Raw genomic sequence first — 288358 nt, 5'->3', positions numbered from 1 at the left:
CCATTAGCAATCTCTTCTGCAGCCTGCTTTAAAATCTGCTTATGGTTATGGACAGATAAAAGCATGTGAGGTCAGTTTGGTAGAGCGGAGACAAATACTTTAACATAAGGTTTTCTATTCTGTGCAAGCAGCTAATAAAAGTGCCCGCAGGTGTTGAGAATTATCCTTCTCTTGGAGATTTCTTTACAATCTGAACCTAATCTTGGCAAAAGCTTTGGCAAGGATATCTGGCACATTAATTAAATGACTTTCCCTCCCCCACAGGTCTTACGCTGTAACTTTGATTAACCACTTCTGTGCCCAGGAAACGAACTGCTGGATAGGCATTATCAGTTTTGCAGGTGTATGGATGTTAGAGATAACATGGGATTCCTCTTTTATCTGGATGGATGCTCCTTACTGTTTCAACACTACACAGTTTTTCCCCTCGCTACAGCTACAGAGAACCTGCAGGCATCTGATGAGATTTTTAATATGAGGACCTCTATTCAATATGTATCTCTGGATGGCCTCTGCTGAGAACTTTCAGATCCTTAGGGGGAAATGCCTGACTCCTCCAGAGCTCCCCCTCTATTTAAATGGCTTTTCCTTGCTGCAGTACCACAGCTGTGACACATCAAAGCCGGTAGCTGGTGTGGCAGGACATGCATTCCCAAATCAGCCTCAGTGACGAAAGGTGATTTGCAGTGACAGGTTTCATATCTTACGGTGTCATTTTCATGAATGACTTGGCTAATTAAATTTAATGTGGAGCAAGAGCTTGCTTACATTCTGCCAGGCTTAAGATGTTCTTACTCACACCTTACTTAAGGAACAATTCCTACTGTTGAATAAGGGTTCCAGGATTTAGCCCTCTGTTAGCAGTCTTCCATAAACCCTTTGTTTTCCTAACATGTTAAAAACCAAGCCTTAATGGGTTCATGATGACATCAGTTATCAAGATTTGTGTGGTGTTGGCAGATGTTGAATTTTCAGTGGAAAACCATTAAACAGATTTGAGTCAGGGCAAGTTTCACAACATGCACGTATTATACCGGTGGTTACATGTGTTGACTTCAGCTTTATTTATTACAAAGGAAAACAGGCCTGTACTTATACAACAACAGCAATGAGAAATTAATCTTCCCAATAGGAAAATCAGTCCTGTCTTGTTAAAGGTACTCAAAGTTACATATTGAGCATGCTGAGCTTGCAAAAACTATGTCTGCAACTTTCAGATTTAATAAAACTAAAATTAAATAATTTAAAAAAAAAAAAAAAGATTTTTGAGTACCTTTATGAACAGCCATTGTAAAGGTGGCAAAATTTCAGAAAGTATTGAATGTCCATTCTTTGACAACCGTTCTTTCCAAAATGTCTCAAGTTGAGCATGTTTATTTTCATACCTGATTAGATTTGTTACTTTTGAATGCTGATTGCCCATCAGCTCAGAACACATCAGTTCTGTACTAGTTGTAATATTCTTCAACATTAAAAAGTTTCTTTTTGTCATATGACTGCAAAGTTTGCCCTGTGGTATTGTCTTGACCAATGATGGTGTCCAGGCCTATATGAGATGATATGTGCATAAGAAACATATACCAAACGTTGAAAACACATACATGGAGATAAATGATTTTTCAAATAAAAGCAAGATCCAATAGAGCAAAAAAAGCGAAACTCCACAACAAGCCAAAACAATAACAACAACAAAAATCAAAGGAGAACAGTTCCCTTTTGTGTATATGTACGTGTGTATATAGTAACTTGAAATGAGACGGGTTTTGTTGCTGCAATGTTTGGTTCATACATCGATTAGGACTTCAGTTTGGAGATGTACTCATACAGTGCACCAAAAAAAAAATGTATTGTGCTTAAACTTTCTATTCAACTGTAAAAGTGTTGGAGACTTTGTATTTTCTTGGCAACTAAGCTTCACTCAGTTGTTATGAATTACTTTGGGTTCTGCTTATGCATCAGGAGGCATCTAATCTTGGTCCTTCTTGTTAGAAGCTACCAGTAAAGTTCTTACAATGCACCTTTTTCCCCCTCTCTGAGGTTTGTTCGGAGTCTTTGATTATTGGTGCTGCTGCTAAGGCATGAAGTTTTCTGAATGCCAAATTAATTCTGACAGTAACTAGGTTTCAAGGGGTAAATCAATTCTTTTTCAGTCATATGGTGCACAACATAGAGAATCATTAGAACCACAAGTGAGGATATTGCACTTCTGCGTGTTTAAAAGTAAATAATTAAAAAAGAAAGGAAAAAACGTAACATTCTGATTTGCTTACGAAGAAGCATTTAATTTTCTGTTTTTCTAAGACACTTTGAGGAAACTTTGCTTTTGAAATATGCAGATTTATAAAAACTGAAATATCGCTTTTATTCAGAAGATCTTAAAAATAATTTCATATTGAAATATTGTTTTGATATTTTGGGATTCAAACAGATTTTTAATTTGCAACATCCTTTCACTTTATTTTCTTCACATTTGTCTTATTTAACATTATAGCTGCACAAAATAAGATCAATATGTTTTGAACAAGTTAATGGGATTTTCCTTCAGAGACAACTCCACTATTTTAGGTTTTGCTCCAGTTTGGAACAGGACCAAATTCTTCTGTCTTGCAGTCCTGTATAAAGCAAAACTTTGATTTCAGCAGAGCTCTATTTTTCATCAGGCAAAAAAGCGAACTAAAATTCCTTTACTGGGTGCATGCAAAACCATTGCTTCTGCAGCAGCAGCTTGTCCAGTACACAAAACCAATCACCTGATAAAAGGGATAGGGCCTTGAATTAGGACCTTGGTTTTCACCAGCTAAAGAAATGATCATCCACAGATGCGAGCGTGCCAAAGAAAAACATTCCCTCCCAGACTTTTCAAGTAAAAAACAAATGATGAAATGTTGGATAATTATGATTTCATGAGTTATGTGATCTCCTGATTATTACAAATGGGTAAATAGAAAGACTCTGATTATTTACACTGCTGACCTGCCCCAGTTTTATGCCATTCATTATAGTCAGTAATGTTTATAGCAAAATTTTTCCTAACAATAACATTTATAATATTTTAATGTGTGTGTACGGAGGGAAATAGCACATGAAAGAATTTCAGTGCAAATAAACCTCGACCGTTTTACATTTGGAACTCCACTGTATTATTTTAGGACCCCAGTCCTCAAAACACTTATGGTTAACTTTATTCACACAGTTCCAAAAGGGCAACTCACATGTACAAAGCTAAATCTTTTCTTAAGTGTTTTCTTGTACCCTTTCCCATCCCACCCTTCGCTTGCCCATGTGCACGTGTGTGGGGTGGGGTAGATACGTCTAAGCAGATTCCTGAACACACTGAACTGTCTCTTCATTCTCTGGAGCACGTCATTTTAATGAAATAACTATATAGGGTTTTGTGTATGGATGGATATACAGATGTTTGCACAAGTATTAATTAATTTATTCCGTGGGCACCAAGTAATTATCTATTTTGCTGCAAGGGCAATTTGCTGCCATACTAAGCAGAAGGCATTCTTTTACCAAACAAAACAGGCGTAGCAGCATTTTCAGCTGTGTGCTGAAATGTGTGATCAGTATTAAAATGTGTTAAGCATGGCATCATTATTCTAAAACCAGCCACAGAGATATAAAATGCACCGTGATATTGCAAACTGAGCACAGTTTGATTGTAGGACACCCGGGTAGAGGGGTTTTGTAATAGAATATACATCGCATCTATAATGCCTTCTTCTCCAAAATGTAATTAGTTTTTTTTATGAACTGGTAAAATATAGTACATAAAGGACTCAGGGGATTTCCATATAGCCACATTTATTCCCACACGTCTTTCCAAATCATAAATGGTTGTCTTCCTTAGAAATGGATTAGGACAAATTGCATTAGGACACGATTGTGAATCTGATTAAGGTGGAACCATGATCAGGTTTTCTCTTTTGGGCAACCATGTTTTCTTATAACAACCAGAAGACAAAAAAGCCTTTGGCAAGATGTTTCAAAGGCCTTTCTCATATGCACATAAAAGCAGTTTTCATGCTAATTCAAAAATTGGTCCACACCTATAATTTCTTTATATAGCCAAGACAAAGCTTTGGGCAAAATTTTGCAGTAGTATATATTTCAGATACAGACTTGTGGTTTCAGTAAAAGCTCGTAAAAAGGAATTTCCATGCATAATTTCCATAAGGAGAAGACTCTGAAGGAAAGCTGCAAGAGAGGCACAAGATTAGACATTGATTCCAAATCAGTTCAATGAGAGAAGCGCTGAGAACAAAACCATCCCCAGTGGAAAAATGATTTAATATACTGAATAAATATCTTTTCAAATGAATGCACTCTTAGAAAGGCCCCAGCCCCTCCTCTTTTTTGTGTGAGCATCTGACCCAAACTGAGCACATTGCATGACGTTATTTAACATGGAAGGAAACTAGCACGGATATGTCTGTCAATGGGTAGAACTGCAAATGTGTGAAAAATCACAACTTGGCAAAAATGGCTTAGCCAAAAACTTGGCAAAAAGTAACTTGGCAGTTACTTTCTTCCTCAGTCCCCTCCAATTTTTTTTAAGCAGTATCCTCAACCCCATAAAGCTAAAGGGAAACTTAATTGCAGCATTGTTATCTCTGTGTTGTAGTCAAATCTGTTGGGTGCTCTATTGCTACTCAACAGAAAACCAGACTGGAAGAGGCTGGGAAACCCATCTTCATTTGCCTGCTTACAGCTCCCTTGCATACGAGCGTTTTGGTCTCTCAAATTAACACGTAGGATTCAGCTGAGAAGTAGGACTCCACTGTATTAGGAACTGAAACTCTGTATAAAGAAAGCACGTCCCCGTTTCCAAGGGCTAGCGTTTGGAGTATGAAGAGAACAGGTCTTTGGGTCTAGTGAATAAATTCTGGAAGCCTGAGGAGCTCCATACCCTTTGTGCTCAGTATAGTAGAGTATTGAGTGATATTATACTGCCCGAGTAACTGCAGTCATCTGCTTTTTGCTAGCGTTGCTGGTTTTTACAGGTTTTTTCCAGTTTAGACCAAGATTCAGTCATGTTTATTTTAAATTGTTGGTGTTTGACCTGATATTAGCATTGTTTTGGCAAATATAAGTAAGAATATGAATTGTTCATGTGTCTCACGCAGGCAGAGACCAGACAAAATAAGAACAGATCTGAATTGTGGTCCAGATTTCAGGGTGTACCCATCTGAATTAGATTTTTCCTGAGGCTGGAAAACATCTACTTATCTCTTGTCTGTTGTTGTTGGCAACTCGCTCTGGTTTCATCCAGAAGCTGAGGGCCTGACACGAATGTGGTTGGAAGCTTGAGTAGTGACCCAGCAAGTGAAGCCTCACCATTTTTCCAGGCTGACAGTCCTTGGGTATCTCTCTAGAATTTGCATGTTTCTATAAACTGAGTGTCTGAAGGCGTTATGAATCAGTACTGTTAGTTTATAGCCCCGTTTCTGTAAGTAATAATGACCAAGCAAATGCAAAAACCCTTTTGTTTTGTTTTGTTTTTGTCTTTTTCTTCCCTTGGCATTTCCAAATGGATTTGCTTGCACCTGGGGCTGTCAGCACACGTAGAGGAAGATCCCATTCAGAGGGACTGAAAACTAGCAGCGGTGGGGCACATTTCTGGATTTCTTGGCCAAGCTAGGACTCAGTTCTGAAATACAACTATGCATGTTCTCCCTTGGATATTTCAAAGTAGAGGTTCAAATGCATTTCACAACAGTAATTTCCAGCTGAAACAAGGAAGGTGCAAAAAACCTAAATCATGTAGGTTTCTTATTTTCTCTGATTGGGTAAGGTTTTATAAACTGCTTTCACTTCTGCCTGAAGTAAGGCTTATTTGTTTCACAAACTTATTTTCATTTCATGAATGAATGAATCTCAGCTCCAGACATAAAAATTCACTCTCTTGACGCTGTGCTCACATTAATATTTCTGAGAAGTAACAAAGATGAAGCAAAACTCAATGTTTCTTAAAAGTGTCATGTTTGAGTATTTTCGCTGTTCATTCACTGGTACCTTGCAGCTTGGCCATCACTGCAAATCTGTTCTTTAATTTCTCTACAAAAAGTGGCAAATTAGTCACCAGAAGGCCCTGCAATTCCAACCATGTATGGAGAGTGACTGGAAAACCTGACTCCTGGTTGTAATTATTCATATGATTTACCTGCAGTCATGTCACTTTTATGGCACTTCAAGATATGCTATATCTATTTATTCAACTAATTGTCCCAATCAATTTCTGTGACGAATGTACTTAAATCCAATAGGGTTGGGTGCTAGATTCTTAGCTAGCTTAAAGCTTTATGGAGTTATGTCAGTTATGTAAAATCTGGCCAAGGAGGGGGTAGAAATGGAACAGACCAGGATGTTCCTTGAAACCTTTTTTCACTTTATATTATTCTGGTTGTATGCCAAACAATTTCTAGTGAAAAGAAGTACCAGAAAGACTAACAGAGTCATAGAATAATTCAGGCTGGAAGGGACTTGAGGAGGTTGTCCAGTCCAACTCCCATGTACAGCTCCAGGCCTTGGCCCATCCAAATGGTCTTCAGCAAGACTCTCTCCCATTTGTCCCTGTCTTTCTTGTACTGAAGGGCCAAAAAGTAAGAGACCTGCTTTTTCAAGGTCATTAGTCGCTATCTCTGACAACTATTGTAACATGCAGATATTTTGGTTAGGTTTGTTTCATTGTACTGACTTCAGACCATCCGAACTTTTTGCCATTAGAAAAATTTCCTAAGTTTTATCTGCTTTCTAGCTAAACATCAGTAATTCGTAACACTGGAGAGCTCTTTCTCTGTAGATCTCTATTTGTGTAAACATATATAATTGCCATTCCCCCCCTAGATACTCCATACATGTATAATCCCACCAATCTGAGTCAAAGACATCACAGGTGTCACTGAGGAAGACATAACTCTGTTAAAGGAGGCTGTGAAGAGTGTCTTGGAACAAGGTCATCAGGGCAGCACTCCAAACGAGTGATGGGTCTGGCCTGTCTGACCAGATACCCAAGCCAATGCCTAAGTTCGTGAGTGTGCCACCCACTGTTCCCTTTTGCTGCCAGGTCAGCCCCACCGCTCAGGAATTCTTACACTCTCCTCTCAGCATCTCAGGTTCTAAACTGATTCTGTGGCAGTCTCTAATACAAGTATCCACACAGTGGTGGATCTAGTACACCCAGTGAAATTGGGAACAGGCCAAGAGAAAACAGCTCAGAAAGAAAACTGTGGTCCTGAAAGAAAAGCCTCAGATAGTTGACCTATAAACTTTGAAAGTGGCTGGGAAGAAATCATTCTGCTAAATGACTGAGTGAAGGCCAATCACAGCTATGTATTAAATATAAGTCTGCCTGTGTACATTTATATGCATATATGTGCATGCACACATAAAATTGGAGTTTTTCTTTAGTATTTCAGCAGTTTGTTTCAAAAAACACAGAAATTTAATTATCAAGTACACTTTATTTAATCATTTTACAATTACAGGGTTATATATCTTAAAAGATAAGTTACACATGTGGGCCAGGCTAATAATATGATTAAGGACAATAATTTAACTGAAGTGGTTCACATAATGTCTTACAGCTCTAAATTGTTAGGAGCAGTGGAGTTTTCTGACAGTACTGTTGTGGAATAATTATGGGATTAAAAAGCTGGAATAAGGTTATTTCAAAACTGGTGTAAGGTAATGTGAGCCAGAACTCTCGAAGTCCCTTAATAGGTGTTCTTAACTCAGTGTTAATACTTTATTTAACATAACGTGCTGTGCACTCTTTAAATTGTTAGCTTGGAACAGATGATTTATGTTGTTCTTGCATCCAAACAAGAATTAATGCCCTTATCCTATTTGACTGGAATTGTTAAGCACTTCTGTTCTCAGACTTGTATCAGAATGATAACAAAAACATAAAATCAGCAAGCTTTTTAATGAACATGGGGTTAATTTGAAGTGCCCTGATTTACAGATATTAGAGTAATGCTCTCTTTCAAGTATTTACTGAGGTGTTAGAAAGTTTGTGTTCCCATTCAGCTCACAGAGTTAGTGTACTGCAGTTTCTTTGTTTCTAAAATACTAGAAAGTGGCAGTTAAGAAAGCTATTGGAGCCCCTCCTTTTTTTTTCTAATTTTTTTTTTTACAAACGATATCTTTCATTATGTTTTGAGGGAATCTAAAGTGAATGCCAGAGCTAATTCGTTTGATCCTATTCAGATCTTAGTTTTGCAGATTTCTGTTGTTTGCCAGGTGTTGCCTTTTCTTTTTCTTCCCCCCAGCAATGTAGCTTACTTTTATGTATTATGTACCTGCATCACAGTTTACTCATTTGCTTTTATTACTTCTATTGGCTAATCTTGGTACAACTGGATTTTGCTAGGGTAACAGGCAGTCAGTGCAAGCACAGTGACTGACACAGTTACTTGTCAGTATTTCCCTAACAGGGATGCAATATTATGTCCGTCCGTACGGAAGACACTCACTTCATTTTGGTTTAACTACTGCAGCAAATGCATGCACTTTCCTTTCTTTTCTGGTTATTGTCCCTGTGTGGGATTTGCTGGTAAGAGCCGCAGACACCATTGTCCACTGTCCTGCTGCTGGCAGTTAGAGCTGTTCAAAGGAACTAAAGAATAGGTTCATCAGATGTTTGTTACCGTTTTCAATTTTTATGAGCAAACTTTATGCCCGGAATTTTAAGAAAAGCTAAGCGGTTTTTATGATCTGGCATGTAAAGCAAGGAATATTTCTCACCTTTGCATAGTTTTGACTTAATGGAACATCTATTAAGAGTTATGTAGAGCATTAAAGTGATGACATGCTTACATATATTCTTAAAAAAGAAAGAGGAGGAGAAGAAGTGTTAGCCAGTGAAAGCTTCACGTGCACACAACTGAAAGGAGGAAAGTGGAAATGAAAGTTCAAGCCATGGCAATGAGAAATGACATTTCCTATGGGCACAGTAAAATGTAGAGCACATAAATGGAAAAATTCAGTGGGAACCATAAGATGGCATCACTGCAATTGTCCTGAGATAAAAATTAGAGAATATCTAAGGCTGGTGGGGTGAACACCAACAGAGACTTGATGTTTTTCCAAGCCCTGTTTGAGCACTTCAGCTTCTCATGATCTGCCAGACTTGCCTGAATATTCACCAGAATGTGATTTCTGATGATTGTGAAGGTTGATAGCCCACCTCAGTCTTAACTTGAGCAAGAGAGAGATTGGTGAAGATAAAGAGGAAGTACGCAGCATAACTGAATAACCTACAATAGGAGATTAACAGATTAGCAAAGCTTTGGTCTGTTTATATTTATAGTCTGATTTAGTCCTTCCCTGCTGGATTGATTCTTTCACTCCTAAAGTATATACTATTTATTTAACACTGCAGCAGAGTGAGATTGCAATTACTAATTTAACCTGAATATCTGGGTTCGAGAGGATTTTACTTATAAATCAACGCAAGTTGCTAGCAAATGTACAAAGCACTTTATATACAAAGCATATGTATAAAGTGTATCAATTCCTCAAAGTAGGAAGGTCTTCAAATTGTGCAGTGGTGGTCTCCTTGCTTTCTGCCTCAACCATTCCAAAATAGCTAAGCTTCCTATTTGAGAGCTGAGAGATGAAACACCTACTTCTCAGTTTTGTGTCCTTCAGTTGTTAAATGCATCGTTTCATGTGCATGGGAAGAAATTAATTTGGAAAAAGATCTAATGTTTCAGAACTACTGTATCTCCCACTGACTTCATCTGGATGACTTAGCTGTCTCAAACTGGGCTTGCAAAACTGTAAAACTTGCTGTAAAACCCTTTCTTTGGGGGCGTCCTGGAACAAGCTAACAAATCATGTTATATATATGTAACATCAAACCGCTCCAAAGCCCTGACAGGATCAAGATCCAGAGATTCCATAAAGTCCCTTGAGACGTTTACTTTTGCTATTGGTTGTACATGCAAAACAGTAGATACTCTGGAGATGAGAAGTAGAATGAAAGCCTGAGGAAATAGCATCCATTTCTGAAAATGTTACAAAAAGTGACTTTGCCAAGGTCGCTCAGGAAATGGGAGTCAGACTGTGTAAATCCAAAGTTTTTAGTTATGCTAGCCCTCCGAAAGCAGCCCTTTCTTTTCTTTCAGCTGGAGCTGCTGTAAACCACATTTATATTCTAGATGTTGTCCAAAAGAAAGGAGAAATGAATTTTCAAATTTTCTTTCTGTTGCATCGTCTGTTTATTACACACAGTGTTGCATATAATGCCAGGATGTAAAATGATTCAGGGACTAACATCTTCAGTCATAATGTGGGAAAACAGAGAAGCAGTTGGAGAGTAATTTCTCACACCGTTCTGCCATGGCAGTTCTTTCTGCTATGATTTAAGAAACTACAGGCAGTGGAAAAGGTTCCCTTTGAAAGTGTTTTAAATGTCAAATATAAGATTCATTTCTATACTGCTTTAATCCAAATGCCAGAGTTCTGAGCTAAGCTATCAATCTGACCAGGACTTCACGAGCTGTGCGTATCCAAACAGCTATCTCTTGAACTGGAAGTCCTGCTAACACTAATACATAATATCAGCATATTTTTTAGGAAGAGCCAACATTAATTTCTCTGTGATCATGTGTTGTGGCATCCTTAGGATTGTTTACTAGGGCTGTTTGTGAGAGGGCCTTGGGTGCGTAGCTGCATCGTGCCTGGGTGTTGCACACCAGAGCAATAGGCTGGGAAGCCAAGGCCGTGGGAGAGAAGGAACCCTGGAATTATTCAGGCAGTGGGAGAAAATCAGTAGGGTCAGGGATACTTCCTATGTGAGTAGGAGATGCTAAGTCTAGAACTGATCACTTCTGTCATCAGATCTTGCCTCTGACACAGGGACCCTGGAGCTGACTCTGGTGCCTTATCATCTGCTGATACTCTGCTTGAAAAGAGCACGTCTCTGAGAAAACCGTTCAGCTCTGCCTGTGAGGATGGATCTGTTGGTGAACAGTCTCTGTTCAGTCATTGCAAAGGAATACGTACCCTCTCTGTGCTGAAAAATATATGCCTTCCTTCAGCTCAAAGTGTGACTGTTCCCAGCTTTTAGCCAGGAGGTCCTAGTTTCCCTTTTGATATTATATCTTTTTCCCCAGTATAAACTTACAGTCTTCTCTCATTCCTTGGTCATAGTTTTTAGTCCTTTAATTTTGTGATACTTCTCTTAAAATTTTCAAATTATCATCTGCCCCATCCTTTAATTATGGAAACCCAAGTATATTTCAGTAGCAATTTTCTCATTACCAGATGTAGAGGTAATATCACCTCTTTGCTTCTCCATGATGTTGTCCTGTTTATGCCATCGAGTTAGCTCAGTTAGCCGCTGCAGTAGATTAAGATCCCCCTCCCCAAGGTGTTCAGCATCCTTTCTTCTGAGCTACTGTTTCACATCTCATGCATGGGCTACCTTTTTGATAGAAATTTCCTGAAAGCTGTACCTGTGAATTTTTGGACCTACTCAGAATTATTTTGCAAGATAGATGATCTTTTACTTTTTAGATCTTTTTGGAAAGTTCAACAAGAGGACAATACCTTTCTGATCTGTGACTAGTCCTGGAGCAAACAGCTCAACAGCATGAAGTGGCTTGACCACAGAAATTGCTGTCTGATGCTTACTTCTACTAAAACTTAAAGGCTGTCCAACAGGAGGATCTATGTTTTCTAATGTAAAATAGAAAAATCTCAAATCATTGGAAAGACTGTCCAGAGAAGCAGTGATCATTTACTTGAAATATATGTTTAAAAAAAAATATAAAAATCTACCTGACCTTATGATTTACCTAAATCATAATGGGTAGATTATGGTTAGTCAGCCAGTCTCCTTCCAGGAAGGGCTGCTCACTAGTTTTCTGTTGCAGGAAGGCAATTACATTCTGTGGGAACCAGATTTTGGATCATCAGAGCGGCAATGGTAAGGAAACATCTCAACCACATCTCACTGCACCAGGTCGTCTCAATGCCTTTACAGTGCCTTCTGTTTCTTAGTACCCGTCTTCTAGCATGAATATCCAGGTATGATTTTTTTCCAGAAATACTGCCACATAATGGTTACTTCCTAAGGCTGCGTTTGTTAGAGCAGACCATGTAAAGCAAGCATAGACATTTGTTTCAGAAGTGACCTCGACAGTGCTCACCTGCTCCCATTTACTTCCCAGATATGTTCTGTCTCCCAACTATCTTGCCCATCAACCCAATACCTCTTGTAGTCAGTCTGGGTATTATTTCCACACAGGCCAATTTGTTTCAGGTAAGCCGAGCTGTTTGGGCACTGATTAATCAAAACTGAGCTGAGTCACTCAGACTGAAATTACATTGACCACACATGGGCCTTGCCTTAGTTAAATTAAAATATTTTTAAACCCAAGCTAGTGAAGTTAAAGTAGCTACAGTGTAAAACAGGGTCTAGAGAGACTTCCACACATATATTGAGCGGGATCTCTTTTTGCAGAGGACAGTTGGACCAGAAGACCAAACAACACTCTAGGCAGGAGCAGATGGGCTTTGTATTAACCTGTGGAGGTAAAGTGAAAGAACCTTTGTTTTTCTTGAACAGGACTATGCACGTACAACTATCTATAAAAAGCAGTCATACTCTTGGACAACTAATACCATAGGCATTTGCTATTTTTCTCTAGTGAAATCAAATAAAAAAATAATTAAAGGTTCCCATCATCTTCAAGCTTTTTTAATAAGCAAACAAAATGCCTGTGCAGAAGTTCTACATAGGCATGATTAAAAGAGGAAGGGAGGGATCAGATTATTGCAGAAACTGTTTGAAGTTTTCTTCTGACCACAGTTAAGTTCAAAGAGCCAATCACTGAATTTCATGCAGCAGCTTTTCTTATGGGAAATGTGTCATCCTTGAAAATTAGGATGTGAAATACTGATCCTGTAAAATAACCCTGAACACTTCAGATGACTCCAGGAAGGTCAAATATTCAACCTGAACAGCTAGATTCACGTTATAATGTCTCCAGTGCACAATTCAAGATCAGACATTTGTTAAAGTCCATAATTTTTGCTGATTCAGGTTTAACACTTGGTTTTGGAAGGGAGAGTAATCCAGAGACTGATTTTTATGTGAGTTTTGGAGTAGGAACAGGAGATCTGGGAGTTGTTTTCTTTTTGTTGTCCTTGTTATTTTTGAATCAATGTTGGTAAAAGTGAATAGACAGCTTACAGAGATCTGCATTCATAGTATCTTGCTGATAATGATCCCTTATAGATATGTTTAACCTGGTATTAAACAAAAACACCAGCAATACAAAGATTGTCACTGTCAAGCAAGTACAATAGTACATTTATGCTGTACTAATATTTTTCTACTATTCTAGCTATCTAGTTTGATTTTTTTTCCCCCTCTTAAAGTAGGGAGTTCTGTAAAACTAAGTACTAAGTGTACTTTGCTGGTGGCAGATATGCCCTGTACGACTCAACATGCAATTCTTGTGATCAATAGCAATTAAGACTAGAAGCATGTGAAGTCTGGCAAGATGCACAAATTTAATTTTTTTTGTTGGTTTGTCTTAAAGTGTAGTTTAAATGTAAATGTGATGTTTGGAGAGCCGGCACATCCTCTGGGAAATCCATTCAAATAGTAAGAATAGCCATGTCTAAAATGAGATTTTTGGAAAAAAACATGATCCTATTCATGCCTTTGGGAAGGAAGAGAAACAATCAGAAATATTTGGGTTTTTAACAAAGAAATTCTCCTATCAACCAAAAGCTAAACAAAATGTAATGGGAGGGTTAAAGGGCCCTACCTTGTTGATTTTACTCACATAAATAGTTCCATTGAGTTGGGTGAATATACTATGCCTCATTGCAGGGGGGAGGTTGTTAGATGGTCCTATTAGAAAGCAGCATAATCTTTGGCAATGGCAGAAGGAGTCCAAATTTCCTTTCTAACAGACAGGCTAATCAGTAGCAATTAAGAGGCAAAGTAGCAGACTAATAAAGTACACTTGTCACCAGTTGTCATCTTAGTGATCAATTCACACCTCCACGACAATAACATCGACCTTTCAAGTGCTCTAATGACCCTGAATCCCTAAAGTGACAGGAGGATTAGGGCAAAGATAATGTGCTGGAAATGTGCTAATGAAGTGGTGGGATTACAAGATGAGCTTCATCATTGACAGCCAGCAAAAGGGAGCGTTCAATCTCACTCCAGCAATGAGGTTCACATGGGCAATGTCTTGACTTCCACATCCAGTCAGGATCAGGACCTTAATTTAATTAATTAGGGCTTTTCATTTCTTAGTTGAATCTGAAACATGCAATTGTGATAACCCTCTGTTTTCTGAAAGTAGCAGATATTTCTTACATAATTAAGGTTCTTTCCTATGTTGTTTTTTATCTTCTCTCTGCAAGTTGTATTTTACAGACATTGTTTGCATCATTTTAACTTTGTGCAATTAGTTTTAGAGAGATTTAATTTTTTGAGTGGAGTGTACACACTGCTTTCCCATGTGCTGATTGTTTTAAGAAGTGAGAAATTGAGTCTGTAATTAGAATATAATGTCATACATTCAGTAACAAAATGGTGTCATCTTCTTGCTCAGCATTACATGTGTGTGTATATATATATATTTATAGATAGATACTGTATGTCAGTAGCATTTTGAGGTGCTAATATAGAAATGGTATTCCTGTAGATATTGTTGAATGTGCATGTTTTAAAATATCCAATGTGTCTACCATATAATCAAAACAATCTTTTTCATTAAGTGCCTTCTATCTCTTGTTAAATTACACTTGAACTGTATCTGTAACCCATTTCAAAAGAATATGTCAATATTAAAGAGGGGGGGAAAAGGGTATAACAGGCCACTTCTGGTATTTTAAGCCTCGGTCTTCATTAGATGTTACTCTTCTACTTCATTGTAGCTAATTAACTTGTATATTGAAAACCCTTTAGAATGATTTGATACAGGGAGATGTGGGAATACATCGTGCTGGGATTAGCACATTTATATTGCTGTAGCCATGTCCCTGCTGTTTGGGTGCTGGGGGAGGTAACCATTTACAAATTTAGCTGTATTAGGATCATTTTCAAGTGGTATAAATTCTACTGATAGCAATTTCAACAAAAATCTGCTTTACTTTTAGTTGGAGATGTACAGATAGATAATTTGCTGCTACGAATAAGAGTGCCAGAGTTTGCCCTGAAAGATTAGTCTTGAGAAGCTTTATTTGTTTATATTACTCTGTGATTTTGAGAAGTAAAAAAGAAAAAGCAGAGGCTTCAAAATACTGATATTAAAAAGTTGGATTTTGAAACAAGATACTGTTACTTCTTTGATCATCAAAATGAAATTTTAAATACATCTGTGTTATGCCCTCTTGCTCCTCTCACGATTTTGAATTTCCTGGTTTCTAGCTTTACAGTTAAGCACTCAAATAGCTAGGTGAGCATGCTGTACAAATTTTCCTTTTGTGTACTTTTTACCATACAGTACTCTTTATAAGTCTGTAAAATATTGCACGTGTGCTAATGAATTAACTCTTCATAGAAAGCTTAGCTTTCTGTGGAAAATTGGCTCTCAAGACTGAGGCTCAAAACTCTTTTTGTTCACACTTTTAAGAGTGAAAATGAAAATTGATGGTAATACAGAGCACAGGTGTGAACTTCCAAATGCTGAATTCAAGCCAAAGAACACGGCTCAGATATTTCTAAGAGAAAAGTCCTGAGTGACATGATTCAGCACACTTAGTGCATCTGTGGAGTAGCAGGAACTTGAACCAGGACCGAATGACATTTTTTACTTTGTCATTAAACACATCTTTTCAATTACCTGAATTAGATTATAATGCATTTAGGGTTATTCTTAAAAATAAAAAAGCCATTTCTGTTCCAGACCTTGACCTTAGCTTGTAATATTAATTTTGAGGGAGCTGCTGTGATGTGTCATTTCTTTACACCTCAGGAGAGAAATGGAGCCACAAGACCTGTTTTGTACAAGCTACAAAAGAATTTTTGGAGACGATTGGCTTTTTGTCATTGCTAGCCAGGGTTGGAAGAGAGCTGATGGTTCTGGTCGAGCAGATGAAGGCAATACCTCCATGCTATGAGGGGTAAATCCTGAACTGCAGGTGTTTACTGTGGTCTTTTTGCCTTTGGTTTGACAAAGATGAGATCAGACCCTACCACTTCTGTAAGGCTGTTGAGTTCGGCACATCCCAAATGTGAGGGGAGCAGCAAGTAAAGGTGAATATGCAATAGCAATCTTTATTGCAGGAATGTCGTCGGAATTTAATATTCAATATCCATACATGTGAAGCCTGTAATTTTCAGTTACAGACCAGGTTTTGATCTTTCTTTATTGTTGCTGTACATTGGGCTAGAGGCACTTTTATTTCACTTTGATATGGCATGGCGAGCCATTTTTGAAACAATACACGCAGTCGGTCTTTTATTTATTATTTCCTTTTGTGCTCAACAGATTGCCCATTCAAAATGGAAGAGCATGAACACTGTTGCCTCCTCGGTCACCTTGCTGTGGAGTTGTAATGTAGCAAATGGCTAATGTATGCATGCACGCGGCGACTGTTTTAACCCACATTTCACACCGCCGTAACAGATTCATTGGTTTCGAAGAACAAAACAAAAACAACAGCCCTTGTCCAGCTGCAGCAGGCAAGAGCTAGGACATATGCTGGTATGAAAGAGGGGGTAGGGCAGGAGACCCCTGCCCAAAACGTCGGAACAAAGAGAGTGCAATCGCCTTGGCAAGGCATGGGATGACTTAAATACCCTATTGTATGAAATATGAATGGGTTGGCATTGTGAATCGCGGCGTAGGGGGGCTCCTCCGCGTCGCTGATTAGCCACACGATTACCCGAATTACACGGGGGAATGGCTAAGGTAAATCAGGCCAGCCTTCTGCCACCTCCTCCCCACGGCCCGGAGCAGGATGCCCCAACCCCTTCCCTGCTGCCGGGAGCTGAAAGGGAAGGGGGTGGAGGGGAAGGGGAGTGAAGCCGTAAGCCCTGTGGTTAACAAAAATAAGGATTTCAAGGGCAACAGTGTGTAAACGTCTTCCTGGTCAAGTGATGTATGTGTATTGTTCTCTGTTACCACACAATGTGGAAGCAAATCGCTTGGCTGAAAACAGATCTCGTATGCTCTCCTTTTTCTCTCTGTCCTCCCAGGTTAAGGGAGACCCATAGGGTCATGATCACAAAGAGAGTGGTAGGTGCAGTCCGTGTCCTGCGATCTTCTCTCCCCTTTATAATCCTGTGGACAGGTAAGCTCTTCCCTCCCTCCCCACCATGCAGCTTTTATGGCCACTGTGAAAACTGTGTTTAACCAGCCCAGGGCAGGTCAACGGAGTAGGGAGAGATTATTTCCCCATGCTGGAGTCTTAAGGCATGTATAATCAGACTGTGATCCAAAAAAAAAGTGCATGTCAATATTATGGAAGGTCAGGGTGGAGAGATCGCACCGTCAGCTGCCTCAGAGTTTTCAGTCTTAAAAAGTCTCCATTTGCTATGCCCAGAAAATCAGTGGTAAGCTGCACTGCAGTACTTACACTGCCAAAGTCCCAGCTTCTGTGGGATGGTCTCAAAAGAAGCCATATCACAAGAGATCAGGAATGCACGTGGACATGTTCACAGTGTGAAATGTATACTGCAAAACACTTATGTACATGTTATACATATACACTTAAGCTGTCTGAAAAGTGAAGACATATTTGTCTCAAGAAAGCCCTATGTTAGTCTAGCTTTTCAGTAAAAAAGGCTTCTAATGTTTGTATGTCTTGCAGCATCTTTACCAAACCCTTACAACTTTTATCCTGCGGAGAATTAAACTGGAGGTACTGTGCGATGTCCCACCCCATTGCCATGGTACCGCCAGTGCCTAAACTAGGATGCAGCACCCTTGCGGGGAGAAGACCTTACCCTGGGAGCTCTTTGACGCAAGCTATGTGCCCAGCTGCAAGGCACTCAAAAACAGCCAGGCTCCCAAAGGAGACTACAGCTCCCTGGGTGTTTTTAGGGAGATTTCAGTGCCTGAAGTTGCAGTTGCTCAGAAAGCATTTAAGTGGGTTAAACGGAGACCTGGTTCTCACTGGAACAGAATCAGTTTGAGACAATAACTGGAAGCATGGTTTTGAAACGAGGGGAAAGGGGCAGTCTGACTTTTGTGAATTTTTTTCTTTTCAGTTTCAGGTGACCTACTAACAAAATTCAGCACAAGTTTATGCATAGTTTGTCTTGGCCCAAATTTGCATTCTTCCCTAAATAAAATACTCAGCTGAAACTTTTTGCCCAAGACTAACTTGGACTGCTTCGTTGAGATTAACAGTCAATGGCAAAACAGTTTAAGAAACAGACTGGCAAAAGAGAAAGGTAAACTCATTAGTATTCCATGGATTATTGTTCATAAATATTCAAATAGTGCTCTAGCTATGAAAATAATCAGAAACCTTAAGATATTACAGAGAAAAAGGTGTAGCTTTCATTTTTGGTTTGATAAACAGTTGGAAGTAAAAAATGAAGTCCATGTTCAGTCTCATTGCTACAGAGAGCAATCAACTGAAGTTGAAAAAAACCCCCTCAAACCCAAAGTGAAGAGACACTCAACGGAAATGAAAAAAAATAATAATAAAGTGAAGACCCATTGCTTTTAGCAGTTAATCTTTCAGGTCTTTACACTTCTAAACAGTGGATAAAACCCCCAAAATATAATCTCACAAAGTTTATTTCTTAATCACAGGTTGGGAGTGCTTATTGTAGTTTACTTGAAGTTTCTGGTGGCAGTCAACTCCTTGCCCTTTCTTTGCTGTGAGTACTGATATCAGCATCCTAACCAATTTGGCTAATTATTTTATATAAATTAAGCTTCTCAGATTTTTCATTTCTTGCCCTAATCTGCTGAGCATTGCCACTTTGTCTAGTTATATGGTAATTGTATTTCTGGATTCCTGCCTGTGCTGAAGCACAGGTTTGTATCTGTGTGCATGTTTTGTATAGAAGCTACAACCTCTCAGGTAAGCTTGTGCTTTTTTAATACCATATTTCATTACATTTTTTAATTTGCAAAGACATCTTGAATTTACTGAACTTTGTTGATAGTTTCTGGTGAAGTGAAATGAGAAGTCCCTGGTTTACAGTCATTCTTTATTTGAATATAATTTTTTTTTTCTTTCTGCATAGCTGTCTCCACTTGCAGTCTAAGGATGTATAGAGCTTTGCGTATGGGCACTTCTTATTTTTATCAAACTAAACCAGAATAGTTCAGTGGAATAGAATGGTTTGTACAATCTGTGTATTGTCTACAAATGCTGCAGTCTGTCAGTGCATCCTCGATTTTCCATTTGTGTTTATATAGTGAAATTTTGCATGCCCTTCCCATTTACCATAGGATTCCACTGGTTATCCAAACAGCTGCAATGTTATTGGTAATAAAAGCTCAGTTCAGATTTTTCTGTTGCCTTAAAAAATGTTTCTCTACAGTATTGTTTCGAGTGGTTGCCATGCTTGCGTGCTCAAGCGGTGCCCGGCGAGCCACCCGTACGTATGTAGTATGCCAAATAAAAGGAGAGAAGCTTCCTAGGCAGGTTTCTTTCCATTGACCTGCTTGTTGTTATACAGATGCAGAGGAGGAGCATATCGATTGAGCAGCGAGAAGGAAGGGTGAATTGATCTGATAGTGAAGGGATGCATTTTTTTGCTGAGAAGGGGATTTTTCTGATGGAGAAGGAACGAATTGACTTATTGGTTAATTGAAGGAGAGAATTGACAGGGAGAAGCAGTGAGAATTTGATGAACGTTAACTGCAGGAAAGAAGGGTTTTTCAAATATATGCACAAATATTTCTTTCTGTCCTCATCTATCTGCCTTTTACTTAACATGTAATGAAGATGGGTGGCTTCACTTTGACTCTTCTTGGCACGCTGCTCATTACTTGGGCTTCTGCAAGACGGGTAGGCCTGGCTTTGTGTGCAACTTTTTCTCTTTTTAAATATGACTGGAAATGTTCCCGCATTAAAGTCTGCAAAAGTTTGTCACTGCTTTCTTTTTCTCCTTTTTTTTTTTTTTTTCCCTAAAGCTGTGGCTTGCGTTTCAGTTTACTGAGTCTGCCAGTAAATGTTCTTTGTCACTAGCTGCGATTGCCTAATCCAGGCCTGGATTTTAATGCGCGTTAGGCACCTAACTCCCACTGAAATCAATATGAATTAATACTTTTTCCTTTAAATAATCTTCCAGATTTCACTAGGCAACTCTTTGTATCCGTAGGACCAGAACTACTTGCATAAGTATGGTCATTGCTCCTTAACCCTTTGGAGAAGGGACCCTGATTTGTTGTGTTTGGCTGGTGCATCAGCGGTCTCATCTGTGGCGGGGGCTACTAAGTGCTACGGTGATAAAAATAATAATTAAAATAGTAAAAGTGACACCAACAACAGTGATACTAGTAATAATAAATAGTTACATATTGGTGCCACATACATATTAATTACTTCAATGCTTAATTTAATTTCTAATTAATTTAGAATTAATTTCCTAATTTCTGTCTGGATGAGGTTGCCATAATCTTCATGTGGTGCCTGTAAGGAGACCAGAAGTGTTTTCATTCCCATTTTACAGAAATGGCATAAAAGGGTTCCAAATACTGTTTTCTGAGGACTCTGAATCTTAGAGCGACCTCAAGGAAGTTTCTGTCCTCTCCTTGGGAAAACTATGTTTTTAATGGGGTTAGGGAAGGAACCCATTCAGGGAATTTGCCATGTTGTGGGCCAGCAAACAGCAAAGCCCCACAGGGATCAGTGTGGTTATTGGAGCTCAGCGTTGTAGTGTTACAATAATTTCCCTCTTGCATTGACGTTACCCTGGGGACTGTGGGGAAACTGGATGCTGTGTGCCGCTTTGACTTGCGAAGAAGCTGTGTCTGTCCCTTCCTCCCCTTGTAGCCTTCCAGCCTGCTCAGATGTGCCACAGCCTTATTTTTGTCACCATTAGATAAGATTCAGCTCCATTTACAACAGGGATATTGTAGGAGAGAGCTCTGCAAAGAAATAATATTAAAATTTTTAAACCCCCAAGGGGAGGGGGAAGGACCTTTAATTAACAAATAGGCTTAGCCCATAAACTGCCCATTAAAAAAAAAAAAGAAGAAGAAATTGCTGTGTATCGGGAAGGAACTGGGTAAGTTAAAAGTCTTCAAATAATTTACACATAAGAAAGAATTCTTGGATGTGGATGGGAGGTTGTATTATTTTGAAATGCATTTTGTATTTTAAAAAACACAGGAGCAGCTTTGCTCCAAGTCACTCATCCCAGGCAGTCACACTTACACCTGTATGTTGTTGAAGCAACACCAGAGGGAGGTGAGGGAAAGGTATTTAAGGAAGTTTGTGCAGCTGGAAAAGATCTTTAAATTTGAATTCTTAATGGGAAACTTATGAACACTAGAGCTGAACAAATATTTCAGTGTGAATAATTTATATTGACAATACTACTAATAATAGCAGGCTGTTGCAATTCACGATACAACTACCACAGTTTGGCTCACAGAGGAGGAGAGATTGGAAGGGACCTCAAAGATCATCTAGTGCCAACCCCCCTGCCATGGGCAGGGACACCCTCCACCAGACCAGGTTGCCCAAAGCCTCATCCAGCCTGGCCTTGAACACTGCCAGGGATGTTTTGCTCCATTTTCCTCCCTAATAATCTACAAGTTTTCCCTTGTAGAAAGTGCAACCTTAGAAAGTTTCTTCCAAAAATCAAAAGCTCGCTCACAGATTGACTGTTAAGTGTGCACGCTGCATTTGTCAAGGATGCTCTAAGCTGACAGAATACAAGCAGGAGCTGACAGCTTCACTCCAGTTACAGCTGATTAAAGGCTGCAGGGGCCTGCGGGCCCCATCTCAAAAAAGAGGACCACTGCCAATTCACCAGAGCACTTCCAGTCAGCATGTGTTACATCGGCTGGTGCAGAGTACTTTGGGTATTGCACTAGGTAATCAACTTCTGCCTCCAATTTTGGAGTGTTTGATAACAGATACAGACAAGAAGTTAAAAATGCAAATGAGAATTACCTTACATTATGTACATACATTACATTATGTACAACAAACAGCGTAAAATATAAGCATTGCATATGTTAAGCCTCAGTGTAGGTTTCAGAGCCGTTTGTGGCTCTAAAGCGTGACTCAAAGCTTGAGGTTGGGTCCTCTCCCAGCCTTCTCCCCATGTCCATACCAAGCGCGTAGACTGAGCCCCTGAGGGCTGAGCGCGCTGGCTGTTCAGTTTGGGAGCTCTTCCCTAGGCGCTGCAGCCAAGGCCAGGGTGTTCAACCATAGCAAGGGATCCAGCGTGACTTAACCAGAACCATTAAAAAAATCTATCTCAGTTTCAAAGAGTGGTTGGCACTGTCTGGAAATAAGAGAGAAAACACATCTCCTGCTTTTCTGAATGTTCTCATTTATAACTTCCAGCTGCTAGCAAGTACGCGTTGCTTGTGTGTGCTGTACATATCTTGTGCCTACACCTGAATGAACTTCTAATTGGGGAAATCTCTTTCTCTCTGTTGTGTCCCAGGTCAATTTTACACGGCAACTATTTTTTCATCCCTTCACTAATGCAAAGAGAACATCCCAAACAAATATTCCCTCCCAAACATAGATAATAAAATACCACACACATCCACCCACGCCAGTTTTACTAAAATCATTAGAGAATTTTCCTTGCACTATTTCTACCAGGAACTTTCTATTAAGGAAAACAACCACATTTCCCCCTTCTGCCCTAAATTTCAGTCTTGCATTATTAGCACCAGAGGCCAGATGCTCAAAACTGCTGATTAAAAAAATCCATGCAATCTTTAGAACACTTTGGCAAGGTACTTCTTAAAAACACTTGAAAATAAATCACAGCTTGTGGCTTCATAATCAGAACTGCAGGCACAAAATATAGTAAGTCAAGTAATAGACATTTATTAGCATTTCTTTTTCCATTAATCCATTAATATATTTTTAGAAGTGCTAAATATTTAACGCTCCAGACCGAGAGCTATTCTTAGAGTGATTTCTTTGCTTAAGTTGAGCTCAGGTAATGCTTTTGATCTCCATTTTCATTCATCTAACTGGAAATCAGTTTTTCAAAAGTGGATACTTGTTGAGGAGAAGACCCACAAGATGTGCCTCTAAATAAAAGGAATTAAAATAATATATCTGTCCTGATCCCTTAGTAATGGCAAGTTGTTTATAATTAATTTAGGTAAACTGTTCAACAGTGTACCAGTATATCAACGGAACTTTTTCATAGTCTGAGTCCTCTTGTATTGATTTTTAAAAGGCAGCCAGTAAGACCTGGGGGCTTTTAAACTGCAAAACTCAAGGAATTTGCTGATTTCCTCCTACTGAGCAACAAGAAACCTATATAGGCATATTCCAGTAGGTAGGTATGTATGTGGATATATGTATGTGTCTACATATACTTTTTATATACATAAACACACTTATTTAAGTATATATACACATGTATATGTCCTGGTTTAGAACCAGGACAGTATATATAAAATATATACCATGAATACAAATATCCATACACATATATATGCTCCCCTTGCCTCTTTTCTCCCAGTCTTCTTTGAGAGTGTCTTTGGTTGTTTTAAATCACTTTTTGGCTCAATTAAAGCTCTGCTAGACCCATTAAATTCTGCCTCTGATGGTATTTCATGCTTATTTTAAATTAAATATAATACCAAAAAATAATAGCAATAACAGGAGAAGATAATTGCCTTACTGGAATACTTTTTCTTGTTTTGTTTTACACAAAATAAAATAAGAGATACAAATTAGAAACCACATTAAAAATGTGCCCACTGCAAAAAGGATGGACTGATGTTTTGGCTAGGATTTGGACTGCCAAAAAAGAGAGGATTAAGTGAGTGCAGAGGAGAAAGACTGGAAAAGAGAGAGCTTGGGAAAAGCAAATGTGCTCTGCAGAAGTAGTTCAGTTTGCATAATTTATTTTAAATACGGATCCTCTCTGGTGTGTGAGCGCTCACTCCCTCACGCCCCCCCCTCCCCCCCCTTTTCTTTTAAAAATAGGAATTTCTGTGCTGCTTGTGTTCCAATATTCCGGTTCAAACAGGGTGCCTGGCACCTGTGTACTTGACTACTTACTGCTGACGAGCCTCTCTTGCCGGTAATCTAGATTTATGGTAAGTCTACCCTTTCTCTTCATCTACAAGGTCCGGGGACATTCGGGTAGCCAATCTGCCCTTAAATATGTCTCTGAGGAAATGGTGCTAATTAGTATTGGAATTTACAGCCTTCCATTTTATTGACTTGTCCTACTTTCTTCGATAATTAACTAATGAGTAAAGTAATGAGCTATGTTAGTCAGTCATGATGTTCAATTAAACAGCAAATCAATTATTGAAAATAGTTTCGGACAGCTCTCGTGTCGTCACGGGGAGTGTGTGTGCGTGTATGTGTGTGTGCGCGCACACGCGTGTTTCAAATGCGTGCCCTAGATGTGTCAGCATCCAGAGGGTACCGGGCTGCAGGGGGGGCCTGCGTGGTCACATCCAAACCCAACCAACTCTTGCCTACGTTGTCCACCCTCTGCTCAGCTCCCCTGCGTATCGCCCTGACGCTGCTCCTTCCCAAAGTGAGCTGCTTTGCAGGGGGTCCCAAAAGCCTGAGAAAGACTAGATTGCCGTAAAATAGCGCTTTTTGCGATGGGGAGGTCAGCAGAGGGGTGTTACGAGGCACGTGTGCCCGTTCGCTGCTGTGACTCCTCTTTTCCTGGCACGTGAAACCTTTCCTGGCGGTGAGCAGGGCCACCTGTCCCAGAGCTCGGCATTACGGCGGCAGGGACTAATACACAAATATCACTCCTACCTCTCTTCTGGCCACAGCAGTACCCAGGAGCAACACCGAGGATGGCAGGGAGTTAAGAATTTTTTCCCTTGATGGCTTTTCATACCAGCCTGAGCAACAATTGTCCATGGGAAGGGACTTCCAGGACCATCATGTCACGGGTTCCCTACACCATGCCCACATGGTGGGGGGGCACCAAACCTGGGGGACACCCCACGTGCGCTCCTGTGCGGCCACTGCCGGGTCGCTTCGCCAGGGCAAAGCAGCGACTCTGGGCTTGGCCTCACTCCTTACAGCATGGGTGGCTTCATCTGGCGTGCGCTGGGCAAAGATCTTTTCCGTCAGGATGAGAAATAGACGTTTATTATCTCCCTAATGTTGTGAGTGCAGTTTTGCCTAGGAAATGTGAAGGGCAGTTTCAGAAAAGAAAACTGTAGCGTACATCATCATTCGGTAACTTTGCCAGCTCTTCAGGTTTAATTATTCTTTCATTTGAACTTTTTACCCTTCCTGTTTCCTTCAGGGCTTTCACTTCACCCTGTTTGCTGCACTAGCTGGTAGCACTTCCCTGCCTGCAGCCTGCCTGCAGTAACTTGGGACGCTTTCACGCTCACCCTCCTGGTGACACCCAGCTTGTTGCATTTGCTGTTTCTTTTAGTTCTGCTTTTGGTGTTAGAGCGTACCGCAGCATTATTCCCACGTACAGCAAGCAAACCTGTCCTGAAAATTCAGCAGTCTGGGAACAACTTTTACTGTCCTACGCTTTACTCGTATGAATAAGTAGTTTTGACCTGCCTTGACAAAAGACCACTTTGCTGTGGGTAGCGGCAGTTTTTAGAGATGACAGTAATATTGCATTAAGCAGTTTGATGGTTTTAAAAGGCAGTGAAAATGTAAAGGTTATTAGATGGAAAATTTGGGTTGGGCTTAAAACTTTTCCCTAATGTTCTCAGATATGCTGAACCAGAAATAACGCTCCTGCAGCCTTGCTGTGCTCTTTTCGTGGTTCTGTTTTGAGTAGCAAAGTGGCACAAATAGTGCCACGCCATGCTCGTAGGCTCTGTAGTCATACAAATGTGCCCCATAATTATTTGTTATTAATAATAGTCATCACATGATGATTATTTATTTCCAAAGGTAGTGAGCGTGCAGAAAGCTCGCCCCTGCCTTCCAAATTCAGAAGGCAAAGCAGGCCAGTGAGCAAGGTGCTTAAATACGGAGACGGGAGACAGAATACATTGGCCTCAGCCATCCAATTGAATCGCGATTCATTAGAGAAACAACAAGCCAAAACAAATCAAAGACAGTTCAAAAAAGGCAACATAAAGTTTTCATTTCCAAACAGTTTTAATTCACTGTTTCATTTCCAAACAGTTTTAATTCACTGTTTGTGCTCTTTACTGAGAATATGCAAGGAACACAAACATTCCCATATGAATTAAATTACAATTTACATATGAATTACATTAGAAATATGAGCTACACTAAAGAGATAATTAGTGCTGTCCTGGGTTATGTGAGTGCAAACAAAATTAAATAAGAACAATTTCAAAGCCAAGTTTTGCTTTGCCTTTTCGACTAAGCTGGTTTAATCAGTGATAATGACTGAAATAAATCCACTACATATAAAACAATGCACAACATATCATACTGTGTGAAATGCCATTACTAAGTCCCGTGCCTTGGTAAATCACGCAGTTAAACAGGAGTACAGTGTCACCGATAGGATGCCACGGAAAATTTGCCATGGCTGGGTGCCCGGCGCTGAAGGTGGTGGTTGGTCCTTGAGGTTTGCAGGGCAGCAGGACGCAGGACAGGCCAGCATCTCTGCGATGCTCCAGAGGCAGTCACATTTTTTTTTATAAATCTTACATATGAATGAGAAAGAGCTGCCACAGGAAAAAAACTACCAGTACTAGCAGAGAGCAATGAGAGGGAGGGGAGCTGGAGAAGTTGGCGGGGGGGGGGAGAGGAGAAAGTGAGAAGGATAAAAATACCAAGCAGAAGCAGACTACCTGTGCATCAGTGCCTCAGCCCCTAAATAGAGCTATGGTTTATGACTACCTTGCCTAATGAGCTAAACTCTGGTGACCATAAAACTGAAATATAATTATGACATTAAAGATGCCTATATTTGAACTTAATTATTAATTAATTTAATGAGAGAATAGGAGGTTGTAAAATTGCTAATTAAACGGCTCTGTAAAACTGCAGACGGCAGAGGATTTACCAAATGATGAATCCCACAACAGTATTTGGGCTATATCAATATTCTATTAATATACAGTATGCCAGAGGTACTGGCTAGTACGCTACTCACAGTTAAGCCGATGTGACAGGCATACAGAGTGAAAGAAAATGAAGGACATAAAATTCCAGATGACAGCAACCTTGAAGATGATCTCTGCCCCCCACCTCTGTGGCAGCTTCTGAAATCAGTTAAATAAACTCAGAAATGCAGGATAAAAATCAATCTTACCATCGCAAATGTGAATAAATTGGCTTGAAGCAAACGACCCACCTATGGTCTTAGGCACCGTGGTGCTGTGTCGCTCTCCGCTTGCGTGCGGGAATGGTCAGAGCTACTCTGGACTTAAGTGCAACAGAACGGGAGGGAAGCGGCGTGAGCGCGCACGTGTGTGTGTGTGTGTGCGTGGTGGGTGTGCTTGCATGTGAAAAAGAAGCTGAGCGAGAGCAAAAAATAACCGTCCCTGTGTGATTAGTGAAATTAAACTCACGTGAACCTTCAGGGGCTGAATGCAAACCTACGGGGGACAATTTTAGAGATTCCCACACTGCACTATCAGCATGCGAGGAATTTCACTGTTACATTTGAATGGCAATGCCATTTGGATGACATTCATTTAAAAATATAGAGGAGGAGTGCAGGAAAATGTTTTCTTTTAGCACTGAGCCTAATTCAAGGAACATAAAAAAAAATAAAAATGCATGGGGGTGTCTCACCCTGCATTCCTCTAAATGTCAGTCATGACTAATTATGGGGATAAAAGCAAAAGGAAAACTGGAAGTATCCCTTTGTAGTTTTGTCGGAAACAATGAAATACCACTGGGCAGTGTAACAGAAGAACACCAGAAACACCAGGTTACAGTGTTAGGAGGTATGTTTTAATATTTGCACAAATCCTTAGTACCGTTGCTTTTTATACGTGCCATGTGACATAGCTTTTTCTTTACACATTTTGTTTTTCAAATGCCCTATCGACAGTCACGAGAAGCAATTTGACAAGAGAGATCAAAGATACAATATCAAGAAAATAGGGTGGGAAGAGACTCACCCCACACTCTAAGGAAAACAATCCAGTCATTACAGTAACATCTCCCATTTCTGGAAAATGGATGGAGGATCTGGAGGCTAAGGACAGGAGTTGTATTCCCAAGTCCTTTCTGACTTTTGAAAACATTACATAAACTTTTTGTACCTGAGTTTTTGCTTTCTAAGCTAGGAATAAGAGCGGTTTCTTGCCACTTATTATTGTTTCAGATCACTAAATGTAAGCTTGCAAATAATTTCTGAGAAAGTGATCTCTAGAAGTTGCTTTTTATTGCCTGGTTTGGGACAAGACTTTAGAAAGTGTCACTTCTTGCTTTGTTTTGGTTTTTAATGTCCATCTTGGGACATATGCACAAGGTAATTTTAAGGAGCTGTGCCCTTCACATGATGGTCTTGTTTAACTTATCTCAAATACTAATACAGTTTGCAGGCTGTTGATACTCAGAAACCTTACTGGTGGGTTTTGTGTGAGAATCTGCAGCGAAAAGAGCTGCTGCTTTAAAAAAATCTTGATCCCAATTTAGAAAACTACTCTGGCTGGTTACTGCCTTATAATATGTGCAATTAATAAATATGAAAGCTTCTATGCATTTATTATCATTGTATCATGCCCTGCAGTTTTATAAATCCAATTTCTCAAAAAGTGACTTTTCCCAGAAATCAAACCAGACAGATTTCTTCTATCGTGCAACCAGCTATCAAGCCTGCCCCTTGACTGGAGGCTTCTGTGAGATCTGTACTGTGTTTCACTCACTCAGGTTTCAATCCCAGCAAGACAGACAGTGAGTTCAGAGTTGGAACAGGTGGGTTTCTAGCAGAAAAGGAAATGCCAAATGACTCATCATCACCACCATGATGCAGGTTATGTGTTTAGAGCATCAAAGAAACAGCCTCTTCATCAGCCCCAGAGCTACCACATGGTGAACTTTATTACTGGTAGGTCATACTCCTTGCTAGAGAAATTCAACTTGCAGCACAGTGGCTGGCTTGAAACAGAAGAGAAAGAGGGGCAGGAAATCTAGGGATACTCCTATCTCCAAACTTACCTTGATGCAGCCATTGCAGGCAGGTCCCTATGAGAAAGACATATTTGAGAAAGGGTAGATATTGGTGAGAGTTATTGTGAAACCAAAAGCCTATTGGTAGTTTTCTGTGATACTTATGGCCATTCAGTTATGAGGAGATCCTGGGCAGGGATGGGCTGGGACCTCCTCGTTGCAAGGAGCATGAGAAGTCCATCTGGCAGCTCTGAACCTGAAGTTTATGGTCATCTTCATAAGACTGCTCACTGCAGACCCTGGGAGAAACCACCGTCACCTGGCAGTGATCGTCAGGGTGGTCGGGGCCGGCGTCTCTCTGGGTACCAGCCGCCATGGTAGCAGTGCTGCTCCCAGCCTTGCGTCACCCCTAAGTTAATGTATTTGTCACTGATCAGAAGGCAACATGATATCTTTGTGCATTTAATCAGTCAGCTTCCTAGTTTAATATAATTTAACTTATCTTCTTAATTTTTTACTTTTACATAATGTTAGAATATGGTGAGTGCTGTACCTCCACTTCATAAGGTGAATACTATTTTTTTTTTGGTATTTGTGTTAAATCCTATTTATATAGAACTCACATCATATTTACAACTACAGGAAAAAAATAACTTTTAAATACTTCTCACTAAGTAAATAAATCTATCTTAAACTTGATGGATGTGCAGAAAGGAAAAATATAGTTACTTGAACAGATTTTTTTCATTTAAAACAAGTATATTAAATAAAAGAAGTGGTGTAATGGCATAGTTAAACTGACTGTTTCTGTTCATAATGTCTATCAAGGCCTTCAAAATGGTAGAGCTCAACCTTTTTAGTCTACAATATACACCATAATTGAAAGACAAAACCAAGCTCTTTTTTTTTAACTTGCAATTAGTTTCTAATGTTGATTGAAGTATACATTGATTGGAACTAACTGAATACTTTGAAACAAAGAAAAAAAAATTCTTTATTCCTGAAAACAAAATTTCTGAGGGCAAAAATTCTGCAGACTTTAGTTTACAGTTCTTTACTAGTGATCCACAAGATCGGTATTCTGACTTGTTTTTAAAACCTCAGAGAGAGACTAGCACTTCTTATAATCATACAGCATTGCAAAGCTAAAAAAATAGAGAAAAGGCAATGCCCAGTTGATAAAAATGTAAAGTTTCTTTCTAAAGCCTGAAGTCTGCAGATCTGAAAGTTGAAGTCTGTGAAAAAGGAGGTTTACTGAGATTTATCAAAAGACAACAGAATTCGCATTAGCTCCTGTTACTGCAATCATTCTTCAAATCAAAACAAGTTATACAGAATTAAGAAGGTAGGAGATACATAGATTCAATTTTTCCCTCTCGGGAAAACATGCCAAGTATTACATTTGGGTTGAAATCTGAAAGCTAAAAGATGTTCTCTCAGGTATAGGCATTATCAGTATGGCAAAAGTTTGAATTGGAATTAACAACTCTGTTGTTCCATGAGGCGAAAATAATCAAGCTAGCTCCACAAACAAACTGGACTAGGTTAGCAGTGGTGAAATATATAAATATTTTTGAACACACAGGGATCAATAGATCTGTGCAGCACTGAGGTGCTATTTTTGACAGCTAGCTTATGATTATGGGATACGGGGAGGAGGCAAGAGGTCTGTTTATTTTTCATCAGTTTTTCATGAGATCACAAGTACTTCTGGAAGAAGGATAAAGGAGACAACTTTGGGGTCTGCAGTCTAGAGTAAGATCGTGTTTACTTTTCATTTTGCCACTAGATCACACCTTTGTTTTAATCTCTGTCTTCACTGTTTATTTATGAATAGCCTGTGAACTTTTCCATGCCCCAAATTAGATAATTATCATAAACCCGCCTCCAAATGCAAGTGTGTAGAGGACAGCAAACGAGTTTCAGCTGCTGAAGCAAGCTGCCATGACCTCCATGGATATTTTGCTGCAGGGAATTACATAGCCTTTCAGATGATGTCACGAGGAAGGTTGAAGCCTGGCAACCCTTCATGCTTGGCATGTGCTTGAAAAATCTAGCTGGATACTTTTCTTTTGTTCCAAATCACAAACCAGGCAAGCATCATAAACAAGAATGAGTCAGTCTTTCTGCTCCCATACTCCAAATGTGTTAATCTTTTCCTTACTCTGTCAGTTTTGATTTAATTCTGGAGGAAAAGGAAGGTAAGCAAGCAGCTTGACTGAGGCTGACTGCACTCTCCTGCGGACCTGAAGAACCAAGGTCTAACCTCTCCCTCTGTTTTCTAGACCTTCAGGTCTTGTCCACCCAGGCAGCAAAGGCAGATCAGCCTTTGCTCTAGCGCTGAGAAATGGTTGTCCCACAAACCCTGGGTGCCCAGCAAGCTGCTTCACAGCACCCTTCTGCTGCCGTAGCGTGCTTTGACTACGGTCTGTCCAACCGGGAGAAGGCATCAGGAATAAAATCACTCTACAGGCAAACCAGGATAACTCTTTAGCCTACTTTTTTTTTCCTTCCTTCCTTCCTTCCTTCCTTCCTTCCTTCCTTCCTTCCTTCCTTCCTTCCTTCCTTCCTTCCTTCCTTCCTTCCTTCCTTCCTTCCTTCCTTCCTTCCTTCCTTCCTTCCTTCCTTCCTTCCTTCCTTCCTTCCTTCCCCATGGTTGTTAATCGTGTTATGCTTGAACACAAAATTTGTTACAACCCCAGTTGGTCAGAAAAGTGTTTAAAAACTGTTCTAAATACAGTTCCCTGTCCTAGATTTCAGCAGGAATACTCATACAGTTAAAACTACGTGCCCGTGTAAGTGCTAGACTACATTTATAGGCAAATTTTAGCCGTTAACCCCACCTTAATCTTTTCGGGTTTTTTTCTTCTATTTTGTGAAATTAGAGAATTCTTACTTGTTGTATAAAAAGCTTCCCTTATGTATTAGAGGTGTGCACGCACAGCCGTGCATGACAAATATGTTAAAAAAACCCTAATAAAAAGAAACAGCAGTATAAAAACAATATGGAAAGATGTAAATTCTAGCTATAAAAAAAATTAAATAATCTAAATATAGCAAAGGTACCTTACCTACATGTATGTACAGTTTGAGGCAATGTTTTCTTCTGAAAGAGAAATCTGAATGTAGACGATATGACATAATTTAGGTAAATATTGCCTGGAAAAATAACAACCATCTGTTTTCAGCAGATCCACTTGAGAAACTAAGGGTAAAAAGAAAAAGGTTAGCAAAACATCACAGAAGTGCAGATGTGACAGCATTTAAAATAAATATGTGGAGAATTAAAGGAAGGGATCGTAATGCCACCTTTTTTCTTGTATGTAGAGATGGCTTGAAGGAGGAAAAGAAGATAAAGGCACGCATGTGTTCTGTGAAAGGGTTCCAATGCCTGGGTTATGACCGATTCATCTGTGGCTTCAGCTTTGTGGGTGAGAGAGAAGTCATAAGAACTGGGAGATAAGTCACTCTGTGTTCTGGGATGAGGGGGGGAGACACCAAAATTCTTGAGTTCCTACCATTAGCAACAGAAGAGAGGCCTGACATAGTAAATCAATTTGAAAGGATTAAATAACAATTTGGTCTTTGCATTATGAAAAGTAAGATCCCATCTGGTTTGAGTTTGCTTCTTGTTTACAAATGCCTTAGTTTGAATGAAGAATAGAAAAAAGCTATTGCTCATTCCCTCAAGCAAATGGGAAACCCAGCTGATGATGGCCCTCCATCATAGGCAGGTCAGCAGGATGTCACTCATAGATGGCCATGGATGTCTCCTCAGATAGTTCCATGTATATACATGCACTTGGCCGTGCCTAAGTTTTTCTGGTGATGTGAAATCCCTTCAAACATATCTCATTTCCTTTTCATGCATCCTGTCACAGTAATATGGTCTGTCACTGCATCACCAAATTATATTAGGACACATGACAACAGCCACCCAACTAGATGACCTCACTTTCGCCCTACTTTGATCTAGTTCAATCATTTCTGGTGACTCAGGTGTATAAAACAATTCCCAGGAGATGGCTGAAAAAACCTGCTGATCACATGGGTTGCATATGCATTTGGGAATACCAACTGCAGTGAACCGCTGGGCAGAACAAATTCAAGTCACACAAAGTATTTAAGTCACGCATCTGAAAATATATTTCCTAAGACCGTACCATCCCTAAGTGCAAGTTTAAAGGCTTATTTTTTCCCATGCGGTCTTCCTGAGGGGTCAAATTTGCAACCCAGAGAGAAAACATTAAAGATAATAATGGGTCAATCTAACATCCTCCTAGTTGTAATCAAGGAGAAGGAAAGCTACATGTGTACACATGATGAGCTAACATAAATATTGTAATTATAGCAATGCTAACACAGATTCTCCTGCTCTGCCTATGTACCTGTGATGTCAATACATTTACACACACATTTATACTTATATAAATGAGAGCAAAATTTATTCTACTTAGACAAAGGAGATAATGAATGAGTAGTATGAGTTTCACATTTGGATCTCTATTATTTAAGCCACCTTCGGGAGTAGTTTAAAAGCAGAGGGTCTGATTCTTATTTACACTAATAACATAGAAATGTAAAATAAACTTAAACAAGGGTGTAAATTACATTTAATATGCCCAACCTGATACAAAAGGGACAGTAGTATAAATGAGAAACTGTCCCAGAAGCTCTCCCTCTACAAATTGATTAATATATCAACATTAGCTGCAATCTAGTTATCCTCTAAACAGAAATGACCTAGTGTTGTAATAGAATGGAAGTTTCTTTTAAACTTCCTGACTTGAATACAAGGAAAAAACACTACACCTATGTTTCCTCTTCTCTGTTTTTTTCCACTTACATCGATTGGTCTAATGAGAGGCATTGCCTTTGTCAAGATGCCGTCCTTCTCTTCATCTCTTTACACCAGCACAGCAACAAGAACATCGCTGCCATAAAAGTATGTGCTACATTTCAAAAATGTAGCAGGAGAGAAAATTTTAAAATTAATTTTTCCTTCCCCTCTCTCCCCATGCTTCTCAAGCTCTTTTGTATTGCCACTTTTTCCTGCCCTGCTGATAGTGAGGTTTATTTCTGCTCCGGTAATGCGTTTAAGAGGCGGGTGGATCAGAATTGTGTGTTAAATCATGAACAAAACCAGTCTCTCTCCCTCTCCCACTCTCCCCCTTTCTTGTTGTCTGTCCTTTTTACTTAAACATAGCTTCTAGGTTAATGATTCATTCTTCTAAAAGGCTGCTGTGCCTACCAGATTATACTGTAAAATCTGTCATTCTGTTTATGTTTAAAATACAAGATTAAAGCAGTGGTCATGCTGAGGGAAATGGTTCTCACACATAACAAGAAAGGATCAATCCCCGACTGCTGAATCCAAGCTGTTTCAGCAGAGGCTGCCGTTTTGGTGTGCTGCCAGACCCCCAAAGAAATATGTGTGAGCTTTGAAACTTGGTAGCCATTCTTGCACTGAGCACAGCAAGGACCTAAAATAGGGCTTATCACACACGCTAATGTACCTTTGAAAATTACAGCAGCCTGGCTGTCTGTAAATTGCAGGGAAAGCACTTGAGAAATAAATTATTCAGTCCTAATGGGAAGTGAAGAGGTGAAAAATTTTATTATGAAGTACCCTGTATGGTACCTTTAAAAGTATTTGGGGCTGGGAATTAGCAACTGGTACTGTGGAATCGATATCCAGTCATATATATAGGGCCAAATTATCAGTGGCACTAATGCTTGTTTTTTTATAGTGTCATGCATTAGCATAAAGGCAAATCAGAGCCAAATTTAGTGTATTCTTTTTGTTACTACAGTGTGACTTACTCACCAGATCAAATAGGCTGATCCGTAAAAACTAGTTGGGTGTGTAATGCCAGCCAGATATTAGATTTGAGACTTGTATACACTTGAAAATTTACAAAAATAGCTCATTTGAAATAATTGCTCTGGAACAGCTATTTGGGCAGAAAGCTGTAGGGATATTTCTCAACCATTTTAGATTAGTTATCTCAGTAAATTTCTAAGTATAGACAAACCCTCGTGATGTGTCCTGCAAAATGAAGATTGTTCTATTCAATTAGCTCTCATTAAGGAAGGCAGAGAGGGGTAAAAGTAGATTCTCATTAAGTATAAATTTTCATATTTATTAAGCAGAAGTGAGAATACACAAATTCAATTTCACATGTATTTTTTACTCATTGTAAGGAAGCAGACCTTCTAAAGAAACCACGAGCCTACTCACTGAAGACTTAAACGTGTCTGAAAAAGGTGGTTTGGCGTTTGAGGGACCCGGGCTGATGGGGACACTGCCGTTCTAGGTGAGGGTCTGAATTATGGTTATGAATCATGATTATGAGTTATGATTATTTCAAGGAAACGTTGGTGTGGAAACATCTTATGTTTGGGGTGTTTTGTCCCCAAAATTTCTAGCTCGGTTTTTAAGCAGGACAGGAAGTAGTTTTAAATGAAAGGCAATACTTTCAGGGGCAGGGAGCGAGAACGCCGTACGTCAGATGTCAGCTTCCCCATAAAAGTCAGAGTTGCCCACAAAAAAGCTGACATCTTTCCTAATGGCACCGTTTCCAGCAGTAGTGCATTTAAGCACTGAGGAAGCAGCATTTGAGTAGGAAATCCAGACTTTCACCCATTGTATCTGTGAGTAGAAAATGCCGCTGTTTGGTACTCAGTGCAGTCCCGGGGAGTGCGAGTGTTGAAACTGCCCTCTGCGCTTGCTCTGCTGCCTGTGACCTTTCCCTCTTCCAGAATACTTGTGTCCTAGAGAAAAAACTTCGTAATTCTGTCTCAAAACCCATAACTACAGAAATTGTTACATGCTTATGGATTAAAAGCTAGACTGTTTATTATACATATTTAGATCCTAACTGGACATAGATTACTATCCAGGCCAGTGTAAACACTTTTAATTTACCAAACCAGTGCTGGCTATAAAGAGAGGGTGAAATTAATGTTTAATATATCCTATATCATCTTTCTCAAAATGGTTTCTATTTATCATCCAAGTACCTAATCAATGCAACTACATATAAAATCCACAGATTTTATAGTCCAGTAATAAGTACATGCAAATTATGTTGTCATATAAGCATACTGGCTCAAAAAGATGTATAATACCTATCAGACTAGTTAGCCATTATCTTAATTATGAAAGGATTATCCTTGTAAAGGCAAGGCCATAATATAATGGGAGTTCTGAAATATGAACAATCTCTAGCTATGTTTACCATTAATTCAGACTGCACTTATATTCCCATTTCCCCTTTTCTACTGTTTATTTTTGTTAATGTTTATGTGTCCCTTTGTAAGCAGCAATATGGTACAGCATCCCATCAAATGCACTATCAAAGCTCCAAAGAGCCATCCTAAGTATATTAATCCTCCATAAAAATAAATAAGCTATATGAGAGAGAGCATTTCTATAAGGCTCGAGTGTTAGTACTGGCAGCTGGAGCATGAGGTGGTGAGAATGTGTGTGCCAACTCTGAGACTCATGCATGAAAAAGCTCTTTGTAGTATTTTTTTCTGAGATGGGTTTTGTTGGTGGATTTTTTTTTCCTCTCAGTAAAGATTTTTCTCTAATAAAGACACTGTCTTTATCCCTCCTTCTATGGAAGTCAAAAATGCCTCCTGAAGGGTGGACAAAAGACAGGGGAGTCTGAAAGAGATCAGGTCACACAAGAAAGACGTTTCACAGTTGGGACTTTGCAAATACAATATAGAAAAAACAACAAATACAAGAAGTAAAACCCCATCTCTTCCTAACATTACATTTGCTCTGATGTATTTTCTGAAAGCCGCCCAAGTATAACTATTTATTTTAACTAAAGTAATCAAGATTAATGTCAGCAGTTATGACACACGCTGTTTGCTAAAGAACACATAGAACAATTGCTCAAGGCGAGCTTCATTAAGAAATCAGATAAAATTAGTAAAACTGATTATATTTCAAAACTCAGCAGCGGCAGCAGCTCAAATTGCCATTCAGGAGTCTCCAATTAACACAATTGGTCTTGTTCACAATCAGCTTTGTAATCTCATTAGCCTATTATATTTTAATCATTGGGATAACTGCACAACAAAACTTATTTTATTTTTGCACTGACTGCTGATGGCATAAGTGAACGTGCAACATACTTCTTTCTCTTTTCCTTTTTTTTTCTTTTTCTTTTTTTCTTCTTTCTTTCCAGAGAACAATGCAGACTCCTTGGAGCATTATCCTGGTTACAGATTATTACCATACACTCCATCAGTGCTAGGGAACGCTGACAGCAGGCATCTAATTTGGCATTAATTGGCAGGGGACTAATTGCATAACTGACATTGCTAGTGAAACTTAGAGAGTATAAGGTAGGGACAGTACAAAGTATCAGAAAAGAGAGAGGGGGGAGAAAGAGCAAACAAATGCCCGCAGACAGCTCTGTGGACACATGCATATAACTCGTTTGCCTCCTTGGTGTGCTGCCTTGTTTCATAAATGTGTTCCAGAGATATTGGCCATTGTAAAAACACAAAGTCTTTCTGTCCTTTAGGTACTGGCAGTCTGCAAATACCTACAATACCAGTGTTTCATTGATATTGAGTATTGCCTGCTGCAATGAGATTATGTTCTATTGATGGGAACTGGGGTGTAACATAGCCATCTACAGAAAGCAATAGGTTGCCCTATTTTCAAGCTGAAAATGCTATGTATTTTATGAACTGCCTCTATCTTGCACACCAGGGATGTCTCTGTGGCTAAAGCCATAATAGGATTTTCCTAAATGATACAGAAATACAAATATTCTGACTGAGCACTTTTCTGGGCTCGTCTTACTTACCAGCAAGCTTTGATACAGTATTTTGCTTCCATCTTTTAAAGGACATTTTCAATTTCCCATTTCCCTTATAAGTGCTTCCTGTAAAGGTGTCAATAACCACTAATTGTGTTCTGCTTGGCCAGTCTGCAAATCAAAACAGCAGAGGCAGCAAGCCAATATGCATTCAAATCCCGTTACTTGGCTGCCTCATTCTCAACTGGAAAGATACGAGAAGGCAAATATTCATACAACTGTATGTGGGGAAATTCAGACTTGCTCCTCTGATCTCCAAAGATACCTACGTGGCTGCTGTTAATTCCCAGACTTTTATTTTAAGAGGGTTACTGCTGGGGCTATTTCAGTGTTGTTTCTTTTATCTTCAGTCCAGGAAATGGCGTGTCTTAGATCAGAGCAAATGTAAAAGGAAATAGCTCTGCAATAAGAACAGAGGGTATGCAATAATTAAATTAGGAGCTTGCTTCCACAGGCAGGCCAGTGACAGAACATGGCGATTTTACTGTATTGGTGGCCTAAGCAAGTGATGGGTGGGATTTATATCACAGTGAATATCATACAGTGAAAGAAGTCATTGATTTGATTAATTTTGCTCCTGTCTCATGACTTTTATATGTCAGCAGTGTGTTGATTTTCTTAAATCGATTGGTCATGCCAAAGTGTTAGCTGCCTAATTTCTGCGTGTAATATGCAGCCTGGAGTTTGTTGAGAGCAGTTTGTTGTCAGCATTTGCTACTGCGGTTCAAACTGCTTTGATTTCACACTGTCACGAGGGCCATTTTCCTTTCCTGGTTTGAGGAAGAAGCTTTCCAAGGTGGCTGTCCACCAACAGAGGTTACAGAAACACTTTCCACAGATGTTTCTCCAATTTCACTTAAAAGTTTCAGCTTAGGCAAAAGTTTCCACCAGAGAAACTCACAGAGAAAACCCTTACAGGAAGGACCTCCAGAGGTGCCAAGAGAGCCAGCGCAAACGGACTGAAAACACCGAGTGCCAGCGTGCAGGACAACGCACTTCCAAGCCCATTTGGTTCTGTTCTGACATGGACGGGGAGCAGAGGTGGCATCCCTGATGTCTCTCCCCACCAGAGCCCATTTTCAACCACACTTAGCTTAGCTACCAGGACGCCACGGGTCTTGTATTTCTGGTGACTGTAGGGATGACCTTTCCTGATGATTCTGGAGGATTGCCGAGTCACAAGCTTTTCTCTTGTGTCCATGGATCCAAAAGCAGCAATTTGTCCCTCTTCCGCAAAGGATGTGAGCAGGTGCATAGTCAGGTGCAGGAAGATAAATTAGCATTGAAAGAGAGCACGGGAGGATGGGAGATCTTTCCTTTCATCTGCTAACTAGCATATCTGACCACGTCTATAATAAGCAGACGTTTAGAAAAGATGAAAAGGTTACTCCATCACCTTTTGGGGGGTCAGTGGTTTGCATAGAGATGGATTTTGTTATCATTTTGCCAAAATAACTTCCACTGTTAGTTGCTTTTAGTTTATTAATCAACTTATCATCTTCTATCCTATTCTGCTAGTTTTCTGTGAAAGAAAGACATAAAATACACTTAGAGATTGGACAAGCAAGCGATATGATGCTGGTTCTCAAACCAAATATTGTAAGGAGGGGAGTATTAACATACCAGCTCAGGCTCTTGCTTAGCACTCCTGGAAATCACAGATGTGATGCAGTGATACAAGCAGCTAGAGGTGAGGCAAATCTGGCACAACTTTGTTGTTGTGAGATACTCAGTGACGTTTCTTTTGTTGTCATCCCAGGTTTAAGAGTTGATGTTGGCTCCTTTCTTCACACTGTATCTTGCCTAGCTCTTTGAATGAAAGCAGGCTCAGAAGGGCACTGATCTTTAGACTGATGTGGCTAAACACATCGATGCACCCGCTGCCAGCCCCCTTCCCCGTACCCTGGGTGTTCTGTATTATCATTGTTGCACAAGTCGGTTGGTGAGGATTCCTACTTTCCTGTAAAGGTCTGCTGGGATGGGAGCTGAGGCCAGTTCATTCTTAGTATCAAGTGATGCTGTGCTGTGTAGATACTGCAGAGTGTCAGCCAAATCAAACTGATGCTGTTTAATGCTATAAGTCATGGTTTCTGACAGCTGCTGGCTTATTGGTGTATTTTGGTCACCGAGCATATTTTGCATGAGTGGCAAAGGTGATGCTATCAGTGGAAGTATGTGGAATCACAATGGCAGGCAGAAATGCACAGGCAGGCAGCAGAGCACCAAGGCAGCAGAAAGGGTTGGGGGGTTGGGGTGGGGGAGGTTGTCGTGGGGTTTAAATGGAGTTGAATTCTGCTTCAGAATCTGTGGTTGAGAATTTCTGACCTGTAAAGGAGAGCCTCTGCTGCTGTCCCTCACGCTGACCATACCCTTATCTTTTCCTTTGCTCCTGAGACTTCAGCCTGTTGACTTCATTGCACCTTGGAGCAAGCTGCTCGCCAGCAGCTGCAGTCAGAGCATGTGTCAATATGCTCCCTCACTGCATCTGCAGGCTGTATTGGAAGGAAAGTCGATGAGGTTAAGCTGCCACCTCCTGCAGCCACCCATGAGACAAGCAAGCTACTCCCAGGCAGTAGACTAAAGTACCCGAAACCACGGTAGTGCCTCCGTACACACACACACACACTGGGCAAGCTGGGAGACAATTATATCATCTTGATGTGAAACACCACTATGATGTGATATCACCAGCCACTGTGGGTTTAATGGTTAAAGTGCATTCACTTCTTAGGTATTAATGAGAAAATATTTGTGGCAATTATGAAAGGCTAGTGTAGCTTTACAAATACTCTTAAAAAGAATCGTTTATGACACTATAGAAAGAAGTGCCTTTTTCCTCCATGATCGAGACTAACTTATTTATTAATTTATTTCTTTGCCCCGTAACAAGGTGGTTCACATTTTCTTTATACCACGTTCTTTGCAGCACCAGCCAGCCATTTCAAGCCTGGGAACAGGGTTAGTACATTGCCTATGTCCAAGCAGGCTTTTTTTCAAAGGCTGCCCGCTCCTCGGTAGAATCATCAGGTTTCTCCCTTACAGAGCAGCTTCTCCCTTCAGACCTGGGCTGGTGGGGTACGGCGTGCCCTGCAGGCACACGCACCCACGCGTGCCTTCTACTGTGCACGCCGGGTTTGCACACGGCTGTTGAGCAGCGCGTGCTGTTCTTTGTTTCTGCCATTTTCCCAGCCTCTCCCTACCAGTCTGGGCACACAATGACTCCAGAAGACCATAAGCAAAGCAAATTAAAATGACGTGCCTTGGATCTTGCACCAGCGAGCCTCAGTTCAGCTTCAGAAGTTCATTGTTAGTCTTTCGGTATGATACCGGCTCCCTCAGCAGCTCAGACAGCAGCAGCAGATGGGCCTAAGAGTTATGTTTCTGAGCGTGCCTGCCCCTCCTCGCTCCTCCTGTCTGCCTGCGCGCTCACATTTTGCGTTGTAAAATCACACAGCGTGTATCCTGACGCCACCCCCAGCAGCAACAACAGAAAAACCCTGGGACTAGCAGAAAATGTATCTGTGGGACCAAAAGATACCTCAGGATCCCAGGATCCTGCTTTCTGCAGTCCCAGGTTGCATTCCCTAGTTAAGCACCATCAATATCAATACTTAATGGTATTCTCTAAGCTCAGGCAGTGAGGAAAATAGGGTTGTTATCTATCAAAGCACATTTTAGTTTTTGACAAGTAAAAAGCAGCATGGGGAATGCAGTAAGTCTGAAATGAAAGCCTAAAAGAAAACTCATATAACATCTGGTGTCATTTATCCCCTGTTGGCCTTTCATAGTGTGATATGATGAGCTTGTTCTGATTTAAGATCAGATGATTTGGTTTGAAAGAGGGGAGTGGGGGATGCAGCCAGTCTGGCAGCAAATTGGGATACAAAATCTGCTCAAATAATTGGAAACACGACAGATTTTCCTTAACTGATGCCAGTGGCATCTTAGTTTATCCATCTCTCTCAGCTGAATTTGTTAAGTGCATTATCTTATTGGTTTTAAAGTTTTCATCTCACTTATTTGCAGGGGAAAATGTGAGCAAATCAGTCATGATGGATTGCCTAATTTTCTGGGCTGAATAAACCGGTTTTATAAGACTGTTGATTCCTGGGTTATTAGTTAATAGAAACATTTATCAATTTCTTTATAGAGAAGGGGAAAAAAAAAAAAACCTTTAACCAATGATTGCATTTTAAAACTTTCATTAATGTTTCCACATAATGCTTAGTGTTGGACATGAATATGGTAATCACAGATTTAGGGTTGGCTTGAAGCAGATTTTTTTTTTTTGGTCCTTCCTCCTTTTTCTATTTTCCATAGAAGTTTTAAAAAAGTCAAAGCAAAAAGGATGTCATTAGATTGGTAATTATATTGAGTGTTCTTTGATCAAGAAAAGGGGCAGAGGAAGAGAAAGATCATTTCTTAGCTAGCAAATGTGATGCCTGTTTCTATTACCAATTTTCTTTGCACAAACAGTGCCTGGTTCTGTGAGCTTGAACCCTAATGACTTAGCAGGCTCTGTCGTCTTCTTGGTGTACTCAAGTGCCAGATGGATGTTAACTCTGACTTCCGTGTGACTTAAGAACGTCATTAAAGTTACCAACCATACATGAATCCCTTGAGGTTCTTTGGTCCTAAAAAAATACACGGCTTTTTGTGTGGTTCACAGTGGAACCTCTGAAAATGTTAGTTTGTTGATAGAGATCAAAGCGATATAAGCTATGAAGTGACCCTAATTAAAAAAAAAATTTAAAATGTTTCACTTCTTAAAGAGAGGGACTCTCTTTTCAGTTTTACAAAGTGCCAGGTTTGAGTGTCATCAAAATTCACTTTTAAATGCAGTGTCCCCAAGCAGATGAAGACTCAGTGTAACCAGAGGGGTGATGTAGCCAGTTGACCACATTAGATGTGGCACTACATGCTGCCCCAGCTGATGCACACAGGGAAGAAAAAAGATCCTCTTGCCCTCACCCAGGGTGTAGCTGTGCCCATTACCTACACATTATAAAGTCTTTTGCATAAAGGGCCTTAATATAACTAAGAATCTTTGCACATTGATCAAACCGAAGTATCATTTAAAAAGACATCAAGTTCAGAGCAAGAATACATCACGTGTGGACTGGTGAATAATGAACTCATGTTCCAAAATGAGATGCAGTATGTCCATTAAATTTTTTTAACACCTCTATTTCCATCTCCATCTCCTTTTTAACATCTCAGATACCTGTGTTGAGCCTTGGTTCCAGAAGTGCAAAAGACACTTCCTTCAGAATAAGAATGAAGGGAGTTAAAAAACTTTTATGCAAGTAGACTTTGCTGTGAAATGTTATCTTTTGTTAGTTCAAAGGTTTCTGAAGATATAAATTCTTCACAACTGCCCTGAGGTACTGAGAATGTAAATTGAATACTTTACAATTTGTAGACTGTTCCTGCAGTAATGTGTATCTCCTCTGTGAGTGAGTGTTTGGGGATTTTTCAATTACTGTAGTCTGAAAACTCTCTGAGATTCTTTAGGGCAGAAAAAGGCTTCCTTCTCAAAGTTGAGTCACTGATGTTCAAATTAGCTGCCAAAAGCATTCTAATGATCTGTGTTCCAGATTTTGCTAAACAGGGAAAAAAATTGGCCCATTTCACCAGGGGAAAGGAAAAAAAAAAAAACCCAAGCCTTTCCTCCCCCACTGTAAGTATTTAAGGGTTAGGCGTTTTGCCAGGGTCAAGAGTGAGATGAATTGTTGACAATAAGTACACCTTGTTTGATAGGTCAAGGTCATTATTAAGGGATTCAAATGAACTTCTTTACATTTCCAGGGCTGTAGCATATGTGTGGCCTCCAGGCTCACAGTGTTGTTTAATAGCTTTTGCGCAGCCGTAAGTTAAATGATAAATTGGTTGAATATGTCTTTAAACTCAGTACATTTCAAAATCGTATACAATACTCTCACATTTTTATATACCGTGATCAAATGCATTTTACAGAGCATAGTGCAAATGGTCAGAAATACTCGCATTGTGCCAGCTGATTATGATTTAGCAGTGTTTACTGTAGACTACTCCTGCCACGGTTTATTGCTGCTAAGGTCAATAACTAATACAATTCAACAGCTATTGCATTTCTAATAAGTAAAAGATCCTAGTGTATTTCTAAATGCAATGTGCACTGAAAATAATGCAGTTAAAAACACCCAGATACTGGGGGTGATGGAACTCCATAATATTAATTAACTACTTAGGACATCAGGAAGACCTTCTGTGACAGCCAGTGGAGGTGACCATCTCAATCTATCCGATTGTCCAGGGTTGAGCTGCTTCCTGGCTTGAGAGCGAGTGGTGGACTACTGCACCAGGCTGGCTCATCTGCAGGGTCTTTCCTAAACCTGTGCATTGGTCATCTGTTTTCAGATGCAGAACTGACGTAATTAGTCCCCAGGTGAGTTGATATGATTCGCTTGCCAGGATTTGGGCTGCTTTGCTCACGCGGTCTCCCTGCTGCAATTGGTTGTTTGGAGCCACTTCTGACTCAAAAAGTGGGGAATGTTCTCTGAAATTAAAAGGCAGCAGATTAAAGTGTGATGAGAGGAAGTATTTCTTGCTTGGTGCGAGAGGTAACCAGTGGAATTCATTGCCACGAAATGACGTGTTCTGAGAGCTGGAAAGAGAAACTCATTGGTATTGGAAAACTGTTTCATTCTGGTAGCCTTGGTACGTTCAGCCTGTGTCTGCTACCCTGACTTTGTTAGAAACACTTAGTGAGTATTTCAAGTCTCCTTTCGAGTTTTTTTTCCTGCCCCGAGCCAGTTGCTCTCTGGCTAGCATTCTTTACTACCAAACCTTGTTTTCATTCAGATCCCACTTATTACAATCCTTGTAGTCCTTGGAAGATGAGATCTACCAGATTCACCATTTCCTATTCCATTACTCCCTGTCCACCACTGTTAGTTTGCTCCACTGCTTGTTTTATCATTTATCTTTGTGTGACTTTCTAGTCATCCCAGAGACTTTGTAGCCATCTAAGTTACGCAAAATGTGTATGCTTTAAAAAAAAAAAAAAAAAGTACACAGCCTCCCCTTTCCAGTCAGTTTGTGAAATGATGTTACTGTAAGTGAGACCCACATCTTTACAGTGGGTAAATTCAGTTCACACTTACTGGTGAACTTCTCTTCCCTGCCTCCAGCTCTGCCAGCAGCCTCTTTCTGCACACCCAGCGCGCTGGCATGTTTTTGGCCATGCTGAATGTGACACCTACCCTTTCCCGCAGATCTGCCAAGGGTCAAAAGTCCTGCAGTGTGCTCTTTGTAGACCATCTGCACTACGCCTGGCTTTCAAGTGTGTGATCCAGCAGGGAGATTTGTCTGCATAGGAATTCTTCATGTGATACAATGAATGCATAATTAAAGAGGATTTTAATGCAAGGAAGTATCAGAAACATAACTTTGACCATCATGTCAGGGCTTAGGCATACCAGAAGCCTTTCCATGACTTTGAAGAGAAAAAAAGTCACAACTGATGAACCTTCCTTAGCTGATCACTTCTTAAACAAACTCCTGCAATAATTCTGCATTGATAACATGGCTTTAAAACAGGGAATTAAGGGCGCTGACAATTAGCTTATACACCACAGTTAAATCCTGTGAGACCCAGGAAATAAAGAGTCAAGAGCGGTTTGGTGCACACCCGGCAAGCACAAGGGTATTTTCCATATGGGTTTCTCTGCAACCCAACTTTTTAACCCTGGGTCTTTGACTTTTCTCTACCACTATTTAGTTGCACAAATTATCCAGGATAAACTGAGTAACTGGGCCAGACTGTACAGTTTGATGTGTTTATTTCTGGGTGAGCAATTTCTGGGATCTGTTAATGTTCCCTGGTTGGATTACGGAAGCGCCAACTTTCCCCCTTTTCTGAACGTGTCGGTGTTTTTCTCTGCTGGTCCCTCGCCGGCGAGGATGACATAAGCTGCCATCGGGCCTGTTCCCTGGCAACCATCCCATTTCTTGGCTCTTTCAGCTCCAGCTGAAAGCCAGTCCGAGTCACCCTGCACATTTCCAGTGTATCAAACAGACATAGGCTCAAGTTAATCTTGTTAGCACAATGAGGCAGTTTTCAAACATTGCAGCAAATCAAATCATCCCTAAGGACCGGGAGGGAGGGATGGAGGGAGGAGAGGGCGGAGGGAGGGTGGGGGAGAAGGAGGCGAAGGCTAGCCATCGAAGGTGGAATTAGCACGGAGGGAGCCCGGCTGTTACCTGGCCGCTGTCAGCAAGCTCCTTCGGCGAGGCACCGCCGGGTCCTGCTCTTCCCAGTGCCACCTCCCTCCCTGCCGGTCCCCACATCTGCGCCAGGCTCAGAGCGCAGGCAGCAATGGGCAGCGACAGCGAGGGAGCTCATCTATCTGCAAGGAAAGAAGCAGCTTTGATGGTTCCCCAGTGGATGTAATTGTGCTCATTACTGCCCATTTACATTTCATCACTCGATTATCGCAAATGCCTCATTACTGTTGATAAGGGTTTGCTGTTGAACTACTTGCTAACTATTCATTCCTGAGCTTTGCTGTCATCAGTCGGACCCCTGTGAGACAGGAGGGGATTGGGGAGGGCTGAGGGAGAGGGGGGAGCACGGAGAAGGCACGGGGTGGGGGGAGGAGAGACAGGAGGTGAGAAAGGTCTTCTATCAGATTTGATTAAAGGCTGTGATTTAAATCGATATTTAATAAAGTGGCTGCTGCCACATAACGCGTGCAATTCCCCATGCAGGCAGAATCATGAATCCGAGGGCCTTGCCGCCTGCTACATAACTCAATTGGGTTTTGTGCACTGGTCTGGCACCTGTGTCCCTGAGCACAGCGCCTCCGAGGTAATGGGTTTATGAGCCGATGAACAGAGCTGATAGGTTCTAAATGGATTAACTAGGTGTCTGCAGCCTAGTGATGAATACATCAGGAAAAAAAAAAAAAAAGAGAGAAAGGAAAAAGTAAAAAAAAAATTGTCTGCATAAGCAGAGAGTGACAGAATGTGTTGACAGACACTGTGGCTGTCACAAGCCCCACAGGGTGAAACACTGTCAGCTCCTGTCAGTCAAGTGCTCTCCGAATAATGGGTGAAGATATCGGGCAGCGAGGCTTCACAAGCCTGCAGGTGCCAGGTAGCATCACCCTGCTGCAAAAGGCTAAAGTGGGGCATGACTCATCTCACAGCTATGGCCAGCTTGCAAGTTTGTCAAAGGTGCCGTGTATGCCTCTCCTGCTTGCTGGCCTGCCTTACACCATGGCTTAAGCACATGCTCAAGCCAACCTGCATGTTTGTTCATATCGCTGGAAATAGGTTATTGTTGCTATTATTGTGGTCTCGTGGTGTTTCCTCAAGCAGGGTTAGATTTCTGCAATGCTGAGCTCTGCACACAGACATCCACTGTAGGGCAGTTCCTGCCCTCAAGTGCTCTTTAAGCGAATAAACCACAAGAGTGACAGAAGAAGTATTATCGTCTTCCCAGTTGGGGGATAGGAACTGACAGATTAAATAATTTGGCCAAGATTCCATAGGAGAGCTGGAAATTGAACCCAAATCTCTTAAACTCAAGTCTAATGCCTTAACTATGAAGTCATCCTTCCTCCTGTGGAAGGGGCCATGGAGTCTCATAGTCCATGATTGATGTACGGAATATGTGGTAAGTGGAAAATGAAATCAGATAGACTTTAATGCTGACCTCCATTTACTACTATTAAGCTACCAACAGTACAGTAGTAAGTTGGAGAATTTAGTGGAGTTTTATGTCTTTCCTACCACGTTTCATATCGGCTAACAAGATACATGTTTTGTAAGTGCCATAAACTGCCACAGCCCTGCAGAAAAAAGCTACTAAGTCATGCTAGTATATGCAGACATTACACAGATAAATGAGCCAGTGTCAGTATCTACTGTCACAGTTACACAGGAGTTAACCAGACTGGATTGGAGTAGGCAGCTGTTCTTTAGAATATGTTGCCTTTTCACCAAAAATTGAAAAGTGAACATTTTTATTTGAAAAATACTTCCACAGTGCTCATGGGAGTTACATTTTGGATCTTTATCCCACCATTGTTCTTGCTGTGTGATTCCCCCTAAACAGATTACATTGCATATAGTTTTCACCTCTTGCTGAGCTGCTGCAATGAATTATGGAATCCATTGGTTTCCCATAGGAAATGAAGTCTGAAATATCAGTACCCCAGATATTTCCAAACTGAAATCTCTAGTTTTAAAAAAAAGAATGTAAAAAAAGGAACCTTTTGCAAGAAATAGCAGATTTTCCTTTTTTATTGAAAAATGAAGTAATTTTTAGCCTTAACTATGTGTAACATAGAACAGGGTAGGCATGCACCAGATGATAGCTGTTTATTACGTTGTTGCATACAAACCACAATTTAAAACCATTTTCTGATCATGTTAAGCCATGATTTCAAAAGTCTGCCCAGTCAGGATGCCTCCAGGACAGCAGATTCTCTGAGGATGATGAATACCACCTCTTCATTTGAGGTATTACTGTGCACCCACATTATTGGTTGTTTTTTGAAATTCTTGTCCCAGTTTTTACAAAGTCTATTTCGGAAAGGAAAAAAAAAATCAGTGGTATGAGTTACTTTCTTTTTCTACAAAGCAACATCTACAAAATTGTATGCAATTAGAGTGGATGGAATCATTCAGTATTATTCAGACCATCTGTGTAAACTATGTAATGCCATTCTGGCTATAGCAAACTGCATTCAAAACTATTAGGAGAAGCAGCAGGTTTTTCTGTAAGGATGCATTTTGGAAAAGGAAAAGTTATGGACATGAACACAAAAATATCTACCAGTGGATTATTAGAAAACGGTTGGCTCTGTGCAAGATAATCTCCTTTCCAATCAGAATGCTTGTCTGACATACTGAATTTGTGAGGAATTACCTTCTCATTTCATTGATAATTTTTGATTGAAATTTTTAATTCTGGTCAAATTCTGTTTTGCTCACAATTCTGCTTTCATATTTGCTGTTCTTCTCCTTTTTACTAATGAAGATTCCTGTTTAATAATTATTCTCTTGAGATATGATTTAATTTTGTAGATAGGTCACTTGTTCCAGCCTTAAAAATATGACTGTTGGCAACAGTCCTGACATCAGTTCCTCAATGTGAACTCCAATGCAGATAGAGTTGGAAAGACATACACACTCAGGTCAGTGTACTCAGCATGGGAAGAAAGAAAATGTAGCTGCTTCTACTTGGCTAATCAGGAGATACCAAAGTAAAACCAAACAAAACATACATCTTTTTGTTTCCTGGTGCAATGTGGAAAACGTACAAAAATGCATTCTTAATATTTTTCATGTCAGAATTATTCATTTTATTAAGAATATCAGTTAAATATTCCTGCCCTGCCCCCCACCCCTTCCTGCCCTGCCTTCCCTCCAGAATAAAGACTGTTATGGCGGGGGAGAGTAGTTGCCTCCTGGCATCAAAACGTGGGCTCTATGCGCCCATCTGTTCAATAGACCCTTGAGTCATGCTAAATAGTGACTCAGAAGGAGAGTGAGATGTCCCTGAGACACTCTCTGACAAGCCAGCTCTGACGCTTTTGTCATGGTTTGTGATCCCTGATGGCACTTTGCATTGCCTCCTGAAGAGCCTAATCTTTGTCCTCTGGAAAAGGGAGTGGCAGTCAGAAATAATTGCTCTGGGCTCACCAAGAAGTAACGAGCCATTGGGTGCCCTTTGATTCTCCTTAGTAAAGGTTCCCCTCCTTCTGGTTGCTGCCCTTCGTGGAGAGGGGAGGGTTCTGGGTCACCCTACTACCATGACCGCTCCATCTGAGGCCTACAAAGTCCTCTCAGATGCCTTAGCCAGTACTTGCTTCCTCTTGCTCATCCAGTCCTGCAAGGAGCCTTAAATTGTGTCCCTTCTGGTCTCACCCCATGAAAGACCAGGGGTATACGTATGGATGTATATGTGCTGAGACGCAGTCCACAAGCAATTTCTTCTGTGGAGGAATTTGGCCTCGCTAAGATATGCAAAACTGCCTATAAAACAGTTCAGGGTGCTGAGCGCTTACAACTCTTACTGCAGGAAGAGCAGCGTGGGAGTTCAGCTCCTCTGGATCTTGGCCATGGTGTCAGATCATAGGAAGGATTTACTCATACCTCAGCTGAGAAATATTTTGCAGATGCCGCTCAATTAAGGCATCTGGACCAGGGAAGACAATTAAACCAGGACAGAAACAAAGACAAACTCCTTTCATAACCTAAAGAAGATTTGACCAATGGAGTCCCTTTGTTTGCATCAGCTAAACATTCGCGCACGGAAATCCAACGGTTAGAATAAATATTTGGTGCCTACTTGGTAATATTCATGAAATGCATTTACTTGTTTAGATTTTTCCAGATCTGCATACCTAAACTTTAAGCATATGTGCAATCAGCTTCAAATTTTCCAAACAAAAATAGATCAAGAAAGGGGGGAAAAAATAGCATCTGCTCCTCAGCTAATCAAACCACCCAGGGAGATTGTCCGTAAACACTGCAACTACCAGGTCCTCATGCTGCTCCTTATTCCTTATGTGGCAAATTGTGTAATGGCTGTTAACCGAAAGCAGATCATTGGAGATGATTGCTAAAAAGTGTTTTCCAACCTGGGTACAGCAATCCCAGGTTTTGCCGTAGTGTCATACAGCTAGGTCTTCCAATTAAGATGACTTGGATGGCAGCTGAAGTCCATGAGAATGAGTTTAGCCCCTTGGAAATTGCTGAAGTGATGTCCAGTTGCTGCAGGTGAGGTGAGAGCGGCACCTTACAGTCTCACAGTTAATTGCCTCTAGGTTTCTGTTGCGACAGCGATAGTGTGTGGGGGGGGGGCAGGTACCTGGGGGTTGCCCTGTGTCGGACACAGCCGGCTCCAGCAGCTCCCCCACAGGGCACAGCTGAGCCCCTGAGCCACGGGTGGGCACCTCGAGTCAGAACAGGCAGAACACTCCTGAGGAGTGAGGGAAAAAAAGTGAGAGAAGCAGGTTTCTGAGCATCAGGGTGAAACAAAGAGAAGAAAAGGGGGGAAGAGGTGCTCCAGGTGTGAGGGCACAGTCTCCTGCAGAGACCCTGGTGGGGCAGGGAATGAACGAGTGAAGGTGTTTTACCTTTTTTTGCCTTTGTTTCTCATTGTCCAACTCTATTTTACTTGGCAATAAGTAAAATTAATTTTCCCCAAGTCAAGTCTGTTTTGCTCATGAGGGTAATGGGTGAGTGATCTCCCCATCTTTACCTTGACCCGTGAGCTTTTCCATCTTATTTTCTCTCATCTGTCCTGTTGAAGAGGAGAAGTGAGAGAGCAGCTCGGTGAGGATCTGGCCAAGGCCAACTGCCCACAGAAGGAAAGTCATGATAGCAGGAAATAAGATGATTCTCTTTTGAATATTGGGAGGCAATCTATGGCTATATGATATAGTTTATAATAAAATAACTGGAACAAACCATTCAGTGTGTGTGTAAGCTACTGCCTTGTTATGAACAAAATGCCAACTCTTCCTGGCATGCCTACGTATCCCTTAACAAGAATTACCTGCCATCTTGTTTAACGAGCGCTTGTGCATGTCGAAAAAGAAAAGGTGATTTCTATCTGTGCTGTTAGTATGACATTTTGAGTGGTTTTTGTGGATAGTGTGCTGATACCTTGAAATGTGAACTATTATAGTATACTTTATGCTTAATGTTACACATTACTTAAAACTGTATCTCAGATGGGTCTAATGGGAAAATGAGATTAAGAAACATGCCAATAGAGGAAAAGCTGAGGAAAAAGGGTGATATGAAGGCAATAAAGTTGTTTTATCCATTACAATTTCATACTTCCAACAGCCATTGTATGAACTGCTGATTTTTGGTTGTTTGCTCCTCATTTTTACTCAAGATAAGGATCTCTCATGGTCTCATACAATGCGTAACAGTCTGTCAGCTGCATGTTCTGTTTTCCCCTTGAGTGGTCTTTCAGGCAGACATGTTGTCATGCTAAAATCAGTAATGAGAAAGAAATAGTCCTATCTTACACTGGAAAGACTCCATGTGAGCAGGATGGAAAATGGTTGGGGTAGGGCTAATGTGTATTTCCCTAGTATAATTGTTGCTGGATCTGCTAGTCAGAAGAAAACCTGTTCCAGTTAAGGAAATGGTGACAGCAAGAGCCAAGAACCGCTGCCTGGGGAGGTGAGGAGTTGCTTTCATTTCTTGTACCCAGGGTACATGGTGCTGACTGTATTGCAACAGCTCTGAATCTGAGTATGTCACTATTGGCAAGTGCACGGGAGTACCACTGTGTCCCTTCACAATCCTGTTTCCACCAGATCAAGATGTGTCATTCTGTGCTTTTTAATATGTGAGGTGCAGGGGCAGTTTGTGCCTAAACAGGGTGTTTTGGAGTTGAACCATCAAGTCACCCTTTCCTTGAGTTGCAATATGCTGTAACACACTGAGGAGGTTGCTATAAGATTTTTTTTTCCCCACACTGTTAATGCCATGCCACCTTATAACTGTAAGCAGAGCTTAAAGCAGTAGCCAAGATGTATAGAGGAATTACTTCAGATTTATTTACAGAGACTCATTCGTGTTGAACTAGCAGTTTTCTATTGTGTCAGCAAGTCTCTATTGCATTTATTTGTTACTGTGACATTAGGCAAGAGTACAATCCTATTAAACCTGTACATTACATTTCACAGAATTGTAAGCCTTTTCTATTTCACAGAATGAGAAGAAATATGAATTCTTACTGCTGAAAATTCCTGATACAGCAGTCAAGATACAGCAGTCACTGTCAGTGTAGGAGCTTGATTTGTCCCCCCCCCCCTTTTTAAAAAACCTGTGTATTTTATAATAACTTTATTCCTAAAATAAAATTTACTGGTTTGTTCCATTCATCTGGGTGATAAGGAAGATACTGAGACTATTATTGGTGAAGAATTGGAGAGAAAAGTTATCACTCTGTTCTCTCCAGCTGGCATCATATTTAGCAAGGAATTTCTTCGAGTTTATGCTCTGTTGTGCAGTTAGACCATTGATACAAGGTTTTAAAAATCATCTGTTAAAAACCCAAGTTTAAAATTGCAATTCTTTCTAAACATGACACGCAAGAGCCTCTGAGCGAGTAGATGGTTGCAGAAGGATTGATGGCCCTGGGATTTCCCACATTCTCGGAGCCAGCTGGGTGGCTTGCTCTTACTGATCCTGCAAAAACACTGACTGGGGAGATTCCTCAAAGCATCATCAGGTAGCAAAAGGCACCCAGGAATGGCTCAGGAATGGTTTGTTTTTCTTTTTCATGGACAGCTAACATTTTGCAGCAGCAGTGCAGACCCTTTGAAAAGTCCATGCAAGTGATTGACCACATAGCAGAAACTAACTTGCTTCTCTTAATTTTTGTGGATACCTTAGGCATAGGCAGCAGATCATGAGTTGAAAGCCAGTGTTTGGGGGAACAGGTATTTAGTCTTGTCACTCTTTACCGCATTAAGAGTATAAATGGAAGAAAATTAGTGTTAGTTTGTGCAAATTCCTTCCAAAAAGGGAGGGATTATAAAACTAGCTATGAAAGTGTGTGCCACTGTGGTGAGAGTGCATCAGGGCCTATATATGCTGCTTTTGCTCTGCTAGCTCTATTAATTTATTATCGCTAATTAATCTGATGGATTCACTAGAAATTATAAAGAATTGAGAATTCAGCTTTCACTGGAGACAGAGGGCTGTGGTCCTGTTTCAGACTCAGGGTGGGAACCCAACTAGTTCTAGTTCATTTCTTGTTTACGCCACAGCTTTTGGTGTAACTTTGTACAAAATCCCTGTCTCTGCACATCTGTTTTATTTCCCATAAAAAGAAGATAATACCTCCTCCCCTCGGAGATGTTTTGTAAGAGTGTGGTTTGCAAGACACTTCAATATTAATGTGATCAATCCCATTTAATTTCTGGGGGTGAAAAACCTACTTGCATAAAATTGAGGCCTGTTCAAATATTTCTTTACTGAATATTCTGTCTGCTATGATACAGAAATTGTTAATAACTTCACTCTACCAACAATTTCTAGACTATCCGTAACACATAGCAGTGCAGAGTTTAGTTATGATGAATTTTGGTTTTAAAAAAGTGACTGTTCTACATTTTTACTTGAACTGCTGAACGTGAGATTATCTACAGCGATACGCATTTTCTGAGGCAAATTCTTAGCTGTCATAGAACTACATACTTCTGTGAGACTGCACTGATTTACACCAGCTGAAGATCTGACCTGTTGTGTCTATGTTAATAATAATTTTACCTGAAGTTACATTAATTTTAAATAATAACAGCAAGGCTATTTATTTTCTGCCATGCACTTATATCTAGCAATGCCTGCATATTTACATCTGTATCTCAAGAGGTTTACTGTGATTAAAATGTTTTGTACAGAATTGTTGACTCAATTTGATTATCATTTTTTTAATGAGTGAATCATTATGCAAACTGAAATGACTGAACATGTGTTTTCCCTATTATTAATTTTAATCCTTTTCAAATGCTTAAATAGTTTTGAATTTTAAATCCCATACATAATAAACAGTTATATCATCTTATAGGTTATTTGCAAACATATGTGCTGTGATTTGTATGTGCTAACATGATAATCGTTTCCATATATTGGAATGATTGAGATATTAAATGACCTTCGAAATCTTACCTGGTGACAAAGCTGGAGGTATGAGGAGTTCTATAAGAGCTAAGCAAGGGTTATCAGAGCTTAATGTGAAAGGTTAAAAGATGACCTTTTTTTTTTTTTTTTTGGTACCTCTTGAGGTTGTTGATATTTTTTTATTTGGCCAACTGTTTGCATAAAAACATACTTGTTGTTCTGCTTCTAAGGGAAGATTTTTATCCATCCTAACTCCTTAATGCAATGTAAAAAGGTCCACGGTAATACCAAAGTCCAGCTCTACTGGATTTCTTTGGATAAAAGTTCCCTGTGGAAGCGTTAAGTGTAGAGACCACCAGAAGGGAAGTCTGGGGAGAGAAGTGGGGTCCTCGGGGCAGGCCCACAACCCTGGCAATTCTGTGGCAGCCCAGTGGGGCTTGCACAGCTGAGACAGGATGAAGAGGCAGAATTTCTCAAGCTCTTAAGCAATCCGGTATCACCAAGGTCAGAAGGCAAATTTTTGACTGCTTTCTCCAGAGTAAGTGAAGAGACACAAGGCAGGGTTCCCTGCTAATACTCCAGCATTCTGGCTGAGGTTGGAAAGTGCTTCCCATCCCAGCTTGTTTTTAGAAAGTGAGTCACGGTTGCACGTGCACAACATGAGACACCTGGAAGATGCCAGATTCACCAAGACTTGAGTGTTTGATCTTTTCAGCTTCAGTCGTCTCTAGCTGGACAAGAATCTTGGAGCTGAGAGAGTACTTAAATTTTCTACTCATGTTTGAAAGGGTAAAATTCATAATCTATACTGCCTGGGTTTTTTAACCCCTGATATGCATATCATGGCATCCCCAATTCCTTGCATAATAACCCTATTTTTTTATGCACAGGAATGTCATATCTTGATATATTTAATGGTAGGAACCATTGTAGGTTTCTGGGGTTTAAGACTACTTTCTGTCATTCACTTTCTTTGATTTTAAAGTTTACCTGTTTTGCATTGCAGTATTTTACCACAGATGTCCTGGGTATTAATGCAAATTACTTTAGCTATATTTGTGTGTGAATACACATAGACTATTGATCTGTGTTTAAAAATGCGAGCATATATCACAGCAGTATATTTTTTCCTTCAGAGTAGTAGCTTGTGTGACTGGCTCCATCAGTATTGGACACCATCTGCAGATGGCAGCTCACAAGAACGAGAAACCCTAATATGGCCCTTAGTGACACAGAACTTTTTTTTTTCTTTTTTTTTTTTTTGTTCATGATTTAGCATCATTAAGCACTTTCATTAGGACATGTACAGGGCAGGTTAACTGAATTTTGCTGATGGTGAATCAGGAAGATATGTTGAAAGTTCCACCTAGCATAAATCTACCGATGTTTAGTCTTTTATAATGTTTTAAATCACAAGCTTATATCCAGAGTTAGAGACCAGATACAAATTTGTGTTTGCCTAGTCTGTCATCTGCCTCTCCCCACCAACTGTTGGGTTTATTTTTTTTTAATGTTTTGATTCTGAGCTGTTTTGAAGGGGTGGGTTGTGTTTTGGTTTTTTTGTAAATATTGTAAATTAAATGCTAAACATGATTCAGTGTAACTGGAAAAATACCTGAAAAACTGTGTGTTACTTTTCAAGGAAAACCTTGTGTTTTCTAGAAAAGTCAAATCGATTAACTAAATGCTGATGAATACAGAAATGTAATGCAATGTGTAGGGGGCCTTTGGGAGACTGAGATGGCTGTACACAAGCTTTAAATATAATAACCAATGTAACATTGTTCTAAAAAGTTTTGCAGAATTTCTTAGCTGAGAGATAAATAATCCAGGGCTTGGAAGAGAGAAAATATCTTGTGGTACAGCAGTGTAATAAAGCCAATTAATATATGTGAATGTTAAAAAATTCTGTTAAAAAGTATTCTGTTTCCACTGCTTAAAAAGGAATAGCAGATGAGTTTGCTGAGATTTATAAAATAAAAATACATCCTTTAGTACAAAATCATCTGTTTAAAAGAAAAACTAGCATTAAAAAAAAGTCTCAGAAACTTATCTGATCATTAGTATGTATTGGTCATCCGTAAAAGATCAACTTTTGCTAGTATTTTTTATGGAATAGCACTTGAGATCCAGCAATAACGCTACAGTTCAGAAACTACTTTGCGGTGACAGCTGGCAAACACCTCCTTTCTTAGTGTCAGTCCCAGTGATACACTTGGAATGTGTGCTAGAAAATGAAGCAAACACTGTGTGGAGAGCTCAGAAAATGCCCAGTTTGTAATTTATTTTTCAAGATGAATTCAATTTGTTTGCTACTTCAAAAAAAAAAAATCACAAAAAGAATAGCATGAAACACAAAAGAAGTGGCCAAAATTGCAGTTTGGAAACAGTGTAATTCCCTTGTGTATTGCTCTGAAAATTGTTCTTTTAAGAATAGCAGTGTTATATCAGCAGTCTCTAAGACATCATTGTAAAGTTTCTGAGATGAATGAATGATTCTAAGTGACCATAGTTCAAAAGAGAGAATGAACTAAGTTAGTCTAATGATGAGGTGGCATCAAAAAGGCCCAGAAGACAGCAAAGGTTAAAATTATCTGTTGTACAATCACAGTTCAACTCACCATAAACTAACTCTCGTAATGTCAGCATTCTTTTTTTTTTTTTAAATCTATCATTCTCATTCTTCTAAAAAGCCAGGTGGAAGTTTTGTAAACATTGACATGTAGTAGAGTTTTCCAAAATTATTCTTGTTATGTAACTATCGTGTCACCGGGAAGGTATATTGCTGATAATTGGAATAACTTCTGTGCCATAGATAGCACATCTCTCACTCATGTCTTGTGGGCCTGCAGCAAGGACGTCAGAGGATTTCCTGTGCTTACCACCTTTGTCCAGAGATATTTCTTTTTAAGGCACTGTGGTCTGTCGTTCAAGATCTACATTAACTGATGTGTGATTCTAAGATGTATTCTCCCTCCTTTATGTATTTTAATCCAAAAAACATGCATGCATATATATGTGTATGTGTGTATAAAAAAAAAATATTATTAATTATAAAATACTCTTTGTAGATGTGTTTCAAAGTTTAGAATTCCCAAATAAAACAATCTTCCCAACAGCATTTTCCTAGTTTAAAATTATTCATATGCATTCCCCAGAGTACTGGGAAAGCAGATAGCAGAGGCTTTTTATATATAGCATGTAATTGACAAAAATCAGGTTCCTGGCATACAGATTGAAAGGTGTCCCATTTCTGCTGGATGCACTTTTGAAAACTTGCGAGGTGTTCTTTGGTTCAGGGAGGGCAATGCCTTGGGAAGAGCTGGGATAATTTTGGGGAGGGAAGAGACTGGTGTTTCAGGAAAAGTGATTACTCGGTATCCAGAGATCATCTGGGAACCAAGCAAAGGAGTATGTGTGTGGTCTGAAGCCAAGTGTCCCCATTCAGTCTAGTCTGTCTCTCAATACTGAACTCGTCGTTCTGCAAGCTCTGCCTTGAACCAAGAATAGAGGAAGGTTTTAAGCGAGCATCTCGCTGATGCTCACAGTTGCCCCCACTGAATTTGTGAATGGTTAACTATTGCTTCTGAAAGTGCCGCTTGCTTTTTCTTACCTCTTCTGCCCCCCGAGGGACAGGGCAACCAGGGGCTCCCCCTCACGTGAGGAGGGACGAGTCCTTTGCTGGGGAAGCGTTGGCAGGTCCAGATCATCAAACCCGAGGAAGGCTCAGGCTGTGGAGCCTGACTTGCATGGTGCTGTAGCTATCAACTGCTAGTTTTGCCTCTGAGGCAACAGCCACTATACCTGGGACTGAATTAGGCTATGTTTAGGTTATTTTAAGTTTTAAAAGGGATATTCCTAAACTTTTAGTCTTCTAACTCCATGTCTGTTACTTTGGAGACACAGTGACCTGTAAGTAGAACTATTTAACGGTTTCTGTCAAAAAATTTGGAACCACAATGTCTTTTTGACTTAAGTAGTTGGGGGATTTGTTTGGTTTTATTTTTCTGGAAAATATTTAGAGGCCAGAAATTAATACTATTTGATAAATGTTTTCCTTCCTTGAACAGTACTCTGAAGGGGCTAGGTTCAGTTTGGAGCCTCAGATATTTTCCATAAACAAACTTTGGCAGGTGGAGGCTGGGCTGGTTTTGTTGGAAAATACTGTTTCCTTTTTGTGAGACTTTATTCTGAATGATTATTTGAATATCTGTATTGGAACTTGTCACCGTAAGGTCCTTGGACACATAGAAGCCTTCCAGAACCAGGGAAGATAGCGCATCTTGTGTTTAATAGTCCTAATAGACTTTTCGTCTAGGTACTCACCTAATTGTTCTTTTAACCCTTTAATTCTTTTTGGCTCAAGAATTTCCTGTAGCATTAAGCTCCATATTTTAATTACATGTTAAATGAGAAAGTGTTTCCTTCTGTTCACTTTAAACAGGCTTTAATAACTTCATGTTCTTACAGAATGAGAAATAATAATCGTTACCTATTTGTTCTCTCCATGCCATTTGTGGTATGCTTTACTTTTCTACTACCCTCATTTATTTGTTTCTGAAGCGGTAGAGTCCTAATCTGTTCTGACACAGAAAGTCTACGACATTGCTTATTAGCTGCATCGTCCGTCTCTCTCTTGTAGGGAGAAGGCCATGGTGAAGTTTGTTAACAAGATCCCTGCATTGTCCTGGTCTGCGTTAAGCTTGGAGTGGGGAGTAAAAACAACTCCTCTGATTTCAAGTGCTTTGATGCCACATGAGGATAAGGATAGTCCTGTATGTGATTTCTCCTTACCTTTTAAGTTGTAATGCATTAGTGGAGCAGAGTATTTGCAGTTGTCCAAAGAAAGCGCAGGTCTGATTCATACACACCTGTCTGAACAGTGAGGGAGAAGCCACCTTCTGCAACCACAGCGGCTTTCCACCCAACTTCAAGGGAATCCTGACGATGACCACATTGCAATAATCTAGTCTGCGGTGAGCGTACATAAGCAAGTGTAGGTTTATATCGGATATTCTGTGCCAGAATGCTTAGTTTTAGATGACGTTTGAGTAAAGGTGTGTGAAAGGAGAGGGAGATCAGTATCAAGGAAGAGTGAGAACCTTGAGGAGCTTTCTCTGTGCCACGTTTCACTGCGCAAGGGCTTGGCTAGAGGTCCATTTGGGTCAGGCTGCCTGATGGAGTACCCAGCCTCCAGTCGCACACCCCTGGTGTGCTGTACCCCAACAACGCTTTGCCGTGAGCGCACTGCAAGAACAGGCAAGAGATGACTGATGAGCAGTAGGCTTCAACAGCAAGAACAACTGCAAAAAAAGGAAAGAAATGTAAGATCCAAGAAACACAGATTTCACTACCAACACAGCTAGCTTCAGAGAAGAATTTCTACTTGTTTTAAAGCAAAAAATGGTGTCTTTTCATCATAGTTGTAACTCTGAGATGGAATGTAAAAATGCTTGGAAGCTAAGAAAGCTGGAGAAGTGCTGCTTCTTAAAGAGGTGTTTTTGAAAACCGTATTCACAGACATGTTATTCTCAGGTTGTATGTTATTCAGTATTATCATAGCTAACATTGATATTATGATTCCTAGATTCAGGTGGTCAAGAATTCACTGTATTTTCTGCTATGCATTTTCAGTGAAATAGAAATATCAGTTCAAATATTTATTTTAGAGAGTTAAATATTCTTTCATAAATAATACATGAATCACCATGTATTCAGGTATTTTTCAATCATTTTGGGGGAAGCAGAAGGAAAAGAGGAGGGAAAGTAGGGAGAAAAAATAATCAGAAGTTGAAAGTTGGGTGATTGTTTTCATTTTAATTAGGGGAAAAATGGAGAGCTTTATTAAAATTAGCATTTTCTGTCCTAAGGTTTAGTTTTTATTTGAGGAAGACCTTTTATCTTGATCCACAGCAGTGAAATGGACCTAGTTCACATCTTCTTCCTTGATCACACTGATCATTAGGCAGACACAAAAACGTACTTGCCTGAAAACTTTGACTAACTAAAAAGGTAAAGGACTGAGCCCATGGATGGAGACAACTGCCTAAGTTGTTGGTTTGGGGTTTTTTTCCTAGAGTTGTGGTCGTTTGTATTTTTGCATTGTATTTAATTTCTCCAGCCCACACAGCAGACTAGACAGACAAAAGAAAGAAGTGATCTGCAAGAATGCCATTGTCTAAGGAAAAAATACTGTAGGTCTGCCCTCTTCTGGGCAATAGGGCTCCAGAGCCTTCTGTGACAGCGGGTTTTTGGTTTCCCTCATACTCTTTTTACAACCAATTGTGTAAGATTTGAGGGCCTGTGAGCTGTTGAGTAATCATGGGTACCACCAGCCAGAGCCCATGAAGTGCTGCCTCCACCTATCTGTCCTCCCTGTTATCGCAAACTGTGAGGCTGTCCTTCCCAAATCTATTAGAAAATAACATAAGTCAGGAATTGGAGATATGAGGTCATCAGCTTTTATCTTTTCCCAGCAAGCTTAAGCTCTGCCCTCGTTCACTGTGAGCTCCTGTGGTACTTGGAGTGCTCCTCAGGAAATGCTTTAGGATGTGGCTAACACAAATCCCAATCTCTCCATGTGTTGCATGTCCTGCGCAGTAAATCTGACCTTGAATGTCATAATACAGATGTCTTCTCACAGGTAACATAGATATCTATGTTAAGCCTGGATCAGAATGAAAAAAAAAAAATCCAAAAAAGTAAATCTCCATTTAAAGACTTAGCATAAGGAAATAATCTCTCTAATTATGATGTGCAGTTTCACGAGGCTATACACAACTGCATGCTGAATGAGCATTTGCTCAGAGCCAATAAAAGTTAACTCTTCCTGTCTCTTCCATGGGTAAGTGAACAGGAAAGCATTTCACTGTCTTGTTATTTTGGGATCTCTTATTCAGTCACATTGCACATTCATATTCTCAGTTGCAGCCATTTTAAATCCTCAGTGGTTTAGTAAACATGAAGGGCTTTTTTTTTTGCAAATGTTTCCGCTCGAGACCACCAGGCGCTGGGACCACCTGGACCCAGCCACATTTGCATGGCTCTGCAGTAGATTTAGGGTGCAGCCCATGCTGTGAAATGGCACGGTTGGCCTGCCTGGGTTTGCTCGGAGGGACATTGTTTGGGGCCTGATTGCTGGATTAGCCCAGCATCTGTGAGGGATGTTTCCCATTCCAAATCATGGTCTCACATCTTGTTATAATCTACCTTACTTCTGCATGTGTTGTGAAGACTTGGCAGTTTTCTTCTTGCCGAGACGGTGTTGGTGTATCAGACCTCTGACTATGGATGCGAATGTCTGGAACTAAGAACATTCCCACCCCTCATTTTGCTTTTGTGAAGCTCAGTTTTCATGGTTGCTTTCCAAAAAGACAATTTGCATATTTCATCCATTGTTAGTAAACAGATTATAAGGCACTCATTTGTGTGCTAAATCACAGCAAACTGTGCTGTGCGAATCTGATTCTCATCTCCCCTTCATTCTAACCTGGCTTAACTCCATTGATTTCAGTGGAATTACTGCTGATTTATGCTGTGAAAGTGAGAGAAGAATCCAATGAGCAAATTTCCCTTTTGCACATGAGCATGCCAAGAGAAGTCCTGATTTACCATTGTGAATCTCTTCCAATATTGTGCTGGCTTAACTTCTTTTGAATTACTTCACTGGAATGCTACTGCAGTGAATCAGGCCCGGGATCCATATAATTCTATCTGTGAGCAGCTTTCTCCTATTTTTTTTTTCCCCCTCCATGTATATTTTCCCACATTAAGACTGAACTTTACTGTCTGCTTTGCAGGTGTCTTGCATATGACTCTGTAAGAATATGCATAAATCACAAGATCAGTTCAACAGAAAATGCCTACTACAAATGAGAATTCCAACACAAGAAATCTTTGCTTCTGGTTATGTCATTATACTATCAAAATAACTACTGTAAAAAGACTGGGGAGAAATTATAGGTATCTTAGTGTGCACTGTAATTACTGAACGCTTTTGCTGTAACACAGCTTTGGTAATGATGTGAAAATGCTGCTCTGCCTGTCCTTTTATCTTGAAAAGATAGCACAATATAGTTAAATATGTGATAACTGGTTACTCACACATACCTGTATCTAGCCCTAGCTACACAAAACTTAGAGTTTTCATCAGTCTCTTCTGGTTTTTGTATCTTTAGATACTTGTTGGAAATCCAGTCTGAAAACGCATTTAAAAATAAAATACAATAAAATCCAGTCCAATTTTTAAAAATCCCAGTGAAATATACCCACAAACTGTTTAATGCCATACTGAAATCAATACAAGAAGCTGGCAAAAGTAACTGAAAGCTTCATACGTTATGAATCTTTGGCAGAATGGAGAATTTTCTGTTTGTATGAGCAAATTATACAGTTCTGTTTCATGCTGTTTGCACTTACTCTAGGCAACTTACAAAAATAGTATCGATGAGAAAAATCTTTGCCATGATCCAGGTTTCTTAAGTTTAGTAGTGGATTTTACATACTTGGCAAATCAGCAGGACTTGCACTCCTGAAGTACTGAGGTGCTTTGAAACATTTGTTCTCCATCTCTGTTTTGCCAGATACCCTTTATATAAAACGTAAGATTAAAATCAGCTTGATGGTTGTGTTCCTGCAGCTGACTTGGGTGGAAAGCAGGCTATGTCTTATAAAAGGTTCCCTCAATTTCTCCTCTGCTTGGAGAGTCCTTGTGAAGAGGGTAGGAAAATGCCAGCTGACAGGCAGCAATGGTGGGTTGTTTCAATGCACTACAATTGTAGTCACCCGCACACGGGGCAAAGTGTTGCTCCACACGCCTGGATGTGTGGCTGTGAGGCACAGTTACCTGCATCCATGATTTAAGCTTTCATAGAGCAGTAGCTTTCCAGGTCCCTCCTTCCCGTGAAAAAGGACTAGCTGAAGCATAAGAAGTTAAAATGAGACCTCATTAACTTGGCCATTATGGCACATACACTAATGATTAGAAGAAAATCTGGAGGCAGGGAAAGACTATGAGCACATTCACACACAAAAAGAAAAAGAAAAGACTCGAATCTTTTATAACTAAACCATCGAGACATCAGTTCTGCAGAATGTCAATGTTAACATTATTATAATGAAAAATAATTAAACTAGAGCGATTTGAAAACAATGTTAACATTCTGCCTGAACACCGCCTAGTGAGTAACTAATGACAATTATTGCCACTTCTTAGTCAAGCTCCACACAACAGAGTTATTGAAAAATAATTTTCATGCAGCCCACTGTAAGAACCACTATAGTAAACCCCCCAAACATGTTTCATAGGAGATGGCAATATGAACACCTTTAATTTAAGTTTTGAATCTGTAATTTCATATGCTAAGTAGGGAGAATAAAGATATATTTGAAATGTTAAATACTTTTAAACATTTCTTAATTTAACATGTCAACAGTATTTTAAATACTGCATCACATTTTCAAAGCAGCAATGTGGTTTGTTGAGTTACACCCAACTTTGTACATTAATATTTTCTCTCTCATGCGCTCATAAACACATCTGAATTTGAACATGCAAACCATGTTTGTACAGAAATGTGGATGGATGGATGGATGGATGGATATCTGGTTCCCTTAATGGCTTGTATAAATAGTGTGCTTGTAGAAGGAGTGGAAGAACACAATTAAAATGAAGACCCAATTGTTCCTAAAGAAAATAAACACTTTCTGGTAGACTTACAGTATCAGTTGCAACATGCCATTAACTGCATATGTCCAATGCCTGGAAAAAAAAAATTAAAAAAAATATAAAAAAGAGAAGTAATATCTCAGCAACATTTGGAAAAGTCTGAGCTGTCTCATGGTTCATTCCTGGAAGGTGCAGGGCAATGCTGTTCAATTTTTGTCTGCTCCAGGACAGCATCTGTCGCATTATAGGACTGGGCCATCAGTGCATACAGAGGATAAGCAAGAAGGAGTCCAAGAGAAATGAAATTGGTCTAATGCCAGCTTTGCAATGATTGAAAGGAATGAGCTACAGTGCAAATACAAAATCAAATGCTGGGAGCTGCCATGGGACAACACGGAAAGCTGGAAGGTCACCTTTTTTATTCCCTGTTTACTAGCAGAACTTATGGTATAGACACAGAGCAGGCTGTTTATTTAACATGGTCACTTTCTGCTTGATATATTTACTAGCAAGAATATCAAATTGTATTGTCCCCTAAAGTGTTCACTGCACTACCCCTTGTGCTCCCTCTGTTCCAAGACCAGTCGTAATCAATCAGGCCGATGAATGCAAGCATCTTTTCTCACAGCATCTAAGGTTTTACTGAGTTTTTTACAAAGGAGAACAAAGCATGTAACAATGAGTATGAAACAAATGACATGCAGCACAGCAACTAGGCAGAGGCACAGCGGGGTATTCACATCACCAACTTCAGTCACCTACTACGTTAGGTGATGAGGAGTCCCAGGCTATTTAGGCAGTGAGGAGGGGGAGGTCCACTGCAGGGCAATTCAGAGAAGCAAAGAAAGTCTCCTGATCTATTCTATCACTTGTACTAGAGAAATTGATCTGGGTATTATGAATACTCCCTATGAAGTAGTAATAGGACAGCTGCTGTAATAACTGGTATAGGCATCGCATCCCCGCATTCAACTGTTTTCCTTCTAAAATATGGGAGAAATACATTTTAATTCAGAGAGTGGTCCTAGTTAGAGGAGAAAATTCTGGGAAAAAAGCTCCTTGCCAGTGCTGTGGTGGATTTAGAAATACTGGGCAAGCACAAGAAATCCTCAAAATGTTTATGAACAGTATTTCTAGGTTGAAGAGAAGGTACGTCTACAGGAAGTCCACAGTGTTATAACCAGAGCTTTGTGACAGCTGTGAGAGCCCAGGCTTTATAACACAAAGCTCAAATATCTTTGTAACTCGGATTACTAGTTTATGTTAAATTGAAATAGAAGGAGCCAGTTCCACCTTGGATCAGAAGGACAAATGTTATGATGTGCCCATTGCATCCTGCCATTGTCAGACTGGCAGTAACATTCTCACACAATACAAGGAAAAGGAAGGGATAAAACCCTTGGATTTGGGAAGTAAAAAGGGCAAGACTGTAGGAGTACAGTGTTGGCCTTGTGACGTGACTGAGGGAATTTTCTCCAGCACTCATGTTTGGGATGTCAGCTAAGTAATAAAACTAGAGTGGAGCAACTGTGGAAAGTGTTTTGCAGAAAGGAGAGTCTAGTTTGAGGATGCGACAGAAATTATGTAATTCAGTTCTCGTTGTTGATAACTAATATTGGTAATAATCTAGTGAGAATCTATGTGACTGCCTATTTCTGCCAACCCTGCTTTCCATCCAGGCTACAATACTGGCCAGTGCTTTAATGGCACAATCTGGCCCAAGATGGGCGTTGATTCAAAACAGCCGACTCAGAAATGAAATACATGGAAAGGGAAAAAGGAAAACAAAACTCCATGTGAAAGGAAAAAGATCCAATCAACTGATGGGCTTTCTGGTCTCTGAACAGACGCCAGTTGTCCTGAGGCAGTGAAGTAGCCAACAGATAATTCTGAACTTTGAAAGGCGTCCATATCACCACCCGGTCAGGCAAGGGAAAAATAAAAACCATATTAAAAAAAAAAAAAAAAAAAAAAAAGACGCTTGAAAAAAAATCCCCAAGCTATCTGTCAAAAGCCTTTATAAATATGTCTCTTAAAATAAAATGAACCTCAGGATAGATTTCCATTTAGTTTGCCAAAACCACGTTTACCCATCAGGTCTGTTCCCTGCTCGGCCCAAGTTTACTGTCCCAGAGCAATCCTCATGACTCAGGAGAGCCAACAATGATAACTAATGAAATTGCACTTAGGTGAACTACGACAACGAGCACACAGGGCATAGTCCACAGAGAAATAAGTGGGAAATTCATACTTGGCCACCTTGCATTTGCATGCTTGTGGGGGAAAGAGGTGCAATCATCCACATTTGCAGAGGGAGCGAGCAAGCTTTCCAGATCAACTGGCTCCTTCACGACAAGAGCAGGACACGAGCCAGACATGTCACTCTCACTTTCTGCCTCTTTTATCTCTCGCCACAACTAGGGACTGCAGAGGGGAGATTGTTCTGGCTGGAAGCTGAGGGACACAGGTGGTACCAGCAGCTGCAAGCTCTTTAGCTCTCGTTGGCTCCACTTATTAGAACATGCATTGTATGTTTAATACATTGCATCTCATTGTGTGGGAACAAGAGTTGGAGGCTGGTGGTGCTGCGCGACGGTCTCTTGTATTGCTGGGGAGGGAAGGGAAGGTGGAGACTGCTCCTGGTTAGAGATAATTAGGAGCTGGGTCTCCTGAAGAGAATTTGGTAACTCTGCAAGAAAACCAGCTGCCCTTGATTACAGTGATATATTAGTCACTGTAAGGTAGCTGTGCCAGTCAGCATTTTGCAAACAGCAAATAACGCAGTGGTATTTTCAAAGTAGAAATACGTGGGGGCAAAGTTTTATGCATGGCTTAGCTCTGAAATGGGCCGATTTGTTTATTTATTTTTAAACTGCTGGCCATAAAGAACAAAGGATTTTGGGAGGCCCACGTCAGGTATCTTCCTCTTACTTACTTTTTATGTGTAAGCATCACCACATTTTTTGCTCTTGCCAAACTTTCTCAGTGCGTGACAATGCTGTTCACCTATAACACATATGGAGGAGGTTCTTCCAGGAATAGTGTGATTTGATTCAGTTGAAGTTATCACATGCTCTGATAATTAAGTAAAATTTTATTAACAGCTATTGACACCTGTGGGAAGCTGTTTTCCATGCTGCTTATTTCTGGAACTATTAACTGGAAAATATTGTTTACTCTAAGTGTTCTCCTTATAATCTTCATTTTGAAAAACTAGTGGGTCATGATTTGTTACTTTTGTTCAAGAAAGGTGTTTTAAGACAGAAATCTGTTTAACTACAGGTCTAGTTCTTTTACTTTGGAGTGTGCAAGTCTCTGGAATGTGTTTTTGGAGAAAAGAATAATAAAGTGTGGAAGCAAATGCAAAAGGGGAGAGAAATGTACCACAGGTTTATCGATGTAGGTGGTTATTACACTAAACTGATATTACTCTTTGGTAAGATTTGTTTTTTAGATAAATGAAGTGCTGATATCACAATGATGGAAAATTACTGAGGTATAAAGGGAGGATTTGGTCAAGAACTTGGAGGTGGGGCAGAACAGGTTAAAAGGAGTATGACAGTACTTTGTGCTGAAAGGATGGGTATTGCAGTTACAGGTTCCTACAGGCTCTGTCTTAGGACAGGTTTTACTTAATACTCTTATGACTGACCATGTCATAAAAGCAGGAGAGTGCTAATGAAATTTGCTAAGGTTTCCCTAACATTGGGAAACCTTGTTAAGGCTGAGGAGAAATAGCATACATACCAGAGATGCAGTACGGGAGTCTTAAGCAAAGGAGAGAGAGAATGCTACACAAGAGATGACCAGTAGCACAAAGTGCTTGGTCATTCACTCAGGAAGCAACAAGAATTTCAGGTGCTTTTTGTTAGAGTTCATCGTCTAGAAACAACACAGAAGGGAAAGAATTGGGTGTGTAATTAGTCAATCACATTGATGGCTCAGACCCATCAGGCTGATTCTGTGGAAAAGGCAAATGCAGTCCTAGGATGTATTGACAGCTGAATATAATCCAACATTCTCAGTAGAAAAATCCATACCTGTGTCAAATATTTGAAAATCATTCTGGTCTATAGAAACATGTTAAGCTTCACTGACAACAAGATGAAATAACACCCAAGTTTCTGAAATACTTGAACACGAGTACTCAAGCACCTGTCAAAATAGTCATTGCGAATTTATTTGGATCATTCTCCAGATAGTCAGATTTTACCTATGCTTTTGTTGTTCTGTTAAACCTAAGCATAGCTTAAGCACTTCTTCATTTATCTTGCATAATGAGTATGAATTTTCCCCAAGCTCTCTGTATGTCTAACTGACAGCAATGGGAAGCAGTTGGACACTTGCAGGGAGAAAAGGTATTCATAGGGCCCAGGAAGAAACTGGTATTTGATATCCAACAAAAATAAATTAGCCAAATGCAGTCAAACTCTTGATGGGGACTGGGAGAGTTTGTGCAGTACCACAGTACTTTCCCTGTCATGTTAACAAGACAACACGCATCCCATGAGCTTCTTTAGTCTCCCCACACCTCTCACTCCCAATCAAACTGCTTCAGGACTATACAGCTTACTTTATTTCTGAATGCAGTGTGCAATTGTGTAATTCACTGTGGCATAGTTAACAGTCCTGAGATCTAACATATGTCTTTCTCTAGGAAATGTTGAGGAAACAGTACTTGAAAGCTTCCAGTTTATCCTAAACAGTCACCATTATGACCCACTCTCATTATTATAGTACTTCTACTACATTGTGTTATCCTCAGCAAGCAAAGCATTTTTCTAGTTCACCGAACTCTGAAGTATACTATAATATGTGCTGTCAGGTTAGTGTACTTTAAGTCCAGTGCAAAAAAAAAATAAATCTCCTGCACAAGTTACACCCAGCTTCTTTGACTCGCTGCCAGGTTTTGTTTGTGTTTTTTTAGCATTGTTACCATACTAACCCAGAAGATAAAAATGCTCATTTACTAACCAGCTTTTCTATTATCTCTGTTAGCCCTCTCTGAACATGAGACTATGACAGAAAAAAGAAAAGGAAGCATGACACAAAGTACTTTTTTTACCCAATGTGAGTGGATCATACGGTCTCTAGAACCAAGCTTTCCATGTCAGATTAACATTTCCTGAGACATTAAGTGAAGTAATTCTGAACACAGCTTGATTACTAGATGTAATCAAAGCCAGGCTTGCTGTTTTGGACCAGTTTTTTCCAGCCAGAGTAAGCACTGTTGTTACCAAAGTCTTGCTTTTCCTGGTTTTCATCTCATTTACGGGCTGGAAAAACAGAAATGTCATAAGCAACTGAGGGAAAACTAGGCTAAGTAGAAACTTGTCGTGGACTTGGCCTCATTTCACTCACGCCCTTTCTCAATATTGCAAATAGACTCCTGAGAGCAAGCATCAATGCTATGCAAATCTAATTGGAAAAGTAATAAACAGGAACCTACTTGGATGGGTTTCTTGTTGCTTATAATGCAGGAAGCCACCTAAAAATTGAATCTGTGTCACTCAATCTGTTGACATGTTGAGAAATAGGAAATGAGGAAAAAAATAAAAGTAAAATCATGCATTTTCTGATGCCCCCGATATTCGTATTTCCTGTCATATACCATAGTCATTAGGGAAACTTTCCTGGTATCTGTCTGCAACTTCTCTGCATTTCCCTGTGTCCTATTCCTGTGCTATTTTATTCCTATGGAAGATAAAAAATTAGCAGTCTGTAGATCAAGTAATTATAATCATGAGGCCACAGGTTGATAGGGCCTATGGAGAAATGTCTACCTTTAAAAATGTAAGTATAATTACTACATTATGCCTTGGAATAAATGGGAGAGAGGGGGAGCTGCGGACTTCTGTCATGGCTATTGAATCAAAATGAGAAGGAAAGGAACCACCACCAGTTAGGGCAGAAGTTAAGCAAAAAGGAAGATTTAAAATAACTATGGGCCAGATCCTTGATCAGTATTGGTTTGTTACCTACCTCCTTTAATATTACTGCTAGCGTCTGGATTTTGTAGAGTTCTGTAAGATGTGCAAGGCTACCTGATTTTTCATTTCCATGTCATTCCCAGATAAGAAGCATTATCTGTGCTGCTAGTGTAATAGTGCTGCAGCTTGCCCACAGATACAAACAGTTCAGCATTGGGGTGAAAGCTTGTCTCCATTGTCTCCCCCCTCCATTACCCCACAGCTGGCTGGAACCATTCGAGGGCTGAGCAGGAGGCTTACATTGGATCCCCAAAAGTCTATACTGTAAAGATAAGATGGTTAGTTTTATTTCCCCTGTAGATATAGTTGTCCATCCTAATTTTCCTTATTGTGTGAAGCCCTATTTCTTCTATTTTCTCTAGGAAGAGAATGAGGAAATTTTACACAAAGTTCGTCTATTTGGAAACTACCACTTGTTTTTCCCCTCCTGGGGGTGACTTCCCTGAATTTGACTTGATTGCGAGAGGTGACTGGGAGATTGAGCTTTTCCTTATGTAAAAGGCATATAGAGGCTTCCTTGCTATAGGTACCGCTGCGGTTACAAACTCGCTAAAAGGCAGTTTACAACCTGTTGCCATATTTTCAGGCATTAAATGCACCCTTTGGAGACCTGCACTGCCCCAAAGGTATCCTCACTTGAAAATGTCTCCTCTGATACCTGCAGCCTTGGCTGACTGCTCAGAAGCAAGGAGGGTCCTGAGGAAGCTGAGGCAGAATGGGGAGAGGGGAGTCAGCGGGGCAAGCAAAGAAAAGGGGAAGCCTGGAATAAATGCCCTTAGACACAAGGGCAACCTGAGCTTGTCCTAAATCATGGCAGGAAGACAGTTAACCTGTGGGTTATATGTATAAAAATACCATAATTTGGGAAATACAGTGATGCTAGCTGCTGGAAGTATGGAGGAGAGTTTGCATGATGTCATACTAGAAATACTTACTGCTGCTGTTAATTTCATTACTTCTCTTCCCTTTCTTCTGACTTGTAACTTTAGACAAGGCATGTAACATGCCAAGGCCTCTGTTTACTCATTAGTGAAGTGGGTATAGTAATACTACCTACCTCAGAAGTTAAATGATTGAAGCTTAATTAATGCTTTCTTCTGCCATCTCTGTTGAAAGATACTACACAACTGCAATACTCCTACTGTATTATTACAGTTTTAAAATTTTATTATACCTTCCTAACCTTTAGACTTTGTTGTCATCATGCTTTCTTAGTATTTATTTTTGCAAAAGCAACTCGAGAACTCTTTCAAAATGGGGGGGGAACAAGTCATGTAGCAATAAAGAGGTAATAGCATTATAGTAGAAACACTCCCCTGCGGTGAATTCCAGTCAGATACGGAGCCTTTCAAGGTGGGGTTTATGTGGGATGTGAGCAGTACGTAGCTCCTAGAGATGAGGAAAGATTTGTCCCGTTGCGCTGCCTGTTCATACAAGCACAAGACCACAAAGCGTGCCATAAACTAAAAGCTCAGCTTTGCCTCGGACATAAATGCTCACAAGAAAGTTTGTCTTTGGATACTCCCAAAAAAATCGCAGGTCACTGATGGTCCCAGGCAGTAGCTTGAGACCTGCACTCATTTTTGTCTTTGTTACGTGGAACAGAGAGCAGAGTGACAAAGCAAGCTATCAAGTATGTGGAGGTGAAAACAAAAATCGTAGTAAGTGGCTGGACTCAGAGGGGTGAAGTTTTGGGCCAGTTTGAGTCTAAGGGACAAAATATCCAGCATTTCTTTTAAAATCTGAAAAAGAGAGAGGGCTTCACACCACATGATCATTTTCTTTCCTGATGGGACTGGAGACCTACCAGTGATGGATCAGCTAAACCTGGGCTTAACCGAGCCTTTCGCTGCCCGAAGCCCTTTTCCTAAGCAGCGTTGCACCTCTTTGCCCCCTCCGTTAGGGGAAAAGGCCTGTTGTTCCAGCAGGCACGGGAGCATGGGCTGACGGGTGTGAATGCCGGGGGCATAACTCAGTGCTGGGCAGAGACTTACCCACTGCAGCTGCATTCGTGGAGAAAGGTGTCCACGAGCCTCACCCTTCACCTCACATCTGGGCTTGAGAAGAGTTGTGTTCTTGCCTGTCTGGCACCTGTAGGACAGCAGACTGCAAGATAGTGAAAGTTTGCAATCCGGAGTATCCATCGCATGAAGAGAAAGTGAAATGGGCAAGTGGAATCCTTCTTGCTCTACTGGGATTAATAAAATTAAATAATTGCTTAAAACCAAGTGGGAAGGAACATTATTATTCTATTACCAGTATTAATATTTATGTATTATAGAAGGTAACTCCATCTTGAAAATTAGATAGTTTGGATTGAACTGGAAGAATTTTCTCTTTAATTTCAGAGTAAGTTTGGAAGAAATTAGGCCTCCAGATTTTGGACAGTGTTCTGCCACAAGCAGGAGCAGGTGAAATCAAAATGAATCTGATGTTTTGTGTCTTTTGTCTGGACCTTTGATTTCTGGAATATTTTTGCAATTGCTTTCTGGCTACTGATGATGCATGAGTCAAAGAATACAGTATGATTATTCAGTCCTCAATTGAGTTTGCACTTAGCAGGCATTGAGCAAACACCTTCCTTTGAACTGTGAACTGAGCAAATTTCATATGAAAGTAACTGAGAGGGAATTAACAGAGAACCCCACAGTGTCATTTTTTATCCCCAGTCACTTCTCAGAATATAAATGAACTTAAAGATTTCCAGGAACTAGAAATGAGTGGCTGCCATTTCTCTCTTTACATACCATAGCAAAAAAAGCCTTATTTTTCTACAGTTAACCTAAGTATTCAACCTTCTGGTGATTATTTCATGATTAAGGCACTGATCTGAGACGTGGGAGATCTACGTCAAATTTCTGGCCCTGCCAAAGACTTCCTGTGTGTCCTGGGGCAAACCAATTAATACTTCTGTGATTTCATTCCCTGACTGTAAAATGGAGATGGTACTGCCATTGCCTGTCTACAGGGGTACATTGCCAAGTACCTTTTTTTCAATAGCAAGGTAAAATTTTGGGAGGAAAATTATTCCCGTCTTCCAGCCCTTTATCTGTGTTTGTACAAGTGTTTGCAGGATCTAGGAGAAGGAAAAAAAAAAAAAAAAAAAAAAAGGCAGGGGCATTTAACTCGGATTAGATTGCTAAATTGATGGATACTGAACTAAGGGGACAGTGCTGGGGTCCTGGGGTGAAGAAAGAAAACTTCAGCTCAGCATCCTTACTGAGAAAAAGCTAAATGGAATGGTACCCCATCCTCTAGTTGCACATGAGCCCCACCAGCACAGTTATTTACATCACAGTAGCTAGACAGACAAATTGATATTGGACTCAAATTGTGATAGACTCTAGAAATGCAAGCATTTGTTAAATGACTGTTGTTCTGAACAGCTACTGTAGAACTAGATATGTTGAACAAAGAAAATATCTCTGTTTTCCAATTGGGACAGTGAGTACAGGCTAATGAAGTAATCTGTGGACAGTCGAAATTGCAGCAATGCTAAGAACTGAAATCAGTTCCCTGCAATCCCTGTTTAGTATTTTTCTCATAGGACTCTCTTTCCTCCCCAGCAGTGTAAAAATTGTATGCATACTTTAAATGGATTCAGATGCTACCTTTAGTGGAGTTAATGGGTGTTTCTGCCAGGAAAATATTAATCTCCAAGGACTCTGTTTTGAACAGGGCCTCGATCCCACAAATGCAAATAGTAATGATACTAGTCTGAGTATATGAGGTTATAAGTCAGAGGAAACAAGTCTTCCCTGACCCATAAAACAGAAGCATTCCTGTTCTGCAGGCCAACACTGCAGCTTCCAAAAGAGGGCCATAGCCAGAAGTGGCTTTATCAGGGTCGAAGTTTACGGGTTAAGCACTCAACAGCATCCCCCACCCAAGGGTCCCATGGTCCCAACCACATGCCTCTGCCACCGTCCCTTCACCCACGCCAGGGCTGTTTCAGTCCCTCCTGCTGCACTGCTGGAGGAATCTCCAGGGTTTCTACAGCGGCAGAGATGCGACACCTTCCCGCGGGCTCCCTGCAGTCCTCGCCACCGCGCATTGGTCCAGGCAGCAGTGGTCTTGCAGGGGCGCCGAGACTTGCCCTTCTCCCCTCCAAGTGTGGCCGTACCTTTCGTAAGGCAGGTTGGCAGAGCCGTCTGGGGCCAAGCAGGAGCGGGCGACGGGCACCCTGTCTCAGGCATGCACGTGAAGTTAATAGCTTTGCTCATCACCATCTGTAACTGAAGAAATAGCTTCATCAGTTGATTCCCAACATAATTATAGAGCGAGCGCATGGCACCTTCTCCTCTGGCGGAGCGCTAGAACCTACTTGCAGCGTTATTAGTATCTGTGTATGGTTGCTTGCTGTCTGCTGGGGCAATCATCTTGCATTAATTTAGGACACTAATGATATTATAGTTTGATGATGGTGTAATTTCTTTTGATGTTTGTTGTTACTCGACATATCAGCTGTTTTTGATACCATAAAACACAACATTTCATGTCCTCCCAGGGAGGGGAAAGGGGAAGAAAGAGGGTGGTAGCAGGGAGGCAGGCGGAGGAGGCGGGGAGAGGAGGAGAGGGAAGTCATTCAGCACTCGCCTGGTCTGCTATTTGGAGTGAATGATAATTTCTTAGTACAGCAAAGCTGGCAGCAGTGCTTTTGCTATCAGGGCTTTTACCGTGCTTCTCTGCTTATCTCTCAGCGTGACCACTGAAATCTGTGAGATCACACTACGAGCTGTGGTATCCTGTCAGGTTTGAAATTATTTCCGACAGGCTACAAAAACAATTGGGCCCTCACTTTGGCTGCTTTTACACTAGTTGAAGTCTAATTTATAAGATAGATCATTCGCTTCACTGGTTCTGTCCTTGATACTTTTCAAGCTATGGCTGGTGTTGGTGACTTTTGTTTTATGATTCTTTCATCTTCTGTAGGTTTTTGGCGTGTTTTTGTTTTTCCAGCTCATATCCCTATTCGATAGGCACAACTTCTTTATCCAAATGCATTATTTCTACGTAAGTAGCTAGTTCATTGCTCGTATCAGCTTTGACCTTCACAATACATCTCAGCCTGCCTGAGCTGAGATTTATTTAATACTCTCTAGAAAGCTCTTGAGTTAGATTTTAATAGTATTTGTTCTACCTTTGTGCATGAAATAAGAGAAAGCTTGTTTTCCCTTTAGACCACAGGGCAATGTACAATTAATGCTAGGGATAGTTAAAGCGTTAGACAGTAGTCATCTAAAGCTGCAGTATTGCTGAGCCCTATTAGACCTGTCTAGTTTTAAGCCCACTCTTGGTTATGTAAAATTGGGTACTAAATTGAAATTATATTTCATTTCTAGAGAAATACATAGTGAGACTGAGCTTAAATTGACTAACTGGGGTACTCTGTCCCCACCAAAATGCCTTTGAAAATCTGACCTTCAACTGTGGGATAGGGCATAATAATTAGATATTGTGATCCTTCTGTCTCTAGCATAGAAGATAAAGATGCTTTCAGTAAAATACAAAAAGTTAAAACTTGCACCCCATTCACGTTCCTTTGTGAATTGAAAATGGGTTGTATTTTTATGACTACTGAAATATACCTATACTTTAAAAATGTTTTCACTGCGGTGTGCAATATTGTTCTCCTGATGATATCATGAACACTTGGAATGTCAGATAGTTGGAGAGTGACACCCGTGTAGGTAAAACAACTTTGTTGAAATTAATATTCCATCCTCTTCATACCTTTATTCCTCTACTTTCTAAAAATCCAGGGGCACATCCAAAATCCACAGGGTTGAATTCTTTGTACTTTGCATCTTTCAAATATTGTGCAGTCGTGGGATCATACTGGCTTCTGATCCTGCAACACTGAACCCCAGATTTAAATGAAACATCCCAGCAGCCTCCGTGCAGCTTTTGGTATATGGAAAGCTCAGTGGAAAGAGCACTGTGGTCAAACTCAGAAGATGGAGGTTTCATCCCTCGTCCTACGTTTGCCTTGTGGTTTTCCAGGACATAGGACTCAGCTCCACAAAGTGCCTTGTTATGTTTACTGGATTACTGCTATAGGCTGATACTGTTCTAGAGTTTCCCCATCCATAGAACATTAGCATTTTTGTACAGTGCATGGACAATTTTTTGACGAAAAGCATCACATAACACGTAGCTATTATTAAATGCTGGCCAGATCACTGTGTACTTTGTAAAGTGCTCTTGGCCCAGCTCTACAGTCAATGAGAAGACACAGGAGCTTGAATTTATTCTGTGCTAAAGAACTTTCCTATAACATGGCCATAGTTTTTAGTGCTTAATGGGAGGAAACCCAAAGCATGGAAGATACCATGAAGATGCTGTTGTTTGTTATTTTTGCAAATACAATACAGATACGCCATGCCGAGACCATTCCTCTCAATGGCAAAATTGTTCAGCATGAGAGATGTGAAATTTTTGTTTTCAGACTTCTCTGTCTATGATCTGTCTGACTGGTTCCAAGGTGACAGACGACTGGGTGGCAGAACGTGTGATAGATAGCTTGATTATTTTAACAATTAAATATGTAATGAAGAGCTGGAAAGGTTCCATGTAAGTCTCATTTTCACCCTGGTTAAATATGGTGTGCATAATTAATTTTCAAATATGAAAGGGCTCCAGCAAGAAAAGAAATGAAAGTTGAAGAGATAGTGAATATTTTATTAAACGTCACTCATTCAAAACTCATTAATATACATAGTCCGGGTGTAATCATCTCCTATAAAGTTAAACGCAGTAGTGCTTATTTTCTTGGCAGATTATCTGGTTTATTGTTGAACGTAATATTTTAATATCGTCTATGGACCAAATCCAAGCTTGTCTGCCTCTCGGAGAGGCCATCAAAAGGTGAAAAGTCATGGCTTTCTGTTTGGAGGTCAAAAGTAGTGCAAATTTGAAAGAAAGGAGACTTTGTTCTCTGGGTCAATACAGATGTTTCTTTAACAGTAAAGCCATATTAGTCACTCTTCCTCAGCCACAAGGGATTAATCTTGCCTACCTAGAGCCACCTCAGAGCTCTGACCTAACAAAAAGAGCTTCTTCAGCACTCAACAGACACCTTTGGGGAGATTTCGACCTGCCCGTGTTAGTCACGCATCTTGTGCACAAACCAGCCAACCTCCTTCTCCCTCTCTGCCCACTGGGAGCCAAGGGTGAGTGAACAGCCTCGTGTTCCCGGGCAGGCGAGGTACTTGTATGCAGCTGAACTTTGGGGACACGAATCCCAGCATTGGCCTTTTTCTACTTCAGAACACTATTTCCTGTGCTCGTTCTTCAGCTGGATGTATCTGGAGACATTGATTTCCTCATTTGCTTTCTGAGACCATGGTTCACGCAGCAGCTAGTTAGAGGAGAGGGAAATGGCACAATGCTCTGTCACAGTTTTGGACTTAACAGAGCTGATGAAAACTTGGACATTCATCTTGAAGGAAATTCCATTACTTCAAAATTTATGTGTTCTAAATTACAATATTAAAAATGCTCTCTGTGCTATTCTTTTTTCCCTGGGTTTTCTTACAAAATTGTCAAGAGTTTTTAATAATAATCCGCTAAATATTCCATTTAAATTTGTTGAACAAAATCTACGTATTCCTTTTTGGCCATGTTCAATAGTCATCTGAGCTGTTTGAATTCCACAGATGGACACATTGTGGTCCTTATCTTTTCCTGAAGGAACCAGGTTACTTTGTCAGACCGAATCCCCCAGATATTTAGATTCAAATATGAGCTAATAGGAACTATACCTCTCCACATCATAAAATTAGGACTTTTGAAAACTTTTTCCTTTCAAAAAATTAGCAGGGAAATCCTGGCTAGTTCTATAACTTAACTTGTGAGTAATGTGATTCATAGTTAGAGAATGCTTTGAAGATATAAAGTGTTATGCAAATGCAAAGAAATAATAATTATTATAATTAGAATAGTATTAACTATGGGAGGAGAGAAGATTAAACAACTGTGCTTCCTTACGAAATCCATTCGAATGAGCTAAGGCTGAGGACATTTATTAAATGCAGTGCCATTCCACTGCAAAAGAAACATCCTTGCTGCTGCATGCAGCTTTCTGATCTTAGTGCACATCCTTACTCTTTCAGCATTAATCAGATATGAGCAAGAAGCCTAGCATAAGGAGAAAAACCAAGTGTAGTAACAGAGGCACTATTGTATTCTTGCTGCCAAGAAGAGACTGCTTTTTATTCTCAATTACCCAATCGTGGCTGGCCACCAACTTTCTAGATATGTAATCCAAAATATTTTGAGCTTCTCAGTGCAGCTGAAAGCAACGTCCTGGTCCATCTGAAAAGTTAAAGTACAACTCTGCATGTTGAATCTTCTATGTGTTATTTTTACTCACTGTGGACATCACCTTCAGTTTTTCAAGAATTCCTTTCTTCTTTGCTTTTCTGAATATTCGATCTCTTAAGAGGCACCACCGGTAGCTATGATTATTATTTACTTAATTTACTTGCTGTAGTGTCTAGAAGCTCTAATCAAGCTCAGAATGCCACTGTGCTATGTGCTGGCTGGCTTTTATTTAGCATTTCACCAAAGCCTAGATTAATTGAGAATTATCTTCCAGGTTGCAAGAAAACTGATCTTTATTACCTTGCTAAAATAAGGTTTCAATTTCAAGTAAGGGGAAGCAGTAATATCTCATTCGTTTGCAATCACTGTCAGCCTACCTATTATGAACTCCCTAACTTTGGCTGTTAACCACAGCTATACAAAGTTCCTGGTTGGAACAGGGTTTCTTCTGCATCTCTGGACACAGCTGCCAGAAGGAGGCAACTCCACCAAAAAAAGGTGGGCAGGAAAATACTTCCCCGGCTCCTGCTAGTCCCAGCTTACCCCAAAATGCACTGCTGTAGAAGATGGAAAGCGGAAGGGTGAAGAAGGCAGCCTAAAAAGCTATTCCATTTTGTGTAGACAACTGTGACTGCATGAAATACGGCCCCTGTGGTAGTCAACGGCGACATCGACATTGACTTCAATGGGCTATGATTTCGCCACAGATGCTTATTGTGTCATATAGCCCAGATGCTCATTGTGTGTGGCTCATGGACAGAGATCCAGGCTGGGTGTGGTGGGCCCAAAGGAGACAAAACTGGAACACAGCGTGTCCGATGGTTGGCGCGGCCTTATAGCTTTTTCTTTAGTAAGTGTGCTTTTAGTTTACGACAGTCTGCAGGTCCATACATCATGACAACTGCATTCAGGAAAGCAATCTGAGGTTTGAGGTTCTCTTGAAGCTATGTTATTTGTGAGATAATTGACATGGGTAGTTTCTCTGGCATTTGTGTGACTGGTTAAGCTCCCATTTTGTTTCTTCTCTGTCCTTAGCGGCCTTTTTCTCCTCCTACTGAAGTCAATGGTGAAGCTTGTGTTAAATTCACAGGCAAACTTCCATCTTCTAGACGAGCATCATGTGTTAGAAATTTTGGTTCATTTCAGACAAATTGTGTTATACAACAAATATTTGGTAGTGTCAGTAATTCCTGCTAACGCATCTGGGGTATTACTTTGTATCTCCACATATTACTGAATCAGATCTAATGATCAAAGCATTTTTTGATCCTCCACGTACTTATCTAGCATTTCTGATGTGCTTCTTTTTAAAAGATATTCTCTTATTTTTGGCATACAGTAAATCTTATCTAAAGTTATGGTTTTAGTATTTGGTACATTGGTCTTCTATAAAGAAAACAAATCTTCAAATGAATTATTTGTTGTCGTTTGCCTTTGATTTACTGTTTCTCCAGTTCAGGAAAGTCTTCTGTTCTTTAGAATAGCTTAACACGTGCTAAACAACCCAGAGTCAATTGACCACAAACACTTATTTATCTGCTTTCCCAAATGGGAGTGAATTTATATACAGGCTTGCTGCTTCTTTAAATTCAGGCCTAACAAACTTTAAGTTTGGTCTTCCCTTTTCTATCTTTGCCTCTCATATAACTCTCTGTATTTCTAGTATACATAACACCTAGGATCATTTTGGCTATATCTGAAATGATGACCCTTTGCAATATGATAATAATTTCTTCCCCTCTGAAGTCAGAGTTTTCCCCCAAACATTTAAGTTGATTTAAAAGACCTCTCTAGCTCAATTTATAATGAGGATCCTGTATGCTATTATGAGCAGAATGTATGATATGTTACATTAATTAGGGACGGAGAATAAAAAGCCTTCAAAGACTTTGTATGAATTGTAGGATGAGGAGATCCTATAATTATGTGCATTATAAAGTATATTCTATCTACAGACTTTAGAAGTTACTTATCCACATTTGTTTTTTGGAAAAAAACCTCACATGATATTTGAATTAAAAAAAATTCAATGACACCACTGATCTCCAAGGAGCAGCTTTGAACAATTGCATTCAGTTTCCCCATATCTGTTAGGTGACAATGAGAAATATCAGCTTACATTTTCAATAATATTTTGTTAGTTGTCAGCATAGCAGACTATTGGAAAGTCAGGCTGGGTTCTTTTTGCTTGAAATAGTCTCTGTACCTTTAATGACTGCTCTGCTCTAAAACCTGTCTAACTTTACTCAGATAATGCCATTGGTTATAAGCAGGCATGCCTTGGGCTTTTGACATTGTTGCTGAATTGCAGCGGAGGTATAACGGGAACATAATGCATAGAATTTCTCTAAAAATAAAATGTAGTAAAAGATTCTGTTGACTGGGAGTAGTCACCAAATCCAGCTTGCTCTCCTAGAGCTATGTGGACTTTGTTGGAAAAAAAAAAAAATAAAAATCTTCGTGTTACCAGTAGATAAAACAGTCCGTAAAGGAGCTAATTTCTCAAGCAAGACAGTGCCATTTTTTCAGCAGTACCATGTGCAGCCATATCAGCGAGAGACTGTGCAGCCACTGGCTGTTGATAAAATGGAGATCAGTGATTCCCTGAGTCAAGGTCACAGATGATAAAGTGCCAAAGGCCCAGCAGCAGGGACAGAAGGCCTAAACATCAGATCAGTTTTTGTGTCTTTCAATAGCAAAATAATTTCAATATTTAACTTCCTTTTCTGCCAGAGCCTTCAAAGTCCACAGAGGGTAAAAAGTCACTCAAGTTGTCGTCTTCGTCAGTTTTAAATCATTCCAAGAGATGCAAATCGCTTCCTAACAGGGACCCCTCCTGAGCTTTGTTTGCATTTTGCAGAATAATAATAAGGGCTTTTTAAAGCTTTCCACTTGGCAAAGGGCTAACATCTTCTGTTCTCTTTGTCAAGTGACTTTTGAAAGAATATGTGGTACCTTTGGAACATTAAAATGAAAGAGATAATCGCTTATTCTGCAGGGATTTTGAAACCAAGATATTGCGGATTAAAAAGAGCATCTTGAAGAGATTTGCTGATGTGAGACTATTACAAAACATAATTTTTACAGACCTTGGCTCATGTCAGGAACAGTTTCTTTACAATTATTGATCTATTCCAACAATGCTTCTGGTTTGTTTGGTGGTTTGCTGTCATTATTTTTAAAATATTCAGATTGTGCCCAGTCGTGACTGGATGCTCTTTAAGAATTCAGTTGGCATTTTTGACTAAATATGCGTTTTAGGACTGTGCCAGATAACAAGAGGCAAACATTTGTGCCGAGGAAGGAAGTATACCTAGAGGTATACTGAATGATGTATCTGCTCTAGATTGCATTTAAATAACTATGTGTTTAATCACAATGACAAAATCCCAACCGTGTACTGCTTACATTTCTTCTTAACTGAAACTGGCAGTGGAGGGATAGGATCCAATTACAAGAGTTTCCTTGTCTGATGGAATAACATAAAAATTCCAATAAAGAGTTTATTTTCCAGCAGCATTTATACTAATCATAATAGGCCTCTTCCAACTGCATCCCAAAGACAAGATGGTTTGCCAAGCAGATGGTGGAGAAAAGTTAGGCTGGCCAAAACCCAACAAATTCTATTTAATGACAAATTTTGAGGTTTCAAGACCTGTTTTCATTCCAATGCACAATGAACCCAAAACCTTCAGGAGTTTTTCACACACACATACAAGCAATGACTCCACTCTACCTTGCCAATTAGGGATCTTACCTGAGATGTGAGAAACAAAAAAAGTACGGAGTGTTAAAGAAAAAAGGAGAAAACAGTGCAAAAGTGCCACAAAGAGGTAGACAGTAGTGTCTCTCCCTATCCTATGCATCACTCTGAGATTTAGTAGTATGCGATGACTTCTGCAAACATTCTGGTCCCATACTGTCGTTATGAACCTGAGGGTTAGTTTTCAATAACTTCATCCAGAATTCAGTCTGTATAGATTCTAAGATCTAAGCAAACACATCTGGCTTCATGATCTGGGTCTGCAATGGTATTTTACACATATTTCAATTAAATTAGTATTTCCTAGTTAAAAATTTGATCTGCAGGGCTTGAGGACGCATCTTGGTGGCACCTTAGAGCACACTGTGCAATCAGTGGTCTGCAGACTCATTGTAATCAGTGAGTCCTATTTTCAAACAGTCCTGATGATGAGCATCCTTGGAGATTCAAACACAGTTCTGAGAGTTGTTGGTGAATTTATGAACTACTGACTTAAAAATTGAAGTGCTACTAAATCTTTATGCTTTCTTAACACCAGGTAAGAAAAGAATTTTCAATATAGTCTGAGAAAAATGCATCCTTTAACTAGAAAAAAAGTTTTCTTCCATCTTCCATCACCTTATCAACTATTTCTATTTTGCGCTATGCAGATTGTAAGTACTTTGGCATAGGGGTTGTTTTTCCTCTAATCTCTATAAAATGCTGAGCACAATGTAATCCTCGTTAAAGCCTAATGCCAAAACCGACACCAACTGTGTGCATGTAGATTTCTTGCATGAATGAAAATTGCCAAGTGAACATCCTGATCCCCCAGTAAGTTGCATGTATATTTATAAAGAAATATATATGATTAAATATGTACCTATTTGCATCTGCTTGCAAATTGGACATTTTCTGTATGTATTTGGAGAAACAGTTAGTTATGCAAAAAGAAATGTAGGTACATGCATGTGTCTGGTGGGGAACCATGCTGAGAATTTACGGAGGGAAGGGCAGGTGTTTGGGTATCTTGCCTAGCTTAGAAGAAGACAGAAAAGTTTCAAAATAATCCATTGGCTCTGGGAGACTCAAAGGCCTGCTGCAAGTCAGAGGAAGAAAGAGGATTTTAGAACATGTCTATTTTCGTCCAGTCAAAAGGCTCCTTCTGGCCAACTATAATGCAGACATAGCTGACTCTGGAGGAGGGTATCTTTCCATCTCGCTTAGGACACCAACTGTAAAATACAGCTTGCCTGCTCACCGCTGTTGCCCCATAAACTGGGAGAGCAGAGGGGTGGGGGAAGGTGATGGAGAGAGCTTTGGCTGAGCAGAATCAAGGGGGTGAAAAAATAATTGAATCAAGTAGCTGACCAGCTGTCTTCACAGCATCTCAGCTTCTGATGGCCCTGGTAGAGTTCGGATGCTGCAGTGCTCTACAAAACACTCCCTCATCTCAGTTTTTAAAAGGCTTCATTGCGCCTTATCACATCAAAGCAAAGCATCTGCATGTTTCAGTTGTGGGGCATCATGTGTCTGGCTCCCCTCTGGCTCTCAGTAATCCCCTGGATTATCACAGCTCTCTAAAGCAGCTCTTAAAAACCCTGTGAAAATAGGACTCCAAGTGGGTGTGTGAGAAGCCGGGACTGAAGCAATAAGGCTGCCTGCACCTATGGAATTCATATAATCACAGTCTATGTTACCCCAAAAAGGTGTTGAAAAGTCTGCTTTTGCAGCAGCTGATCCCAGACAATATTGGCTCTCGGTGAGACAAGGCAAGATCGAGTCTGGTTCATTCATTTGCTGCAGCACATTCAAATGGCTGCTATGAGTTACAGCTTGTGCTGAGCACACCCATGCGTTGCTCCTGAATGATCTTCCATCGTTCAGATTTTTCGCGCTCTCTTTTCCGAAGTCGCCGTCCGCACGTCGGGGAGTTCTGCGAGGTGATGCACCAGAGGGCTCCTGCGGTTTACGCAGGGTGGGCTTGGCGCAGGCGGCAGAGAGGGGAGGGGAACCGGGGAGCCTCTGCCATGGAGGTGGCATCTGACTCTTTATCGTGGGTGGCTCTCCTTTCAGATCTGTAGGGAGGAGATGGTTTCATAGGGCTGCTATCCCAGCAGATCAGGTGTGAAAAACAGAGGGCCCCAGCCTGTACTGTCAGTCCAGCACCTTTCATAAGCCTCAAATCCACTTCAGAAGAAAGGAGCCAAGTAGTGAACGCAGAAGACGAAGGTTTCAATGTGTAAAGGAGACAAGAAGTTTATGCAGACAGCGTGGCTCTTCCCCTGTCTTAGCTCTGTTGGCTGCTCATTCCCAAAGGAAAATATAATAATCCCCATGAAAATCATGGTATTGAAAACTAAATGATAGTAAACCCTAAAATCTTCAGTAGTCCATGAGATTTTTTTCCTTTTCTCTCATTTAAAAATAAAAAAAGATTATGCCTGTCTGACATTGACATAAAGTCTGGAGAACTGACCCGTAAAGTAATTAGAGGAGGAATTCACCCTCATCTCTGCCCCCCTCCCCAACCTTTCCCATCTCAAAGCCAGATCAGATGAAAGGCGAGCTCTGTTTACTTCCTGATCTGTCTAATTTCAGTAACAAGGACCATCCCGGCTTCATCTTCCTGCAGCTGCTAGAAGTGAAACTCAAGAGGGTGCCCCAGGCGCTGCAGCACCTTCTCAGAACTGCTTGACCTTAATGGATTAGCTTTTCCCTGAGCAGGTGGCAATTTAACAAGAGGAGACAAACTTTTTACACTTAGGAGACCTCTGGTGAATGGCATCAAATATCAGAAGGTTGAAACAGAGCAAAGAGAGTTACGATGCCTTCTCACCTTAACCCTGTGCCACCTTAACCCTGTGCCACCTTAACCCCCTTGCTATGCACATCAGTTACAGCTTTCCAGTTAGGATCCTAAGTCCATTTATTAAGGAATCAAAGTAAAAATGGACTTATATTCTTAACATGTCGTACCCTCACAAATCCTATTGAATTAAGGGAGAGCAATTGGTGCTTTGATTTCAGTCTGCTTACGTCTGAGTGTCTGAATAGGGTGTTAGGAGTATTACTTTAGGCTCTTCATTTTGCAAGTACGTGCCACAGTACATACATCATAGTAAAAGCAATAATAATATCTTTTGCTTATGAAGATGTAATTCAACCAAATAATTCACAGTTTAAACTGGTGGTGCCAAGAGCATTGTATGGCATGCTTTCAGGAGGTAGAAAAATAGTACAAATTGCTGGTTTATTAAAAAAAAAAAAAGGTATTAATTGTTTGTTGATTCCTCTTATACACATCGGCCCTAACAACAGCCCAGGTTCTACTTTGTTCTAGTGTGTTTTCCACTGTCTACTATGATCTGTTTGTTTAAGGATTTATCATAATAATTACAAGTCAAAACTGTCAAACAGATGTCCAAGACCTGATAGCCAGGTGTCAGATACCGTATCAAAACCTAAAGGTAGAGATACCTCTACTTAGGCTTCTTTACACTAGGTCTGCGTTTCCAGAGGAGCTCAGCACCTGCAGCTCCCACCATGATGACTTACAAGATCAGATTGTGTATGTTTTGAAACAGAACAGTGCTGGGTGTTACTCGATTTTCCAACCAGCAGCCAGGAAATGTGAGATTGTTTTTTACCACAATGTGAAGGAACATTTCAGGGAGCCAGGCAAGACAGTAAAAAAAGAGCAGGTAAAATGCAGTGATAAAATGTTTCATTTGTTATAAGCAAACCTGCTGCCTTCTGAATAGTTTGTCCTTGTCAACAATCTGTAGGAATATTATGTAAATATACATATACATATTTTTATATATTTATTTTTCTGTATGTATTTGCCTATAGTGTTACGTATATATGTGTATGTATGTGTGTGTGCATATGTATAATTCACATGTAGTGCTACCAGATATTTATTTACCAGGTATTTATTTCTGGAATCCAATAGTTTATGTATCTCTTTATCAGTAGAATATGTTTTGTGTATTTTAAAGTTGTCAAGTCAAATGATTTCAGTGGAAAGTACTGACATACCGTGACCCTGTATTCACTTAAAACCTGCAGTCATTCAAGATCAAGGACGTTATCCCTGTAAGAAAATAATGTCCTGAGAAGCATTGCTTCTGGGAACACATTCATGTGTTTGTCCAGTGACATCCAACTTTTCTGAACATCATCTCTAGCTCTGTATCGTCCTGTCCTTAAAAAGCTGTGTAGCCATATACCGTTCATGAATATTAAAAGCACGATTATACTTTTCACCCCAGTGTAGTTCATCTGTCTTTCCAGATAAGCACGTCAGCTATTTCAACTGAAACCATCTCCCTGACTAGTACCTCACGTACTCACACAGTATTTGCATGGCTTTCTGAATACATCAAAACTGTAAAGCTGTGTGTCCTACATGCACATTTCTGAAGGTTTTTTTTGTAAGGGTGAATTCCCCAAGGGTCTGTGGAAAGCACGAGCAGAAGCAACTGGCAGAAAGAAAGATCAGCAAAGATGAGATCAGTGGATTTCTCCCCCAGTTTGGCGGGGGCCCCTTAGTCAGCACTTGCTGATACTGCGGCCATGCTGGTTTTGTGGGCAGCGATGCACAGCTTTGCAGGTATGCCCACATCAAAAACCCTCCCATCCTCTAGTGGAAGAAAACGACTGTAGAGCTTAGCAATATTGGCCAGTGGGTTTCAGCAAATGCCTTGTTTTCCCTCTCTGCACAGTGGATCTACGCGTTAGGGCTCCATGCCCTCAGAGACATCCTTTGAGACAGCCCAGTTGGTGCATCTCCTGCCCAGCTGACTCTGCTTCTTCTTCAGCAATCGACGGTAACGCTGCTACATGGCACAGAGTATCGCAGGTGCTGCATGTTGGGAGGGAGGGTAACAAAGGAAGAAACAACTCCCCACACACATACTCAAACAGCAAACAACATGTTTTCTCTTTCAAAATAAAGAGATATTCAAAATATCTCTTGAGTCCAGCCAAATTTACAACCAAGCAGTGGTTTCCTATAAAATGGGCAAGTTTCAAAATAATGCACAGTGTAACAAAGACCAAGGTTGTTTTGTCTTGGGTCACCCTGAATAGTAACAAAACCCAATCTGGAATAAAACACTATTTGAGAAAAGTAAGGACATATACATAATAGATGTGCAGTTCCAGATTAATTTTACCCATAAACTTCCTCCGCACCTGCGAAACTGGACAAACCTCAGTCATGCCAGGCTAAGAAGAAACATTAGAGTTTAACTTCTAATCAGTCAGCTTGCTTCTATCCTCCAAAATGTAAAACTAGGCAAATTCTCATGCCTTGAGAATTTTCAAGGGCTAATCCCCAAGATGTATATGATGTGAACCAGTAATTTATTTTTATTAATTCTAAACATCCAGCACTTGGAAAGAGGGAGAAATTACATGAGTATAGTAAAGGGAGAAGTATTCAATCTAATATGCAGCACATATCTTTCGACTGCATCAGAAATCTCATTTATGTTCTAGCAAGGTGGACTTAGAGAAATCCTGGAAATTTCTGACTCTCCCTTAGGTTTCAGGGTCTATAAACTAATTAATGGATGGCATCATCTCTACAATACAATAGGTAGATTTTTTATTTGTGGCAGATATAATAATGATAGTTTCTTTCATTAACTTTTAGTAATAATCTTTATTTAATAATTAATACAAGTATAATTTAATACAGTACAAATTAAAAGTATTCTTCATTTCTCTGTAATGTTTCACAAAGCCCTGTCAGAGGACAAACGATAGTAATTGCTTACAAAATACATACATTAGTCAGATTATATGTAGATATCTGTTTTGCAATACCTAAGGGCCTGATCCTGCTGACAGTTTACAGCACAGTTTACTATTCTGAATAGTAAACTTCGGATTTATCAAATGAAACCAGTCAGATTTAGCCTGTATCCTTGCATATTATAGCCTAAAATGTGCAATTATTTTTGTTTGAACACTGGACTTCATGCTAACTGTTGGTCAGATTTCACCCAGCAATCCTTCAACAGTCACCATTTAAACTATGGTATCAGTCTTACGGAATAAAATAATATCTCAATCTTCCATAGTTAGATAAACAGTAAGACTTTTCCCATAAAGAGCTACACAGACATTTCCCACCAGCAAAAGCTCCGTTGACTAACACGTCACTTAATAAAGTGTGGCAGCAGTATTCCCTGAGTATCTCCATCGTAGTATTACATTGACACTTCACAGTCTTGCGGTATTTACATTAGCACTGCGGATAACTCATTCTTCTGCTGTGAGACTGCTGCATCTTTCAGAGGTCATCCCTGGGCCAAAATGAAGCTTCCACCTTCAACCAAAGCCTTCAGTTAAGCCAAAAGCCTGTGACAATAAACGGTAAAGCTGTTCTGACATGACGAGTTAATAAGGCCTTTCCTTAAACTATGGTTTGGTACTTAACTCATCTTCCAAAATCATCATGTAATAGCCGTTACGCTTTCCCAGTGCTTTATGATTTTGGTAGAGGAAGGATAGAATCATTTCATTTGGCTAAATCACAGCATAAAGGAAACTAAATATTGTTGGACATTCATTCCAGTATTAGTACTTTTGCAGTCTTAATTTAAAATTCTCATTGTTCTGTCTTATAGTCTCAAGAATATGGTGTATGACTACATATATAATATTAAGATGGGTCTTCCATTGCAAGTGAGTACTTGCTGTCTTTAAAAGCGCTAATTATTAGGGTGCGTGTATACCGGAATATTTGTTTTTCCATGTAACCATTGGAGACCATGGCATTTTCAGCTCAGATGCTTCCTACCCACAGATAGTATCTTAGTTTTGGCTGGCTTTTCAGTTAAAAAACAGGAAAGGAGTGGCAAAGAACACTGAATTTTTAATAAAACACTAACAGCTTTTCGTCTTCCTTACTCAACAGTTGCAACAGACTGAAACATCAAAGAAATACAGGAAAAAGATGAAGAATGTCTAGCGGGGAAAAAAAAGTAAAATTGTCTTAGCTGTCCCCTAACAGGTGTTCTGTTTTCCAGCTTCAGACCCAAATCTGCAAGTGGTCACCGAGATACAGATTTAGTACAAGAATAGAGGACCTTCTGCTGTAAGACCATTTATCAATGGGTGTAAACTTCTCAGGCCCTTCGGATTTCAGCCCACAGGTCTTCCACAGTTCTCACATTTCTGTAACTCTTGCTGTTTGGAGCAAAGGAGAAAATTACAGAAAAGACTGAGAGCTCATTATAAAGAAGTGTCAATTCTGAAATGGAAGAATAGATTTGTTATTAAGGGGGAATTTTTTTAAGGACACTTGACTGCATTGTGTAAACTTCAAATGCTGCCAAACTGGCTGCCAAAATATGTGTCTGTGGGGAAAAAGCCTGACTCGGGGAAAAATCAGAGAGTGGGTAAAAGCTTTGTGAAAGAAACTTCTTTCCTCACCTTGGGAAAGATGCTTATTGTGACATGAGCTGGCATTTGGAGCTCCTATGTGTTACACCATATTTGCACACCTGTCCTGTTGGGGGGAAAAAAAAAAGCCATTTGCATGATGTTCCTAAGGACCTTGGTCCCTGGCCTAATGAAGTTAGGAAAATAACCTCCTTTGACTACTGTGGATGCAATTGCAGAGCCTCTATGCCCTATGGGTCAAGATGATCAAACTCGTGGATGCAATTCTGTGAGCTTAAAAATGAAACATTACTCCTGAAATTTTTAATCCTAGAGAACTTTACTTGTGTCAGCAAGAAAATGAGTATTTTTATAAGGGACTGACTCTTCAGATGTTGCAAAAGACACCTGGTTGAATTTCAGAACTAGAGATTTTACAAAACTTGATTATTTGATATTTCTCCAAAGTAAACACAAACATTACAGGACTTGTCACTGGTGTGTGTATGAGACCTTAAAATACTACATCTAAAAAGACTGTCTTCTATAAACCTTAGGACATTTATGGTTGCTTGACATGTTTAGAGAGGTACAATACTCATTTGTGTGTTGGGTTTTTTTTTCTTTATTTTATTCCGCTGTTTCTGGAAAACATTCAAATAACTTTATGACTGTTTACCTCCCAAAATTCCCTCCAAATTTCCAATTGGCTGTAATATGCTGCTTTACTTCTTATTCTAAACTACCGTATAATGGCATGCCATGCTCTGCTGAACAGCTGCTGAACTTGTCCTTGTCTCTGTTTACTGATAGAAGACATCAATATTCTGGACTAGATCTGTCCTGCAGGGTGCTGATCACATCCTCACATGAAGACATAGGGATCAGGTTTCTTACGGTCAAAACTTCAGCTGGTAAATGTATACTGCCTAAAGGTCTGGTTTTATTTGTCGCATCTAGCATTTTATTTGGAAAGCTTTTTTGGGAAAAAAATCATATGGGACCTGTCACCGTGCCAATGGACTGAAGCACCTTCAAGGCTCTTTCCCCCTCTTTTTAAAAACATTTGTCTGTTCATTTAAATTCGTCTTGTCTAAGGCTTCTGAGTGCACAGTGAAACTTCTTTTAAAGAGATTTTGCTTGCCTTGGGTTTCTCAAACTCTCCACTCCATCTCTGACTCATTCTACGTGGGAGTATTTGCAAAATTCTTTGGCTCACCCAGTCTTTGATTGACATCACCATTGTTTCCTTGCTATTTTTATCCATCTTGTCAGGGCTAGTAAGTACAGTGCAGCATGTCGATTCCGAGTCAATTTTTCATCAATGTTATGCAGCTTGAAGGTTTTAGTGATGTCTTTAAAGCTGCTTAGTTGATCTTTAAGTGGAAGCTTAAATAAATGCTGTTTGCATTAGGACTGGTAAATCTGAAAGATTTCTGTTCCTTATTCTTCGCCGCCTCACCAGCAGTAAGGTGCTTTGCAGAATTTCAGCCAATGCCTACATGTCATTTATACTTATTTATGTATTGGTATGCTCATGATTCATCAGAGAAGAGGGAGGGTGGCAGGGAATTTGTGAGAAAAGAAAAGGATGAAATAATAATACTAACTGTACCTTGCCACAGTTTTCATGTATAACCTTCAGCAAATCACTCAGTCTTTCCATCCCTGCCTGCAGTCCATGTCTGTAGCTGGAGATTCAGCACACATTTCTGTCTGACTTGCAGAGCTCAGTTCATGCCTGCTGTAGAGGTGGAACGAGAGCAAAGTTCAAACAAATCCTGAGGGAGAACCTGAAAAGTGGGGTTAACCTCTATTCTGTTGCTGTCATCAAAAAGGGACCTGTAAATATATAGCTTACTATTATGTTTAATTAACTCTCGAAGGCTCCAGGCACTATGGCCCAAATCCAGCTTCCACCTCTGCAGGCTTTGAAGTGCTGGAGGAAGCATGTCCTATGGTAGCGTAATCAATTTATTCTCACAAGGTGAGAGGACTTTAATGAAGGAAAGGATGATCAATGGATGTTTGCCAGCATGCTTGGCTTCGCTTCACAAATGTTCTCATTGCTGGCGTTAAACCAAGCCAAAGGATCCACATATCCACCCAAATGCTGCTTACTCGTGGTGGGAGGTAGAAGAAGATGGTAGAATGAGCAGCAAAGATCACATTTCCTCAGTTTTCTATTCCACTGACTTATCTCCCATTCCATTTCCTAGTGTACAGGTCTCACCAAAATTTCACCTTTTTTTGTTGGGACACTGAATTCTCTTTGTTGTCTATTCTGCCTCCAAACCTACTTGCACTCTGGTCCTTATCCAGCCTTGCAAATAGTTGCAGGATTTTGCCTAAAAGATAGAGCTACTACCGGAGCCTGTGGGATCCGATGCATGGACTAGTCTAAAACAACTCAGCAACCACTTGCTGCAATTCCTGCTTGGACAGCTGGTTGGTGTGGTCAGATAGCCTCAATCAACTGCTGATTGCTACTTCAGCCCTATTCCCTGCTCATATGTGGTGGACTTCCTATTAGATAGTTTTATGCTCTTGGCACGAGAACCAAATGCTGGAGCAAATCTCTTCTAACTGATCATACTACACTTAACAACTTCCGCTCCTTGATTACTGAGGAAATTACTAGAAGAAGAAAGTGTGTAGATCTTTCATGTGTCTGCCTTAACTTAAGGGAGGTCAGGAACGCTAAGGGAAGGAGAGGTTTGAGCAGTCATTTACCTTTCTTAAAAGCCCTTATTCCACTATTTTCTCTATCATCTCAGTTATTGTCTGCTACCTAATTACTTCCATATCAAGTTCTTTCACTCAGCATGCAACCTCCCACAGGCTTGTAAAACTTCGTACAAGTCCGCATCTGGAAGCCGCAGTTGTGAGTCCTTGTTTTCTCCTTTCACAAACGTGGGGTATGTCACTTTCAAAACCAGATGCATTACTGCTAAGACTTTCATCCACACTTGATGTATTCTACTTTTGTCCCCCTGATGACAAACACAAGTCTTTTCTGAGGCTGGTCCCTAATGTGCTTGCTTGTGATCCTCAGTAAGAGATTTGAAGCTATAATAACCGGAAAGGGTTTAGGTAATTTCAGGTACTTATTATTGTGACTTTGGCATTTGTAATGTATGAGGTGGGAATCAGGTTAATAAATATTGTTCGATACGGAATGAAGAAACCCCTCAACAAAAGCACTGAAAATACCTTACTCATACCTGCAGTACAACACGGTGTTTCTGTTCTTTGGAGTAGATTTCTGATGCAGAGAAATACAAGTTTCAGTGACTGTATTTTAACTCATACAGAAGAATGAATTAGTTAGAAAAATGTATGGACAGTGGGAGTTTCTGTTACTGTGGAAATTACAATGACTCTTAAACTGCACATAATGGGAAGAAAATCTCTTTGACGAGGACTCAGACAGTCTCTTATGTGGTGCTGAATTTAGACATCACAATAGCAAAAGAAGCAAATAATAGAAACAGTTATAATGAGTGCTCACTTCTAACAGAGTTAATATGTCCAGATAACAGCATTTATGGGGCCAAATAAATAGGGCTTAGAACTACATTTTAAAATATATTTCTCTTCAGCTTCCAGTGCCTTTGACTTCAACTTGTCTGTGTAGGCAAAGGCTCTGTTTCCTGAGGCGTCTTTAGGGTATCAGAGCCTAATCTTGTATGTGCAGTTTTGTGCTCAGTATTCAATTTGGGCAACACCAGGAGATCTAATATTTGGAGGTTAAAACTATCTTTATACATGCAAATCAAGTATTTTGATAGCTAAATGCCAACAACTGTATCTGTAATTGATGACACCTACATTCCTTCAGGCTAAGACCGACACGTCAAGCCTTTAGGCTACGATTTTCAAAAGCTTAGGGATTTATATGCGTAACGCCCAGAAACAGAAAAGTAAACTGGACACCCACATCCTATAGTCAACTCCAAAGATATTAGCTCTTCCCAAAATCCACTCAACCTCTTACTTATAGTACCAGTGCAGAGAATGAGTGGACACCTTTTGGAAACAATTCCTCTGAGAAAAGGAACATTTTAAACTAAACAGTGTTCTTAGATGAATGAACTGGGCTGGCCAGCGAAAGAGGCAAAAGTTGTTCTCTGATCTTAAAGTAAGGAAAAAGATTGATCCTGAGCAAGAAGAAATGACAGGATAAGGCTGACGGAGTTCTTTCCAACTCCCACATACAAGCTAAGTACAATGATCTGCCTCACAGCCCTAGAGGACTTCCAGTAGTTTCAGGGAGAATGTATCTTGTGTTTCTTTTCTCCTCAGCAAAGTTTTCCAGTAGCATGGATAATGCTCTATCAATGAGGGTTTTTTTCTGACTATTGGCTATTGCAATATTCCATTTTATTTCATATTTTCTATGCCATGTAATTTGGGCCTTGTACACAGTGTTAATACATGCAATAATTATAATTCTCCTTGACTGCATCATATTTAAAGGTGTAAGCTTCTCAATCCATCTCCTTGAGGCAGATTACCCAGGAGACAACCCGCACATTACAGATGGAGCTGCTCTGATCCCATTAACTGAACAGTGAGGAGAGCGTTTGAATCACAGACTCCAGAGCCTAGTGAAACCCTGATCTCATTAAAAGCAAAGCTGGCAAGACGGTACCATTGGGGTGCCACTTTGGGTGTACCTTTGAACTTAGGGCTGCATCCAAGGGGTAAGTGTTGAGTGGAGATGGGACTGAGACACGGGGATGAGGCCCCTCACACCATATCCACGTGCACCTGTGAACTTCTGATCCTTCCTACCAGACGCCCCTCAGCAATTTCTGCAGGTGCCAGGGGGCTCAAACCACCAAAGTGAGGCACAGAAGGAAAATAAAAGAGCAGACAACTTAAAACCAAGTGGATTAATTAAATAATCTATATATTTACCAGTGATGATTCTACAGTAAAAAGCCTCCGGGGTTAGACATTTTATAGGGATTTTAATTCCTTAATTTGGAAGGTTTGGAGCCCTGAGGATTGTTACTCTTTTTGTTTTTTTAAGTGATTTTGTGGAATTGTCATGGTGCAGGCTTTGTCTTTTGGGCTGTTTGCTGTCAATACAAACATCTGTCAAGGACAAGCTGTAAGACGCTCCCACTGCCGTATTACATTATGTAGTTCATTGATTTTTGTAGTGCTTAATGGTCTAGAGGTACATACACTGATCTGGAGAATTAGGAAATGTAGATTATATTTGCTGCTTTACTAACAAAACCTCCCTTTTCCATAACTAAGATGAGACATGTTTACCAAACTTTGCAATTTGTTGTGTGATCTACTGCTATGGGGAAAATATTCTGTGCAAGAATTAAGTACTGAGTATTAGTAGTCATGTAGTAATTCTGGATGTGGGTCAATACGTTTCACCTCTACATTGAGTAACACTAATTCTGAAGATGAACAGAAAAATAACAATAATGTAAATCTCCCTTCCCTTCCTTTCTTCTTTGTCCCAAATGATCTCTTTAAAAAAAATAACTCCTGCCCCAAATTTTACACCCTTATCATTGGGAAACACAAGCTCAAATACATTTTCCTTTTTCCTTTCCATCTTTTCCCATTCACAACCTCCCGTCCTCCCCTCCTTTTTTTTTAACAGTACATGTGGGAAATGAGGGTCTAATATCCTCTTTGGTAGACTTTTCCAATGTGTATCTTACTGGAATTATAACATAATGAGAACAGATGCAGAAGCATATCACTCCTCATTCTCTTGCAAGGGACATGGAAAGGTTCAGGATGAAGATATCAGTGCATCAGCTGTTTAAGTAGATGTGTAAGCTGTGTTCTAACTCCAGATAGACACTTTTGTATGGAAAAAATGGCAGCAAGGTTAAAGACACTGTCACACCGCAAATGTATCGCGAGCCTGAGGAAGTTCAGGTTCCCTTGTTATGATTTCCCTGCTAGTTGTCTTCTCGAACAGGGTTTGAGTCTTCCAGCATGACAGAGAGACACTGCAAATCCTACAAAAGAATCAACCAGTTTTTCATTCCTCTTATTTTTGGATAAAAATGCAGAGATCTTTCTACACCAAAAGGGAGCAGGGGCACAGCATTATTTTTTGCTTTTGGGCACCTTTAGGGAAGGAAAAAAGCAAAGGCAAACTAAATGCCTAAACTAAACAAGAGTTAAACTTACCTTAGGGAAAAAGGGAATCAGAAGCTAGAGACAATATTTGCTCTAAGCAGTGATATGCTATAGATAAGACTGTTTTGTCCCAGCCTCCGATAAGTCCTCTGTCCTTGAGTGCTCCCACAGGAGGGAATGAGGAGAAATCAGCCAAATAAGTAACATCTCCTGCTGTTTAAGTCAGAAACCCTTTGCATAGGCAAGGTGAGGTGAAAGCACTGTTTAGAAAGCTGGCAATATCACGTTGCTGTGAAAGGGGAGTATCTTTTTGATTTATCTATACCAAGATATATCACATATTCTTGTAAGAATAGGTCAGATGGGGTCTGGGTGGGTGGGGGAAATAGCTCCTTTCTGGAGCGAGGTGCTGAGCCTCAGGGGAGCAGGAGAGGCGTGGGGCAGGTGCCTGAGAGCAGACGGGAAGGCTTTCGCAGGAGATCAGGCAGGTTTAGCTGCTGGACAGTCAGTCACTGCAACCCCAACATAGAAACTGCGAGGCCGGAGTGGGCAAGGCCAGAGTTGGATTTAAACCTCTTCCTTTTTTTTTTTTTTTTAAAATCTGCTATCCATTTAGCATCTGTTTTTAAAAGCTTCTAGTTTTTATTCAAATACAGTTCTGAGGTTTTTTTCCCTGTCTTCTTCAAGTAGCTCATTCAAAGAATAGGCAGAGCAACCTCGGCTGTGGCTAAGTTGTGTTTCTCTCACAGTTTCACTTTCCTGGAAATAGGTAGGTACTTTTTCCTTAAAAAAATATTCTCCTTTGGCAGGAACAACACAGTATTATTGTACAATGAAGGTTAGAGCTAGCAGACCCTACGGAACATGCCAGTGTGCCTGCATACTTTAAAAATACCTGCCATTTGATTAAATCCAGTTCATTGCAGGGGCAAAAATTATTCTTATGGAGGAGTATTTTGAAAAAGGAAGGGATAAGTCATTGCTCACAGCAACGTTTTAGCCTTTATCCAGAGAGTCAATGTGTGTGGGAGAGATCTGAGGCAAAGAAAACATCTCAAATTTCCCTCTACTCCAGTTGCAAAATTTTAGAAAGAGGCTGCCTAGATCCACCCTTAGCACGTCAGAGGCCCTGGGATGTCCGTATCTGCACACTGGGTTGTTTTATTCGTTTTTCTCAGGGAAGTACTACCGAGCTGGATGAGAACAACATATTCCACTGCTCCTCCCCATATCCCAGGCAGTCTCTCAGTTTAGAGACAGTCCCAGTGTCTTCCCTGAGGTCTTCAGAGGCCACCGAGCAGAGCTGCTGCCGAGCTGACACCTTCTGTGCGTGGTAGGGTTCAGTTTTGTGGGAAGAGGCTACTTCTCTTTATGCAGCAGAACAGACAATGCGGGTCAATAATAACATGCATCCATTGTACAGCATGAAAGGGCCTTCTCTGCAAAGAGTATTGTTTGTTTTCCTTTGTGTCTTCTCAGCCGACAAATGCAGACTTCTTCTGCCCCTTCTCTCTCATCACCAGCTCCCACTCAGTATGCCTCCTTAGCACGCTCTGTGATGGTGACACACACTCCATTGAACCCTGCTGGAGTCTGAAATTCCCCAGCATGAGACAAATAAACAGCCTTTTTTTTGCATTTTTTGCTTTTTTGTCTAACTTCCCAGACTGACATGCTGTAAAATAAAATAAACAAGAATTTTGAAACCAACGTTGATCAACACTGGTGTGGTATGCAGAAAATATGTTGTGAAACAAATGCTTTGAATTAGGACAAATGCAAAGGCTTAGGGCTGATTAATAGCTACTGTAGTCAAAGACTTCTCAGATTTTTTTTTTAGTGCTGTGGGCCAGGATAGAATTTCAAACATATTAATTAGCAATAGTGTGCATGTTTGTTGCTGAACCACTAAGCAAAGGAAAGTGAGTGCTAGAACAAGCCAAGAAATACTTTTGGATACTCTGTCATAAAGAAATCAAAGCAAAAGTACCACTGTCAGCCTCTGGATTAATTGGTCTGTGGGAGCGGGTAACTTTGAAGATGGGGAGGAATGAAAGACTGATAGACTAAGGATAGATTTCAGTTGCTAATCATGCACCAATATTTGATTGATGGATTGATTCAGTTCGACTGATGAAAAGCTCTATCAGACTTATGCTGCATCAAGATACAAACATGTCAACATGTCCAATCAGGTAAAAATGTTCATCTGCACAAAATAATCAACCTAGAGGTGTATGAACAGGATCTCTACAACAGCTGGGAGAATCCCTTACTGTACGAATAATAATTTCCTCTTTGAGGCAGTGAATTTTTGCATATATATTTGAGAAGAAATGATTTGTTTTATCAAACTATCCATTAGGAATGGGTTGGATAGCTATCCTTTTTACCTCCTTCTTGGACTGGAATTCCACACAATGAAGACAGAGATAACAATAGAAGGTTGTTGAGCCTCTATCATGTCTTCACACAAAGTTACATGTAGGTATTGGCTGCCACCCAGAAAAATCACCTGCCCTCATGAGTTGGTAGCTAAGTAACTGATTATTTCACAAAGAAATCTGGTGATTATGAAGGAAAAGATCTCCTGTCATCTTTTATTGAGAAGGAGAAGTCCTCAGCCACCTCAGTGGCTGCAGGAGTAAGATGGGATGCCAGATGGTTAAGGGAAGTCCATACAAGTCTATATGCAAGGGGAAAGGCAAGATCCTGAAAACCTGAAAAGATTCAGATGAATGCTCAAGAATGGGGAGAAAACTCAGGTGAGTGTATATGCTTATTTCAGTATTTCCTTTGGCTTCCTTGATCTTTTCTCCTAAAGTATGGGCTAATGGCATAAAAGTTCTTTGAGAAGCTGTTGCATTACACCCTTCACAGCATCTGTGAAGAGGTGAACTATAAACAAGAGCCTTTACAAAGCTGGTGAAAAATGATAAGCTTAAGCAACTGGATTACATGAGGGAGCAGCACTGATCCCACTTCCTCACTTTACTTGTATGTGCCAAAAGACTGCGACCAAAGAGCTCAAACTGAAAGAGTACTGAAATGTGCTCTGGTCAGGAGAAGACCGTGCTTGTCCAACATGGTGAGTCCCACCAGTGTAGACTTGAAAGTGTTTGCTCAGGGACAGTTATTAGGCCCCTTGTTTCCTTAATGTTGACACCACCAAAGAGTTTCTCTATCTGATTTCTCTCCAGTATAGAGCAGAAGAAAATGTTTAGATGTCCTCTGGAATTTCTTGAGCTCTAATTCAGGGCAGGAGATCCATGCTCAGGAGGGAAAAATATGCCTGTGAAACTGCTCTGGAAGGCAGTCATCGCTGGGGAAATATCTTCGGTTCTGCCCACGTTCTGCTGCTCGGTCTGGGAAGCTCTCTAACTTTTCACAGCTGTAAAAAACGTATCTTTTGCCTCCCCTGATAGAAGACTGTCCAGGAACAAAGCTACTGCCGGTTTCAAACCAAGGGTAGGGAGACAGGCAGACATTACTAAAGACGCATCCAGAAATTGTATTGTTAAAGCTCCATCTCCTGGAGTCATGCGATTATGCAAAACATTCATGGTTTCATGGTTTATTGTTTTAACACATTGCCTTATCATGGTTGAAAAGACAAGTTGGAAATTGGAACAGAAGGCTGTAAAGCACAAGGCAAGCGTAGGGAACTCCGAGGTTTGTTGCTCGATTGGTTTTCAATTGTGTGATTCGGGTAAGGGGATAGGGAACTCAGGAATGCTTTTCTTCAGGAGCGGGAGCTTCTTGTAGGGGACTTATGTAGCAAGCACTAGCAGCAACTCTGATGATGTCTATAGTTCCCTCACTACTGTGATACCATTTTTCTTCATACCAATACTGTGTGAATGATTAGGACGTTCGGAGGTGTTCCAAAACCAGCAGAGCCCCATGGCACAAGAGTGAATTGTACCATATGAAAACATTCTAAGTGCTGATCAACTACTGCCTGAGAACCCATCTCTTCACTCCTTCTCCCTTCTGGAAACCAGAAGTCAAGGCCTTTTAAACCACAACCTGCTCCTGCAAAACCTCAGCTGTGAAGCATACAAGTCCCTCCCCACCAGCATGATGCTCTCACACCGGCCAGACCTTCTGGTTCTAAGTGCCAAATGCCGTGGATGCATTTTGCATCCGTTAACACCACACCTGTCAGGAAAGCGGAAGACAACTTGCTTAAAAGATCATGCTGGGGCTCCATAAGTAAGGAGATCTAAGTGGTAATGAAATCATAAGTGGCACTTGAGGAAGTTACAATTTTATCACAGCACCAGAGGTTTCTCGTATTCTCTGTTTCAACTGCTATGTGCCATACAGCTGGCTGATGGCTGTTGGTTTCTTAAAGCTTTCCTTTATAAACAAATGACATGCTACATTTTTTGTTGTGAAAACTGATTTTACTAATTCTAATATTTTCTTCCATGAACCTTTGAGCTGGTGCTGCAATTAATTACTAACTAGACTCATTTTTCCAGTAACACTTTGTAATCAAGAAATTAGAGTCCTAATCTGTTCCCCTTACGCACACCTTTCCTCCAGTGTTTCTGAAGTGTGATTGCAAATACAGTGTTTTGCTTTCTAAGCTATAAAAGCATTTTTAAAAGTTCAAATATACTTAATCCATAAAACTAATTTATGGCTGTGCAAGTAGGAGAAACAAAGGTTACCAATTAATGGCCTGAGTTATTTAAAAATGACTGAGGTAGGCACTTTTGCTTCTGATTTTTGATGACTTTTCACATGCAAATGTTGGCCTACATTGTATATGAGCTTACAAAAAGTAGACTCATGCAGATACGGAAATCCTTCCCCAGTACTGTAAAGAGAAATTAAATGTACACTCAGACTAAGCTGTAATACTGTAGTAAAGTACATCTGTTACGCATGTGCATTACTCTAAGCACGTGAATGGCCAACAAAAGTCTTGAGAAAAATTCTGGACCCAGTAAAGTAAAGCCCAAAACTTCCATTGACTTTGGACAAGGAACAGGTTTCCACTGCCTCATAATGTTTAATGACTGGCACTACCAACATTAGGTAGACCAAGATCTGGTTTATTTAATCAATAGTGTTACTTCGGCCACCTGAAGTGGTAGTTTGTTTCTTTTTACTTCTTTAAACAGTTATTTTTTCCCTGTGATACCTATTAAATATATTGTTCATTTATGGGACCCAATTTAGTAAAACACCTACATGCATGTTTAATATCAAAGCCCACTGAAGCCCATTTACTGAATAGCACTCAACTGAATGTTTTTATTTTCTTTTTAAATTAAGCACAGACCTAAAATTTGGCTGGACTGTGGCCTCACCTATCATAACAGTGATAGCAATGTGTTTATTTGATTATGTTTTCCTGATGATCACTGAAATTTGTCTGAATCTACCGAGATGTTACACAAGAATCATCTTGGGGAACACACATTTTGATAAAAAACTCTAAGGGAAAGTAGTGGTGGGAACTCTGTCTCGCCTGTGCCATTGTGTAGGTTGTTTTATTCATAGAAGCAGGGTAGTTACACTGAAGAGTAGTGAAAAACAGGGCACGTCATGAAATGGGAAAATAAATTCCTGCTAACAGGTTTTTCTAGATGTGCTGAAGAAGAACATCTGTGGCACCCAGACAGTGGGTTAAGCCCTCCCTAAGCATGACATTTTATGTGAATCATATTGAAGACTTTAGCCTGGTGGCATAAGCTTGATTTTATTCATGCAAATACTGTTGGTTTTTTTAGGTACACTTAACTCTAGATCACAGCCCAGGAAAGGGAGGTGGAAAGGAGTGAAGAACTACTGCTTATTCACAGCTTTAAAGAAAGTCTTTAAGGCATTATGTTCCAGGAGGTGAAATTATCTGTTCCCCAGAAGGTTCAATGCAGAATAGCTGAGCTTTTTTAATTGGTTGAAATGAAACTTACTTTTTGTTTGTTTGGGTGTTTTTTTCCTTTTCTTTTTTTTTTCCTTCTTTCTCTCCCTTTCTTTCTTTTTCTTTCTTTCTTTCTTTCTTTCTTTCTTTCTTTCTTTCTTTCTTTCTTTCTTTCTTTCTTTCTTTCTCTCTCTTTCTCTCTTTCTCTCTTTCTCTTTCTCTCTTTCTCTCTTTCTCTCTCTTTCTCTTTTTCTTTCTCTCTTTTTATTTCTTTTTTCTTTTTCTATTTTTTCTTTCTATCTTTTTTTTTTCTTCTTTCTTTCTCTCATAGCTTGTGGTTTTTTTTCCTTCTACACCCTACTAAAAAAAATCTCAAAATATTCTGGATGGACTGAAGCTTCACAAGGAGAATAATAGGCATAATAACTATCATACAGTTAGAGAGGAAAAGAGGCATGCTGGGTATATCTGTCTCCCTATAGATGCTGTTCCATTTTTATTCAAGTGGAAATTGCAAGAGTTGTGTAGATGGGTCCTCTGAAGATCTCTGAATCAAGCCAATTTTAATTAATCTTATCAATCATTTCAGAATAATCAAATTAATGAAAAAAATGTGGTTGACTCTTTGATTCCAGCAGCAGCTACATTTTATCATATGAAAAAATGGCTTTTCCCTTTGTATTTTAAATGACTGAAATTTGAAAAATAGATTTGTTAACTTCATAAAGGGCAGTAAATGTTATTACAAAAGTGGTTGGTTAACTTGTCACTGTTCTGTTCTGAGGCTTGGAGTAACACCCGCAATGGGATTATTGATATAAATAGCGTCTTTTTAGGAGGAGGAAGGCAACATGTTCCTTTGCAGTGGTTCATTTATTAAAACCTCAAGTAATCTTCACCCTTTCAAAAGATGGGAGCTCCCTGAAAATAAAGGGTATATTAATGAGGGGCATATAACTCATCAAGCTTGGAGGTATTATATCACTCTTTAGGTTATAACTATGGATTTTTGATAGAGTCAGGTGTATGATGAAGAGCCCTGGTAGCCGCGTGGTACTCTGCAAAAGCAATGGGAGCGCCTAGCCCATCTGCTAACTGCAATTTAATAGCTTGACTTCTGGCACATTGCTGGCAGAAAAAGTGACAAGCACTGCTTTATACACTGAGCAATGTGCACTCTACACTAGTTCCATTTTATTTAGATAGTAAACTCCTTGGGGCAAGGTATCATTCTGTGCTGTGTTTGTCAAGTACTTTGCACGGTGGGGTTCTGGTTTGTGACGAGATGTTTTTACCCTGTGCAGAGATGCTCGGGCCAGCAGCACCTGAGCTCCTGCTGGTTGCAGAGGCAGCCCAGCTACAGCAGCGTAGCGCTGCGCTTGCATCACTGAAAAAGCACGAGCCTCTCGCGTGTCTCTGACAAGCCTGGTGCTGTGCCGTGCCAGTGCCACCGTGCTGCTTTGGGATGCACGTTGGTGGAGCCGTATGGCACGGAGCTGTGCCACACGGGTGTTTGCTTGGGTCTCCACTAGCTCAAGCACCTTTGCACCATGGCTCATAGCCCAGGACAGAAAGGCAGTTAACCTCCAAGGCACTACAGTAACGCTGCTAATTAATACAGCCCTGCAGACACTGCTCTGGGACTTGGACCCCAAGCAAGTCTGCACAAGTGGGTGCCTTCTCACTCATCCAAGCCATCCCAGATCTCCTGCCTGTTTGGGACTTGGTTCCACCGTCTGCCTGATCCTGCTAAACTCTTATGCATGGAAGTAGCACCTGGGATTTCCCCAGACCAGCCCACTTATCTAATCTTTTTAAACTAGATTACGGTGCTCTCTCGATTGTAGGCCCGAGCACTCTGGCTTTACAGGGTGTTGCTCAAAGTGGTTTCAGTGGGATTGAAGGGTTTTTAGAAGTTGTTTCTATAGGAATTGGCCCCAATTTTTTTAGGTGCTTTAAGATCTACAGTGTGACCACTGACTTTATTGGTGTCCTGCAGATCCACGGAGTGCTGGTTCCCCTCCCTGACCTTGTGTTTCAGGGTTGACCTGCATGTTTCCAGTGGCACTTGCTGGATTTCAGTTCTCTGTCTCCAGAGTGAGGATGCTTCCATCTGACCATTTCACCAGAAAGCAACGTACCACAATGCCATGAAGTACCACTCTGCTCCAGGCTGTTGAGCAGTGAGATTGCAGTGCACTGGGTAGTGAAAGGACTTCCTCCTCCACTTCATCCCCTACTGATCTGCTCCTGGTTCCTGGGGGACATCACCATGTGCACTACTGCACACACTGCAGTAGTGCAAGGTCCCACAGGGCTTTCAGCATATTTTCTCTTTCTCTTACTCAGTTGTGTATTTCAGTGTTCTTTTACAGAGTGAAATGTTGTCAACATGGGGGGAGAATTTCAAAGTAACCAACAGGTTGTTGAAAGAGAGGGGGAGAGGGAAGAGGGCCATGCTAGGGAGGGAAGTTCTGTGTCACAAGGGACTTGGGTGGGAAAGAGCATCCAAGTACCTCTGGTAACACCTTGCTAACATCCTTTCCAGTGACGGATGCAAGAACTCAGTATCTAAGTTGAACTATTTTTTCTTTTCTAAAGAACTCTAATATAGCTTAGAAATGGAGTGTCGCACAAATATCAAACAAAAGTAAAATAAATATTTTTACCACTTCCAATCATCCTAATTGAATGTGAAGGCTGTGTATAGAACTGTAATTCTGTCCAGAGGCTGCTTGTCAAGTCATGTTTTTATTGTAATTACCTGATTTGTTCAGCTTTAATCGTATTTACTTTTGAAGGTCAGCTGTCCTGCTCTGAAATGGTTAGTGAAGGCTGTGAGAATACGCAACACCCATAGGGAGAAAAGCAAAGAGCACGTAAGCTCTTTTAATTTGGACTTCACAGCAGAAGAGGTAGTATTTTCTTTCACTCCTTAGCAGTCCATATTTCTTCATCAAAACTATGTATTATTTGTTCCATAATAACTCTTAGAAGTGTTGCTTGTGACTGGGCTAGAATGCATGCTGTGATGTATATGTCCATAATCAGTATCAACCCATACCTTGGAGATCTTGTAATGTAAAGACGCAAAACAAAGCATGAGAAAAAGTGTTGTTCTCTTCATACCACTGATGTATCAGCAAAGGCACAGAATTTTGTGCTTTAGCTTCCCAACTTTAACACCATAATCACAGAGTTGTCAATTCTCTCTACATCACAGGAGCCTGTAGGTGAACAAATCATGTTCAGTCCGCCAGTCCTTATGAGACATATACAGAAAAATGCTGAGTCTCCCTGACCCAAAATTATTACTATAGACTGGAAGATCAGTAAGCCTTGAAAGGGCACTAAGAAACAATCAAATATACCATATGGGTTTCCAAAGCTGCTCCAAGATTATTTCATTTATTTACAGTTTGATAATGTCATGAAGTTACCTGTCTGGAAAAGCACATTTGTTTTTTGATGAAGAAAATAAACCTGTTTCTCTGGGAAGATGAGATGTATTAGTATTATGCCTCCACCTCAAAAGTAGTTTCAGGTTTAGAGCTAAACTTTGAGGTTCAAATCATTGGCATTGGGATGCCTTGCAAGGCACACCTTTACGATTCAACTGCCACGTATTAGGAAGGAGAAAGAGCAGCTTCAATCTTCCTTTTTAAAACAAAACTTTTTTTAAAAAAAAAGTCAGCTCATTGTTTTCTTTGTTCAGCAGTCCTCAGTTTAGTTTCTCGGTTTAGTCCTCAGTTTAGTTTCTAAACTTTGGGCATGCAATGGGAGACCACAACTGCGAGGAGTGCTCAGTGGCACCCGACTCACAGGTTTTTCCATGCAACAACCATTTCATGTGCAGCCTGCTGATTAACTGTGCAACAGCCTAATTCCATCAGAGGAAAATCCCCAAATAACAAAATAACCTAACATATAAAAGAGCAGCAGACTTTTAAATACACTTAATTATTTTTAAAGTCCTTGTGCTCCTTACAGTTTGAAAGGAACGTTAATATATTCATAAGCACTAACCTTAAGTCAGTGCTGCGTGCTCAAGCATAAATTCTATTATCAGTGGATCTACTGCAATTCTCAGAAGAGGGAAAGTTGCTGAGTACTAACATTGTTGGCAGCTTCTTGTTGAATTTAAGCACTTTCCTAGAGCTCACCTAAAGGGAAAAGCTTTTGCAACTCTTTCCTCACCTTCATCTTCTGGACTACTCTTTCCCATATCCTAACCAGATTGAATAGCTGCTTTTAAGTTAAAACTTCTAAGAAAGGTAGATTTCTGTATTAAATTTAAAGTCTGAGCATGATAATTTTCCCAAGTAAATAATCTATACTGCTTTGGTTTTGTAGTAGGCTTTTTTGCCTCCAAACTATGTTGGATTAGAATAAAATTTCTTGCTGGCCATTCAGCTCATGTAGCTGGACACTGTGCTACTCCATGGTATAGTGGTAAACAAGGAAAAGAAAAATCTCACCCACTTGTTCTTCCAAAGTGGGCATCATCAGACTACTCACTCTTCTACCCATCTTAGAAATAGCTGAATTAATTTTTCCTGTATTTACCTATGAGTGCAGTACTCAGGGGAGTCATCGTTTCTGGAAACTTAAAAAATGCTGCTGTAGTATCTTAATTTCTGGGCATGCATCAGCCTCGTGGACCCTCTGTTCAAGGAGATATGTTTCCAGTTTCTTTCCTAGTGAGGTTCTTGGAGGACTCGAATAAGGATTTTGTACATCGTCAGTTTGCATTAGCAAAGCTGGGCAGAGGAAATGACACCACACCCGCCTATGCAAAGCACATTATATATCCATAGGCACACCTTAATGGCATCAAAGCATAATCTAAAGAAATAAGAGGAAGTGTGGAACAGGGAGAATTAGATCCATCACAGGGCTAATCCTGGTGCCGCCAGGTCCTGATAGTAACTCCCTGGAGCAGCTCAAGGTCTATCAGCACAGAGGTTCCTGCAGCACACGCCTCTGCACCTACTGTTGGCTCAAAATGTGACTAAAGCAGCCCTAAAGGAAGCAGTACCAAGGGAAACCAGGTAAATAAGGATACATCGATTCATCTCAGCTGTGGTCTCTCTCTTCCTGCACACACAACACGCACCCTGCCAAACCACTGGACTCTTTCACTTTCCATTAAGGTCATCACACATCAAAGGACTATTTACACAAAATGGAGACCAAGCCTGAGTTATTCTATTAACTGGAATACTAAGGCGCTGCATGCAGAACTCCTTTGCTTAGCGGCATTTTATCATCAGCCCAAGGTATAAAGGAAGACGGTACCAGTAGGTGATTCCATAATAAAGATTTGAGCTAATCTCTAAGAATTAGGGTTTTTTCTTTCACCACTATGAGATAGTAATGCTGGAACTACACACACACACATACACACACACGCACACAAAAAAAACAGTCTCCTAATTGAATTGAGGTAATTATTTTTTCAGTAAAATCCCTTTCCTAAATTTGACCTGTATCCAATAATAGTGCAAAAAATGACAGCACTGCCAACACTGCCCTTTCTGACAGACATAATTTCCTCCCAAAATCTGACCCACTTCTACACTTTTACATGTGAATAAAGAGGGGCTTTCTTCATGTCAACTGTTCCACAGTACATCCATCTTCAGCTCTAACTGCTTTTTTAGAAAGGATACTGTGCAATGATATGCTCACATATGGGATTATGATGCTCACATACGGGATTATAACACTCACATATGGGATTATGGGGTTAAATTTGGTAAACTCTTAAAAAAAATAATTCTATTGCAGACAATTCCACACTTTTTTATCTTTCTTTCAAATTGTAATCTTATATTCTGTTTTCAAACTTGGAACTCCTACTCTTTGTTATATTGCATGGTTAACAATTTCAGTACCATATCTCCTCTCATTTAGAAAGCTTTTGTTCGTTGCTTCATCACTATCTGCATGTAGAGACAGGCAATCATAGTCTGTAGGCTACGGTAATAATATCACACTAGATAATATCACCAAAGCAGCTACATGCCACAAACACATCTGAAATTTTCCATGCTTCAGTACTATTAGGAGGCTAGGTAATATTATGAGTATTAGGAAACTCTTCTTCATTACAATGGAATCTAGTTATGCCAAGAAAAAAATGCCTTGTGTGGAGAACTTAACACATCAAATATAAAAAAAAGGGGACTGGGAGGGATAAAAAAAAGCGGGATCAGAAGGTAGAAATGCCAACATGAAATTAGGCCAAAAAAAAAAAAAAAAAAGATAAGTTCATAGTCATACTGCTGATCACTTCAGAAGGCAGGATTTCACCAAATCCTGACTTTGGAAGGTCCAGGATTTCTGCCAGAAACTTCCCTGACTTGAGTTTTAGGATGGTTGCCTTAGCATTTGTGTGGCACATGGGATGGAGAGAGGTGGAGTGGCTTTTAAAAGTAAGGGGTAACCAGTGGCTAATGATGCAGTCATTTCCCTTCTCAGCCTTAAGAGGCTCTTACCAATCATGGCTGGTTTTTTTAACGATGTGAGCTATCTGCTTTGCGTAAAATAAGAATGGAACCAAATCAGAACACAAATTCATAGGACGTTCACAAGAGCTGAAATTTTGGAGACCTTAAGTCATACATTTATTGAGTGTAAAGTCAGGCAGGCCACTAGAAATCTGAGCCTCATTTCTTACACATCCTAGACCCTTGCTATCCAAATGCATTACCCTGTATCAAGATCAATGAGTTGTGTTTAAGTATGTCTTCAAAAAAGACAAATGGTCTTGGTTTGAAGATCCCCTCTGAAACAGTGCTTTTTTGTGCTAATTTGTACCTCCCTGTCACTACTGTTAAAGATGAGCACCTTGTTTTCTATCTGAATGGGTCTAGTTTGAGCCTTTTGCCATGGTTATGCTTTTCACCCCTCTTAAGTAGTCCTTTAGTACCAAACATTTCTCCACCACCTGTGATTAAATTGCATCCCATCGTTCTGATCACCTAAGGAGATTGTTCTCACTAAATCCCTCACTTTTGCTCTCAGATAATTTTTGTGGTTCTTTCTGCACTTTTTCCAATATTTCAGGTTTGTTTGTTTGTTTGTTTTTTAATAAAAAAGCATGGCCATGAGAACTCTAGGTGTCTCTACACCCATTTGCCAAGGCCATATGTAAATGCGAGATCACTTTCCCATTCACGTTCACTGTTCCCTTCACTTCTACAAGGATGGCAGGAGTTCCTTCAGCCTTTCAGTTGTTCTGGAAGTTTTCTGGGAGTGATTTGTCTCATGTGCTCTATTTCAGTTGCATTGTTTCCAGGCCATGGGCTTCCCCTACTCTCACCCTTGTCTTGTCATGAGCTCTATTTTTCTGCTTAGATAGCTGTATTCAAAACAGTTCATTTGAATAAGCTTAGCTACAACTGATCCAGATCACTTTGTGTGCCTGCCTCCACAATGTCTCGGTCACCTAGAACCTTCCACAGCTGCAATTCATTATTTCCCAATCGCTGATTCCCAGCACTAAAAATGCTGAACAATACTGGCCCGGCATTGATCCTGATGGTAACCTCCCACCACAAGGACACAACGACTCAACAGCAACTCAGCATTGACCATTGACCACTGACGACCGCAATTTTGAGAGCTGTCATTTGGCCAATTTTTAATCCATTTAACATGTTCTTTATTGATGTTGCATAGCATCGACTCTGTAATCAGAATATTATGCACCACTGATTCAAAGGTCTTGCGAAAGTCCATTACATTTACAGAACATCCCGTCAATCAAACCTCAAAACTGAACGGTGAAATCATTCTCCCCACCCCAGTTTAAAAGGTGTTTATTTTCTAGGAGCTGTTTTTGCTATTCCCTTAGCAATGAGGAAGGCTGGTGATATACCTCATTATCTTCATCAGACAGAAGGATATCATTCCCCTTATGCAGGGACAGAAACATTTATTGAACATTTCTGTCCTTTTTGCATCCTGAATAACACTTCCACACCCCATCTACTGTGTTTTTTTTGCCTGCTTCATGGGAGAAACCTTCTCAACATTGCCAGATATGTTTTTCTTTCTGATGTTCTTTGCCATCAAGCTTCTATTTGTGTGACTTCTATTTTAGATTATCCAATATCTATTTGTCCTTTATTCTAACGTATGTTTGCCTTATTTGTAATAACAAACTTAGATTAGTACAGTTTTTCCTCCTTCTGTTGCATCAAACCATGATTTCTGGCTACAGATTTTTTTAGAGAATTGCAAATTTTCATTCATATGTTTCTTTCTAGATTTTGTTTAGGATTTTACCAGCTTTTTTCTCCTTTAAATCATGATGTACTTGTGCACATACACACATCATTATCATCAATCATTGTCAATGTGAGAGTTAGTGGCATGATAAACCAAATCTCTTCCAGTTGTCTCTTGTTAATCTTGTTACCTGATTGACTGAATATTGGAAAAATTGGTATGACAAGAGACCCAAAAATATGGAGCATGTACTTAAAATGACAGTCTCACAGAAGAGAGTCATTGCGGATGTATGAAAGGAGGAAGAGTGGATGTGTATGAACTGGGCAAAGGACAAAAAAGAATTACCAGAACTGAGGACCGTTGTGGCTCTTGCTTGCTGCTGTGAAGAGGGAACTTTGAAGGTCTATAGATTCTCTCCCAGATCCTGCTCTTAATTACATAAATGGCTATCGTCCACACAATTTCCTTCCGAAAAGTGATTTTTTTCCTTATTTACTTTCAAGCTGAACCTTCAAATCATAATGAGCCTTGATTCATAATGAATTTCCCAGATCTGACTTTGTCATGTCTGATTTTTTTTCTGAAAATCCTATTCATATGAATTACCTTGACTAAGAATATACACATAAATGAGCTCTTCATTCCTGCTAGAACCTTTTGTGTTGTTCTGCCCCTGCTAGAGATACAGTCACCTGCCCCAAGCTTGTAATTCCTCTGTGAATGGAGCGATCAGTACTTTTCCTTAAATTATTAATAAACCTAATCTCTGTTTTGATTTCACTTTCTAGGATCCCTTCATGGTCATCTGTGTTAGTATACTAAAGAGATAAAGCAAGAGCAAACCTGCTACCTTATCCCTTTCTGGAGTACAACTCACTTTTATAATATTTTTTTCACAGTAATATGTCAAGTAAGCATGCAATGTGCCAACTAAACACAGTGGACATTCCATCTTCAAGTCAAAAATTTTTCCTCCTAATCAAATGCTTTAAAATCAGCTAAGCAAATGTACAATTGGCACTAGTCTCACATCTCGTGATCCCTTGTGCCCCTTCTGGGTCTGACCAGTATGCGTTTGGCAGATGTTGGTAATTCTATTTATCTCTGGCCTTCACCAGCTTTTCTTTTGTATGTGACAACTGAAGGAACTCTTGTGCACTCCTCCTAGCTGACTTCCTGTGGTACCAGTATGCAGAATGATCCTACCTCGTAATGTCATTTCATCATATATAGTATAACTATGCTTTGGACTGAGGCCACCCTATATTCAATGTAATCAAATTGGGTTTACTGATCCCCAGATAACCGCTGATAGTTCCAGTCAGAAAGGAATTAATTTTTATGTTATAATGAAGTCTAGTAAGTCTATATATTTGAATTATAGTTCAAAACAAAAGCATTTGGAAATATTTGTAATGAACATCCCTTGACTACAATGGGACCAAGATTTTTTCTCTGACCAACTTTTTTGTTTCCATTTGGAAATGCTGAAGAATGGATAATCCATCAGTACTGTCTACACAGTTCAAGAACTATTGTCAGGACATATAAAAATGTCTGAAATGTGAAGGCCTGACACAATGCACATTCATGTCAATAACAGCATATTTTTCTACAGAAGTCATGGACTTTGGATCAGATTTCATCACAAAGAAAATGATAAAATGCTTGAGAACTCAACTCCTGTTCTGTTAAATTAAATGAAATTGCTCTAGATCAAAGGAAAGCCCAAATAGTTAGTATGGAGAAACAATAGGATCGTGCATTCTTAAAGAAAATGGAAAATAGTAATCATATTCAGAAGAAAAATGCAATAAAGAAAACAATTTGACGTAATATTCTGTTGGCAAAAAAGATACCTCATTTTCAATTTAATATTAAAAAATTGCTCACATTAATTCTCTTCAGTTTTCCAATATACATGTATGAGCTGCAGATTGAGCTGTGCAATTCATCATGAGTGTTATTTGCCAATATAATGTCCTGACTACTGACTCTGACAAGAGGGAAACAACTTACTTGATACTTTACATCCTTCATATTCTCAGTTCTTAGTCCCTATGTATGTTACAATGTAGTAGGACTATTTAGTTCATTACTTTTAAAAAAATTAAAAGGTATGTAAAACTGTTGGTAGTGCCTGCCAGTGTCTTTTATAAGCAGTAGTGGTAAGAGTATCTGAAGTCCAAACTGAGGGAATAGCATATGCTTTGAGTAATGCCAATACATGTTACACTGTGGATGAATGTCAGTTCATGGAATATGTATGCTATTTGTTTTTTATCAGTTAATTTCACTTCTTTATTCAAGAGTTCAATTCTTAGTATAGGTCAGAAAAATGGAAATATCGCTTTGAAACAGATTAAACAAATGTCAGCAACAGTTGATTGATCTGATTCTCTGCCCAAATGGAAGAACAAGGACAAAATGATCTCTTCATCAACCACAGCTGTCCAGGATGTCTTTTACCCTCAGTTTTTCATGCAGGATCCAAATTCCCATAATCCTAGCTCAAGTGCTGATTCTGCTGTCTGTATACTTGTAGATTTTGGGGAAAACTTGTATAGAACACGTACATTGGTTTCACTGAGACTCCTGTATGTTGCCATAATACAAACATGTATTATCTTTCATAATATTAATAGGAGACTCAACACAGAGCGCACTGGAAGAAAGAACTGCTTGTTTTCTTTTGGCGTTTCACTGTGTATTTACTCTCCCACAGCCTGGCTGCCTCATACATGCCTTCCCCATGTGTTCTGTATGTTAACACGATCACACACATTGATGGAAATTTGGCTGTGATACTGTAGGTGAACACAAGCAATATTTTTTAATTATTATTTTAATTAAAGTGGGAAAGATATTAAAGGTTAATGTTTTGGGGTGGAATAATGTATACTGAGATTTGAGGCTGCACAGAACACAAGGTAAGTTTAGAGTTGGGTTTGAGGGATCTTTTTTCCCACTTTAATGCAGTCTCTGGTTGGCAGAACCACGATATGAACTTAGCCCTCCCAAATTACAGGCCACACTGTAGCAACCCAAATACTGGCCTGTTGCAGTAAATACCACAAATACAGCACTTAGTTGGGGTACAAAAATCTGTTCAGTCAAGAAGGAAGACATGCTCTAGACAAAAAAGGCAGTTTCATGGGGTAGCAGGCTGCTACAGACATAACAAAATGACACGGGCCTCACTGCCTATTTTCACCTGTGCCTCCGTGAAGACATAGCTGCCCACTGAGAAGCAGCAGCCGAATTTATGGAGAAGCACCATGATCTGATCCATCCACTTGCTTCTCTTGCCCAGGTCCAGGTTTTCCTTTCTTACAGACACAGTGATTGTTCCTACCCCTTACTTCTGGATCAATAAAACACATGTCTTACCTACTCTTCTGGGAAGCCTTGAGCTGGCTCTGCCACCAGCTTAGCTCTTACCACTTCAAAACCATTATGAATACAACTCAGGCTACAGCCTGAATAGCAATTATTTGCCTTGTTTCTTTTTTTTTTTAAAGAAATAAATACTAAAGAGATTTTTTTTTCTGTCTCTGACCATATGCTGGCTGCTCATACACAAACCAATTCACTAGAAATAGAACTCATCTCTCTTTCTTTTTTTTAAGTATGTCCATTCTTTATATTAATCAGAAATTATTCAGAATAAGTGGGAGTGTCCCACGTTCCCAGAATAGGCCCAGAAACCATTCAGTAAGCAGGAGCTACACTGGCACTCTTCCCTGAAAGGTTGTTATTACAAAGGAACATTTCCTCCTGCTTTTTTTTTTTTTTTTTGTTGTTGTTTTTTTAACCAGATTGTTTCTGAGGTCATCTTAGGCAGCCAACACTACTGAAGAATGAGAAGCTCAAAATTATTCTAACAACACCACCAAAATAGGCCAATTTTCACATTACATAACTAAATGGGAAAGGAAAGAAATTAAGATAGCACTGGATGAAATTAATGTAGCTGTAGTCCACTGTAGTCAGAGTAATTTGTCTGCCCTGATCTTGTATATGATCTAAAAGGGAGAGGGTGTTTTATTTTTTTGTAACGGATCCACCTGCAAGTAATTGTGAAAGAGCTAAGTAGAATCAGCAATGATGGTCTAGAAAAGAAGTAAATGTTGTTTGTGGGTTGTTTTTTTTTTCTGGGAAGAAATGAAATAACCAAATGTTTCAGAATTTAAGACTCCATAAACACAGCACTCCTGTCATGCATTTGCTAGGATGCCACAAACCAAAGGGCCAGTTCACCATGAATGGACTACTGAAGGGGGCTATATAGAAAGATTTATTTAAGCCTCAGCATAACCTATCACCTTCAGCATCCCCCAATTCAGTGGGAAAAGACAGCTTCTTCAGGAGATGATCACAACATCTGCCTGCTGTGATTCACATCCTAGGGCATCCTGTGTCTCTCCACTTCTGGCATTTCCCCCAGTAGGTTATGCCTGGTGACTATCACCTCTTCACCTTCAACTGTTGCAGAAATTAATCCTGATGAACCTCATATAAACCTCACAGTTTCTGAATAAAACCTCCTCACTTTTAAAAAGGACAAATAATAAAATCAAGTAGGAACTAAAAGCAACAGCCACCAAGGCCCAAATTTAGGAACAAAAGCAGCTATTCTGGCAACTGGTGTCCAGTATATCGTTTCCTTGTACATAAGTGTCGTTGCGATCCACAAACCAGGCAATTATCTCCCATCTCGCCTGGAATATATAAGTACACTCACCCGCCCTCCATGACATAGAAGGGAGGGGGGTGAGAGGTGAAAGGGGAGGAGTTGATTAATTCTGCCCAGTAGCTGCAGGACATTGCTCCTTTTACCACTCCAAATGAAATAACTTCAACCTGCATAGAGTGATTTACTGCATCAGCCCATCCTTAAGGACCATAGTAATCATGTTGTTCTTTAGTAACATGGAACTGTCACCTTTCCTCCGCTGTCTTGTAACAGAGGACTAGCTAAAGCCATGAATGCTGGAGAGCGTTTAAGGCTGTGAAACTCCTCATGGCACAGCATTAAGTGCCTAACTCTCAGTTAAATAATTAAATGTCACTTTTCCTCCCTCAACACACCTCAAATGTTCACCTCTGAATATTTCTTGTTGATTGTCCCTTGCCCTCCTTGTTGCAAGGCAATGATGTGACTTTCAGAATAAGTAATCCCACCGACGGCATCAGAACTGTTCAACTACTTGTCTTCTCTTTGCAGACACAGGCTTCGTGGCTTGGCCGAATCCCCATATGATAGAGCTGTCACATAGTGTAGAGCCGCGACTTACTTTCTAAAGAAGTGCAAAGGAAGAGAGACAGGGAGAGAAAGGAATGAGAGATTAATTTCCTACCAAAGAAGACAGATTATAAAGGCTAATGTTTCTTGGACCTTTGCAAATGCACTGCTTTGTAGGAGTCTGAATGTAAACTGATATGAGGAAATACAAACTATTACAAAAAGTTGTGCTGTTTGGCCTGCTTGTTCAATGGGCTCACATTTTGTTCTTTAAGGGAAGAAATTTGGTTGTTTGCCTTGGAGATTATTCATTTTACTCTGAAATTTGAATATTACAAATAACGTCACAAAATACTCTTATCTCAGTTTTGTAAATATTAGTCTGCTTGTCCTTGGAGCATTTGTGACTTCTCCAAACTATTCTGCAGTTATGAACAGTTCTTAGAAGGAAGTATAGAAATATTTTGTTGACTCTCAGCGCTGCTGACAGTTTAAATGTCACCCTGCAACAGCACTCATCAGTACGAGTATCATATCTCTTTGGCCATTTTAATCAGTAATAAGTCAGCTAAACAAGTAAGTCATGCATCAATTGGGTATGACCACATTGAAACTAAATGTGGAGAAAAATAGAAGTTATTCAACTGGAATATGTTATGGGTAACTCTAGTTTTTATAATCATGTTCTATCCAGTGAGTAAATCAACTTTTCTCCAAATTATACCTTATTGACAACAGTGCATTGTCAATAGGTTGTTCTGCTGTGTTGTTGAGAGAAACAGAGTGAATTTTGTTCGGTATCCAAATATTATAAATACAATAAATGGCCAAACAATTTGCAGGTGATTTATTCTATGAATTGCAACTCTGTGTGTGAATTGTCAATTACTGGAATGTTGGTTTTCTTTCATATACTACCTGTTGGAAATATTCTGACGTTTTAAAAATCATTCTTAGTCTGCCATTTGCTCAAGATTACTTCATTACAAATGAACTAAACTAGAATGGATTTTGTTAGACTTTGGGTCATATTTCATGTTTCTGTAGAGTAACAGATTGATCCTGAGTTTAGTTATGGTTTATAGTACAGATTTTTATTATTAGAAATGCAGATTTCACTTTTTTTGCAAATTACCTGAACCTTAAAATCTTGCATTTGGGCAAACATTCCTGCCAATAAATCATTCACTAGAATGATCAGATAAAGTGTACATGAAATATGTATGAACAGAGTTGAAATGAGTTTATTTAAGAGCTGGAACAAGCATTTGTAGACAGCTTTCTGAAGCATTCATCCAGCACTACAGAAAATGGCATAATTATTGAATAAAAAGAAATTACACCTGATAAGTGTAGGTCTGACAGCACACGAAGAAAACTGTAGAAGATATTACTGGCATGGCAAAACTTTTCATGGAAAAAAAACCCCACCAAACAATTAATTCAGTGCATATCCCATACTGAAAATGTTCTTACTTGTCTGGGCAGACACAAACTTGTGTTTTTAAAAGGGGAGTTAAAATCGGAAGGAAAAACGCATGGTGGAGTCGTCATAAATGCCAGTAATTTAAAATGGGGAGATGGAAGATTGTTTGATAGAATTGTGAATTACCAGGGTGTGTTCCAAAGCAGATTTATTCAGTCATTGGTTCTTTATACTCTACAACAGCACTGATTTCACATTCAACTTGTTTGCTCTTGTTGCTGGGAAAAAAAAAAAAAAAAAAAAAAGACTGGTTTATGTATTTATATATTTATATTACTTATATATTTCCACCCTGGATTCGTCATCTTCCTCCTTTAAAACAAAACAACCTGGTGATTTTGTGAGGCTTCAAAGCATTTTACAGACATTAACTAGTTAAATTTCACAATGCTCCTCTGAGGCAGAAAATTAAGTATTAAAATTCCCATTTGTTGGATAAGGAAACTTAGGGACAAAGGTTAAGTGACTTACTGAGGCCACAGGAAACAGTACAAGGAGTGGAGTAAGGAGTTCTTCCAACCCATGCCTGTGGCTGGTAACATACTGGGGCACAGGACAAAGTTGTAAAATTTCACACTCTTCATCCATAGTCTAGTTTTTTACTCCTTTCCACCCAGATCAAAAACATTTTCAGTGAAGCATTATTCCATATAAAGTACTGGGATTTCTATTTCCATCATCTTTTCGCTTCAAACAAACTGATTTTTTCCTCTCTTGTCTAAAAGGCTACACTGTGTTATAGACAAGGTAGTCTTCCTCTCAGGAAGATAAAGTGGCAGTGGATACTGAAAACATGGAAGTGAAGTGTCCAAGAGCTGCACTAACACAGACCACAAACGATGGCTCCACACTTCCCTGGGAGCCTTTGGAATAATGTAGACCAAGTCGTAAGTCAAACCAAATGCCTTTTTTTTTTTTTTATTTTTTTAATGTAAAGTGTCATTCCATTGAAAACAGCTTCTGAAACAAAATTAGTTTGAGATTTTTTTCCAAATGTTTTAGATTGGAAATTCTGAAATCAGATTAAATTTCTGTTTTCTGACTGAAATGTTTACTTATGGATTTAAAAGAACAATATTAATATATTAAATCAAATTTCCCCTCCCTCTTTCTTCCTCTTATCTTCGCCAGGATAGCAATAAAATGGATAAGCCCTGGATTTATTTCTGTTACTCTTATCTTCACCTGTCTCCCTTCCCTCTTCCTTTTATGTGTTCATTCAATTTCCAAACCTTCCTTGACTTTGAAAGGCAGAAAGGAAAAATGAAATAGTGTGAATATGCTACCACATATCTGGAAAAAATGAGAAAATGGTGAAAAAATGACAAAGGTGGAGAGAAGACAAAAAGCTGAACATTTCATAAATTAAAGAATGTTTCGAGTTAAAGTGACTTAGTACAAAAGTTTTTCTTCCAAGCACATTTGAAATAAATCTTTTTTTTTTTTTTCCCCTTGGGTTTTTCCTTGTATTGAAAATTTATTTTAAATTAAATTAAATTAAAATTTATTTAAACTTTTTTTGAATGGGAGAAGGTGAAAGAAATTTTGGGCAGCCTTTTCCATAAAGAAACCTGAGATTTTAGGTGAATGGGAGAAACTTCACAACACCTTTCAGGGCACTTTTATTATGTTTACTAACGATCACTTTCATTTTTCTGCATTCAGGTAGCTTAGTTTGTTTACGTAGGGCACATCAAGAAAAAGCAGTTGTCAAGAAGTTAATCATCCCGTAGTCTTTATATAAACTTGCTCTAACAGGCCAAGCTCACTTGAAAAATTTCCCTCCCCTTTCTGCAAACAGTTTGTGTAAGCATTGTGCTTTGTTAGACGGTTAAGGCTGCCTATAAGAAGTCTTTGCTGTGCAGGCGCTGGAGACAAGACTGTAACCTCTGAACTGGATGCAACCTGCACCAAGACACTTGGACCATTCTGTGAGGCAGCGCTACACGATAAAGCACAGCAAACGCGGGACTGTACTGAGAGGAGCTTCTGAGAGAACATCCTGGCAATCCCCAGAACCTCGGCTGGGCTTCCATGCCCTTCCGTAGTGGTCAAGGTTGCCCTCAGGCAGGCAAGGACTTGTTGGGGACTGACTTCTCTGAGCATATCTCATAGGGTGCATAGCCCCTCAGTTACTTCTCCCATAGCTTCTAAAAGGTACTGAATGCCACTCACAACTTGGATTTCTACTGAATTTAAGTACATCTATCAACAACAAATTAAGAATATTTACCAGAAAAAAATGTTTTCATTTCACAGAAAATTCCATTTTATTTCAGTTCATTTGAAAAGTGTATTTCTTGAATGTGTTAGCACAGCAATAAGGCAAATGGGACACAAAGCTTTCTGTACTTGATGGAGCTTCCCTGCCATGTGATTCACAGCAATATATTTTATGTAACAGCAAATTCCCTTAAAACGTGGACTCAGTTAAATTATACCACCAACAGAAGAATTACCTGAAGCTCACAAGAAGCACTTGCTAAGGCATTTGTTAGTTTAAACCAAAGAAGTAGGTAAGTTTTAAATGGCAATTGGGACAACTTGCAACATGTGCCAGAAAAACCCAGCAGGCTTCCATCTGTACTTTGCTTCAATCTGATACTATTAAATGGACCTTCATGTGACCACCCTAACCTATCCAGAACTCCCACTGGCTTTCAAGATTGACAGTAATGCCAGGGAGAATCTTATGAATCAGAGCAAATCTAATGCACGTAAACCCCTTTTTCAATAACGCATCAAGCATTTAGGCACAGATCTTGGAAGGGATCTTAGCAGTAACAAATTTTCTAAAGACTACAACCCCAATGCCTAAGTCACCCAATCTTTGAAATAACCTACCCTGCCAGCAATGTTAAGTCTACATGATAAACAGGCTTCAAGTGCTTTGAGATCCACAGAGTGTGCCATATGAGTATAAACCACAAATATATATTTCCCTGACAAATCCCAAAAGCATACTAAAATCCTGACTCAGGCCTATACTGAGAAGAACTTAAAACTTACAGAAAATGGACAGTAAGACTGTGTTTTGGTTTGTTGGGGTTTTTTTTTCTTGTAAACGTAATGTTACAGATGATGGCCTTCCATTGAGTTGCTTTGAGTCCTTATAGTCAAAATGCCAGCCTAACTTAGTATTGGGGAATTATTATTCCCAGGACACCGTGGAGTTAATGTGGTCAGTGAAGAGCAGTCACTGTGCTGCCCAAGCCTTAAAGCAGTCTCTTGGTTGTACACACTTGCACTAGACCACTCACAAGCGAGTCCTACAACTGAAGGTCTCTAAAAAAAGTCTTATCATGCTGAGGAGGGAACCCAAGCAAATGAAGTGAGAAGAGAACAAGACAAGAATGTGGAAATAATGGAGATAGATTAAAAGAGTATTAAAACAGAACAGAGAAATCAAATGGCAAGAGATGAAGAGGGATAAAGCATGTCTGGAAAGGGGCAAGTTGCACAAAGCATGAAGAGGGAGGTTATTTTGGAAAATGCATTGAACCCACCTCCATTTCTATTTACAAGCTGATTCAGCAGTGCCTGTCATACAGATCATGTCTCAACAGCAAAGGAATTGTTGTGAGAAGCAAATCATAAAACCAACAGGTGCAGAGAACATGCTGCTGCTGCTATGTTTGAAAAAAAATAAAAATTACAGGTCTCACATTCAACGTCAACTACAAAAAGCTGAGGTGGAAGAAATTGCTGTAAGAATAAAAGTGAGCAAGCAAGCACCTATCCCTACAGTGGTTTGGTTTTTTTTTTTCTTGTGTGTCTGTGTCTTTTGTGTGTGTGTTTGCGTGTATGTGTGCATTTGCCTTTTGCTTTTTTTTTTTAAATCTACCTCTCTCCACCCTATTTCTCACTGGTTTCTCTAATGAAAGGTCTACTACTGAAAGATAGAATCTACCTTCTTTCTCTCATTATTTTAAATTGTATTTTGTGAGCTGCCTAGGGACTTCCTGGCCACAAGTGTCATCATCATCATCATCATCATCATCATTATTATTATTATTATATTTTACATTAATAAAACTGTGAATGCTGACTGGAAATGTAGAATGCCTCAGCCCACACATTCGGGGCAGCAGAGTGTGTCTGCATGCCAGGGAGTGCAGCTAACCTCGTTAACTAGCACATCTTCTGCCTCCTCTACCGCAAGCCGGTACAGATTTTATGTGAGCTGTGCTTCTCCAGCAGCAACAACAGTTGCAAGGTGCCAAAATAATGCCGCTCCACATAACTCCCCGCCCTTTCGCCGCGCTCCCCGGCAAGCACCCACGTGCCCACACGCCCCTCGGGCAGCGGGCAGGGGACTCTTGGCCGAGCCCGCCGGCCAACTCCAGAGGTAACGCGGCAAGAGGAAACCTCGCAAGAGCTGCAGTTAGCCAACTGCCATATGCCCTGACAAAGCTACCGACAGCAGCGGCGAGCCCAGGGAGTGCTTTTATCATTAGCCCCTCACCCAGCAGTGGAGAAAACTCATTTAGCCCCATGCTGGACTTTCATTAGGAGCGACTTGCATCAGATGGTCGCAGCGTTCTGGCACTGGTGTTGCCTGGTCCGTTGATGGAGACGTGGCCATATCTCACCCCGGCAGGGATCCCCAGATTGGAGCGGCTCTTCATCGACAGATGCCAAGACAGCAGCAGTAGCAGCGACAAAGGCAGCTTGGCTTGGTGCTATCTTTTATGCTGGCATGTTGCAGCCCTAAACTTTTCAGAGGCGGCTTTTTACAAACCGCTTATTCCTGTTAAATCTAAGACAGAAAGGCAGGAAGTCTGTATGGATGGGGAGAAATAAAGTAAAACAAAATATGACTGAAATTATCACTTGAAGCTAAAGCAAGCAGCAAAGAAGCTGTCACTGACAATCATTATTTCTAACCTCAGGACTGTAATAAAAAATCAATGAAGCAAGAGATGTCAATATCCTAATAACAAAGATGGGATACCACCACCCTCCCCTCCCAACATCCTAGTTACTTACGTTAAAAACATATAAAAGTGGAAGCATGGGTGTCAGAACAGAAATGCTTTTCTCGTTCCACAAATATCCCTCCATTTTGTGGCCTCTCTTTGTATTGTTTGTAGGACATGATTTTTCAAGGAGAGGAGGTGAACCAAAACAGTATTTTTTGACATGGAGCTGTGAGTTCTTTAAAGTCCATAGTGACTCTGTTAAATATGACTAACCCTCCCCCCCCCAAAAAAAAAAACAAACCATGAAGAAACAACAAAGGCAGCAGAGCACCTTGACTGTTTTCGCTGCCTTCCTGCCTGCTCCCCAAACACGGATATTCAGTATTAAAATCTCTCACACTTTTTGCAGACTACCTCACTGTGAAGATACTTTGTAAACTGATACAGACTAACAAAGAAACCCCTAAACAAATCTCTTGATTTTATCAGCTTGCTTTAATGAACTTCTGTGTTTAATAAAAACAAACACACCCAAAGCAGAAAATGAGCTTTTTTAAAATCTATCATTTCCCTCCCTTACTTTTCCCATCACCATAGTAGAAGGCTGTCCCACACCGTTTAACGGGTTTGCCTTTGGGGAAGGCAAAACATCAGTAGCTCCCTTTTACAGCTAGGGAACAAAACAGCAAGAGAGAGATGAGGTCCCGGTGTCTCAAGTGGAAACTACAGCCCTGACTTACACGCAGAGGGGTGGATACAGCATGTGTGAAAGTTAGGCACTGCGGGGCATGGGGTGAGTGAGATGGGAGCTAGGGGGAGAGGCGGCTAGCCTTGTGTTAATTAAACCTGGTGCCTAACTCTTCCCCACTTCAGCCCAGCAATCTCTCCTGATACTGCAGCTTTTTGTTCCCAAAAGGGACCCATCCACCTTTCTGTTAAACCAGTTTTATACCTGTATAGCCCAGCCACACTCGCCGTGTAAACCCAGCACCCTCGTCGCACGGGCACCTCCAATGCCCACACCCCCACTGCAGCTGTCACCAGTGCCTGCAGCCGGGCAGACTTTGTCAGGCCTCCGCTGACTGAAGAGTAAGGTATTTTTAATTCGTATTTTTTTACAGCTTTTCTGTAAACCAGACAGTGTTATGGCGGATGGCAGGGTGGGCCAGCCTGTGGCACTGGTGAGTTGGTGCCTTCAGCCACGCACCCCATGGCCATCTTTCGCAGGCCATCCTGCCACTCCTCTCTTCAGAACAGATAATTCTGAGGAAGCAACCAGCAGCTTTACCCATGCTTTTTATTTTTATTTTTTAATTTTTTTTTTTCAAGCACCCGTTGCCAAAGACCCGCGGAAGGCAAGCACAACATGACGGCCATGCCGACAGGGCTTTTGTGCGATCCGGCTGGCGGCCTCCTCTCCCCTCCCCCGGCCAGCGGGATAGAAACGCAAAGCGAACAACAACTAATGAATCCGCAGCGCCAGAAAACGAAGGCGAAAGGCTCTGGCCGCGGTTAACGGTGCTTCACAGCGGCCCTTCCCGCCACCGCGGGCCTGACAGGGCCAGGCCGGGGCGCGCCGCCTCCGCCGCGGGCCCCGCGCAGGTGGGCGGTGTTGAGGCGCCACCTACCGGGAGGCGGTGGCAGCCGCCCCTCCGAGCGGGGGTGGGGGGGTGTGTGGTCATGGTGGCGGGTAGATGTATGAATACATATATCTGCCCATACACACGCGTACATGTGCATATACAGTAATTAAAAAAAAAATTAAATCCCTTATTTCAGCAGAAAGACCCCCGAACCCTGCTGCGACTAGCGGGCGAGCAGTGCCCGAGCCTCGGGAGGATGCGTCGCTGCCGCCGGCGCCGTCGGCCTGGGCTGGGCCGGGCCGGGCCGGTGTGGGGGCCGGGAGCCGGCACCGGCGTGAGAAATGGCAAAAGGTCGGGGGATTTTACAAAAGCACTGTCGCCGCCTCGTTAAGGGCTGGGTGGCAGGGGCTGGGGGGGACACAACATGGTTCCCGGTTTTAATTGCTTCCATTTGGCCTCTGCTTGGGTTGGGAGCGACATGGACGTAAGCGAATGTGTCCTGACCACAGGAAAGAACAATGTTAAACATTTTAATTATATGGGGAGTGAAACAAAGTAAAGGCAGAACAATGAAGACTAAATATAAAGAAAGGAAAGCTAATTAATGGAACATTAACATAAGAGTTTAATGCAACCAGGCTGAGTCTGGTTTGCAGCATGAAAAGAAGGAAAACAGCTCTATTGTCCAGAAAAGAAGTGAGCGCAACCCAGCACCCGGCGTTTCGTACACGGTACAGCTGCCACGGCCTTGAGCTGGTTGCTTACACTGAAAAGATGCTTTCAAGAGACAACATCTTTAGGAAGCTGTGAACCAGCCTATCTAGGCTTGAAATCCTTGGAAATGCCAGGCAGGCAGTCATTCAATGAAATCATTAAACTTCTGTAAGCAAAGTGTTGCTGTGGGTATCGTCAAAACTACTTTTAAAGTTAAAATACTTGCCACGGACGTAGCTATGAAATAAGATATGTTTTGAAAGGGGCTATCCAGTTGCCAGGTCACAGTTTTCGCACATACTGTACTTGGTTACTCCTACACCCCAAATGCAGATATTTCACTTGGCATGAGGGTCCAGTTGCCCCAGACAGCCTCTGTGGCTGGAGAGGTGAAAAAGAGGATGCAACGCTAACGCCAAAATTTGTCTTCTGCTTTTCCGTGGAGAAAAGCCACCCTCTGTCACTGACCCACTGACCACAGAGGGAGCCCAGGGAAACCACCAGACTGGTTTAGCTGGTCAGCGTTGGGCTGCAGAGCTGCCACAAAGAACTAATTTCCTTTCAAGTACCTTCACTAAGGTCTGTCCATGATGACAGTCATGTTCAAGTATGGGTCCCTCTCTCTGCAACTCCAATTGATAGCAGGTTGAAGTACAAAGCCTGTTAACTAAGAGGGATAAACTCTTACTAAGAGGTAAACTCTTTCCTATTCAAAGAACGATGCCTTTTCGGCTTTCCCATACTAGTGTAAGGCATTACAATATATGCACGTGAGCAAAAGAGATGGAAGTCAGGTTAAGGATCCTTTGATTATGATGTGGCCCAAATGCTGGTTCAGCTTTCATGACAGTTGGTGCTACGATGAAGTTTTCATTACATTCCCTGACCTTTAGCCAAGTTTGCAAACCTGTTGATGACACTTAAGTAAATGCAAGCAAATCAAAGCATTTTCAGGGGAAGGCATTCACACATTGTGAGATACATATTTTAACCAGAAACTTGCTGGTCTTAGCAGACTGTGACTGGTTAAGTTAAGTTTCCGTAAATCCAAGCAAAATGCAGAGAGTAGGAACATCAAAAACTTACCAGGCCAGGTATGCCAGTATCTGGCAGGTCTGGCCAAAATTTGCAAAATGGATCAAAGAGCCTCACTCGACATTCAAGACTTAATGTAAATCATAATCATCCTATCGGGGGTTTTGCCATTGCCTTTTCTTGGAAACAAAGTCATCCCTTCTCTGGAGGGGCAGGAAACGAGAAGAGTCACTCTTAGTGTAACAGAGAATACAGGGTTTCCTAATATATATTGCAGTCTGTTTTGTGTGTTATTTTTTAAAGCACCTAAGTAGCTGAGTTCATTAAGTAGGTATACAAACAAGTCAGTAAAGCAAGCATAGTTGGTTTTTAATCATATTGATAGATATTTATGTTATGTATGCACATAGCAAATGCACTGCCAATTTGAGAAAGTACTGCTAGTGAACAATTACATGGTAATTTTCATTGGAAATGTATCTCTTTAAAGTGTATCATACTTTTCTAAACTTCGTTGTGATGTTTAGACCTAAGTGTTTTCCACTGAATAGTAGGACCTTTTCCTAATGCCACTTCAACAATAAATGTAAGGTTATTTCTGCAATGGATGGACCAAAACTTGAAGTTGTAAATGGTTTGGATGAATCTGAGCCATACCTGACTTTTGTCCAATGCTAGATCTAGGCCAAGGTCAAACTAACCTTCCTCCATATCTGCAAAACTTGCAACCTAAAAGCTGACTATTGCCAAACTTTATAAAATTTTAAATCCAGAAACATACGTAGTTCTGATTCTTTCAAGGTATCATCCTAATGCACTCTGTCTGGATATGCGAAGAATCTTTAAGCAGTGGAGACCTATTTCATTAACTTCTTTGTGTCTCCCATTTTGTAATTTATTGCATCATAAATATCTGCATTGTATAACATTTTATGTAAAACTCAGTAAAACTTAATTAAGCCATTGATCAGGGGAACCAGAGTAAATACAGATGGCCAGATTTTTTCTGTTTCTACTGGAAATCTCAATCCACAAAAATTAATGAACTATCACAGAAGGCCTGCATTTGCTCTGCTGCTATCTAAAGGCCATTTCAGAAATAAGACTAATTAACATGGCCCTTGTCTTTTCCTTTCCATCATCTGAAAGAATGAAGGAGGGTGTGCAAAACTATTTGGAATTATGGCCTTGTGAGGAACATTTATGACTCAGCGTTAGAGGATATGGATATACTAGTGAAAACAGCCTTCAAATGAGCAGAGCTTGGAAACCCATTCTTCAGAGGTTTGCCAGCTCCACCTTCCACTCTCCCAGTATCCACAAACTCTCCACTCAAGCCACCCAGTGGAAGATTGCTTTGAGCATCCCTCTCTTCCAAGCGTACTTGAGAAAGTTGCAGAAGGCCAGACCAATTGTCCTGATGGAAGCAGAAGAAAAACCCCTGTGCTTCTCGGAAGAGCTGGGTCTACTGCATGTGGGCAAATGGCTGATATAAGACAAGCAGCTTTTGGGCACTGCTGCTACCTACAGTCTAATGACAGTAGAGGCCAAGTGCATATAGCATTTTGATCTTTTTTTCTTACCTATTAGAGGAAAAATACCTGTCTGCTAAATATTATTCTTCCTGGAATAGAAGATCAGACCAAGAAGCACACCATGCCAGAATGGATAGATTACACAACAAATCGATGTGGCAAATGTAAAGATGATATTCACCAAAGTCCAAATGGAAACACATCTGAAATCTGAAGTGCCTTCCATCAGTCGTCTCTTCTGGAGCTGGATTAAAGCTTTTTGTCCCAGATGGTCTCTTGCATGTAAATACAAAAGTGCTAGCAAAAGTCAAAAGGGAACCAACTTTCCCCTGGAGTGGTCATGTGTGTAAGCAGTAATTCAAATCACTCCTGGAACCCTGTGGTATTAAAACCTTCCTTCTGGACCAGATCAGACCCTCATGTTATTCTCCACTGAGGATCATAACAGTTTTCAGGTACAAGTATATCTGGCAGGGGAGAGGGCTTGGCATCACATCACTGCAGGTGGCCCAGCTCTAATGAGGGCTCTTCCCACTGAAAGAAAACTGTTTTGGTACTTGTTTTGCATTTTCCTTAGCACATGCTCTGTACCATAATGTTATCACAACCTCAAGGTATGAAAAACCATTGACGATATAGGCTCTGCAGTGGCTCTGTGGAAAGTAATAAAATGCCAGCAGTAAGAAGTGGGAGATATGCATGGAAGTATTCGTCTCTGGACAATTCTGTTGATGCCCAGTAGGACTGATGCATGAGCACAGAGGATGAGGGACATACACAGGCAAGAGACTGGCCAGTATATCCTTAAGAGCATATGTGGCATCTTCTCTTAGAAGACAGCTGAGCACAAAAAAGGTACTCAGAAATAGTTATCAACATTAGGGATGCAAGTAACAGCAGGTAAACTATAGCAAACTAAATATGCAAACAGTAGTGGTTTAACTTCAGAAAAGGTAGAAAGACAATAGGGAAAGTTCTGTTGTGGAAAGGGTGTCTGTGATCTATGAGGTTTACTCTCAAATGGACCATTGACCCCTGACCAGTAGAAAATGCCTTTCTTTTCTTCAGCCTAGCTCTGCTTCTGTAAGGCACTGAAGTTACAGTATTGAGGAGAAATAACAGATTTGCAAATCCATTTTACCATGTCACAATTTTTAATGATGGGAAACAAATATAAGGGATGCAACAAAGGCTAACATATTGTTAATACTTTTTATGAAAGTGCCACCTTCATTTTTGTGAATGAAATGTATCAATAAGGCATGTGTGTATGTGTCTCTGTGTGTGTGTGTATTTACATGAGGTGTCTATAAATATCCTTTCAAGAAGGTCATACTGAATGGGCTTTCCAAGATGATGAAATAATTCAGTATGGTATTAACCCCCAGAATGCCAAGTGATCACCACAGATACAGATTCCAACCCTTTTTAAAAATGCATTAGAAGCAATTTCACCAGTAAGTCTGCTTTCTTTACGATTTCCTAATAGAATCATTTAATTTGTGTACTTTACAGAAAAATCAAGATATAACAAAGACCTGCCTTGAATGATTCTAATTTAACAGCTTCTGGAATTTATTTATAGAGATCTGGAAGGATTTTGAATGCAATGTGGTTTTGTCAGAGCAAATAAAGGTACTTCTTAAATGATATTTGGCAGTTAGCATCACTCAAACTTGCTTGGCATTCATGATTCAAGAGGAGCTGGATGGATAAACTGTAGGGTTCTTCCTATTCCCTTCCTGTCTTCACTTCATCCTCTATCTTTCCTGTTCCTTCCCACAAGCCAGCCTTTGTCAGCTTGGAGATGGAGGTATGGTTATGGAAGCATGGACTTTCCATGGTCTACAGCTTGAGCCAAGCATGCGGTCTCAGGACTGCATAAATTTACTGGGACGTTGAAAGATCTTTAGCTTGCCATACATTATTATCAGCTGGTGTGATACATGGCTGCACAGAACTATGCATTTAAATGGGAACCGCATCTGCTCCTAGAACAATCAGCAACCGTCTTAAGGGAGAGGGACACTTTAATTTCAGGGTGCAAGGAAATCCAGGGAGGGGTAGTCATTGCTGATATGGATTCCAGGGTCCTACAGGCTGTGGGCTAATAGTGAACAGTGAGATACTGGAGTGAATTTCTGCTTTCCCAGAAAGCATGAGCAACAAGAAGCTCCCATGTGTAAGTCCTCCAGGACTCCACATGACATCTCACTGGGAACCACCAATAATTTTCAAAATGCAAAAACTCTTGTCTGCCAAACACTCAGTAACTTAGTAAGATTTCATGCAGAACTGAAAGCCTACTTCTGAAGAAAAAGAAAAAGAAAAAAGAAAAAAGAGAAAAGAGAAGAGAAGAGAAGAGAAGAGAAGAGAAGAGAAGAGAAGAGAAGAGAAGAGAAAAGAGAAAAGAGAAAAGAGAAAAGAGAAAAGAGAAAAGAGAAAAGAGAAAAGAGAGAAAGAGAAAAGAATCTCAAAGCCTACAAAATTAGGAGCATAGTTGGAGCTTCTCCTTTAGGGTAAAAGTGGTAGCAATGGGAGAAATAATCTGAGGAAAAAACAGATGTATAGATAGTATGTAAATTCAGGACATAGTGATGAAAGCATCTCTGCATGTTTTTATATAGTTCTAATGAAAAACAATTGCTAATTGGAAGTGACTGGTTAAATTGTGTCAATGACCAGTCCTATTCTGCATGTTCTGCTGAAGCCAGGCACTCTCTGAGGACAGCTGGAGCTCAGCCAGAATGTCATGACCGTGGTCAAGGTCATAGGTCCTCACGTGCCAAAGCAATACAGTCTGGTTCCTAATCTTTACAAACTCTTTTTCCATGGGGAAGCAAACTGGAATATACTCAGCTGGACACGTTAGTATTTTTAATCCTTATCTCTTTTGACATAAAAATAAAGCTACCAGTTATTTTTTGTTTCATTATTAAGCCCTTGGTTTTTACAAGGATTTCAGAACTTGGCCTAGATTAGAAACAAAAATAGTAAGAGCTCCTTTTCAGAAGAAATAAGATTTAAAGGTATTAGGGGGTATATGCCCTCCTTTTTAGCAATTGGCACAGGGAGTTTGGTTGTTTGGGTTTTTTTCTGACCCTGAAAAAAGCAATCACAGTAGCTCAAACCCGGTTTTTTGTTTCGTATTTGTAAATGCTGTTTGTAGTAATATTCCACTAACACACATAGAAGAGAGGTATGTCCTTTCACAGCCTTTTTCTGGCTAAACTTGGACTTGCTATCAATAGTTGGTATGCAGCCCAGTGCAGGGGGATTGGACTGAATGTGGAGACAGGTGTATTTTTGGCTCAGCCACCACCCCGGTATGTAATTGTGGTCTCTTTGCATCGGTTTTTCCTCCTACCCTAGCTTGTCTGTTCTACTTAAACAAAAGCTTTGAGTTTTAAGACATGGCATCTTACTATGTATTTGTAAGTAACCATACCCAAAACAATGGTTTGTGCTTGAATCCTTATGCTCCATTAGCATTGAAGTAACAGCAGCCTTTCAATGGTTGCCTCTTCAGAGGAGTTGGGCAGCTTCAACATCATGCTTTAATCTTAAATTGGGCTTTGTTCGGAGCTGTAGCAGTCAGGAACAAACTATTATGTGTGGGCATGTGAATGCAGGAACAAATTGAAATGGCTGCATCCAGGAGTCTGGAAATCATTATGTTCCTGCCATCATAGGCAGCCACATTGTACGGTTCTTTCCAGAATCAGGGCCTCAGCTTGTAAGACCACTAGACTCCAGATTTTGGAGAAAACAAAGCCAGCCTGGTTTGCTGGAGGGTCCCGATCATTGTGATTCCACATCCTGAGCTGGTGCCTCTGCTGACTGTTCAGTGGTCTCATCAGTCCCCGACACTGCTGCCAGCCAGTTTCCCTTCCATTCCTTGATGCTGGCAACCACATTCTGATGCAAGACAAAATTCCTCTCCTCAGTGACAGTATTTTTTGGAAACAGATGAGGCGCCAGACAACATCAGATCTGCGGCTCAACTACTGTGGCACCTGCTTTCTGGCATGGAAGTAGTTCTCATCTTGGTCTCTACGTTGGAAGAATTAAATGGTCATGCCCAGCTTTGTGTGGTTTAATCTGTCTTTCAGAAGAAAAGTGCAATAGCTTTGCATATTCTTATTACTGTTCAGAGAAATTTCCTCTTCAAATTCCATGTCTTCTGGGCCTCCTTGCTTAGGCACATTTCAATCTGAGGTGTGTTTATTGTCTTGCAGTTCAACCAAGGCTTCCCTTCTCCTTGTGCTGTGAGACATTCGGTCTAACTCCTCCAAACCTTTCTCTAGTCTTATGAATATACACTATGTTCCCTAGTCTAATTTTAAATGGAAAGTTTATTTCCTCATTAGATGTTTGCGTTACCTGAGGTCTGTCATCATGATCCTCTTTAAATATTCTTTAATTCTACAATATCCTTTTGAAGTATATGACCATATACAGCAGCTGAGATCAGGCATTGCTAGTGATTTATGTAATGACATTCCATTATTTCCAGTATTACTGTCCAGCCCATCTCTAATTCACCCTGGCTGCTTTTTATACACAGGTAGTGCAAAATGGCAATACTGATCATTGCTTTTCTAGCAATTGTCTGGGTCTCTTTTGTGTCTCATATAGTCATTATTAAAGGAAATCTCAGTTTAGTACTTGTAGTATTTGTTTCCAGAGACAGGAAGAGTCAGCTTGTCCACAGACTCAGTTTTGCTGCACAAGGTTGGATCGTTGCACAAGGGAACACCTCTTTCCTGCTCCTTCTCCTGTAGCTTCTGTGAGCAGGGAACAAAGGTAACCAAAGTACTCCTCATCCAAGGGTGCCCAGAGGCCACTTGCCCACAAAAGGCCCTGGAGTTATGAAACACCTTGCTACCCTAAAGGATGCCAGGCAAGACAGTTATTTAGGAAGCAGTCTGCCAGGTCAGATCAAATAACATACCCTCGTCAAATGTTTCAGAGATGGGCGTTCTGACCTGGTCCATACTATAGCTGGAGCATACATTTGCAAAAAAAAATTCCTTTCAGACAAATCGGCCAAGTGACCTGTGGCAATACTTATCATGACCAACTTCCCTTGGAAAATATATTTCTATTCCCTTAGAAAATATTTCTAAGGTATCCTTAGAAAATACGTGTGTGTGTGTGTGTCCCTTTTTTTTTTTTTAATGAACTTAGCCAGTCATGGCAAATAAGTTCTTTTCTCTTATCTTCCTCCACTCCCATCTAATAATGCAGCTGATCCACAGGTAAATAAAGTAATCATCTCAGCTATAATAGCTACTGTTACCTGCTCATTCATTCCTAGATTTTTACAACTTATAAGGCCATTTTCTCACCTTACCTGGACATGAAAAAAGCCCTGAAAATTGCCCACAGTTCATAAAATACAGAGCAAAAAATAAAAGACCAACAAAAAGACTGGTTTATCAGTAGGTTGGAAAAGACAGCTACTTTACTTTTATACTGAAAAAGTGTATGTGCTCTCTAAATGGATAATTTAACCTGCTCTTGAACTTCCAGAAAAAATCTTCACATGCCCTGCATCCACATGTGAAAAATTCTGGTTGCTTCATATTTGAATTCCTGAGCTTAAACTTTGATCTTCTGGGACAACTGGGCTCAAGCCCAGGAGCCTGGCATTCTCTGTCTTCCCACATCCACATAAAAAGCAACTGGGACTCCAGTCTTGCACTGGAGACTCTTAACTGTTCTGCATGCATGGAAAAGCGAGTCCCAGAAGCCAAGCTGATGGAAATAAACTATTCTGCCAACTGTGCACAAGAGTTTAGTGCACGGTCAGCTGTGTGCACAGTCAGAGTGCATGCCTGCCTACAGAATGTGAGCTTGAGAGCTGTAGACCTAGCCTGTAAAAAGGAAGAGAGTCAAACAAGAAAAGTATTTCAGGCCTCACACTTTTTCTTATAATCAAAATATAGTTGGTTTCCCTAGAGAATTAGAACAATTTGCCTCTTTCTCCTCAATGGTTAAAACTACATTTCTTGGGAAAGGCTAATAAACTGAACAATAGAACCCTGGAGCCTGCAGTGATCGGGTCCAGTTTGTACAAAGAGAAAACAAAAAACAAAAAAAACCAACATCGAAAAAGGCCCTCTTCTTAAATTTGCCACAACAACCTCATGCCTAGAACCGCAGGAGGAGACCCACGCATGGTTTGGCCATTAATTACGGTTTTTGCATCCTTTTGGCGGTACATTTTGATGACAGGAGCAACTGGAGGAAATCAGAAAACAGAGTTGGGGACCATTCTGAGTCACTTCTTGCTTTCCCTGGCTCCTTTCAGGGGCTCGCAGCCCCTGGACTTATTTCTGCAATTTCCTGAGCATTTTCTATGAAGTGCTGACTTGCAGTCAGCAGTCTGTATCACTTAGAGCGGTATTCAGCATCACAAAGGATCAGATCCCGTAGCTGAATCCAGCCAAGCTGGACTTACAACTTGTCAGCAGTAATCCACTGTGAGCAGGGTGACAGAGTACCAAAGATCAGCATGGCTGGATGGTTGGCACATGTGTCCCACATTTTTGGGGCACATGTATGACCGTGTGTTACATTAATACACTCTGACTTCGTCTTACGGTAAAGAGCTATCAGCCTCATTCAATCTATTCATTGTGGTTGAGTGCTCACCGATTATCTGTAGGAGTGCAAATACAGCTGTTTGTTAGACATGAGGCATTCATTTAGCTCTCTGTATTGTCAAATACATTATTAGTTAATTTATAGCAGGAGAATCTTTACCTCCAGTATGTGCGATGAACCTCATTTGAACCTATTTTGCACCTATTCCATGCCTCAGCTTGCTCTGGGTAATGGGTAGTGATGTGTGTAAGCCAGAAAGAACCGCTCTTGACTTTCATAAACATACTGAGCTTCCAAGAGTGGCAATTAAAAAAAGAAATATGCATTAATTAATTTCTAATTTCTTACTGGTAAATGCAATGTATTTCATGTTGATTAACAAAGACACAGTGGCCATGAAATCCCACAAAACCATTCCTTTCCCAATCATGTTGCAGAAAATAAATTTGCTTTAATGCTTAGTGTTAGAAGCAGCTCAAAATCAGACATGACAGTCCTAGAAATCCTAAAGCACTAAATCTGAATTTCTCTGAAGGGATTTCATTTCAGTTTCATACTCAGCATTACTTCTCACTGGTTTATTTGGTGCACATAAAGGTATTAATTCATTGCCGTGCTTAATATGGAGAGTGGTGAGTAGCTGGATTTTGAACCAACTTGTAATTGCTGAAAATGTCAGGGCTGCTTCTTCAATAGGCATTGAAAACCTTAGTTAAACAATGACAGATATATAGCAAACAAGCAGTCAAAGAAAAGTATGCCTTATGTCAGTGAAACAGTACACAACATCACCTCCCTGTGAGGACAGCACTCACCGCCTTTAAAGAACGTGCTCAGATTTTTCAGGTTTAAATAGAAGATATGTGAGAGACTGTATCTTTCCTTTTTCCGCATAGGTGCCACAGGATATGGGAACCTACTCAAGCCTCACAGGTAGGGAAAGATTCAGATCAGCTGGAGAGAGGCCAGGAGAAAGCAATGAGGATGACAAGAAACTCAGAGCATATGGGCTTTAAGGAAAGACTGAAAGTCTGGTGGTGGTCAAAAGCAACAGCTGAAGAAAAATAAGAGGGGAACATGGTAACAGTCTGGCTAGTTACAAAGGACTGAAAAAACATCTTTTCATGTCCACTGAGGATAAAGGATGAAGTAATTTCAAGTAAGAGAGACTTAGGTTTAAACTTCAGGGAAAAAAAATCTTGTGATAAAAGTAATGAAACACTGAGCTATGTTGCCAAGAGAAGCTGTTGAATTTCACCCATCAGTGGAGATTTTTAAGAATGCATTGGGAAGATGCCTTAATGTAGGTATAGTTGTTCCCATTAGAAAGTTGGAAGGACAGACCAGGTACTCTTCTGAAATACAGGATCCTGAGATGCAGCCTGTTTTCTATGCTTTTGTTATAGTCATTGGTTTTATGGTCTAGGAGTAAATTAACCAGCTTTATACCTGAAGATTTTGGAAGAAAAATAAAATCTCACCTTTTTCATATTTTTTTCCCCTATGCTTTTAAATTTTTCTCCTCTCCTCTGTTCTTTCCTTCTGGATCCCTTGAAAAGGCAGTGCTCTTTGTCTCACTACTAGATTAACCCTCCATAATCCTTCTTCCATATCTGTGCAAAGCTATGCTCTTTTTTTCTTTTGTGTTTCCAGAGTATGTCCCTGCAAAGTTACACTAACCCCTTGCTTGATTGTGCATTGGAATTACCCAATTTGCAATGACAGAAGCAATTCTGTTCCTGCAGAAGGTGTCAAGATTTGTTCCAAGCTCCCCATCCCCAAATCAGCAAAAGCAAAACTTTTATTATATGCAGCCTCAGCCACCATCAGCTTGGCAGTTAAAGAGGATTCTCACTTACTGAACTGCTGTGGATTCTTTTAAAAATCAGGCCTATGCAAATACTTGAAGCTATGTGCTGCTCTTCCAAAGGACCCCAGAAGTTTTGTTATACATTTCAGTAGCAGTAGGACTAGTTCATTGTGCTGGGAAAAGATTATTTTAGTCACCCTCCCCCCCCCCCCCCTTTTTTTTTCTTTGCACGACAGTTCTCATAGAATACTAAATAATGCTAGCAGGATTTAACGTTGAATTCATAATTATTTTAATTACCTTAAATGTTTTACTTTTTTTCATACTAAATGCATAAATAGGATCTGCTCAAACATGCCTAGCAGGATGCATTTAAATGCTTCATGCAGATAGGCTGTTCCTTGCTTCCTTTGGTTTTCCCTTTCTTGTTTAAAAAAAAAAAATCTAGTAGCAAATGAATGAAACATAATTACGCAAATATGCTAAATCCATTTGACAGGCAGGATGCAGGCAATGCTAAAGTAAAGCTGGTAAGCTGAGGGCAACATCTACATTTCATTATTTATTAGAGGCCAGATATGAAAAGGCATTTGAGCACCCAGAGAGACAGTCAGTCAGTAATATTTACAAAAACACCTAAGCGAATTAGGTGCATTATTCCTGTACAATTTTACTGATGGCAATGTGGGTAAATTAGTGAGTGAAATTAGTAAGTGGTGGCACTCCAAGCTAATCTACTTTATGATTCAGCAGTCCTATGAACACAAATCCCAAATGCAAAACAAGTGTCATACTTACACATACATCCACACTCCTGTTTTGTAAAATTACTGTATGCTATATGTTAGGAAAGAACATTTTGTACGGTATATAGAAACTCTACTAGTGACAGTTTTACCTGTTCTTATTGAAATGCTATAAGAAATTATGGATCATGAGCTATAATTTCAGTGGTAAAACCAAAAGTTATTTCCAAGCCTCTCCGCAAAGGTGTGTCATAAATCAGGGCAAAGAGAACATAGCAAAGGACTTATGTAGTTAGCATTTCTCTCCTGGAAGGAACTGCAGAAAAAGTAGAAAAAAAAAGCAATGGCACTATTGTTTCTGTATGCAGTTTATGAAAGACGTGTTGTTTTCGACACAGCTACTTCTAGCTGCTGACATTTGTAAAGGGACTTAATCTCAAGAATTACATCATGAGGTGGTAAGCCTTCATATGTTGAGCTAGGTTGGTAATTTTGAATGAAGTGGGTGAAGGATTCCAATCAAAATAAACCCTAAACTTTGTCATTTTTAGCAGCTTGCTATAAAACTCAGACAACAAATTTGTGCTGTGTCCAGTCTACTGAATAGTCACATCATTGCTGATTTGGACAATGGATTAAGGAGTACACATAAAACTGGCAGATGGCATCTTTCTAGGAGGGATTCTGAGCATTTGGGAGGACGAGATTAGCTCTCACAGTGATCCTAAAATGTTACTGAAATAATCCAAAACTAACAATACAAAATTCTAAGGAGAGCTATGCTCAGGAAGGAAGAAAACTGACTAAAAATGTAAGATGGCCAACCAGAAAAAAATCTGGCAGTAATGGTGAATTTAAAAATCTAGTATGTTTGAACACTGATGAGTAAAAAGGCCAGTGTCATTCTGGAGTGTGTTAAGTGGCGTGCCATAAGTAAGAGATGGAGGTCTTTATTATGTCCTATGCAGCAGTAATAGGGCTTCAGCTAAAATACGCAGCCTGGTTTTGATCATGGCACTTTAAGAAAAGATGCAGACAAACTGGAGTGCAGGCAAAAGCAGAAACACTGCTAAGAGGTTTAAAAACATGACAGAAGGCTGAAAGAAATGGGTTAGTTTACTTTGGAAAAGAGAAGACTGAGGGGCAATTCAGTAACCATCTCCTAATATGTAAAAAGATGGTAAAAAGAGTGGTCATCAGTTACTCTCCTTGTTCACTCAGCGTAGGAAAGGGAGAAAGAGGTTAGATTAGATTAAATAAGATTAGATTAAATTAGACATTAAAGAAAAACTTCAGCTACAAAGGTTGTTAAGGACTGGCAGAGGCTGCCTAGGGAGTTTCTTTAACCTCATAATCGAAGGCTTCTATGAACAGATTAGACAAAGATCTGATAGATGGTCTGAGTATATTTGACCTTCTCTCAAAGCAGGGAGATTGACTAGTTGACTTTTCAACCTGCGTCTCATTCCTACATTTCTATGCATCTATTGCTAAAACACTTAGAAAATAATATTCTTAAATTATCCTAAATCCATAATTATCTATGGATAAAAAAAAAAAAAAAAGACAAAAAAGTTTCAATGCATTTGGCAACTCTTAATGATCATGTCAATGTCAGGTAGCTCATTTGGGATTTACGTTTGTGTCTAGAAGCCGCCATTAAAAAAAAAATCTGGATAAACTCTTTTTACCTTTCTCAAAAAATGAAGGCACAGTTCAACTCTCTGAAAAAAAAAGGCATGATCTGTACTGATTACAAGAGGAGATTCTCTGTTGTCCAGGATGAAGATTTGTTATGTTTCATCACAGAGAAGTGCACTTGGATTGTCATCAGATTTGTAAAAATTGCAAGTCTAAGTTAGTGGGACTGGCTCAGGAAATACCTATTAAATACATACACCATGATGTGTCCGTCAATTATATGTTTATCTAAATATTATGATACCTAGGTGGGATGCTGTCAAATTAATTTGTTTGTGTGTGGAATCTCCAGAGGAATTTCTAAAGGGACTATATATAATCTTGTCACTGAAGCACTACAGTCTGTCCTCCATAGTGGAAGAGTATTTTCAGCTAAGCAAATTCTTTAACTTGCAGTGTTTGTGATTGCTGATGCCAGAAATCCTGCTAAGGAAGTAGCCTTATCTGAACCTTCATGTCATGACAGACACTTTGCAAAGATTAACATGTCTGTAATCTACATGCAAGCCATTCGGTTTGAAAACAGTAGGACTTGTAGAAGAGAACTTTTCCCAGGTGACATTGTGCTTTAAATAGATATTAGTAGGTAACATGTTGTAAATATTATAATTACACAGATTTCAAAGGCAGTCAAATAGCCTTTCCTTTTAACACTCAGCCAAGCTAATTCTTCCTGAAATTAAAGACAAATCTTCTGGCTGTTCTTCAGACATCAAAATGATCTGCCACGTAGATACCGATAGGCAGTTACAAACAGGTAACAATAGCACAGTGCAGATTCATGGCAAGAAATACAGCAGCCTGCTAAAAATTAGGGTTTTGTCTATGGCTTTTTCAGATCAAGAGCTGCCTCTCCCTCCTTTTGGCCTGTCTTCTCCTTCTCATAGCTGCTGCGTTCAGATCACTTTTGCAATAACGATGTCCTCATTGTGAGCGTGTGTTTGAGACCCTTCTTATACCTTATAGGCTAATGGTTGGCTTTGCCCTGCCGAACATGGAGGTGTCAGTAGGTATTAATAATACTGTGAAAGAGATAACAGTATTTCCATAAATTGACCTTCTCTGATGATGACTTCACCCCATTTTCTTCAGTTCAGTTTAATGACTTGAAGAGTGCTCGGTGATGAAACCATTCCCAAGCATAAATTATTCACCACAGGAAAAAAAGAAGTTCCATTTTGCAATTTTCCATCAGTGACTGAGCCTCTGTAGGTGAGTTGTCTGCAGAGGCAGAACAATCCTTCTGACCCTCGTAAACATATTTGCACCCTTCTTTAAAATGAGATAACAAAAAAAAAAAAACCCAAAAAACCCAAACCAAATAATAATAAGTAGAATAATCCTTTTCTTCAAAATAAATGTTGACTCATCCATTTCTGCTCTTAAATAAATGTATCGATGTATAACATCTAGAAGAAAACCCATCTTTTAAAATACTTTTACTGTAGCTCATTAACAAAGAATTTCATTTAAGAGATACAAATAGGAAAGATGAAAGGGCTGGACTAGAACCAACATGACCATAAATATTTTAAATGCTTGACATTACATACCAGACACAAATAAACATAGAAGCAAATTATAGCTTGTATTTCTAAAGTTAAAAATATATCCTGTCTGCATGTTAATATTTGCATATTCAGTACTAACTCTTAACCAATGTTTCTGAAAGGATGATTTTTTCGAGTATCTCCCCATTGCTTCTTGTATTGCACCATCACATTCAACTGGAATTTGATGTAGAGAAAAAAATCTCAGCCTTGTTGCAGGAAGAATTTTTCCAGGTGGGATGTGCAGGTATCCGCTGCCCTTCCACAGTGTTGTTCCTGACCCGCTTCCCTGACTTCTCAGATCTGCTGGAGGTGGTGGGATGGAGCCAGCCTACTGCTGGACGGCACTGTCTGCTACTGAGAGATGTCCTCCGTGATGAGCCATAAATTCTCAGCCAGATAATGAGCATGGGCACTATATAGGGGAGCCTGTTTGCAGCTCTGAAGGGTGCTGGGTATCAATGCAATGCCTATTTTCTGATTTTTTTTTTTTTTTAAAATGTACATCTCAGTCTTACCAGATTAAAAGTGTGCACCTTTGGGGTGCAGCAAGGTCTGTTAAAGCATGTGCACTGTCATGAATGAAAACTAGGCTTGAATTTATGCTGCGTGTAGGGTCAAAGAGCAGAGTTTTCATTCTCTCAGCACAACTTGTTCTTATAATAAGCCAGTACAGGATGGAAATGTTGCAAAGATTTTTGTAAATTAATTTCCCATTTAGGCACGTGAAAACACCACAACATTTCTTCTCCTTTTAAGATGTATCCTTTCAAAGATACTCCTTTCCCGAGTGCTATTGGGACACTCATTGTTAAGCCACAAGACAGAAGGTGTGATATGAGGAAATAAAAGGAAAGCTGTTGTATATATGCATCATAATCTTCTGATATTCAAGGGAACATAATCTTATATTAGGAACTACCTGGCTGCTCCAAGAGGTCCCAAATTATGAAGATCTAAATCAAATCTGGTAGACCATCGCATTTTAGCAATTTGATGGATTTCCTCTTGCCTTTTACCCTTATTACTGTGTAACCGCACAGAACTTGTAATTCCTGAAGAGTCCCAGAATGGTAAATGCCGTTCAGGTCTGGGCACTTGCTGGTTTCTGCACTTTGAAAGGTAATTGAATAGGAACAAGTACAAGTGCAATTGAATATGTAGGCTAGAGGCACTAAGTTGCAGCCTCAAAGAGGTCATGCTGAAATGAATTTTTAAAAAGGACTATAAAATTGCATCTAAGATAGATGGGGTGCAAAAGCAATATTTAAATGAAATTGTTATGGATATAAGTCACTTGCCAGGCATTCTAACTATTTCCAACATAAAATATGTTTTCACTTCATATATAAAACATTGTTATTATTCACATCCTGTGTCATGTTAACATATTAAAACTTAAATGTTTAATGCATATATTAAAATTTTGTGTCATCATTAACACCGCTGATGAATACCCTTTAACAAAAATAATGGAAAAGATATGTCAAGGCAGATAATTTTTACAATTAGAATAAAAATATGTAACTTAAAGTGTGATAAGATAAAACCGTTTAATTCAAAGTTTCACAGTCCTCTCTCCTTGCTCATGGGAATCCAACTGCCATTTGTTTTCCTATTAAATGACATTTCAAATACTTTATTATAAACATAAATCACATCTCCTTTTGAGAAGGAAAATGACAAACTAAATTTGAGGTCTGACTTGCATTTCTATGCCCTACCCAAGACTAAATAGATGAGCAGTTGCTTTATAGATTGTATTTGATGGATAAACAAAGAGAGGCAGTAGGTTATGGAAAACATGTCACTTGGAACTGACATCTGCCCTCATAATTCATGAGTGTCTTACCCTGCTGTGTCACCTCTGCAGACATCAGCTCCCATCCTGGTTCACAACATCCAGGGGAAGAGATATGGTCTTTTTTAAAGTAAAGCTGCTTTTTGTAAAATGGATACCTTGCCTTTATGGGGGATGTTCTGTTTTGTGTGGTCAGGTAGGCGGTGAGAAACGCCCTCGGCACCAGGATGGGGCATGCAGAACAATGCGTAGCTGCGCGGTGGCACGGTGCATGGTGTTGGCACAGAGGCGTGATCAGAGGAAGCCTGCTCAGGCTGCCCTTTGTATGGGAACGCCAGGGTACGGGTGAGACTACTCCCCTGAGAGAGATGCCACTCAGTATGAGATCCTGCTGCACGTCAGACCTCGGAGAGCTGGCGTGTGCTGGCTTTGCGATCCCTCAGACCTGCCGTTGGTTGTGCTAGGCTGTTTCCTAACCAGGAGTGATCAGGCACAGGTGAAACACCACCAGCCACACAGCAGTTATACCACACAGTCCCAGCTTCTCGGTTGTTGGGTGTGCTTAAATTGAACAGAGTTCAATTTCTTTTCCAGAGAAGTTTTTCTCCATCAGCAATGATTTCCTTCCCAGCCAAAGCATGCCCACCTGACAGGCGGGAGCTGTTGGTGACTGCAATCCATCAACACTTCTCCCATAAACCCACACAGAGCAAATGCACGCACAGGTGCCACCAATGCAAAAATCTGTTTGATCATCACCAGCAGGCTGATAAATCGAGGCTGCTTGTGATGTAGTTAGGTTTGTTTGCACCACTCCTAGAGAGGTTCTTGGGTCCTGCTGTATTTACCTGAATTCATGAAATGGGGATTCACTAATTAAGGCTTTGCAAGTTGAGAAATTAAATCAGTTATCTTACTAAAACAGTTGAAGCCTACAAGATGCAGCGTATTTACTTAGAAAGCCCTAGCATTTTCAGGGCAGCATTTCCAGCTCTTACATTTTATTACCAGTTTTATGAAGATCAGGGTGTTTGGGTGTTTTTTTCCTAAAAACAAATTCTTACAGTCAAGTGGTTAAAAGATGATCTCTGCTTTCATTTAAATATGGTGCATTTCTTGGCCATTCAGCTGTAGAGAAAAATTCAAGGGTGTGGCTCTTAAGGGTCCACAATCAAAAAGACAAGTAAATAAAACTGTAAGTTTGGGTTTGTTGTTTTTTTTTTTTTTTTTTAACTTACTGGGTTTTAATGCACTTTTAGTATTTTGTGACCTGACTCAAGATTTTTGAAAGCCTGATGTTGGCAGTATCAGTGCTCTTGTGGTGCAGAGACATTGTCAGCACATATTTGGAATGACCTGCATAATTCATTCATGAGTAATACATTCAGCCCAAACACATACTGGAAAAATCCTTTACTACATCATTCATTTTTATTTAGGTGATGTGTGTTTATAAAGTATAATGAAGAAACACTAGTGTCTCTCCATCTTGCAAGACCATAGCATCCTTTTGTGCTTCACCTGTAGCTGTGGGTGAGAAAATTAGTTTAGCCTGATTATCAGCCAAATTAATTGTAATGGAGAAGAGAGTGTCCTGCTAGAAGAGCAGGAGCAAACTTAATCTCACTGTCTTTGTGATGCAAATCAATAAATGGGTTTAAATATTTGCTTTCTGCCTAGTATTTCTCTGACTTCCACTAGCACAATATGATTTAGGATCAGCTGTTTAACAATATTTGTTTTGGATAGATAGATTAACAATATTTATTTCAGCAAGAAAGCGCAAAAGAGCTTTGTAGGGCTTTAAAAATTCCTGTACGTAACTAACATTTTAGGAGTTCAAGTTTTTAAAAGCTATCCCCTAACGCCTTTGAATCTTTCCTCTGTCACTTAAAGACCTTCTATAGTTGGATCTTCCTTAGAAAAGTCAAATCTTGGAATGTTTTTGTTATTATTTTTGGTTTTAGGAACATCACAAATATTAAATTTGTGCTGGTGAAATTTGGCTTAAAAATAGGTATCTTAAGTCAGCTAATGTGATACCTTAAAAAAAATCTACAGCAACAACCAAACATGAAGTATGCAGGTTTTTCCTCATCTTTTCTGTGATCAGCTGGCTTAATGTTAGTCAATTTGATTTTAAAAAAAAAAAAAAAAAAAAAGGCATTTTCCTAATGATCAGAGGATGGAAGCAATTTTTGAAAGGTGGTAGATTCTGGAGGAATTCCATAACATAGAAAACGATCTGTCAGTAGCTAAGAAAAGAGGAACATTCAGTTCTAATAATGTAGGTGAATCTGATGAATTCAAGGAATCAGATTCTTAATCACTTTTAGTGTTTAATATATTATTTTCTGACACTGAAGCCATACAAGGAAAAAACTTTACTTTCTATTAAAAACCCTACATCTTGTAAATATCCATTTTTAAATCAATTGTGCATAAATTAATAATTTTTTAAAAATAAATTCTTCAGAAAATATATTCTTAGGCTTTGCAATACAAATGTTACTCCTATGACAATTTCTTTGGAAGTAAGTTAAATTGCAATTGTCTTTTACCCTGTAATATGTCTAAAAAGGCACATCTAAAAGGTAATGTAAATGTATAAAAAAATGGAAGAATAATACCTGAAGAATTTATGGCAGATTAAATAAAGTTACATTCATACAAAAGAAAAAGCAGAAAATATGACTGTCATTTTCACCTAAGTCTTAGAATATATATTTTAGAAACAAAAAGCTTTGCATTAAAATGCTGAATTAAAAAAAAAGAAAAAGAAAACATTATGGAGCTTATAATCATGATATCATCATGAAAATGTAGTGAATATCTTGGGAAAAAAGTTAACTATTACACAATTTCACATACTCCTGTCTATGCAGGAAAAAGATAACTGTCATTTGAAATATAGTAGGTGCGCATCACTGATGACTGAATAATCATGCATATGCATGAAGACATAGTGCAATTTCAACTTCATAATGTTTTGTCCTGAGATGTTAATAGGGTAGCTTTAAAAAGAAATCAGACAGCCTTTGAGTATAAGTACTTTTCTGGAACATTTATATACTAAAGCAAGTAATTTTCTAAAAGTGGATTTCAAAGGACCATAAGGGAGATAAAATCACAGTATCTTAATGAATCGGGTTGTGTATTCCCTTGTAGATTATATCGGAAAATCCCGGTGTCCACGACAATGTAAATTAAAACAACTGCTGTTTTATCCATTGCACTACAAATGGATACCTGCTGCAGTCAGTGCTGACTACAAAAGTTGTCAGTTTAACACACCAGGGCAATTGAGCTAGGGTGGTGATTTCCTCTTCTCAGTGTGCAGCTCTACAGTGTTTCACAAATCACTGCTCCGTAACTGTTTTCTACTGCTGAATTTCAAAACTGCCGTCTGTATTCATCTGTATATATCTTTATGGAACCAGATACACGTAAGTCAACATTTTACAAATCTCAGCTTCTTAAATACAGTCGTACACGTCTGGCCTGATGACAACAGCCCTGAGCACCTGGCAGCTCCCGCTGCCGCCAGTGACAGCAGCTGAATCATCAACGCCAACTTTGGAGTCAGCGCAGGTACCAACATGGGCAGCCTCTGCGCAGGCAATTTGGGCAGATGGGGCACCATGCTCTGGTAACGACACCAACTAGAACAAAATGCCCCCTTGTTACCTGAAATGATACCTAAGCTCTCTTACCCTCTAAAACAGACAGCTGCATGCAGACAGCCCACTGGAAATGGTCTGTGTCCCCCAAAATCTCCTGAAACATGCCTAGGAATTGCTTGGGCCGGCACTGGCTGGTAGTCCAAAGCCATGGAGGAGCCCATGCTAACAATTCAATAGCACAGAGGATGAGGGTCCAGTGCCAAGGAACCTGGCAGGTTTTAGTTCAACAAACAGTATGAATCTGGCTGCAGAAACCACCTTTACTTTCCTATTATTAAAGTATTAGAGACATAGCTTGTTTCAGGAGCCAGGGGAAAGCAAAACCAGAGAATGAGTATTCAGGTAAAATAAAAAGCTGTGTTTCAGTCCCTAATGGTAATAGACACTCAGAGCATCTCAAAGATCTTTTCCTGGTGCTATATTATTTACTCACACTTTAGGCAGGCCAGTGTTTCTGTGGCAAAGCTCTAAGCAAACGTCACAGTTTAGCCTCCAAATAAATGAGTGTTTAATTAAAAACTATCACACATAGCCAAGTTTGGGTTTATTTTCATATGAATGTTTACTCAGCTGATGCACTGCAAAGTAGCATGTAATGATGGAAGGATGACACAAACTCCGGAATGCCATCAAAATAGAAAATAAAAGAAGGAAACTCACAAAACACTGTTTCTAATGAGACGCAGAGCAAGATGCACAGTAATTTCAACCAGTCAACAGTAACCAACGCCAACAGGTTGAGCTGCCTTAAACACCTACAAACCAGGGATGGGAAAAGTGCCTTCATGTGACCTTTCACACTCCTGAAGCTTCCTTTACCAGGCGTATCATGAGCTTGTTGTTTTAAAAGACTGAGCTCAAATAATCACAATTTGGACTGTTTCCCGCTTTGCAGAGGAGCAGTCGCTGCCCGTTATTTCCCCTGGGGCGGGTGCCAAGCCCATCTCAGCGGGGCCGGGTGTCCTCTCGAGAAGGCTTTCCCAGTGAGAGGTAGGCTGACCACCCTAATGACGATAGCTGCCACTTCCACCGCTTGCAGTGAGGAAATTCAGCTTGACTCAGGGTGGGGGGCCCGCTCCTGATTTCCATAGACAGCGATTGCAGTAGTAAGCAATAAACAAATGGGGGAAGCAGAAGACATCCTGGAGCGCTAAGGGGAAAGTACTTTGAGAGTGGTTGAAAGGATGGGTCTGAAGGGACTGTGAGAAAAGGGGGAGTGAGTATGAGGAACGGGGAAAGGGAAAAGAGACAGCCTGCGTGTAAGTGTAGGGTAAAAGAACATGAGATTTCCAGGCAGAATGTGGGATGCAATCTGTAGACTGAAAAATAATTGTACTGCAAAGCTTCTAAGAAGAATAGCACTGCAAAGCCTCTGATGATCATGAGTTGTTAATGTATATTAATTGCTAATATGTACAGATATGTACATGTAAAATATACTTATCACTGCTTTATTAGTAGGTAATACATATACGCGACATAATACATAACTACTTGCTTATATATATATTTATATTTCATGATTTTCAGGGTTTCAGCAATACAGGGTCTTAGGGCAGTACAGCTGATCCACTCTTTCTCCATTGCCCACTAAAAAAAGCAGAAAAGAAAGCTCTGCACTTTGTTTAACTGTCAGAACAACAACAAAAACAAGGAGCAACAATGGAGTTAAGAAAGTATGTCTGTCGCTAAGCCAAATGGAAATTAAAGGCTGTCCTGAGGACCTGCTGAGGACCTTGCAGGCTGGCGGGAAAAGGTAGAAGACCCCTGTGGCTTAAAAAAGCTGCACAGCTGTAACCGTGACAAGAAAGTGCCAGGCCGTCCCAACTCACTGCACTTGTAACCAAGACAAGAACACAAGGTTGGGATCCCAAAGTGGCCGGGGGGGCTGCACCACCACACCAGCCTGGGGACAGGGTGGTCATTTCACTCCCAGTACACCTGATTATGGTACTAGCAGCTTTTTCACATACAGGAGTGAGAGTTGTCTAGATTCCCCAAAATGTAAAATATTCCCCAAAATGTAAAATGCAATGCGAGGTTGTAGCCATTTTCCTTGTGTCCAAGGGTATTTTATCCAGTTGTCTACCTGTGTATGGGGATACAACCACATACAACATGCACGTATAGCTAGCTTAATGCCTGCCAACCTTGAATACACACATATATACAAAGTATTTATCCAGGGATCTATTGCCTCTTCATCTCCTTTTGCATTTTAATAAAACCAGCCTTTCTCATTGAAGTAGCTAATTACATAGAACATATTAGTCAGTCTCACCCATCTTACTTTATATTAATGAACTGGAATACAGCTTGCCGTTAGATTGCTCTGACCAGGAAGACCTTAAGAGTGTCCCCCCACCCAACATCATTTCACTTCATCTTTATTTTAGTTTGCTAGAAAGTGTGTCTTTGTAACTCGCGGTGCTGGGCGACGTGCCCTGCTGTGACATGAGACGTCGGGTTCTGTCAGTCACATCAACTGATGTGATGTGACGGAGCCTAATGTGATGGGACCAATGCCCTGCCGAATGCGTGCTGTGTCACTGTGGTATTCAGAGATTGGTTTCTCTGAGAAGAAATGCAATGAAGGAAGCCAGGGTTCCCATGGCAAATAAAGCTAAGAATTTTGTAAATGAAAATTCAGTCAGGTGTTTGCTGCATATGCCGGTAATGTACAAGTAGCATGTTGGGTTTATTTTGCTTTTCTATGCGTTTGCAATAGCACTTTGATGATATCCAGTCATGAATTTCACACAAGTTGTCTGTCTATCCTATTAAACCCTGCCCAGGATCTATCTGAGAGCGGGACTGGAGTGCTGCCTCTTGGAGTGCTGTTCTCCTTGGGACAGATGCTGTTTCTGGAAGGCCTGTGCACTACTCCCTGGTAGATGAAGGTCTCCTGCAGTCCCTCCATGCTCAGAGCCAACAGCCATTGCTTGCTAGCAGCTTTTCGCACAAAACCTACCATATGCCCCCAAAACCTCAGCAACAAAACATCTTGAGGTAGCTTGTCCTAGTGGTAGTTCCCTTCAGAATGCAAACTAGTCTATGCAAAAGCACCATAAAATTTACTCAGATCTTGAAAATGTTTTCAGAAGACTTCCAAGGAAATAAACCTAGTAATCACCCATTAAACCATCACATTTAGAAGAAGTGTTGGCTTTTTAGGATATTTCTCTACTCTTTTGGCAGTGCCATCCCTCAGATCTCAGTACCTTGGTCCCGCTAGCAGTCCTCTCACATGAGGTAGCCACATGAGTTGGTGAGGCCCAAAGAAGAAAGCAAGTCAGTCCTGTCCTTATAATCTGCCAGTAATATAGCTCCCAGTGAAACCAGATGGATAATGAGAGTAAATTATCTCTTTCACAAGCTACTAGCTCCAGGTGAGAGCTCAAGCAAGTATTATTTATATCTTTTGGCTAAGTGCTCCACTCTGTGAAATGTTGACCACCCCAATGTTGCATTATTGCTAGTTTCACAGTAGCGATCTTAATTTTGCTCTGGCATTAAGCAGCTATTTCAGTTTAAGATAAAGCCAATTTTATGACAATTTTAAAAATGACTTTGTGTATATGGGTCACCTAAATCACAGTGAAATTGCTAATTACCTTTTCACTCCAAACCTTCCATTTTCTGTACAGATTGGTTATCGTTGAAATGTACCACTGTTTATTATTTTCATTATGGATTACTCCAGTAAATAGCATGCAGCGACGCTGTGGAAACAGGGAAAGTACTTTGGGTTACATATAGATATGGGTTAAACATCTTGTCTCAGAACCCACAGAAATGTGTAACAAAGATGGTATATGTCTTCTGGCACAATTCCTCAGGAACATGTCAAACTTGCTGCTATTATACAAAGGCTCATTTTCAAAAAAAAAAAAAAAAAACAACCCACAATCAAAACCACCCAAACAAACCCATCAATTTTTATGTAGCTAAACAATCAATTTATGTTCCCACTCACAGTTAAGAATCTCATAGGTACTGTATGTTCCATCACTATAAAAACTTCTTTGTTTTTATTTTACGTTGGAAACTACCAGCTTAGAGCAAGGTAGACCAAGAACATTGAAGAGAAAAGTAACCCCAAAAAGCTTGCTTTTAAAGAAAACAGCATCAGGGTGGTTTGTTGCTAGTTCAAAAGCTGTTATCTTGGTAGAAAACAGAAAGAAAGCCGAGCAGAGGAGCAGGGAGAGAGAGACAGAGAGCAAACCTAAGAACTGGAACTTAAAAGGGGTTTGGAAGATAACCATTTCCATGAGCAAAATTCACAAAACCAAGTCAAGTTCCACCAACAACAAACAAGAGAAGCTGTGTATCCAGGAAAGCCAGTCACAACAGTCCCAACATTGAGCTGAGAGGCAGAGAGGTCATCAAAAATGAACTAATAACAAATGCTGCATAGAGCATATGCATGAAATCTTCCTTCACTGCCATATGTAGCTGCCAACTTGCAGTCTTGAGTCAAGCAGCTTTTGAAAACTCTTACTTGGAGCCAAGAAACAGTTTCTTGTCTTTAGGACCATAAATTGGTCATTTGAATGTAGATGACTGTCTCATTCCTCCTGATGGGAAGATAAGCCAGCAGAAATTGCAGTCTTCCTGGGAAGTAAGTTCAAACACTTTCAAACTGGGGGTAAGGCTCAGGTTTCCCAGTCACACGCAAGAGCTCCAACCTACTAATCAAATCCTATTTTCCAAAAGGCAGACTTTCCTTTTTGACTCCACCACACCCCTTTCCCCCTCAGGCCTTCACACCATGGTTCTGAATGACAGTGACTGTGCACTGGGCTAATGACAGTGCTGCTGGGTGCACAGCTACCTCCCCGGGCCCATCACGAGGTTCAGATGTTGGTATGGGAAGGCTGCGAAGCCCTAGAGGGCTTAGCCTCCACGATGCTCCTTCCAACTAAGATAAGAGCAATTCTTCACGCATGTGGTAACATCACTTTAAGGCTATAAATAGGCTTTGTGGTGTAAATATAGGTTCCTGGATAGCCTCTCTTACCCTTAATAGTTAGGCAAGGTAATTGTTATTTATTTTTTAATCATCCTCTTTGATTTAATTGCTTATATGTTCCCTAGGGTGCACTTTAATTACCAAACTGCTACTTTGGATGCTGGTTAAGTACTTAAGCATAAAAGTGAGTCTTGAAATTCAGGAAAAGGTGAGTTCCTCATTGCTGGACAACAGCTGGCAATGGCCCATAATTTACAATCCAGGATTTACAAGGTACAGGTGAAATCCTCTCATTCACAACATGAGTGGAGACAGGTGGCAGGGAGGAGGTTAAGAGGGCTGCTGACATCTACCTATTTCCTCCTTCACCATCAATATGCACAGATGGATGTGATGGCTATGCTCCACCATGCGTGATGTGGGGCAATCGTGGTGCATCAGAAGAGGAGGGAGGAAGAAGGGCTGTGTCCCACCTGCTTTTTCTACACTGGTTGCTAGAAAGAGCCCAGCTCACAGGCTAGAATTTCCAGGAAAGGGTTCTTGCTGCCAGCATGGCTCCACTGTGACTGGGGTGTAGGTGCCGGTTCCGCAGCTGCTTGCTCTGGTGCTCCAGCACTGGAAGGGGAGATGGCAATCCTGTATGAAGGATGCCATCAGAGCATTGTCAGGCTGACTCCTGAGGACAAGGTAGTATTTCTGCTGTGGATGTGGTCTCTGACAGGGTGAAATGAAATCACTGCCATCCAAGATGGCTGAAATAGCTTTGGGAGATGTCTAGGAGGAGGGTCACTAGAAGGAATGGCTGTGTCTTGGTAAGGAGATGAATTGCATGATCTAATAGGTGTCTCCCTGATTATTGGTAAGGAATGAGGTAGAGGAAGAGACAGCAGTTGATGGATTAGGATGCTACTTAATTTTCATTACATGTCTCTTCAGCTGGAAAATGAGGCCTTTTAACCATGCCCATGCAAGCTCCCCGCTAGAACATCCATTGCAGGTTGTTCAGTAAAAATGATGTTGTTTAGACACTTAAGCGTACTTCTTCACACTTTGTGCGAGTGCTGGTTAAATGGTGCTATTATGTTTATATCTGGCAGTTAGACACTTGCATTGTGTTTATGTGGAGAGATCAGTAGCCCCAATGTGATAGGCAGTACTGCAGGGAGCAGTAAAGATGCTTCTCTCAGGGTAGCTTGACTGATTTTTGTTCACAGCAGGATAGCAATTATAATCATAGCATTTAAGGGGCAAATATAAGAAATAACAGGTCAGTCACATTTTTGCAAGGGAAAAGAAGATTCCGTAGCTTGGTTAGTGTCAAGGCCTTCTCAGATAAAATTATTTTTTTCTTCCTAAGACACCTGATTCTTTGTTACAGGTGATAGAACAACTTCAGGTCTTGCTATAATATCCATTCATTCTGAATAGCTTTTCCCTGTCTCTTCCTATATGCAACTACTCCATTGGTTTCAATCTTGCAGCAATATCATGTAGTAATAGAATAAAACTTACTTTCTTTCATCTTTCTGTGTGCGTATAGGCCCCAAGTGCTTTGAGGAGGAGGGGAAAATATTATTTTGTCTGGGGCTTTTAACAGGCAAAAGAAAAAGTGTAAACAATTATATTTGAAGTGTGGACATTGTACATAAAATAATTACATTTCATAGCTTTTCCTTTTGGGGAAAAAAAATTGCTGTTATAAAAGTAGTTTCCATGGGGTGAAATTTTCAAAAGAGCCAAGCATCCACAATTGGGACCAGATTTCTAGAAGGCTTTAGCTCTGGCATAGAAATAAGTGGCCAGATGTCCAAAGAGCTCTAAACATTAGATTGTGAGCATTTATAAAAATCTGGCCTGTGTTTAAGAGCATAAATTGGAGCTGGGTTCCTTGGAAAAAAATCTAGCCCCCATGCTGGGTGTTGAGCTGGCTTGAAAAAAAAGTCTGGGTCTGAGGCTATTTTGGTTGGGGGGATTGGTTTTTGTTTAGGAGGCTTTTTGGTTTTGTTTTGTTTAGGTTTTTTTCCCTGTTGTTTTTAAAAGAAAACTGATCTTGCATGTCATTAAGTTGTTTATTGGTTTTGTGGAGCTTTTCACTTCTAAGCACATATTTCAGTTTTGCCATCCAAATTGTCCAGTTGCCTTTAAGCAATATTGATGTGCTTAAAATCAAGCATGTGCTTTGCTGAGCTGAAGACTGAATTTACCATTTGAAATCCCACCCCATTTAGCTGTGAAATGTATGCTGTCTTTACCAACAGGCCACAGGCACGGAGGAGGTGTGACTGAATGGTGGCCAGTCACCATAAAGCAAAGCTTATCTCAGTGGCTGTGGCAGCATCACTCTGACAGCATCCTCGCAATAAGCTCTCCTGATAACTTCTAAATATTTGTGGCTCCACTGCAGTAACATGAGAATGTTCTTTTAGACAACACGTTGGCAACATTTCTTCTGGACGTGGACAACAAGAGTCAACTAGGTTGGCAATGGAAATTCAAATGTACTGAGCTTGTTATTTTCCAAACTTTTAGGGAGCATTTGATGGGGTGGGGTTGGACAAAAGGCTCCAGGCAGTTCTTCAGTCTTCTGAGCAAGGCTCAGCATTACCTGAGATGAGAGTTCGGTGGCAAGCTAGGCTACATGCTCAATAGCCTGTATTTTGAGGCTTAGAGAAGGCCTCCAAATAATTTAATCCCAAAAGAAAGTTCCAGCATTTTGCCCTGCACCTCCTTGGAATAGCTATGTGGCTCTGACTATTATCACTTGTCTGAAAAGTACATTATTTTTCACAATTTGAGGAAGGAACTCAGATACACAGCTGTAGCACGGCACTGCTTCAAAGGATGCTGGGATGAGAGAATGTTAGAGTACTGTACGATATAGAGAAAACCCATTTTAAAGATAGGGAGATGAATGCAAACCTTCAGTAACCATATGTGGTAAATGTGTATCCTGATGATTCAGTCTTCTGGCAACACAGAAAACTTTACCCATAGGAGAACTTCATTATACATAAAGAGGAGTTCTAGAGGATGTATGTCTTACTACTTTTACCTAATCCTTTAATATATTATTCTGAAAACAATAATAAAATAGTTGGACTAGAATATATTGTGATGTAAGTTATAGACTTTCTTTTTGTTTAACCTGTGGAGGCTAGTTAAGGTCAGTGATGGGCCAAAGTCAGGACTTCCAGAAAGTTTCTGTGTCAACCCAGCTATGGATCTTGGTCACAGGACAATCTACCCCAGCAAATCCAGATGCCTCTAGACAGTGGGAATGGGAAGAGTTGGATCTGTTCTTGGATACCTGCTTTTCAAAGCAGGCATTCCGCATCCACAGAAGTCACAGGAGCGGATGGATACTTGGTCTGCCCATCATTTCTGATTAAAAGAAACTAAGGTCCAATATTTTTCCATGTGTTTTCCTTTGTCACATTGCTACACTGCCTTCCCTCTCTCTCCCCACTCAAAATGGACCTATGCCAAAAGAAACAGGATACTTGTATCTGAAAAAAATATTATTCAGGCTATGAAGTCTTTTCAGAGAGTTGTTCTAATGAACACTAAAAATGGGTAGGCTCCGTTCCCTCTAAAGCCCAAGTGTTGGCTAGGATGTTGAAGGGTAAGGCAGTATATCTTCTATTTCTTTTAGACGAATATATATCTCCACTTTAGGTATACTTGTAAATGGCATTGCAACAAAAAAAGTCCTCAGATCTGACAGTATTGACTTATGGAAAACTAAGGCTGACTTGCTGGTGTTAAAAATGTTAACCCTTTTCCAGGAGCTGCTGATGTCACGAATCTGCTACAAGTTGCCATGAAAGTGGGGGGAGATAGGGACATATAACTGCCCACACATTAGGCAGTTCTTTCAGAAAATCACAGCAAAGCTTGCTTTGAATGTTACATCCTATATAGAAGCCTAAAACTGTTATTAGATATTGTAAAGCCACGGACAACTGCTAGTCTACAAGATTGAAGGGATTTCAGGTCAAGCGGTCTCAAGGTTAGCTGACGGATGAGATAAACACCTCTCATCGCTATGCTGGATCAATCGTTAGTTAAGTGCTAGATTTATGACTGCTGCTCCCATCTATTTTCAGATTCTCTCATTGCTTCTGCTTTGGCTCAGGGCCAAATTAAGTTGTTCTACTATAAGTCAATGTTTAGAGCCCCAGGTCCTGGAGTAAAAAGCAATTTCACAATCTCTGCTCTCAATTAAAAGAAAATACTAATTTTGTGAATTCAGTGTTTGTCAGTGTATAGCATGCGCTGTCTTTACATGTCCAACCTCTGTTCTCATGGCTTTCAGACAACAGATCATAGCATCATATAACCCTTACTGAAATATTTTCTGCAGCTGACATGACCTGATTCTTAATTCCTAATTCCCCTGATCCCAACTTGTGGGAACAGAAAGGTAAGGAAGGAAGGGAGAAGCGCAATTCTGTCAAAGGTATCCTATTCCGCTCCACAGCTGAAGCCACCACATCTCACAACCCCTATAATGTTTTGAAAGTGTTGCAGTGTTTTCCATCCACAGAAAACCTGAAATTTCACGGGGTGCCAAGAATCTGAGCCAGTAGGCAGCTACTGTGTTGAAATACCACCCAGCTGTGGGTGTGACCAAGCTGTGTCCAAGAGGCCAGCACCTTCCAACATCTGCAGGCCTCCCAGTCTCAGAGCTAGAGAAACCCACAGGGAACGATTTTTTGTCTTCTGTATAACCTTCTGTTGGGAGCAGATTTTTCCAACAGAAAGTTGTTAAGTGTTTCTATACAGCTTATTTTCTGTCCATCATTGACACCGTGCAGTCAGGCTGCCATGTCAGGCAGCTACCATGAACACATGTCTTGGAGCTCCACCAAGGCTTTTTCCCATAGAGAGATTGTTCAGTTCTGCTGGAGGTACCGAACAACACAGTAGCTCTTGACAAAATGTTTCCTTGTACATTTATTCAGCAGTGTATAAAATGGATATTCCTCTAGCATTTATCCACAGCTATTCAGAAATTGCCTTTTTTTTTTTTTAGAAATATATTGTCTGCTGTAAATTGAAAAGATTAAAAGTGATGTCTAATCTAGCTGTGGATAGAACAGTGTGAAACAGAAACCATACGCAATACTAATCCAGCCCAGCACTAACAACTAGACTAATCACCATAAAGGTATTAAGCACGCAAATCTTTCAGTAGATGGGTCAATAAAACACCTAGGCACATTTTTTTAACCCTGTGTACCACAGAAGTTATGTCCATGCTGACCATCTGTGGCCTGGTAAGAAAAAACCTGGGTGGAGCCGCAAGACTCCCTATTTCTATATCCACATCCACTGACACCCCTCAAAAAAACCCCTCTATTTAGACAGAGCTACCATCACTGTGAGCTCTCAGACAGAAGCAGAACCTTTCCAAGCAATGCTTTGCAACTCCAAAGCATGCCTTGAAGTAGGAGGAACAGTCTCTTACTTAATTCCTTGCACAAAACAATTAGCGTGGGCAAAGTGACTTGCAATCGCGGGTTCTGAATTCAATAGTTTCCAAAGCCAGAGCAAAGTAGTTCTGCTCTTGGGCCAACAGCCTGGTAATCTTCACTAAAGAAAAGTCTCAGTCCCTCAAAGGCCTGTGAATTGTACCACGGCTGAAAAATTTCCAGGGTTATTAGTTTCCTGTCTGAATACATAGATTTACTGATGTAAAAATATCTTGAAAGACAACAATGTAATATACCAAGGCAATAATGCAAGAAAGTATACTTAGCTATCATCACCATAAAGCAATTTGATAAGGTCAAATAAATTTCCAAAGTGACATTTATTGGAGATGTCAAACTGGGATTTTAATTTATTTCAGATTTATCTGGGATTTCAATCAGTGTCCCAATCTGGGCGGAAAGAAAATTTCAAAAGATTAGACTCTTGCATGGAATTTGCAGGATAAATTCTCAACACTGAGAATTACCAATGGAAAAGTTATTCCTGTGCGTAGCTGTGCAGCACTGGGGCCTGACGTCCACAGCACGCTAGAAACCAACAGAATTGAAGCACCTAAAAACTGATGTAGGTCAGTCTCTTTAGAGGGGGGAACTCACCTGCTTCGCCTGTGCTTTAATCTGCTATTGTCTTTAAAGGTGTCTGTAAAGGACTGAATATATAAATAATGGTCCTGTAATGCACTGAATAGGCAGTCGCTTACTGGGTGCAGCCTACACAGTCACTTCCAGCTGGGATGCTGGTCCTGGGTATTTGAATTCCCTCTTTTGCCTTTCACCCCCTCCTCCTCTGCCAAGCTGTAATTTCCATACTGGGCTGTATCAACAGTGGTGGGAATAACGCTTCTAACTGCATCTCCACTTCTATTAAAAACAAGCGTTTCCACATAAATCTGCTAATGTAAGGCATGGTATTCCTTACAATTTTTTCCCTGTTAATGATGAAAACAAATGAGTAAGATTTATCTCTTTGACAAGTCATGTGGGTGTGAATCTTTAATTAGCATATAACAGGTTTAGACTTCAAGTCCCTATAGGCGTGGGAATCACTTAAAGAAGAAAATCCCACTTGGTATATCTCTGGCTCAGGAAGCCAAGAATGTTATTTTAAGAGATACCTGTAAAGATGAAGATTGCAATCTTCATGCATGTCAAGGTAAAAAAGCAAGCTATTTCATCTCCCAGAAACTCGGTGACCATACTTTGATGACAAGCCAGATGGCAGCTGTTCCCCAAGCCCGGTGCCAAGAAAGATGATTGGAGCTGCAATTTACCTTCCATGGTGAAGCTCGATGCTGGAGCATACCACAGCTGCGAATTTGGCTGCTGCCAGTAGGTGTGTGCACAGTTGGTTTCCTCCCAATTTGGATTCATCAGGTAAGAGGCTGTATCAGTACCCAGCAATTATGAAATTGGCATGCATTGGATTGTTTACTCACAGTAATATTCCTACTGGACTTTATTAAAACACCATCTGTTGTCAGTGCAGACAAAGAATCAAACCACAAATATCCATGGAGAGAGAGGGAGTGTGTGTGTGTGTGCATGTGTGTATGTTCAGCTGTGTTGCAGGATCAGGTCACATTTCATATTCTCTTTTCTTCCTTCGTCTTCCATTACAGGTAGCTTTTCTTAATATGCCTACATTCCTAATCAATATTTCCCCTCTCAATTCCACCTAGAAGATAAAATTACATTGGAGAAAAATAGAAATGGTGGTCAAAGTGAAGTTGTATCTCTGTGAGTCATGCTGGAATGGAAACAAATGAGTCTTAGCGTATGGGTGGAACTCAACAGCATTAGCTTTACTACAAATTAAAGCTGAAATGGTTGAAGAAAAAGTCATCTGACTGAATGATGTTCAGTTAGAACAAACTTCTGAGTTAATGCGTAGTATATAGGGTGAGTAATAAAGGATATCTGCCAATAATAATATCTTTAGGGCTTGAGAAAAAAGGGACTAGCTTTTACAATCAGCTGTTTTCTCTTGCTTTCTCTTTTTTTTAAATCTTTCAGATGGGGATCAGATATTCCTAATACACAGCTGGTCTCCACAAATGGCCAAGTATAATTTTTCATATACCAGCATATAATTCCAGGTGAAATTAATTAGTTGGAATTCTTCATCAGGTAACACACTAATAAAATATGATGCAAGTAATTAAAAATGCAAATACAGGGAAGAGAGCAGTAAAACTTAGATATGTCATTTCAGTCCTACAAAAAGGCATCTGTCAATTTAGATCTTTAGTGCATGCACTCGCACACACACACACACAAAAAAAGCCTTTAAAAATAAAAATGTAAACAAGTCCCAGTTCACATCGTAAGATTAAAGCTGTAATAAAGGGAGAGAACACAAGCCAAGAACACCCCCTGGGAGAAGGAGGAAAGCGTGTTAAAATGCTTGGGTTGTTTATGAACTAAGTGTTTGGAGATCTCTCAGTGCTGAATGAAGGAGTTGGGGTATTTTAGAGGACCCACAGGGAGGTTGTTTACTACTATAGGGAGTCACTAAAGCCTGTTTTATTCAGTATACCCAGCCATCAGAAAGAAAACATTAGTCCTGATATAAGTGAGCGCAATCTACCACCTGCAATGGGATTGTGCGTAGTCAAAAGGGAGGGGATTTGCCCCAAATATGAGCCCGTCTTTGTTGCATTATTTAATTTCATCTACACATGGGCCTAAGTTCTTCCCTAAGTTAAAGCCATAAAACTTGACATTGCCCAGAGTCAAACTTCTGCAGAGTAGAGCATTATTTCCATGACTAAGGTGTAATTCCCTTTCCTCTGTTTTCCTCCTCCTCGTCACTGTTCCTGTAGCAAATGACTTAAGCCCTGAGCCACACACGTGCACTCTTGTAATCTACTCTGCCAAGCCTAGGATGGAGTTGGTGCATTAAAGTAGCAATTTCTCCAACCACGTGTGCCCCCAAAAATCTAGGCCCTTGATTTTAGCAACCCACAGAAGACTGTTCTCCTCAAGCTTGTACCAATCTTCTTCAAATCAGGAGGTTATAGGACTTTGCTTTTGTGCTTTATTTATTTGTTCTCTCAATGGGAGGAACACAACATTTTGCCTTGATTTATGTCCTGTGAAGAACTTTTTTTTTTTTTTTTTTAATCATCTTGTGCATTGCATCCTTCAGCACATCCAAAGAGCAGGTTCATCTTTTTAACCACGCACATTTCTGCTGGTGCAACTAAGATGTGTGTGTTTCTCCCTTTCCTCTTGTTGGTAGTTTTGACCAAAACAGCGTGCTACTCACCACTCTCAAAACCCATTCTGCCATATGGCCTGCAGCTGTGGAGTTCAGCCTCCCATAAGGTCAAGACCAGCTCCAAAGGCGGTGGGATCAGGCATATTGGGAGATAACAGAGACATGAACTGTCTCCTAGGGACCAGCCCCTGTAAAATCAAAGCTCCTCTCCCATAGAGGAGGCCTTCCAGAGAGCCTCCTTCCAGGTCCAGAGACCAAAATGATTTTGCACGTGTTCAAGGTGAACCACAAACCAGAGCTCTGATTTAGGTTTCAGAGCCCTGGGAAATGCTTGAAAGGAATACCAAATAGCAGCTCACATCAGACTTTCTTATGCAGACCAGGTGAAATGAGGAAAAGTAGCAGGATTCATGCCTGTCCTCAACACCTAGCCCTTTTCAGCCTCAGACATTCAAGGTTTATGAAATGGCAATGCTTAGAAAAAGGAGACGCTTGGATCAGTACTGCACCAGTTAGACCAGGTGGACTCCCACTCTTCAGTACATCATGAAACATGAAATATCTTGCAGCTACTTAAGTTGAATCTCTTAGAGGGAATACAGCACTTACAATCTGACCTTCCAATGGCTTATTCTTCCTGAATGCTAACATTTGAAACGTGGCTTTAAAGGATTTGGAGGTCTTCAATTGCTCTGATAATACTTAAAAGCAAAAGGCAAACTTCCCAACCTCTCTGAAGGAGGAGAAAGACAGTTCCCATCACAAAATACGTTTTTATTCTGTGTATCCATTCAGCCTCCAAGCCTCCTCTGTGGGGGTGGCGGGCAGGGGAGAGGGGAATAAAAATAAGTAAATACATAAAATGAAGCTGCCAACTCTTTCATCACGGAAAGATTTTTACGATCCACAAGTCCATCAGGAATTCAACAGAAGCAACTAATTACAAGAACCAAACTATCCTCCTCCCTCAAGTGCAGCATGCAGAAATGACCTGTTAGAAAGATGGATGCCAAATACGTTTGCCAGCAGCAGGGCCAGGGTTTGCCCCGTGCTGGAGCTGGAAGGGCACCGCTGGCACACGCGCTGCCTCCCGCCATACCTGTGCATCGACATTTCCAGAATAGTCTGCCACGCTGTGCAATGCAAACATGCTGAGGCTGTATAACATCTGTGCCAGCACTTCTGCATCCTTATAAATCATTTCCCAGCTCTTGCTGGGGCAAGAAGGAAGAAAATGTTGGCATATAAATGTAAATCACTGTATGTCCTCTGGATTAGAATAATAATTGTGTTGATTTACCAGCCATGCACTGGGGACGGATGGGAAGTATTGGCAAAGAAAGGTCTCTACTTCCATTAAAAGAACAGATTTGCTGAACTACACAAAAGGGGTTGGAATAATCAGAGATGCTTCTGTCTACTAAATTTGTTTCCTGTTAGACTGAGCATGAGAACTTCACCCCATTGCAGGTTGAAGCGTAATTACTTCACCTCTGGTCATGTCCAAAATAAAAGCGTACAGGGATGTTATTGGATCAGTTACATGGTGAGCACATAAGGGCAAATTTATCCCTCATTATTGGTGCTGTGGATATCTCTGAAGTCACTGGCTGCATGCGTTCCCAGGCAGAACTGAGGCATTCTGAGATACTGAACAAAATATGTGAATAGTCCAAAATTTCAAAAGCATTGTCCCAAATAAGGAATTCACCAAACTGAATAAATTACAGCTTACTTTCCCTACCTTAAAACCCAAATAGGAAACCTTAACTCAATTGAGGTCAATGATAAAACTCTCGCTGGAACCAAGGTTTCACCCATCAAACCTAACGTCACTTTGTGACTATGACTGTGAAGCCTGTGACCTACTTCACAGGGTATTGTGCATTTTTTTCCTCTCAAATTTTTATTCAAAACCAGCCCGCTATCATGTTTAATCTCTTACCACCTACAAATTTATTACCAAAAGAACACAATTATTGTAGCACCCAATAAGAGTGTAAACCTAAAGCCATACCGATGCAATGAAACGCACACCAGTCAACTCATACTTTCTCATTACCTTCCAGCAAGAACACTTTGTTTAGTTTCCCATACCATATTGACCACAACAAAATATGTAAAGCTATTTCACAAATGTTTCAGGATTTTGTGGGAGATTGCCAGGTCGCTTTTCTTATAAGACAGTTACGTGATGCTAACAATTGCTATCAAGGAAATATCACTGATATTTCATAACAACACTATTCTCTCAAAATTTTCTGTCTTTATTCTGCACCCGTACTTTATGAACACACAATCACTCAAACACAGTCTGGTTCATTTCATCATGTTATCTGTTGCAGTTGTACTGTTGAAGCTGAATACCTTTCGTGAGTCACTGTACACCAGGGGCTGAATTCACAGTCTGTACACTCCAGAGCACAAGCAGAACTCTACGAAAAATCACGCAATAAAAAAAGTTTTATTCTAGCGCATCTAGACTGCAATTTAAAAAAAAAAAAATACCACCTGTGAAATAGCATGTTGTATTTCAAAGCAATACTGTAGCATTAGTCTGAATACTTTAAAAGTATTTTTTATGTGTATGCCAGGAATTTTTCTGGACTTTTCTTAGGTCCCAGCATTTTTTTGCATGTATACAACTCTTTTATTGTGAAATATCCAGACACTTCATTATTTTTAGTGTGTGCATGGCAGGAGGTAGTAATGTCCCAGATCAAAATTCCAAATCACACAAAAGTAGTAAGATTTTTGTCAAACCTATGTCAAACAAAACCTGTGATAGCAGGTATTATGTTTGGTAACAAAGCTTCCGGAATTATGTACACAGAATAGTGTATATTATATACTACTTCATTATTACATACTTTGTTGTTCTACATTATTATTATACCACAATATTATATATTTTGCTATTATTTATCATTATTATGTACTATTTCATGATCAACCTTACTGTGAAGAAGATCACTAAAGACCAAACAAAGTAAGGCAAAAAGCAGACAAAGCCAAACATCAGAATCTATTTTAACAAGGAAAAAAGTACCAGAGTAACTCTAATGTGTAGCATCCTTATTTTTAATGCCTGAAGTGAACAATACCAGACAGTAAGCTGCACAGCAATCAGGTTATCCAGAATGATAAAAAGATCACCTAATATTTCAAAAAGTTAAACCTTAGGCCTTCCAACACATCTCAGACCTAAGAATATCCTTCTTCTTAACATACGTTACTTGAGTGCACATCAACTAATTTAAGCAAGTTATACAAGATGCATTTCAGGATGGGACGAGTCATCATCTGGCAGTGCCAACTTTCTCTTCAGGAGAACTGAGCAACTTGTTTAAGCTAGAAATGAGTACAAACAACTTTACTTCAGCTAGGATGCAGGCAGAATGCGTTTGGGGACATAAGTGAAGAGTTCCACAGAAGAGTTATCTTGCTGTTCACCAGAGACCCAGCCAAGCATGAAAAAAAAGCTGTTTTCGGAAAGCCTACCCAATGGTGACAAACTCTATACAGCTTGGGGCTTGCAGATTCTTATTCCCCAATTAAACATAATTTTTTAAAGTGTCTGCCAGGCACACATGTCCATGACCTTAGAGTCCATGCCCAAAAATTAAGCAAGCACAATTGGAAAAATAGAAGCTAGATGAATGGGTCTTCACTCTTACCACATCACAGAAATTTGACTCACTAGCACCAATCTCAACCCACCTTTTCCCAAAGGAAAATATACTCCTACTCCTATATATTCCTACTTTTCCTAAAGTGCTCCTGCTGATGACAATGGGTATGTCCACCTATCTGCCACTGGATAAAAGGTACTCAGTACTAACAGCTCCACTCTTCAGACTTCAAACTCTGTATTCTAATAAGAAATAAAAATAAGGAAACAAAACAAACAGTGCCATTTGGCAGATGTCCAAAAGCTCTGGCAAGCAGATTTGGGGCCAATGCTCAGGGATTTCAGGTTCTCGTGTGATCATATGGCTCTTTCGTAAGAAAGCAACAGCTCTACACATTCTGCGCAACACATTTAATGCTGCCTATCATCCAATATTATTCTTCTACTTCCAAAAGAAAACAGAGGTGAACAGAAATGAACTTAACAGCCTCAGGTCTTTCCTACCAAGTCAAACTCACCAGCATACCAAAATCAGATAGGTCTCCATCACCAAGGCAGCTGTCAATTAATTTCCAAGTGAGTCTTTCCTCCATGCTGTATTACTATTTCATGTCTGACTTGAAATCATGAAATGAGATGGTGAGGTAACATATGCAGAAGTTCTAGCAATATACTGTCTTTGTTTCGGATGCAAATAACATCATCTCCCAGCATTCACTTAAAACCAAAGCAAAACAATGCCTAGATGAAGGCCAGCTGGTTAAAGCAATTCTCATATCCACACAAATAAACCAAGCCCTATAAATACTCATTAAGATACTTCTCCCAGACTCAATTAAAAAAAAAAAAAAAGAGAGAGAGAGAGATTGCTATTTATTACTGTTATTCTACCTATTTAAAAAATCTTGGGATACACTAAGACAAAAAGGTGCTAGGTGACGACACATAAAAAGAGAGGAGGGGAGAGAGAGAGAGAGAGAGAATACTGCCTTTTTGGAAATGAGAGTCACTTTATTGAAGAAATAAAGATTTCCTATATAAAGTAAAATACTAATCACTGCAGTTTGCATAAAAGCTCTGCCTACGGAGTCTGAATAAGAGATACTTCTCTAACTTCTGTGTTTCCCTTGCTCTTTCTTTTTATTTATCATTTATTTGTTCTTCTGTTCTCCTGACAGAAAAAAAGAAGGAAAGAGAAAAAAAAAGGGTGGGTAGTCAGGCAGCTAGGAATTGTAAGCTGAAAAATAAAGCTTTTTCTGTATTTTAAAAAAATACATTCTAAGGAAATCCCACAACAAGCCCACCCATTACCTTGACCACATTCTCAGCTGTTATAAATGGATTTGGCTCTGTTGGTGAAACTGTGCTTTGTGCTGGGATCTCTCAGTAGAAGACCTAACTCTGAAGTTTGATATTCAGATTTGCTGCAATTCGCCATGGCATTCTGAAATGTGTGCCTGCTTGGTACATCTTCCACCTCTATAGGCATAATGCCAGCAGGTGCTACTAATTAACAATAAACCAAAGCACCATACCAAAATCAAAATGCATTTAGATTCACAATTTTTTTGGTGTTCAGAGAAATTATGATAAATTGAGACCACTTTGGGCTTTTAAAAATTATTTTGCAGAAACCCTTTTTCCTTCTATTGACCCTCTCTTCTTGATTCCTTGTTTTGCTAATTTATATCTTGCCTGATGCATTAAGTCTCGGCAGTGGAGGTATTTCTGGTTTTTCTGGACAGCTCCCAGAAAAATGGGACCAGTTTTGCTTTTCTAACTCATAAATATTTAGACAATTATTGTAACAAAATGTGGATATATGATACAGCTTAATGAATGTTGGGAATATGGTAGAGGTGTGTAGGTACTGCATGTTCATTGAGTATCTGCTAAAATCTAGAAACTTTCTCATGAAAATACAATATAGAAAGGACAGTTACATGACTTGATGCTTTCTCTTCTTCAGCATCCTCAGTTTTAATGAAAAGTCTTTTAACATGAAGTAAATCCTGGTTGGCAATTGAAAAAATGCAGCTTCACAGATTATTTATTCTGTTTCTGCTACCCCTAACCATCAATTTTAATTCTGAAGTACAGCTGAGGGATTAATTTTCTTTGAGGACAACAAAACATCCTGAAGAGAAACAAATAGCTGTTCCATATTGCTGCTTCGTACCAAGCAGGCACCTAAGTTCACCACTTCTGCTGTATAAGTAGCATTTATCTGTGCTGTGTGGATGCAGCATAATGATCAGGAAGCAGATTTTCACCACTATATAGGCAAGCAATTATAGTGACATGAGTCAATGGTCATTGGTCAGAGAGATGGCAAGGCTGCTGAGATCCTGTTGTTTAATGATAGGCCCTTTGCCTTGAATAATTACAAATCTTATATGGCTGACATGTCTTAATTCATGAGATCCTGGTGTGTATAATTGGATAGAAGTATGAACTTGATTACACTAGTGAACTTGCTTTCCAGAGGAAAAAAAAAAAGAGTGATAACAGGCTTCTTTGTCATCAAAGGGTAAAGAAATGTGACAATCTGGGAACCAGTTTTAGGACCCCATCTGCTAAACCAGAGAGAAATCAAGATTTTACAGTTCTATAAATATTTTAGTGTATGCCATCATTTATGAACTCTGGCAGCTATCATAAAATCTCTCTGACTTTTGTTACAACTGCATATAAGGCCAGAAAATTGCATCTCATGGTAAACCATAAAAACCTAAGTAAAAGCACCATTCCTTTCAGTATATTCTAAAAATATACAACCTCCCTGTCAGTACATGGCAGGGTAGTTACCATCCCAAGATGCCTGTTTCTCTCTCTCTCTTTTTTTTTTTTATCTGATCTTACCCTGGTCTTTTGAAACCCTTTTGTATTTCAGTATCCTTTTATGTTCCATAAATAACAGCCATCACAATATAACAGCTGAAATAGCTTTTACTTTGTCACAACGTACTGTAAGCAAGAGACACTTGGGTGATGCTAATGCCGTGGATACGGGAAGAATTTATGCTGACCTTTTCTCTAATTGTTCCTGAAATGATTTTCATTCAGTGGTGAGTTTCTTTAAAGCCCTGAAAGGAAGCTAGCCTCAGAGCAGATTCTGATGCTTTAATCACCCAGCAGAAAAACCTCTGTAAAAAATATTTAGATATATTTTTATATATCTATATAAAAATAAAGATTTATCCTGAGATTAACAATGCTCCTTTTAAACTTAAGCCCACAGTCCTGCCCAGTGTTGCAAAATGTCCCTCAAAGACAGAGCTCACATATCACCAAGTTTGTGATTGCAGAAGATATTCTGACATTCCAGGTAGGATCTGCACAGCTTGAATTAGAAGACAATACTGGCTGAAATCACTGCCAGCCTGACTAATAGTAATTTATAGTTTATCTCAGCAAAGTTTCTAGAATACATGTCCTTGAACAATTCGGGGGGGGGGGGGCAGGGAGCAAACAAGAAGAGACAATCTATTAAAATAAACACAGAAGTCAACAGGTTATCAAAGACCCTAAATTCAGGAAAGAAGTTTACCAAAGTTAAGACCAAATTTCAGAAGGTGTCTAGACAGCACAAGATGTAAAATCGCCGTCATCTCATTTGCACAGGCAAAATAGAAAGCTGAACATTGAAGTGACTGCACATGCAACTCTTTGCAAAATAAATGCAACAAATCAGGTTTCTGATGTACTTGTTACACGCTTGAGCTGGGCATATGCCTTTGCAAAGGCAATTGGCTAAAACACTGGACATGTTGCTTCTCCTTTTTTCATCCAACTTAAGACTTCCTGTAGCTCCTAGTATTACTATGTCTTAGGACCTGTGTTTGTTTTTATCAAACATCCAGTTTGATCTTCCATTAAAAAAAAATACGGAGTTATCTGACATGTATATATGCACATCATGTACTATATAAATCAATATATGAGGTATTTTTGGACAGTAAAAGAATAAATACTCAACAATTTTTTTTTCTTTCTGTTCTAGTACATTCAAATTGTTGCTAATTAATTTGTTGTATCCTCTTTTTAAAAATATTGAATGCTTGGTCAATACCTGGAAAAATTATTATGGAAATTTATCCTTGAGATAACAACTCCATTGACCTCATCTTAGTCACCAGAGAGGTTAATTTAGTGACTGGTGCCTCAGTAAATGTAAGAGAGATTTCAGTAATTTTTGAAAGGTCATGCTCCATTCAATAGCAGTTGCGCTTCTTTCTCAAGAAGAATTATTCTTCCATGATGAGCACACTGATTCCTATATAAAGTGCAATTGTTTAGAACAATTTTAAAGCATTTTGGAGTCTGAATAAACATTATCTCCTATTGATTGTAGGAACGGTGTTGCTCTTTGTATTACCTCTTCTCCTCTAGTCTCACCTCCACTAGACCTTCTAGCTGATGGAGGCCAAATGTGTCCCACTCACAGAAATCTCCATCACTGTATTTTCTTTCATACAAAAGTGCATTTCAGGTTATTTTTTTGAGCCCTTAGGTGTTCTAAAACAAACTGAAAGAAAGATAGATGTGGGTCCTGGTTTGCACTATGAATCAAATTCAATCCTGTGGTTGTTTTGATCTGTTCAAGCTACTGCCCATTTCTTAAAAGTTCATTAATTTCATTTTAGGCAGGATTTCCCTCAGAATCCATGTGTTTTTCCAAACCTAGAAAAGATTTGGTTTGTAAAATTCTGAAGCCACCAGATAATGATGTTGTCAGGAAAATCATTTTACTTCTTCTTTTATTGTCCATGATATTTCCTGGCCTGAAAAGCAAGCAAAATTTCTGCTACAATAAAATAGTTAGCAATAAACATAGTCCACATGGGATGTGTAACTAAAGTTTTACTATATTATGGTCTTCCAGATGTTGTATCTTCAGACAAACATACTGTCTGTCTTGCTTTTGTGGCTTCCAGGTTGCTACTCCCCCAAAACATAGTTTTCTTATATACTAGAAAACTGGCTTTTCTATCAGTTTAACCTAATGCTTTTTCCCTGTGTCACATCCCAAGAATAAAAAACAGTCTATGACCTAATCTACCTTCCATTTACACCAGTGCAAGTTCATTGATGACAACAGTGCTTCGTCTAATTTATGACTGGAGGAGAATGAAGCCCAGAATCTCTCAACCTTTTCGGAAACAGGCTTTGAGCCAAAACCTGTGAAGTCACTGAGAACTTTTCCATGGATTTCTGCGATCTCTGCATCAGGGTCCTAATGAGGACTCTGATGGCCTTGGTACCAGCAGCAGCTGATTTCAGGAGAGGCTACGCAGCAGTGAGAAAAAGAGTGAGCTCAATGGACGCACGGGGATTTTCTCCCTTGAAATTCAGTGAGTGAAATCCTGTCTCCAGATAATGGAGACAGGAGAACTCCTAACATCAACACAACTGGAACTTCACCCGCCATCTAAGTATAAATACACAGTTTAAGTTTCACTAATTATAAGCATCTGTACCAGAAAACTGCAATGACTCTGAAACACCCAGGAAGGAAGCATGGAAACTATCAGGCTGTGTACTTTTTGCAGCATATTTTTTAAAACAGCACAAAACTCTGTTCTACTGAAAGAGGTAAAACTTAAATGAAGGGCTAAGAGCAACGTCCAAAGGGTAAAGAGGTAAACACGTTACTTGTAAACCAGGAAGCTGTAACATATTCCATCATTGCCCTGAACTACACCCCTTTGCAGGGCGAATTGTTACAGGGTGCAGGAGCAACAGTCATAAATAAATCCTAATAATAATAATAAATCCTAACTGTAATCAGAATTAAAATAATAACTAGCTTCACTTAATACTTTCAAGCTTTCTCTATATGCTGCTAAAGATACAATACTAATTTCTTTGAATGGAAAATTTTCTTAAAAATAAAATAAGAAAGCAAATAAATCAATCTTTCTGTTGCCTATCTCTCCAACCTTTAAAATTAAGATCCCTTTTCCCCAGCTCATAGTTTCTAATTCAAGCAAGCAAGCATGCATCCTTCGTGTCCTGTGGCTGGTGTTAGATCACAAGTCCCTCCTCATTACACTCTGTGTAAGCTTTCTGCACAGCGTGCTCAGGCTGCTCTCAACTTGTGGATAAGATGGAAAGGTCTCTCTGCTCACCTGCTAACGTACAGGGAATTTCTGAGGAGACAGCAGGACAGTCATTCAGGCTTGACCTCATAAAACCTTTCCTTGTCCCTTCTAGCTTTCTGCTTTAGCTTCTGTCATCACTATCAGCTCCTGCACTACCTCCTAAGAGGTGGCATCATCAGTTGCCTGAGACAGACACTGTAGCTGACAGTCAACAAATACACTGAGAGCACAAACAAGCTCTCAAATATACTTCAATTCAGAAGAAAAGAAAAAAAAAAGTATCAAGTTTTCAGGTGGAAGTGGGGTTTGTAGTTTCCCAGACTGTCCATATATCACTTGGATTCTGCAGAGTGCTTCTAGGGGAGAAAGAAAGTGAATGGTTTGGTCCTCCAGGCTTCTATTTTTTTGCTTAATTGGTTTAAAGGGGTTTCAGGTTTGTTTATTTAATGATGTGGATTAGTCACACTTATTTCTACACACTTTTTTCAAAAAGAAACAAGAACATCTTTGGATGTGGAGAAGTTTATCCAGTTCTTCCTTAGCAAGATTCTCACCCCCCACTCTCTTCCCTGCTGCAATGTCACATCTCTGTGGAAGCAACATGGAAACATCTTGGAAGAACTTAAGAAACAGCAGGCCACATACTAGCTCACAGCAATCACTTTAGGCTGACACGCAGTGGTGGGTTTCTGTGAAAATATTAGACTGAGAACTGATGCTGAGGCCTGAGAGTGCCTCTGCCAGAAGGACAGCAGCCCCAAGCTGGAAAGCAAGCAGCCACCTCAGCCAGCAACTGCACGTTGGATGGTGCAAGCCCTCACTACATGCAAAAAGGTCAGCACTGATTTACAGCCAGCAAGGTGCTGCCTTTGATTTTCACCCCTGTTTCTGACAGTACTCCTACACACACTTCATTCTAGCCCATGATGAAGTTGTACAGGGCTCACTGAAGCAGTTGCTAAAAATTACACAGATATTTCAGAGCCTTCCTCAGTTTCATCCTTTACCTTGCATTTCACTGGAGAGCAGGCAGGTCTGTTTGTTAGGCTGAAAATGTCTCCAAATTAATAGGTCAGTTGCCAGTCCAGGGATAATCACCACATGAAAGGTATCTTATGTATCCAGTCTCCCAACAGAGTAAGTATATGCACACTCATCACACCACAACCTCCCTCCTCTGCACAACCAGGCAGAGTTGTGACCAATAAAGGGCAGAAGCCTGATATGAAGCTAATTCCCAAGCAGGAAGCACAGCTGGGCAGAATTGCACCAAAGCCAGGTGTGCTGTCCCTCATGAGCGCACAACTGTGCTCAATCAAAGGGCTCTGGTGAGCCGTAGCCCCTGGGAGCACAGCTCATGGCACCAGGAACAGGTAGCCGAATCCCACATCAAAACATCACGCAGGTGGTTGACTTCCCATGGTGCACTGTTTTGTAGACATTCATATATGGAAGATACAGTTAATCTAGTTGCTTTCTTGCCCCACTATTGGACTGAAAGTTCCAAAGTTAAGATCTGAATATTCCCAATAGGGAACATGGATTTCAGTAAAGGCAATGGATGGAGGCTTAGCACAGCCGGATCCTCTGCTCAGATGTGCTGCGGGTTCCCTGAGAAACACCTGGCAAGCAGATCAGCACAGATCCTTACAACCCTGCTGTCCCACAGGTATCAGCACCTCCCCAGCTTGGGGACATAACCTAACAGTGCAAAGGTCTATGGTTAATTACCCCCCCGCTGGTCAGCGTATTTAGCTGGCCACGTATATGTGTAGCCCATACCAGGCACAATTATTTAGTTTAAGCTTTTCTCCATGCCTCCTGCTGTGTCATGGCTTGACCATCCAAGTACATACATATCATCAGTAGAGGTAACATATTAGGCAACTGATACCTTCATGTGTTTGTATGTTTGCATCATGCCGATAGTGCACAGCCATGGGAGTGGTCAAGCTTTTAAGGTGTCATGTGTCATCTCTAAAGGTGATTAAAAATATCTCAAGCAGAAATAAGTGCAAAGATGGAAATTTCACCAGCTGGGGATATATTACCTCAAAGATAACTGTACATTTGTGAAACAAGTAGATGCTACACCAAAGCATATCTAAAAATGGCAAGCATCTTTCAAAAAGATAGAAACCAGAGGTCCTTCCATATTCACATCAGAGACAAAGTGGGAGAACCCTTCCAAAAGGACAGACCGCCCACTCCCCTCTGCTCACACAATGGCAGGTAGGAAACGGGCCAAGAGCATTTAGCCTCTGGTTGTGAAGCAGGCATTGGTACCACCAGTAGGTGAACTGGAGGTCACCAGAGTGTCTGCTAGAGTTTTTAATGACAGGCCAAACAACATGTGGCTCACTGTAGATGTTAATACTGTGCTGGCTGGGCACAGCACAGTACGCCCTAGCCTGGACGACTCTAGTTGCTGTGTTGAGGTCATGAACCTTATTCATGAGGTTTTGTCAGAAAATGAGATGTGATTTCACTTTGTTTCACTATTTTCTTTGGGTGATAACCATTCAGTGTAACTGTACTTGATGTTCTTTTGCTGGAATGGACAATTGTATTGAAATCTCAAAAAAGATGTGCTTTGTTGTAAGCCATATTTCAAACTCCCAGGCTTTCAGACCTGCTTAATTAATGTGCCTCTTTTCAGTCATCATCTCCAAGACTGTTGACACCAATATATTTTTTGAAAAGCTCGATGAAATTTCCTAGTTCTGCTTTGCATGACTTTTGATTTATTGTTAGTTTATTTCCACACTTTTAGGGACAGATCCCCACTGGCTTTAACCTGGTATGCAGAGAAGCTAGCCCCTTACCATAGAAATTAATTCAGTTTTATGTTTTTCAGAATCCAGTTGGTTGAGGGCAAAACTCAGCCAGTATAAAACTCCCAGACATTTTGATCTCTCCATAGAGAGTAAGTTTATGGACATGAAGAGCAATCAGCTCTGTAACAAGCTCTGTCACATGAAAAGACTGAGATTACAAACCTCAAGCCAGAACAATTTGCCCCTTTTCATTGCTACGCCAGTAACAGAACTTTTTAAAAAAGATTCTGTTTAGCTATAAAACTTACACACACTTCTAGCAAACTTTCATGCTACCATTTTTTTAAGTAGAAATTGTTCCAGGAAGTAATCTTTTAAACTAAATATTCACCAAAACATTACAGTAAGAACACAAACATTTCAGCCAGTGTAACTAAATCACTCAACCAGGACAAAGAAAAAGTATTTCTAATATTTAAGGTAGAGAAAATTAATATAGCATGCCATCCCATTAATTACAGCTGTTCACATTTCCTTATAAAGCCATCAAGAATGTCAGCAATCCACATTTCATCATTTCAAAGTATAGATCTACAAGGCAAAATCTTACCCTGAAGTTCAAGAAGACCTTCTAATAAAGCAACAAGAACTGACGAAAGTCAAAGACATGTTGCCTTTTACAGAATTACTCACGATGACCTTCCTGAAATCAACAAAAAATTTCCCTAGATGACTATTCTTCAGGTCAAGCAGAATTTTCCAAGCCTGACCCCTATTGACTGAAAATAATGGGAGCCTTCTCCCTGGTATATGTGAGTAGTTGATCAAATCCTCACTTAACCAAGTCTGTTCTCCAAACCAGCCCAGGAATCCAACCATGGCGTAGATAGAATAAATTAAATTATAGCTATTTGCTTGATACTGGGAATGTATGCTTCCATTAATACATACTGGCAGTCTTAAACTACTGGGGAGTGTGTGAGTGAAAAATAGTTTGAAAAAGAGTGCACAGAAAATATTCAAGGTCCATTAAAAAAAAAAAAGTTCTTCACTGTATAAAACCACAAAGGCCTTGAAGCAATGAAAAAAAAAAAAAAGATATCTGACATCTCATTTTAAACTATCACATTTGGAAGGTACAAAAGTACAGCAATGAAACTTCACTCAGCAACAACTGGGACTGACAAACATAGGCTTACAAAGACTCACGGCAGGAAGAAATCACTGTATGCGTATGATAATGGAGCAGGGCCTGGCTGAAACAGGGCAGTTGGGTTTCCTGGTGGTGTTTAAATCCCTTTCATCCACTCCTCACCTCTGTCTCACCCACAGGGCTTGGTTTTTTTTTGTTTGGGTTTTTTTGTTTTGTTTTGTTTTTTCTTTTTCTTTTTCTTAAATATCTGAGTAGAGTGGATCTCCAGCCGAGCCTTCAGCTCACGCAGCTAGATAGCCCCATCATGTGTCCTCAGTGCTCAGGTGACTTGTAGCCACACTGTACTCCCACCTCAGCTGTTAGTTCCCATCTGGGTTTTGTCTAATTTTGTTCTGGTTTTTGCTCCAGAAGTAGTGTGCTGTGCCATATGAGCTCTGCCAAGTGACAAGTGACATGTTTCAGTGCAGTAGCTCCCTTTCATTTCAGTACATCAGTGGTCCCGACTCTACTCTTTTCCTCTTTGCGCTGTTAATATCTCTAGACCCTCATCATACTCTATAGTTGAAATACTGGTATTATTGGGTCGTCTTCACCTACTATCTTTTCCAAATTGTATTCACATATTATCTATTCCATCTTCCAGACTGTTAGAAAAGATGCTGTAGAAAACTAGGCCATATGCCAAATCCTGCAAAAACTCCCCACATCAGAAACCTGTTGTCATTCATCCCAACTTTCCCTTTAGAAACATTTAGCCATTTTTAGCCAATGTAACAGTGTTCCCATCCCTGCCAAGTGGCATTGTTTTGCAAAGGCAATTTTGTGAAGCACATAACCTAATGTTTTCTTACCATCCAGAAATATCACCTCTGTCCTCTTCCCTTCATCTGCCCTTTCTGCCATTCAGCTGAGAACAGCCATCGCACACAAGCTGCTGTGGCACAGTTTGGAACAGGCACTTCCTACTTCTATGGTATCCTGCTTCGCTACCGGGTTTCAGATTTTCTGTCCTAATAGCTCCATCATTTTACAGGACAGGCAGATGCTAAATGACTGGATTTCTCTTTACCCCTGCTCACTTCCCCTGCACTTTACACTGCATGCTTTACATACTCTGTTTTATTCCAGGGGCCAGTGGTTAAGCTTTCAAAAGTACCTCTTAGTGATTCAGTATGCTCACGTATTTCCTTAAGATGAGGGAACTCACATCACTGTGTTCTACTGATTTGTGCATTTAATTTTCTCAGGTATTTACTTACCTGCATTTATCAATAACCACACCAGCTATGATCTTCATCGCTTCTTAATTGCCCATACCCTTTTATTTCCCTTTAAATGATAGATTCAAAAAAAGCAGCTTAGTGGTTCAGTCATATTAAAATCATAATTGATTTTGCCTCACTCCTCATTTATTAATGGACTTACACTACCTTCTCGCTAATAAACCTCCCAGTAATGAGTTTAGTCCACAGAGGATACATTTCCACCTCAACAAACCACCAAGCAATTTAGGACAGTTGGTAGTCTCTGCTTAAGGGAGTCCGAAAACTGGAATAGAAATTTATGCAGGCCATAATTAAAGTACTTTTAGAGAGCTGTGTGGGGAGTTTACCGACATTCTTTGCACTGTGCCCATCTGTGGTCAGTGTAATTAATCCTTCACTCGCAATCCAATAAGAACTAATCTTCACCGACAATTTTTTATAAAGAGGAAGCTTCAAATACTTACCCAGCAACCAAACTCTGGTCATTTTCTTCCTTTGAACAGAAAAGGTTTGTGATGAGGTGATGAGGGCAGATCTTTCTGGAGCCGCTCAGCGCTGGGGGAGGCGTACAGACGGCAGAAAAGCCATTCACTGGGATAACGGCTGTTCCAGATGTGTGGAAAGCCCAGCATACCCAGAAAAACCAGAAGCAGGACTTTGCCAGTTCACAGTTACTAGTGGAAGAAGATTATCTCACGGAAGTAAAATATAACCAGTAGTTTCTACTGGAATTACTTAAATGAAAGCACAGTTATACACTTGAGAGAAGGAAGGTCATTGGGCTGAGGAACGATACACTGCGAGATAAACCGAAACTCTTAGATTGCAAAGGTTTAGTAATGTCCTTTTGTACATTTAATGACAAATCCCTGTGGCCTCCTTTCCTTCCAGGACTGTAAGATTTTAGAGGCAAGAGACTTACTCGTCCAGCACCTAAACCACAGGGGTCATGGTATAGGAGGCGGGTTCTCATAAATCTAAGCTTGTAGTTCTGTCGAACAAAAAACTTCTGTAACAGTGCTATTTTCTCCTGTCCTTGCACATAATTACTTAGAGACAAGAGAAAGAGGACAATGAGAGGAGTCTTCCTCCCTGCTGGTGTGTGGAGCTCTGTAGCAGATCCTTTGGTGACTGATAGGATGCGGAGGGAAAGAAAATGGGCTAAACTGGGGAAGAGGAAAGTCCTGCTGGGCTCAGCCCTCTGGCTGATGTAGCGACCTTGTTGGAGTGACTGTTGACTGGGAGTTGGATGCTCCCTGGTTTGCACCTCACAGGCAGGCTGGTGCTCAAGTCTTGCCTTTTTGATTTGCTGATGCTTAATGCTACTTCACAAAGGCATAAATACCTCCTAACATATAAGGGAGAATCAGGTCTAGAAAGATATCTTCTGCATAGAAATCACTTACTTTCTTCTGGATCTCTTCTTTGGGTATCTTTGGATTCTGAAGGTATAATGATTAATATTTTTGGTGAGCTCCAGGATTGACAGTGCATGTTTCTCTTACCGTTTTCTTACTGTTTCCCACTTTTTCACACACATAAATACAAATGCTAATGGGAGATCAGTCCAAGACTTTGCATTCCTCTATATGCAAGTAACCCACATACAGTTTTATCCATGGTAATTCATCACTGATAAATAATTAACACACACACACACACACACACACAAATGCAGGTGCCAACCAATCAGAATAACAGCAAACTAACTCCCTTTGCATTGAGATAAACAATTCTACTAAGTGAAGAGGAATCTAAAATCTGGGAGGGGATGCAGGGAGAGAACACAGGAGAGTGCAGCTTTTCTAATAGCATTTTTAGTTGTCATTAAACACAGTCAGGGTTTCTAAAGCTAAAATACATGTTAACACATTCCAAAACACTTCTATTAAAATATTTTTTCAGTACTTCAGTACAGCAAATGATGCTAAGCCAAAATTCCCCAGACAATGCACAGAACATTAGAGAATTAGTTTAACATTCTGACAACCCTGCAATTTTATTTAAACAAGTTCTTCCCTACCCAATTCCCTGCAGAGAAGTATTGTACCCTTTTGTTGATTGTAGTGGACATATTGCAGATCTCCGATTACCTTCCCAAAGGACCACCCACTACAAGAAGTTTTTTGTGTTGCAAGCACAGCTTAGCTCATTCCTCTCCCCCTCCTATTCACCTTCTTTTTTCTTCTTGTTTTTTTTTTTTTCTTCTTTTTTTTGCCTCCCTTTTAATTTTCTTAGCATTCTCATATGCTGTGGATGAGCTAACAGACTAGCCTGCCATCTGTTCTTTCATGACATGGTGCAACCTAATCAATTATCCCCAAACCACTTTGGAGTAAATAAAATGTCTACAATAATAATAATTACTCAGTTAAAAAGAAAACAGCATCATGCAACTCCTGGTGGGAATTAGGTAGATTTCAGAACACAGCCTTTTATTAACTAAAATTATTAGACCGGGAGAATACAACTTTGGGAGGAAAAAAAGGTACCTTCAGTAATTTATTCTGAGACATGAGTATAAGACAGCTTCCCTAGGCTTTGGACATCTTTGACCCTTTGTAACCAATGATGCCAAGTTCAAGTAAATTTCCCACTCATGAGTTTCTAAGATTTTGCTATTAATAGATGTGTTAGCATAAACATGAGAATTTCTATTAGTATTAGGAATATATTAACATAACAATAAATATTTAAAAAAAAAACCCTCAATGACCAGCAGATGAAATTTATGTAGTGTGAAGAAGCATATACATTTCTTCAAACATATGTATAAGGCCTGACTTGTCTTCAGGGAGAGATTTGTCTACAACAACCAGCATGAGCAAAAATCCCATGAGTAAGAAGAGTACATTACACACAGACCCACTTCAAGAACAGGGAAAAAGCAGAAACACAGACTGCTACAAACAGAAATCAAGTTTGCGATATAATATTAGGAATTACGAAAATCAGGAAGATTGCAATTAATATCAGTGGACACCCAAGATCACACAAAACAGTTTATTATGAAGTTAATCTGAAGCTTGTTTTTCACAATGCAAGCAACTGCTTGCTATTTTAACTCTGACATTGATTTAGTCAGAATACAGCAGCAATTATTCAACTTAATCAATTGCTGGGCATTTAAAATATATCTTAGCACACAAGTGCGTAGCACATTTTCAGCATTTTTACTTTTGCAGCATGAAGGAAACGATAGATAAATCAGAAAGATTCAGTGTTCCAGTGAGATCATCAGCAAATTGCCAACTAAAATTTCAGTCAAGGAATGGATACAATCCTAGTGCATAGATCACACTGATGGATCAGAGGGAAGAATTTCCTCATTACTGTCCTTATTTTGAATATGAATGGATGTCATGTACATTCTATATTTTGTGTCCTAAAAGAAGTCAACATGTATAGTTTTGCTACCAAATGGCATTTTTGAGCAGTAAGTTGTAAACAAAAGCTTTTTTCTGCCATGTTTTTAAGTATTAAGGACACGGCAATAAGTCAAATAATATCATGTGTTCAGGTGCTGTCCCCAGTCTTCTCTAAACTGTAAGCACTTCACATCCTTTAATTATCATCCTCTGAAGAAACAGTTTTACCAGTAAGTTAGAAAACAACATAACAATGTGAGTCTGAACTTTCTACCCAAAACTGCGTGATCAGCTTGAGATGCTGTAGACTATCATCTCCTGTGAAGCAAGGAGCAAGAAAAATTGTAGGAACCATCTTAGATGTTACAACATTGATATATATAAATATCAGACCACCTACTGTAGTATACCAAAGTCTAGGTAGCTCTAAATGAGAATACTGAGTACACTGAATATGTGCCTTTAGTCTCATGCGGCCCCGTCTTGACTGGTGGGAGAACGAGGCAATTACGCATAAAACATAATGTGCGGCACCAAAGAATCTCACACTTTATGATGCTGTTCTTCACAGGCTAGATTGTGTCTGTTCTTACACATTGATGGTGAGGCATGAGGCAGGCTCAAGCTTACATCCTCATGGCCTTGTTCCAACTTCTGACAAGAAGGTAAACAATCAGGTGGGAACGTGTAGATGGAGGGTGGAGAAAAATCTCCACCATGAGGCAGGCCAGTGAAGATAAAGTGAAGAAAAATGAATCACAGATGATCTTCATCAGTCCCTCCATGACGGCTCTGCTGCGATTTCTGCGACATCTATGTGTTGACATATTTGCCTATTTAGGTTCTTACACAAGTCCTCCTCCTGCAGTAGCCAAATGTTTCAGGCATCCTGACAATATGCTTCATTTCCAATTTTCTAGGTACTTCAAAGGAGCATTCACATTTTTGCTGCAGCCACTAACCTCTTGCTTCTGCATGTTTCTCCATGTTTTACCATCCACTTCAGAAAACGGCTAGCAATTATTTGCCTGATGATTTCCTAACTTTGACCACCTTGAAATGTGATTTTGTGATTTTTGTTGAAATGTAGGACATGGATCCCTTGCAGGCTTTTACAAACATGAGAGTTCCCATGTGTCGTTGACACTGATAAATTGCTAGATCACTACAGAAGAACTTGGAAATGGCAACGGAGCTGGCTCCACTGGAGCTCACTTGAGCTCCTGAGAGGGACCAGAGGGGTTTTTGATTCTTTTTATTACGTGATATCAATTAAGCATTTAACAAGTTACAATAAAAAGCAACTTTCCAATGGAATTTTTAGCATAATGGAAACAAAGTACCTTTGAGATGGTTATCATTTGGAATCTTGAGTAAAATGAAAATAAGGCAAATGCCAACACGTATTCATCCAGATTGCCCATAACAACTTGCCAGGCATCCCTGTTTCAAATCAAGTAAATCTGTGTGGCTTCTCTTTGACAGCAACACAAAATCCCGTGTGAAACACATTGAATGTCACAGCTGATGCAGAATGCTAGCAGAAGATACTGCACCAAGCAGCTTTTGTTTTGAAGTGGGTACCTCCGTTATGCAATTCTCTTAGAATTTGCTTCTTTCAAAGAATGAAAGGGGGAAAGAAAAAAAAAAAAAAAAAGCCTCAGCAAACACAAACCACAATTCCCATACATTTCTCAACTCAGATGATATTTCCACACTTGGGCACAGTCTATTCACAGTAATTCTAAAATTCTGGCGCTGCCACAGAGACTGTATTTGTAGCGCTCAGCTGAAGTAAAGGACCAAATGGTGCATGATGAATGGGATGAAGGTGTTTTATGGAAAAAAGAGGCTTGAACTCACTAAACAAGAATGATGCCTATAAACAAAAAATAGCAGTAGAATTCATAATTCCATAATTCTATAATTCATATGCTGTTTAGGCATACGAGCAGCTTTAACAACTCCCTTCTAGTTTGAGCCTTTCTGAGACTTTTTGTAGTCACAAGGAAGATGAGACAGAACTATTGTGGACAACGCTGGTAATTTAAGACTATGGACAGGACTTAGCTTTACTGACGTGCAAATGTTAATTTACAAGCTTAAGATCTTGTCCATGTGATTTTGCATATATCCGAAAAGAGAAAAATTGAATTTAATATTAAAAACTTCTGAACAGTTCACCAAAGACTCATTTGAACGACAAGTATATGGGAGAATGCAAGTGGTCATCTCTTTACGCTTCTCACACAAAAGCCAGCCACAAACGTGCTCTCAGGCTATTGGGATGAGTAATGTACTTTGCCCTCTCTCTGCTTCTTTGCCCTTGGGAGAAGGGGAGAGAAGATGAGGTGTTGACTGTGTTTCCTGTCCATGGAGGGACACAAAGCAAACCAGAGTATGTGTGAAGGCATGGACAGCATTGCTCTGAAGACTGGTATAGGCTCTGCAGGCCACCTGTTCGGAAGGGAGAAATTGTCCCTTACTGAGCACTCCCACATTTGTACAACATCTGACACTATCCCTTTGCAACCTCATTCTACATATGTTTTCTCACCAGTGTACACAATGTTACAGGCACTGTTCCTCCTCCCCCAAGCGAGAGGATCCTTTCATTTCACTAAGGCACATTGTCATATCCGCAGATTCCTGCTGCTTATTTCTGGTGTGATTTCCATATGCACGGCACTTCCAGAGATGTGCGGATGTGTGGCTGTCTCTGCGGTACAGACAGAGAGAATATCATCTTTGCTCCCTCCCATGGCCAGTGCTCCCTCAACACTGCACATTTGTTAAAGCTTACGTATTTTCTTGTTTGTTCCATCTATTCCCTACAGTGCTTGCAGAGCCTGTCCAACACGACACAGAGCAAGTATACACTTGGTGCTTCCCCAGACACATTCACAACTTTAATATCTTTCACCTTCTCTGACCTTTTCTGTGATGTTCCCAGCACCTTAGAAACTCTCATGAGGAAATGAAAAAAAAAACCCCTCCAGTGCTCCACGCACACGTATGGACTTTCTCTTGTGCCGCACACAAGTTCACTTAGATGCTCTTCAGCCTTTGATCTTCTTTAATCAGAAGATGGAAGTCGGCTGAGGAAGGAGGATATGAGCTTTCTTTCATGCTTGTTCTATTTCTTAGGTCCAATAAAGAGGACAGCACAAGGACGCTCGGGGAATTAAGAGCAAGATAATCAAAGAAATGACTGAGAGTGGTCTGCACCCTGCCAGCTATCCTGAGCTTTGCCCCTCACTCATGTGGCTAAGCTTTGGGGAAGGAGGGCTTCTCTGTTAACAGGGGTTAGTGTCTTTGCTCCCCCCGCCCCCTTCTCTACCACCTCATGCTCATCTTTATTAGCTTTTTCACACTACACAGTCCTCTCATCGATTACAAGGGCCAGCACAAAGCAGCCTAATGATGGGTCAGTCTTAATGAGAAAAGCGGCTGCTCTTGAAGTGGTGTGGCTTCATCCTGCACCCTGCCGAGTCCTGGCATGTAAAGCTTTGCCTCCTTTTAGAGAGCAGAGCCATGGAAAATCAACAGTGAACAGCCTGGTGCCTCCGAACAGAAAGGGCCATGTGCATGGCTATTTAGTGCTGTAAAAGAGAGAGCATTTGCACAAATGGGAGTGAACATAAGGAGGCCTTCAGAGAAGAATGGGGCCTTGGCAAATTTATAGACTCCCCTGAAAGAAAGTGATTACAGATCATTATCCAATTGAGGCAGATTGATGGGTTAGGGTCAAAGTAATACTGCAGAGCTCACTGGAGGGACAATGCCTGCTTGTCAGTTCTGTCCAGGAAAAGAAAGAGAAGGGAAACTACCACACAGAGAGGAAAGACTTAAGCTTTTCCAGCCTCTATCTGAAAAATCGTTACTTATCTTGAACATGTGTTCTTTCAAAAAAAAAACCAAAACCCAAAACCCAACAAAAAACCCACCCTGGAATTGCAGGAGCAGTACTGCTGAGTTAAAACTGGGCTTTCAGAATTGTAAATAATTGTGCAAATACTGTGCAAACAGCATGCACGCAAAGCCTTGTGGCTGTTACTCTCAGAGATCACGATGAGTATTAGCACCGGTAATGGATAAATCGCATCTTTATTTAATTTACATTAAAAAAACCCCAAACCCCAACATAAGACATCTTCTAAAATAATTGTGTATATTTTTTTAATTTTGGTGAAAGAAGGATGGTTTTGTTAACAGCTATGGTTGAACAGATTTGAAACTCTGCAACATCTGGTCAGGCAAAACTCAGCAATACTGACATTGAATAAAACAAGAATAAATGTGCTTCTATTGTTTCTTCTGTATTGATTTTTAGAGTGTTTAAAAGTGCTTTGCATTCATGCACTTTTCAAATAGCCATAGAAATGGAAACAGCATGGCCCAAAAAGCATCTCACAGCATTTATTGTGCATTTGACTCCCATTTTCCAATATGGTTTTGGAATGTAAAGAATTTGAGCAAAGAGAGAAGACAATGCATTCATGAGAAACCTGATTTGTTTTTTAATTGTGTTTATTTATTAACTTCTCTGTTGTTCCCCATGTCTCAGAAGCAGAGCACCACACACACTTTAATGGATGTGTCCCCATGTCCCAGTGGATAGCAGAGTAGCACTGGCCCTGTTTCAAATAAAGGCTCAGTAGGGCAGCTTGCCTTGGGGCCACTGTCTTGAGAGTTTAGCAAGGGTTCCCTCAAGTTCCATTACAAAACCTCCACAGACATGGAAGTTACAGCCCTGGCACTCGCCGTGGCTTTCCTGGCACCTCGTGTGATCTTGCAGAGGGTGCTCAGACGCCAACAGGACCTATCCCGACCCAGAGCCCGTTAAAAAGAACACAGCAATTTGCTTTTATGGACTTTGGCATGAAGTAGTTCTGATAAGGTCACCTGAAAAATTTGGAGGAATACCAGGTACAGGTACTGGTACCCTAACTCCCATCTGTTGCAGTGATGGAAATGACCTGTCCTGCAGCCATTAGATAAACTCTGACTCAGCCTTGCAAATAACTCTGGGTACACCCAGACTTGCTTGTTCTCACTTAGGGCAGTAAGGATAACAAAGGAAATAGAGACATTGCTGGCTTCACACTCATCTGCAATTTCTAAAAGTGTTAAAAGCATCAGGAGAGACTCCCAGACTCTCACTTCTTGCTGTACCTCTCTTGTACAGCACATGTTTCTTTATGTTCATTTGGTAGCATCCCAGCTGCAGGATGATCGTGTTCCTTCTACAGAGTGCTTCTAAAAAGGGTTCTTTAATACCTTTGCTGGAAGGAAAGAGATCACTCACTAAATTCCTGTTTCTTTTTATGCGGGGTGCCCTGGACTCTTAGCACCACCATTTTTATCTTCTGTCTTATGATTCTCAAAACAACTAGATTTTCAGTGTAACTGACAGCCCTTCTCCACTGCCCCGAGATGGTTTGTCATCTCATCTTCTATCTGTAAACCGGAAAGGACCCCTAAATGACATTAATCCCAGAAAAATTACTAGCAAGAGCCAGGGGTGGGGGAAATGTGTGTATCTGTGCAATGCCATTCCACACAAGGCATCTTCCCCTTCCTCGGCATCTGGTGAAACCAGGAATATGTTCTGTGGTAGGAAAAAAAATACAAAAATCTGTCATCATTTGCCTATATTATTCTGTTAGCTAGACTGGAGTTTTAACTTACACATGTATTCCCTCAACTAAGCTTGACGCTTTGAATCTTTTCCCATTTCCCTCATTCATAATTTTGTTATTGGGTGTGATGCAGGCTCCTCCATGCCACACGTTCTTGAATCTTTCAGTGTATAATGGAATTGTAACTGAGACACGATACCATGTATGAGACAACATACATTGTGCTAAAATATTTTTTATCTTGCCTTTCCTTCCAACTTTTCTCTGCTTTGGCCTAACAGTACTCTTTCTTGCTGTGCGTGGTTTAGAATCAACTTGTAGCTACTTTTTTCCTGAAGTGCTGCTTGCATTTGTGTCTACTTGCTTCCTCCAGGTCAGCAGGAGATGTGCGTATGTGCAGGACTCCATATGTTTTCAGAGATAATCTGCTTTTTACTACCAGTAAGAATAACCTTGAGTACATATTGCACTGTCACAACATATTTTCTATATGAATCAGAAAGTAAAACCAGTGCGTTGGAAAAGCAGACCATATTTTTAACAGGCAAATTCATAAACCGTGCTTTTATGAACAGAGCAAGCTGAGGAGTGGGGATGGGGGATATCACAGGAAAACAGATGTGTGCTTATGATCCGAACTCTCTGTCCTACCAACATCATGTTACATTGAGGTCGATCCATAGAGAAGTCTCCCTCTAAATGGAGGCTGGCTGCTGAACTGTCCATACGATTTCAGTGAACTCAGTGTGAGCACACCGAGTGGAAATCATCACAGAACAAGGTCGAGGGAGTAAAATGGCTGTTTCCTTCCACTCCAATCAAGAAAACTATCAGCTATTCAGGGGAAAGAAAAGAAAAAAGAAAAAAACCCCAACAAACCATGACAAAAAACAAACCACAAATCCTAGAATCACTCAGCTGGGAATACAGGAGAAACGCGCTTTTCCCTCTTAAGGACACTTTTCTCTCTATTTATAGCTATAGTTTGTATGGAGCTTAACGCTTGACCCACAGAGTTCATAGGTAAGTAAGAAATGCACAGTCATATGTATTCTAAGAGTTATATTTCATCCATATGTGCAAAATAGTCACAGGAGAGCTGCAGAAAACTACACACTTGGGGTAGTAAACTTCCTAGTTCAGGAACAACCTCTGAATCACGCTAAGTCTATCCTCTGGCAAATCTTGAGTTTCAGTCACAATTCTGCTGGAGTAAAAACTCAGAGCAAAATCCTGAGGCATTCAATGTTGGTGGAAGTTTTGTTACTGACTTCACAGGATCCAGGAGTTTAGCATGAGTAAGCCAAGCTCTCTAATTATTTTCATTGTATAATACTTACAATACTACAGTGGCAAAGAAGATGCAATCTCCCCTCAAAGAGAATGTACATATAGCTTCCCAGTCAGGCCAATGTGAAAAGAGTGAGAGGAGAAACTGGTCCACTTCAAATTTCCAGTATCCTGGAAGAGTTCCCTTATTTTTAAGTTCTTGAGGCAAAATAAAATAATAATAAAAACCCCTTTCTGCCTAATATAACTTCCTTTTTTATTAAGCAGTTCTTCCTTTTTTTTTTTTTTTTAAGGGAAAAAAAAAGTCATCTTAACTGTGTGGGTAAATTGGGCTCACTAAAACATATTTCTGCCTGCTGAGTCTTATCATAATGGCATGCGGTGTTCTTTGTGTAGATACAGCATCCCTTCTACACAGAGCTGGCAGATTACTGACAACAATTACAGATATATAATTTGCTTAAGAAAAAAAATGCCAAAATTGTGCTGTATTATCCATTACCAGTTTCTCAATTCTGCCTACAAAGAGCTTGAATTACAAAATAACTTTTTCCTGGTTTAGTGCCTTTCTTCACAGGGAAGAACATCTTCCCTGTGCTATGCTCTCAGGGATGTTGGCATAGCAGGTGCCTACACTCGTTGTGTAAATGGGAATTCCTACACAGTGCAAAGCTCCCTAAAGATCTGCTGAAGCCTCCTCTTTACCAACAGAGCCATCTCTGCTACTTCAGTTGTACTGGTCTGCTGCCTTTGATTTACCAAAAGATGCATCCTGGTGTTGCATTACGTATGGGTAGCAATACTATTGTAGCTATAAAGCCTAAGAACATGAGTAACGCGAGGCTTATATGGTTTATATATAATTTCTATTTGGAACAACATAAGAAAGTCTGATATTTTAGGAGATAGTGATCAAATGAAATCTATTACCCTTCTATAGAAACTTTTATTTATGCATAAAATCTGAGTAAAAGGGCATTTAATTTTACCAGTGAAGGGTACAGGAAGACCCTCTTCCATCTAAAAATGCCTTCACATTCTCTGTTATTTTTCTGTCCCTAAAGACATGTTTGGCCACTGTGTTTATGCACAATGAAAAGCTGAAGATCCTGTCTGCTCCAAGTCACTCCCTCCAATCAAACCCAGGTCTTTAACGGGGCTGAAAGTTGTTACCACGTGCCTGCTCTTTACAGGGCTACGTCAAGAACAAGCTGGACAAACTGTGGCAGGTAGACAGGCTGTAACACCCTAAGAAAAATACCAAGGAAGCAGATTCAGCAAAAGAGGACTGAACATGAAGGATTAATTATATCCTGTAGCCTTCCAAGTGGTCCTGCCCTCCCGAGACTGAGGTACATGACTGATGGAGATATTGAAGCCTGTACTTTTGAGCATGTTCAAACTATTCTGTGACTAGAACAAGGGTCACATATTTTCAAAGTCAGATCAATAAAGCAAAATGCCAGTCCCAATTCCTTGGACCCACCAATTAAACTGCAGCCAAAAATGTTGCCCGTTTGCCCCACAGAGGACCTAGTGTATTTGTAGTCCCCACATGCACATGGTCTAATCAAAACTGCCACATAACAAGAAGCCAGCCAAGAAACCCAGACAGTTTGGTTAATGAGACAAAGAGCAGCTTCGCATTCATTCCCTCCTAAACAAAGATCTGAGGAAGGGGTATGGGCTGGGTGGGGGGAGAGAGAGTACAAGAAGTACAGCAGGCCCAAAGAGAAGGGCACAAGCAGACAGTCAATTAGGTAATGCATCCAAGCCTGATCTGAAGACCCACTGGAAACAGAGCGGCCATTCATGCACTATGACATGTGGGTCAGTAGAAGTAATCACATGCTTGCCTGGTACTTATGGCTACGTTCGTGAAACATCACGTGGCAACATATGATGAAACTCAACCCCTGATCACAAACTACAGTGGCAAGATGAAACCATCTTTCAATTTTTTCCCATTTAAAAAAAAATAAAATCAACATTTTTAAAATTCAAAACACATCTTTTTTTCCCCACTGATTTCTCATCAGTATTTGAAGTGCATTTTAAAGAACTCACCATATCTCATCTCCATTTCTGAAATGTTTCTCTTTCTGATTATCTGATGATTTTTATCTTCCAGGAAAATATATCTAGCTCCTCCATGAAAACCATAGATGTAACTATTCTTAAACACAATTGCATTGTTTGTTTCAAGGCACACATTGATTAAAACAAATGTCAGAAAATAATTTTCCTTCCTATTGGGTGCTACTTCCTATTCAGCCAGATGCATTATGTTGTTTGCCTTTTCTGTTTCTGAAGCATCTGCTAGCAGTTACTGCCAGAAATGTGATAATGACCATGGTCGACCAGTAGCTTGAGGTGGTGGATCCTGTGTTCTGAGCCTCAGACTAAGCAAATTGCAGATATTGCTCTCACTAATGCAAGCAACACATGCCAGCAAGCACAGCAGAAGAGTTTGGCCTCTGTTTTCCACAAGGACAGGACCAAGCCCATCTACAGCACGTCGGAAAGCCACCAAATGGAAGGAATCCAGCTAAAGGATTTTCTAATACATAATCACTCTATGGGCTCCTATGAGAGCTTGTACCTCTTTCTTTGAGAGCTGAGTTAAGCCATTCAGCTCACTAGCAAGTTTGGGCAAAGAGGTTGCTCACAGGCCAGGCCCTAAGAGCTTACAAACAATTCTGCAACCCTTGAACTTGTCTGGAAAACTGCATTTAAAAAAAAAAAAAAGAAAAGAAAAGAAAAAAAGAAAAAAGAAACAGAAAGATAAGTTAGCACTCCACTCTCCTGGCAAGGTTTTGGGAGCATTTTCACTGTTGGCATAGCAAGGACCTGTTGAGTTGTACTGTTCTGTTTAGAAGGTGAGTCTAATATACAGAGCTTCCATGTAGAACGGGAGTTCTCTTTCTTTCATCCTCTCCCTTCCCTCTTGTGTGTGGTATGTGTTTGCCATCAAGAGACAAAACAAAGAAAAGGAGAAGAAACAGCAGCATGAAGTTTTAAGTGGGGTAGCTTTTCTTATGTTTGTTTTCCCTAGCAATACCTTGGAGGAAAGGCAATCAAAACTCCAACGAATCCCAAGAACCATATTTTCTGCTAATAGGTTATGAAGGCAAGAAGAATAAGCATGAGGAGCACAAATATGCTGGTTGCAAAAGTGTGGTCACAAAACAGTGTGTTAATAGGAAGGGAAAAAAAAGAAGGCAAGGATATAGTGGTACCCAATTTATTAAATCTGGGAAAAACCTTATCTTGGAAACAATTCTTTTATATCTGCCTAGTAATCTCTGAAGAATAAAAGGGCCAACACAGCAAATTTCAGAACTGCTGGTACAAAAAGTTCCTCAAATATGGAATACAACCAACTGTGCCTTTCATTCTGATCTGGAGGAGCCCTTGAAAGCTATAAAAGAATTTGTGCAAGCTTCTTATCATCCTGAAATACACGTGATTAGAAATCTGCTAGAATTAAGCTGCCAGAGGCAGCAGTCCTGTTACATACTGTTGGCCTGTATGTCTGATACGTGACATTTTCCTAAATCCTGTCAGGGATAATCTATCACATAACCATCTTTTGGATTATACTTTGAGGCTGTGGTCTTTTAGCACAAATATAAATATGCTTCAAATTATGATGCTCCCCATTAGGAAGATGATCACCGTTCTTGTACAGAGGAAAATATTACCAGGTAACCAAATATATACTAAAGACCGGTGCAAAGTCTCAAGAGCGAACAGAAGCACAAACCAGACCTAAGGCTGTGGCCTAAAAAGATTTTGTCTCCTCTACTTGTGCTCAGGAAATGCAAGTTTGCATTTCCACCTATTCTGAGATCCATAGGTCTGATGGAAGGGCAGTACCCTTGACCATCTGTGCTGCAAACTGGTCTCCAGAAAATATCCAGATGATGTAATATTTTTTCTTCTGGAGTCATAGGATACTCCAGAATGCTGTTATTCCCTTTAATATCAAATGGGAAGGTCTTTTGATGAGTTCCTTCCCAACACCTCCATCACCTTCTGCCCCAAATCAAATAATCTTCACTGCGTTTTGCATAGTGCTACATGTATATGGAATTTGTCTTGCTTTAGTCTGAAGCCCAAAGTCTTCTGATTCTGAATTTTTCTGTGAGAATGAAATGGCAGACAATGAACATATAGTAGATGCACATTGGAGCTTGGCATGGAAGAAACTGGCCACCAGGAATATTGCCCGATATTAATGAATTAGGAAAATATACTGAGTGCTATTATACCACCCAATCCCTCTTGGAATTGAAGAGAGTTGGTCTGGAAGAACCAGATGGATAGTAGTCATCAAACATACTATGAGGAGAGCTGTCACCACCAGTCAAAAGATGTGGACCTTGGAAAGGGAAGAGCTTAGACACAACATGGGTTGAATAAATATCAAATATTTAGCAGAATAGTTCAAAGGCTAGCAACTTGCAAATTAGACTATAATGAAAAAGACGAGCAGTTCACATCTTCTGCAGTGAATTATTTGATTTTGTTTTATCCATAGAGAAAATGCATTGGATTTCAGTAGTGTGAACGCATTATGTGGGACAAGCAGGAGTGGGACACATCAGGATCCCACTGAACCTATTCTGGAACATTTGTTGTTCAACCCAGTCATGAATGATTTGGAAGACAGGGTCAACAATGAGGTGACTATGTTTGGTGTTGATACAAAATGATCTGTGGTCATCAAACTGACTGTGAACAGCTGCAGAAGGATATCATGGTATTGAGTGACTGGGTAAAAATATGGCAGATGGAATACCTTGGTGATAAGTCCAAAATAATGCATATGGAAAAAACATATGTCACTGTATATAGCTGCCGTGCCCAATACTGCATCTGCTTCTAGATACCCGACATCTCAGAAGGGATGTAGGAAACCTGGAACAGTAAGGAGCAGAGCAATGGAGATGATCAGAAGTATGAAATTGCTTCGTTATGTGGAGAGACTAAATAATCTGGGACACTTTGCCTGTGAAAGAGACACCTAAAATGCTACAATGTGATCAAACTTCACGAAATCATGAATGTCATGAAGAAAATGAATACGGATTAATTTCCTTTTATGCTAAGTTATAATATGTGTGTGCATGTTATTTTCCATAATCTAAAAAGTAGGGACCACAACTGAAAGCAACAGTCGGCAGGTTTATAACAAATGAAAGTGCCTGTTCTCAAGAGACGTGGTTTTATCAATGGGATGCTTGGGATGCCAAAAGTATAAATGAGTTCAAAACATCCTTAGACATACTCATGAAGGAAAGGTCCATCAGGATATCTTAAACACAAAGACAGAAATACCACACCCAGCTCAGGAAGGGCAGGTTTTTAGGCCTGGAAGGCTACGCTAGAAGCAGCGGCACTCTGTGCTTACCCTGCTGTCACACTCGCTCCCCAGGCTCCTGTTACCGACCACAGTCAGAGAGAGACGCTTGTGCTTATATTGCACCAGAGAGGAAAGTCTGGGCTGCATTAATATGCCTTTGAGGAACTTATAATAATTCTAAGACAGTGAAACTAAAAAACTGCATTTTTTTTGTTTTTTTTGTTTGTTTGTTTGTTTGTTTTTTAAGGAGATAAACTCAGGATTTTTCATTGTAATGACAACCATTTGTTGTAGCCACCACTTTCAATAATTATATTTATAGTTTAATCCTGCGCTTTAGTAAATACCCTCCAAAGCACTCCAGGTCTTTGAATGCAAAACAAGTTATACACAAGTAAGCCAGGAGTGGACACGCTTGGTTGCCTGGTTGTTTAATTAGAAACTGAAGCAAAAGGCATCCTGCCGCAGGGAGACAACCGGGCTGCAGATTGTGACACTGCCACAGCCTTGCTCTGTCTCTCTTTAGCCTTAAGCAAATCTGATCTTGGGCATCCTGACCCTGACTAATTGCATACTGTTTCCTGTGATGCTGAGAAGCTCCTTCCACCCATTGCTGGACTATTAAGCGTCTTTGCTCTGGCTGATAATTAAGCAGCAGAATGCTGAACTTTCTTTGTTGCTGTTGGTTTTGGGGTTTTTTTGCATCCTTCTTCCCTCCTCCTCCCCAATCCCCTGACATACAAAGGCCAGCTGGATGCTTCGTTTGTCATTTTGTCACACTGTTGAGAGGCAAAGATGTCGTATCACCTTTCTGAAGACAAGGAAGGTGATAAATGCACTAACTTGAGAGACAAAGCGTCAGGACATTAATGAAAATCTCTAGTGACTAGACAGCAAGGAGGACCTCATTTTAAGAGACTCTGTAAAGGAAAGACAACTTTATCAGCCTATGCAAATGTCAAGTCTAAAGTACACTGGTTTAATGCGGCAGCATATTTTTCTGTCAGGAACAAAAGTATGTGCATTATAGAGAATTATTTGCAAGTAACTATGTAAGCAAGTTTAAATGTCATGCGTAAAATAAGTGAGAGATCAGTCTCTTCTAGCTCTTATCCTGATATCTAGATTTACAAAAATATAATGTGGCCTAGATTGGAGGACTTGTTTTTTCAGATTTTTTTTTTTCAGTTGAATAGGAATTGTGTGGGAGAATGACATGTATTTTTTGATACTCTAATGAAAATGGAGACTAAAATAATTCATCAAAATTTTACCAGCCATAAAGGCTTCACTGGGCCATTATATTAGTTTGTTAGGTAAAATTAAATAAAAAGAGACTTTAAATGAATTATAACCAGCTTGCAAAATAACAAATATATTGTGTATGAGAAAATTAGCTCCATCTGATGTGCACCAGCCACCATATGTAAAATGCCCATTATTTTTCCTGTCCCTTTGAAAATCATTTTATTGGAATGTATCAGTTAAACTAAAACACATGACCCTCCTTCTTGTGACATGAAAGAAACCACTGAAGAGAAGTCTCTTTTTTTTTTTCCCCCTCCTCTACTCATGTGAACTTTCTGGGGAAAAAAGCAATTCCAAGGATTTTTATCAACGTCTGTGTAATGACAAGTGCATCACATGCATCCTGAACCATTAGCTGCCTACATCTGAAAGAATTTGGTCAACATTTAGGAATTCGCTTAATGAAAGGCTGGCCTATTAAAGCTCTGCTAGCTTTGGAAGCTGATTGAGCCTTTCTTTTCAACTTCCTGCATCGTTGTAAATGATGCTATGCAGTGCCCTCATGTGATGTAGTCTAGACAACAAGCTTGCATTGTAACACCGAAAATACCCCAAGTACCAGGTGATACATTTCTGCTCGGAGATGCAACTGTGCAATACAAGGCTCTTCACAAATCTCTGTGTGAAATCACAAATTTAAAAAGCAACAGCTCCGAAAAGGATCTATTTATATTCTGGAGAAATAAAGAAACAACGCTTTCCTCAGACATCCACATGACACTTGAATCAACAATTAAATAAACAAATAGAAAATTAGTAAAAAACTAAGAGTCAATGATGGACGACATTTCTTCTCTCAGACCACTGAAACCAATTAAGACCAGAATTAGGCCCCCTAAATATTGGCTTTTAATTTTTGGCTGAAAGATTAATTTGCTTTTTTAATGACTTGACACTCCTGATGTTTCAAGACCAGTGTGAAGTAGGCTGTGAGAGCAGTGGGCTCTGCATTGGGTGGGCACTGGCTGCCTTATAACACCTGTTGATTAACATAAATGCCTGGCGTAGGGGAACATGTAACAGGATGGCATTAAAGGAAGAAGCACTTAGCATAGGGAGGACATATCAGAAGGGGAGCCTGCTGGCAGGTCGAGCACTCACTCGCATCCCAAACACAGCTACGTTGTCGGGTTTACGGGAGGAGCAAGACATGTTTTCTCAAAATTGCAGAGAAACAGGTTTCCTTCATATGACCTCATTTTCTCTTCATGGCTTGGGTGAGTGTAAGCACTACAAAACAGTTTCAGATGGGCGGCACTGGGGACTGTAATCATTAACAAAAAAGTTTTATCTTGTTGTTTTGGGATTTGCAGGCAGAGTGCCTGTGAATGAGGATGGAACTGGGCTCCATTTCCATGGGATAGGTAAAGCACAGGGAACAACATGTAAGAGTTATTCCCCTTCCAAGGCTTGGTAAGAGAGTTGTGTCACATGAGCTTGGCACAGCGTCCCTCAATGAGACATCTGATGAATAGCTTATGAAATTACATTTATGAAATTAAATTTAATTTTAGAACAAAACTACAGACAGCACGCATTCCAGCTAATTTTTCTTCAGGCTCTGAGGACTGAGGGTTGGTTTTTTTGGTTTTCTTTTTTGTTTCCCAAACTGATTACCTACTTAACTCCTCAAATAATTACCCCTGTTGACTTTGATCTGTAGTTACTAGTGGAATAACACCTTCTTCTAGGAGGGCAGGTTGCCAGCTTCCTTCAAATGAAAGGCCTGGGCTTATGAAGTCATTTCTTGATGATCTCACCAATTATCTTCTTGTCTCTGATCTTCCCTTTTGGGTAAGGTTATTGGGAAAGCTGAGTAAGGTAACTGCAGTCTCAGGACAAATTTATCCTCATCTATTTTAACTTGCCTTTAAGACTGGATACAGCACAGAGACTTTATTAGTCCCTCTGGGGAAGAGCTCAACATAATGACACACAGGAGACTGGGCAAACATAGATGTTTAAGCACAGGCAGATGACAGCTTTTATACCAAGGATCAGGAGATTTTCTTTCAACTTGTGCATGAATTTTGTGTGCAGGTAAGGTCATACTGCTCTTGATTTGTTCAGCACGTCTCATTCAAAAGAAGTCAATAAAGTAGCCATTGGTGTCTGTCTCAACATCAGATGTTGAGATGGATGGCTTCTCCAAGATAAATTCCATTCAACATACACAAGACCAATGACAACAGAAATAAGAATATATAACATGTTCATAGCATTGTGCCTGTATCACCAGAGTCTGGCTGACAGTGCCAATGCAGAAGTTGCTTCTCATAAAAATCTATTTTTCGTCACTTCCGCCCTAGCCAGATGTGAGCAAACACCCAGCTAACAGAAAAATTAGTGGTTAAAAATAGTGCAAGCTGTAATAATGGCTGGAGTCAGACACTTGAGGGAGACACAGTTGCACACACTACTCCAGACACTTTCTTGTCCCTTCTTGCATGAGTATTGAGTGCATGCCCTAGGAATGAAGCATTGAAGCCCCACTCGATCTGCCTCCATTCCACATACTCCACATCAGCAAGGAAGGAAAGAGAAAAAGAAAGCCTGGGCCAGTTAATGAATCATAAAGCCCTAGACTTTGTTGTTGGGGGAGCTGAATAAAGCCTGCAGAAATTCAGCACCAATGGTGTGGAACTGTTTTTCGAATCAAGCCCTGAGAACTCATCATGATTTGCATTCATGTAAACACCTACATTTTTTCGTTAACTGAACTGATTTAACTGCTAATTAAAACTAGTCAGTAAGCACAATGCAAAATTAATTAAACCATTTAGTCGGTAGATGCAAATGAGGCAAAGTTATGGCTTGGACACAACCAAAAAAAGTACAAGTACTACTCATCGTCTGGCAAAATAGTTCTTGAGGTAAATACTTTCCCCAGAGATGATGTAAAGCAATAAAAAAAAAAAAAATCATACTGCTGACTACATATGATCTTTTATTGATAAAATGTGCTGGAATCCAGCTTCTTCTCTTTGAAACGGTGACAAATTGGACTCAGTGGATTTTAAAAATGCTCTCCCATACAAGAAATCTTTCAAAGTTAGGTCTAGATCCCAAATCACTCTACTCAGGCGTGCAAAGTTGCTCCTGTCTGTCACTGGCAAGCATTTTGCTTCAATCTGGACCTTATATTTTTGCGGGCTATGTTTATAGCTTTATGTTTTGAAAGTTGGAATGGGACTTTTTACAAGGGCATGTAGTGAGAGGACAAGGGGGAATGGCCTTAAGCTGAAAGAGAGTAGATTTAGATTAGATGTTAGGAAGAAATTCTTCATTATGAGGGTGGTGAGGCACTGGAACAGGTTGCCCAGAGAAGCTGTGGATGCCCCCTCCCTGGAAGTGTTGAAGGCCAGGTTGGACGGGGCTTTGGGCAACCTGGTCTAGTGGAGGGTGTCCCTGCCCATGGCAGGGGGGTTGGTACTAGATGATCTTTAAAATCTCTTCCAACTCAAACCATTCTGTGATTTTCTCAGGGAAAAAGTATCTGCTTGACAAACTATATTGTCTGATGTTAAGTGGTAGTAGTATTTTCTGAGAGAAAAGGCTAGAAACCTGTGGTTCTGTCTGTGGTATCTTTGCACTCTGCCTCCTCTTTCCACAGGACCCATGTGCCTCACAACCCTAATTGTACTTACTCTACAAAGACTCCCCTGGGACAGAAACACACAGTTACCCACATTGTATAAATTGTGAACTGAAATAGGTTAAATAAGCATTAGATAAAAAAAAAAAAGAACTAAGATGCCCAAAGGTGTGGTCCAGCAACAGCTCACATGTGGAAGCCTGGACCCAGGAACAAGTCCAGTCCTCGTGAGTCATCTGGGCTCCCTGTGTGGTGCTTGGTAGTACTCAGGAGAGTTTCCTTAGGCAGGTTCGTATATCTAACAGGTATCTCACTGAGGCACAATTCAGAGATAAGTGAGATGCCTGCAATTAGTGTAAAGTGTCCTTCCACTTTTCCCCTTATTTCAGGTGCCCCAGAATGGCCCTGAAAACAAGAGCACAGGGAAGGGGAGATGTCTGCACTCAGGTGACTCAGCCTAGCAAGAAGTGCTGGGGACAGAGGTGGGAGTTACATGTCTCCCTCTTCTCTGGCTCTTCATGGCAGCACCCCGTCTCCTCTGGCTCCTGTCCCCCAGCACATGTCTCTTCCTGCTGAGTGCACACCACTCATGCCTCACGCAGAAACAGAGCAGGGTTCAAGCTTTCCTTTTTATGACACACAGTTGTCATCACAAAGACTTTATACATTCATGCAGTTGTCAAACCACTCATCCAGGATGCAGGAGACCTTGCTTCATTTCCTCCTGCCACCCAAAGAGAACACGAGCTCACACGCCCTGCTCCTGGGAGCCTAAGCCAGCAGTCTGATGGCAATGATGGCAGGCATGGGAGAGTGAGGGGACTCACCTCCCTCCTGTCAAGCACATGTTGCTTCGCAGAAATGTGCTCGAGGACCCTTGGGCCAAAGACAACGTCCCAGGGCACTGGCTGGTGAAAGACGGTTCTCAGCTGCTGACCCTGCTCATAGGGCTGCATCCTGTACCTGCTTCACAGACAGCTACCGGGCTGGCCCCTGCAGGAACCTCGCTAGCAACATGTGTAACTCCTGACTTCCCCGTGGGGTTGGGTATGGGCTTGCCGGGAAGGCTGAGGAATTTCTAGCAATGAGCAAAGCATGATCTGTCAGCATCTGGAGACAGGATGAAGTAAAGTACCCATGGAGTTTAGAGACTATAAGCAGACAGCTCGGACTTCGTTCAGGTCTAAAGCAATGTGCCTGAGGCCCCCAGCAAAGCAGGCAATGGCCCCCAGGCCTTCCTCCTCACCCACAACCCCCGAAACCCCTCTGCTGTCACTCCAGCCTTCCCTGGTCTCTCTTGAATAGAGAGACCCAGCTGAGTGCAGGAGGGGGTGCATGTGCTCGTGGGACACAGGGCTGCGCGTGCTCCCCCCCAGCACTTGGGAAGGTACTCTGCTTGGCTGGGTCCTCCACGGGCAGACAGCCAGCCTGGCAGCCGGGCATCCTGACTGCCGGCACACGAGTGCTGTGCAGCGCATCCTCTGTTTTGCCAGCACAATGCTTCATTTTTCTGTCTGTGCTACCAAACGGTTTGATTCCAAACTAAACACAACAGCTTGCTTATTTTTAGCTATGTAAAGATGTATGCCAGCCCCACACCTGATTGCTGGTTGGTTTACATTTAATAATAGTCTTCTGTTTGAGAGGTTACCACATCCTTTCTCATTACCTTTACTGTTTTGACACTCTAATAAGTATTTATTTCCTTAACATTTTTCTCGGCTACCTTTAGATGCATTTCTGCCTGTAGCTACTTCCATTCTAACAAAGAAAACACATGTTAAGGGGAAAAAAACCAACCCTGCTAAACAAATGAGCACACTCTATTTGCCTCAGACAATCCTAGAGGGGGAACAGGGCAAGGTCAAGTCCCTGTTTTAATACTCTCCTCTCCCCTCATGACTCCTGTTAATGGTAACTATACCCCACTCCTCAAGTGTTACAGTCAGTGTGATGCTCATCGTGCTCTGCCTCTCCGACTTTCACATGGACCATTATGAGCTGTGGGAGACTACACTGAATAGCGTGTGGAGCTCCTGCTACAATAGCATCTCTTACGCAAGACACCTGTTATGGCTGTTGTGCACTAGGCTTGCTGACTGTTAGCTTTGAGGCAAACCTAATGTAGTTACACTGTCAAAGGTATGGTACTTATCTGCATACTGCAAAGATGGAACTAATGCAAGCCAAAATAATTTTTCTTTTCTTTCTGTAAGTACCATTACTAATATATTTCACATGGTTAAAAATGCATTATATCTAGGGCTCTGTCTTTAAATGTGTGTGCATAAATTTAACTTGGATACTGTTAAATATAATTTCAAGCAGCAGAAACAAAATGGCATTTTGCAAAAAAGCATTTAAGCAGAAACAAATGCATTGCAGTTAAAGTTTCATGAACAATGATAAGATTGAGTAAAGCAGCTTAATAAAAACAAAACAGAAACAAAGCACTATATACCTCAGTTAGGGCTGTGGGAGGCAGCTTCAGCTTGCAAAATCTCCACCATAGGAAATACTTAATACTTAACTGTCTCTTTAAATGAAGAGGGCCACAAGGCAGGTGTTACTGAGCAGATCTTTGACCCACATAGGTGAAAAGAGTTGGGCTAGAGATGCTGAGGTACAGCTGGTATCTCAGCTGTGGCATGATACACTGCTCTCCAGAGTTACTTGGAGAACAAGTGCTGAAGAACTCAGCTCAAGTATGGAAAACCAGCTCTCTGCTTGGACTGCTTCCTCCTGGCCCTGCTGCAACAGCAAAGCACATAGCTGTCTAAGGCAGCAGGCTGCTGCAGCCAGCACAGCAGCTGCCTATTTAACCTGTTTTCCCAGTCCCTGGAAACCCAAACAGCTGCTGCTGCCACCAGTGAGGGCAGAGCCAGGGTGCATGGGATTTCCAGGACACCAAGACCACCATCCCAGTAGCATCTATCATTTTCTTCACTCTTTCCAACCTATCCCACATCCCATAGGCTCAGCCTATGAAGCAGCAAGCCTGGTTCACTAGGGTTGTCCATCCTGGCTCTGCTCCTTTCACTTTCCCATCCCTGTTGCCTCCTGATGACCCCTGCTCAGTTTTGCCCACACAGCTGAGCTGCATCTAGGAAGCTGAAGATATTAAGTCTGGCTAAGTACCTTGATAGTGTGGTTGTTCTGGGGTTCAAGTTAGCTTAACAGGGCTGCACATCACTGTACTGTGTAGATATATTCACTGAATTAGTCATCTCATTGTCTGCACAGTACAGGGTTGTGACAGTCATTTAAGCAACTGCCTTTCTTCCAACCCAGAATATGTATTATTTAGTTCAAAGGTCCTTCAGAGTAAGGATTATCCTCTGTTGTATACCTGCATGGTGCCCTGCTGAATAGAGACTGGCTTTTGGTCAGTGCCTCAAGGTAGTTCTGTAACACAAATGATTATTCATAATAAAATAAATATAATGGCTCACATCAAATGTCTAATGATACTGTTCAAGGGATCCTGGGGGTGTTTCTAAAATGTGTTCTTATTATATTAAAAATGTAGGATCTGGGTATAATTTCATTCCCTTTTACAGTATTTTAGATGACCAAGAGGCTATTTTCTTCTTGTTTCATCTACTTATAATCTTACGAGTATTGCAGAGGGAACAAATAGAGACTAGAAACCATACATATGATTATAAGAATCTACATTTTATTACAAACAGCCCTATCTCCCTTCCTCTCCCTGTGCCAAAATAGTATTACTTGCGTTGCAAAATCAAGCATTCAAAAATTAGGAAGTTCAGATCTTCTCTGCAGATCTAATTCAGTCACACTGTTTGTATGTGTTACAACAGCATGTGAGTAATTAAAGACTATTACTGTCAAGTGAATTTCACCTTATCCAGAGCAGACTGGATGGTGCACATTTAATGACTGACTTTGCAATACTCTTTCTCCTTATTACTCACTGTGTGGTCCCCAAGTCTACAGATGGCACCCTATCTAGGTCTTAAAATAATTTTTTCACAATCTATGTGCCGCCTTCATTATTGTACCCCAGTGCTCTACAAGTATCAATGCATTTTTCCCCACAATATCCTCGTGAGATAGCAATTGATTATCTCTGTTTTACAAATGAGGAAGTGGGACACAGAAAGATTGAGATCTAAAGTCCAACCTCATCCTGGGTGCCCAATCTGAATTGCCAGTGGTTTTTACAGATCTTTTCAAGTGCAGAGTGCTACATTTACATCTCTAAGCATGACATATTTCTTCTGACCTTATTCTAACCTCTCATCTTGGGTAAGCAAAAGAAGAAAGATACCACAATCAGAAATCATCCCTGAAAACAACTTGCCTAAAGTCATATGAGAGTCTGATGGTAAGGATAGAGAAGCAGTCCTACTGATCCAGGCAATGTTTAAGTGCCTTCACTATGAAAGTAATCTCTTCCACATGCAATCCCCTGCCCTGTGCACCTACATCTTTCAGATCTATCAGACAAACAATCCAGCAAAGGGCCCTCAGACAACTGTCTCCTTCATTACACAACCTTGATTCCAGCCCAGAATAGGCCCATCCCATATACTGAGTAACCTAAATAATAAGGATCCCTACAGCCTCACCTATAATTATGAAGCGAGCTTCCAAATACAATAACAAACACAGAGGCTTAAGGAATGTTAACTGTGGCATATAAAACAAGCTCAAGTTAAAATACTGACAGATTTATTTGCCCCAGCAGAAAAACCAAACAATGTTCGCTAAATTTAGTGCAGGATAGTAGCAAACAGAAAGACTGCTATGGAGCACATAAAACCTCACTGTGTGAGGTTTTCTTGATGTCCATCTTCTGTGGAGAACTGAAGATCTGCATCGGAGAGAGCAGATGCAGAATGTCACCAGTTTTCTCATTGTATGTAGCAGTAAAACATTCACATCAAAATCATTTAGCATGTAGTTTGCAGCAAAGCCACAACATGTGTTTTTGCTATAATATGTCTTTAGATTTGCTGTTTCTTAGACAGCACTCTGTGATAGCTGGTACAGAGCGCCCACGCTGTCAGAGGTGCCTGGAGCCCCAGGGAGGCAGGGGCAAGAAGGAACCCCAGGAGGGTGCTAAATACACCTGGGCTGGGACATCTGCTGCCAGCACTGCCACCCAGGTCTGCGGTGGAAGTCTGTCTTCACTATCAGTGTGATAAACTACACTAGCAAGTTTTAATTACCTGCAGATGGGGTGGGAGCATGTCAGGAAGTTGCTATCTTGTATAATAAATCATCCCCGCCCTTTCTTTTTTCCCTTATGCAATAGAGGACACCAAGTCTGCCTACTGACAACAATAGGACCAGGATTTCCTAAGACTACTGTCAGGGGTCCAGTCCTGAAAATGATGCAAATGTTGGCAATATTTTGAACAGAGTTCTCCAGCTGGAAACATTCGATTTTGATCAAATGTTCTGTGTGCATTAGCTCAATGGAAAACATTAAACTAATGCTGTCACTGAGAGCAGCAATGGCTTTCTTCTTCTGCCCACTCAACAACATATTTTTTTTAGCCTGATACCATCAGGCTTTTTGAAGAGAACCTAACCTCCTACTCCAGTCAGTGAAAGGAGAATAATACAAAAATGCACTAGGAATGACTAGGTAAGTTTTGGAAAATTTTTCAGTCCACACAATAATCTTATTTTTAAATACTTTAAATCATGAATCTACTGTAACAGTTGATACTGAAGCACTATTCTAGATGGAAATGAGGTCAATGCCTCGGGTTTCAAAAGTAGGATCCCCCCCAAGATAACCCATACTGAATATTCATATGCATTTTTCATTTCTGAAAGTTTGAACAGCGAATCATTGTTAAAAATATGTTGCTAGCTTGCACAATAATAAGGAACCTTGAATTCAATTTTTTTTAACGTGATTTTAGTACCATTAAATTCTATTCTGTACTCAAAAATTCTCTTTATGAAGAAAGAGTTTACTCTACAAGCATTGAAATAAAAAAACCCAACAGTTTCTCAAGGCTACCTCCACTACACCCCTGGCTGTTAAAAGCCCAGCTCTGTCCCTTGCCTTTTATGACCCCACCATCAACACACATGCCCAACTCTATTACGGAATAGAGTTTAATTCCCATCTTCAGGATATTTTTCTCCCTCTTTTGCTATATCTTCACCCAACCTATCAGCTAAGCAGAGGACGCATGTGGCCTGTCCTCTGTGTAAACTGCCTGGCTACCCACTTGTGTGCCGGCTAGCCAGCCAGTCTCTGCTTCTCAGCTGCTGGACCAGTCAAATGCTTTGGGAAAGGACTAAACTTGCCATGGCTTCTTCTGGGTAGAGGAGCTGACAGGGTTTTCCTTTGCTACCCAACCTCAGTTTTCATAAGGCATCTGGTCCTTTCTGCAATTTGGCTGACGTCCTGACTCCCAGGTTCAAAAGTTTCTAGAAGAGGAGTGACTGATGGACACAGAGGACTTGCAACTCCTCCAGGAACCAAGCCACAAACATAATCTGCCAGGAAAACTATCTGTTGATGAAAAGTTTTATGATTAAAAACTCACAAATATCTGAAACTGGAGGAAATATGTATCAAAAAGCACAGCAGAGTCAGTACATAGAAATAACATATGCAAGTGCTTAAGTATATACCAAGAGGAGGGAATTTTGTATACCATTTAGGGCACACCATAATGGTGTTTAAAAAAAAAAAAATCCTTTAGTTTCCATTACACTAAAAATTTGCCATCTGTTATATGGAAGTTTGTTTTTCCCTTTCATTGTAATTAACTTTTTATTGAATTAATTACTCCAGGTGAGCTGGAAGCGGCTGTTCTACCTCACCTGGTGTGGCTGAGTGTACCCACGCCCAGCCTTGCCATTCACCATTCAGATGCAAATCGTCCCACTCCCCACACGAAATCATTGGCGCACACCCAAAAAGCCTGCTAGCGACAAAAAACAATAACATGGCAGGCAGCTGCTGCTGCACAGAAGGGAAAGAAAGTTTTAGAAAAAAGGACATATATTCCCTGCTTGGCCATTTAAAAATGTGTATTCTACTGAATAAAGCAGGTGAGAAAATATTCGAGGTAAACACAGAGTGAACTTTAAATAACTCACACATGGCACCTACAGGTCACTGACCCTTTTTCTACATGAGAATGAATATTTTTGCTAACTCGATCCACTATGTATGCATGCATGTGTCTGTATAGATGTACACACACATGCACAAACAGTGAAGCAAACCTGTCAAGAAATTAGAATAAAGCAGTGAGCTGAATTGGGTTATGAAAGAGTTCTGTTAATTGCAATAACATTGTAATCAAACATACAAAAAATGTAGGAGTCCTCATTTGAGGATCCTCTGTCTGGAGATGATGTATTAATTGCATGCACATTTATAAAATAAGGGCACAAAAGAAATAAATTAAAACTTAAAATAAAATTACATATTGCATACAGTATTTTCTCACTATGAGATGGCAAAAAAGAATAATCCGTTGTTAAGTTTAAGTTATTTTAGCTGTTTATGAAATGTTCCAATGGTGAAGAATAGACTAGACTAGACTAGACTAGAATAGAATTAGAATGGAATAGAGAACATGATGGCAGAAGCCAGACCCTTATGGACTGATGATTACTATGCCATGTGGCACAATCTGTATGTATTAAGAGTGTACTGAGACACTGTGGCGGCTTTTCACAGCAAAGATGGCGTCCACCTTCAATGGTCCCTATGCACGTCCAGAGCCCTCTACAGCAATGTGGCCTTTATTGTCCTTGAGACAGCTTTTTCTGGAGTATCTACCAAGTCAGTACCTGTTCATGTATTTTTCCTTTTTGTTGCTCTGATGTATTTTTCCCCTTCCTCTTTAAAACCTGCTCAAAGCCTAGGTTAAAGCTCACCCTGCTGAGAGACAGATGCAGGGATGAGGTTCCTATTATCTGAAGTACTGAGCTGTTCATAGCCAACAACAGAAGCAACAAAATAGGATCATGCAGAACAGGCATACATGTCATTGCTGTTAGTAAAGTAATTACAGATTTGGCACTAGTGCAGGCTTTCTGCTTGCCAAAGCACTGGATGGAAGTTTAAGAAGCAAATGATCATCCCTATTCAGGGCAAAGCCGGTCAATCAATCCTATATCAATTCTCCTGACACAGCAGCACAAGACTGTGGTTGACTTCTGTGAGAGCACACAGGATGCCTGCACTTAGCTGAAACACACTTCTCAGGGTGTCTGTCCTGAAGCTGCATGATCTGTGGAGGAAACGAGCTCCAGTGACTCGCTAGAAACAGTAATTCTGTAATAAGATTCTTTCTGGTCCGAATGCGAAAAATGCAAAAATGCAGTCAGGAGAATCTCTAATTCAAAGAGTCTGCTTAACAGCATCAGGCTTGCCAGCTACACTTCTGGCTAACTTTTATGCTTTCCAGAGTACCGGTGTGGAGCTCAGGTTTTGCTGGTGATTGCCTCACTCACTATTTCCTTTATTTGGTACTTTGACATTGACAGTAGAATAATAGCTGATCTGAATTTGTCTTTGGGAAAAGAATTGTATATTGATCCCGTTATATTTCAGAACATCAGTAAATCCACAGATAGTATAACAAGCTGTTGCTTTTATTGTTGCTATTATTTGTTCTACAGTAGGACTGGAGAGAGTCATGGGCCAGGAGTCAGCCATGCTTGGTAGTCTATGAGCAAGAAAATATGTTCTTATATCTAAAAACTTATGATCGTTCTCATTTTCTTTGTGTGGCACTAGTACCAAAGTGTATTTCTTCTTATCTTGTTTCCAATTGGGACATTTTAAAATTTTTGAGGCATTTAGCGTGTCCCATCAAGGTCTAATTGTGTCACAACTAAAATGGAGTTAAGTGCTGAAATGATCAAAAATTAGAAACATGTTATTAACTGTGCTGGTTTTGGCTGGGATAGAGTTAATTTTCTTCATAGTAGCTGGTGTGGGGCTATATTTTGGATTTGTGCTGAAAACAGTGTTGATAACACAGGGATGTTTTTGCTATTGCTGAGCAGTGCTCACACAGAGCCAAGGCCTTTTCTGCTTCTCACCCCACCCCACCAGTGAGTAGGCTGGGGGGGTGCACAAGGAGTTGGGAGGGGACACAGCTGGGACAGCTGACCTCAACTGAGCAAAGGGATGTTCCATACCATATGACGTCATGCTCAGCTTATAAAGCTGGGGGAAGAAGAAGGAAGGCGGGGGGCAGGGGGGCATTTGGAGTGATGGCATTTGTCTTCCCAAGTCACCATTACACATGATGGACCCCTGCTGTCCTGGAGATGGCTGAACATCTGCCTGCAGATGGGAAGTGGTGAATGAATTCTTTGCCTTGCTTTCCTTTGCGCTTTACCCATTAAATTGTCTTTATCTCAACCCACGAATTTTCTCACTTTTACTCTTCCAATTCTCTCCTCCATCCCAAATGAGGGAGTGAGCAAGCGGCTGTGTGGTACTTAGTTGCCAGCTGGGGTTAAACCATGGCAATAACAAAGACCAAATATAAAACAGAAAATACAGGGAAGAGATCTCAAGGGTGGTGAAGGAACAGCTTGGTCATGGAATAACACTATTGCAATATACTGTTGATGGGACTCAAGCCAGTATCTCCATGCGACATTACAATTCAGTGTGGACGTAACAGCTCAAGGCAGGTTTAATCCCTACACCTCTGCACCACATCATTGCACAATGCAGACATGCCAAAGGCGTCGCTGTGGGGCCAGTTGGCACAGCGCTGAATGGAGAGACACTCTCACCTGGCTGAGAAGCCCTCAGCGGCAGTGCAAGGGAAAAGGATGCCACGGGGGACAGCAGCCCCCACCATAAGCACAATCAAACCGCATATCAAAGCTCATGAAAACTCTTGCGTGCTTCATATTTGTCCTTTGCTGCCCAAGCCTATCTATATCAGTTATTTGTGACTTCATGTATTTTAAGAAGATTCATTCTCTGAAGCAGTTCCTAGACTAAAGGTGATCATGCAACTGCTCAGGTGGAGAACAGGACCAGCAGGGTTACAGATCTGGTTGAAGTGAGGTATCAGGAGCTGCAATTACTAGGTTACCTGAGGGCCCATCTTCATGGCCAGTCCAGCATCATCATACGAGGAAATGGTAACTCTGCTGGAAATTTTTGTCATCTCTTGCTTATAAACCACGTCAGGAGATTTCTCTCCTCTCAAACATGTATCTTGTGATCCTAGCCATGGAAAAGTTTTTAAATACTGTCAGGCTGAGAAAGTAGGTGACGTTGGACTAAGTTTTCCTTTACTTTGTACAGGAACTAACACATGAAAGGTAAACCATAATTTTTATCCTATTTAAAAGCCATTTGCATTTACAGAACATATTTACATGCTATTAAACATGCTATTAATTTGCAATAAGGAAAGTGAGAATACCACCACACCCTTATGACACAAATGTGTGAAAGGACAGTTAGAGCATTTATCACACAAAAATTAGGTAAGTTATACTTATTTCTGTGTAAATGTTTTGTATAACTATACAAACAGATACACATATCTATGTCTCTATACGTTATATTTATTTAAAGTATATGTCTTAATATATACATTATATCTATCTCTATAGACACTCTCTATATTTATTGACACAGGTATTTATACATCTGACCTATCTGATTTTTGCTTAGTCTTTCTAAGTCTTAAAATACTTAAATGTGACTTAAAGTACTATGACTCACCATTTGCTTGTAAGACGAAATTGAACACAAATAAGTTTTGCTTCTCATCCTTAATAAACAAAAAATATTTAGTGTGAATTGACTCCATGAAGGCAACAATAAAACCTTCAGTGACTTTAAAAGACACGATTTTTTCCAGCTGACTATAAAGATTAATAGATGAGATTTTCACTTGCCACAAACAGGCTTAACTCCATCAACTTTACCAGAAGTAAGGAGGCCCACAGCCATGGAGCTTCTACTCCTGAAAGTGTATTGTATTCACTAAATAACAATATCAGAATGCATTCAGTGTTGAAATGGCACCGATAAAGAGCAGATGCAAGAGCAGCTGAACAGAAGCCCTTCAGCTGGATTCAGTGATGATTTTCATAGGCGCTACGTGAGCTCCTGGATCAGACCCATGTACTCCTGATTGCAGTGAAAATGTTGAGCCTGATTTGAATCCTGAAAACTCTGTCTCAAGCAATGGACCCTTTCTCCCTGGTCCAGCTAGTATCAACTACGCGCATGAGTAAAAACTACTCAGCTGAGATGTCCCTTGCCTACTGTCTGTTACCATATGCAATTTAGCAAAATACAAGGTTGTTTGATAAGATTCAGATTGCTCTGAATTATAAATCAGAATATCAGAATGATAAATCTAAGGCACGCATCCTGTAAGGATAACTGAAATGTAAGGATTTCTCTTTTTGAGGAGGAAAATACACAAACTATAAAAATACATTGTTCTTTTAAAATCTTCCTTTCCAGAAGTTTGTGCTAATTTTAGCTACTACCTCTAGCTAAAAAGCAGAGAGGAAAGAGGACCAGGGCTATCATGAGTACAACTGCACTTCTGAGTGAGCATTATTTGTTTCCAGCTATTAAAAAATAGGTATATAGCTAGTACAGATTACAGCCCTCTTCATTCACATAGAGGGTTCTCAATGAAATGTACTCGCATATTATTATTTTTATTTTCCTAGTGACACATTTCAAAAAACCCCAAAACACAGCAATGATCCTGTAAGTACATAAAATTATTTACTCTAACTGCACATGAACGGTATTGTTAGTGTGGTAAAATCCACTGATCCCTGGAAACCCACTGGAGATGATTTCCGATATGCAGGGTTTATGGGAGTAGATGCAGGCATATCCCAGAAGGTTGCTAAGGAACTAGCAGATACATGCATTTTCTGCAGATCTGACACGTAAAATATATCCCTGTTTCTTGGATTAGGCAAACTGAGAGCGCTATGTGAAACGAGATATTCACATCAAATTCTCCTTATTTTCCTTAATCAAGAAACCCATGAGAACTATAACTATGAATAATTCAATCTTTCGCTAACATTTGGTGCAATTAATAACAGTACTTTAAAGCTGGTAGCTTTGTATATCTTTTTATGCATAACTAAAGGGTGTTGATATTTAAGTTTTCAGCCAAGGAGCAAACTAGGTTTGGTTTTGCTGGCAGCAGCTGCTCCTGGCTTAACCACAATATGATAACTTGATATTGCCCCATCTCAACGCACCCGGCGCAGTTAGCTTTCTTCTCTGCCACCACTCCTGTTCTTTCTTAATTGTGCTGGAATTTTGTGCTCTGTCTGAATCAGTAGCTGCCTGTCTGCTTCCTTCTCCGCTCTCCTCTGCCACAGACATTAGTAGTTTGGACCTGTGGTCAGAACTTGTCTAATTTTCTTACAGGTACTAGTCACTGAAGGCATGGTTTTTGCAAGGCGATTTTCTGTTTCATGCTTTCATACATTTTCAAATGTAAACGCAAAATAAATAAATCTAAAAACCAGACAGCTACCAGTGCATTAGCTTTTCTGGTCCTGTTTTAAATGGATCCCTGGCTTTGAAGTAATAAAAGAAGTCTGGAGAAATTACCTTTTTAAAAAACATGCTCCAAATTTCTGTGGTGGCACTACATGCCTTGTCATTTCAGTTTCCTTTTGTCTCATCAGAGAATTCTTCTAGCAGATTACTTTATTACTTCTGCTGAAAAGACACCCTCCAACAAGGTCTCTTACTAGAGATTTCACATAATTTTCCACTTTTCCTAGTGTTTTTATTAATAAGAAAAAAGTGATTTAATTTCCAACACTTTCTGGTAATTAGGAAAATTTTTAAATTAGGAACCAAAAGCAGTGTATGAGTGATTTGTATTTCTCCTTTAGGTCAGAATTTAAACTGCTGAACTCCAGATTTAAAAAGACTACAAAGGCTTTCCTTTTACGTTTTCTATAGCTTAGCTGGCTTTTGCACACAGGGCCCTTTACACATTTTGAAGTGACAAACATGGGTATATTAGCATCACCATTTTAATTCCCATCTACATATATGAAAGCTATTACCTTTTGCAATTTTTCAGACTTTTAAATTCAGCTGAACAAAGAGAAAAGTCAAAATGTGTCCATTTTTTCGTCAAATTAAACAAACAGTTGACCGCTGCCACCAGCCTGCAGCCTGGAAACAACCCCTGCTCCCAGAGCTAGAGCAAGAGTAAATTTCCTAGGTGTAGTCTCAGCCAACTTTCTCTTGTGGGATCAAACTTCACTCTGGGGTAAGTTGGTTAACTGCATTAGGTAATTGCTCATTTTCTTGTGACAGCATGATTTGTAAAGGAAAAGTGATTCCAGGTAGTATCAGGTTAGGAACTACCGCACACGGTTATGTGTATTCGCACTCCCAGTTTGGTTCCCAACTTTTCCTGTTTAACTGGTGATCACATAGCTCATGTTCCTGAAGCCCTTTAAAGCATTTTCAGAGGTGTGTGGACCACTGAGTAGTCCCTGTCAATCTGACATAGACTTTCTCATTAATGGTGGAATAAGCTGAAGAAGGGAACATCATAGTATTTTCTGTGACCCAGTCTGGATTTGTGCTTCAAGAGAGTTCACTGGACAGAGAAATAATGTATTTTGTTTTCAGATTCATTATGTTCATACTTTGACCTAAGCTTGGAGGGAAAAGTCTACATTCAACTACTTAAATCCATAGTTACATACTTTGAAAGGTCATTAAAGGGTCTGAATACCTGTGAAACCAACTGAGCCCAGCTGGAGCTTTGGGCATAGAAAATGTTTAATATTTTCAAACATGGCAATGTCATGCAGCAGCCAAAGTCTGAGTTACAAAATGGCATAGGACCAGAAATTTTAAAAAACATTTAAGGACTGAAACACCTTTAAAACTCTGAGCGCTTAGAAGGGCTAAGATGATGGGCTTTGTAGGGTGCCCTTGTTCCTAAATCTCTGAGTAACATTTGAAATAGATTTCAGTTCTAGAGGTCACTTAGCCACCTCAGAATATTTTTCTCCCAGGTACTAAATATGTGATTAAAGAGTCAGCTGCCTGTAAGGCTATTGGCTTGTTTCCCCAATCCAGGAAGGACTAACATCATGCCAAAATCTTTTTCAGGCTCTTCCCTCAGGCTCACTTTATTAAGTCAGGGAAAGGAAAAAAAAAAAAAAAAAAAAGAAAAGAAAAAGAAACCATCTCTCACAAAACATGGGCTGCAGGGGCCGTTTTCCAATGCTGCAGCTCTCCTTGCTCTAAAGCCAACATCTCTCCTGTAGTTCCTCATCTTAATGAGCTTTCTCAACTCTTGGTAAGCACTGCCTGACCCAAATGAGTCAGGGAATGGGCAGAAGCTTCTGCCTTCTGGGGCCCTTGACCCTTACCGTGGCTGCCTCTCCTGCTGTCGTGCCTGACCTCAAACTTCAGGACTAGCATCAAACTCTTTAGCAAATTAACACAGTAGACATATAGTTAAGTACCTACTTGGATATCCGATTTCTAGCTTCTGTTTTTGAAAATGTGCCTGCTGTTTTGAACGCCCTCTGCCGAAAGGCAGGACGTGGTTATTGCTGGCATTAAATGTCTGCATCCTTAACTCCTTGTGGGAGGGAAGAAGTGAGTGAGGCACTGTGCAGAGTGGAGGCAAGGCACCCATGTGGGGCTGTTAGCTTGCTTAGCATTAGGCATCTAGAGCTATATTGGGACCATTACACACTTTATAATGTCGCTGCCTCTGTTGTAGATTTTCTGCTAACACCCCCTAAATAGAACAAGTGGCAAGTTTGCTCAAAATATGGCCCCAAACTCTAGAGAGCAGGTGGAACGGAGACCACATTTGTACAGTGAGTCAGAGTCCAGCACTCTGTTATTTAAATGTCATGAAGCACAAAGATGGATGTTGCATAAATACCAGTGTGGGCAGAGCAAAGGCCCCGTTATATAGGTGGCCAATAGTGCACACAGTTTGAAGGGAAATGCTCTAAGTCACTATAAAGCGTGGAGGGGAAAAGGATAAAGAAGGGAAATTTTGCCCTCCCAAACACTGCCAGTATTTCCCAGGTGCACACAAGCAGCTGCAGAGCCCACCAGTATCAGCATTCAAAACACTACCCTTTCCCCACTGCAGATTCACAGTTATCTCCTACTTTGGCAGGATGAAATCTCCTTCTGTAGGTCTTTTCTCCGCGGCCAATATATTCATACATTTAGATACCAACTATTTCTCTGTCAGTACCTATTATGCCTATATCACACCTTAATAGCATGGCCAGCCACTGGCTTTTTCTTTTTGTTGTGCAAGAAGGATATCACCACCTACAGTCCCTAGACCTGAGACTATCTTTAGCCTGTTTTGGTTTATATTAAAAGAGCAGTGGGGCCACAGTAATGTTTACTGTAATTGCAGGAGAAGGATCATGTAAGAAAGTATTTCATGTTAAATAAATCTCTATGTCTTTTAATGCTGGAGAAGTTTTTTTCGTTTGTGTTTCTTTTAATCTGGTTTTGATGCCATTGAAGTTAATGGGAGGGAAAAATTTAATGCAATTCAAAGCAGGTCTTTTTTAAAGCAGGCATAAGAGCAAAGAAAATGTAGCCTATGCAAGCATCAGCTTTTAGCTAGAACAACTGGAAAGGTCTGATCAGATTATAAATCTCCCAATGGGGGTAAATAGAAAAGGGAGACAAAAAGACAAACAAGAGGGGAAAAAAATCATTTCTTTTTAAAGATATTGCTTTAATTCCTTCCTACATGCATCTCCACAAATGCAGTGAAAGCAAATGGCTACTTTATCCTCTCTGCTCCCCCCACAAGTTTGAGTTTTTGTGTCATCTGACAAGTGTTACTGTCACTTAATCATTTCTAGAGTACTTTAGGTGAAAATGGCACTTCACAAACCATTTGAAAAGATAGACTCCACCTGCCCCGAATATTCTATAATCTAGGGCCAAATCTCTATAAATCCTGTGGCTCTGCAACTCGCATTTATTCCACAAGGGCTCAGGAGCTCTCAGGAGTCAGCACTGTTCAGCTGGATCATTCTCTGAATGAAGTCAACGGGAATTTTGCCAACGACTTCATTAGTTGAAGGCGCAAGCTGTAATTCAGAGGACTAGGATGTCAGAGCCGGCAGATCGAGCTTAGAAGGGAGACAACAACTCATGAAAAGGAAAAACTGGCAGCGTGCATGACTCTTCTGTTTGAGGTGGGACTTCAGCAGTTTGGGAGATAATGACCAGGAGTGGGGGAAGACTGTAGGAACAAGTCCACCTTGTGCTGTGTCCTTGACTCTCTCCATTGACTTCAGTGGGAGTTACTGGCCTGAGTGAGGTGAGGATTTAGAAGTGCATGTTCCTACACAGTACAATGCATGAACTGTAGACATTTACAAGCATTTCAGGACTAACACCCAGCCTGTTAAAACCAGAAAACTAGCCACTTGGGATTAACCTTGCAGTATGATATTCATTATTCACCAGCACGGCAATTCAACGGAGACTAACTATGAAGTCTGATATTCATTAAACTGCGTACAGCATCTCTGAGGTGGCCCGTGGTGCAGCCCTGTGTTTGTGCCTTTCTGTGTGTGCGCTTACGTAAGTGTAGTACAAAATATGATGGCAAGAGGGAGGGACATATATTCTAGAAAGGACACAAATTCAGCACAAGCGGTGACTGGCCTCGCAGGGATCTCTAGTAAAGATGCCAAGTAACGTTTGGCTTCCAGGTCAGACAATTTTTTTTTATCCTAAATCTACTCATGCAAAGACACAGCTTATAGCTTGCAGATGGCTCATTCTGCTGATCTGCCAGTATTCACACTCAGAGTGTGGAATTATATCACATGAGCAAGGGGATTGCTGTCTTTTTTCATGGCTTTGTTATTGCAGGCAAAAAAAAAATATAGCTAACCGGAAAATAAGAGAAAGGAGGATACTGAATTCATATTTTTGGAGAGATTTTTAAATTTAATTTAAGACGACAAGAAAAAAGGCAAACATGAGCTTCCCGTCAAACACCATCTCTTACTCTTATGTTTATCGAGGCAGCCAGAAACTGAGGATGGAGTATATATTTTAATTAAAGGATGCACTAACATCAGCAGGAAAAAGGTTTTTTCTCTCACTACAGTGTTTACTTGCATTTTCTATGCTTCGCAAAATCTAACTACTTTTTCCCCTAACAATGATAATAATTAATAATAATTGTTAATGCTATAAATACTAGGAGCCTCAAGTTTATGAATAACACCAAGAAAAATAAATTAGTATGAAAGATTAAATTCAATTCCAGATAAGAAGAAACCCAGTCTATTTACAGGACATTATAATCAATTTTAAAATCTCAGTAGAGTTGCACCTTTGTAAACCAGGAGCAATTCTATTAATTTATTGAAGTTATCTAGGTATTGTACCAGTGTAGCACAGAAAGGCTGACCTGTGAAATATGCAGTCTGTAAAAAACACACCAAAAAATCCATTGATGTAATTTGAGCTAAAAAAAAGGTCAATATTTTGCCATTTGGAAAATTATTTGGGTTGATAAAAGCTCTTTACACATTTGTGATGAAGTAATCAGATGATTTCATCTGAAAATATATTTTTTTAAATAGGGAAGGGCTAAGTGTTTCACAACAATTCCAGAGACATGGAGCCACTGGAGAGAATCCAGCAAAGGACCACTAAGATGATGAAGGGACTAAAGCATCTCTCCTATGAGAAGTGGCTCAGACAGCTAGGGCTGTTCTGCCTAGAGGAGGAAGGATCAGGGGGATCCTATTTATGTATATAAACACCTAAAGGGAGGGTATACAGAAGACAGAGCCAGGCTCTTTCCAGTGGTGCCCAGTGACAGGACCTGGGGCAATGGGCACAAACTGAAGCACAGGTTCCTCTGAATATCAGGAAACACTTTTTCTCTGTGAGGGTGACCGAGCCCTGGCAAAGGCTGCCCAGAGAGGTGGTGGAGTCTCCGTTCTTGGAGATAATAAAAAACCTTCTGAACATGGTCCTGGGCATCTTGTTCTAGAGGACCCTGCTTAAGCAGAGGGGCTGGACCAGAGGTCCCTGTCGAACTCAACCAGTCTGTGATTCTGTGATGCATCATTTGAAAGATGTTATTAAACTAAAATGAATTCTCTTTTGTTTGGGAAAGAAAGCAAAACATTTTTTCCTTTGGGTTGACCCAAATTGTTTTCCCCTCTTTCCTCCATTCATCCAACAACCTGAAAAAAATCAAACTGCCCTACTCTCAGCATCATTGTAGTCTGGTGTCATTCCTGGTTCAGTTTTCCTTTTGAAAAATTCCCTAAAATAATTGGCAACCCCCCTATTTGACCCATTCTCCTCTTTTCTGCCTGTACTTCCGTGTCTTCATCCTTGAATACATACTGAAAGCAATTAATTTAAATGAGCTTGTATGCTCAGCTTCAATATATGTGAATTTGGCAGCACAGAGTGGCCTAAAATGAATGAAAGGAACTGGTGATTGCTGCGGCACCCTGTTCCCTTTTCCCTGTTCCTCGCATCATGCAGTCCTCAGGCTCTTTAGGAAGTATTTCCCAGGGATCTTTGCATGTAATGTTATAAGAAAAATAAAGGGTTAGCTTGACTAATCAAGACTGGAGTTTATTCAGACAACTTTGCATGGCTTCATCACACTGTGTTTGAGGGGTTAAGAGTAGTTGAACAAACTCTATAACGAGGTTTCAGGATAGATGGATGTACAGATGTTTGGTTCCAGATCATGAGAAGTGGAGCACAGGACAACAGCCTGAAATGGCATTAACTTTTTACTTGTGTTACCACAATGCTTAAGAGAGCCAGTTCTAGACTGAGATCTCCGTGGCAATCAGCATCATACAAAGATTAATATGATGATTAGAGCTGCAAGAAGTTACAACTGCAATATAAAGAAAGTTAATGGTTAACAAATGGATATCCAGGGAGTCAAAGGAAACAAGGAGAAAATATTGATGAGAAGGATGAGACTTAAGTTTGTGAAATTTGGGGAAATTTAGAAAAGCAAGGAGAATTTTAAAGGAGGCTTTGAAAGGTAGGCAATGGAGTGGCCCTGAATGATTCTGTTGAATTCCTGCTATGAATGAAGGGCAGAATAAAATAGAGCATAGGAACAGTTTGAAAATTAATATAAAAGCAGTCGAACATAAGCTAAGAAACCTTGAAAGTGAACATACATGTTCAAGAAATGCAAATAGAATGGGTGCCATGGTTTAATTAAAGGGATAGAAAATTGATATTTGCAGCATTATCTGAAAGGATGTAGCAACACAGAAGTATATTTGTCCAGAAAAAAAAAAAAGAGAAAAAGTTATTGAATCATCCCATGATGAGAGACCAGACATCAGTCAACAGCTTTGCAAATACAGAATAAGCACATGATTTTGAGTTGTTACACTGAGAAAATCAACAAACTTACAACCTTGAGAAGGTTCCTGGAGAGAGAGAATCAAGTAAAAGAAGATGACCGTGTTGTGAATCTGCTTACAAAGGAGTAAACAAAAGAAAGGAATGATACAGAATATTCAGCAAGGAGAAAAAGAAGGGAACGGGGTTTCAGGAAGTGTGTGCCTGGGGAAGAAGATGAGGGAGTAGGGAATGGAGAACAGCAGATAGGAGGGAAATAGAAGGGGCAATTCATGTGGATGGTAAACACACTTCATGATAGCAGGTCAAATCCAGAAAGTATTTTTCTAATACTACTTTCTTCAAAAGCGGTGGCTGCTGTTACCACAACCTTGCTGAGAGATCTTGAATGGTGAGAAGGTGGTAACACATATGCCTGTAAAACTCTGTTAAAACGCATCTAGTATATGAAGGCATCATAGAGATTCTGTTTTAAGAGAAGAAAATTAAGCTATGTGATTTATAAGGACAAACTACCCGGAGAGCATTTTGATACATCCCTTGTCTAGGAAAGAAAGCAGCAACAACAGTTGAACCATTTTCAAATCCCATAAAAAAAAATTCAGTGCACATTTTAAGAGAGCATTGGGTCTCTTTTTTCCTCTACTTTTATCTATGCCAGGTTACCAATCCCTAAAGAGGATAATAGTTTCTACAGCACTCCTTTGGGAGATTTCAGCTAGGTGTGGCCTAATTGTGAGATGTGCTGCCACACGAAAGCTTCTGGAGGGCAAGGAACAGAGATTATGTTCACATTTAAATCATTCTGTGGTAGGCAAAACAGCAGGATTTGTAACCTGTAATGGCCGCAGCACCCTTCCAATTAGAGTTTAAGTGACAAAGTCAAGTCAGGATATGCAGAATGGGGAAAATGCATCAAATAACCCATGTGGAAAATCATGTCCAAACACCCTCAACTCCAGTTATGAAAGTTCTTGAGAAGCATAATGAGAGACTGGGGATCTAACCGAGCTATGAAAAATAATCAATAAAAACAATGGAGCAGCCTGCTCAAGAGTCAGATTTCTGATCTGTAGCTCTTGTTGTTTTCCCTGATTCATGATCCTCTTTGCCCAGCTGTAAAAGAGGAACAGTATTATTTTACAGGGTGGGGGCTGTGAACCTTAATTTGTTAACATTTCCAAAAGAATTGTGAGATCCTGAGATGAAGGGGCCAAATTTAATGCTCATTGTGTAGGCTTTAGCCTGTCTGTGCTCAGACAGAACTCCCACTGAGATTGGGAGCTGAACAACAATTCCAGAAGTTGGTCCATTTTTCCTAGGAAAATGAGACAGTTGCAAAGTACAGTTTGTTTGCTGCATTCATTCAGTACCCTGGAGATACAGCATTATGGTTAGTTACACATCTCAAAAAGCTTCTTCAGCAATATTGCAATGGCTTTGAATTCTTACAAGGCTATGCAGTCCAAGTAAAACAAAGCTGCTGGCAAAAGTAATAAGCCAGCACTCCACACCTGATTAAACAGCATTGTTTTTTAGTCTAGTGCCATGCCAAGTTCTCATGTCAATGTGGATTCGCAGTATCCGAGAACTGTATAAACTGCAGGTTTTACCACTGCAGCAGTGAGCAACTTGCTTTGCAAGAAGGTATGCCTAACATCGCTTTGTAGCTCAGCAGTAACCTCTCCCCACAAAAAACCCCAACCTTCCTCAAATCCCAAAGGTGCTGGAATGTAAATAAGGTAAACTGAGCCCTTAAATGATCTGCACATGCATACACTACCTACAGCATTTTTGGTTGCTAACTGTAAGCAGCTGCCAATTTCCCTGTAATGCTCAGACGACTTGCTAACTGATCTGCAAGTCCCAAAAGTGTGTTATCTTTAATGTGCCTCTAATTTTGCTAAGAGCCTACTATTTATAGTGTGTCTTTTATTTACTTATTTACCTTCAACTAATTAAAGATATTATTTTAAAAAAATATGCAGGGAAGATAAAAAGCACATGTGTGTGTCCTTGGTGAGAGGAGAAAACCCAATCTGTTCACTTAACTGGATGAATGTTACAAAAGTTCTGTTTTGCTTGGAAAAGCAATGCATGAGTAAAAGCTCCAAAAACCTAGCATTATTATCTCTAATTACAATTGGCAATATGTGGCAATCATAATTATTCATTTATGCAAAATAGCTTACAGTGTGTCTCATTTTTTATTCCCTGTTAAAGGATGGCTCGACAAAAGAAGAAAAAAAAAGATTATAGTGCTGAACATAATTGTGCTAAATGCTCAGTCATTTTGTTTAAAAAATACTACAAAACTAAACTGCTATTTCTGCAGAGACAGAAAATAATTTAACAAAGATGTATAGTATACTCTGCAGGTGGCAATCCATCCAGAAAACATATTTCCCTGAAAAGGAGAGATATTTCACAACGAAATTGAAGAGCATAATTTTTGCCACTTCTGTCTTTCTTTAAAAAAAAACAAACCCAAAGAAAAAAAAAAACCCTCCCTGTTTTAATCTAGCATATGCTTCCCCTGTTAGTAAAATGCTAATTTGGAAATAGTCAGAGGAGAGACCGTGACCATAATAACTCACTACGGTTCTGCAATATGACACTCTATTCTATTTCAATTCTACCACAGTACACTAGGCAATTGAATAAGATCAAGTGCACTTTGTGACAAAAAAAATAAGAAGGGCCAGTTCACGCTACTCACATAACTAATCTCTATTTATGCATGTATTTCTAGTGGAATATCCCTCTAATTTAGGCCAATGGAACTGAGCCTGTAGAAAGCCACGGCCCATAAGAGTTGCCAGTCATCCTTTAATCAGGCACTGAGGGCTGGGCACTTCATGGGACCACCTCCCCAAATAAAAAGGGCTCAGATTCAGGATACCAGAGTCCAGAGATCAAATCTCAAGAAAATGAATACTGAGAAGGCTCCTTATGAGGAAGAACTGGAAAGATACTCTAAATCCTGATTGAAACACACAAGGATGCTTTAATCGCGACACGCTGCACCAGATGAGCAACTTTACTCTTGGGTCCAATCTCACTCTTGCTGATGGAACAATTTTCCCCCCATCACACTTATTCCCATCTCACAGCAAAACTGAACCAATGGAACTATTTCTGTGAAAAGGATCACACACAGAACCAAAGATTTGTTCAACAGCTAAGCATTAAAAAACCTTTTCAGTGTCTTAGATATATAAAAATGTAGGAGACTTTAAAATCAAATAGGAAGCAGATTTTTTTTTTTTTTCCCTGGGCTGATGGTGTTGATTAGAGCAGAGGAAACGGAGATCACCATTGGAATGCATGGGAAAAGCCAGGCTTCCAGAATAGTATGATAGTTTCACTACACATTTTTTAAAAAAAATTGGTCAGCTTCACGTAGTGGTTAAAAGAGTGGAATTTGTCTCCTGACTTAGTAATTGATGGCAGAAAATAAGGAAAATATGGACAATCAGCATACATAGAATCTTTACAGCAAAGAAAATAAAATGTATATCTGGAAGAAATGAAATACAGGATTGCCACTCCTTTGCTTTTGCCATCAGACACGATAAATGATTAACACACAAGCTTGTCTCTCGTTTTCTCTCAGGAGCACATGGTTAGGATGCAAGAGATACTAACTAGGCCCAGCAGTGATTCCTTGCTATAATTAATTCATTGTCTCTTGGTCCATTACCAGTAGAGGACTTCTTCCACCCTCCACACAGTGTCAGGAGGATAGACCCTGTTTCCATCACAGTCAATGGCAAAATGCATCTTTTTTTAATGGGAAAATAGGATTGGGTCCTGTGTCTGCTGTGCATATTGTGGCCGATAGCTCATGCATGCTCGGATATCTGGTTTTGCTAACACAGTCAGCATTGGCTTAACACACTGCATTACAACACTTACATGAGATGTCTTGATGACAAAAAATGGATTGTTAAATTGTTTCATGCTATGGATTGCAATCATATGATATTGAACACTGAGACGCTAAATGTATCTTTGGAGCAATGCTCTGAAGAGGAAAGTATTATTATCCCATGTAGCAGATGAAAAAACAAATGGAGGCCATTGGGCTGGATCTACAAAGGATATACTTTAGTGAGGAACGCATTCAATTGGGATAGTTGAGAACTGCAGTGCAGTCCCTTTCTCCAGTGACAACCTGATACAAAATTGTGAAGTGCGCAGACAACCAGGGATGAAAAGACCACCCTCCCCATTTATACCCAGCTAAGCTTCTAGCCCTCTTCTAGTGATTCATGTAGATGTCAAAGTTGAACATCATTACTCACTGATCTGGAGCCCTGGCTGGATTGTGGACAGAGTATTTATCACCCAGTCAATCCACAGGGATCATTAAGGACTGTTTACATTAAGTAAAGCAATATGCAGAGGACTGCATATATTTTATGAGGAGAGGGATGTGCAAAATACAGATATTCCAGCATGAAAAAACTCTGCCATTTCTGCATCTTTCTTCTCATTTTAGATGGAAGTGGCAACCTTTCAGAAATTAAGAATTGCAAACCACAGAATATAAATCAAGAAAAAAAGAGTTGAAAATAGCAGCACCATTAATTCCAATATTTCTTTTTAACTTAAAGCAATCAGTTCAGCATTTCTTCTACCAAATTGTTTCATTTAATGAATCAATCTCAAGTGATTCACTGGTAGTCAGCTCTGTCACTAAAATGCATACAGCATCCTGGTGGATTACCTCATGCCAGTCAGAGTTAAATGTATGACGTATTAATTCTCTCCTATAGACCTGGCTTCCTGGCCAGGCTATATGTTCTTTATGGCATTCAGAGAGTTGTAACTCTCATGACATATGACTGAACTAAGTCAAAAGAAAATTTTCATCGAACTCCAGGAAGAGTAGGGCAATCGCCAAGAACAAGTCTACAGGACAGACTGCAGACCTAAGTTAAAATTGCAGTTTAATGCTTCAATTAACTCAGATCAAATATTACAATTAATATGAAAACACTTGGATGCAAAATATTCTGGCGTAAGAAAAATTTTCCTAAAAGTTTCCTAAACAAAATTTCAAGTTTGCAAGACAGTGGATTGTCCAACAGTAAAACATATTGTTGGGCACTTCCAGATAGGTTTTTAATATGACGTATGTTCTTTCCTCTTCCCTTCATAACATAATTATTGGCTACTACGGAAAATGAAGACTCATTGTAATACAGATAATAAAAATTATAAAAACAGTAAATATATTTTAAAAATTCAAAAAGCCAAAATAATTGCATTTTCACATTTATCAAAATCACCCAGTGGATTACCTGAAAACTTTTTCCCATCAATATCTCTGTGATTTCACATGTCACATTCTTTCTGCCAATATTATCATGGCTGGTAACAGCCTCTACAAACACAAGTCCTTCCCACTTCATCCAAGACACTAATTACTCTGACTTTAGAGCTATCGTCTTATGTTATTCAGAAAGCTAAACTCTACATTATACAAAATACAGTAGTTCTAGGTGGGTTTTATTCCTATATGTCTTGTTAATAAATCTTCCCTCAGTGTGCTTCCATAGTATCAGCATGCCTGTTTTTGAAAAGACATCTGCTAAGGTAGTTCTCCATATCATGCAGATGTTTTTCAGAATCTTAAATTATATTTATCCATAGTTTTACATGGATTTATTTACTATTTGCAAAATGCAATCTGAATATTAACTAATCCATCCTCTGGCTGGGAATTAACTTGTCTTATCTCAGTTTTTCATATGTGGAAAAATATACAAAAGGACTAATATCAGAAATGGAGAACATTGAATGAAATTCATAGGGACTTGGTGTAATGAATTAGGAAAGCATATTGGTTATGTGAACTTTAAAGTGATTCCAAAGCCCAGGCTCAGAGATGATCTATCGTACAAGTCCCGGAGTTTACCCATAGTGGTGGTACAACCCAAGCCTGACCTATCTGCTGCATTTTCAGGTCTGAAGTCTAGGTCATTCACACGCCTCCCCTAATTCTTCAGAAACTACTTAGCTCCTTTTAGGAATTAGTAGAGTCCTTAATAACACAAGTATAGAAAATCCTTCAGTAATTGTTACGACCAGTGAGCAGCATACTAAGCAATAACAAATTAAAGAAAGGTTAGGAACTTTCCCAAAATAAAACTTATCCCTCCCCCCCCCCCCCCCCCCCGAGAAACAGCACATAATGAAAAAAATATCTAATTTACTGATTACTTTCAAAAATATTTTACCCTGGTAGAAAATCTTGCAGATGGAATAGCAAGTAGCTTGATTTAATTCTGCAAAAATTAGGAGGGTAAAGGGTAAAGTTAGAATGTTAACACATAAAAACATGTGCACCTCAACGGTAGGGTTTTTTTTTAATCTTTCCATCATAATTTCCATCTTCTCATCCTTCAAAAGGGAAAACAGGGCATGCTTTGGGAGTGGGACACTCAGTGTGCTTAGCCCTGATGCTGTGCTCCCAGGGAGCACTGCAGTGCACTGGCACCGTACAGAAATGGGTATAACAGCTGGGTGGGTGGAACTGTGTCCCACTAAGTCAAGGGCAAACCTTCCACCGACTGCAATGGGACCATGCTTTCTATCACTCACTGTCCCATTCAATAAGAAAACATGCCTTTTCCTCTAAGAGGAAACAGGTTCCCTTCAGAATCAGTAGTTTTAAGATGATATAAGAACGGATATGTTTGTAATTATTTGGCTTGAACTGTACACTGAGGACTAATAAACAATTACTAGCCTGGTTTAACAGTTTTCTAAAACACTAAAATAGGTTCTGAAGAATCATAGGTTACCCAGGGAAACCTGACTGTGTAATTCACTGGGAAGCATACAATTTCTTCTGTTTCAAGTCTGAAAACAAAGCAAAACAAAGATTTGTCATGTTTCATATTTCCAAACCAATATGCCTACACTCATGTGGTTTCCATCTTAGGCAGAGTGTAAAGAGGAAGTAAAATGTCAAGTTGTTTATTTCTGTGCAATTTTCTTATCTCAAAATAACACAGTTTGCTAAATCCGATCTGTCTTTAATAATAGTCAGAGGAATTCCTTTGCTGGGCTCTCTTGCTTTTACAGAAATCTTATGATCTGGAAGCAGAGGAGTTAAATCTCTTTTGACAATTTTGTCAAAACCAAAAATGTCATCTGAAACAGCAGCCTTGTTTTCTAAGGAAATAAAGAAATTGGTTTCCTTTAGTTCAGTCCGTATATCACCTTTTCTTATTCTTTTCTCCTTTTTTATATTGTTTTATTGCAAATGAAAAAGAAAGGCAGCGACAGACAAAGGACACCTACACACTGACTCTCCATGATCATAAGCTTTCACTTAATGGTATGAAAAAAATGAATACGCTTAAATCAGCAAATTGTTCTTTACCTCCACAGAAAAATCTTCATTGTCAAGCATGTGATCAAAGTTCTCTGTCTAAAAGTTGGGAAACCAAGTGGGTTTATTAGACACCTTAGGCCTGATTTCAAAGTAAAAGTGTTTCAGCTCCATCTTTCTTTTTGAGAATAAATATATATCTCAGCATCTAAGCCAGTGCTTCTGCTTCATGCCCTTTTTAACTGTCCATTTCAGAGATTAATGAAATGAATGAATACGGAGAAGTTCTCCATGCCTCTGTATCCGTTATTCTAAAAATCATACTGCAGATAAAAGTGATACCACGATTATGAAAAAGACCATTTTGAAACATATCTATGTTCTTGTCTGTCCATACTACATGTACTTTCAAATGCACCTAAAAGTACCCACTTCCCCATTCCTCTATACTCAGTAAGAGAGATTTAGCTGCAAGGGCATGGACACATAGCAGTCCCAAGGAAATATGAAAAGGTAAAGGCGTTCCCTCCATTGTTCCATTTTGCTCCCAGATCCCCCATCCAAGGCACTCGACCCATCTCATGCTTATTGAGAAGGAGAGGAATACACGTCTGTGCCTCTCCCTGCAACCACCTTCGAACCTACGGGTAACGTTGCCTTTCTATTATTTGGGTAGCTTCAGATTACAATACTAGACAGTTGCATGAGACTATATAGCTTACTGTCTCTCTTGCCCTGCCATATATATCCCTTCCCACTGAATATAACTCCCTCAGAGCCATCAGCAGTTCGTCTCTTATGGTTGCTCTACACACTTGTTTTACAGTGCAGGACACTTCAAACTGCTATTCAGAATATTGGGGGTCCAGTCAGGTACTGGTCTGTGAGATCAGATCAAATTCAAAGTATCAGGTCAGTCTTCACATATTCACTCCACTGTCAAATGTCTTTTTTTTTTTCCCTCCCTTTTTTTTTTCCCCCTTAATGAGGGTTAAGGAATTAAACAGAAAACATTTGGTTTATAATCAGATTATAGCTGCTGTTGGGCAGCTATACCATTGTAGTCATTGGCTGACATACAGGAGTCTAAAAGTACTGACTAATAGAGAGAAGAGGAGTAAAGCCTCATGAGATAGATGGTTATAAATATAAAACCACAGTTTTATATAACTATGAAACTTCTTAGATCATCATAGACCTTCCTTTATTTTTATTTTTTTTACACTCTTATGCTTCTTGGAGAAGCATAATTAAATGATTCAGGATTGTTTTGTTTGCAGAAAGGAGTTGAACACAAATGCTGGTACTCACATTTAGTGCCATTTAACATCTTGTCCAAAGAGATGGAATCTGTCTAGGTAACTGATTTCTTTAAACACATTCACAGCCAACAAGAACATTTTAGATAAAATACACACCTATGTTTCATTCTCCTCTTTTTCTTTATCTGTAGGGTTAACAGAAAGTGAGAGTGCCTCTCGTTGCAAACATGGGATATACTTTGATATCTGAAGACCAAATTATCCAGTTGGTTCCTACATGTTGAGACTGAAAAGCTTGTGATGTTGACAAATCAATTTTTGCAAACCACCCACAACCATCTTGCCCATATGTGTCTGTATTATCATCCCTCACATATGGGCTAAATTCTTCGCAGTGCATACAGGCAAATGAAGCACAAAAAATATCCATAGTGAAATGCTTTTTACCTTTATTTAGCTACTTAATGGTTAAGCAACTAGTTTAGACTAGACATCCAGGCTCCCTCAGTATCAATGGCTGCAGAGACAGGCACCTGCAGGGGGTGATTCATCTTCTTCAAAGATAGGGGTCTAAAATAGGACTTATGAGCTGCCTTCTGGAGGTGCCTATCTCTCACCATTGACTATAGAGGGAGCCTAGATGACTAGCTGAGATTAGATGCCTAATTTTTAGGCAGATAAACTGTCTTGCCTGAGGTTACATGAGAAATTTGTGGCAGAACTAGGATTCAAACCCACACGTTCTGCATATAGCTGGTAACTAATTATTTAGTCAAATCCAGCACTTTTATTACAAAGGTTTTGCATGTCCAAAATAGGTTATTAGACAAGAGACACGCACACACATCAAAAAATCTAATAAACTGGTTATTAGTCACCAAACTCCCACATACTTGAGTATATGAAATATCTAGTTTAAATGTCTAAAATAGACAATAAGAGATTTTACCTGTGGTCTGCAACCTTCCCAATGAGTGTCCTAACCACAGCTATTCTCAGAGATCTTCTGAGAATTCTGCAGTATAGTTTGAATAATTTACTATGGGTGGCAAGAGAGACAGCTATGTCAACACTCAAAAATACAATGATAACAAATTTTTAGGGAAGAATTACATGGAAAATGTCTAAGTTCTTGCTGATCAAAAAAGTCTTCCCAGTTACATGGTGCTTTTTCAGATTAAACAAACTCAGAAATATCCAGCTACTTCAGAAGGAACCACTTCACACATATTTAATACTCCACCCAAATTTCTCATGGTTTTTGCCAACAGAAGATGCAAAATATTACACTGAGAAGCCAAGACTGAATGGAAAGATGGCCACATTTGTCTGACATGCTTAGATTGAATTCCTATGGTTTGAAGAATTCAGTAGAATCTACAGGGATTAGTATAAACACAACCAGGCAGACTCCAAACCCAACTGGATTGTGGGCAAATAGCCAGACACTGAAACATTTGTTCATATAAGCTGAAATCCTCTGTAAAAACAACTGAATAGTTGCATTTGTCAAATGCTTATGTCACCAAGGAAATATATATTTTACACCAGCTGCACATATTCTATTTTCTACATTTCTACATTTTGTTTCTCAGCTAGTTTTCTCATCTGATCAAGACATGCTGCTCTCTTGGAGAACTAATGTGATAAAATGGTTCAGTTTATAAGTCAAATATTCAATTATGACTCAACAATATTTTTACTTCTTAAATATCATCTTCTTCAAGTGTGTGTAACTCAAAAAATAGAGTCATTGGTCTCTTTTCAGATTCAAAGAAATGCAAAATTACCAAGAATAAGAAGATATACTTCAATCTAAAAGTTAATTTTGGGGAAAAGTTACAACTCCCTCAGAACAAATTTTTGCAGAATGAAAGGGCATTCTCACAGGTAACCAGAATTTTATGATTTTTGTAGTGAAGCAATACAGGTCTTTTATGATATATTAATAAAGTAGAAATATTACAGAACTTGGAATAATTCACTTGGATCAATTTAGTGGAGTCCTTTTGATATTTTTCTACTCTATTTTGAGATACTCTCTACCCTGGCACTTGCTCTATTTGAAAAAAAAAACAACAACAAAACAAATCAAAACAAAAAACCCAAACCAAAACACAAAACAAACCACACCCCGCCCCCCCCCCCCCCAACGTACAAGCATACAAAATTGTTCTCTTGAAGTCTAGGCCCATTACACTAGGATCTGACAAAATACTTTGAAAATGGGTAATGCTCTCAGAGTCCAGTCCGCACCAATCTGAGGTAATGTCTTAAATGCTATAAATGTCCATTTGATACATTTTCCATAGTATAAACATTTTCTAACCACTCTGATATAGTTCAGGGGTTTCCAAAATACCAAAAGTATTTATTTAGTTCCTGTAAAAAAACCAACAGGAATCTTGTCAACAGATTAGGGAACTTATTTGGGAAGGAAATGGAAGGGAAGGTAAAGAAGTTAAAGAAAGAAGAAAGGAGAGGAAAATAGAAAAAAAAAGAAGAAAAAAGAAAGTAGAAGAAAAGAGAAAGAGGAGAGGAAGAAAAGTGGAAGAAAAAAAAATTGAGAAGGTGAAAGGAAGGAAGGAAAGGAGTAGTTCGAGTTCTTTGTGAAATGCTGCCATCTATGGAGTTTCAGTTGATATTGCCGTCTACGGCGACGTCAAGGAAAACCACAGGGCTGATTACCTCAGCGTGGTTGGTTCAGTAAATGAAGCAGGTTTTTTCGGCAATAAACAGGAATATAAATCATAGCTTTGGCTATAACATTAAGTTGGCACTAGCTTCTACCACAACTATTTCTTGGATGTATAAGCAGCACTGGTAATCTACTGCAACGTTCAATCAAGGCTTTCCTGTGTTCTGTTGGGGGGATGTATTCACTTTGGTGGGTTGAGTTGGCCTGTTTTTGTTTGCACTGGTTTCCTAAATTTCTTAGTACAAATTCTTCACGTCATTCTCCATTTACATATCCCCAACCATACTACTTCCTGCATTCTCAAAATGGCCAAATAATAAGCAACTAATTACAATTATCTCATTTTAGCTCTATGATCCCTAAAAATTCAGGCATTTGATGCTTCAAAAACATTGTACACGCACACATTGCTCCTTCTTCCTTAGCATTTCTGCTAATGATAAGGCAGGAGCTGCACCTGTTGGTAATACAAGCAGACAGAAATATGATAACTTTTAAGAGACAGAAGTATTAGAAGTATTTGTCACCTATAACAAATAATAACCATTTAAAAAAAAAAAAACCAAACCCCAACAAGTTGGAAGCTGTTCAGATCTTCAGGAAGAAATGGTACCGCAAAGATCCAGAAATGTCTTTATCGTGCTCACTAGAGTACTAGATGCAGATGAAAAAAAGGGGAAATTTTGCTTACTTAAATTGTGATTGACATATTTAATCATTAAGGTAGGCATAAGCATAAACAGCAGTAATTCTAGGGCTAATAAAAATCTGGATCTCCAAAGCTATCTTGTATCTAGAGGCTGGGATGTAAAGACAGGAGAAAAATAGTATGTAGGATTTCTGAAAGATGCTTCTTCTAGACACTGCTGCTCAGGTCTGTTTTCCAAAATTGTCCCTCCCTTACCACAGCCTTCCCTTGCCACCAGCTCCCAATAGTGAAATATCACCAGCAGAGGTACTTCCCATGGCAGGAAAGGTGCGGTAGGAATAACCCTCATTCATGCCTGCTCTGAAAGATGGGGCCAGTTCGGCACTCATTCATGGGGATCAGCCATATCAGAGAGAAGTACATCGATGGAATGAAAATAAAATCAGCCCTATGCTCCCTGACAAACAGCAGCAAGGTACCTAGCAAAATACTCGCTTTAACATTCTCTTATTCTATCCAAAGAGCTCACTGCCAGTAAATCTTTATTATCCTAACAATGAGTAAAGCTACCTACAGGAAAACTATTGCCTCTCCCACTTTGACTCCCTCCAGTCAGTCACTTTTGCAAGTGTTTCTCATCTTTATACACCATATTGACTTCGGAGGGTGGCACTTGCCTAGCAAGCCGTGACAGAATAATCACCCCTTGAGCATAGGCATCAACGGACCAAGTTACTAAACACCTCTCCCCTCTGCAGGTCATTCAACAGGAAGATGTTGAAATCAGTGGAGCTGCATTAACAATGAATTGCATTATAAGCAAAATAAGACTCTAAATGAAGTTAAAATTTACCTCCTAGAGAAACCTCTGCAGAGGTCAAAGATGAGACGCTTCTGGAGAATGCCCAGAGGCAAGGGTTGTTTTAAGAAATTCATCCTCCCCTGTTTGACTTCCAACTCCCAAACACATAACCTGCCCCTTTTCTTAAGAGGGGGAACAGTGGCCAAAGGTCTATTAGCAGCAGCCGCAGCCAGCATCTAAATGCTTCCTTCATTGCACAGCTGGTGAGGCAGCCAGATCTACCTATAGTGCTTAATAAGGAGTGGCAGCTCTACTTGTTTGGCTTTTGGTGATAGAAATTCTAAAAGATGGGCCTTCTGGGTTTTCCTATTTGCCAGCTCACAACAAAATCGTGTGACAATAACCTCTTACTGCTTTTGGAATTATATTGTTTGCATTTAATTCAAACTCATCTAAACAACGTCGGCTCAGATAACGTTGCCTGCGTTGCAGTAAGCATTTCTTGAGGAGGCTTGGAAGAGGCCCAGTTTGTTGCACGTCGCTAAAGGAACAGTTTTCTCACTGCATCCCAGCGTGGAGGCAACGCCGGCGTGCAGGGCTACGGCCGCGGCGCAAGGGAGGAGGGCAGAGCTGCCAGTCTCTGAGCATGCTCTGGGGAAGAGCCACGAGCCCTGGGGCTTTGTGGCCCTTGGACTGAAGGCCATGCCGAGTCAGAGTCTCCAGTTGTTTTCCCATCCTCTGCATGCTGAAGTGACAGCAAACAGGCAGACAGCACAGGCTGCAATAACTAGAAGAGGATGGGGAGTGAGGCAGTGGTCTCCTTTGCTGAGATGTAGCATCAGTTCACGTTCATGGATGGGTTCATAAGCGCAAATGGTTGAATGCAGCCAAGACTCTGCTTGTGAACACTCAGCCATAATCACCTCCTTTGTTATTCTCCACTGAGGTAAAATCAACCCCTGTGCTGAGGGGTGTGGACCATATGCCCACCATATATTGCCATGAAGGTGCAGAGGCCACATCCTCACTCACCACCCTGAAATGGAAGGTCACCTGTGATAATTTGTTTAAATAATATTGATGGGGGGAGAAGGGGGAACGGATCCCATTGCACTCACCGGCAAATAGGGATATCCGTTCAGGAACAGGAACACGCACTATTCATGGTGCACTATTCATCACTTGCCGCATTAATTATTTGTTTTTTTCAAGATTTTCTGTCAGCAGAGCAGACAGCCAGAACAAACTATTACTGAGGAAACCAATCACCACAAATGAGGTGAAGTGAATAGATCACCAAAACCTTGCAGGTCAGGAGAGAGCATCTAAATATCTGTTGAATACTCATATATAATGAATCATGGATCACTATTATCCCACCAAGGAGAAAAATACCATACTTATCAGCTAATGCAGTCGGAACATTTTTTGGCCATTCTGATGGGTCTGTGATGCATGCCTTTAATGAAATACATCCTTCCCACACCCTATTTCCCCTGTACTGCAGAAAGAGTACCATTTCCCTGCTTTGCTGGACGGATTCAGGTTTGCATTTATATGTAAGTGAGGTTTCTCAGCTGACAAATCTCGCTCAGTTGCTGAGGATAACTCCGCATTTCCAGACTGAACCAGTAAAGTTCTCATTGCTGAAGGTACTGTACACTACAGTATATGTCTTACTCGAGAATTCAGATGTCATCCACCTGCCATTAGGTAATGCACACCTTTTTATAGCCAGCGCAGCTGCCTGGAAGGCAGAATAAGAGATGAATAACCATTTCCTAGCCCATTTTATTCAGCTGTGAGTCTTCTACGTTGCTGAACTGCTTCAGATATTAAGATAGAATAACTAAGACTGGATCTTATATATGAGATGGTATCAAGCGGAAATACTAAGTAGTAACATACGTGAATAAAAAGTGATTACAATAAGTGTGAGTCAAATAAATTAATATTTTGCCTTAGATAGGATTCTTTATGTTTTGTAACTATTGCTTGTGCTGATGATATAACACATGCTGACACCAAATATCAATTCTAGGTAAATCCAATTAAGCCCAGAAGCAAAACAGCTGGATTAGCAGTTCACTGCATAAATTATTTTTCTTGCATTTACTTTGTCTTTTTGCAAATGAGCCTTTTAACATAAAAAAATTTAGCACTGAAGTTCCCCTTTGCTTATTAATCCCAGAAGCCTAAAATGAAGAAGAAAAAAATATATTTTCTTCCTTTGTTGTTTGTGTGCATATGCTGTTCAGCTCCCTTTTGTAGTTGCCCCAGATTGTTTGTAGCTTTCCTTCTTCCTTGAAAAAGTCACTCACATCACACTTGCTATGGCATCAGAAGAAGAAACTTGGGTATTTTGGGTTTTTGTTTTTTTTTTTTTTTTAATTTGCAGATCATGTATTAATGCATAATTATTTTATATTTTACATTTATCTCTATTTCCTGATACTATACAAAATTAATACAAAATCGGTAAGGCTGGAGTTCAACGTGCTCACCACTACTTTAATTCAGTTAGAACAACATAGACTATACAAGAATTGTTTTATTTTATCTCCTTTTTTTTTTTTCCTTATTGTTTTTCTTCATTATATGGCTGCCAGCATAAAGGGCAATGTAGAGATTGGGAATCAATACATACTACTCCTGTAGATACGCAAATAATCACAAATTGTAATCATTGATTGATTTTCAGCATTCTGATAGTGACACATTGGGTGGTAGGGACTCTGATCTCAGTTCTGCTAGGGGAAATCTAGGGCAGTGATTCACGGCTGGAATTATAATAAAGGACTGCCTCAGAAATGCATCATTTCAGTCAATGAAACAAGGAACGTATCAGTGGTAAAAATGACTTTTCCCTTCTGCTCATGATCAGGGTTGACAACAGCAAATGTGCGAGCAACAGAGCCATGCTTAAGCCTCCAAGGTTGAATGCCACCAGCCCCGAGGGTGCGAGAAGGTGGTGACAAATACTGCAAGGTGCCTGAACAGCAGGGCTCAATTCATGACTTACCCCACAGTCTATATCAAACACACTGATCTTGGCATTACCCCGCACATACATTCCTCCTTCCATTCCCCTGAAAACATATCGGTTTGAGATTCCCTTCCCTCTAAATCCATATTTTCCCGAAGATGTTTCACATGGTCTGTGCACAGGGCCCTAATGCCCAGCTTTCCCAGTAAACAGGTCACACATGGGTACCTGCAAGCATCACCCAGCCCAGAGGGTCACAGTCCAGGCAAAAGGTACCCACGTACCAGATGTCAGACTAGCAGCTGGTTCACACTCCAGACAACTATATCTATATATATATCTACATGCATTTATATATAAAAATGCTGAATATAAGAAGGCTAAATTACTCCGACTGGTGTGAGATGATTTTTTAAAATTTTATTTCTAACATTTGTCTTTATACACATTAAGGACCTTTAAGGAAAAAATATCAGTCCTTTTTCCCTAACTGGAGCTGGAGACGATGAAATATTTTGGCTTGGTTACAAATGCAGAAGAATTTGAGGTTAAAAAATGGGGACTACTGTTGTACATGCTGAAAAAAGGAGACAGACTACCCTTACAGTACGTTTCTCTTATTTTCCAGTAGTAGGAAAACAATTCTCTCTCCTATTTCTGCCTATGTAAAATACTTTCCATATAAAGACTGATACTGCTTCCACTGGCATAAGCAGTAGTTTTGGTGTGGACTTTCTCGGGGGCAGGCACAGGGCCAGAGTAGTAACACATCATGGTTTAGAAAAAGGTATTTTCTTATGCAGAGGTAATTCTGGAGAGAGCTAGCACTGACCTTTACCAGTTGATCTTCAAAAAAAGATCCCTTTTCCTGACAAGCAGAGTGAAGGAATGGAGCACACAAAGTGGCTATGATGATGCACAAAAAACATTTGGTATAAAAACAGCACATGGGTCTAAACTGTTTCAGAAATCAAAGACAAATGAAAAGCCATGAATTCTGACAGGAAAACTTCTGTGCCTGATGTGCTTCACCAGTAGGCTTGAATTTCCAAGCCAGTTCTTTGCCTGCTTGCACGTGACTAATGCAAATCCTTTTCTTTTAAAAACACATGGAAAAAATACTTACCAGTCATAAAATTGGCAAAAGGCTTGAAAAAATTGCCATTATCTGAAAAAATGGAGAAGCAGGAGAGGAGAAGGAAAAATGGATTATCAACTGAAGAAGTAATCTTTTTTTCTCCTAGGTAAGTAGCATTAGCGTTTGTATGCACAAAAAAGGTGGTTTTTGGTTACACGCACATTCATATCTGATTCATTAATTTACACACAAGAATAAATTTCACCTTTTTTCACTGCCTGTGTTTGTAGAAAATTCGGAAATTTCACCCTGTATCAATCATAAATAGCTACAAAAATAGCAGCTGCCAGTCTCAATTAAATTAAACTTACTTTGCAGGGAGAGAATGCCTTCTGCTTTGTTTATAAGCAACACAATATTCTTAAGGAGACCGAGTCCTGCAGAGCTGCCACTGCCTTGCAGGGGCCTTGGCCATGGCAGGGTGGGTGGCAGCTCTGTGCAAGACCCACTCTGATGCCCTCAGTGGGCCATTGGTTCTGCAGTGGCTAGCAAGCGTGGACCAATTCTTCCTTTGACACAGGATTAAATGAACAAAATTACAATTGGAGATGCATTAAAATATTTTTATAATTTCCTCTCAAAAAAAAAAAAAGTTTTCATTTATGTATGAAGAATGACTTATTACTGTAAGAATTGGACTAGAAAGTTGGGCAAATGGCAATGCATTGGAAAAGGTTAGGGATATAGAGAGATATCTGGAAGCAGTGTAGTACACGAAGGACATACGCTCAAAATTTTTCATCTTGAACCCTGAACCAAATAATTAATTTTGTATTATCCATATGAACTTGTATGTCTTCATGATACATTAGAAAAAAAAAAAAAAAGCTTAATCTGGCTAGGACACCTTCAGTAGTCATTTAAAGTTTTATCTTTCTAAAAATGTTCTTACAGAGTTATCAATATTTATTTTTTACATTTTTATCTTTGGATATCGAAAATGTTTAGCTTTTAACACTGAAGTTCCAGATTCATAGATTAAGTCAGATTCTGTGATGGCATGTGGACTAAACACAGCTCTGCTGGGGATGTTCTGGTGACTCTGCACAATTAATTACCTGGTAGATCTCCATCCTGAACTGGGCATTGATACGGTGAGAACATCTGAATATGCATGTATTTACACTGTCATTATCCTATACCATTGATTACTATAGTAAGTGACCTAAAGGAGTCTCTCATCACATAATGCCACTAATTTTGTTACCACCTATGAAACTTTGCTGTCTATCCTCAAAGGAAATGAAATAAGTTTTGCCGGTTAATATCCCCCAACTTTTCTCTAATAACAAGAATACCTCTAGAAAGCTGTGCTCAGGAAAAAGGAGCTGAAGATGTTTCATTTTCAGTGAAAAAGCACTCAACTATCTATTCATGAGCATGACTCTCAAAGCATAACTAAAAGCAATGGGTCAGGTATTGCTCTAGTATCTGTGTACTCAATGATACAGGTATTGGAAGAAAATTGTAAAGCTAGCAAGTGCTCCCCAGTATCTTTCATAAAATATCAGAAAAAAATTTAAAGTCTCTACACTTAAGACACAAATGTGCAAGAAGCTATTTGGAGAAACATGGTACTGTGCAATGCTGTATGATGCTGATAACAATAATACTACTAAACTGTGCATCTTGTAAGAAGCGTGATCTGGCAACTGAAAACCAGATGTAGAAAGACAATGCCATTTGTTCTTGCAACGGTTGCAAAGAGCTGGAATTTGTGAGGAAACTATCAATGTTGAATGTTCTTCTGTTCTTCTATGCTTGGCTCCAATGCAGTCAACCTGCATACGACTGTAAAGGACCAAACAGTTGTGCCAATGTATGAAGCTCAAGTATGGTGTCCTGTGAGCTCAGCACCAGCATACTGAACAAGAATCTCAGATGTAGATGCAGACATATTCTTTTTCCCCACCATCCCTTCCAAACACTCAAAAGTATTTACATTGCAAATTAGCCAACGCTGTGGGTGCATTTCATCTACAAGAACTACGAATTTTCTTCAATGCAGGCTCCAACATAGCACTTCTCAGTTTTTGCAGCCTTCAAAAGAGACCCTCTCCTTGAAGAATGAGGGATTTATTTCATAGCTGCCCATCATGAAATATATATCCCTATGGTTTCCTGTCTTAATTTGTTAAGAATACTCCTACTTTAAGCTGCATTAACCACTCATTTTTATATTTCAATTAATCTTAAATGGGTAACAGTTGGTGATCTTTGATTTATTTTAAAACATCTTCTTGACTACTTTCTGAAAGTGTGAGTACTTGATGCTTTTACAACCGGGGTTGGCAACTATTACTTCACTCAGAGATCATTAAGGGACAGATTTTTTTTTTAGTCTCCAGGTTCACCATTGCAAGTGGAATGGAGCCTTTTTGGATCTGCAGGGCAAATTTAGATGAGGCTGTGCAATTTGCTAACCAGAACAGGTAACAAACAGAGGACGATTGGTGGTAATGAATGGTGCTACCAATACTCAATCCCTTTTCTCCTCCTTATCAGCATCTGAAAAAATTCTTGACTACCTCACCACCAAACCTTACTTGATCATGTCTGTAGCCACTTCTGCACTCTCATACGCCATGCCTGAATGGAGGAATTTTAACAAGAACATTAATAACGTTTCCATTTTTTTACATTCTGAACTACTTTGTCCATCCACAGCACTGGTTTTTGTTCCACCAAAGAAGTCTAGATCTCTCTCTAGCTGAAATCAGCTTTGTTCTCACTCTTCAGTTGCAATGATTACTCCTAGAAACATATAATCAGTTCAGATTAATTGTTCAGATTAGTAATAGCTACTTAGTAACTGCTACCATCATATTAACCATTGGTTCCCTTCCATACCATGACTCATCATTCAGTGTGCAAAGCTGTTATTCAAACCTCCCCCTCTGCCATATATATACAGAAATATATATTCATGCTTTTATATTTCACAGTTTTCAGCATTATAAGTCTATTAAGTTACCTCTAATACATAAGAATGGAGGTATAGTATGCTTTAACTGTGCAGTTTAGAAACTAAATCTTACTGAAAACTTCACTTCACTTCTGTTAATTACTCATGAAAAATATTTTCACTGGCAATGGTAAGTAATTGTAACGCTACTTGTTGTTAATAAGAAGTTTGAATGTCCATTTATCATACACATCAAGAAACAGCCAGCAGATATTCTAACTCATAATTCTGAAAATATATTGCAACAGACTTTTTATTTATAAAATGTAAACAAACTACATGTATTTGAATGTTAGACACAATGATAAGTAACACTTTATTTAAATAAAATTGGCGGTGCATGATTAAATTGAATTTTCTCCAACTCTCACTTGGTTAAATCACAACACTTTCAAAATACCACATAACCTCACTAAGTTTAAGCAAAGGCTTAAAAGGTGTGAGATACTAATGAAAATGCAGCTTGCCGTGTTTTCATGTCATCAATGCTACAAACCAATAGTGGAATATCATGAAGTATTTTTAATAGTAATTTAAACAAAATCACTTAAGGCCTTTTTTGAAAGTTGGTAACCTATGTAACCCACACTCTAAATAATTTACAAGGTCTCATCAATTGCAACCAAACACTAAATTATAATCATCATCATCATCATCATCATCATCAACAAAGTTATGTGATGGTGCCATGTCCCTGGTTCCTTAAGCTTGCTCTGTGCATTAATACAATCTTGAACTCCTAAACCAGTTGGGTTTAATGACTTGCTTTTCAAATTAAGGCCAGAATTTTACTCATTGCATTGAACAGATATCTGGAGACAAAGCACAGTTCAAATTACTAAGGTCATCAGAATTTGGCTCCATGTTAAAGTTCAGAAAAATGAAAAGGATCTTAATTGCCTACATCGTGCAGTTCCACAGCTAGCCTATTGCAAAATAAAGTCAGAGAATGTGATTAACAGGAAACAGAAAAGGTCTTAGTGCTTTTAGGAAAAGAGGAAAAGAAAAGAAAGCTCTCTTTAGAAAGATTCAACACAGTATGTAGAGTTTTCTGAAGGGGTTTTTTTCAGTAGAAAAAGAAAGAATTCAAGCAAGAGTGGCTAAGTTTTCACTGGTTTATTAGTAACTTTTCTTTATATTTATCTAGAATTATACTATTTTTATGTCCCAGTGCCAAGAAATCTGGTTAGTAAAGTGCCAGATTCTTTTATTTGATTTTATTTGATTTCATTAGGGACCATCAGCCTAGCTGCTTAAGTGCCCGACTACTGTTTGCAGTTAAACATTCATTAGGGAATCCCCAGTGGGTTCATTCATTTCACTGAGGTCCAATTACAGTGCCACAAAAGCAGTTTTTGCAGCAATTAGCTGATTTTTCCTGTTTATGTTCTGTCTCTTTAGGAAGAGGACTATTTTGTGGAGGTCAGATTTTTAATTAGGCGCAATTTAGGGCCAATAAGAAAACTGATAATTTACTAAATGGCTATGGTGGACTTAACTGCTCAGAGCAGAGGTAAATAACACAACAGGGACACCAGGAATAAGCTCTCCTGGTGTGCATAGCTCAGAGCCCTGTAGTGTGAGGAATAGATTACATGTTAAATGGCTGTCAGGGCCCTCATTGTGTTGCCTGTATTGCCAATCGACCTAACCTCAAGAGCCACCACATTATTAGCAATGGGTACAGGGAAACCAGTCTGGAACAGGACCTACAGAGAGCTGTTGGCTTCAGGTAGCTGAAAAAAGATCTCAAGAGTGAAAGAAAACAACAGAAAATCAGGTTCCACTTCTTGAAGATTTGGCAGCAAATCTCAAGTGCTGCGTCCTGTGAAGCCAATGATATTCACGTGTGCGTGAGAAGTCCTCACAGTCTCTGTGAGTATGTTTTTATCATAAGGGATTAGCACATGATAGCTTGTATTTCTGCAAAGGTCTATGCTTTCTGCCCTTAAGCAAGGCATTATATTTTCTAAGCAATGTGTGCAAGTTGCCTTACACATTGGGAAACTAAGAACTGTGACAGTTGATGAACAGTACATGTTTAGAGGAAGTAAGATCTTAACCATGTGATCTCTTCTGAAGGTCTAAGCAGACTTGCCACCTCAAAATTTTCTCATCTAAAGACTGTGATATTTGAATTTCAGATATCATATCACCACAAAATTTCTGAAGAGACTCACAGCTGGCCGAAAGGTTGCTCTCTTACAGGAAATAAGTAAGGAAAGGCCAGAAGGTCACCGCATTTTTTCTTCAACCTTTGACCCAGCACTCAATTGCAAAGTCATAGCCAGACATGTAAAAAAGCAATACCAGCAGTTACAAACATTGAAATTTCATTGCCAGCTACCATTTCTGGCAGCATTTATAAAAACACAACAAAGAGAAGAGCAGAAATTCCTGTACCTTCTAGTGGGAAGTGAAATGTTTGATTAAGCCATGAATATGCACAGAAAATATATGATGGCCTTGTGGCTGAGTGCATGCAGAAACGTAACAGAATAATTTTGGAAAACCTGCTGTCTTGATCAAAACATACTCTACATCACAATTTTTGTCCTTCCCAGGAAAACTCTTTACCCTAGCGTACAGTCCACAACCAAGGCTACAGTTCTTAATTAAAAACCAAACCAAACCAAACCAAACCAAACCCCAACAAACAAGGAACCAATCAACCAACCAAACAAATTAAACTCTGGAAAAAACATAAGATTTCAGAAATCTTAAAAACATGAAAATCTGTTGTTAGGCAGTTATTCCCTTTCTAATTATTTAGATAGCCAAAAAAGCATCACCTTTTTGTCAATTCATCAATTTTCCTTGCACATAGAAACAGGATTGAAAGATGCTGGCTAAAAAAAAAGAAATTAAGCAGTCACAGTTTGAAAACATGAAACCAAATTTTCAGATCAGTGGTGAACCAAAGAACATCTCTTTAAAATAGTTTTAAAGGAATCTATGCTATGGGTGTGTAGATGGTTATTCTTTGGCCTAAATTTCCTAATACAGTGTAAGTTCTGTTTGAACTTGTGTTCTACTTCTGGTGAGGTCTCTTAAACCAATAAAGTAGCAGAATAATGGGAATGCCATTTTGATTCTTTGGTATTACTCTTTTCATCTAGTCAAGCAGATATAGGGTTGAGGAAGGCGTTTCTTTTCTAATAAGTTTTAAAATATTTTTTACTTTTTAGAGAAAGGTTTGGGGGTTTTCAAGCAAATGAACAACTTTTTTTCAACGTTATTGCAAGAATACAACATAACAGGCAATACACATTGCAACATTAACTCCTAATTACTTTGGAAACCAAATTTCATTTGGCGTCCAGCTTGACTTGCAAAGAACTCAGGATGGTAATTAATAACAATCAGCCACTGAAGTAACTTTATATAAATAATGTGCTGAACTATGTCCCAACAGGGCTAATACAAACACATGGACTTCAGCATGAACTCAGTCAAATGAAAAAAAAAAAAAAAAAAAATCTTGCTAGTGACTGAATTTCCTACTTTTTCTGCTTAGCTCTTCCCTCGCTGTATTACCCATCATATCTCAAAGTCCAGGTTTGTTGTCATTAACATAATCAGAAATGCAATTTTCTTAATATAAGTCATATAAACAATGAGCTGATGGCAGGTAGGTGATAGGTGTCATCCACAGAAGGTAGTTCTGGTGGAAAGACAATTACAATTAAGTGACAAGGAAGCATTACTATTACTGTGAGAATAACTTCCAAATACATGAGATAAAGAGATATTTTCACATCTCGGAGAGGCATTTCAGCTCATGCTGTCAAATATTCTGTTGTTTCACCAGTTCACATCCCTCTGCATAGGAAGAATGTTAGAGCAGCAGGAAGTAGGGATAGAAATGAGCCGTTAGACCATAGGATCATAGGTCAGTTCAGGTCAGAGGGGACTGAATCCAACCTCCTGCTCAAAGCAGGGTCAACCTCACTTACTTCATTCTCTTGTGAGAGAATATATGTACATAATACATATATATATATGTATACTAATTACAGTTATTAAAAAGTCATACCAGTTAATCCTGGCTTCTTAAGGAAATGGAGTTAATGGGATCACACCGTCTTTATTCTCAGGTGTTGGCCCATTTCATCCATATTTAGCAGAAGGCTTAAAGGTGTGATCGCTTAAAGGTGAGCCAAACAGAGCAAAGCTGGTGTCACGAACAGCCCGGCTGTAGGAAAAGCTTCAAACAAAAATTATACCTTAGTAGAGCCAGCATAAACCAAATATCAAACACAAAGGCACTGGAAACCAGACTTCATAGGTACTACTCGCATTGTTTTCTTGCTTCCTTTTAAATGCCTCATCTCTTCCTTAGATGCAGATAGAAAACAGAATGATGGGCACAGAGAGGGCAAGCACTCAACATTTTCAATTTAACAAGAAACCCAAAGCACTGGAAATCCCATGAGAAAGGGGATTTTCTAGTATTTGCAGCTAGTTAGAAAACTTGAGGTGGTCTCAATGAGGCCATCTATTTAAGGACCTTCTTGGGCCTCCAGACTTTCCTTCCTTCTGCATATCAACTTACAAGTCAGTCTGCTGTGTAGTGTACACAGGCCAAAAAAGGCTGCTTAACCAAAAGCTCCACTTCATCTTCCAGCTCTTCTCCCAGTGAAAACCAAACAACACTCCCAAAGACTTCAACCAGAGAGGGGCCAAATCCTGGAAAGCAGCACTGAAATAATTAAATGGCCAAGTGGTTAACCATTTTTTGCAGTTATTTCTTCAGTCTTGCTGTACTGCTTTTGAGGACTCCAGCGCAACAGCAGGGTCACAATCTGTGTTCACCTATTCAGCTTTTTCCCTCAGCCTGAATTTTAAAGCCCATTAGGTGCTAATACTGCATACAGCCCCTATAAAAATTTATTCAGAAAAGTGTTTAGGTAAGTTTAAAATTGTATTTGGCAGATTGTTAGCCCAGAATGCTGGTTGAGGTCATCTGATATTTAAAAACTAAATGAAAATAGGCAAATGCTTTATTATTTTAACTGTACATCTCAAAACTGACTGATAAGTTTCCACATACCACAAGAGATGTACAAGGTGTACATCTTTATTAGCAATATGTCAGCAACCTTGCAGAAAAATACAAGAGAACAAATACAGAATCATTGTTAGCACAGTAAGAGCCTTTGAAGGTTCTCCTGACTTCAAGCATCAGAGACAAGAACAATCTTAATTAGTAATGAATAATATAATCACTGTTACTTCGAGACACATTACAAGTCTGGCATTACTTGATTCTATGTGTGCATGAAGTGCAATGATGACGCTTTTGGACAAAACAGTCTCATCTGTAAGAATTTAATGCTAGATGTGTATTGTTAAGCACCTAAGAAATTTATTGAAAAGTAACAGTTCCTAATTGTAGGATAACTGCAGAGCCAGAACATTTAATCATTTTACTTAAAATATTTTTGCCACTGTGTTTTGCATAGAGAATGAAAGAAAAAAGAAAAGAATTTCCTTTCTCTTGCCTTCCTACTGTCATTGCATGAATGGCAGCTATTATATTCTTAGTACTGATCTGCACATTAAAAAAAAAAAAAGATGGTCAAATATCCATGTACGCTTGAGTAGCCAATTTGCAAATATGATTCATTTGTCTGATTTAATTTTCTAAAATTGCCAACTGACCTTAGTCCTCATTCTGGGCTAACAATCAGTATTTTTTTTAATGAACCTGTTTTCAATAAAGGAAGAATTAAGGGGAAGGAACAGAGGGGAATTGAGAAAATTAACAGTTTAGCTGATCTGCTAAACTTTGAAACAAAGAAAAGAAGTACAGTCCAAGGTATAATAACCTTTAGATACACGCAATCCAGAGCAGTATTTTGCACCTGAACCATAAAACCACATACAGAAAACTAACTTCAGTGCCAAGTTACATGCCACGGAACCATTCTGCATTTAATGAAATCGCATGGGATATAAGTCAGACCAGAAATCTGACCTTGGTTTTAATTTGAAAGTGACAAAAATTTAGCTGTAAAGAAGCACATTTGCTATTTAATACTGTGGTATGCTGTGTATTTATTTCATTATAATAATTATTGTAATCATCATCTGGATTCTCATCCCAGTCCTTTTTGTGCTGAAATTGTTTCATCTGTTGTTTCCAAACCTAAACGTGACAATGATTTCATATTCAACAACATGAGGCAATTCTACATTCTTTATCTAGAAAGTCTCCTTAGAAGAGAAAGACAGGCCATAAAATTATCAAACAGCATCTAGATACCAGCAAGCCTGAAGAGGTTACACTCTGCTCCATATGAAATCCCACATGCAACAGGGTTGACGGAGGGAATCAAATATTCAGGTGGCTTCAGAATAAAATCTTTATCTGAACATTGCCTTTAATGTTCATTTTTTACTTTAAGGAAATGGGAAGAGGAGTGAGTTACTCAACAGTCTGCTTGCTCCCAAAGTAAATTTTTGTCCACTGGAAGGACTGCGATTTTGCAAAATTAGTACTTTGTTATTTTAACATACAACAGAGCAGCGGTCACACAGACTGAATACGTGAAAGACTACCTACATGTGACACGTGAAAGTAATCCACCACATCTTTCTTGTAAAACTTTTCTCAAATAATTCCAACAGCAATAGAAGAGGATGAAAAGACAACCATATATGTAATGTCATACTGTCTAGGAAGTGCTTGTTCACTGGTAGTCTAGCAGACATGGTCCCGAAGTCTTCCACACTTCCACATCATCTGCTGTGATAATATCTGCTCTGCTGATTTGCTTTTAAAGCTAATGAAGACACTCCAGGCTGGAACGCCAGGCATTAAATACTTCTACAGTGCTTAGCGTGCATGCTCAGTGCGCACCACCTTGAGCTTGGTACTGATATAGCACACACATGCAGCATCTCCAGAAAGGCACTTTTAACAATGAGCTTATCCCAGAAGCACTTACATTGTACCCAAAGCAGTGCTTCTCCTTCCATCACTTGTAGTGATCTGTGTCAACACACTGTGAGTCTGGGACGTGAGCTTCCAGCAGAGTGAGAAAAGGGAAGGACAACAACCAATGTAACAGTGCTGACATGACGTGGACCCAGAAAAGGCCCTCCTCTGTAATGTACCCAAACACATCTGAGTTACTGGAAAGTATCAACCCTGAGCTCATACCTGTCACACACCACTTAGCCTACTGTTGAGACAAAATGTGGATGACCAACAGTTCTTTGGAGGACCTTTTTAAAGACTATCATCTTTGTGATGATAGCACTGGTGAATGTGACTTCCAGGCATGACAGATTCCACCAGAAAAGCTAGCTATGCCAGTACAGGCAAGGTCTTCCTCGCTCTCTTCCTCAAAACAACATGACTGGTAGCACCCATGCCTCTGGCAGGCCCTTGTCTCTTCTGAATGCTTCCCTTTCCTCTTTTAAACAGCTCTCCTTCTTCATTGCCAGTCCAGACCCTCTTTCTGTTGAGAAAACTGCAGGCAACAGTGGAGTCACCAGCTGGGGAGGTAGACTCCTCTGAAGTGAGGTGGGAGCTCTACCTGCCAGCTCCTGGCTTCTAGCCAAAAGACCTAGATGTTACAGACATCAATACAATATTACTAGCTAGAAAATGGACTACTCAGGACTGCTGCCCTGGAGTTTGTAACACAATAGAGTGGATCCAACTAGTGAGAACTACGGCACTTGACATCGGTTATGCCACTGAACCTGGCAGGAGTAACTGTGCTTCCTTGCTTTTGAGCAGAGAACTGTTTTTCCTGCTCTGGGAAGAAAGGGTAGGAGCAGTCATACAAACGCACTGTGTTTATAACTACATCATATCTTTATTTTGTTTCTTATAGAGAGAAGAATAATGTCGCCATTATAGAACGAACTTTCTTCTCCTGTCTCTCTCCTCCATCTGGTGGCCCAGCCTGAATCCCCATGCTGTTTCTGGGATAGTGGCCAATCTAATCATCAGCCCTGCAAAGAGTCCTAAGAAGTAGCTGGCCTCACAGTATCCCCTTTTCACCCAATTTCAGCTTTTTAGATGTAACAAAACAGCAAGGAAGGAGGGGTTTTGTCACTGGAAAATAATAGGGGTGTAGCTGCTTCACCATCCGGTAGAGGGAAGTTCCTGTAGCAAACGCAGATCCCACTGGAAATGAATACTAGATTCAAAGCTGAGGTTTGCGACTTACTCTCCACCAGAATGCAGTACACACTAGTTTTATTCCCAAAGTCTGCAAACTACTCTGACAGGGTGTTTACTCAGCAACAGCTTCTGTTTCCTCAGGAAACCCTTAGCTATCTCCTGCCCAGTTGGAGATCTCTGTTCCTAGGGACATTGTGAAAACATGTCCAGACTGCCACAGAGGGATCGGTGACAGGATGGTCTTTCACAGGGTTTTCTTTACCTGGCTGTAATTGAGGATGATTCGTTCTTTCCTTAGATCTGGCCTTTCTCCTTTCCTCCCACTCTACCTTGCAGAAGTAGAAACTGATACTGTTGTGAAGAGTTTACCTCCTGAAAAATGTGGCTTGTTACCAATTACTGCAAGCACATTTGAGAGTTTCATTTCACAAGCCATTACACAAACTAACCCTATAGACTTTGAACAGCCCTAGTGACAAGTCACTACTTCCCTCTGCATGCATGACATATTTAATAAGACCAGTGCCTGCTAGAACCACATGAAAGAAACACACTGACCACTGACTATTCATCGGGGGCCATACGGTAGCCTGTAGAAGTGGGCAATCCCTCCCAGAGTGTAAGTCCATAGCAACTTCTACCAATTAAGACTGAACTAGAGTACATATGCTGGCAACTGTGCAAGGCTTGGATGAATGTTTTATTCTGCTGCCACAGTAAGAGTGCTTGGCAGAAGAAACAATTAAAGAGTAATGAGACAGCTTTGGGAAATAGGCGATATGAATTGCTGTCAGTTCCCTACCCACTTCCTCCTTCTTTACCAAAGATTAGTGCATCTCACTGGCTGCATGCAAACTGCAATCTGAAATTTAGTCATTTTGACAGCGAAAATCAGGCTGAAAGAAACATGAGGAGACAAGAATCTCATTATTTCAACACTGTATATAGTATTGGAATACTTTTGTTCATGTTCCTCTGATTGTTTTATTTTATCTGAGTCACCTATGTGGCAAGTACTTCAAATGACCTTGACTACCAATAAATATCCATGTAGAAGGTGACAGCTGCTGGAAAGAGGAGAAATAAAGTACAAACAAGAGTGAAAAAAAGTATTAATCCCACTGCATGAAACTATGTACATCAAAAAAAGCTTTCCGATGAGCAGACAAACATTGATCAGTAGCCTTGATGGTGACTTTCATCAGTTGACAAGAAGTTCATCAAATAAAATCACAGAATCGCAGACTGGTTGAGGGTGCAAGGGACCTATGGAGGTCATCTAGTCCAACTCACCTGCCCAAGCAGGGCCACCTTGAGCTGGTTCTCCAGGACCATGTCCAGATGGCTTTTGAGTACCCCCAAGCACGAAGACTCTACAGCCTCTCTGGGCAACCTGTGCCAGTGCTCAGCCACCCTCACAGCAAAAAAAGGGATCATAGGACCAGTTGTAAAGCATTCTTGGAACCAGGCAGGCTGAAGGCATGACTGTATCATGAAATAAATATTTGTATATGTGCATGCGTATGTATGTGTGCACATATATGTTTGTGTGCATGCGTGTGTGCAGCCCTGTTTGTGGAGTTTCTGGCTGAAGCCCAGGGACACAGTCTGGGGAAACAGTGAGTGCTTGCAGGTACTTTCTTCTGAAATGTTTGTTTTTCTTTCTCACTGGTTTCAAACATGCTCAACGTATCAGTGAAACAAGAGGTAAACATAGAGCCCTCTCAGATTACATCTGTTCCCCAGGCCATCTCCAAAGCAAACATTGGTCTCCCAATGAAAAATACAACTATTACCCATTATTGGACATATCCAGTCACTGCCTGACCACCGAGTTGCACAGTTAATGAATCTGCTCATTTCTAATAAAAATAAACCAGACAAAGGAAGTGGTCAGCTAAAGCCGAACTTGAAGAGAAGAAGAAAAGGGATTTAATAAAAAGTACTCAAGGTTGACATTTCCTTTTTATTTGAAACATGCCTTTCTCAGGAATGACATGATCACATAGATACTATTAGTAAAGCCACACACTGGCGCCGGATTTTAAGATCTTTACCCATATGACTTAATTTGGGAAGCAGTAAAAACCAGAAGGGAAATTCCTCTGGCCCTGTTATTTCACAGTTCAAGCTTCAAATTAAAGTATTTCAAAACAGAGCATAAAAGTATATCAGTCAAAATGAACCAAGCTACTTATAGCACTAGCACAAACAATATTTTAAGATTGTATCTGTATTCCCCAGTCCCCTTCCTGTCTATTCAAGTTATTTAGGAATCAAGTCAGTTTATATAAAGCAGTGATCAAGAAAAGCTGCAGCAGAAATAATCTGCAAACCACAGGGTTTTAAAGAGAAATTTTACAGGATACGTCTTAGATTTTTTTCAGAGAATATGTCAGCTCACACACAGAAGATTCCCTCCAAATTGAAACATTTGCTCTTAATACTGGATCAATATTTTCACTGAATATAAACTCAGGTATTTTAAAGTTCAAATAATGTAGTTAACAGTTTAAATCTACAGCAACTTTACAAGTGAAAGTGTGAATCAAGATCTTTGCTTCTGAATTTCTTGCTAAAATGTTCTAAAACTGTCAGTGCCATTGACCTTTCTTTTCCTGTGAATTTTGGTTATGCAAACTTATTTTTTAGCAAAAAGACTTCCAACAAGAAAAAAACAATTTCCTGAAAGAGACTTCCCTGTCTTGCAAGAGGCATGGAGGACCTACAGTGGCATTATGCTTTCATTGCATTTTTCTGCAAAGGAAAACCTCACATACTTTCACTTTAAATATTATTTTTGATTGACTTAAGGAAAACAGGATGGGACCAGCACAAAAGGAAAACAGAGATTGTAATTTCACTATTCTTTCTGAAGTTTCTGATTTGTGTTCTTCAGCAAGGACCTTAATGTCTCATGAATGAATTAATCAAATGCAGTCAAAACCACGAACTGAGTTTCCACTTCGCAGAAATTGCCATGTTTTGTGCTAACTGAGGGTCTGGCTTCATATTGTGAAAACCTACTAGGAACTTTGAAAAGAAGCTAATGCAGTGGGTTTTTTTTCCAAGTTCTGGAAGGAATTCAGGATTATAAAATTTCACATTTTAATAGAAAAAAAAGTTTTCAGCTGAAGCAAAAGCTCTTAAACATAAGGCAGTGGTTATTGGTTATGTTATCAGTTATCAGTGTGACAATCCTTTCTTCCTTAGCCAACCTAACTGCTCACTCGGTGAGCAGACAGTACCAAACCCACTGCAGGAATGCTGGCAATCAAAAGTAGTTTTCACTGCCTAGAGAGAGCTCCAAAAATGTTTCATGTCAGCTAGTTACAATACTGGTAATACAAAAAAAAAATGTGATTTGGAGGTGTCTGACCTTTACGAATGTCATTTCTTCTGCCACTGATTGGTCTGGTCAGCCCTAAAAAAATTAAATCAAGCCCAATTTACCATTGAGTAACATTGAGCGTCCATTAATTTTTCAATGTGTGAATGAGCAAACACTCCCCTTACAACTTCCCTCTTTGGGCAACATGAAATCCTAGGGCCTTTTATTCCATGTCATGACATCTGAGCAAGGTGTGACTGGACTAAGAGTCTTTTCTAGAGGCAATTAAGATATTTGGGTTTTCTTCTCCATCTTCTGATACGTATATCCAGAGATACACAGATAATTTCTTGTTTTATTCCCAAAACAGTCTGGGAATTTATGGATACTCCAGTCCTTACTTCACTTCTGCCTCAGCTCTGGCTGCCAAAGGTAGAAATTAACCCAATTTAGAGAAGCTGTGGGGGAAGGGAAGTACCCCTTTCTCTATGATTGTAATTCCAGTTATACATTGTAAGGAAAAGACAAGACCCAGAAGCACTCTACTCACAGAGAAGAGTCCACACAGCCAGATTGAAACACTGAACTAGTTTCATCTCCAGCAGGTGTGTTTCTACTCTTGAAAGTAAGCTCCTCGCAGTCTACCAAGCAACCTGCTGCATGCATTAGAGAAAAATTACTTTAGAGAAATATGTGTTTTTTCAAAAAGGCACAAGAAGAAGAAGCAGGAATAAGAAGCCCTGTAAGGCACTAAGGAATAATGAGTAAGAGAGGAATAAGCCTTGACAAGAGAGGACATGACGAGCAAAAGCTAGACTTTTACTCTTGGCTCTGGCACTCACGTGCTGCATGACATTCATGAAGTCTCTTTGGGGCCAGGTTCATAAACGTGTATGATGAACATTTGAGATTTTGGGTCACAAGCCATCATTGTCCTGAGAAACACAGGCAAATGTGACAAAGAAACATGGTTTAGGGCTCCTTACTTAGGCTGAGCCCCACCTCGGTGGAGAACACCATCCTGTTGCAGGAACAGAGGCTACTTTCCCTGGGTGTGGAGGGATGGAGCTGCCCAGGGACAGACGCACCGCAGGCAGTGTGCTGAGGGCTGCTCACATACTTTGCAGAAGCTGCAGGACAAGCTGGTGAACTTCAGCATCAGAGAGGGATTGCCACATCTCACAACAGGCACTAGTTTTAGGGAGCTACTGGGTTTTCGTACTGGACCAGTGTGCCTAAATTGAAACAAAGGTGGCCAGAGGTCTCTGTCCCTGCTTCTACCCTGCCCTTTGTGTTCCTTCAAAATCTCTGATGTGCTATATTGGACCTTCTTCTGTGGATCTTGGCATGTTTTCTAGAGGCTATGCAGGAAAATTTTCGTATTCATAAAAGACAAGCCACAAATGACTAAAGGTAATGTTATTGCTTACCTGTTGTCATTTCATGCAGCAGGTTTCTTTCTTCATATATCTGAGTCCTCCCACTAGGAGTACAAAAGTGGAAAGGAAAGCAAAACCTGTTGGTGTTTACAACAACAACAACAAAAAAACCCACCCAGAATTAGCTTGTTCTGGGGCAGAAATTATGTGGCATAGAGTAATTTAGAGCACGTGTCTCAGTGCCTGTACATAAGCATGCTACATGCTCAGCTGCTGGGTCATTAGATTCTCTGCCCCACAAAACGATCTGATCGTGGTACCAACAGTTTCTCATAGACAGAAAGAGCAGAGTCAATGTCTGGGAAATGCATTTTGCTGCTTCATCTCCCTTCAAAATATCGTCTGGATTATCCTACTTGTGTAAAGTTAACACATGTTCTTCCTCTTCTCCCTCTCTTTGTGGACTTTCCATAAATTCCATTTCATCTTCTCATAAGCACTAACTTTAAAAATGAGAGCCAGACATAGACTGTCGTGGCTTCTTTGATTTCAGTGCAACCACCACAAGGAGGTTGAGCCCAAGATTGTGTTTATATAGACTCAGCAGCAGCAAAGTATATTGTAGTTTCATATCATTCTAATCTAACTTTCTCTTTGTCTCGTTATCTACTTCAGCAAATTAACATATAAAACACATAAATGATTGGCAAAAATTAACTGTACTTTTCTACTTTAACTGAACAATTTACATGGCATTACAGGGGGGGAAAGATTAGTTTTTCAAGTTATAAACAAGCATTATTTTGCAATCTTTGGCCTGTAACTGAAAGATAATAGTTTTAATTTGCATTCAAATAAAGTAAATCTCTCAGTGTAAAAGACTTTTTATAGTTCCCATAAACCAGAAACAGATTAAAGTGTAGACAGTGTATGGAGGACAGGAGGATAAATCAACCAGACAAACAAGATGATAAAAAAAAAAAAAAAGATGGAAAAATAATCCTTTCGAAATGTTCACTTAGTTAGCTTCACAAATCCTGTGCACTACACGAAAGCATCTATGATCTCTCCAGGTTTCTGCTATTAAAGTATTGGCTTTAGCTCAGAAGGCAAATACCCTTATTTAGGGATACCAAGCCTGCGAGCTCTGGAAATACTCTGACTTTTCTCTTGTTAATTCCAAATCCTTTTGTTGGGAGACACTGCCAGTCTACCAGGTAGGGCTAAGTACCATCAGCTCTTTAGTCCAAGTTTTTTTACAAATATGCCAGTGTTTACTGTGGCATATACAACATGAAACAGATGGTTTTCTGTTTTGCAAACTGCAATGTGCCCATGGTTTCCTCTGAAGTCAGTGAGGATTATCAGTGTCCTGAAGCTCTGAAGAGACCTGCTAGATTTTCCCCCAGGGGGAGCATTGAAACAAAGCATGCATCACTCTCAAAATTATTTTTGCTCTTTAGTTTGTTATATTTTAATGTAATGCATGTGAACAGCTCTGAGAACACAGATCAAGAACAGGACACCCAGTTACATTTAATTAAACAAAGTGTGCAAGATAAATAAGCAGAGTCTCACAACATGCTATCTGTGAGCCAGACCGCTGAGTTTTGCCCAGTTTCTGTTCGCTGCTGAATGCCACTGCTCCAACCTGAAAGGTCGAGCTGTTTTTCCCTCACAGCCTGGGATTTAAGGCATTCGCGTGGGAGATGTACTCATGCACCTCCTCTGGCAGGAGTGGGTTATGGAGCCTTTGCATCTGGATGAGTATATTAATCACAAGGCTAATTTACAGAAGGTTCCCTTTACCTGCTGGTTATGCTTTATGAGGGTTATTCCAGCTCAGACCTTTGAAAGAAACTCTTTTAGGCCCCTGCGCTCAGGAAAGGGTGCCAGTTGGTGGGTCCTGTAGAGGTGATACCAGCAACTCAGCTTTGCAAAGTGATGGGAGTTAAAACCCAATCCTTCATGGAGAATTTTGTCCTGGTTAGCTGCAGTGCTCCCTCTTCTTGCTTTTCTTCTGCCCTTTGGAGGAACCCCTCTTTTCTCAGGAACTATATAGAGACAACAGGTAGCTAACCCAGGAATGTGGCTACTTAGAGTAGCCACTGCCCAAAAGTTTAACACTGGACCTAGCACTAAATACGCTTAGCACTGGGTTAGGTGCAAATAATCCATGTCTTTCAGGTTTCAAAACAGGGGTAGTGAAAGTCTTAAAGTGACAACTAATTTGAGAATTCTGCTTAGCATTAAATTATGTTATGGTGCCACAAGCCTTGAAACTAGGGGCCAGCTCCATGAAGTCCCATTCTATTTATCAGCATAAACGTATATACCTAATTAGGAAATAATTTACCATAATGCAGTTATTGATTAAGCTTCATGTCTATACATTCAAAGGTATATGCTTTCTTGTCAGGACTGTAATTTCACTATACTGCGTGGAGAAGTGTGGAATTGATCTGCCTTGATGGAGCTAGGAACTCGGTAGGAACAGCGCTTGTATGGCTGAGGTCTTCTACCAACATAAATACGGTCCAGTACAACCGCTTTTGAGTGAAATCGTGTAAGTATATGGCTCAGTGTATTTCATCTGGCTTCCTATCTTAGCCAAACAGTCTTGTTTTTTTAATACATACACACAGTGAAAGAGACACCTAATCAAAAAGTTTTGAGAGAGCCAAAACACTTTTTCCCCCAAAGGCATATACTCCTGTCTCTCATTGTAATCAAGGACTGAATTTGGCCTCAAATAGCAGTGTCATCACCTGTGACAACAAAGAGAGAGGAAAGGTTGTGCCTTCTGCACTGCATATTTCAACACAATGAACAAAAAGGTAGCAGTTGGGTTTTTTGTAACGGAAGATCGTTCTTTAGACTAGGCTAGAAACCTTTCTGAAGCAAAAATTAGAAAGCCTGATATGTAGTTGTTAAAAATGATTCCATAAGAAACTGTGTGTCTTTTAATTAAAAAGGAGAGGCTTGGTGGGTTTATGGTATTTTGATCAATTGTAAGCCAGTAAGAGGCAGGAGATCCATGAAGGCACAGAAGTCAAAAATAGTGTTCTGTCCTGTCACTACCTGACTGATTATTTGCTTTAGAAAAAAGTATTTAAGAACAGCTCTAGCAATATTTAGCATGGTATCATTTGGACTTAGACCGTTATGAAAACAATGTATTTTTGTTCTAGGGATATGTCTGTCTCTCTATATATGCATATATATAGTTAAGGTTGCTGTTTGAACATGCTGCTTTTAAGAAACAAGAATAATCACAAAATTCTTCCCATTTCTGGAAGAGTCTGTATTTGAGGACTGCATACTTGACTAACAAGATATCTTTTTTTTTTTTGTCTCCATGGCTTTACCAGTAACAGCTTCATTGACTAAGCAGAAAATGGCAATATTGAAAATGGAAAGGAAATGACAACCAAAGTGACTGGACTTTCACAATACCTAGTCTTCCTTTGCGTGCATACTACTAAGGATAGCATTATTCACATCCTTAAAGTTAACTTCTTTGATAATCAAGACTACAAAACACATCTTGGTTCCCTGTAAGAAGCTGTCCCTAAATTTCATATAGAAAATATGTCCTTTTCTTTGAGCAACTACAGTGTAAGAAATTATGCAAAAAATAAGGGTGAAAAGCAAAGAACAGATGGTGGGGGCAGGAGGAGAAAAAGAGAAGCAGACTTAGAAAAGGGAGCAAGCGTCTTTGCATGACCCAGAGGACCATTCCTTTACTTAAGGTATAAAAACTCTCTAAACATCCCACCCAGTCATGTTCACATGCATACACAAGAAAATGAACAAAACAAAATGGAAACTAAATAAATAAGTGTTCAGCCTCTTAATTTAGCTATGACTAAAGCTATTCTGACATTCTGAACAAGATCAATGTTGGATTTCTTTCTCAGAAGATAAGGTGTTTCTCTACAGCACAGGGCACAGCAATAAGTGGCACGATACAGCTCACTGCAATTGCAAGCAGAAATCCATCTTGCTTGGAGGAAAAAAATAGCCTTTCTTTATATAAGAGGCAAATCTGATCCTGTAAATGTAGCTTTAAGGCTGGTGCCTGTTACACATTATTAAAAATGTAAGAATGAAATACAATCCAAAAACCCAATTTACTTTTAAAAATGTTAGAGCAATTCAAAATTGACTATTACTTATGTTTCTAGGTACAGGGCAATAAAGTTTTAAGGCCCCATCTGTCATTGCACCTGAGTGGCCTCCTCAGTATGTATGCACAAAGGCAGAGGGCTACATTCAGCACCAATGTAAGCGGGTGCAACTGCAGTGAAACTGCTTATCCGATGCCAGTGGCCAAATCAGCCCGCAGTGTTCAAAAGGAAAGATTTTATAAACCACAATAGAATCTGCTGATACGAGTCCCTTGAAAATTATTTAATGACTGGAAATCTTTGAGGGAACAGAACAGATGAAGTTCCTCAGTGGTCTTTTAGAATAGCCACTCGGCTAATGAACATCTGGAGTTCGCTGCTCTCTTACATTTATACCATCTAATCCGTATTGCATTAGACCTTTATGTGTTCATGATAAACTGGCAGCAAAGGCTGCCTTAAATAGAAAGAGAGGATGAAGACAATTTTTCCATTAACAATACATTTCCCTTTGGAGTCTGAGGTACATTATTGGTTTGTTCCAAGAGCAGAATGTAAACTGCCTCCTATTTGTGAAACGTTATTATTATTATAGCTTCTACCTGGAGATGTTTCTTGAAACAAAAACCTCAAGACTATTCCTGTACACAAAACAAAGATACCACGTACAAGCACAGTACCACTGTAAGCTACATTGAAAAAATTCATTCACATAAATTACTTGGTTCGAGACATGCAGTTCCCACTGATTTGTCAATCAGCTGCTCCTAAAAGTGGTGCTGTTTCAGTTCAGTCCTTCTGCGGGGGGTGAGGTGTGAGAGAGCAACCAGCTGGCTCTGTACATGGCTCCCAGCTGGGAGAAGGTAGTAACCACAAGCCACACTCCAAGCCGCTTGCAGTGGCTGAACCACACAGGTTTCTGGCTCTTACACTCTCACGGCAGTTGAAGAGAGATGACTGCTTGTTCTGCCAGAGCTCCAACTTTAAATATTTCCATTCAATTTACTTATTAATGCCATCTTGTAAACATGGCCTGGTTGCTAAGCCATTCCTCCAAAATACCATGCAAACACCTACAATAATTGTTCCAAAACCATGCTCCACTTCCCTGCTGCCAGCCCCCGAAGTCCCCCAGGGAGGAGGCAGCAGCTGCTGCCCTTCCCTCACACAGCACCAGCGTCCTTCCCCTCTGCGTGCGTACCTCCCCAGCATCCTCGCTTTCTTCATCAGCAGCGAACCCACAGCAATCTGGTGACACTCACCTCTCTCTGAATCACTGTTTATGCTCTTCCTTTCCAGCAACTATGCTATAAATAAAAATCCATTCAAGTGCTCATTAATAAGAAAATAAAGGGTTTGTAAACGTGGTGACGCCATGCTGAAGATTTTGTTTGTAGGGGCGTTAACTGAAAACTTTTATGTGCTACACTCAGCCAAGCCTGTTAAAACTGTCTGCTCATTTTTTTTCTCTTGTTTTAGTTCATTGGTATTGCTTCCAAATCTGTAGTCTTAAATGACTTCCAATCTAGTTCGATCAAACTAAGATTTTCACCTTTCCCTTCAACCTTCCCTTCGTGAGTTTCTCCACAGATTTTAAAACCTGTTCTTTTGAAGCTCATCACCACCATGATACCTGTTTGTTGCAGTTAGGTCCTTCATGCTTCTCTGGCATGCAGCTCTCAGAGTGGTGTAAGTGCCACTGACTGTCACAGACTTGTGCTCCTTCACCCCCACCAAGATCCCCCAGGTTTTGATACTTCATTAGAGATTTCTCCATGGCTTTCAATAATCAGACTTTTTGAGTTTCAGTGAGGGCCTAAGAAAAGTCTCCTTCCTAACTTTCCAAAAATATTTTTCTCCCCCCCCCTTAATTTTTTATTATTTGGCAGGATAGAATTGTTGTGAGTCCTCTACTCTGAAGCACAGAGGCAGAAAAACTTGCTCTGCATGGGGTAATGCTGTGCTGGGCTTCAGCTCAGAGCCTTAGCTCTGATGGTAAGGAAGAGAGCACATTAGTAGCGTATCTCTCTGCTCCTGCTTTTCTTTTTGGCAAGAACTGCTACTCTGAGCCAGCAGGTGTTTAATGCTATTAAATTTATGGGTAGTGAAAGCTGTTGAATTTTAAAACATCTGGGTAACATAAATTATCGGAACTTTTTTCCAGTATAAGGCTGAAAAATGGTTTTGAAATCTGCAGAAAAGCATTAGCAGCATTGACAAAACTGGGTTTATTTTTGAACATTTGACCATACGACTCTGGGATCCCACAAGTATCCTCATGTTCGTAGCTACAGTGCCGATAGCATGTGAGCTAGGAAACACCAGGAAGGCGGCCAGCAGACAATATCCCAGCAACATTCAATTTTTGGTGGGTTCCAGATGGATCACCTAGTATGGCAGAAAGCATCAAAAGCCATTGCTGTTTATCACCTTGTATGCAGTCTCTTAGATTTCATTCTGCAAGGTTTTATCCATACTCTTCTTCTTCACGTAGATCTGGCTGTCCTTAGCCATAGAATTTCATGGAAAGCGTAATGAGAGGAGGGGGCAGGGAAGGGAGAAGAAAATCTCAAGTTGGAAGAGTTCATTGGCTCCCGTGCTGTGAAAGAGCTAGTGAACAGAGTGGGCAGGTAACACAAAGCATGCAAAATGCTTAGAAGTGTTTCATTTGCTTCACAGCCAACAGTTTTTACTTGAGGAGAAGTATTAGCGTGAGTTTCCAAGACACTGAGGACCTGTCGCCCAACAAGAGTGAGGAGGAAAAGCAGCCACTGGAAGATAACCTGCAGATGTCCAACCCTAATTTAGATGCCTGAAGGCTTCTGGAGCCTCACCTTACGCTCTTGGGTTTAAAACGTCTCTGAACTGCTCTCTTGCAAGTTTAGTGTGAGAAGCAGGCACTGATTCATCACAAGCTTGTAGGCTGCCTGGTACAAACCATAGAACTGTCACTATTTTCCCAGCACCCAGAGGCTGGCATCACTGAGGGTGGGTAGTCTTCAGGTTGCAAACATACAGGCATGACTTGACAATTTCCATGAGCTGCTCCCATCAGGCTAAGCACATGGGCCATACAGAGTAGGAGACAACAAATTTGCATCTATGTGAACAAGACAGACATGCCAAGAAGCAGCACAAGAGATGAAACATGAGACCTGTGCCCAAGCTAGAAACGTAACTCCTGTGGCCTGCCTCTCGATGCTGTTCTTTCTTCTCTAGGATACTTTTCTGCCATCTATTTCCTTTGTGACCCTCATTTTCACTTTGTTTTTGGTTTTTTTTTTTTGTCCCCTCTGTCAAGATTTGCTAGAGCTCAGAACTGATCAGCTCTACGAGGAATTTCAAGCCCATAAATTTGATACACAGAAGAAACACTGCAGTGATTTGTTAACAGCTATAATCATCAACGCGTGAGAAATAGGAGCCAGGGAAATAAAGTGCTTCCCATAAATGCTTTTTTCTTTTAACAGCAGTTATTTTAAGCTTTGTCACACTAATGTGGTTTGTATAAACAAAAAAAGATACATTTCCATCATGGGTGTTCAGCGGTGTCTGGTCTACATTAGCAGTAACACAGGAGATAAGGAAGAGGAAGGCATAACTGTCCTATAGCACAACGTAATATGCATTAGGTAAACATTTCTATTAAAAGTACATACCGCATGCACAACTAAATATGTTCTCTGATACAATTGAGGATGGAACAGTGACCTATTTTTTAACACTCCTGATTCAGGGGAAGGTCAGATGCAAATAAAAATGTGATATCTGGCCTCTGGCTTTATGGTAAGCTGTATTTGTTTATGAAAAAAGCAAAGTTTGGGTTAATATTACCAACATGGACAAGGAGTGGGCTGAAAGACAGGCTAGGCGCATTACCTCCTGACCGCCCCCAGTCACATTACAGTTCTGATTCCTTTTCCCCATGAAAGAGCAAAAAAATACCAGATAAGCCTGGGAATTTCCAGGTCACCTTGGTTTGAATGCCAGTTAACGGACCTGAGCATTTCCCTTCTGTGGCTTTCCAAATCTCAGCCGAACGCTTTCCCCACATGACCATACTTTCCTCAATGAAGCAGCCCATTCTGCCTACCCTGCTGCAGCTGTGGAACATCTGGGTGGGAAGATCCTTTGCCCCCAGGACTCCCTGGAGCACAGTGTGGTTACTCGAGTGGTGCACAGGGAGTATGATTTGGCTCTCTACATTTCCTGTTGTGAAATTTTAACTTACTCTGATTATTGTTTGGTTTTATATGACTGCCAAGTTATTGGAAGTTCTCTTCCTCCTACCCTCGCCTTCCCTGGATATCACATACACACACACACATATATACACATTATTAGACTTACTATTTCAAACCATTAAAATACACGATTTATAATAAAAAATCTCCACTTTTCTCAAGTGCTGTGGAAATTCTAAAGGTTTAGCTTCGTACACTATCAAAATCCCCAATTACGTAACTTTTTACTTTTCCAATTTAAAATGACTTTTAACCGAAAGCAAAATAAACACAGGCAGTTACCGTTGGCACATATCCTTAACGTTTTTCAGCAGTCTTTTTACCAGCCATTCCCTTAAGCTACATTTCAAAACCACAGCTTATTTTTCCTCCTGTACAAGAGAAAAGATTCTATATGTCATTTTCACAACTACACAAGGAGATCTATCATAATTTTTTGTAACTAACTACTTCCCTTCATTCATCCCCAAATCTATCTCTATTGTTAAATATAGTGTAATACAGAATAAAACCCTGTACAACAGAGTGGTTACCTCATCTAAAAAATCAGTTTTCTTTATTAACTAGTGATTTTCCACTACTTTCAGTGCCTGAATTATATCTTAAGAGCTTAAGGCAAAAGAAAGTACTTAAAGGCAGCATTCTACTTGTTAAATACCAAACACTCCCAAATTATTCAGAGAACAAACTAGAAAAATATTAGCCTGCACACCACAAACCTACATTCTTTTACAATTCTTTCCCCTCCAAATTTTGCAAATTATTTTTCAATACAAAAATTTGGTGAAGGTTCACCATATAAAATGATGCTTAGAGAGGAATGAGCTGCTAGCAACACATTATTAAGACGGTAGACTGTGTCAGTGTCTTATTCTTCAAGTGTTTAGGCTCCAGCTTTGCAGGGCTACCATTGCTTAGGGTTCAGGACACTTCAAAAAGGTGAGAGAAATACCCACTTCAGCCCTCCAAAGACACCAGCAGAGTACCAGCATCCCAGAAGCAGGGCTGGAAAGACTAATTTGTTCTCAAGGATTGTTGTGGTACAGCAAGATTTAGCAATTGGGCTCGAGGGTTAATCTTAAATCAACTCTTTAATCAGAGGACGGTACAGCTGGGAAACTGAGGCACAGATGCACAGGACACTAGAATAGATGCAATCCAACCCTATCACAGAGACAATTAAAGAGTAGGGAATTTAGGAATCTAATAACCCATATTGGAATTTAGCCAAGATGCTGAAGCAGATGCACAAAGCTGTTGCAAGGATGCTTTGTGTATTCTTTATCATTTTAATATCTTATGTTATACCATATGCTCCTACATTTCAATCATTACAATATAAGCCACAAAAGAGGTAAAAGAAAATGTTGACAAAACATTTATAGAGATTAAATTCCCTAAGGATCTTTCAGGTCTGGGATTTTACAGGCGTTCTATTTTAAAAATGCTGCTAGACGTAAATAATCCTGGGGAAATATCCCTTTCTCCAGGGGACAGTTGGAAGCACAAGCCATAGACTGGGCCCAGCGATGAAGGAAAGTCCACAGACCAAAGAAAAATAGGAAAAAAAAACCCCAAAATCTCATGAGAAGGCCTGTGGCAAGAAAGAGAAATATTCAGAGCAGGGGACACCAGGCCAGAAAAGAGCATGGCCAGGAGAAGGAGCCAGGAGAGCTACGACACAGCTGTTTCCTATCCAGCCCCCTCTCACAGTGCTTTGTCCTTTAGCTGACTCTGGCTCTGTCTGCTTTAGCAGGCTTCCTGCTCTTTGTAGATTTAAACAATTCTCTGTTATTTGTTCATATGCTTTTGGCTGTTTGCTTTGCAAAATGCCTTTTAGTATCCCCACATTTCTGTCTCATATTTACCTGCCATTAATTATAATCCTCTTCATAAGCTGAGTTCTTCCCTTCCTGTACAAAGACATGTTCAGCTTTTCCAGAATTTTGCCTTTACCTATACCTATTAATTTGCAATCCTGCTCTTTGAGTTGCTCTTTTTTTTTTCCTAGGGGTAGTCATTTATTACTCATTTTATGGGATGTTTAAGTAGCCCCCATGCTGAGCTGCAACACTTTAATTTCCTCACTTTTCACCTTAACATCTTTTTTACTAGCTTCCTCATTTTTAAGCCTTCAATTTAGTGCTCAATTTAGCAACAGTATACTGGTTCTCAGTACAATTCATCCTCTGAGGACACTACTTGGAATTATATTATTACTTAAGTACATCTACATTAATGTCACTTTTGCGTGACTGCATCACAACGCAGAGATACATGAGCTTGCTGCATGCTGGCCAGCTCAGGTCCAGCTACTGGTGATCGTGCCACGGCAGCAAGTGCTGAATGCAAAATTTGCTCTGAGTTTAAAGGGGTCACTGGGAGATTTGCCCCGAAACCGGTGTGTGCAGATACACAGTTTTACAAACAATGGAACAGGAGGCTCCCGGCACAGAAATCTTGGCCACCAGCAGTTCCTGGAAGGGAGGTGGTGGTGCTGAAGTTTAGGAGTTTTGCTTGTTTGGGGTTTTTTTTTGTTTTGTGTTTTTTTTTTTTTTTTTTTTTTTTTTTAATTTCATGGCTGTGTGTGTTTTGTTCAGTTCTCATTTGCACAGGTATAAATCTGCAAGAACTCATAAGAAAGCAAAACCTGATCCCATTTTTTAAACTACAAGGCAAGATAAAAGGGAAGGGGAAGATGAAAAAGGCTTTGCAATCACCTCCCTTAAGGACAATACCATCATATCAAGAAACAGTGTAAAAAAAAGAGCGTCATGCCAAAATTCAGGCATACCAGTAGCTCTGAGGGTTTACCACACACTGCATGTGAACAAAATGTCTCTTGACAGAAAATCCTAATAACATTTGGTGTCTTCCATAGAAAATGTTGATTTCCTTAAAACCTGAATTTCTGATGGTTAGTTTAAAATGCTTTTTAATCATATATACCTCTGTGGTCTCTTTAGGGGCATGGCCTTCCTTTGTGGGATTTTATGCAATGCCTCTTATAAGATGACATTAATCTTTGTTCAAATGCCTGGTCCTTATCCTAATTTCAGGTTTAAAGCAATCCCTTGCTTCAGTTTTATACCTGCATCCCTTACTTTTGTTTGGAGATGTGGAGAATAAGTCACCCAAGCACTGAAAAATAAACAAAGTGGGGTATCACGGTACTCCTCATGACACGGTTTGTTCACCCAGTAAAGCTGGTTACTTTATTTTTTGAAGCCAAGACCAGCTGAAAGTTCAGCTGTGCATTTATCAGCACAGAAGACAGCAGTGACCCTACAGGCTGTACGAGAGGATGGAGACGCTAAGCCAGCTTCTCTGGCCACTGACAGAGCAGGCGTGCGGGGTGAGGCAATGCAGAGCAGTGTCCCCCACCTTCCTTACCACCAGCATCAGCTGCCCCAGCTCACAGCCAAGACAGAAGGTGAGCCGTGAGTCCGTCTCTGCCCGTCTGTCCCTGTACTGCTCCGGGGTTGCTGGGCAGTTGTTGACTTTCCTGCTGCACGTTGATGAACAGAAGTTTTTCAACTTCTGTAAGTAGGAAAAGATCGCATTTCAGTACTGTAGACTTCCACAGTGATATTCTTCCCTGTTCAAAATATTCAACAGGAAGCTAGAAACGTTAAACCATTCCCTACCCAATAATCTCCTTACAAGGACATCCCGGACCCAGTTGCTTTATGAAGCTTCTGGTAATGCACAGCAATAGACAGCTACACAGTTATGCTCCAAACCCTATCCAAAATGTTCCATAATCAATTTTTTTTTTGCTCATAGGAGATTCAAAATTCAATAGACTGGGAGCCTAGGCAGGAGAAAGCTATGTTTAAACATCATCCCCTGTGTGCCTGCAGAGTATAATACTTTTAAAAAGCTCATTTGACATATAGAAAAACATTTCACTATCCATAAACACAGTAGCTGTGTGTATAAAAGAGTAGGTAAATTAAACTATCTGAATGAAAAAAGAGCTGAACAATGGGAGCAAAAATCAGTTGAATTGAAATGAGCAAAAGTTGAAGCACTTTGTATCAAATATGAAGACTGAGGCAGGGAAAAAATTCCCTCTGAAATATTCATGTTCTGAAAACATGCTTTAAGTATATATAAAAATCCCAGTTTTTCACTTTTATCAGGTCACGACTTAATCCCTGGATAGGCACATTCTGACCCAATAGCTCTCATTGTGGGATCAGGGCTTAAATGACCTATTTGGATCTTAGATAGAGCAGCTGCTCTGGGGAGACCCAGGCTCTCTGCAGCATCTGTCTTCCTTAATGGAAAGCAACTTGCTATTTGTTTACCTGCAAAAGGCTGCAAGTGCCATTAGAAGTGTGCTCAGGCCAATTTCAGTGTCATGTCCTGAGATAGAAAATTTTCTTTGATTTTTCTACATTAGTTTCAATCAGGAATTTTCAACCTACTTTAATTTTCCTGTATTCCTTGCACCAAACATTAACAGTAGGAAACCTGAAACATCCCCAGTGTTACTGGAGTTGTGAAAAAAGGAGATACCCGGCTTACTGAATTATTTCCAAATACTACTGTAGTTCTCTATGCATCTCTAGTATAAAGGGGAAAAAAGTGAAACCTAATCATTAAAAGAAAACCTGTTTGGATTGTTTGAAGTGTGAAGGTCTTGTGTTTTGTAGTTAGAAATTACACTTCCTTACATGTTTCTTAATCTGATGCAGGTTTTTCTTTTTTTTTTCCCTCTTGCTTTTAATTTGACATGCCAGTCAAAGTTAACATTAGGGAAAACAGCAAATATAAACCTTGTAATTTATATGCATTCATGTTGTACACCATAATAGCTCTCATCTTGGCAAAAGTTAGCAGATTGTTCTCTGCTCTCAGGAGGAAATAGCATTCATTTTAGGTTTTAATGGAGCTTTAGGGTTATAGTAACTCAAATTAAACTAAATCATCATGAATTATTTCTGAATCCCATGTTATGTGTTCTCTTTTTTCCCTTTGTTGGTTTATGACCGTGTAAGTTTCAGACATTGGCAACTGGAAACTTGTGCACTAAATAACACCCCCACCAGGGTCTGGAGGGAAACAGCAACACCTCGGACCGTGCCTGCAATGACAGGAACCATGTCCAAGCACCAATAGCACATTTGAACTCATCTCTGTTGTGGTCTAGGATGATGATGTTATGGGCTCGAGGAACTATTTCATCACAGGAACAACAGCTACAAGTATAAATTCTCATGCAGCGGTACTTCCACCAGAAAACAACTGTATTGGCATTATGTCTCATAAATAGAGGAGAAACTGGATGTAGACTTTGGGAGTGTTCGTTAATTACTGCTATTTGGCCAACTGTAATGTGAAATTTCAAAATTATTTTAGAATAGCTTTTCTACAATTTAAAGAGCAAAACACTGAGATCTTTCAATAGAAAATTGCAGGTCATGTTTCTCCATTTATCTAAAACCTCCTGTTCTGATCTGGAATGAGAATGAACAGACAGTCAAGCCCATGGGTGCAAAAGTGCATACTCCAATATGAGAAATTAGTTTTAAAACTTAAATTTCTGTGACATTAGCCATAGACACTAAAACATAAATCTTATTTTAATATTTTTCTCATGACATTGGCATCCTTTCTAAGGTATCTGCCTGAAAGACTTGTGTGCACTTGCCATTGTGCTCCTACAGCTCAGAGGTATACAGATCTGTAGTACTTTTGGATGAGGTTAGTCAGACTTAGCTAGTCTAGCAAGACAGTAGATTAACTCTACAGCTTTATGAAGAATCATAGAGCCTGATGATATGTCAGATCATTTGGGGAACTATTTCTGATCCAGAACATTCATAACTTCTGTATCTTCTCACTACGTTTGGTCCAGGACAAAATGTTACTGGACTTCAACCACTGAAATTCCTTTCTCTTCTGTGACCCAATCAGTCAGAAACATTAAAATGTATTTTGGACTGTACTTGTTTAGAAATTATGAGAGGCTGAGAAGTTCTTCAGATTTTGATGATTTAGTGGTACATTACAATAAGTATGCAAGAGAGCTATGAAAATTCAGTGCGTTTCTTCCTTGTTAATTGCTAAATGCCTATTCTAAAGTCAATCACATATACTTACAGGTTCAGATTTTGTCACTTGTGGTTTGCAGGCATATTTTGTGAATGTATGTTATTGGTTAAAAGCCATGTAGGATGAATAAGAAACTTCTAGATTGTGTACATGTGACATATTATATTTGTTATATGTAATTAGCTATGGAAAAACGATTGAAGAACAAAATAAATGTAACTAGAAAGTTACTTATAGCTGTAGCTATTCAGCTACTTGGCATCAACTATGTATGTGATGAACCATTTATAGATAAGGAAGAACTGTTGGCTTCCTACCAGAAACAAGCTTTTCCACACTCCACGTAGCTTCTCACGTGGAACAGACTCTCACCAAAACAGCAGCATAGCTTCAGATGAAGGAGATCCAGGCACTTTGGAAAGCCAGCAGGGAAGCACGTGTGTCCATACCACATCCAGCATGGGAGCAACTGTAACTGCACAGACTAGAACCAGCTAAAAAAATGCAGTTTTGACAATCTTTGCATAAATCTACCAAGGTAACTTGACAACAGGTGCTTCTGCAATGGCAGTGACACTCCTAACTGTCTTGTTCACTCCTGTTGCCCCCTCTACATAGCTGTATCGTCTGCTGCCTAATGACAGTATGCTCTTACGTTGCAGGATGTTGTGGCTGAGGCCACCTACCAGGATTTGTTGCTATCAGAAAGAATGATATTATTGGGAGCAAAGGCAGGCAGGTGCCCTGCGTAAATTAACAACCACTAGCATCTAGCAAAGCCAAAGATACTAAAATTTACATATATCTTTTGTCTTCCCTTTATGATCTTGTTTTCTGAAAGAAACTAGGCTTATGTGATCCTAGACCTAAGAGGGAAAATGAAAATGAGCTTTTGGTGGGGGGAGGGGGGGGAAGGAAGTCATATTCCACATTTCTTCAGTGTTTACTGACAAACTCTGAAGGTTAATAGCTATAGATGGAAGATGCTGGACAAAAGGAATATGGAAATCTCTGAGAGACCTTGAAATGAAGAGGCATGTATACTGGAAATTGCTGTGCCATCTGTTTTTTGATATGCCAGCACCCACTCAAAATTAAGAGGCCAAATACACAGCCATTCTTCTTGTTATTTCCTTCGCACTATTTCCTTTCTCCTTTAAGCATGAACTCTTTTTTCTTCCTTGTGCTTCAGTGCCATACCCGTGGCTCGCTTTTCTATTCCGTTCTTTTTCCTCACACACTGACAAAGGCTTCTACTGCCCATGATTCCTACTGGCTCTTTTTTTTCTATAGAATATTTTCCAAGTCCACCTATTTTCTTTCCTCCGAAGTTTAATCCTTCCACAAAAGATTTAATTATCTAAATGGAGTATATCAAATTATCCTCCCACAAGTCAAGATAGTAAAATGCAAGAGTTGGCCCCATTATGTTTATTTTACACACAGAGGGGAGAAAAGGAACCTTATAAAAAGGAAAAAAATTAAAAGTAGCACTTGCAGTGATTTCAGCCCCAGTGGAAAACACACATTTATTGGGAAGAATTCTCAGCAGTAATGCTGGAAATCTAACATTTTCTAGTTCAATTACAACATCGGATCCTAGATATTGGTAAGAGGCTTGTTTTTCAGAACTTTGATACTGAATCAATACTGTGCTAACTTGCGATGCATTAAAACAGTGCAGGAGGTGTCCAAATGTTATTAATAGTTTCATAGCCTTCCCATATATTCTTCCAGACATACTTAGTTATTGTCTAAATTACTGTTTTATTGGAATAAAAACAAGCATGTTATGGGCTTACATGAAGTTGCACTTTGAAAGACAGTCTAGCGAATGCTAAGGACTCTGGCTGCATATTTGATGTTCTTTCACTAAGCACCAGTACCACAGGAGTCCAAAGGCTTCACTTTACCTGTGGTCTGCTTTTGAACAACAGGAATGATGGTGACCCAAAAAACCATAGCCATATTTAGGGCCTGGTGCAGGTTCAGTGACATTTAAGAGCCAAGTACTTGGTCAAGTCCCCAGATATGACAGGCAATTGATTCAGTGGTGGGATTCATCTTCTCTAGCTTCACAAATCTGCAGTGGAGGTGTCTACATCCCATCTGTTGATGCAGGCTCCCTTTCTAGTCAAGGGAGAAAAATAAGCACTTGCAGAGCAAAATTCATCTGCTGTGTCTTAAATGAGGAAAAACAGTACGAAGGAGTGCCTGTTTTTTATCACAGACTTGCAAAGAAAGCCAAGCAGATGGAGACATGGGCACTGACGTGTGCATTTGTCCAAACAACTCCCAGCCATGATGTATAAACTGAGTAATATGGATAGTCTCTTCAACCTTGTGTCCTGGAGCTATTCCATTCCCCTTGATCCTTCTAGAAGCCCTATATGATGACTTTAATATTTTCCTTTTTTTTTATCAGTGTCTTAATCGCTACTTCATTGAACTGAATTTCCATGCTTTTCTCACATTTAGGCAGCTAATATATCCAATTCGTTTTCCTCCTCATGTCTTCTAACTGATGATTCCCAGTTCATAGAAGGACATTCTTGTTATTAGTCTCTTGATGGTTAGATGATTTAGAAAATCCCATCTCACATCTCTCCCTTTAAAAACGTGACCTTTTTTCCCCTGTCTATTCATATAGTTGTAGACTCTGTAAGGAGCCTGCAACACTATAAATTAGAGTTTACTGTGGTGACGGAGAACTTTTTGGTTTATTTTTATAAAGTGGATTATTCTCAGCTGGGACCTAGATGTTGACCTCATTGATTTTCTTTCCCCACATAGGCCACTAATGCAGCACTGGAATGTATCATATTTGACTGGACAAAATCAAAGCTGCAGAACTTGCCTATATCCACTTTTGTGTGTGGTTGCTATTAGGCTGAGACTATCCGATGCACACAACAAAGTCTATTTTGATGTTGATGGGATAAAAGGAGGAAAATACCAGAAAGTTTGGCCAATGATATGATTAGAGGAAGGAAATTTGTAATGAAAATACTGATCCAAGCAGAAATCATTGATTTTTAAGGAAAGAAGAGCTATATGGTCTTCATATGGTTGAAAGAAAGCACAACCAATTAACCATTTTGGTCCTCTCCAAAGAATTAGTAGTTGACTACCATTTCCTTCTGTAGGGCTATTGCTGAAGAATTTGCCTATTTAAAATCTAACCTATTAGTGTTTGCAAAACCTGCATTCTATTATGAAATAAATTAATCATTCATCTATGATGGTCATGAAAATCAGTGAGGTTTTTCTTCTCATTCTTTCTTCCTTTCTTAATCCTTGGATTTTACCTATAGCCTGCATGCAAGTAATGCACATTAGTCAATTAATAGGCTGTTAAATGACAACAGTTCCGGGCAATTTAATTACTGTTGGTAAAATAAGAAATGAGTTATTGCATGTCAGTAACTAATTTCAGCTCCTTTTCTTGGAACAAATCAACTTTGAATATGATGGCTAATTTAGAAAAAAAATGATTACTTCCTTACAAATACAAATTGCTGAATCATTTCTCGCAAAAAATGTAAATGCCTCTTCAAAACATTCTTCCTTTTTCTCGTAGTGCCAGACAAAGTTTATTTAAAAAGTCTCTTGCTGCTTCTGCAACTAACTATATTAAAAATAGAGTATGAATGTAAATAAAGAAAAAGAACACACAGCCCAGAATGCTCTTCCCTCTACATCAGGCCTTCTGTATGTTTATATAATCAATATATGAAAATGAATGAACTTTAACCACCAATTAAAATATGTAATTCTGTAGTAAAATAGACTTATTTGCTGTAGCTGATGATATTATAAGGTGGTTTGCACAAGACATAGCAATGGCATTTTCTTAATTGTGCATTAGTTTTCTTTTTTGAAGTATCAAGAAATCATTTAGTATGGATAATAACGGCTAGCAGAACAATTTATAATCCTAGATTTTATCAACTCCATATAATATAAGGACATGACCAGAACACATTATTATATGCTGGTCTCAAAAGACATCAGCATCACTTACAACCTGTTCTGGCAGCCCCTGTTTAGAAAAATCTCACATTAATTTCAGTATTTAGTATGAGAAGGAAGTCGCTCAGCAGCACCCCAGTGGGTTCACCTCCCTGGTGCATGTTCCATCACATTTCTGGAGTGATTTGGCTCCACCACAACTGTATGACTAGAGGACACCTTCCTCAGAAAGTTTATTTCACTGTTCTGTGATACTTTTTACAGGGAAGTAAACAATTGTTAATGCAAAGAGCTCTGAGAAGATTTCATTTTTCCATCCCCGCATATGTGTGGACTTTCAAACAAATTACTAACAGGCTCTTGAATAGGTGCCTAGAAGGAAGGAAGGAAAAAATACTGGAAATGTTTAGGGTTTTTTTTCACCAACAGCCCATTTTATACCTTCTCGCTGCTGAGACTTCGTGTTTGACTAAGGGCTCCTCACCAAAAATAAGGATAGCACAGATGGGTTTCACACAAGTGTCAGTCAATGCAAACATTGCCACAAATCAAAATAAAAAATATAAATGTGGCACCACCAGGCACCTTCGCATTTGCAAAATCTTCCAAAAAATACACTTCATTAAACAGAAGATGCACTGGTTTCTTGAAAGTTTGAGAAGAGTTACATGATAATCAAACTGCAGCAGTTCTCAAAGAATCCAGTCAGGTAAGTGAGTAAAAAGAAGCCAGCTCTATATCAAAGTTTAAAAACTGAGCCAGTCCAAAGATCTCAAATAAAACAGTTTTCATCTGAAAATCACCTGTGCAAGAGAGTTGCTTAAATCGAATTATAAATTCAAAACTGTGAAAAAAAGAAAGCAAACAAAAAAGCCCCTACTCCCATATAGTCCAGAAAAAGTTAAACTTTCACATTTACATTTATTTTATGATTTTCAGATAACATATACCTCAATTGTGTCCAGAGAGCTTACTGCATTCATGTCTATGGGCTAAAACCCAGTGTATATTAGGGCATCCAAACCACCACTTTTGTCTGGCCTCAGTAGCTGTAAAATATCGGAAAAGAAGTTAGCTGAGAACCCCCACTTCCATCCTCCCCATCAAGCACTAGTTCCTCATTGTATAATAATGTATATGAATCCTTTAACTATGAAATTAAATTTGAAATGGAGCAACCCAGATCTGAGAACTAAGACAGATCATGATATGAATGACTGGTTGAGTAAGAGCATCAGACAGATTTCCCAGCTGTTCAAGGATGAGGTCCTTGACTCTTCTCTGTGTCCTCTACTGGAAAGACAGCTCTTACCACCAAAACCTTTGAGAATGTGCCACCTTGTGCCACTAGCCTCTGGACTGGCAGAAGTCCCTGAGTTACTGGAAACTTCAGAAACACCAGCTACACCAGGATGGAAGAGAATCTCTACACCTTACTCAGATGAAAACACTGGAGGCTATTCTGAGAAGGTCAGACGTTTAATTCCCTTTTTACTGCCCACCACCCAGATACTAGGCTCTTATTTTCCCTAATCCATGCCTCTCTTCATATTATATTACTATAGCAACCACCTATTGTAGACTATGAAGCACTGTCTTGTCCTGTGACTCTGATGGACTACGAAATGGAAGAGCTGCTGCATTGTATGGCAAATCACATACTCAAACTCAGGAAACGTTGTTTCTGCTTTTGTACTTATTTTACTGTACTTTTTTGTTCCATACTGTCCTTTACTATTTTATTGCCACTCTTTTAAATGAAAATGAATACAACTTAAGTGCACAGAAAGAATTAAATGCATGGTTACCAGTAATTACTGCTCATCTATGACAGATATCTGTCATAGTAGCTTTACTGCAGATAAAGTCTAAAAAAGCTCTCTGAAAATACATACTAAAATTGTGAGGTGAGAGAATCACCATATTCACCTCGCTGATCTAAAGACTCCCCAAAACAGTGATTTCCTAGAATAACCTCAATAATCATCTGCAGTGTGATAGCGCTGTTGCTTAAACTAGGAACACTTCTGAGTACAGAATAACTTCACCACTAAAACATTCCACATCCCCCTCTGTAGTTTCTTGATAGTTCATTTCTTGATGTAACAATCCACCGGTTGTGCTCTAGATATAGATATAAGACAGACAAGAAATACCTCCTCTGGACAAGAGTTGCTGTATTTCTGTTCATGACTTTGTGGAGATAAGTAGTTCTAGTTTAGATGCACAGTGCAGCAAAATACATTTGATACGTTAGGAATCATCGGTCTTAACGTGGGTGCATCATTAACAAGTCAGATCCAGAAACATCATCTCTGTTGTGCAAGTGCTGTGACTGTGTGATGCACGCAGTTAGCCCAGTGCTTTCTAAGATTTATTGCGCAAGGCTGTTCTGCAGAGTTCATGCACATTAGCTATAACTAACCTGCTACTGTCATGTGCAAGATACTCACATAAACAGTAGCATGGACAGAATCATCCTGTGTGTTAAACTACTTGAAAATCCATCAAACCTATAAAGTCCTGAAATTCTGCTAAGACCATCAGCTTCAACCAGACCAGTTCATTTTCTCCACCCTAGGCTCAGATTAATCCCAGGTCCAGGCAACAGGAATCTGTGGTCTATTGCTTAAAGCCCATGCAATTCATCAACTATACAAATGCATTTGCAAGTAACAGGACCTCCACCGTCACAGTACAGAAGTTTTAGAGTGTCATCATGTTCACTACCTAGCCAAAGGTACTGCTTTTTGCCAGTTATACAGATCACCGTTGGCTGAGATAGAAAAAGTGAAAAAATTTTCGCTTTTTTGATAGAAATTGATAGAAAAAGCGAAAAGAACATGTTAATGTTTATGGCAAAGAATAATAGGATTTTCAAACTTGCTCCAATACAGCAAACTCTTGAATGTTCACATATTCCTCTGGAAGCAGAAGAAAAGAAAAAAAAAAAATCCATTTCTTCTCCACCCTATCTACATTTATGTCACGTCTAATGGAATTACTCAGGACATAAATGTACCTCATTAATCCCAAATAATTCCAAGAGTTGGAGCCCCATTTATGAACATACGCTTTACTAGCAATAACCTTACTGTGTTTATTTCCTCTCATAGCTGCATAGACAGACACCAGGAAGGAAATTATGACACCTTCCTGGCATGCTCTGAACAGTTTCCCCCTTTAGTAACTTCCATAAAGAAGCAAGAGCTTCTTTAAGGAGGTTTTGCTAATGAGCTGGATGATACCCTTCAGTCCAGAAAGAAGAGTTCAGCCATCTTGGAGTATAGTTATATTCCCTGTTTCTTAGGAATACACTTCCAGTTGCATAGCACATTGTCTTGGGTTGGTAAGTCTCCATATATTTACATGGCAAACGCTAAACAGAAAGAAGGAGAGCAGAAGTAATAACAGGAAAACTATGGTCAGATATACAGTGTGTGCCACAATGCATCATCTATTCATTAAAAACTACTTAGTAATAAATAAGAACATCCAAAGACATTCATAAGGCTGGGCAGCAATCTAGAGAACAGAAGCAAGAAATGTTGCATGAACTATCCCAAAAAGATATTTCAGAGAGCCTGTTCTCACAGGCACTGTCTACTACCTTTCCTCTTCTATCACAAAATGCCTTATAATAGAAAGGACAGGGACAAATCCCTCCTCAGGGCACAGACTACCCATTACGTGCTAATTCAGGTAATAGGATGCAGGATTTCACAGGGGCATTAGCAGGCACAATTACCATCCTAGAAGGAACTTTGCACCCAAAAGGCAGGCCATGGAATTTTAGGAAGTACCTGATTATCACTGTTCTTTGAAAATCCAGCTAAGCACCCTCAAGCATATCTAGATGTCCCACTTCTGATGTCTGTCCCTTCATCCTTTCTCTAGCTAGCAATAGTCGTAAGGATATATTATATCAGAATGCTTTCAATATCGGACTATTAAAAAGCAAAAAAAGTCTATCAGGCATTTTATAATGCAAATATGTCTTTTCAGGACTAGCAGAGTGAATGAATCCAGGAGTTATTCTCCTTTCATCCTTTGACCTCTCATCTTCCAAAGCCTCTGGCACATCTACCATTTTCCTTATGTATTAGCTATTAAAGTAGCAGACTTCAGAATGGCTTTCCAAGGAATCTCACATTCAATCCCCCACTTGTAATAGAGATTTACAATTTAGTTATCTATTGTGAATAATTAGTCTCTTAGAAATTGCTTTGGTAACATTTAATGTGACATGGGTTCTCTGCTCTGCTCTCATTCCATATTTCAACATTTTATATTGTAGCTCCCTTTTGACAAACCCTATTAACCAAACCTTCCAGGCCTTACTGAAAATGTCAGGCTATAGAAAACAGATAAGAATTGTCATTCTGCAGTGCCAGCAGAGGCCTGCTGACTTGAATCTGGCAATGCTTTACTAAAGCTATAACTCACAGGGCAAGAGAAGCAACAGCATCAATTGCTAGGGCAATGGAAAAGTGAACATGGCAAGATGTTTTACAGTTTCCTGTGTTCTGCAGTTAGCTACTATCTTCCTTTTCTCTGAAAACCTACTGAAATTACAATCTTGAAACAAGACAATGATGAATTAGTAAGATTAAAGAAGTGTCTGGTCTGCAGTGCAATGACCAGTGCAGGACCCAGCATTTAAAAACACTTTCATTGCAGACTCACCTGCTAAATCAGCAATTTTAAGAAGCGCATCTAACTTCCAGTGGCCTTATATTTGGAAGTGCTTTTAATTTTTATCAATAACCAAGCTGAAGTAGGGAATGTAGGTGCATGTAGTGTATATCATTTCATTTCAATACTTTAAGGACTCAATACCTAAGGGTTACACGATTTTTTTTGTGTAATTTGAAAATTTGTGGTCCTCCTAGGAAAGAAAAAGTGCATTTTCTACTTGCAGATAAAAAATCAGAATTTAGCTTTTATGCCATTTGCGGCAGCTACTTCACATCGTTCTGCTCACAAGACCAGGTCTTGGAAACAGAGCTGGTGGGACACATTATTGCTTATGAAAACGTCCCTCACTGGGATCCTGAACAGCAGTGGCCTCTTGTTTTGACTTCCCAAGTTTAGGCATTTCAAAAAGGCAGACAGCAAGTGCATTAACTCATCACAACAGCATTCAAAACATCTCACAGGGAGACCCTGTTGTGTCTAAGTGCACACCATGGCAGGCAAGCATACAGACCCCCTCATGGCGTAGTCAAAACCATAGAGGTTGGTTTAAGTCTCTTACTGTCACTCCCATCCATTTCTCTTCTGTAATATGCTTTGATAAATCCTAGGTATCCAGCTGCATCATCAGGCACCCAAAATAGGTTTTTAGGAACAAATACCAAATGATGCAAACCACCACCATCACCTGCTTTGCCTGTGCTGGAAAGCCATGCTGGCTCCCACCTCTGAGAGACAGGTCCGAAGACAGAAGCTGTTCCCTGAGGGGAACCTGCAGTCACTAACAACTTTGCCTTCCTCTCAGCAGCATGAACACCAAGTCTGGAGCAGCAGGTTTTTCACTTCAACTTTGTACCGCAGTTCTGACTCCTGTGAAAGGTGCTGCAGATCCTTGGGGTAGCAAGCAACTATTGTTACCACTGCTGAAATGGCTCCTTGCACTTCAGTTCCCATCACCTCCTCATTTCTACCTGAAGAAGTCGTCTAAACAAGCTGACATTGAGCAGGAGTCACAATTTTAGACCATCTAATTTTCAGAACTTTAAAAGCCTGGACGTAGATCTTAGTTACCTTTACTTGCCCTGCAGAGCAATCAGTGTATCTTGGGAAGTAGATGTAAAATAAGTAACAAGGCTTCTCCTCCTACAAACAGCTCCTTGCTGATAGCTAGATGGATTAAGTCCATCTAATGAAGTCAGGAGCCCCACATTGAACTATTACTCTGAATGAGTTGTCTCTTTTTAAAGGTGGTTCAAAAGTGAGAAAACATAGCAATTGCCATAAAAGTCGTTTCTCGCACCACTACAGTCATATCACCTTGTGACCTGATGAGGTAGGCCAGGTGATCAAAACCAAAAATCCTTATCCTTCCTAAAAGGAAACATCAGCAGCTGCACTCACCAATAAGGCCTGCCACCTATTGCTTGTCTGATGGTAAATGATTATAGGCAGACAAATCTGCTGCTTCGTTTTAATCAGTTACTTAATCAGTTTGCTTGGAATGAACTGGTTTGGCTCAACACACTGAGTGACAAAACATGTCAAAGCAGAGGGTGTAATAAAAACGTACTGATAAATCATGGAAAAGTGATAGCATCATTCTTTTTATTTACCCTTTTGTTTCTATCAGAACAAGTTAACCTCAGCTCCTTTCATTCATCTTTTGTTGTTATTGCTGGGAAATTTAGTATTTAGCTCAAGATGTTTCGCATGATGAATTATTAAAAATCTTTAACTGTTGGACAACCTTCTAGAGGTATAAGATTTTTTTTTTAAAAAAAATTATCCTTCGTTTTGCTGAGAGGGGAGACAGCTAATGAAAAATGGTCCAGAATTATTGTGAAACAATTGTCTGTAGTGTAATCAAGTCTGCTTCTGCCCTCCAACTACTCCAAGATATAATGATACATGTATCATTAAGCAGCTGCTATGGATGCCTGAGGAAACTGGTAGAAATTTGTACCTATTGTTTTTCTTTCTCCACTTCAATCTGCTCTGTTACACTCCTTCCATCCACTTCCCACTGCACTTTTTAAATGCTTGTAGACAGAGTTTTATACATACTTTTGGTTCGATTCTGCCACTGGCTACACTGGTGTAACCCTTCACCTGAAGGCACATCTGCTGTCCCTGGGAAAGAAGGATTTTGTCATTCCTGGACTAAGTGGCTGCTTAATTATGGAATCTTTCAAGTAAGCTCTTTTAGGGTTGTGATTTTTTAACACAGCAAATAGAGGGCAAGGGAGAGTGTGTGACTAATGCTTAATTAGAAGAGCTTTGAAATTAAACAATTGTTTGTTTAATGGTTGCTAAGTGCTGTGTAATACTAAAGGCTATAATTAGGTATGTGGGATTCTCCTCCCTGGTCCCCAGCCCCAAGCAAATGGTCTCCAGTTAGCAAGTTATCCTGTACAAGGTGCAAGGCATGCTTTTTTTGCCATACACTCTTAGTAGAGGCCAAAAACACTCTTAGGGTGACATTTTCCCAACTGGTCTATTCAGTGCAGAGCATATTTTAAAGACTTCAAATAATAACAATATTTAACAGCAACCTGAAATTTTGTCAATGAAAAGGTCATCTTGGTGTATGTCCATTTTTATTCCTCTGCAAGCAAGAGGCCATAACACAAGATGCAAGAAGAATCAAAATACTAGGAGTACTTACTGAAAGAGGAAAGAAGCATTCACTTACTGAAGAGGAAAGATGGAAAAGATGCATTTTCCTGAGCTCTTTAACAAAATAATTCAAATCTGGTTTATAATTTTATTTTTTTAAAATGAATTATCTCAGTCTCCAGGGTGCCTGCCAACAGAAATTTATTTCTGGCATATGTTGTAGAATTATATCCTCCATTTTAGTCATCAATAAAGACACTAATGTGATCATGCCAGCACATAGGTATTCAAGAAGGTAGACACTGATGAGTGGGTGTCAAGGAAATCACTACTGAGGGACCTCTTTAATTTGCAGAGGAGGTTTATTTGTATATGGCAGAAATCCACAACAGCCTGGTTTTCCTAAGAGAAAAACAAAAAAGCTAAGCAGCTCTCAACTAAATTTCTGTGTGCTGGCAAAGAGGGGGTAACAGGGTAAAGCCGCATGAAATTTTCCTGCTGAAACCTGAAATAATGCTAGATCAAATCCAAATCAGCCCACAAGAGCCAGTGAAGCTCTGGAATTATTTCAACCAAGGAGATTTCTCCTAGGTTTTGAGTCTGTTTAAGGGCAGATAGGGCAGTATGCTTCCTATCCCATACCCAGTGGCCAGACACCTGATCACGAGGCTCAGTGACTGCAGGGTTTCCCAAGCAATTAGCTTCACTCTAAATCTGCTACCATTAATGGTGGATGGAAAGCCTTAAAAAAAAAAATTCCAGCTCAGAGGATCTGTTTTTATGTGCATAAAACAAAGAAAAATCTAGATCTTTGCACATCTAAAGAGACTAAGGTTCAGTAAATAAGAGTCAGCACAAACGTCCAGAAAATACGGGCACATCTGTGCAGCAAAAAAACTTGTAGTAGCCATGCCACAACAGAAGCCAGATTTTTTCTGATAGAAATGCTTTGTTTTCAGTTTCGAAAATACCTTTTTGCCAACTGGATGTTGGCAAAAAATATTTTCCAAAACATAATTAATTAAAAAAAACCAGTAGCAAGCTGTAAAACATCAATAATGCGCAAGTCTTATGGTGCTCTTGTATTTTTTTCATGAATTAGTAAAAGAAAAGGAAAAAAATGTCTATTTTTAAAATTATTATTGATTTTCCTTGTCCATATCACTTCAACTTTGACCCATGAGATTTGTCTCTTCTGTAAGATCAATACAAAGCATTGGACCTTATAGGATATAATTTTTCACACCCTTTAAATGACGTGCTATAGATTAATATTTTGGTCAGAACTTTCCCTTTGCAGCAAGGCAGTAATGATTTTGAAAGCACTCATAATAACAAAAGAAAAAACATAATTAAGACTAGCAAATGAATGATAACTGCATTTCTTATTGGTTAGGAGAGAAGACGTTGTTGTTCTCTGTTCTGTTTAATTAGACAATTTACATCCTATTGTAAGATTTCTGACAGATAAGAAGCTCCTCTACCCCAGAAAGTACATGTCTTCAACAAGGTCATCTACAAAGCAGCTGATGAAATGGTGCAGGCTTAGAACGTCACTTTTCCTCTTAGTACAAAAGAGGGGAAACAGAGGGACCAATAAGGTCTAACCCATCACAGAGATGATCTTCAAACAGCAAAGCATCACACAACACACCACATGCTTACAGTCTATCCCTTACCCAGTCCCTAAACTTTGAAGCACTTCTTGATGCCAGTTCCCTATCAAATTCTTAGAACAGAGATGTTTACTGTCCCACCTTTACAATAAGCCCAGTGAGAGTCACCTATTCAAAGCTAGCCTGAGAGCCAAAAATGGGAGAAACCAAAAGATCGCAGGTCCTTTCCTATTGCTCAGGGTGACCTTCTAGCGTGGAGAATCCTCTAAGCAGCACAACTCTTCTATTTGTGAATTCTGTGCTTATTTTGAGAATTCTTCGGTAAACAACAGTAAAGTGATGACGGGAAGCTTTTAAACCTCTTGCCCCTCAAACAGAAACCTGTCAAAGAGTTCTCCTCCCAGACAAATTATTTTCTTCTTGTAGGAATGTTTGCACAAGAATTTCAGTCTGACTTATATAAGAAATCATAGGTTGTGGGTTTTTTTTTTTTTTACTTTCCAAATAATCAATAAAAGTTGTGGGAAGCATAACTTGGGACTGCATATTAATCTTGCATTCAGCCTTCCTTGCTAGTTTTCAACAGGGCCTATTCATCTTGCTGAGTTTATAGGAGTGATTTGTTTCATCTGTACACTCCACGCACCACTAAATATAAAACCAACTTCTGTTTAACAAAGTGGATAGCAGCATGAGACCTTTTCTGATAGCCTGGACCCTGGTAAGAGAGTTGCAAATGGTGAGAAGCTGTCAGCCTGGGAAAGCATCTGGTTTATAGCACAAGCCATACTGGTGAGCAGATCAGTTTTGAAAAGAAACACTGTTGGTTTCTTCTCTGAGTGACTCCACAGATATCCTCTGGACCATCTATGATTTAGGATATTTATATGAAAACGTGGTGACACAAGCGCCTAAGAGCAGCCAGACTGGGTCAGACCACAGGTCTGTTTAGCTCAGCATCCTGTACCTGCCAATGGCCAAGAGTGAATGCTGGGAAGCATGTAATAGGAAAAGCTGTATATAAAGGTACTTTTCCCTAAATGCTCTCCCAGCTTTTATCAATTTGCAGGTCCACAGGTTTCTGTGTCTGTCACAGTCATCATGGTTTTCATCTATAAACTTGCCCAGTTCTTGAACCCATGCTAACACTAGCATCCACAGCACCCTGCGACAGGCAGTTTCAGAGCATTTCTGTCTCTTGTGAAGAAGAACTGTTTTTTGTTTCTTTCTGAGCAGGCCACTCTGGCTTTATCTAATACCCCCTAACTCTTCTGCAGTGAGTGGCAGATCCGTATTCATCCATGTCTCTCTGCACTCCCCTTTCTGTCCCAGGCTGAAGTGCCCTGGCTTACCTCAGAGTTCCTCAGGCAGAAGCAGCTTCATACCTCTGACACCCTTGTCACCTTCCCCTGACTCTTTTGAAATGCCAGGACAGGAACAGCAGATGATGTCCAGCATGCTGGTTCTGCAGAAGCCCTAGTGGGTAAGGAATCCATGCCCTGTGAGCTGAAGGAGGAGAAGATTCTTGGCATTTCCATATGGGTCTCTGAGGAGATGACCTGCGAGGGCAGTCCTGTGGCTTTCCTTTGGTTCAGTCTGGCTGTGATACAGGGCGTCAGAGAGGGGAAGGAAAGACAGACCCACAGTTACAACCCCCAAATGTCATCGATCCCTGGTTCAAAAGGTTTAAGAGCGTTGCAATACCTGCTTCTACTATAAATTCTTGCTGGTTCTTCTTTGGTAGCTGTGAAAGATGTGAACGTTACTGTTCACACCTGGTTTTACCCAAGCTGCCCTCCTTCTCACCAGGTATTTGAGCAGTGACTACCACAAAGCAAATCTGAACTTCACGGGGGTCTTAGTGCACTACTGTACCACAGTGGTAACACCATGGCTTTCATCAGTAAAACCAGCCACGAGAGAAACTGTGAAGGTCTCAGAGGTTTCCACTTGAAACTTCATTTCTGAGAAGGACTCATCAGTTTTGTTGCTCAGCCAGGCACACAATTGAAACAGAACTGCAGAAAATATCAGTGGCAAAGGTGTTACAGGTGTCACTAGGCTGGAGTGAGGCTCTGGAGAGGTGAGACTCAAAAGGTCTAGCTTGCTTTTTCCACTTGTTGTCCAGGAACTGCTGCAAGGAGGAGAAGATCATGACATGGTATCAGCACTCCACAGGTGAAAGAAAAGACACGTTTTGTGCAGTGCACTTTCTTTGGAGAATACAGAATACAAATCAAGCAGCTTTTAGTGATCTGTGAGGCTTGTGGTTTGTACTAATGCTATGGAACATGCAATTAGACAGAATTAATGAAGAAAGGCATTGATCATATTAGGGTGTTTTCTGAGCATAGCTTGACAAACAGAATTTCCATGTCTTTGTTATCAAATGCATACCAGCACAACACCACTTAAAATGGTGCCAAAAGTAGGGAAGACATCTAGGTCATTTTTTCAAAGAAATTTACCCACGTAATCTTGCTAAGGTCTGATGTTTTGAAACAAAAGTTAAATCAGTCTTAATACTGGGGGTCAAGTTACAGACTAGAGAAAGGGAATGGGAATATATTTAGATTCAATGAGCCACAAAAAACATGCACATGGAAAAAGAAAACCTGAGAAACTAAAGTTCTCTTTTTAATAAATTTCTAAGATAAATTATCTAAATTTTGGGAGAATCAGAGAATTTAATTCCTTACTTTTTCCTTCTGACTTCAAAGGAAGACCTGATTTCTTATGCACAACATTAAAGGAGTGTTTTATCAAATAATAGCTATATGTATCCCGTGGAACAGAGAAATGTAAATGTCTTTTCTCCCGTAAGTCTTAACAATACATAATAGTCTCCACAAGCTCTTCTAAACACTAAACAGAGCTACTATTGACCATTCAAAATTTTCTGGTTTCTACTGTTTTTTAATGGTTACGTTTCAGCAAAGAGGAAAGAATTTCTCTCCATGGTCTGCATAATTAGCACTCACATTCTCAGTGTGCTTCCAGGCCTCCTTGGAAAGTTAAAAAAAACAGAAATATTCACTTCATATATCATCAAGAATCACTGACGCATAGTAATATGTAACAATACAGAAATCTGACTGCAGACCACAGTAATATTGAGTATCAGCACTGTACTGGTATAACAATTACAAAAGTAATTAGTATGTCATCTTCTTTTCTGACAGCTAACTAATCAAATAACAGAAGCAGAACATCACAAAAATAGAGAGGAATGCAAATAGTTTTAAATAGGTTTTTTCTAGCTATAGGTGATACACGTCGACCATTGTTTTTCTTCAGGATCACTGATGAAAACCACAAAAGCATAAGAAAATTCAGGAGCCTGAACAAGAGGGTTTATTTTCAGACCTGCCATATAGTCTGAGTCAGCTCCCAGCCGTGAGGTCTGTTCCAGGTAGTACGTGTTTACACCTAAAAATCACGACAGTAGCAGCAAGGGCTTCTCAGAAAGGTGCCACTCATGTCGGGATAAGGAACCACACCTCCTGAGGTAAAAAGCAGTCATTTTCTGTAGAAAAGATTGTGCAGGGTGCTGAGCATTTTGAGCCCCAGAGAAGCCAGCAGCAAAGCTCTCATTTACTTCAACAAACCAGTACCCTCTATATTTGCAGAAAAAAGCCCAAGTTGCTTCTATCGTTTCTATATACTGGGTGCTTGGGAAAGGACTGGCTTTGTTTTGGGGAGTGGCTGAAGGCTCTGCACCCCAGCAGCAGGTGGTGAGCTGCTCCCGTCCGATGCCACAGCTCTGGTTCTCACGCCAGCCTGGGCAGATGCCACCTAGACTGAAGGAGAGGAGTTTGACAGATTAAATAAGCAGTGAATTAATGTGGGCTACTCCTGCACTGTGAGGGGACTCTCACAGCTCCTTCCTGGAGATGGCTGCTGAGCTGCCATGGACGCCGGAGTAGCTGGCTGTGCCTCGCTGCAACTACCACAGGACTTTTTGGGGGGACTTCCAGATGTGCAGTCCCCGTGCAGTCTCAGTAACATAATTAGACCTGGGATTTATTTAGCGCTATTCAACATGTTTTCAGCAGGGCTGATTATGTGCTGTTCCCTTAGGAGTCCTGTTATAATTTGGAGCTTCCTCAGAGCTGCAGGGATTTGAAGGGGGGGACTTAAATAGCATTACATTTGTATTGCTGAAGTATTCCCTTTCGGGCCAGAGGTAGCTTAGCCTCCTACCATGCCCACAAGATTTTCTTCCTGTCAGCACATCTACAGTTGATAATTTGAAGCATTTTCCAGGGAGCTGGATGGAGTTATGTCTCCCAACAGTTGTTATTCAAACACGTTACGGATATTTGGGCATTTTGGCAGAGAGTGTTTTGATGTAATTAGGATCAGTTTCTGGTTATGGACATGCCAGGCCAGAGGCAGAGGGCACTTTTCAGACTGGGAAGAGGAAAAGCCAAAGGCAACGATTAAAACAGATTATTATACACTTTTGAGCTAACATGTGGAATCAATAGCAAAACATTAGCAGCTGTGCTCAGCTGTAGAAAAGCCTGCAGTCTTACTGTAACCAATAAAAATAAATTATGGACTGAAAGGGAGGATGGAAAAAATGGTGGGGAAACCAGAGCAGCATTTAAAGAAAAAAATGTAATATGAACATAGAAAATAATTTCTAACCTGAAACAGTGCGGTTGTTTGGTTTGTCCTCTGTTTGTTTGTTTTTACATTAAGTTCACAAGTTGAAAGCATGCCTTAATTAGTGGGTTCCGTGATAACCAGTGCAATAATGGTAACATCCCACAAGCTCTGAAGGTGAAAACAGAGAAAGTGATAATCAAGTTGGTGAATGTTAGATGTTGCATTGTGTTTTCCTAATAAAGTGAAATGAGACCTTATCCTGACTTTTAGCTTGGCAAGAAATAGGAGGAAGGAAAACCTTAGACCTGAGAAGTTTACTTGGTGAAAAGACACTGCACTATGAGCGGACTGATAAATAGATGGCATCTGGTCACCCAGAAAGAAGGTAAGGATCTAACTTGCTGGTTACAAGTGAAAACCAAGGATATGATATTTTTTATTAAAGATACAGCACATGACTCGATGTTAATAACCAAGTACGAGATTTATTTCCAAAATTCGATAATTGTAGTAATACGATAGTAAGTGCTAATGTATGGGATTTGTGCAGACAATAAAGTCTGGTCAGGGTGGTGAGTTAAACATTAAGGTTAAGAAATGTATGGGGAAAAAAAAATCTATTAATACATACTATAAGATAAAAATGTGTGATTCTCCTGTGTTACTTACAATGTTTCTGCTTCCTATTTAGATATGTTACCCTACCAAAGTAAAAAAGGATTAACAGATTTAAGGTCTTGTGATGGGTAGACCCTGGCTGAGGGCCAGGTGCCCACCAGAGCCGCTCTATCACTCCCCTCTTTCATTAGACAGGGGAGAAAAGGTACAATGAAAGAAAACTTACGGGTCGAGATAAGGACAGGGAGAGATCATTCTCTAATTATCATCACGAGCAAAACAGACCGAACTTAGAGAGGGAATTCATCTTATTTATTACTAAGCAAAACAGAGTAGAAGAATGAGAAATAAAACCAAATCTTAAAAACACCTCCCCCCACCCCTCCCATCTTCCCGGGCTCAACTTCACTCCCAGCTTCAACCTCTGCCCCCCCCAGCGGCACAGGGGGACGGGGAGTGGGGGTTACGGTCAGTTCCTCACGCGGTGTTTCTGCCGCTTCTTCATCCTCAGGAGGAGGACTCATCGTTCCCCCGCTCCAGCGTGCGGTCCCTCTCTCGGGAGACAGTCCTTCACGGCCTTCTCCAATGTGAGTCTCCTCCACGGGGTGCAGACCTTCAGGAGCAAACTGCTCCAGCGTGGGTCCCCCACGGGGTCACAAGTCCTGTCAGCAAACCTGCTCTGGCGTGGGCTCCTCTCTCCACGGATCCACAGCTCCTGCCAGGAGCTTGCTCCAGCATGGGCTTCCCACGGGGTCACAGCCTCCTTCAGGTGTCTCCACCTGCTCCGGTGTGGGGTCCTCCACGGGCTGCAGGTGGAATCGCTACACCCCCTCATCCTCCCTCCATGGGCTGCAGGGGGACAGCCTGCTTTCACCATGGTCTTCGCCACGGGCTGCAGGGGAATCTTGCTCCGGCGCCTGGAGCACCTCCTGCCCCTCCTTCTTCACTGACCTTGGTGTCTGCAGATGTTCTTACATCTTCTCACTCCTCTCTCTGGCTGCAAAAGCTCTCTCTAACTGTTTTTCTCTTTCTTAAATATGTTATCACAGAGGCGCTGATTGGCTTGGCCTTGGCCAGCGGCGGGTCTGTCTTGGAGCCGGCTGGCATTGGCTCTGTCAGACACAGGGGAAGCTTCTAGCAGCTTCTCACAGAAGCCACCCCTGCAGCCCCCCCCACTACCAAAACCTTGCCACGCAAACCCAACACAGGTCTAAAAAAAAAATGTTATGATTTTAGTAAAAATGAGAAAGATAATTCCGCATCTTAATTTATACTTAAATAAACTTGTGACTTTCAGTGATAATTTCAGCGTGACTGGTCAGAAATGAAGCTAACAAAAGTAACAAGTGTTAATTGACCCATATTTAATTTTAATCTAATCTGACGGTCAAGAGTGACTAATTAACTTTACAGAACAAATGAAGCCTTTGTTAAATATCTAATTTCTTCATCCCTTCAGTTTTGATGTTAGAGCCCATGAGAAATCATCTCAGACATTGCCAAGGCATCTCTAAACAAAATAGAGAAAACCAGAATGCATATTCACAGACTTCATAAGGAAAGAAAGGAAAAGGGGGGAAGCAAGAATAAAGGATTTAACTAAACAAAAATATTAGGTGATGATTACTTTTAACACTGGTCTGGATTCAAAATACAGTCAGAATTTTTAATAGGAATAGTGTCCATACAGATAAGATGAGGTCGGAGAATAGTACTAGAGCTTTCTTAGAAAAAGAATTCAGTGAGAGATGACTTGCTGACCATCACAAAGAATCTGAGGCAAAACCAGAGATTATATCCTTAGCAAATGGAGCTCTTGGATGTTTTTCCCATCCCACAATAGTTTTTTGAGTCTTAAAAATTATTCCATCCATTTTTGGAACAAAACTTTTGAAGTTTTTTGAATCTAACAAAAATTCTTGGAAGACAAGTGAAAAACTACCTCCACTGCCCCCGAATAGCTACTAACCTGCGAGACAGGAGACCCAGATTCCAGAACCTTTTCTGCTTCATTCAGTAAACAGATACAAACCTCATCACATCCTAGATTGCTTTTAATACAGAGTTTATGCATTTTAAAACAAATGTGTCTTTTTGTTAATAGAATTGCTGCTTATAAATGAGACACTTTCATACAGAACAGGGTACTCAGGGGTTTTGTTTACCCACATTTTTCTTTTGAAAGACATTTTTGTCAGAAAATTTCTTATTTGCTGTAGTCACCAGAGTCCAACTCCAGGATCATTCCTTTCTCTAGTTGCCATGATTAGTTCCTTTTCTGATGTTTCATTAGAAGCCTGTCAGGATAAGTCATGTTAGTGAATTAGGATATTCTGTAATAACATTTTAAATGTATATATCACCTCTTATCCAGCAGAACATCAGTCAGCAAATACCCCCATCAGAGAATCGTACCACATTCTATATCAGCAAAGTCATCTCTGGGGTACTTAACACAAGCAGATGGACATGGCAGTGCAGGGGTGTGAGGCTGGAACCTTTTGTGTTACAAAATGCAATAGGAGTCATTTTACAGCTGCACACATCGAAGACAGTTTCAGTTGTACAGGCCTGGGTTTGCAGCTCCAACAAGCAACCTGGAGGAAGCCGACTGAGTTCATTACAAGCTGGGAGGGATAAAATATCGTTGCCTACATTTAAAATTTTGACTTGGAGGACAGTAAATATTTCATCTGGGAGGATGAGACCACTATGCAATCCCCCCCAGCAGAAGCTGAGAGCTTCATTCAGTTTTCTCGCTTTCATTCAAAACCAGTATCTCCATAGATATAGAAGCTTGAGGTCTGCATTTTACACCCCAGATTCCTCCTGTTCTCCCTTATTTGCATATCCTGAGATTATCTTGCTCTCCTCAGCCTCCGTGGAAGCAAGAAACCTAGCATATGCAAAACAGAAGTTCCCCTGATTCTGAATTATGAGCTATGCATATATGCATTCTTTCGTGTCTCCACATTGCAGGGAGGAGACAGTAATTGACTCTTACAGGAAACTGTACAAACTTGTTTAATTCTCACAGGAAGCATGTAAATACCAACATCATGACTCCTAAGTGATTTGTTCGAAGTCTTACAGTAAATGAATGTCTAGCTCAAGGAACAAACTCATGGATCCTTCCTGATGTGCCTCAGAATATAATTCGCTCCACCTCATTGTCTCGGTTTTCTTCCCTGAAAAATGGGCTTGATAACGTGCTGCATGTTTTCAAATGTAGTTTTAAACTGCAGTTTACAATGCCTGAATGCATGAGTAGTTGCTCTAAGATAATATAATTAACTCATCTATGGTACCTGAAAATATGTTCTCTACCTGTTCAATCCAAAACTTTTTTTGTTTGTTTTATCAGTTTTTAATTAATTACCCATGGCTGTACTCCTCCATCTCTGTCCATCATCATCTTGGTTGAACTGAGAAACCCAACTTCCTCTGTCTGCAGAAGTAGAGTGATGTCTTTCATGTCTTTAAATGAATCCAAAATTATATATAAATTCAGCATTGCACTGTAATATATTGTTAACTTAGTAGGAACATCCATTCCTTGTATGAATTTGATTATCATCTTTAATTGATCTTAACCCATTATTCTATCTCCCTTCCATTCCCTATTAATTCCTTAACTAATATATTCTTTCACCTTTTGCTAATTAATACCCAATATCTCTCATTTAAGCTCACCCTTTGCTAAAATCTTCTCAATATTTTATCTGGAGGCTCTGACTGAAAACTCCCCAACTGCAGGAACAATGCAATTGATGACACGAGAACTACTGAAATGTTGGGAAATAGAAACTGCCAATGTAATGAAGATCTGTTTAATTAACGTACTCAAGTAGTTTAGCCACTGCCATGTGAGCAGTTGAATAATCCCTACAACTAGACTAAAAACTTCGTGAAAGAAGCTGGATGAATACATGAAAAGTTAAAGTAACAGCCAGTCAGAAGTAATGTGAGTCAGCATCCTGGGCACATGTGCTGGAAAACAAGAAAATCCCTCATTGTCTATTTGTTAATCTATTGCTTGAAAAGACGATCTAAAATAGCACATTTTCTTTCACAAAGCCCTCAATTTCAGGAGATGGTGGAAATACGGGTTTAATTTTACATACTTATGATTGAGAATACGCTGATTTTCTTGATAAGGATACCAAGAACGCATCCGGATTATAGGATTTTGAACTTCTCCCTTTTTCAGCCTATCTGTCCCTCAGGCTTAGACAGTGGAATGGCTTCAAATGACTTTATAAAACAAATGAGAAATCCTATGTATTTGTATGCTCAACTCAATTTACCTGGGATAATATGCAACTTGAAAAGCATCAAAGTCCAGAACGAAGATGTTATCGACATCTTCCTAGTCCTGGTTCTTCTCAAAATAGTGAGAGAAACTTGGTGCTGTTATCTTTGCCATGTTATCTATGCTAGCAACTCCATTAAAGACTAGGCTAGCCTCTCAGAAACTTCTTTTACTCAATCAATGACCTCGTTTCCATGGCAGGCTAACACAAGGTGCCACTGATGATGACTTGATTTCCTTTCGCATCTGAAGTGGAAAAGGAGAAGACAGACTAAATGAAATCCCATCCATCTTAATGAAATACAATTATATTCTCCTTATTAATCATTTAAAAATCAATATGTCTCTTCTTGGCAAACCTCACCAGAATTTGTCATTCTGTGCCAGGCCTCAATACATCTTGTCCTGTAGTGATTTTTATAAGTTCAGTCACCTGTTTCCCAGGGTAAATAACAGTGTTTCTTTGTGCTGTGATGAGAGCGCAAAGAATGGCACTGTCAGGGAGGCTAAAAAAGACAGTCTAAGCATTTTAATCAGTAAAAGCAAGTATTTCCTTCCTGTGTACCTTTTTAAATGAGCAGTGTTCGTTTAAAGAAGAAGAAGAAGGAAAAAAAAAAAAAAAGGTTTACATAAAAAACGAAGACTGCAGGGCAACTGATATATACAGTTTCATACAAAATGTTATTTATCTTGTCAGCAATAGTACCATTAGTTTCTACCTGAAAAAGTAATCTTACATATTGTGTGGGATGGTACTAATTTTATAAACTTGCTTGCAAATCGCAAGGTCTGAAAGACAAGTGTGAGTTGGAATTCTTCCTATTCCAATTTCTGCTGACTTACGGACTTGTAGAAATAACATTTCTCACCGTATCCAAAACTTTCTATATTCTTTTTATATACCTTAGATGCAATAAAAATTTAAAATCTTCAGCAATTGCAGCATACATTATCTTGAAATGAAATGGAAATATTCATTAAAAAAAGCTTGAGACTGTTCTAGTCCTCTAATGATATTGCCAACAAGTGTAGGTATTCTCAGAAAGGTATTTATATGACATAGGACACTGGGATACTTATTAAAACTTGTGTGAGGGGAGGGTGAAATTTCATCTTTTTTTTCCCCCTCAAAAAAGCCCCCAAAATCATGGATAAGCCAAGAAATCATCCCATTTTGAAAACAGCTTTCTTACAGATGCTGCTTTAACCAATCATTGACATATACAAACCTTGATATTCCCATGAGCATGTCATTAATATGTCTCCAGTGGGTGAAAAAGAGGATTCACTGCAGCATCAGGATGAAACCTTGGTTCCACCGGCTCCAGCTGGGACATGGGGCAGCTGTACTCTATGACACCCCTTACAGGCCTGTTCTTCCTGTTACTTATATCCGAGTAGCTTGTGGGAACCCCTGCAGAGCGCATCAGCTTCCCGATGATATTTTGCATTGGCAACAAAAGTTGCAACAGTCAGGATTTCACCTGGAGCGTAACTGAGAAAAAAGGAGGGCAAACCAGGAGACTTTCTCCTAAAAGAAAAGAAAAATAACCAAAATAACTGACAGGGAAAAGAACTCACAAACAAGTTTGACAAGATTATAAAAGCACCCTCACAACTCCCATTCGCCTCTTTGAGGCTTGTGATACTACAAAGTTCGTTTTGTATAACTATGCAAAACATGCACCACTTGCAAAGTCAGAAGGGGATATACAGTAACGTGTGTTACCATTTACCATTGGTGTTGATTTCTTCTCTTTGTTCTATTAACCTTCTCTGTTTTATGTTCCAAAATGGAGTCAAATACCTTTCATGAGAATTCAATATTTACCTGTCCAAAGTAAATAAGAGATCCCTAAAGACTTACATTCAATATGTATTGAGTTTCTAATAAATCCTGTTTGCACATGGAAATACAGAACTTGCCAGGATGGATGATATTTCAAACCCATTTAGTCCAATATTCTGCCTTAGTAAACACCATCAAGGTGCTTCAAAGGAAGGTAGAAGAAATCCAGCAATAAGTAGGTGTATAGAATTATAATTCAGGTTGGAAGGGACTTCTGGAGGGCATCTGGACCTAACCCCACTCAAAGCATAACCCTTTTTCAGGTCAGATTTGGTGTTTGTGCAGGGAACGTGCAGGTAGCACTCTGGTATTCCTAGAGCCAGTTCAGCATGCCACCAGGCATACCAAGACAAGCGGTATATGTGGGCCTGCAGGCATTTATACTCCTCTTACACACCTGGATGTATGAACTACGCAGGTGAGCGTTCATGCAACATTTGCAACCACTTCTGAGCCTGCTTTTAAGAACTCTCAAGCACTTTCCTGTGTTCCTTATTGTATATAAAATAAAATGTCCAATCAAAGTGCTATCACCTGGACAGCAGTTTTAGTGGGTGGTAGGTAAGGTATTAACACAGACACAATCCTCTGGTACATGCTGCCACAAGTGATCATCAGAAAAGCAGCGAAATCCTCTGCTACCTGATTTGTATCCATTGTAAATATGTACTATTTAGCAATGACTTCTCCCTTAGGAACAGCATTTTAACAGTTTGCAATAAACAAATAGAATCAAATAATGGGGACTTAAAGAATTTTTTCCTCCTACAGCCTGCTTGAAAGGTTTTGTTCTTATCTCCTACTTCACATTATACAATTGGTACATCCTAGTATCAATAGACATCTAGTTTAGAGAAAACTGGCATAAACATTTCCAACAAATGTACTTAATACATACAGATTTGCCAAGTCACGTGGCCTCTGCTATTCCTATAGGCATAATCTGAAAAGTCTGATATCATTCATTAGGGTTCAAAATAGAAAATAAATAGATAGCTGCACTAGTCCTTAATTCTTCCTGTCAAAAAGGCTTTTCACCTATGGTAGATATCAGCTTTTTGTGGGAATTTCATGTTAAAACACTAACTGGCATATCATCACAATCGAAAACAAACAATAGAAGGACTCTTTTCAGTTAAGTCTACCATTTCAGGGTGCTGCCTGGAAAACCAAAACTGGCGGGTTTTGCCAGTCGGCACTTTTTCTCAAGACCATAGGCTTTAGCTCAGGATTGAAATTGTGCATCTTATTATATAGGACCTGTATTTCATGCAGGGCCTTCAGCAGTTGGAATAACTCTTGTGATTAGTAATTAGGAAAATGTTAATGAAGCTGTTGATAGCACAGTTAGGAGGCAGTGGTTGTCACAGAAGATGTTGTCACACAAAAGAAGACTGTTTGATACTGATGACCAGCAGAAATGTGATACCAGCCCAAAAGGCAGTGGTGTGTACCTTCACAGCGTTCATCCCACCTTACTGATGGACATCTAAAAGTTTAGTACCTCAGCCAACAGAGAAAGCAGTGCAATGGGCATCTCCAGAGGGCAAGTCACCCCATCCTAAGATAGGAGCCTGGACCTGATGCCTACCGTTTAGATGCTGAACCTACTTACATCAAAAGAAATGTGTTTGCTACCCTTTAGGAAATGCTGATGATGATTCTTCCCATAAACTATGGGATCATCAGGTGGAGGAGATGAAGGAGGAGAAGGAAGCAGTAGCCAGTTCCAGGATGACTATTAGTCGCCACTGAGTCCTTCAAAGCAGTAAGTACTGTACCTGGGTACATCTGGTTCGGTATTTCCAGAAGAAGAAAAAACCCACTCAGCCCTTGTTTAAGCATTTGTGTAGGGGGACTCATATGGACCACGAATCCCCATTTTGGTCAAATATGTTTAAGATAGATTAGTTTAAAGACTAGGTGCTGAACAGAAGCAAGTGAAGGAAAGGAGCACCTATTTTATTCGAGGAGACCAGTAGAGCACTGCACGTTTAACAGAGCAGAACAAAGGCTAAGAGGTGCCATGATTGCTGTCTATAAATGTATCAGGGGGTAAACAGCAGGGAGGAAAAAAGCTATTCACATTGAAGGACAGCAGTGACACAAAACAAATAGGTATAAACCGGGCACAATTACGCTGGAAATTACAAGAGTATTTCTAACCATCAGAGCAGTGAAATATTTCCTAATAGGAATGGGGGGCAGACAAAACCACAATGATGTTAACTATGGAGCGTGATGTGTTTATGAATGGGATTAGAGATGATGTGATTATCCTCCATATTCAAGGACTAGTTTAATGATTAAGGAAGTCTCCTCCCTTCTTTCTCCCCAGGTATTTAGCAGTTTACTGCCTAAATACAATAGACTTCTGATTGTTTGCATTTAGTCCATTGTAACGGTCACCCACACAAGTTTTATCCCAACATTTAATATTTACTGAATAATAAACTATAGTTATATATTTAGACAAGAAAAAAAACACACATAGAGCCTATTCTTTTCTTTCTTCACAGTGTACTCTCACAATTTTCTCATGCATTTCTTCATATTAAATACTTATCTTTAGGTTCCTACAGAAACACCGATGTTATTTGTGCAAGTACAAACAGCATGAAGGTGTCACTACTTCTGTCCCTGCAAGTCTTTCTGTACAGTCAATGTTCCAAAAAAATGTACCTGATTTTCTTTCACAAAAATCTTTAATTTATTCAAAGGGGTTTATTATCCTCTCCTTTTTTTTTGGTCTTTTAATCTCACATTTCAATTCACATGCAATGCCCTACTTTCTTTCCATCACCCCACCCCCTTGTTTTCCAAATTCAAAATTGGTGGAAAGAAAGTTAAATTGTTTAGGGTCAAAAATAAAGACATTTTTCAAATGCCAAGGAAAGAGAAGGATTATTGCGCTTTGATGTTAATACCATGTCTTTTGTAGTTTTCCTGTTTGTTTGTTTTCATCTTCCCCTATTGTCAACAGTGCACCGGATTTTATAGGCAGTCTAACACAGAGCAGATGCTGATTAAAGGAAATGTGGTTTTCAGTGTGACATTTAAAAAAATATCACTTGTTCTAGTCTAAATGGTATATTCCTAATGAGTTTTATTTTATTAACTGTTGTGTGAAAATACAATGAGCTTATATTTAATTGAAACAGAAGTTTTTACAGCTAACTTGATGGACTGTGACTAGGCAGTTAAGATTGACCAGAACACTCCTGCTGTCTACCCTGAGGGCTGAAATACAAGGTGTGGGCACACACGGCCGTTCACTCCCATGCATCCGCATGGCTGGACCAGAGCGACTGCTTCGCTTCCTGGCACGTGCTGACACTCTCCCTGCTGCTGCTCCCTTGTTCTCTGGGTCTTCTCCCCTTCCTTCCCTCCTGGCTTCCTCAAAATCCTTTAATACTAGCTCCATAGGGCAGAGGCTGGCTATTTTTAGTTTATTGTAAATGAACCCTAATTCCAACCAGAGACACCACCTCAGCAGGCATTTATAGATACTGCTGTATGTACTGTGTGCCTGCAGATCACATTATTCCTTTTATATATGCAGAAGATGTAAAATGCCCCAAATGCTGGTAGCCTAAACAGACATTGCAAATGAAAGTCAAGGAGCGGGGAGAGAACTTGCATGTGAGATAAAATGTAATAGCAGTAAAAAAAAGGTGTTAATGCATGATGATTTTTATAAACATGTTCATTTACTTTGGCTTAAAATCCAAATTAATTTTACCTGAGGTGCAGGTGGAAGATATGAGGGTATGTTTCATGATGCTTTAATTTTTGGAATAAGCACCCACAATCGCACAATGTTGGGCAGACTGCTCATTGTTACAAACTTCAAAGGAACTACAGGAACAGGTCACTTCAGGCCCAATCTTGGAATGAC

General features: G+C 40.0%; 1 long non-coding RNA gene across 1 annotated transcript; it reads right to left on the bottom strand.

Annotated features, from left to right (window-relative positions):
- Window positions 1-115074: 115074 nt before the first annotated feature.
- Window positions 115075-244963, bottom strand: LOC142600758 (uncharacterized). The gene is made up of 3 exons (XR_012834320.1): window positions 244903-244963; window positions 116884-116975; window positions 115075-115326 (listed from the first exon to the last, which is right to left on the bottom strand). It is a non-coding gene; the product is annotated as an uncharacterized LOC142600758 (long non-coding RNA).
- Between the last annotated feature and the right edge of the window lie 43395 nt (window positions 244964-288358).

This window comes from Balearica regulorum, chromosome 2, assembly GCF_011004875.1.
Source record: "Balearica regulorum gibbericeps isolate bBalReg1 chromosome 2, bBalReg1.pri, whole genome shotgun sequence".
NCBI classification, from domain to species: Eukaryota; Metazoa; Chordata; class Aves; order Gruiformes; family Gruidae; genus Balearica; species Balearica regulorum.
Note: the sequence above shows the minus strand (reverse complement) of the source record. Positions and strands in the feature narration are given on the sequence as shown.